This window comes from Cavia porcellus, unplaced genomic scaffold (assembly GCF_034190915.1).
Source record: "Cavia porcellus strain 051 isolate PalLab524CR breed Dunkin Hartley unplaced genomic scaffold, mCavPor4.1 scaffold_12, whole genome shotgun sequence".
Lineage (NCBI taxonomy): Eukaryota > Metazoa > Chordata > Mammalia > Rodentia > Caviidae > Cavia > Cavia porcellus.
In genome coordinates this window covers 53,856,291-54,084,361 of record NW_026947495.1, presented here as the reverse complement: position 1 = coordinate 54,084,361, position 228,071 = coordinate 53,856,291, and the positions used below count along the sequence as shown (strand labels likewise).

The following is a 228,071-nucleotide window of genomic DNA, read 5'->3' as shown; positions in this document are numbered from 1 at the left end:
AGGACGTTTTATTCCAGCATCTGAGCTGTTTCTCTCAGAGAGGCTTTTTATTTCTCTCAGAGAGGCTGCTTATTGATCCGCCATCTTCCCAGAACTTAATAATTTTTGATTCAGAGGAACACATTGTTTAACTGAAAGCCTAAAGCCAGTAGTCTGAGCAATGATTTAGAGGACAACAATACACAGTGTAGTAACTATTGCAGATTTCCCACTGTCTCATCATTTTATTGTTGTTTTATTCCTTAAATAAAAATAGATTAAATAAAAAAAGAACTTACCAATTTTTAAATTTAAGAGGTCCTGCCAGTTTGTAGAAAACCAACATCATGTTGGAGAGTGTTAGTTTTGTCACAGCCTTGCCAGTGCAATACATTGTCAAGTATTTGAATTTTTGTCATTGATACAGGTGAAACATAAAAATGAAAGAATCTTCAATGGGGAACTTGCAATAGAAATGAGATCTAGTAAATTGTGGCTATTTTCCTGAAGGAGGTGAAAGCTATTCTAGAAAATTTAGAATGGAATACGTTTGATTTTTATGATGGTGTTCCAGAGATACATTCAGAAGCAGAAATTGGAAACAATTTGTACAAACTAATAAGTGCTTAGCAAAATAAAAAAACCAAAATCAATGTTGTTTCCTTTAATAAGATGTAGGGATTTTTTTTTTCCCCTGAAAAGAGTATTCTCCTTGAGGACAACTAGATGCAGAAATGATTGATTTGGAAGTGCAAGAAAGTATTTCCCAAAACATGAAGACAAAGGAGCCAGTAAATGGAAGCCAGAACAGTTTCTAGCAGCTGAAGATGCATTTGGAGCTTCTCTGGACTCATGCACACAGTCGGTGTTGCAACTGGGCCTTAAGAAAAGAGAACTATATGTGAACAAAAAGCTACAAATGAGTTGTACTCTTGGCTTGTAAAATCCAGGATTCTACATACGAGACTGGTGGGGCATGTGACCAGGGAACACTTAAACCATTTACATGCCACATAATTGCCAAACAATAAGGGTTTATAGCTAGCATCTTTAGGCTTCAATTAAGTGTCTTTATGTTTGTTTTTATTTGCTTTCTTATATTCTTCTTGATCATTGAAGCATTTTATTATTCTACTTCTCCTATTAGTTTGCCATTTAAAGATTTTGACCACTGAAACAGTGGTTACTGCACAGATTAGAGATTATCAGACCTTAGAGTCTCACACAGGGTAGTTTTTTATCCCATTCTCACAGAGTGCTAGAACTACTTAACTGCTCCCCAGGCTTTTGCGTTATAATTGTTATGTGTTTTAACTATACATTTGTTAACTCTCACAGAACATTACTATTTTTATCAGTATATAACTAGTTAGAACAACACCCACAAATTTATGTTCATATTGCTTTTTATTCTTTTATTTTTCTTTTTAATTTTGTATTTATATTAATATACGTTGGCAGTGCATACCAATTAAATGCATCACAGGGACTTGGTACACATGCATAACACATCTTAATTCTTTTTACTTCCCCTTTCCTCCTCGAGACCATACTGTTAGAAGTTTATAAAAAGGAGAGAAAGAGAAGACAAATGATGAGGAACATCTATTCTTTATTTTTCTTTCAAAAGTTTTTTATGTTAGTATAAAGGATCATGTCTTTGCCATTGTTGACTGAAGAAATTCCTGTGGTGTGTTTAGAGGTGCAGGTCAGTCAGTGATGAATTCTGTTTTTTTAGTGTCTATCCAGCCTTTCTTTTGTGCAAATGCTAGTCCTATCACTACTGCTGTGTTCCCATTATACCTTTCCTGGCTATAGTAAAGATTTCCTTTATTTTTTACATTAGGCAGCTTTACTGTTTCAAGTGAGGGTTGTTTTTTTTCTATTTATGTTCTTTGTGATGTTACTGTAACTCAAGTCTGCGGTTTCTTGGAACTGTCTTTGAGTTCTCCTCTTTATTCTGTCTCTTTTCTGAGACTTCACTTGTGTGTTAGGCATTTTCAAAAATGTCCTGTAACTTCCACTCTATACCGGCCTGTACGTTCCATCATTTTTCTCTCTACTTTAGTGGATATTTTCTTTAACCCTCCACCTCTCTGTTTAACTATGTGGGGTCTCATGTATCGAATATACAGTAGTTTGAGCTACATCCAAACTCACATACTGAGTTTCCAAACTTAAGAGTGTTTTTCAATTCCGGAATTTATATTTTCCTTCTTTTTCTGTAGATTTCAGCTTTCTTATGAAATTCTTTGCCTTTTAACCTATTTCAGTGATTCATAATTGTTTTATAATCTCTGCCTGTGCTGGAGAAATCCTGTAGGGAGAAACAGTGTGGGCGCGTTGTGCTCACCTCACCATAGCTCAGTCCAGTTTCTACTTCTTTTAAAGGCCCAGCTCCTCATTTTTTTTTTTTTTTTGATTCCCCATACTTTACAATTTTTCAGGCTTTAAAAAATAAGAATTATTTTCTTCTAGTTATTCTAAGAGAAATGAATACTTATTCTAAGAGAAATGAACACTTCCTTATATTTGTAATGAGAAGTTTGTATCTGAAACTTATTTAAAATATGATGATAATAATAAGGAACACTGATAAGTATGTTCTGTTTAAACACAGTTCTCTTTTCCCTTCAAGAAGCTGATAGCATACCTTTTTTATGCTGAATGTAAAAAGGATATTATATTCAATTTTCAGTGTCTAAATCCTTAATACTACATGCTAAATCCTCCACTAGCAATAATCTTCTTGTATTGATCACTATATTCCCTACTAATAAGTTAGTGTAATCATTAATTGCTGTATGTCAGTTTGACTTGAGTAAGAACCACCTCACAGATTAGGAAAGCTCTGGCTGCGAATGGTTGAATGTAGGCCACAAACTGAGGGACGACTCACCCTGGATGTGGATGGCATTGACAATAGGCTTGTGGCCTGGACAAAATAAACAGCAAGAAAAGAAGGAAGTTTAGGTTCTCTGCTTCCCTCAGGCTTCCAGGGCAAACTTCTCAGCTTTCTGACAACTTGAACCAGTGACTGCAATGAGTTTTCAGGCCTTGGACTTTCAACTTCTACTGGATGCTCCACTGTGCCCGTGGCCATTGTGAATTTTTCAGTCTCTGATCTGGCAGATAGCACTGGGATTCTTCCAATTCTGATTCTATAAATCTACTGCTTAGACTCCTAGAAGATCCTAAAATACAAGTAGATACCTCATTACTGATAGCATTTTATTTAAACTGAAAACTGTACTTACAGGGAATTTACTATTATTTCCATTGCAAGGAGACATAAATATATTCTTTTTTATTTTAAAAAACAAAGCAGAAAAAAAGGATAGAAATGATACAGAATTTTTAAAAAATAGTAGGAAATTAACACTATATTGAATATTGTTATCTTAGAAGTAGCTGTTCAGATTACAAGATCTAGGCACAAAAATAATCAGTCAAATAATGACAGCACAAACTGTTCTTTTTTGATGACCTAACAGAAGTTGATAGTATATTTATCTCTCTTGCATACAAACATATACTAGAAATATATTCTTAAAAAGGAATACACTGATAAAATTGGGATGTATATCCGGCTAGCTTTTCCTCCAAGTGTTACAAGTTCTGAAGCCTTTATTTAAAAATTCTTAGTCATGATTCACACTTGGTTTCTGAAACTGCTGGTGAAAGAAATATGCTACTTTCAAAGGCTTTTTATGACGTTTGTCTTCAAACTTTCTATCACAATGTGCAACACATAGTCAGAGATATAGCTCAGCAAAACAAGAGCTTGTATAGCACACGTAATCTCCTGAGCTCGATTCCCAGTAACCGAAAGGAAAAGAAATATACAATGTGTACATATTAAATCTTGGCAGACTTATTTATCATACTGAAAATAACCACATCATTTTTATATTTTATTTGAAATATGACACTTAAAATTTTTCTGTCTCCCTATTGTTTTTATTGAAATATTGTCATCAAAGAAGGTGATGTTCAGGAGGTCTTCCTATGTCCCACTGCCACACCTTCAGATATATGTGTTCATTTATATAAACCCAAGCACCCCAGTTGCACAGATGGGCATTTGAACTTGGCAAATATAAGTTTTGAAAGACAAACTTTTTCACTCATGTTTTATGAAGATTTTCTCTGTGATTTAGTTTTAGTGTGCTTCTTTTGCTAGTAGCTCTACCAAAAGCAGAACATTCTTTACTTATCTTGCAAAAGCCTTAGGTTCTTTTTTTGGTTTCAAGTGTCAAATTTGTCTCTATTCCAAATTCCAAAGAAATGAATCAGATAATATTTCCCACAAAAATCTAACTCTAAAACCAGGTCACTTGAGCATACCTAGAAATAGCAATGTCTCAATAATGTGAGAGAACAGAAATCATAGGAAGTTAAAGAATTTTATTTCTCATCTACTAGCTGGAAGTATAAATGAACTAATCCTAGTGGATTATCAGTGGCTTGGACCTTCACTTGCATATGGATTGTAGACTAATCTCTTGGTCTTTTTGCTTTTGGCACACTCATGTGCCACCCCACTGCCTGCCACAAAAAAAAAAAAAAACTTACAAAAGAGACCTTGACTTGTCTCTAATGTCTAGGTCTTTCCTTATGGTCATCCAATTAATTGCAGTCATGCTGAGTATAGTGATTGTAGCAGTCCTTATTCTAGGTCACTTCCTTTCACCTCTCTCTGTATTTCTATGAAAAGGGACTTGATAAAAACATATTCACCTGAATTTGTAATGCAGACAATACCCCTCATTTATCTTTACAATATTTCTACTCTCCTCCAACCTAAACAGATTCCTGGATTGGAAATGCTGAAATTTTTTCTAGAAAACTTCACTTCAAAATCTTTCTTCACTTAAAAATCTTTCTTCTTCATTTTTTCAAGGTGTTTATTTCATAAGCTTTCTAGGATAATTGGGTTTGAGAAAGAACTTTCTGCCACCAAGTAAATCAACTGATTTTAGGCCAACACTGGGTTTCTAGGGAAGATAATTTAAAAAGGAAACTCTAGACTATGATATCAGTGGGAGTGGTCAATTTTTCATAAGTCACATTTCCTTCTCGAATGTGAGTCTTAGCATAGAAAACAGTATTTGAAATTCACAGATGAAAACACTGTTACATCATGGCTTACTCCCGTTTTAATGTTTGAAGCTCTAGTATGGAGGGAGGAAGAAAAGCCCACATAATTTTCATGAGTTGTTCCCCAGCATATTCTGCCATCTACTTTAAATTCTGATGTGAGAAACAAACATTTCTAACCAGAGAGCTCCCTGGTTACCATGCAGGGGCAGCTGCTGCATATAACATAGTTGCTATGAGTTTTGACACCAGCCATTTGTGCATAAAGAAATGTCTTTTTTTAAAGCTTCCTTCATATGATTTCACATTCTTATTGCAAGTGGGAATTTTTTTATTATAACATTCATTTTGGGTTAGACTATACCCATTTTTGGGATCCCACCAACACAAATGTTAATAATATGCAGATTTGGCCTTTCTTAAGATGGCTTTGCATCATCCAAGCTTCATTTCCTGGGGAGGTTGCTAAGACAAATCAAAACTCTTGCCAAATCTTACTAATGTGCTGAGTAGACCTGATGTTATCATATGGGTGTTTATCAGGAGCCAAATCTCTGTACATACATATTAATCAGCTCATTTTCTTCTTGACTACTAATTTTCACAAAAATAGAAATTTTAAGCCATCTCAACAATGTGCATTCCTTTTTAACAATGCAATCACAATATTTTTATTTAATTTTGCACACAAAAGCAAGTTACCAGTCTCAAGAAGTATTTTCATGAATTAATTTGTTTTCTCTGTTAGTTGGTATCAGACATCATCATGACCTAATCTCTGCAAGAATTATATTTCTTTTCAAAATTCTGTGAAAGAGGCCTTTTCACATGAAAGCCTCAAAAACTGCATGCCTGTCCTCCCTTATTATTCCCTCAACTGGGCTTATTTCCTGAAATTTTAAGCTGATAACTTCATAATTATGTGATATTTCCCATTTTTGTGTATTTATATATTTTCTTTCTTCTCATTCCTATGATCGAGAATCTTAGAAAATTCTACTTAGATACAGTGCTTCTGTCTGACAACTGAAGCCTTTCCTGTGACTTTCAGAAACACTTAACTTGATTTCTCCTTTCCTTGTGTCCTGCTGAAATGTGTACCGCCTTCCGTTACAGAAGTGGGATTGGTGGTGGAGTACCTTTCATGTCAGACACGTACAATGGGGGTTTATAAAGCTGTCACATATTTTTTGACCTTGACCCAATGAAGTGACTTTGGTAAATGCATTTTCTCTTTTTTCTCATATTTCAAGGAGGAAAATAACTACATGTGATAACAATAAAGTTCTTCCACATAAGAAAATTTAAGTGGATTTATGTATATAATTTGTTTGGAAATACAGGGGGCATTATCATATGTAATATATGACATGTGTTATACTTATGTAGCATTTTAAAGCATGTAGACCAGAAATACTATTAATGCAAACATGGCACAATTTATATGGAAGAGATTGGACAAACATTCTGTAATCAAAAAGCATGTTACTAGTATGCACTAAGAGTAATTAGAATTACAAAGTAATAAGTAACTAAGAAAAGTCTCAGACAACTAACGGCTTACTTAAAGCAAAATACTTTTTACAAAAACAGATGAAATTTTAAATATACCTGTGTGATTTTCTATAGTAAGTTTATAAATTTGCCAAGGATTTCCATGCAGAAACAACTTTTACAAACTTAAAAGTACTGAGTGATCCCCAAAGCTCTTAGGTAAAGGACAGACATTTCTAACACTGCCTATACATTCCGGGATCATCTGACCTCTAATACTTTATTTTTCATGCTGATGTTCACTTTGTGAGAGATGCTTCAGCCACTCTTCAATTCTACCATGATCTTTTTTGTTTAAAAAGCTATTCTTCTATCTATAAAAGCTTTACTTGATCTCCAACTCCTCTATTACATTAAAAAATTTTAATATTTGCTTACATGAAGAATACAAAGCTCAAATATAAATTTATCAGGGAAGATTTTTCCTTACCCTCTGTTCTATTGTGAATGTGTACCTCTTCTAAATTTGTGCGGTGAAATACTAACCCCAAACTGATTGTTATTATCAGATGGGGACTTTGGAAATGAGAGGTCATGAGAGATGAAATTTTACTGATGTTTTTCATGGCTGTTTAACAGATCATACCAAGAAGTCCTTTCTTCTACTGTACAAGGACCAAACGATGCACCATATATAAGGAAGAGAGCCCTCCTCAGACACTGGCTCTGCTAGAGCCTTGACCTGGGGCTTAGCCTTAAGAGCTGTGAGAAATAAGTTTTTCTCTTTTAAAGCTAAACAATTTATAATATGCTGCAGCCCAGGTGAACTAAAATATTTTGCTATATTATGTCACTTTCTTCTTTTTAGCTTTGCTCTAATACCCTGCATTTTCTCTTTTATATATTTATGATAAGGTCCAGGGAAGTTTTGACCCAGCTCATCATTCATCTCCCAACATTTAGTAGGATGCAGTAATGAAAGCGTGGGCTCCAGAGCCACAGACCTGCCCCAGACTTGACTCTACCAAGTAGCCTCTCGGGGTCAAGGTTTCTCCTTTGTTATAACTGAATTAACAATAATATCTTCTCATAGGGTTGTTTCAGAAAAATAATATTTGTATTATATATGTATACTCATACATATGTGTAGCACAATGTCAGCATGTAATAACTTTATATTAATATGAAGTATTTTAAAAATAGGTATCATCTGAAAGAATAATAAAATATTGATGTGGATTTTTAGTAAAAATTTTTTAGTGTTGATTTTAGTTTATTATTACCCAGGTTTAGGAAACAATAATAGTTAGCTTTTAGTTTATTATTTGATTCTTATATGAAAAAGAAAGCCTATGGGATTTTGTATTATTCTATCAAAACAAAAAGAACTACTTAGTATGTTACTTAATCTTAGAAACTTCTTGAGGGGCAGTACTAGCTTTCTTATTATGGGGACAAAATAATCAACATTCAGACTTGAAGGAGAAATGAAATTTAGCTCATAGTTTCAGAGATTTCAATCCAGAGCCAGCGGGTTCTAAGAAAGGAACATTGTGATAAAAAGAACAAACAACAACAAAACCCAACTGCTCACTGCAGGGCCTCTGGAAAGCAAAGCATGGGATCACTCCATGGAGGAAAGACAGAATCTCAAGGACACTGAGACTGACATCACTTCCCTCATTTTGGACAAGCTCCTAGGACCCATGCAATCCCTAGGACCAATGCAGAAAAATTTAGAATTGTGCTTTACTACTAGCACCTGGGTAACTCTTGAACCCATCAAGTTGACAACCTAGCTTGAAACTGGCGTAAAGCTGGTTACTATACTGAAATCTGAGCAGTAAACATTTTCGTGTCAAGTACTTTGCTTGGCATCAGATTTTATTTTAAACTTGCACAATTACTTCAGTGGCGAAGTGTTAACATAGTTTAAGATTTTATGATGTCATTCATGCACAGTAATATAAAAAAAGTAAGAAAAATATATTACAGCTCACATGTTTTCTCATATTAGGATATCAGGTATGTGGTACCTGTGTTTGACTACATGGGACAAGTTAATAGATAATAAAACTCCATGTCATATAATTGGTATTATATATGTCACAAAAATTTTTTAACTTGGAAAGTTATTGTGTGATGTATGAGCTAACTTTTTAATATGTATCTTATTTATAAAAAATTCTAGAATATATTACAATGTATATGATTTTATTTCTGGAGTTAAGGCAATTTAGTTTCTCTTTTCTCACTTATTTGCATTTCCAGTTTTTATGTAATTATGAATTATGTAAAATTACATAGTAGTTTAGCATGGCACCTCCCTGCTAAAATGTCAAAACTTCATTAACCTTAGATTCATTTGATTAAATTTAAACGTTAGTTTTATGAATTATAATCATTTACACACATGGATACTTCATCAATTTAGGTTTTAGGTGTTGATAAGATCTCTGTCGTTGGAAACCAAAGGCACCTTTCCAGCTAGTATGCCCTGTCAGTCACATATTAATCCTGATTTGAGTGTAGGGTGACATCTAGTGAACCGTGTTTGCAGATGATTGTCACTTATCTTTCTTATAGTTCCTCCTTCTTTCTTTATAGTTCAGTGCACAGTCCTCAATATGTCTGCTCTTTTACAAAACACGCATGTTTTCCTAACACAGAAGAGGCAGTATTTAAGACATATGTATGCGTATAAGTGAGTATTTTTGCATCTTGGCAAGAAAGAGCTTTTTTCATTTGTTATGTAAATAATGCACATTCTTTTTTCTAGGAAACAATGGCAGAACTTACAATTTTAGATTATAATGGCAGAGTTTTCATCTATTAGCAATTCATAAAGTGATTCCATAGTTCCTAAGGCTAAAGATAGGTAGGAAGTCAATGTGTACAGTCAATGAAAGGTCAAAGAAACAACTCATCTTGCACCAACTAATTTTAAGTTTGGAAACAGACAGCTATTCCTGTGGGGTATCAAGAAGGTAGAATCAAGACAATATCTTAATAATTGGGTCTTACACAGATAAACTAATTATCACTACTGAAGTCAAGATCAAGTACTAGACTAGAAGGACCAGTTAGTTATTGCTAAACCAGACTACTCAGATGGAATACATTGTCTGAAATTAGTTATCTTCCTAAAAAAACAAAGTAGATAATGGCCTATTTTTGACCTTGACAACACAGAAAAGATCTTGTAGGCACAGCTAGTCCTCTGAATGCTTACATGCACATTGGTCTGTCTCCTGTATATACTAAGTCAAAAATTATTTGGATCATATTTTAAGGCTATCTATAAATTACAAATGTTAGTTTAGGATCATGTTTCTTCTGGTTTTTTAGAAAAACTGATGTGAAAAATACTCCTGACCAACCAAATAGATTTAAGCACTAAATAATTTTCTGTATCACTCTTGTACTAGAATTTTAAGATCCACTAATGTCCATCAACTTCAGGGAGAATGATGATGGAAGGTAAGTGGAGGAAAACACTGGAAATCACATGACTTCCTAGTAATAATTCTAAAAAAGTAATAATTATACTTGTCCTCGAAATACAGTTAGATGGAAATTATGATTCTAGTGAATAAATACCAAACAGGTAGAACACATAGCAAATGAGCATACTCAAATTCACAAGATTCTGGAAATTAAATAAATTAAATTAAATGATTTTAAAGGAACATTAAAGTGCCAGTATGCATCCATTAAACAAAAAAAGCAATAAAATTCCATTGATGACATGTCAGGGTAAAAAAGTAGGTTTATATATCTAAATGACATTGTAAATTGGTTCAAATTTTCTATATCACTCTTTGTGACAAAAACGATATAATGTTGCTTTCTTTGTGACTAGTAATTTCATGTTGAGGAATAGACTCCTTGAAAACAATCTAAAAGCAAACAAATAATTTTTACAAGCTGTTCATACAAGGCTATTTATGAAAGGGGAAATTTGAAGGTAATTCAAAAGTCCACTAATAAGCAATTGTCCAATGCAGCTGGTGTATATTATGGAATACTAGTGGTTGACTAAATCATATAGGCAATGTCAATACAGACTCATTTTTATAGTAACTAATTAAGTGAAGCAAGAGCATTAGTGTGTATGTGAAACCCAGTTAAAACCATGCAAATACAAGTGCATGTGCATGTGCAGGGGGGGCCATCAGGAAAGTCATTGAAGTCAGGGGAGGAAGAGAATTCACGCTGATTGTTACACTGAAGATCTCTGTGTTTGAAGGTCGTTATGTAATTCATCCAATTTTTTTTATCTCTGAGCGATCTTGTGAAATAGTTATTGTTTATCCATTTTCTGCTCAATAAATCAAGTAGTTTGCACATGGCCACACAGCTGGCTAAATGAGAAAGCCAGGATTGAAACCTGTTTGGGTCTTGGAAGTTTGTGGCCTCGCAGTTCATCATGAACATATTTTCTAAAATTATTTTTTTCTTAAAATCATCAGTGCTATGTCTTGATCCTCCAAAATGGATTGATTGGTTTGATAAATTGTGAAAATCTGTTAAACTAGATTCTTCTAGTGTTACTTGCCACACACATTTGCAGTTTTTGGATAAATCAGCCAGTGTATATTTATTTAGGAAGCATTTCCAAACCAATACATCCTGTGTGTGTGTGTCTGTGTGTGCACATGCATACATGTAGCAATCACTAGCAAACCTTACAAATCCAGTTCTGAGCAATAAGTTTTTGGAAATACACACTTTAAAGTTTTATGCTTACTACAGCAACTTTTTTGAAGTTAAGTATTAAAATACCTACATTTTAACATCTACTTATTTCTGTCATAAAAACCTCTGTATGAAAAAGCTGAGAGAATTGAATGTAAATTATGAAGTTTCTCATAGTTCAAATGTAAGTCAATCCCTATATCTACATTTTCTCTCTTCCTTAGAGTGGTACATGACAAACCCTTAAATATTAGTGAAGAAAATGACCACGAAATCACTGAGGTTAATCTACCCTGAAGGAGAAAATTCATGGCAAGTTATTCTATAGATAACAGTAATAAGATCTTTGCTGTTTTGAAGATTAGAAAAATACTTACCAGAGTGAATGAAAACAATAAGTAGAAGGTGAAAATTTTTAGTCCATGAGACAGCATTTCTAGAAACAATATTGTCCCAACAGCATGGGGTGGATGGTAACTGTATTGGTGAACATAAAAAACAAACAAAAACGTAACATTTGAAGGTCAAGTCTAGTGAGGGAGCAATCACTGTACATGACATGGAGGACTGATTAGTTTTTCCTCAAATTACTTTAAGGCCTGTGGCAGCAGCCACATGAGAGTATTACAGGATTCACCTCACCTCTCTATGACTGACCTTGAACTTTGGGCATTATTTTGACAGCCAGCCAGATCTTAAATAATCAGAGGACATCACACACAGACATGTAGGGTATGCATAACCTTGCAAACTTCATTTTCTTCTTATGGCGCTATAATTTTTTTGTACTGTAAATAAACAGTTTGTTTATATAAATCAGCACATTGTTATGCAACTAAATTTTAGGGCAGATTTCAAAGAATTATTCAAAAAGCTATATCAAATGCTCCATATGGAAATTGTGGTATTGCCACTGGAATGCTTGAACTTTTTCTGTGCGGTGGATCTACTGAGTGCCTCTGATGCTGCAGAGAATTAAAGATTAATGATCCTTCAGTAGCGAAGACTTGGACACTAATCAAATTAAGTACTAGACTTTCTCTGAGAGCTGGTCAGAGTAGATCCACCGCACAGAAAAAGTTAAAGCACTCTAGAGACAAAACCATAATTTTCTATATGGATTATTGGATATAGACTTTTGAATAATTCTTTGAAATGTGCACTAAAATTTAATCGCACACACCAATTTATTTGGGAGCTGTATCACTAGGCAGGGAACATTTACGTACACATAATGATTATGAATTCAACCATCTTTGATACTTAGGATGTGAACTAAAGGGCTTATCATTGCTAGGGCAAAATACTGGATATATATAACTTAAAGGAGGAAAGGGTTATTGTGGCTCACTCACTCCAAAGCAAAAGGGCTTGGAAGAGGAAAGTTGTTTACCTCAAGAGAACCAGAGAGCAGAGAGAAAGGAAAGAGCCAGAGAAAAGGTATCTCTTCAAAGGCACACCCGCAGTGATGTCCTCCCCTCCACAAGCTTCCATCTCCCAATCACCCAGCTAGCTGTGAACTCGTCAACGAAGTGACCCACTGATAAGTTTAGCAACTCTTGAGTTAGATTCTGAATTCCCCACAGCTGAACACAGAGATTTTGGGGTGAAATTATTTACAAGATCTGATCACAAACTACAGTCAATATTTAATTTTTTAAACATATTGTAATAAAAGACATATAGGTGTTAATCTGATTATATAAAAATATTATAAGAAAGACATATAGATATTAATCTCCCTCAAAATAGTCACCCTTATTGGGAATACATATATCCCATCGTTCTTGCCACTTTCTGAAGCAGTCCTGGAAACCTTTTTAAATGAGTATCTTTAGTTTCAATGTTGTGGCTACTTGATGTCCTGTACTTATTCAAAATATTTATCTTTATGTTTACTTTAACTTTGAGAAAGAGTCAGAAGTTGCAGTGTCAAGTCTATCAATAAGGTGGACCAGCTCACGATTCACTGTATTTTCATTACTCTTCATAAAGACACTCAGGAAAGAAAACTTCCAGAACTATACAAGATTAAATACCTCATGATTTTTCTTCTATGAGAAATCCAAAGTATAAATAATTTAAAAGTCAAAACAAAAGGTAAAATAAGGAATAGAGAGGTAGAACTTTTACAGTTGGGAAGAGGTTGGGAGAAGGAGGGAGAAGGAATAGAGGGGAAGGGAAGGGGATGTGAAAAAACGCATTATGTTCATGTACAAACTCTCAAAGGTAACTATGATCATTATGAGCAAAAACATAGACTAAGAAAGTTTTTGTTTGAAGAATAGTAAGAACAAAAATATAAGTGTGTTTGAAATAAGGAGGAGTATTTTGAGGAGAACTAATGGCAATGTGCCTGTTATTGTAATACTTTTTACAAATAAATTTTAAACATTCACTGTCTATTTTGACATAGCACATAGATGCGACTAGCAGGTTATCTAAATTTCCTCTTCAGTGTTCAGCATGTCAAAATAAGATACACAAAGACTTGTCTTCTTCTGTACATACTAATGCTTGATGCTCTGGGGTGCATTACAAGACTGGTACAGGCACTCAGAGAGGAATTTATTCCATTACTGTACCTTATGCTATTATCAACAAATGGAGATGGACTGCAATATTATCGTGTTCACAGATCAGAGATCAATTAAATCAGAATTTCTGGCCATAGAGGTTGGGCACTGGTACTTTTCTTTTAAGTTTCCCATATGAAGTTGGATGAGATTCACTGATGTCTAACATCAGCATTATTAAACATTTAAAGTAGACTTTGTGATACTTTTGTGACATAGGTCTTTCCTCATTTTTGCAGCCAAAAATCTCATTTACTGATTTGACCTATCTCTGGTCTGGTTGGTTCTGTTCTCAATCTCATTCACTTGGTAAATTAAAGAATAATGCATGCTCAGCCATGTAAAATCTCATCAAGTCCCAAACCTGAAGGAAGTAGAAATGTTACTTTCTACACAAATGATCTATTTTACACTCCCAAAAAGATTCTGTAAGTGCTTGTACCTTTGGAGCAAAGACACTTTAGATTCAAAAAACAAAATGCATTGTAATAATGTAAAGAAAAGCAAAGCTTGTCTTCCAATTCTATGAGATAATTTTCTATTTCTCTGAATTATATGTAATTTCTATGACAGTATTGGTATGCAGTTTTTATTCCTATACTTATAAATAATCTAGTATAAATAACAGAATATACCAATTCCCCTGCATTAGCAAAAGCATAGTGAAAACAAAGCTTGTTATATTTTTCTGCAGAAAAGAACACTGAATTGTAAAAGTACCTTAACAACCACAAGTTAGACACTATTCTACCTCTTTCTCTAGGTCAGACTACATTACTAGCTCAAGACCCTCTTGCTACTTTCTGATCATAAACACAAAAAACTTCTCCACTCCACAAAGATATGAAACAGTTCACTTACACTACATCCTCACAGAAAATGAGCTTTCAAACTTCTCAGCTGGTTAAGAAAATTGTACTGTGTATGGTAGAAGAGTCTTTGGCACACTTATCCTTCAGTTTGGATTTTAATGTTCTTGTCTATGAAATAAGAGTTTACTCTAATCAGTTTTGGAAAACTTAGCAGTTTATGGACTAATTTTGGCCTGAAGATATGTTTGATTTGAATGATAATACACTTTTTGTGTGCATCAGCTAGCACTTAAAATTGGACTTTTTATTTAAAAGTACATTTCTTGATTCTTTTGAAAAAAATCGCCATCTTCTGCTGTGGCATTAATTAGCTGGTGCTGAGTTCTCACTGTCCCCTTTTCCCTGGGGTGGTGCTAAGACATTTCTGTCCTCAACAAGCCCACTTCATTCAGCCCTATGTGGTTCTAGGAACATTTGAGATTAGAATAGCAGGTCTAATAACTTCTAAGCTATATTTCGGTATTGAAATGCTAAACTTTTCTCAGAAGGTCAACTTACAGGCTAGAACAGGGTAGGAAATGGATAGAAAGAAATGTGACAGAATGAAGAGAGAGGGGGATTATAGGCTTCCCTCTGTCTTGGTCAGTTTTTTCACTGCTGGAACAAAGTTAACCGAAATTCTCACATTTTAAGAAGAAAAATGTATTGTGACTCACTGTTTCTGAGGTTTCAGTTCACGATCTGCTGTCTCCAAGGATGGAGCATTGTGGCCAAAGGCCATGGTATAGGAAATCTGCTCATTTCATGATGTCCAGAGAAGAAGGGGTCAGTAACCAGACCTGGTCCTCAATCACCTCCCTAGGACGTCCCCAAAAGTGGGCTTTCCTAACCCTCAAGGTCACGTTAAAGCCAATCAAGTTGACTAAGTGGAGGTGTAAACATTTGTCTTGGATAAGATTTAATTTTTCCAAAATTTGATCTATGGTTTTATAGGAGATAGAGACTGAGAGAAACACACAAACACCTGACTCTTATATTTGCAAGGAAATGGAGAATGAAGAAGAAAAGTCAGAAAAACAACTATCAAACTTGATTTTCACTGATATTTTTATAATTCAGTTTCTTTTAAATTTCATATTGTAATAGTATCTATGTTACTTTTAGAATACTTGAAAAATTCTGGGATACATGAAAGAGAATAGATTCAATATGCATTCCATTCAGGTTTTAAGGAGATATACACATAAATTTTCAAAGTGGAAGCGAGGATGAGGCACTGCAGCATTAGAGTTTGAATTTACAAAGAGATAAAATTCAGTGTGGAAAAGCATTCATTGAGCATTCAAGTAATTTCTCAAGTACCACAAAGGGTACAAGCAAAGAAATAGTTGAATAATTATTTCAATTGAATAACCGAAATTTAGGTAGCAATAATGTATCTTGCAAAAATAATAGAAGTATACATACTAATAATAAAAAGTAAAGATATAAAACTGGTGAAAAATAAAAGATATAAAACTGGTAGAAAATAAAAAGTATACTAATTTCAAAGTCTGTAATTCCATGAAGATTACCAATCAAATAGTACAGAGACTGTTATATCTTCCAACACAAAAAATAAGTGAGAAAAATTTTAAACTCTTTACTGAAATAAAATGTTAATGATGGAATGAAAAAATAATGGGCTAAAAATGGAAAGTTGTGTATGAATGAGTTACAATGATTAATTATATTAATAAAAATAACTCCAATTTAAGAACATGAAATTATTATATGAACAATGTGTCTTCTTCCTAATCATTACTGTAGTAAGAGAAATCGAATTGAATTTCAAATACTACATATATACTAACTTTGACTTGGACTACAAAGGACATACTGCTGAAAGTAATTGCCATCATTTAAAATACCTCTGCTTGAAAGATTTTCATTCTCACACAGATCATAAAACAACCAGAATGTGATTTCGGTATGCTATGGATAATCCTTGACAGAAAAATTACCATTAAGTATATATTGATAGAGGAATAAAACATTCTCTTGATTCAATTTTAAAATTATAATTGGTCCATTTTTCAAAAGACTTTAATCCTAAAAATGTTCTGCCATAGCATTTTTGTGTTTGTAAAATTTAATGAAACCCTAGAATACAAGTTTCCAAATAAAATTACATTTAGATGCTATTTATATAGTTTTCAAGTCAATGTTGTTATTACATTATCACTGCCACCCAAATTAATTCTCACTTTCATACTTATCATGAGTAACCAAGAGCAAAATAAGGATCCAAATGAATGCAAAGCAACAATATGAATCACCAAAATTTGTGACTATTTTTCTTTAGAATCTTTTCCTTCTACAAGAAAAATATGCTTTATAATAACAGGAAAACACTTCCTCAAGTTTTTTATAGTTTTAAAATTTGAAAGGCTCAATAAAGGATTTTTGTTTGTGTGGAAAATTTAGTAGAAACTAGGCACTGTTCAATGGATAAAACATGTATGATAAACATGATCTTTCAAATTTACCACTGATTTATCAGATGGACAGTTGTCCACCTAATCAATTCCTTTGGTGAATGAACACCTGTATTACTACGCAAAGAGGTACAAATCTAAGTCTTACACTATTCTCTGCAGAGCAAAGTTGTGGTTGTCATGACAACTGAAAACTGTGGAGAATTTTGTCATGACCCAGGAGCAATATAATGAAAAACATCTGCCTTGAAATCACAAACTGGTACAAGATCTTCAAGAGGAAGTATTTGAGAGAATTTAACCTTAAAAGATTTCCATAACTCTGATCACAAACTCCCCCACTGCCAATGTTTAAAATGTTGCTGTTCTTGCCAACAGCTGCAGTGTGGAACACAAAGGGAAACAGAAAACGTGTGGTTTTATTTTTGCCAATAAAACATCTTTTAATGCATTAACTCTCCCTTATCAAAGGCAATAAATAATATGAAGTAATTTTTATTTTTAAACGTCATTTTAAACGTAAGCTTGTATCAGGAGTATGTAACAGGGCTTGTTAACACACAGACTTCTGAACCTCTGTTGAACAATTTCTGATTTTATTTGTCAGATTGGGCCTAGGAATCTGTGTCTTTGAAGGTCCCCAATCACGCTGCTGCAGGCTCAGAATTCGTATATCAAGGACCACAGTTCTAAACCACAAGTCTCAAAGGATTCTGAAAGCTTGTGAGGAATAGAAATTGTAGAGGAATAAAAAAAAAATCTATTACTATGGTAAAGCTCATATTGCTGGGAGAAATTATCTATTGGTTTTTCCAATGATTTCAATGGCTTTAGTCCATGGTTGGCTGATACTAAGATAGTGGCATCATTGTGGGAGGCCTCGAAGGAGCAAAAATTCTTGGTTCAGGGTGGCAGAGCTTAGTTCATGGGAAGGATATCAGGGGAAGAGTGACAGAGAGGAAGGATTTGGGGTCAGATGCAGTACCAAATGTCATGACCTACACCCACCCACCCACAAGTGCACTTTATTAATCAACAAATCATTTATTAATTCAGTCAAGATGACTCAACATGATTATTGGTTCATTTCAAGAATACAAATTATAGTTGCTTCTATACCTGATCCTGTTTGAGAAATAACTTTAACATTATAAAAGCCTGGGTCCTAATCCTAGAGGTTTGGTTTTAGTTGATCTTGAACAAAATCCTGTGTGAATATATTCAAAAACAACCAAGTTTGATTCCAGTGCAAGTATGTTCCTCTACTTTTAAAACTTGCTTCAAAACCCTGATCATTAGCTCAGCTACTCAGATTCAGTCCATCTGGATGGGATTCAAAAATCTGAGATTTTATCAAGAATTATCAAGACTTGGTGAAAAGTGCACAAAAATCAATCCTTGAAGTGAGGTAGGAAGGAAGTACTAGGATTTGGACTTTAGTCTGAAAACCTAGGCATCAATTTACTCACAGTCTGGCTCTCACAGTTAAGGGCAGTCCTATGCCACCTGCTAAATGAAGAATGAGTATTCAACCTGGAAAAGGAATTGATGTTAGTTTTGTGACAACATTGTGTTGGGACTCAGTGGGACAAACTGTGGATCCTTTTTCCTAGTTCACATTGACTTAAGTGTTCAGAAAATGAACTAGTGACTCACAAGACCAGCCTTGATTAAAGATACTGCAAGTGAGCCACCTAAAGAGTCATGGCTGACACATTTCCTATTTCTAGCTCAAGCTGTTTGGCAACCAAAGAAGAATAATCTGCTAAGTGCAACTATAAAATGTAATTGCAACAGCAAGCAGAAACACCAAAACATCACCCAGGATTAGGAGGCAGATTTATTTACATTGACAGACAGAATCATTCCCAAAATATCAATCACCGGTTCTCTGGTGATCTAAGGATTATATGGGATAAGAAAGTAGGAAGCACAGAGGCAGAATGGCTTTTCAATTGGAGATTTGTTTATACAGTGTGATCACAATGATCGGCTCTGCCACACAGTGGATGCAACTGGAATCCAAACAAGGACTATTACCTGGGAAACTAAGAAATTGAAGTGTACTGGCTGAGGGGGGGGGGTGCATTTTCTGTCACATTTCCCCCTCTCTTTTAGTTTTCCCAACAAATCTTTGCTGGGCATGTTACGTATGATCTTCTGAGACAAGAAGCAGTAACATTAGTGTGTCAGTGATCCTAGGACGGGTCCTAGCAAAGCTCCCCAAGATTGACTTATTACAGAGTTTTTTCTTAAATTGCTTTTAGGAAGAGACATAATTTAGGACTCTCTGTTCTGTAACAGTACTCTGGCAAGGTAGGAGGGAGTTAATCTGATCCAGGAGCGTGTCCAAAGTATCTTGGACACTCATCAAATCTTGGTCAAGTGTTTGATTGATTGTTCTATTCTCTTGGGGCAACTGTCCATAGAGTTTAAAGCAAAAACACAGCTAGAAGTAGGGGGAGAAGCATGGACTGGGGCAAGCTGCCTGAGAAGACCCAAAAAATCAAGGGAAATAGCTGTGGAGCAATCTTGTGAATGATGTCCTCAGGCTTCAGCCATGCATGCACTGGTCAGTCTCCAGAGTGACCAGAGTAGAGCTTTGAGTGCATTGTTTCTTCACAGTGAACCTTGGAGCAGCTGTTCAGTTGAATTTTCCAGTGGATCTAATGCTGGGTTTCTGAAACTTGTAGCAGTAGTTAATATGTACCTAGGTTATATGTGTCTGAAGGAATGTCTGTAGATAAAACTGGCCTTTTAACTGGTTACAAGCTGTTTCTTTTTTTGTGGCCTATGTGCTGTATGTAGTTTTTATTTAATCTAGTTTTTTAATTGCCTTTGTTACAAACACAGGCCCACAGTCACTGACAATGATCGAGGGAACTTTTGAAGACAGAGAGAGTTCTGTTCCATTGTTCACCAAGAAAGTTACACAATTAACCCAACTTTTGCAATGACCATGGAATCTCAGGGGCCAAATAATATAGAGCTCAGTCTGCCATAGCTATTCAGGCCCAACAGAATGCAATTCACTTGTCAGGGTTCACAGACCAATGTTTCCTCAGTCAAAATGTGGAACTCAGAAGTGATTGTTGACAGTCATCCTGGGTGGGCATTAGATGTTGCTACCTGACAAGGATAGGCACATCTTGGTGGGGAGTGTTGTGTACCAAATGTAAGCAATGGCTAGCTGGAATTAGTTCAGTTGGTTGGAAATAGACAAATCAGGAGCAGGGAGTGAAGCTATAGGAGTTTGTAGCAACTGCAGCAATAGAAAGGGTGACAAGATGGAATTCTCAGGAAAAATGGCCCTCTTTTTCCTTTTATTTCCCTTTGAGATGCAGAGAGAAGTTTGGTTTCATTTTTAACTCCATAAAAGCCATTTTTCTGCTATCAGGAACTGTGGGCTTTAACTAATTAGTTCCCATGTGTCTGACTCCCTACATGTGTTTTGTGTATCCTTGAATGATGGCTCAACAGACAAAGGATAAGTGCCCCACAGAGAGTGAGCATTCAGATGCCCGCCTTGTCACCCCTTGTAGGGTCTTAGGTGCGACTTAGCTAAGAAAGGTGTGAGACCTCCATTATGCCTTATATTCATTATCACAGAAATGCAGGTGAGGGCCCAATAAGCCACTGAGACCAGTGCTTCCAAGTCTAAAGAACAGCCTATTGCTTATCATTCCACTCACATATTCATTCAGCAGGCACTTAGAGGTTAAACATTCCAACCCCTTCCCTTGAGGATGGTTGTGATTAACAAGAGTTTATTAGACACCTCTTTTGTTTGAGCTGAGTAGGACTGATAGACAAACTGGGGAACCACCAAGAGTTTTAACATAATTAAGCAGGCAGGCAGGCAGGCAGACAGACAGACAGACAGACAGACAGACAGATTGCACCCTCCTCCTTTTTGGGGCTGATATGAACCACTCAAGCAGGGGACCAGGAATTTTCCTGCAGACCTCTGAGGGAACTCAAGAAATCTCAAGGGCATGTCTTCCCATCAGGACTTGGAGAGGTCCTTGCTCCATCCATAAGGGCAATGAGGTCATTGTGGTCAGTCTTCCTAGCCAAGCACCAGATGCAGTGGCAACCAGAAACACCCAAAAGATTTGGAGGCAGATTTATTACATCAATGGACCCTGACTGGAATCATTTCTAAAACATCAAGCCCTGTTTTCTGGTTGTCTAGGGTTCATATGGGATAAACAAGCAGAAGGTACAGAGGCATAATGGTTTTTCAGTTGGGGATTGGTTTATATAATGTGCGTCATAGTGACCTGCTATGCAACACTGACCATCCATTCCTAGGAGACAAAAACAACTGGAATTGGAAGGGAACTGCTATCTGAGAATCTAAGAAACTGAGGAATACTGGCTAGGGGGCCATTGACTTGTACATAATAACTTTTATTAGAGAAACGGGTGTTGGAAGAGAATTCTGAAAAGGATATTTTTATGTTCTTCTTGCTGAATGTACCCACATTTTAAAACATGAGAACCAAATTTTCTACTGTGGCTAGAAACGTTCAATACATTTCAGTGTGTTCTGAGACTTTGTCAAAGGCAGTTAACATCTTACTAGTACATTAAAAAAAGCTTGTTTGAATTTCAACAAAAACTAGACACTAGATTTGCTTCTCCCTTAATCTTGGACACTCCATTCCACAGAACTATAATAAATAAATGTCTCTCAGCTAAGCCACCACATCTGCTTTACTTTGGTACAGAAGCCTGAACTTAATTAAGGCATCGTCCACGACACCTGTACCTGCTTCAAATTGTTTTATTTATTAAGAAGAATGATTTCATCTCACATTGCCAAAATTCTATTGAGTATATAAGTGATTAATGACTAAAGCATGCTAATTACTTTCTGGATATGTCATCTCTCTGGACTGCCTCAAATCTGATAAGATTATATACAAAGAAACCAACTAGCACCGTACATAAAGAAACCCTTCTTCAACTGTGGAAAACCCACACTGAATCATTTGTATTTGACTCATTGAAGTTCGTATTACTGCTAGGTGTAGTTATTTAGAGCCCTAAATGATTTAAATTTAGAAAACTCTTGAAAAAAAAAGCCTCTTGAGTTTCTAAATCACATCATATACAGGTGAGGTGATATAAAACCATTGTAGCCTACTCTTTAAAGATCAGAGATTTCTAAAGTGATCTTTTGGGAACTAGCCTGATTTTATCACAGTGGCTTAATTAGTACTATTTCCCTTTTTTGGTGGTGTTATGGATTAAAAACTGGTGGTCAATTTAACAGCAGCTGAATTAAATCAGTACAGTGCCTTCTTTAAGTTGTAAGAGTTGTGTATTTTGTTCCCCTGACATGAAAACTGACTAATGCTATCAGTTATTTAGCAAATCACAAATGAACAAACTACTCACACACTGTAAAAGCATCTTCTCTCTTGCTTTTATTCTTCTACAACCTTATCAGAACCTTTTCTCCCTTCATCTTCCTTGTCCTTCTTTCCTTCTTAAGAAGAGAAGAATGAGTGAAGATTATTTTTCCTTCCCAGAAATATCTTTATGACACATTGGTAGAAATTTAGAATCACAAAGCACTAAAATTTCTGAATATAGAAATGTGAATGCAGTGCTTAGATTTTAAAAGAGAGAATTGAATTAAATTTTAAAAGAAATTTCAATAGTGATTTTCAATAATTAATAATATGACTTTCTCTTAGGGATTTTGTGAAAATGTGGATTTTTGAGGGGGACCTAAGGATTTGCATTTTTAATAAACTCCAAAGGAGTCTGATGGATCTGGTGCTAGAGCTATATTTGAGTTTACAAAGAGCTGGACTGGTCACTTTATGAATGGAACACTTCCTTTAATGAAAAATTTTGAAGATTTGAACACATTACCTTTTTTTTGCTGTATTATTATTTCTTTGCATTTGTGGTAGGAAAAATTCATACCATACTTGTGAAATCTGTACTTGTTTTATATGTAAATGTTGTAGAACAGCATATATTATGATGTATTATCTTACACTGCTATACTCAGGTACTTTTACCTCCAAAATATTGGTAACCCTAAACCTAAGGCTAAGCCTAAGCCTAAATCTAAGCCTAACCCTAACCCTAACACTTCAATACTTGGGTACTTGCAGGCAAGCACTATTACTGATCCTTACACTCAGTCTAAACCTAAGCCTATACCCCAGTACTCAGGTACTTGCACCCAACACTACTCACAACCCTAACCATTATCTTAAACCTAAATATCTCACTACACTGCCATATTAGGGCTCTCATGACCCCAAAATAACCATGTTTCAAACCTCAACACCACAATACTTGAGTAATAGCACCACAAAACTACTCCTAACCCTAAAATTAACCCTAAACATAACCCTATTACCTAGACCCCAATATTAGTATATGTGCAAACTGACACTGTCTCTAACCCTAATCTTTTCCCTGACCCTAATTCTAATTATAATGACCACACTTGAGTGAATACCACTTGAGTACCTAAACATAACCCTATTACCTAGACCCCAATATTAGTATATGTGCAAACTGACACTGTCTCTAACCCTAATCTTTTCCCTGACCCTAATTCTAATTATAATGACCACACTTGAGTGGATACCACTTGAGTGGATACTCTTGTACTTTCATCCAAACACTATCCTTAACTCTAACTCTAATCCTAATACCTGCACCAAAACATTCATGTACTTGCACCCAAACACTATCACTAATGCTTAAGTTAATAGTAACTCTCTTAATCATATCTTAATAGCAGAGTACTTGTACCCCAACACTGTCATTGACCCATATCCTAAAACTACCCCTAATACTTATACCCTACCACTTGAGTATTTGAACACAATTCTATCCCTAAGCATAACCCTTTTTCTAATCCTAACCCTGATACTTGTAACCAAGTACTGAAGCACTTGGATCCCAACACTATTTCTAAACCTAACCTTAACATTAATGTCTACATTCCAGTAGTTTTGTGTCTTGGTTATTTTTCTCTCATTGCTGAGACAAAACACCTGATACCCAAAATGAAGGAAGGAAAGGTTTATTTAGCTTATAGTTTTTGCAGGTTTCAGTCCATATCAGTTATCCTAGGCAGCATGGCATGGCTGAGGCTTAACAATTCATAGTGGCTGTGGCAGATACAAGAAATGACCAGAGTGAAAGGGCAAAAGGGAGGAGCAAGCTGCTTTTTCTCTTATACTGTATGCAAGCTATCCTTCCCAGGTTGGGTGTAGCACTCATTCCGCCAATTCCAGACAATGAACCAATCACAAACTCTGAATTCAGCCACTTCCATGACTACATGAGGCTTTGGGAGGACATTCAGATACAAACTATAACATCTTGTAATTATAACCCACCAGTATTTATAATCTAATGGTAATGCTTGTTACTACTCAGGTACTTGGACCACAACACTACTCTTAATCCTAATCCTAAGCTTGATTATCAGATTCTTGCACCCCGACTCTGTACCTAAGATTCACTCTAACACTAACTCTAATACCCACACCCCAATTCTCTGGAACCCAGTACCAAACCACTTACAAGCCAGCACTATCCAAAATTCTATCCCTAATTTATTTTTTGTACCAGGGATCGAACTCACAACTGGGTGCCTACAAGGTAGGCACTTATGCTGCTTAGCTAAACCTCCAGCTTTTATCCCTAATTATAACCCTAAGTTGGATACTTTCACACTAATATATAGGGAAATACACTCCAACCATACCACTTATCCTAACTTTAAACATAACCCTAATATAAGTACAACAATAGCTGGAGATCTGCACCCCAAAAGTATCTATAAACCTAACCCCAAAACTACATCTACACGCCAACATTTGGGTACTTGAGCCTCAACAACCTCCCTAAAACTAACCCTAAATCTGACCCTAATATTCATACCTGAACACTCAGATACTTGCACCACAACATTATCCACAACCTTAACCCTAATCCTAATATTCCCCCATTCTCAGGTGTTAATGCCCCAAAACAATACCTAATCCTAACCTCAACCAAAATCCTAAACCTAACTCTAATATCCATCCCCTAATACCTGAATTCTAGCACACCAACACAATTGGTAGCGCTAATCCTATCCCTGACTCTGCCCTAAACCTAATCTTAACCTTAACCTTGACCCTAATACTTGCCCCACAAAACTCAGGTACTTGTATGCAAACTCAACTCCTTAATCAAACGCTAAAGCTAATAAGCATACTCCAGTGTTTCCACCCTAACTTTATACCTACCCATAACATGAGCCCTAAACCTAATACCCACACCAAATATTTTGATATATGCAACTAGAAAATGTCCCCAATCCTAACCCTAAGGCCAAAGCTTAACCCTAGTATCCACACCACATTACTTTGTCATTTACATGCCAACCTTGTCCTTAAACTTAATTCTAACCATAATAACCATAACTCAATATTTGAGTACTTGAACCCCATCACTCTCTTTAATTCTATCCCTATACTCATACCTCAGTACTCAGCTACTAGGACTCCCAAAACTACCCTAATTCACAAACATAATTGCAATATCTGCATACCAAAACTAGGTATTTGAACACACACCTAATTATATATCCCTAAACTTAACCCTAATACCTGCACCCAAAACTGGAGTACTAGTAAACTAGCACTATACCTGACTCCAACTCTAACCCTAACTCTAAACTGGTCCCTAATACCTAAACCACAATATCTCAACACATAGCTATTTGCATTTGAACACTTTCCATAAACCTAACCACAACCTTAATACCTGAAAATCAATAGTTGGGTACTTGTACTCCAACACTATCCATAATCCCAACCCTAAAACTAAAAATGATCTTAACTCTAGTGCCCAAAATCCTATAGTTGGACACTTGAACTCCAACACTATCCGTAACTTTAACCCTAACCCTAATACTCTCATCCAATAATTAAGTTCTGGCATTCAACATTAACCCAAATAGATGTACCCCAATACTCAGGAAACTGTACCTTGACACAATTTCTAAACATTAACACTAACACTAGCTCTCCTCCATCCCAATACCAGTACCCCAATACTTGGATACTTGTGTCTCAGCACTATCCATATCGATAACACTAACCTTCACCACATTCCTAATACCTGCACTCCAATACTCAAGTACTTATACCTCAGTACTATCCTTAATAATCTAACCATGACACTAAATCTAAATTTTGAACCTGATACTCAGGTACTTTCACTACAACACTATCCCTAACCATAATCTAATACCTGCATACCTTACTTAGGTACTTACACCCAGCACTGTCCTTAACTCTAACATTACACCTAGCTCTGATACCTGCACCCCAATACTCATGTACTTGCACCCAAAAACTATACCTAACCCTAAACCTAGCACTAACTTCCACACCCCAATACGCAGGTACTTGCACCCAACACTGTTCCTAACACTAACACTAAAGCTACCCCTGTCCTTAATCTCCAAGCACCATAGCATTGTACCTCAACACTATGTTTATCTCTAACATGAACCATGACTCTACTCATAATACTCACATCACAGTATTTGAATATGTGCACCATAGCATTATTTATAACCTAACCTTAAGCCTAATCTTAAAGCTGTACCCAAATACTCAAGTACTAGCATTCTAACTTTTTCCCACAACCCAATGCATAAGTACTGGCACATCAAAATAATCCCTAACTCTAACAATACCCCTAAATCTACCCTTCCTCTTAAAACTAGCACACCAATATTATATACTTGCAATCCACTATCATCTATAATACTAACCCTAATCCTAGCCCAAATACCTGCACCCTACCTGTCAGGTTCTTGCACCCCAACATTATCCTAAAATTTAACACTAACACTAATTCCCTGTGGTGTATTGAAAACTGATGGTCAACTTATACACCAGCTAAACTGAATCAGTGTGGTGCTGAGTGTAGATGAACCATCTGAGCATTGTTGGAATCATAAAAAGGAGACCTGGTGCTGTTTGTTCTCCTGTTGTCATGGGTCCTCTTGGAGGAACTTGCTGAGATTCTTTCCCTATATGAACTTTCTATTCTCACTGTCAGAGGAGCTTGGGACCTTGTTGCAGCTGAGAATGGCTGTGGTTCACTTTAGGGGGCCTCTAGTCCTTTCATAGAGCATCACTTCCTGGCTCCAGAGGAAAAGATGGTATGCTGTTCAGTTTCCAGGAGAAGCTTGTCATGCTGGCTTCCTGATATGAACTTGATTGTTCTCAATATCAGAGGAGCTCAAGACCTCATGTCACTGAGGATGGCTGTGGTAATTGGCTTGGTTACTTTTCTTTTATTTCTGAGACAAAATATCCAACACCTAAAGTTAATTAAGGAAAGTTTTATTTAATTCAGAGTTTGTGGAGGTTTCAGTCCATAATCAGCTGGCTCCAAGGCAGAGTGGCACGTGGCAGAGCACATCAGTACATGCAGTAGAAAACAATACACACAACAATAACAAAAGGAGAGGAACACAGAAGACCTTTTGTCCCTTATATTGTGAGTAGGCCACACCCTCTTGAGTGTCCAATCCCAGCATTGGACCATGAATCATTCACAAACTCTAGAAGCCTGCCTCCATGACTACATGAGGATTTGGTGGAGTGACCAGACTCAAACCATAAGAGTACTGTTCAGGAGAGCCCTTATTTTGAGTGTTGCCTCCTGGCCCCAGGACAGAATCCTCAACCTACAGGCACAGATCCTTCACCCCTCTGGCTTCCACTGGTGATTTTTGGGGCTTCCCAGTACGTATCCATGAAATAGACTTTGATGAGTCATTGGCATGGGCTCTGTTGAACTCCTGTAAAGCATTGTCATGGGCTCCAGGCTTTCAGTCGAACTCATGCAGGTTATTGGCATGGGATCCAGGCCATTGCCTGGCTTTCCTAGGCCTTTAGTGTGTGGAAAGATGTCATGCACTTTCTTTGTATTGGACTCCATGAGTGAACATTGTAAATAATACTATAAATTATGTGTCCAGCATTGTCCTGTTCTTCTTACAATTCCTGACAACAACCTCTAACCCTAATACTTGCATACCAGCAGTATCAATAAGCGTAACCCTAGCCCTAACCCTAATGCTTCCTTTCTAATACTTGGGTATTTGCACACTAAAACTACACCTAACTGTAACTCTAACAAAACCCTAATACCTCTAATGTACCTAAATTATTGAGTACTTAGAATCCAAACTATGCCTAACCTTAACCTTAACCCTAACCCTACCACCCACTATCCTATACTTGGCAACCTGTGCTCCCAAATTATACCTAACTCAAACACTAACACTATACCTAAACCTAATTCCCACACACAAATAATTTCATACCTGAAACTCAACACTATCTATAATCATAACAGTAACTTTGATTCTAATATCCCCAACTTAGTACTCAAATATTTGCATCCTAACAGTATCCCTAAACTTAACCCTAACATTAATACCCACATGTAAATATTTGGGTACTTGCACTCCAACACTATTCGTAACCATAAACCTACACCTAACCCTAATATACCCCAACACTTGGGCAACTGCACCCCTGTGCTATGCCTAACCCTAAGCCTAACCTTGCCCCTAACATAATACCCATACCTCAATACTTGGATATTTACACTCCAATTCAGGTACTTACATTCCAATATTCTATCTAAACCTAAAATTAACCTTTACCTTAATACCTTCACCTCAGTATTGGGTATTTGCACCCCAACACTATCTCTAACACTATAACCCTAAAAATATGTGCATTCCAAGTCATAGATCCTTGTTACCCTCCAGTTTTCATAAACCTAACTCTAGATTTAATCATGATCGTAGCCATAATCTTTTTTTGTGTGTGTCTTTTTCGTTTTTATTGGTACCAGGGATTGAACTCACGACCGCACACTTGCAAGGAAGGTGCTTATGCCACTGAGCTAAATCCCCAGCTCTGATAACCATAATCTTAACACCCACAGCCCAATACTTAGGTACCTGACTCCAATACTGTCCAGAGCCCTGACCTAACCCTGATTCTGCGTACAATATATGCTCCCCAAAAGTGAGTTTCTTGCATTCCAATATTATATCTATATAACTAACCCTAACCCTAAAATTAACCCTAACCCTAATGCACTCACCCCAATACTGAGGTACTTGCACCCAACACTATCTCTAAGACTAACCATAGCTTTACAAATAAACCTATGTAAAGGTTTATGTTGGTGTCCCCAGACCTCCTGGGTTTGCATTATGCATTTGTGATTGGTTCATTGTCTAGAGCTTGGATTGATGGTGTCAGTGCTACACCCATGTAGGGATGAAGCCAGCATACAGTGTAATGGCAGGAAGAAGGGGTCTCTCTCTCTCTCTCTCTCTCTCTCTCTCTCTCTCTCTCTTGCCAGTTTCCACCTTGCTGTTTGCAGCTGCAATGAACTGTGGCCCTGCCATGCCACCCTGCCTTGGAGCCAACTGAGTATGGGCTGAAACTTCCAAACACTGTAAGAAATAAACCTTTCCTTTCCCAACTTTGGGCATTAGGTATTTTGTCTCAGCAACAAGTAAAAAGTAACTAAGACAACCTAATACCTACATCCCAATTTATGGATCCTTGCAACTAATATTATCCATGAACCTAACCCTAACTATGACTGTAAAACTATAACTATAACTATATATATCTACCCCTCCAACACTTGGGCACTTGCACACCAAAACTATCCCTAACCCTAACATTAACCTTAATATCCACACACAAATGCTAGGGTGCTTGCATTCTGGCACTATCTTTTTTTTTTTTTTATTTAAGAGGAAAAAGAAAAACACAAAACAAAACAAAGCAGTGTAAGGGTACACGTAATACAGAACTACAAAAAAAAAAAAACCATAACAGTAAGAAATCATCTGTTAGTAGATTACATATTATCATCTTGAAAATAGTTGCTCAAATCACAGTATCAAAGAATACAAGGTGGACATTCAAACAGGGAGACTGCAAACAGCTGTGTTCAATGGTCCAAAAACATTGATATAGTTAGCTATTTAACACCCCTAAACACACTTGCTGTTATATCCGTTAGAGCTCTTTTTTTTTCTTTTTTTTTTCCCTCTCTTTTTTACAACAAAATTTACACATTTTGGATTTTATTACTCCTTAGTGCTTATTACTTTTTTTGGGGGGGGGAGAGAATAAAGTCAAATATGGCAAAACAAAGCTGTCAGTCAAAACCAAGGATAGACATAGCACATGGTGTGGAACAGAGTACAAGGTTATCAACAATGGTTATCAACGTTGTCTCTTGTTTCCTTAAAAAGAATTGTCTATCTCATTAGATATTATAAAGTTGGACAAAACAGTAGAGAACAAGACCAATAAAACTTAGGCATTGTAAACATTACAGGACTTCCAAAGAAGACGATAGTCAAACCAGAATGGGTATCTTATGAATCTTATTGCCTTCAAAGTAGTTGCCTATGTCTTCAAACTTGATACTATCATATAGAATGGAACAGAGTCTAATCAGTCAAAACAAGATTGTGGGAGTATTACAGGACTTCAAAACAAGTTAATAGGAAATCAAAAAGAGTTACTATTTATATATCCTAATTTTTTAAATTTTTTCTTTAATTAAGACAAACATAAGAAATGACTAAATAATTTTTTTTCAAAGAATAAGGGGGAGATTGAGATAAAACAGGACATAACAATATAACAATAGAGGTCAAAGCATGACTGTTTTAGCAACCTAGTACTTCACCACCATATAACCCGACTTAATAGTAGTTACCATAGTGTCTGTCTTTTTCCTTGAAATATTTGGATAAAACTTCATATGCTCTAGCTTCAAATATTTCCATATCAAGAAGCCCAGAATAAAGCCTTTCTAATTAATGAGTGAAACCTTTATAAGGCTTCAAGGCCACCTAATGGGGAATCATGATTACCACATATTTTTATATATTTGAATCATTACTTACATTAGGGAAACTATTCGGTATTCACACATGCAAGATTGATTTATTTCACTTATGAGTATGGTCTCAAGCTGTGCCCATTTACTGATAAATATCTCAATGTGATCCTTCTTTATAGCTGAATAATACTCCATTGTATAGAAATACCACAACTTTTTTATCCATTCCTCAGTTGATGGACACTTGGGTTGTTTCCAAGATCTGGCGATTATAAATTGTGCTGCTATAAACATAGGTGCACATATATCACTGTGGTATGATGCTTTCAGTTCTTCTGGGAATATGCCTAGAAGTGGAATAGCTGGAATAAGTGGGATTTCCAGTCCCAACTTTTTGAGAAATCTCCAGACAGATCTCCACAAAGGCTGTACCAGTCTACACTCCCACCAGCAGTGCAGGAGAGTTCCTTTTTCCCCACAGCCTCTCCAGCATTTGTTGTTGTTGGTTTTCTTGATCCTGGCCATTCTTTCAGGAGTGAGATGGTATCTCAGTGTGGTTTTAATTTGCATTTCTCTAATGACCAATGATGATGAGTATTTTTTCATGTATTTATTTGCCATTTGCATTTCTTCATCTGAGAATTGCGTATTCATCTCAGATGCCCATTTTTGGATTGGATCTTTGAATTTTGGAGGTCTGAGTTTCTTTAATTCTTTATATGTTTTAGACAAGAGGCCCTTGTCTGAGAGAGAGTTCACTAAAATCTTTTCCCTTTGTGGGTTTTCTTTTCACTATGCTGGAGATTTCTTTTGTCTGGCACTATCTTTAACCCTAATCCTAAACCATACCTTAACACCTACACCCCAGTTTTTGTGTACTTACATTCCAATATGCTTCCTAACCATAAACATAACACTAAGCCTAATACCTGAACCTCATTATGTGAGAATTTGCACTCCAAAAATATTTCTAACCTAATCCTGGCCCTAAGCCTAACATTCACCATATTCAAATACTCAATGACTTGCTTACTAACACTATCTGTAACTCTAACACTCACCTTAACACTAACTTCTTCTCTCTGGTATTGCATATTAAGGCTATTCCTAATCTTAACTCTGTCCCTGACAATTAACCCTAAAACCTATATCTATACATTAATCCTCAGGTACTTGTGTTCTAACACTATCTTTAACTATATCAAGAATCCTTATATGTACATCCCAATACTGCGGTACTTGTACTCCAATATTATCCCTAATCCTATTTCTAACCCTAAACCTAAACCTAATAACTGCAGCTGAATTCTTGAATACATGCATTTAAATATTCTCCCTAACTCTAATTTTAATAGTAAACATAATACCTGAATCCCATTACTAGGGTAAGTGCAGCCCAACAATATCTCCTGATCCTGAATCCCTATAATAGGATAATTGCATGATAACACTATGCCTAACCTTAATCCTAATCATAACCAGAACAGCCACATCTACTCCCCAAAACTCAGCAACTTGCATTCCAACACTATTTCTAATCTTAACCCTTACCTTCACCCTAACCCTAACTCTAAACCCAATCCCAGTTCTTCAGTGCTTCTATCATAACACCAGCTTTAACTGTAACACTAACACTAACCCTAACCCCTTCCCTAACCCTAATATCCACACATCAGTATACTGTTACTTGCCCTCCAACCTATAATAAACCATAATCCTAACACCCACAACAAAATAATTGAGTACTTGCATTCCAACACTGTCCACAACCCTGATCCTAACCCTAGCTTAATATCAGTTCATGAGTACTTACCAAAACTAACTCTAATATCAACACTAACCTTATCACTAACTCTAATAACCGCACCCCAATCTCAGGTTTTTGACCCCCTGTCACTACCATACCAGTAACCTTAACAGGGGCACCCTGAAAGTTTTGTATCTGTACCCAAATGGTCCATAATACTAAGCCTAACTCAAACTGTAACCTGAACACATATACCCCAGTACTAAGGGAATAGCACCCCAATGCTTTTTCTTATCCTAGACCTAACCCTAAAGCTCACACCTCAGTCTTCAGGTCCCCACATCATAACACTACCCATAACTCTAAAACTAACCCTAACTCTATACCTGATCCTAATACTTGCACCCCAAAACTTCTTGACTGCATACTAACTTGAACCCTGAATTTAACTCTACCCATAATTGTAATATCCTCACCCAAATTCTTGGGTACTCGCACCCCAACACTATCCATAACTTTATACCTAACCTTAAACCTAAGCTAATATTTAGGAAATTGTACCACCACATTATCTTTAACCCTAAATACTTCTGTATTTGCAATCTTACACTATTCCTAACTATAATACTAACCTTAACCCTATACCTAATACTAATATCCACATCCCAAAGTGCAAGGACTTGCTCCTCAACATTGTTCCTAACTCTAAACCCAATTCTAACACTAACACTTATGCCCCATGTTAATAATCTGGTACTTGCATTCCAACACTGTATCCTTAATCCTAAATCTAAACCTAATAACTGCACCCAAGAACTTGAGAACATGAACCTAAACACTATTTCTAACCCTAACCCTATCCCTAAAAATAACCTCTCCCTCATCCTTGCATCCCTGTACTTGTGTTCCAACACTATCCCTAGTCCTAACCTTAAAACTTACCCTAATTCCCACACACTTGTCTTGGACCCCAACACTATCTGTAACACTGACCATAAGCACTTGGATCACAACACTTGAGAACTTACCCTCTAACACTATCCCTAACTCTAACCTTGTTACCTGCGTTTGAATTCTGGGGTACTTGCATACCAAAAATGTCCATAATTCTAACACTAACCTTGACTTTAATAGTAATGTTACCCCTACTCTTAAGCCTAACATCTGCACCCTAATAATTGGGTACTTGCATTCCAACACTATCATCTATCCTAACATTCTGACATAGGATTTGAATATAAAACCTTATAACCTACAACACTGTCTTCCTAAGGTCTATGCCATTGGGCCTACTAGCCGCTGCACAATTTATCTTTTTAAAATTTTTGATACTGGGATTGAACTCATGACCTCATGCCTACCAGGCAGGCACTTAAACCACTGAACTAAACCCCTAACCCTGCTGCCCAATGTATGCATTCCAGTGGGGCCAATGCATCACAGTCCAGGCAGTGCAGTTCAGTGGAGCTGATAAACTTCAGGGGAGCACATGCATTTCAATAGAGGTCCAGGACCTGTTCTTATTATTGTCCTTTTTAAAATTTTAAAGTGAATAAGACCAAACAAGACAAAAGAGAATAAAGCTAATTAGAACAGAACAATGAGAGTGATACAGAACCTCAAAACAAGATCATAGGAAATCACTAATGGCTACCATAACATCTCGTTTTCTTCAAAATAACTGTCCATACCATCAGACATATAAAATCAAACAAAACAATACAGAACAAAACCTATTAAAATAAAAGAATGAAAGTGTGTTTTGAGGAGAATAAAATCAAACTAAATAAACCAGAATAAAGCAAATCAAAACAGTGAAAATGATACAGGATTTCAAAACAGCATAATAGGAAATCAACGGTGGCTGCACAATGCCTCTTATTATCCCCAAAATTGCTTCCCACATCATCAGACCTAATAAAATCAAACAAAACAGAACAGAATAAAACCAATTAAATAGAATATAACATTAAATAAAACAAAACAATAAAGTAGAACAAAGCAAATGAGTCATAACAATATGAAAAATTATTTTAAAATTATCAAAGAATTCTTAGAAAACAAAAATAAATGTAAATTTTTGGGTATTACACTTACAGGGTGCCTGCATATCACACTAAGATTAAACATTTTTCCATACTCTGACACCATTCTGGCTGCTGAGAAGGAGAGCCAAGATAGCTGGACCTCCAAATTGAGCTACTCGCACCCCACTTTTGAGATGCCTGCACACCCAATCTTGTCTAATCTTTTCCCAGGAAAAAAAGACCACTTCATTCTCATGAGGTGTTCCCAGCATGTTCTACTCTCTGTGTTAAATTCTGATGTGAGAAGTAAACATGCCTAACCAGAGAGCTCCCTGGTTTCCATGCAGGGGCAGCTGCTGCAAATAACATGGCTCCTGTGAGTTTTAACACCAGACATTTGTGCATTAAAAATTGTCAAAAAATTGCTTTTTTTTGCTTCCCTCATATGTTTTCACACTCATATCAACTGGGGATTTTTTTATTGTAACATTCATTTTGGGTTACACTTTGCCCAACACAAATGTTAATAAAATGTAGATTTGGCTTTTCCTAAGATGACTAGGATGTACTATCCAAGCTTCATTTCCTGGGGAGGTTGCTAAGACAGATCATAAATCTTGCCAAATCTTACTAATGTGCTGAGTAGACCTGATGTTATCATATGGGTGTTTATCAGGAGCCAGATCTCTGTACATACATATTAATCAGATCCTTTTTTTTCTTGACTACTAATTCCCACAAAAATAGAAATTTTAAGACATCTCAACAATGTGCATTCTTTTTTAATAATGTAATCACAATATTTTAATTTAATTTTGCATACGAAAGCCAAGCTACCAGTCTCAAGAAATATTTTCATGCATTAACTCATATTTATTTTCTCTGCTAGTTGGTATTCGACGTCTGATCAACCTCTGTGAGAATTATATTTCTTTTCAAAAGTTTATGAAGGAGGCCTTTTCTCATGAAAGCCTCAAAAGCTGTATGCCTGTCCTCCCTTATCATTCCCCATAACTGGGATTATTTTTTGAAATTTTAAACTGATCATAACTTTTTAATTATGTGACATTTCCCACTTTCATGTATTTATACATTTTATTTCTTCTCATTCTAGATAGCTAACTTACGTAAAAATCTTATAGACAGACAGATGGGTAGATCCTTGAGGAAGTCAGTGCATAAAATGAGAACATATAAAAACTGGCTAGAGGCACATTTGAAGAGGATTAAGGTCACATTGGCCAGATTTACATACTTTCCTAGGGATAAATGAAATTTTAGATTATTGGTACCACCCTTTTGAGATTTTCCTTATAAATAAATGATTATCTGATTAGGAGAGGGATGGGCCAACATCTTCCCACAAAAACTAAAACTAAAAGACTAAGACTAAGACTGGACTAATATTGTTAAGACTGAAACTAAAGATTAGGCTAAAACTACAGATTGTCTGTCAAGGTAATTATGTCATTCCTGTACACTTGCGATGTGATCTACTTCCTTTTGAATCAATATTACCAAAGCAACTATACTTGCAGTCTTATTGGTTGATCGTAAAATTGCCCCGCATTGTACTCACTTTGTGATTTTGCTTTATGAAATTTCTTTTGAGAAATGCTTCCTTGGAAACTCATTCAGGACATTTCCTGGCTCTTAAGAACTATTCCTAAGCCCTACTTGTGTTCCTCATTCCTTCTCATAATAAATTTTCCTACTGTTATCATCTATTGTTTCTTAGAATTCATTCTTAAACTTTTGAAAACAAGAACTCAGTATATTGAACATCTAGAAGGTTGTGAGTTACATTTATTGTGCATATGTCATTTGAAGGTCTTATATCATAACAATCAAAAATCTTAGAAAATTCTTCTTAAACACAGTGCTTCAGTCCGACACAACACAACCTGTTCTGAAGCTTTTGTCATACTTTTCAGAAACACTTAACTTGATATCTTCTTTCTTTCTGGACAGCAATAATGGAGTAATTATTCCATGACAGACACATGCAATGTGAGTGCATTACATTATCTTGTATCGTTTGATCTTGACTCACTGAAGAAAACTTTGATAAAACATATTGTGTATTTATTACCACATTCCAAGGAGAAAAATACATGTAATAATAAAAAATTCTTCATGACAAAATTGATTGGATTTATGCATACAATTTCCATAGAAATACGAGCAAGCATAATCATATTTATGCTATATATATTTATGTAGTATTTCAAAGCATGTAGTATTTGAAAAATACTATTTATCTAGGATCACATCTTATTAAAAAGTTTCTGCATGTCAAAAGAAATCTCCAGCATAGTGAAAAGAAAACCCACAAACTGGGAAAAAAATCCTAGTGAACTGTCTCTCAGACAAAGGACTTATGTCTAAAATATGTAAAGAATTTTTTTAAAAATCAGACTGCCAAAATTCAAAGATTCAGTCCAAAAATGGGCATCTGAGATGAATACACAGTTCTCAGGGAAGAAATACAAATGGCAAATAAATACATGAAAAAATGCTCAGCATCACTAATCATTAGAGAAATGCAAATTAAAACCACACTGAGATTCCATCTCACTCCAGAAACAATGGCCAGGATCAAGAAAACTACCAACAACAAATGCTGGAGAGGCTGCAGGGAAAAAAGAACTCTCCTGCACTGTTGTTGGGAGTGTAGACTGGTGTTACCACTGTGGAGGTCAGTCTGGAGATTTCTCAAAAAGCCAGGATTGGAAGTCTCATTTGTTCCAGCTATTCTACTTCTAGGCATATTCCCAGAAAAACTGAAAACCTCATACCACAGTAATATATGTGCACCCATGTTTATAACAGCACAATTTGTAACAGCCAGATCCTGGAAACAGCCTAAGTGTCCATCAACTAAGGAATGGATAAAAAAGTTGAGGTATTTTTATACAATGGAGTACTACTCAGCTATAAAGAATGATCACATTGAGATATTTATAAATAAATGGACGCATCTTGAGACCATACTCATAAGCAAAATAAATCAAACTCACAAGTATAAACACCGTATAAACTCCCTAGTGTTAGAAATGGTAAAAATTTTATAAGATTTTATGGTAATCATGATTCTGCATTACAATGCTTTAAAGCCTTATATTTTCATTCTTTAGTTGGAATGATTTTATTCTGTTTTGTTTGATTTTATTATGTGTGATGGTATGCACAGCCATTTTGAAGAAAATAAGACATTATGGCAACCATTGCTGATTTAATATCATCTTGCTTTGAAGTCCTACCATGCTTTTGTTCTTCTGTTTCCATTGGTTCTATCATGTTGTATCTTATTGGATTTTAATATGTATGATAGTATAACAAACTTTTTATGGAAAAGGAGATAATACAATAGCCATTGCTCATTTTCTGTTATTTGGTTCTGAATGCCCTGTAACATTGTCATTCTCTTGAATACTATTGATACTATTGTATGTGAAGGTACACTCAACTATTTCTCAGAAAGAGACATTATTATGGTAGTTACTGTTAATAGTGGGATGTCTTGGGGTGAAGTACTGTGTTGCTTACATTGTCCTGTTCTGATCTGCTTTGTTCTGTCCTCTTTTGTCTTAATGTCTTAAGAAAATTATTATTTATGTGAACATTGCACATTTTATATGGATGAGATTGTATAAAATTCTATAACTAAGCAAGTTATTAAGATAAACTAAGAATATTTAGAATTTTAAAACTATAATTTCAAAGTAAAGTTTTAGTTAATTCAACTTATTTAAAATGTTGAAAAAATTGATAAATTTTTCTTTTGTCTTTTTTTTTGAGACAGGATTTTGCTATCATGTTTATTCTGCTTTTTAGGAAAAACAGAAGTTATAAATACTCTTGACTAACCAAAGAGATTTAAGTGCTGTATAATTTGTGGTATCATTCTTATACTAGAAATTTTAAGGTCCACTAAGTCTATCAACTTCTGAGGAGACTATGATGGAGATTTAGGTGGAAGAAGAGAAAACATTTGGAGAATTAATAGCATTGTGTCTCTTAGTGTAATACTTTTTACTTTTACTATATATTTTGACCACATCTCATATATCTAAACCATAAAAAAATCCAACTAATTAATTATCTAAATTTTCTTTTAAGTGTTCAGCTTATCAATATGAGGTAGAGACAGACTGTCCTTCTGTAAGTCTGATGCTTGATATCTGGGGTAAATTACAGATCTGGGCCACAAATCCAGAGAAGAATTAATTCTATCCATTGCATTGGCATATGCTATAACCATGATGTGGAGATGAGTCGGAATAAGGTGTTTACATTCTTGGATCACTGATCAATTAAATCAGAGTTTCTGGTCATGGAGGATGGGCAGTGATAGATTTAAAAATTCTCATATGATGTGAGATGGGATTCACTGATGTCTATAGTCAACTTATTTAAACATTTGAAGTAGATGCTGCAGCCAAACTCTCATTTACAGGTTTGACCATCTCTGGTCTGGTTGGCTCTGTTCTGAATCTCACACACTCAGTGAAAAAAGGAGCAGTGTAATCTCAGCCAACTAGATGTAGAATCTCCATAGTGCCCAAAACATGAAGGAAATAGAAATGCTACCTTTTTGAAAACTTGGCTTATGGGCTACTTTTGGCATAAAGATATGTTTGCTTTGAACTGTAACACAGTTTGTGTGTGTATCAACTGACACTTAAAGTTGGACTTTTTATTTAAAAATACATTTCTGAATTCCGTTGAAAAAAATCACCTATCTTCTGCTGTGGCACTAATTAGCTGGTGCTGAGTTCTCACTGTCCCCTTTTCCCTGGGGTGGTGCTAAGACATTTCTGTCCTCAACAAGCCTATTTCATTCAGCCCTATGTGGTTCTAGGAACATTTGAGATTAGACTAGCTGGTCTAATAACTTTTAAGCTGTCTTCTAGTATTGAAATGCTATACTTCTTGATTTCTTAGAAGGCCAACTATAAGCTAGAACAGGGTGAGAGATGGATAGAATCTTAGCAATGAGAGAGGGAGATTACAGGCTTGCCTTCTGTATTGGCCAGTTTTCTCACTGCTGGGACAAAGGTAACTGACACAATTTTAAGGAGAAAAGGTATATTGTGACTCATAGTTTCTGAGGTTGCGGTTCACGGCCCGCTGTCTCTAAAGGGGGACATCATGACAGAAAGACGTCCTATAGGAAATCTGCTCACTTCATGGTGACAGAGTAGGGGAGTGATGCCAGAGAAGTAGAGGTCAGTAACCAAATCTAGTCCTCAGTCAACCCTCTAGGACCCACCCAAAGTGTGCTTTCCTGATCCATTAGGTGGTATGCAAGCCAATCAAGTTGACAATCTAAGTGTAGGTGTAGGTGTAAACATTGCTCCTGGATAAGACTTAATTTTTTCAAAATTTGATCTGTGATTTCAGAGGTGATAGAGACTGAGAGAAACACACAAACACTTTACTCTTATATTTACAAGGTAATGGAGAAGGAAATCAAGGCAGAAAAACACCTACTGAACTTAATTTTCACTGACATTTTTATAATGCAGTTCCTTTCAAATTTCATAACATAATGTCATTCATGTTAGTTTTAAAATATTTGATAAATTCAGGAATGCACAATATAGAAATAGATTTACTATTTATTTAGTTCATATTCTAAGGAGATAAATGTATAACTTCAAAAACAAAGTAAGTTTGAAGCACTGGGCTTATATAGTGCAGCTCTGGAATTTGGGACATTGGAATTTGAATTTACAGGGAGATAAAAGTGATTATGAAAAAGCATTTACTGAGTATCCAAGCAGTTTATCAGATACTACAAAGGATCAGTGATATATCTTGGGTGCACTCTTTATAAATGTTTTTTTTTTGTACTGGGGATTGAACTCGCAGCCTCGCATTTGCGGATAGGTACGTATGCCACTGAGCTAAACCCTTGGCCCTGTAACGTTTTGTATAGATTTTTTAAAAAAATTTTTTTGCTAATAAGATTATTAGTATTTCCTTTACTTCAGGTAACTATTGTCATAATTTATTTTTTTTTATTTATTTAAAGAAAAGGAAACGAAAAAAAATACATGGAGATTAAAAAAAAAGGGTAGAAATAATTCTAAATTACAGACAAACAAAAGGTAAGAAATTGCCAGTTGATAAGTTACAAATTGTCATCTTCGAAATGGCTGTTCAGGTTATAGAATTAAAGTATATAGAATGACATTCAAAAAAAAATGACCCTGCAAACCATTCTGCTCTATGGCCGAACAAAAGCTCCGTAATATGATTATCAGTCCCACCTATTTGTTTTACATCTCTAAGAGGATAAGGTTAACCATATCAAAACAGAACAGAACATTTTAAAAAAAAAATAAAAAACAATTTAAAGAAATACAGATTTCAAAGCAAGTCCACTGGAGATCTACCTTATCTAACTGTCTCTAGCTTCTTACAAATAGTTGTCCCTAACTTCACCCACTTTATATACTTATTGCATATTATAGAACTAATCAAATCATTACAGAATGATGGAGTCTTTTTAGGTCCTCAAGTTCCAAATTAGGGAAGACAATACCAGCTACCATTGCATCTCTCATTCTCTTTGTGATAGCCGTCCCCATCTCTGCATATGCTGAAGTTGAGCTGAAGAAACCAGTCCAGAGTCATTTTAATCAGCAAGCAATAAATTGCTAGAATTTATATTATAATGCTACAAAATAAGCCTCGGGTTTTTCAGGTCTCTTTCTCAGAGTATTTGTTCCTATCCTCTCTGTATTATAGGGAAAACCAAGTCATAACAAGACAACGAAACAATTTCCTAGATAAACATGCAATGGATAGGACTTATAAAACTATAATATAAATGATCTTCCGTAGCTACTATGTTTTCTCTTGTTATTTTCAATAGATTTGTCGACAACACTGGCTTATTATAGTTAAACATACTATCACCTATTTTTATAAAAACTTATCTTTGACTGCATTGTAGTATTTGAGAGCTGTTACTGATTCATACCAGTATGGATATCCTTTACATCTTGTCATGCTCAGAGTAGTTTCCTCTACTTTTAGGGTTGATTCTAACACACATACCGATTTCAAATAGGATCAGTCAAGGCCAACCAATAGTCTTATGATTCAGATACAATTAAGATCAGTCATAGTAAGACAATGTAAGTAATACAGAATTTCAGCCTAAGTCAATAGGAAAGTAAGGATAGTTGCCGTGGTATAACCTGCTATTTTTGGTTCTAGAGGTCTGTGTCCTCAAATCTGATATGAGTGGACAGACCAGAACAAATTTAATTCAATCTAAATATGTCACTAGGACTACTGTGTCTTTTAAATCGTTATACACCATTAGCAATGACCTCTGCTTTTTTTTTTTTAAATATAGTTTCAGAGCTGTCTCTACTAAAGACTAGCTTACCGTCTCTGCCTCATGTCTGCTACTCCACTTTTCTGCTATAATTTGTCCACCTTATTCCCTCATTCCATGGTCTGCCCCGTTCACTGAGGCTTCTCTGCCACTGTAGCTGTAATCCTGATATCTCTTCCTCTCTTTCTCTGTAATGTCCTTCAGCGCTCTCTGTAGGGTTGGATTGGTGGCCACAAACTCCCACAGTTCCTCCTTGTCTTGAAAGTATCTTATTTCTTCATTAATTTTTAGAGAGAGTTTTGACAGATATATGAACTTAGGTTGCATATTTTTTTCCTTCAGGACTTGGAATATTTCTCCCCACTCCCTTCTTGACTTAAGAGTTTGTGTTGATAAGTCTGCTGTTATTTTGATAGATTTCCCGTTATAGGTAACCTGCATCCTTTCTCTGGCTGCTTTTAATATTCTGTTTTTTTGGTGGATTTCTGGGATCTCGATTATTATATGCCTAGGCGTAGATCTGTTTTGGTTGTAGGTAGCTGGCGTTCTGTATGCTTCTTTTATCTGGATATCATTTCTTTTTGCTATATGTGGGAAATTTTGCTTTAATATCTCTGTGAATATTTTTTGTATTTCATTTTTGGATGTTCCTGCTTCCTCACTCACATTCTTTATTCTTAGGTTATGTATCTTTTTATCATCTTCCAGTTTTAGAATTGCTTCTTTCTGGTTCCTTGTTATTTTTAAGAGGCTTTTTCTTTCACGTTCATAAGCCCTAAATCTCTCTTCAAGTTTCAGAAGGTTGTCTTTAGTTTCTGTCAAGGCATTTTGCCAATATTCAATGGAGTTCTGAGTTTCCTGATATTCTCTTTGGATCTGTTTCATGTATTCTAAGTTATGCTTAAATTCTTCTTCAGATGCTTCTCTTTCTTTTCTGATTTCCTCAGTTCTTCCATCTGTGTTCTCTTGGGCGGGGCTTGTCATTTCTTTAATTAATCTCTTTATATCTTGCCTCACTTGGATCAGGAGTACATCTTTAAATTCCTCTATGAGATCATGTAAGTACTTTTTAATTTCGGCTGATGCTGTGTCGAGTAGAGGATGGTTACTGTGCTTGTTCTCTTCAGTGTTTAGTTCTCTTGGGTTTAATTTCTCCTGTTGAACAGCTGGAGGTTTTTTTTAATTTTTATCTCTTGTCATGTTTCTCGTTTCTTTCAGACTGTCCTGGAGTTCTCTGGCCCTCTCCGAATTGCTTAGGGCCTTTCAGAAGCGTGCTGGCTTGAGTTTTTGCTGTCCTCCCCAATTTGCTGTTATCTGGGGTAGGCTGGGATGTAGGGGCGGTACAGTCTAGTCTCTAGCCTCTGTGTCAGTTAGTTCATAAATTAGGCTGTACTTTCTGGTTGTCACTGAGTTGTGACTATTTTGTATCTGCTTATTGGGCCCCAAGCAGAGGCTTGGTTTAGCCCCAGTAGCTCCTGCCAGTTCTCTTTGAATCAGAAGCAGCTGAGTAATGGCACAGGATTCTGCCCAGGTCCCAGCCGTTCTCTTCCAAACCTCTCTGTGATAGGTGCACCAGAAAAGCAGATCTGCCCAAAACAAAGATGGCTCCCACTAAGTTCTCTGTGTGGAGCTGAAGCCAACAAGTAATCAGGCTCTGCCAGGACTCAAGATGTCTTCCACCAGCCCTCCCTACAGGGGGACCTGGTGATGTCACCAAGCTGCGATTTCTGCCGCCAGGCTAATATGTCTGCACCAGACTCTGTGTTATTGATTTCCCCGTGGTGGCGGGCCAGCTGTTCTCTGGGTAAACCCAGCAGCGGCGGGGTTTTCTGTACTCACCAGAGTCCGGTGCAAGGCCTCGTTCCGGGACCGCCGCACACCAAGCTGTCCACTTTTCCCCCACTCGCGGCTCAGCGCTGACCGGTCAGATTTCTGTGCACCGTTTAGATTTGAATCGCCAGAGCTTTGTACATCCGCTCTGGTGCAGCGGTGCAGAACTGGCTGCTACTTGGAGTCTCGATCTGGGTCTCAGTTTCCCGCGGTCTCCAAAAGCAACTCAGCTTTTTGTGCTGGGTCCACGAGTCTGTTTGTTGATTTAAGGGCGCGGGATTTGTAGCCTCCGGTCTCAGCACGACTTTAAATCCTCCAGTTGTACTGTCTTGGTTAATAAGAATCACTATCGATTTGTCTGGTCCTCTCCATGCTGTCTTTTTTTATCTTTGAGTTTGAATTCTCTGGAGAGATTCTTCGCTCGATCCCCTAGCTCGCTGCCATTTTCCAATCCTCGTACCTATTGTCATAATTTATTATAGCCTATAATAAATTTGATGGCTTATGGTTTTTTTGAATTATAGTTGATGTTAAGCTAAGGTTTCCCATGAGCATCTGAATGCAGCAGCATCTCTAGCTACATAACTTCTGACATATGAATTGTATTGGATAGTTTGTATTAGCGTGATGCTTGCGTTGAAGGACTCTAGTTATGCTACTGCAGAGGATATAAGGAAAGAAACAATCTTGAAATTTAGGTCAGGATAATCTATCCTGGGAAAATAATATAAAAACATATAATGATAATATCAGGCAAATGTATAAACTTGGTGGAAGGAAAATAAAAACATTAATTTCAAACTCTGTAATTCCAAAAAGTTCGCCAGTGAAAGACAATGAAGAAATTTGTATCTTGAAAAACAAAAAAATAAAGCGAGAAAACATCTTAAATTTTTATGAATTATAATCATTAATGATAGAATGAAAAAATAAAGAGAGGTTTTACATCACTGAGTTTCAGGCACATGATCAGTTACCTTACAAATGGTCCCAAGACAAAAATATGAAGTATTATGAAAACTAATAGACAATGTATCTTCTCCCTAATCATTGTTGTAGTAAGAGAAAATGGAATTGGATTTCAAATACTAGATACATACTAACTTTGAAGCACATTACAAAGGACATACTGCTGAAAGTAATTGCCATAAATTAAAATTTCTCTGCTTGAAAGATTTTTACTCTCATACAGGTCATAAAACAACCAGAATATGATTTCAGTATGCTATGGATAATTTGAAAGAAAAATTACCAGTGAGCATATATTGGTAAAGGAAAAAGACTTTAAATCCTTCTCTTAATTTAATTTTAAAATAATTGGTTCATTTTGAAAGGACCTTAATACTGAAAATATTTTTTCATAGCCTTTTTGTGTCTATAAAATTTAATTAAACCCTAGATAACAAGTTTCTGAATAAAATTACAATTAATTGCCACTTATAGAGTTTATAAGTTGTTATTATATTATTATTGCCTTCTAAATTAATTCTTGTTTTCATTTTTGTCACAAGGGATCAAGGGGAAAATAAGGATCCAAGTGAATATAAAGAAATAAATGTGAATCACTACAATTTGTGACTATTTTTGTTAGGATCTTTTCCTTGTATATGAAAAATATGCTTTATAATAACAATAAAATATTTCCTAAAGCTTTTTATAATTTTTAAAGCTGAAATGCTCAGTATAGGATTTTTATTTGTCTAGAAAATTTAGGGGAAACTGTGCAATACCCAGTGGATAAAAATATGTAATAAATGTGGTCTTTCAAATACGCTACTGATTTATCTGAGGTGCGATTGTCCACCTAATCAATTCCTTTGGTGGATCAACATTTCTATTACTAAGCAAAGAGATACACCTCTGAGCCTTACACTATTCTTTGCAGAGCAAAAAATGTGGTTGTTATGGCAACTGCAAACTGTGGAGATTCTGTCATGACCCAGTAGCTGTATAATGGAAAACACCTGCCGTGAAATCATAAACTCGTCCAAAGTCTTTAAGGGGAGGTATTTGACAGAATTTAACCTTAAAAGATTTCCATGTCTCTAATCTCAGCCTCCCCCACTACCAATGTTTAAAATATTCGTGTCCTTGCCAACATCTGTAGCACGTAACACAAAAGGAAACAGAGAAAATGTGAGATTTTATTTTTCGCCAATAAAACATCATTTAATGCATTAACTGTCCCTTATCAAAAGCAATAAACAATGCGATGTAATTTTTATTTTTAAACATGTGGTTTTAAACTTCAGCTTGCATCAGGAGTACATTCAGGGCTTGTTAACACACAGACTTCTAGGCCCCTGCGGCACAATTTCTGATTTTGTTTGTCAGAGTGGGCCTGGGAATCTGTTTCTGAAGTTCCCCAATCGTGCTGCTGCAGGCTCAGGATTCATATTCAAGGGCCATAGTTCTAAACCATAAATCTCAAAGAATTTTACAAGTTTCTTTGGAATAGAAACTTTAGTGTAATAGGAAAAAGTCTGTTCTTGAAGTTCATTCTGTGTTTCCTCCATTGTTTACAAGAGAAGTATAAGTACACATGCCTTTGGGTGAGTGGACTGATTGGAGCCACAAGACCCAGGACAACGGCCTGGTGCTGGTGACACAAGTGCACCTTTTTCTTCTTTGTTTTCTTCTATTGATGCCCCTTCTTTCCTCAACCACTTTTTGAATTTAAACTTTCAAGTGTAATCAATGTCTCATGTGTTCTATTTCATTCTTTCCCTCCTGTGACCCCCAGTTTCCCAAAGCTCAGGTGATGATCCTTTGACTTCCAGCCTTGACTCTGCTATATATGATCTCATTCATCACTTTATCCTGTTCCCTACCCAATTTAACCCCCCAGAGCCCCACACAAAGGTAAAATCACTCCATTAAGCAGGAAATCACTGCATACAAGTACATGGTGTATGTTGGATGTTGTTATATAACCGTAGAGTTTATTCCTGTGGATGGATGTAGCAGGTCAATGGTTGCCATAGTTTATCAGTAGTCAAACTGTGCTTGAAACTGTGGTTATTACTTACTGTTTTTGCTGGATGTCATACATGTTATAAACACTTTTTCTCCTTTGTAGAATAACACTGATTGTATGAGATCATAATCACTACCACAGCCAAATACCAAAGAACTTGGAACTGGACCAAATAGTAATTTTGCCTCCTTTACAAATTGGGAAGGAAGATTCTTGTGATAGCTATAAAGAATCATGTACATCTAGAAGACATCCCTGAAAAACAGACATCTCCTCGGGAAGCCTCAGAACTAGCAAGAGAGCTATATATCACAAGAAATTGCAAGCATTAACAGAGAAAACAACTTAAAATAAGAAAGAGAAAATAGAAAATGACAAGATGCAGAAGCAGAATGCATCCCCAGACTTCTAGATTAGCCAGGGAAATCCTGGGACTCAATGAGATAGATGAAATTGGAAGTAAAACACTGGAACTTTCTGAAATGATAAAAACAGAGGTGAACAACCAAATGGAAAAGGCTGTAGAGTAGATAAACCCTCAGATAAAAAAGAAATGATTCTCAAAGTCAAAGATAGTAGAGAAGATAAAGATAAAAAATAGATGCACTTAAAAAATGATGAAAACAAACAAACAAACAAAACGCACACCATAGGAAAGAAATAAAATTCATGAAACGGATCCATACAGAAATACGAGAGCTTAGCAACTCCATTGAAAGTGTATACAACAGATTAAATGAAGGACAAGATAGAATTTCCAGTCTTGCAGACAGAATTGCAGCTAGTGATCATGAAAAGAAAGATATCTTAAAAATAGCAAGAGAACATGAAAAATCAATCTAATGGTTGTAAGATGAAGCAAATAAAAGTAACATTTTGATTGAGGTCATTGAGAAAGCTGGAGACAGAGCAAATGCTATTAGAACAAAAAAATCTTCACAAATATAACGGCAGAAAACTTTTTAAGCATGGAGAATTCTATATACAAATACACGAAGCATATAGGACTCCAGAAAGTCATGTACAAAATAAAAGTATACCAATAATCAAGTTTTCAGAAATTCAGCACAAGTACAGTAAAATCTGTTTAGTAACAATCATAAATATATATGTACCAAATATGGGAGCACTCAACCAAATAAGATAATTATTAATGAGAATAAACCAGTGAATAAATAATAACAAAATTGTAATGGAAGACCTCAATTCCTCATTATCAAAAAGAGATGTATCGTCTAGACAAAAAAAATCAATAAATATCATAACTGAGTCAAACCTGTGAAAAAATGACTTATTAGATGTTTTCAGAATGTTTTACTCATCATCAGCAGACTACACATTCTTCTAAGCAAGATATGAGTTATTTTCTAAATAGACGATATAATAGCCCACAAATCAAGCTCAAGTTAATGCAAATGATTTGAAGTTGTCCTGTATATATTGTCAATCATAATACAATGAAACTGGAAATTAATGGCAAAAAACTGCAAAACATACATAAGCACATGGAAATTAAATAATACTCTCCTGAACAACCAAGGTGTCACAGACAAAATGAAGAAATTAAGTATCTACAACAAAGCAAGAATGTAGATACAATATACTAGAATTTACTGGAAACATTTCAAAGAATCAACTGGAAACTCATCTTATTAAAAAGTTTTTGCACATCAAAAGACATCACCAGCTGAGTAAAAACTCAACCCACAGAATGGAAAAAAAAATTCAACCAACTGACTCTCAGATAAAGGATTTCTGTCTATAACATATAGAGAACTGAAAAAAGATGAGACCCCTAAATCCAAAGATACAATCCAAAAATGGGAAGCTTAGATAAATACACACTTCTCAGATGAAGAGATGAAAATATCAGATAAATACATGAAAAAATTCAATATCATTGCTCATTCAAGAGATACATATTAAACCAGCACTGGGATTCCATCTCATCCCAGTAAGAATGGCTGTCATAAAGAAACTGACCAATAACAAATGCCGCAGGGGCTGTGGTTGTAAAGGAACCCTTCTCCCCTGTTGGTGGGAATGTGTACTGGTGCAACGTCTATGGAAATCAGTGTAAAGATTCCTCAAATAAACAAGGATTAGAGGTCTTATTCAATCCAGCTATTCCCTTTTTGAGTATTTTCCCAGAAGAATTAAAAACATCATGCCACAGGGATATATATGTATCCATGTTTATAATAGCACAATTGGTAATAGCTGGATCTTGGTAACAATCCAAATGCCCATCATCAGAAGAATGCATAAAAAGATATGGCATTTTTATACAATGGAGTACTACTCAGTCATGAAGGATATAAACTTGAGACATTTATAGGTAAATGGATGCAACTTGAGTTCATACTCATAAGTGAAATGAATCAGACTCGCATGTGTAAACATCGTATTGTCTCTCTAGTATAAGAAGCTGAAAGAGTAAATAGGATTTGAAATGTACAATAAATATTGTGAAATGGGAAGAAACTATTCAAAATAAAAGAGAAACTGGGATTGGTGAATGAAAAAAGGAAGAGGAAAAACATATACACACATATGTAACCATACACAAAATAGTTACATTACTAATTGCTATTTGTTCTGTGAAAAGAAAGACTTGTGCCTATATTGTTTGATTAATTTTTATGCTTATGTCTTGTAATATGAGCAACTATTTTGAAGACCATAACGCACAATGTACCAAACATTGTTACTCTCCCGAAATCTTGTTTTGAAGTTTTATACCATTGTTTTTATTGCCTTTTTTTCCTTAAAATATAAAATCTGTTCTTATAGCAAAGCTCACCTGTTATCTTTCCTATTGCTGGAAGAGATTATCTGATGTTTTAGTCAATGGTTTCAGGGGATTTAGCCCATAATCAGCTGGCAGCAAGGCAGGAGCATCACTGTGGAGTGGCCTTGGAGAAGCAAAAATTCTTAGTTCATGGTGCAGAGTTTAGTTCATGAGAATCAGGGGAACTGTATCAGAGAGAAATTGTTCAAGGGCCTGCCTGCTACAGTACCAAATGTCACGCTTCCATGACTTACACCAAAACACACAAAACAGTGCTTTACTAATCTGTTAAATCAAGCTGAATTACCACAATTATTGGTTAAAGCTCATTTCAATACAAACTGCCTTTGTTTGCATATCTGACCTTGCTTGAGAAATTACTTCAAAATGACAAAATCCCTTAGAGGTGTGGCTTTTGTTGGTTGTGGATAAAACCCTGTATCCGGATATATTTGAAAGCAACCAAGGTTAATTACAGTACAAATTTGTTGTTCTGCTTTTAAAGCTTGCTTCACAACTCTGATCATTTGTGTGGTTGCTCAGTAGATCTGAATGGTATCTAAATAACCTGAAATGTTGTCAAGAACTATCAAGACTTGGTGACAACACAAAAATCAATCTTCAAAGTGAGGTGTTCAAGATTCATATTAAAGAATGAAGAGGGAAACCCTACGATTTAGTTTTTTTCTGAAAACTTACAAAGGCATGTTTTATTAATATTCTAACTCTCAAAATGTGACCACAGTGCCAGTTCAATGCCACCTGCTAACTGAAGGATGAATGAGTGTTCAACTTGGAGGAGGGGTTGACACAAACACTTTCATGTTAGTTTTATGACGACATTGTGTTGGGACTCAGGGGAGCAAACTTGTGGATCTTTTATCCTAGTTTACTTTAAGTGTTCAGAAAATGAACTAGTGCTTCACAAAGACCAGGCTTGATTGAAGATACTGCAACTGAGCCACCTAACGGGTTGTGGCTGACAAGTTTCTACTCCTAGTGCAAGTTGCATGGTAATCAAAGAATGACCTGCTAAGAATTGGGACTATAAAATGTAATAATTCTTTCATAAAAGAAACAGGCTGTTGGAACAGAATTCTGAAAAGGGTATTTCTACATTCTTGGTGCTGAATGTATCCACATTTTAAAACATGGGAACCAAATTTTCAGCTGTGACTAAAAACCTCCAAAAAGTTTCAGTGCGTTTTGAGACTTTTTCAAAGATATTTAACAACTCACTAGTGCAAAATGAAGCTTATAGGACATCAGATAAGTCTGAAACATGCTTGAATTTCAACATAAAACAGATACATATGCTTCTCTCTTAATCTTGGACATTCCAGCCATACAACTATGAGAAATAAGTATCTGTTATTTAAGCCACTTCATCTGCTTTATTTTAGTGCAGCAGTCTGAAGTTAATTAAGACAGCATCCATGACACCTGTACCTGCTTCAAATAGTTTTACTGATTAAGCAGATTGAATTCATCTCACATTGCCAAAATTTTATTGAGTTCATAAGTGTATAATAACTAAAGCATGCTAATTCTTTTCTGGGAATGTCATCCACTTTAATACCAATTTGGATTGCCTCAAATTTGATGAGATTAAGTACAAAGCACTGTGTGCAAAAAAAACATTCTTCAACTGTGGAAAACCCACATCTGAAGGTTCTTAGATCATCTGTACTTGACTTTTATTGAAGTTTATATTATTGCTAAGTGTAGTCATTTAGAACTATCAGTAGTTTATTAAGTTTAGAGAGAAACATCTTTTAAAAAGGGAAATCTTCAGTTGCTAAATCATATCATACATAGGTGAGGCGTTATAAAACAATTACAGGGAATCAATAGCCCATCAGCCTACTCTTTAAAGATCAGAGACTTTAAAGTGTTTCTGAACTTGTATGATTTTATCCCCTAGATGTAGTAGTTTAATTAATATTATTTCTAAAACCCTGAATCTGAGTAAAGCCATCCATATTACAACATATTAAGTACGTTTTGAAGAGCATGTAACCCTAGAACAATGTTTATTGTTGCTGTTTGATTTTCAGTGGTGTTATGGTTTAGGTATATAAAGTCCTGTCAAGCCCCATGTGTTCATAAGTGAGACTTTTGGTTTATGATTGGATCACAGTAGTGCAGTATTCATTACACTGATGAGTTCATAGCAAAATGCACTGCTAGGAGGTGGGCCCTAGCTGAAAGAGGTTAGTCTTGGGGCCATGACCCAAAAAGGTGTATTTTTGTCCCTAGATCTTCCCTTCTGTCTCTAGTTTTTAAAAGAAATTACAGCAATGCTTTTCTGTTTTTTTTTTTTTTTCTTTCTTTCTTTTTTTGAGTCAGAGTCTTGCTATGTAGTTCAAGCTGGCTTTGAAAAACTCACTATTGTAGCCCAGGCAGACCTCTGCTTGTGGCAATTCTCTTGCCTCAGGCTCCCAGGCATTATAGGTGTGGCAACAGTGTTTTTCAGTAATTACTAATATATGTTTCTCCTAGAACTTTGATAAAATATGGATTTTGAGTATGTGATCTGAGATTATGCATTTAAAAAAATTCCTAGTGAATCTGTTGTCTCAGGCAATACTCTGAGTTTACAAGGAGCCAGACTGGTTACTTTATGAATGTATTCCTTCCTTTCCTGAACAACTTTAAAGATTTAAATATATTTTCACTATTTTTTCTCACTGCTTTTTTTTGCATTTATGGTAGGAAAGGTTAGTACAGTATCTGTTAAATCTGTTTTCTACATTTTATTTTTAATGTTGCACTGTAGCATGTATCATGTCATATTATTGATAATCAGATTATAAAACATTCTCTCATAGGATAATCAAGTTGCTTTTGTAAAAACCTATAATCTATAGACTGGCATCTACTCTGTTTTAGACACTGTATCAGGCTTTGGGGATTGAAAGTTGGAAATGACACAATCTTTTCTGATAAAGATTTCACTAAGATTATTGTGATGTGTTACCATAGAGTGTGCATACATGACGGGGTAATGAGTGGCCAGTGGGGGGCATCATTTACGTTGCAAATGGGAAAGAAATACTATAGAAAGGAAACAAAATTTGAGCCAGGGCTTCTCATACCTTCTCATACCATAAGACTCTTTAAGAGCCTTCTAGGGCCCAAGTGTTACAGGTTTGGTGGCAGACTAGAGCTATTGCAGTGGGAGGTGACGGATCCTTAAAGAAGTGAGGCTTCATGGGAGGTCACCATGTCACTGTGAGTGAGTACCTTGAGAGACTGAGGGACCCAGGTCTTTTCTTTCTCTCTTCATCTCTAATGTACTGCCTAATCACAGATTCAAAGCAATAGGCTGGCTGACTGGAGACTGAATTTTCAAAACTGTGAGTCTAAATAGGTCTTTTTTCCTTTATAAGTTGATCTTCTCAGGTCTTCGTTATAGGAACAGGAACGTGAGGAACACAGGGTTTGAATGATTAATAAGTTTTGTCTTGCAGGAAGGAGGAGAGAACATCCTGTGCAGAGGAAACAGCACACACAAAGGACTGCAGGCATGTACCCTAGCATGGTGGCTTTTGATGGTGAGTGGCACACTCTTCTCCATTGGACAAGTTTGTCATTGTAGAAAAAGTAGAATAACTGTGAGAAGTACTAGTCAGTGAATATTAATTGAAATAAGAAGTACATACTTTTTGGAAAAATAGGTACTTGAAAATGTAAGCAGGCATCAAATGTCTTATAATTACTCTCTATACTGCATTTTGAAAAAGAAAGGAAAAGAGAAAAATGTATTTGTAAGATTTATTGAATAGGTTGCCATGGAAAAGCTGAATCTCAGAGCAGCTCAGTGATGGGAGTTTACCAGAGTGTGCCTAAGGGGCATCTTCTACTGCTTTTTGGTAAAATTCCTCTGAGTTAGAGACAAACTTTTATAGTTATACCTATAAGAGTATTTCCACATGCAAGGGAAAGCATTCTAAGACTGGTTGCTTGGCTAATTGATTTTCCTATAAAACAGAGAGGCCGATAGACATCTTTTGGGGAGCCTTCAAAGCATTGCAATGCTGTGCAGACTTCACATATCACTGGTTACATACATATTAACTTGTCAGTATTTGTGCTGAGTCCTTTTGTTGATGCTGAAAATGAAATGATAAACAAGATGAGAAGGCTCTTTGACCCTAAGAGGCTTATAAGTAATAGTAAGAAAAAGAAAACTCTGTTGGATTGGTGGTTCTAAAAGTGTGCTCTACATGTCCTTGGGAGACCTCACATAATTACAGAAAGTCATTATTTGTCTTTCTGTTTGTGTGGACATTTACCTACACATTGTAGAAGCTGGGATGTGTAAAGCTGCTGGTGTTTCAGCCTGAGTCTTCTCAGACACACCATATTTTTCTGTGCAGTCTGTTCTATTCTTATATCTGTACACTTAAAGAAAGAAAAAGAAAGAAGTAAGGAAGGAAGAAAGAAGGACGAAAGAAAGAAGAAAATGGGAAGAGGAAGGGTAGTTTCATTTTTGCCTCTGAGGGAATGATAAAAATTAATTTTATTAAATCTTCATCTTTGAGAAGTGTTTAAATATTCTGTGTGATTAAATGATGTGAATAAACTAATGAATCTACTACCTCTATTTCAAGACAATGTATTATAATTTTCTCAAGAAAAATAAGCTATTTTCTTTTCTTCGTGGAAAGCCATTTTTACTTGAAAGAATGGCTGGCAGATAAACTACAGTTTTTCAGATTTGGGTGTTTGGCAGCAGTTCCTTGAATATGAAGGAAATGAGTCTGTCATTTCAAAGAAAACTGACAGTGCTTGTTGCCAATGGTAAAATGTAAGCTCTGAAGCAAAATTAGAATTTTTTTCTACCTCCATTAACTTGAGAGTTTTCCAACATCTAAAGATTTTTCTGAGATAGATGGTGACATTAGCAAATGCAATTTTTTTATTATTTAATGCAATGTATCAACATTTGGGATATATACGTAACTCATCAGAACAAATAGTCTCTTAGTGGCCAGTGGGTAATGTTACAAAACTAATGCACTAAAAAAAAACCATACAGAGACCAATAGATATATCACAGAGACAATAATGTTATCAGAGTACAAAGACAATATTGATATTAATCCAAATTTCACATTACAACTTGCCTCTTAAAATCTGCTTTGTTTAGGCCAGGGATACAGTAGAGCACTTAACTAGCATGCACGAGACTCTGGGTTTGCTTCCCAGAACAACAAAATAGCTAAATAAATAAACACATAAATAAATAAATAAAAAGACCTCAGAACTACTCTTGTTAATTTTCAGTAAAGTAAAACCATAACAATCTAAAATGATTGTTAACATGCTTCCTATATCTGCATGAGGTCAAATTTTTCATACATTTTGACCCAACCAACATATTTGACTACTTTAAATATAGAAACATAGATGTGACTTCAGCTGTCTTCTGTTAAGCCAAATACCCCAGAGATTTGTAGAAAGTACAAGCCATGAGGCAGGACAGTGGCTGGAGCACAGCCCAGACAATTTAGCAGCTTGGTGAGATTCAGTCTCAAATGAAAGAAAGAGTGAAAGAAAGAAAGAAGAAAGAAAGAAAGAAAGAAAGAAAGAAAGAAAGAAAGAAAGAAAGAAAGAAAGAAAGAAAACAGAAAGGAAGGAAGAAGGAAGGGCAGGCTAGGAAAATAACTCAGCATGAACATGTTTTCATTTTATTATTTTTATGTTAAATAGATTTTTATTTAATATAATATTTAAATCAATATCTTAAAACTATTGCAATTTAAATTTCTAATGCAATAAATATGACTATAGGGTATTGAAAGTTGGTCTGACTCCAGAGATACTTTGAAACAAAATAAATTATTTTAGAAAAAGTTTTGGACAATATATTCAGATTCTTTGACAATAGCTCAAGAATTTTATCCTTTGTTTCTTTGTCTCATTTTTTGATACATGATTTTGCTATGTAATTCATGCTGGCCTTGAACTCATGGCTATCTACCTGCTTCAGCCTCCTGAGTGCTGGGATTGCATGTCTGAGCCACTGTGCCCATCAGGATTTTATCCTTTTGATAATAGCAAATAACTTTCTATATATAGTTGTATCTCTCTCTCTCTCTCTTTTTTTTAACCTGAATTACTTCTATTATAGTATGACTATAGCATATCAGGAAATTTTAACAGGGAGAATATTTCTAAAAAACCTACGTGATACTTATAAATGCTTTCCTATTCAGCTAATAAAAATTTGCATAAACATAAGGTGTTTATCAAAAACTTGATGTAGTTGCTGTTAATCTGTGTAAGTCAGTATTTGACTTCCCAGGTCTTAATGGCTATGTGGCTTCAACCCGGGACTTTACCTGTCTTCTTCATCAGTTATCCTATTCACTGACACTGTCTTGTTTTCTAGGATTCCAGGTTTTTTTACTTACCTCTGAAATAGCCTTCTGAATTTCAGGCCATCATGGTTACACTAACCCTTCAGTGTGCTTAGTCTGCTTATGACGCTACAATCCCACATAGCCAGATGACTAATTAAAGTCAATCCTGGTATTAACTCAGTTATACTGGGACAAGAAATTATCAGTTCCTTAGCTCTGATTACTCTTCTAGAATGCTAGTGGGTATTTTTTGTTGTTATTGTTATGAGTGCTTTCTCATTCCATTACAGATCTCGGCTCAGCTGTATGCTGTGTGTTCTGCACTTGTACACCAGTTGGTCATGATTTGATTTTTTTGTACAGGATTACACTAATTCTATCTCATATCACTATAGGCACTACTCTTGTTGATGTATTTGATTATTCTAGCAATTTACTCCATTCCAAAGTACATGGACCTTTGCATTATGGAATACAATAAAGGAAATAATACCTGATCTGACTCACAAGAGGTTCTGAATGTGGTTCCAGTGCTAGATGGGAAGCAATGAATGAACCAAAGAAATGACCCTTCATCTCGTAAACCTTACAGGAAAGCAGCAATTTTCAGGAGCAGAACATGTAGGAACAGAAGCTGAGAAGGCATCCAGAAGGCCCCGTTTTGGCAAGCTCTCAGGGAGACGGAGACAGAAAGGAGCTACAAGTGAAAAGAGTGAGTTAATGGGGATGGGTAGGGGCAAGAACGGGGGCGCTTAGTCTCATGAGAAATCAATCGACAGAACCCTCCAGTGGTGTAGATCATTCTGCTACCTGGCTACATGAATTGAACCTCAGCCACTTGGTGGTTCCTGGGCTCCTTTGAGTCTTTCACTCTTTTATCTGCCACATGTATCCTATGAGTAAAAAAGTAGGCTGAGCTCTGTCCCTGATCAATGAATGGCATTCTCCTAACCCCTTCCAAGACCATCTCTTAATGATTTAGCTCCTGAAAAATAAAAATCCAGAGAAAAGATACAGATACTGGGGATGAGGAATCCCCCCCCACCACCACCAATTTTAAGAGGTTTGTTCTACTACTGAATTGGAGGGATATACTTTTGATTTACGATGGTATAAAAACATCCACAGAGCAGGGACAAATCGAATAAATATCATAGTCAGCAACAAGCCAGTGTCCTTCCTTCTCTCCTTGAAGTTCAACCTTGGTCAATCTGAACATCATTCAGGAAACAGCACCCATTCTTGTTGGGAAAATTATTGCAAAAATAGGCAAACAGGTTAAGAACAGATTTGTAATTTTAAAAAATCTATTATTACTATACTTCAAAAATCCATGCCTGTGTTCAAAAATACAAATCTTACAGAACAGTATAAAATGAAAAGTTAAAATTTCCATCTCAAACTTCTATCACTTCTTTGTACTTAAGAGAAATAAAGATTCTTGATTGCTTTGTCTATATTCTAGAATATTTCTTTTTTTGTGTATACATTTTTGTGCTAACAAATTTATATGAAATGTTCTTCTCTTTTTAAAAATACAAATCTGCTTCCTTCTATTAACATCTGTACTATATTATGTTGAGTAATTATCACATCATTTATTTAGCCGTAATTCTCCTGATGAGCATAAGGATTATTTTGAGTTGTTAGCTCTTATAAATAATTCAATAGTGAACATTATTTCATGTATCTTTGTATATTTGTGGAAATAAATTTATACATATATAACAATGGATTTGTTGATTGATATGTTGATGTATAATCTCATAAATATTATGAAGTTGCCATCCCCAAATAGTATTTACAATACATGAATACCTTGTTAAAAGTCCCATCTTTCCATATCCATAATAGACTAAAAATTATAAGATCTTTTCATCTTTGCCAATATTATGGGTTAAAAATACTGTGTTATTTCAATTGTTCTTTTTTCAGTATTAATAATGTCAAAGTACCAATTGTTCATTTGCACTTTTTTGTTAACTACTTATTTAGAAGTTACTATTGTGTTTATAACTTTTTTCTTTAATATTTTCTAATAAACCTACTTATGATACAATTTTTGTATATTCAGCTAAACATACACACCACTCCACACATATTTTTAAATACAAATTATGGTGAATGTTTTATAGTTTCAAAAGTTTTAGTCCGTAGTCAAGTAGCTGTAAGGTAGGAAGGCATGGTGGAAAGTTTATTGTGGAGAAAAGCTTGCTAACATCATGGTGGCAAGGAAGCAGGAAGAGCCGAGAAGGACCTTATCCCCTCCTGGGTAACATCTCAACTGACTTGCCGCCAACCAAGTCCTGCCTGTAGCAGGGATCTGGGCACTAGGGGCCCTCCATGATGCTCATCTACGGGGTTCATGTCCTCTCTCTGACAAAGAATGAAGGCTTGGACTAAGAACTGGCTCAAAGCCAAAAGCCTTGGGTGGAGAATGGAGAAATCAGGTCCAGCAGAGGATGAGGTAGTCGGAAATGAAAGTGGTGCTAAGCAGAGGTTTATTTATATTGCACATGCAGAGAAAAGCTACCTTGCAACAAAGTAGGGGGAACTCCACTTAGTTTCCCCAAAGGTCAGGGGATGAACTGATTTATAAAATCAACTGTTTCACTGACTGATGTAATCTAGGCCAATCAGAGCTTTAGTCTTTGTTTCTGGGCTAGGTAAGGGTCAGGAGCCTAAAGGCACATATTGAATGCATGTAATAATTTCACCAGGGTTAGCTTACTTGAACACATGATATATAATAAGCATGTGGTCATTTTTGATAACTGTTGCCACACAGGTCAGACTCTACATCATCTCTGCCTACACCCCACTAATCTGTCCCTACACTAACATCACATTTAGCTACTGAATTCTTTAGTGATCAGTTCACTGGTAAGAATAGCAGCTCCTTATCCACTAACCTACTGAACTCAAGAGGTCTTGGAGAACACCCCAGATCATAACATTCCACTCCTGACCCTGAAAACTCGTGTCTGTTCCCATGAGCAAATCCCTTTAATCTATTGCTCAGAATTGCCAAAGTCTTAGCAACTTCAACCACTGATGAAAGGTCTAAGTCCAAAGCCTCCTCTGAGACCCAAGGCAAATTCAGCTGATAAAAATCACAAAGAAAGGTAAACACTACTAGAGTCCCTATTGAAAGATGCTTTCCTTTGACTTGTGCCTCTATTTAGCTCTACTTGTTGACATCATAATGTCCAGATGGCTTAATTCTAGCCCGGGGTCATTCACTTTAAATAAGTAATAGTTCAACAATTTGCAGAACTGAGAATACGTTGAGACTGTTTTCAAAAGAATCATGCATAGATGTGTAAGTTGCAGAAAGAACAATAGAGCTTATTAGGCAAAGAAGACCCTGACCTTACTGTTTGCTTTTGGATACAGTGATGTTTTAATGAGGGACAAGGAAGGCTTTGCAGGGGACATACTTACTATAAGGCCAAGATTCTTTAGAGAACTATGTCTTTGTCATTTTTGTACTACCAAATTGGAAAAGATACCATACTTCAGCTGCTGAGTGTGCAATATCTGTGTACCCAGATGATCACCTAACAGTGACAAGATCTCAGACTCGGAAGATTCGTCCTGTTGCCAACTTACATCTGTGAATGTATATGCTTTCCCTATTGAATTTTGGCATGAGACATGAGGAGCAACAGGAAATTTGAGTCATTGCCATGTGTTGAGCTAAAGTTTGGCCAGAAAAATTACAGGAATGATATCCACAGAGAATGAGGGTAAGGAGCGACAAACAGTAAGGAGCCTGGAGGTCTCTGCTGCCCACAGCAGATCAGAAATCTAGTGAAAGATGTGCTGTGTTATATTAGCAGTCACTGTTCCAGTGGCTTAAAGATAGCTCAAAACACCAATCCATGCAAGTGATTGTTTTTAATTACCCTTTACAGACTATTTGAGTTACAAATAGCAAACAAGAGCAAAAATCAGCCACATATTATCAGTTCAGTTGCATATTTTCTGGAGTAGGAGATTCTTGTAGGTTATAGTTTTAAAATCTGCCTTTAAAAAATATTTTAAACATATTGAAAAGTATGATAAAAAATTCAAGGAAAAAATTAAGACAGTCTCAAGTGTTTTTCTAAGTATGTTATGAAAATGTAGATAATATTCAGTAAAAATTTTTAAAAATGGCATGTCCTCTTTCCTCATACTAGTAGGGATTTGTGATGGTGAAAAATCAACAAAAGATACAGTGTTAAAGGTAAAACTTAATTGCATTTTACTAAATATATGTATACATTCCTTGAACATTATTTTTATCTCTGAACAAATACAGAAGCTTATAACTTATGATTTATGATTGAAAAGTTACTCTGAATGCTCAATAAAATCATTTTGGTGCTGCTGAATCTCTTTATGATCCTCACAACACACCCATCACTTTCAGGTTAAACTTTTTTCTGCTGAGAATATTTGTGCTTTTGTCTTTATTTGTTTTAAGACGGGGAGCTATGGTTGGTACTTTCAATGCATTCACATAAAAATGTTTCTCAGAAAAGAAACATATTTGGGTTTAAACATGTTGCATCCTTGAAATACTGTAATGTGAGGGAAGTGATAATATAGTTTTAGAAGCATTAATTTTGATAGATTTCATGCTTGAAAGTGAAAAAAATGAGAAAACATGGTGCGTCGTGCTCAAACATTTCACATTTCTTTCCTTGGTCTTCAACACATTCCAAAAGCAATTGATGTTTTTTTCTTAAATACTCTGGTGAAAGTAATATAATCTTCAAAGCACCCCAAGTAAACAAGCAAGCAAACAAACAAAAGAATGAAAAAGAGATTTCTTGAAAAGATGTTTCACAGAATTCAAAGAAATGTTTAATTCTCAGACCTCAGTAAGATTAGAGATGTTTTCAGCTCTGCTGTTCAATAGCTCAGCTTGCAATAGTCTCTCTGTCTGTGACTCAAATATTTAAGGCTGAGAATCTGATTGATCCAGTTTGAGACAGATGTACATCCAATCCGCTGTGAACAGTAGGGTTCGATCGCAAGGTGGAGAAATGTGTGCTTACTCGGGGGATTTGCGGATGGGGAGAGACTATGAAGCAGATGTTAGGGCTGCACACACTGCTACAAAGTCCAAATTGCCCTCAAACCCTTCAGAAATCCTGTAAACATATTGTAATTCATTTTAGCTTTTCAGCAATGTCTAACACATATCTTCCATAAGCCTGACACTATTCTGTGTATATAGGCAGTGGCATAATGCCCAAACACCTTACCTAATTTTGACACAAATGGTCTGTTATTCTTGAGCCACAGATACTAGAACCTTCTAGAAGGGAGCAAGATGCAGTGATGACTCTACAGTTGGTAACCCTACCAAAGATGATCAGTTAGGATTCCTAGACATTCCCCCATTTGCCCAAAGGTAGAAAATTCAAGCCTTCCGCAGAAAATCCCAGAACCCATGGGAAATGTAATACATGTCGTAAGCCAACACTCATTGAATGATTGACTTGATAGTTTCATAGTTTTAGTAACTATACATGGCTCACAAGGGATCTTCAAATAAGAGTTTCTATACCAGATAATAATTAATTTTGATAGATTTCATGCTTGAAAGTGAAAAAAATGAGAAAACAGTGTCACTCTTAGGACTAACAAATTATGCAAAATTTTGCTGGTAGGATTTAAAATCTACCCGAAGCATGCTCATTCTGCAAGCTCCCTAATATCCCTCTTTCCAAGATCTTCACTGCCTCATGGAAGAGTCTTTGGATTTAATATTGTTTTAAAATAACTCTATTATTTTTATTATTATTTTGTGGCTTAAATGAAAGGAATCTCTTTTTATGTTATTTGTCCCAATTTTCTGATTTTTTTCTGCCTTGTATTTATTTCTATGGAGTAATTTCTTCTTTACACTAACACAGTAATGAGTATTTAGCTATTGGCTTATTTCGGTACTACCTTGAGGGAGCTGTTACATGCAAAGGTGATACTAGAACAAGTTCTCTATGCTTGGTTTCTTTTAATAGGAAAAACTGTAAAAGAAAAAAAGCTACAGAGATTTCTCATGTCCTGAATAAAAAAGCAAAGTCAAAACTGTAAGTATGTGTGTTTTTTTGATTTTCTATTAGTGTACTCACATAAATTGCAATTACTAAAATTTAGATTTTAATGCAACCTAAAATTTTCTCCTATACAGTCAAAATCATGAATTGTTTAAAGTCTTATTTTTTGAGTAAAGAAAAAACTTATTTGGGATACAAATAGGTAAGTTTATTCTGTGAATGAGGTATCAGGACTGGTGAGAAGTGCTGTTTGTGTGATATATGTAGCCTTCCAGACAGAAATGTCTTATTACTCTATAATGATGAGAGCAGTGCAGAAAAAGTTGGTTTCTTCTTGGCTTGTCCTCTGTGGGCAATATAATTTTGATTCAGATAGTCAGGACAGGATTCACCAATATCAGCCTTCATTATACGTGGTGGATAACCCTTAGAATGAGCCTTCTCTCCTGAAAGTCGTGACACCCTAATGTGATCTGGTCCACTTGACTCTGGACAGAACCTATGACTTACTTCTCACCCAGAGAATATGACACAGGTGAATGGATTTTGCAAATGTAATTAAAGTCCTTAATCAGTTTGATGTTGAGCTAACTGAAAGAAAATATCTGGACCCAATCAAATGAGAAAAGGGTTAGACATCTGAAGGAGCAAAAACTCCATCTCCCATTGGTCTGAGGAAACAAGCAGTATAGATTCTGCAATTAAGATGAATTCTACCAACTAGCACAGAGTCTGGGGGAAAAATTCCAAGCTTCAGGGGGTCCCCAACTCCAGCCAACATCTTGACTGCCAGGATCCAGAGAAACTGGGCATGGACCACTAACTCACAGAAACTGCCACATATGTGTGATGACCACCTGTATTCGTGGTTATTGATTACTTAGAAATTGACAACCAACATGCTATAATAACAAAGTATGAAGATTAATTTGTGGAGATGATAGGCATATAGTCATTTGTGTTTTAAATGAAGGCACACTACTAAAAATGTGTGTGTGTGTGTGTGTGTGTGTGTGTGTGTGTGTTGTGTACTTTCTTTTCTGGTATTGTCTCCAAAACTTTCTAAAAAAGTTACCAGGATTAATCATATGTTTCTTAACTCTTCTTGTACTTATATCTCATTGAGTTTTGTTTCAGGTTATTTATATTAAAATGCTGTTTCTTGTTTCAAGGAAGATTTCAAGTGATATTTTTTGGATTTTCTTGTCTTTATAGTATGTCAGCTTGTTTGTGAAAATAAATCCTTTTCTTCTTATTAATTTGCCTTGTAAACTGGTGACTGCTGACCTTAAATATAATTCAAGAATTACTTCATAATTAAGGCTCTAATCTAAATAATTTGATTCACGTTTACTTTGGGAACTACGTTTTCTTTGGTTAAGTTTTCACTGCTATTTTAGAATTTTCTTGTGGATGATAGCAGTAGAATAGTTCCATTGTGGGAAGAATAATATATTTTGTGGACACAGGTATTCATGGTACTTCTTGTATTATACTGTTAAAACTCTTGGCCACAGTAACTGAATGATAAGATGATTTATTTAATGGCAAATTAAGTCACAAATTGGAGAAAGAATTTAACAATGCCTAATTGTATATCAAATTTGTGTGTGTGGTCATAGAAATATTTATACACACTTTCAAGAACCCCTCATTTACAATAAAAATGAAAAGTTAGTTGGGACTCCCTATAGGTATGAATATAGTACTTTGATCATTCAGTTTTAAAGAAGTCTTTGAAATGTTTTCCATTAGCCATTTCATTTTGCAACAGATTTTGTTATATAGTCAAGGCCTTCAACCCTGTGTAACCCAGGGTAGCCTCAAACTCATGATGATCATCCTACATCAGCCTCCTAAGTGCTGGGATTATAGTCTTGTAGTATGACACCCAGCTTTCTAGTCTCATAATTTATTCTCATTGGATTATTTTTGAACTATAAAATGTATACTCAAGGAAAGAGAGCTTTTCTAAAAATAAATACTTCACATACTGTTTCTCATGAGAGTCATTCAAATGCAAACATTGCTTTTCCAATAGTTTCTAAAATGTAGTTTTGGATCTACTTTTTTATACCTAAAATTGATGCAAAGTAAGCAGGAAAAAAATGAATTTGTAAGAAAAACCTCTCCCTTCTACCCAAATGAAAATACCAGGCCGGTTTCCCAATGAAAGCAACGCCCTCTGGTGGATAAAATGACTATAGTGCTTAGTATCAAATTTTATTTGAGCAAAAATTCACATAATTAAAGTGTATAGTTTAGTGACATTTAGTATTTTTGCAGTGTGGTGCGGCCACTATCTGTTTTCAAGAGTTACATCACCTCATCATAACCCCCCATAAACAGGAAAAAGATCACTTCCTACGCTACTGCCCCTTTGTTCCTTGAAAACATTCAATTTGCATTCTATCAGTTTATTTATTCTGGATTTAAATATACAATAAATTACAGAATATGTGACTTTTTTGGATTTTTCTACGTATCATTTGTTTTTGAGTTCACTGAAGTTGTAGTATGTGTTAGTATTTCATCAGTACTTTTTCATGTTTGGGTAACATCCTATGATATGTACATATGGCCAAATTTGTCTATTTATAGATGGACATTTGGATTGTTTCTACTTATTACTGCTATATGTAAAGCTATTATAAATATTTGTGTACAAATTAGCTTCTGTTGGGAACCCACTTAGCAGTAGTTTGAGTGTTATAGCAATGCTACATTCAACTCATTGCAGAGCCGCCCAAAGAGGTCAACCAAGACGTTATCAGGGCAGTTTCCTAAAACATTGACAGATTTTCCAGAACTCTTGTTAATAAGAAAAAAATGACTGAGTTGTTAAAATTCATCATAGTTGCCTCTAATAAAGACTATCCTTTATGGGGATTCTAAAATTTGACTCCAATAATATATTGTAAAATTTATCAAGCTAGAAATTCTGTGGGTTTATTTACACATATAAAGATAAATTTTGAGTTGTCCCCTATTGCATTTTACTTTCTCTGTACTTACTTTTCTCTCCTTTTCTTAAATCCCTACCATCAAGAAGTCTATGGGCCTTTGTGTGTCAAATAATAGAAATTCAGAGGCCCACTAATTTCAGCAGTGGGAAAAAGTATTCACCTTCAAATACATGTAACTTCACAAGAAATGTCAGGCTTTTGTGTATCAAGACTTTGAGATTTAAAAAACAAACAAAGTATAGACCTGATCTCTTAATCACTTCCTCATCACTGAGGCAAAAATACCTGCTATCTGCAATTTAGAGCATGGATTTGTTTTGGCTGTTTACAGTCCGTGTTCAGCTGGCTTCAAGGCAGAATGGCATGGCAGAGGCTCACATTGCAGGAAAAGCTGCTCACACCGTGGAGGCCAGGAAGTAGAGACAGAGAAGGAGGTGGGCTATTTCCTTTTTAGGTCCTACCCTCAGTGACCCAGCTTTTCCCACCAAGTCCCACACCTCACATCAAATTTAGCTATAGCACTCCCGTGAGTCTTTCAATCTCTTTTTAAAAGGCCCACTTCTAGGTGGATGAGAATTTGGGGGCATAATCCTGATATAAACTGTAACACTGCAGTAGAAGAAGAATAGTATATTGTATGAAGAAATTTTCTTGCTGGAAATGAAGGCATTTCCTGATCAGTGGAAACTGAGAGAAAAGCTTAAGAAAAAAAGGATCAGGGAGCCTGGGGATTTAGCTCAGCGGCATAAGCACCTGCCTTGCAAACAGGCAGTCGTGAGTTCAATCCCCGGTACCGATAAAAAGGAAAAAGACAAAAAAAAAAAAAAAAAAAAAAAGGGACAGGTGATCTCCCTCCCTCACAGTGGAAAATAGGATAGAGGGAAGTGGTGGCAAGCACACAGTGGAAGATAGAATCAAATCCCAGAGGGTATATTTTTACATTCTGCAATTTTTAGGGCATAGACCAGAAAGCTTGCCAGATAAGGAATTGTGTCTGTTTAGTGCTGCCTGGAGCAGTGTGGTGCTGTCAGGGGTAGACAGGGAGAATCACTGGGAGGAGCTGCAGTGTCACTGGGCTGTTCTGGCTTGAAGGAGGATAAAGAATTTCCTTGAAACTCTGGTGGTGATGTAGAAAGATAACAAAAAATACCAACTGACTAGAGACTTCTAGAAGCAACACTTGGAGAAGGAACTCACAGGAGGTGGTAACAGAGTCTCTTTTTCTATGAAACCAACCAGTGGCCAGCAGGACGTTCCTGCTTATTATGGCAGCATGAGAAGGCGCTGTCAGGTTAAGACCATGTACTCCTATGACCCTCTTGTTTAGGTTCTTATGCATTTACTAATTAATAAGTCTGGTAAAAACTGGCATATTTAGTTTTTCATATATGAGAAAATGTGAGGTTTTTAAATGTGTTTTGGTTTGTTTGAAATGGACTTTTTATAGAAGAAAATGAATGTCACCACCTAAATGCTAAGCTGGAAAACTGTTATTTAGAACTGTGTGTTTAGTGAACATATGCTTCAGAACTGAAAATAAAAGAGAGATACTGTTGGGCACCTAAGCTGAGAAAGCCTCAAGAAGACATTAAAGGAAATACAGAAGAGGTCTTGCAGGTAAGGAAGGGATTGCAAGAAGGAACATAAAACTAAACATTTTAGGAAAATTAAGTGAGAATATTTTTGTTTTGTTTTACTTTTTGAGAAAGTCTCACTAAGTAGTCCAGGCTATGCTGGAACTCATAATGATTCTCTTGCCTCAGCTTCCCAAATGCTGGGGTTACAGATGCACAGCACCATGGCTGGCGAGCTGAGAATGTTGACTGCATAAAGATAGTAGCAACAGTAATACCTTCTAGAGAGTAAGCTGTATATAAAATGAAAACATATGATAATGTTAATAGCACAAAAGGCAAAAGAGGAGAAATGTAGTAAAAACATTCTCATGTCTTAGTAATGTCCAGAGAGTTGAAAAATAGTTTCTTTTTCTTTTCTTTTCTTTTTAAAATATTTCATCGGTTATGGAAGCATGTGGAGATTGCTGGTATAACTACAGATAATAGACCTACAAATGTGTAAAATATAATATACAAACAATCCAAAAGAATTTAGAAATTAAAATCCAAATGTGATGTGAGGTGAGGTGATCTGTGCGTGTGTTTGTGTATGTGTGTGTGTGTGTTAAAATTGTCAGATTAGACACAAAATAAAGTTCCCAGTATTCAGTGTTTACTATGAGATTACAGAAACTTTAAAAATAAAGCAATGAAGTTATTCTGTGAGATCACCACTAAAGACTATTTTAGGTATAGTATATCACAGCAAGCAAGCATAAAGCAATTAACTAGGGAAGGAATTTTAAATAATTTTTCATAATAATTCTGGGCGAGTCTACAAGGAAAATGCAGTAATTATGAGGTTTAGCCAGCTAAAAAGTGTCAAATAACTGGCTAAAACTGAAAATATATAGCAAGCCTAACAAAATTTAAAAAGAAAATGAGATTGATGGGAGTTGGATTGGAAAGAACAAAAATCAATAGAATAGAACATTAAAAACTTGTAGAAAAATAATCTAAGTTGTTTATTGAGTAAATTGATAAAATTAAAGAATTCCTAGACAAGCTAATGAGGAGCAGTAGATAGGTTTTAAAAATTTAACAACAGAAATGAAAGAAGGAAATTGAGTAGATATGACACAGGAATTAAAATAAAAGATAGAATAATATGAGCAGTCTATGTAGTGAACTCAGTAAATGAGATGGAGAAATTATTAGAAATACACTTCATGAAAGTTAAAAGAGAAAAAGTCTTAGGTCTATAGTTGTGAAACAAATTGATACAAGTAAAAATTCTTCCACAAAGAAGATTCAAATTCCAGATGGCCTTAGTGGTGAATTCTGTGAATGTTTCAGGAAGAAATAATCCCATCCTTACAGAAATTCTTTCAGGAAGAATATTCTCTGAATGAAGATTTATAACATCAACACTGTCCTGGTATCAACACCTACAAATGATCATGAAGTAGCACTAAATATAAGAAAAAGATATTGAGTTATGGGAGACTTAGATGATTCAACACGTAACACTCAGATGCCCCAGATGGAAAAAATAGAAATGCAGAGTACAAAAAATTTATAAGAGTTAAAAACTTATAATTTCTCAGAAATATTTTAAATTAAGTGTAGCGGTATATCTTGAATCTTCAAATTATGTTAGCATAAACTAGCACAAATAATTTCATAACTAGCCTGGCATGATAACACACACCTTTAATTCCAGCACTTGGGAGGCTGAGGCAGGACACTTGCCATGAATTTGAAGCCATCCTGGACTACAGAGCAATAGCCTGTCTCAAAAAAATAGAAACAAAAACAAAAAACAAAGAAACAACTAAGGTCATAAAATGGAAACACACAAAAATACTTACAATTTAAGATAATCTATTAAAATGTTGCTGAAATAAAATCAATTTCAATAAAAGAAAAACTGAGTTAACTTGCTCTCCTTTGACCTTATGAATAAGGTTTCTAAAGGATATATCCAAAGAGGAGAAAGAATACAAAATGAAGAAGTAAACAGAAGCAGTAGATTTGAGGGAAGAGAGGAACCATCACATAAGTTTAAGCATTTCCATATACATCTGCAATAAAATACTGTTTAACTTGGTCAGTGTCGATCAAGGTAAAGTTACAATACTAGACAACAATAACACATAAGAAACGGGGAAACAGAAGTTTCTAGGAAACTTCACTATTTAGATAAGGACACAAATATTGATCATATTGTATTTCAAGTATATGGCTAAAATGTTACAGTAATCATTTATAATATATAAAAAAGAAAGAATAAAGGAAAGCAGAGAAGGGGAAGAGAACGACTTCCTAACCAGCATACGAAGGGGGAAATTAAGAAAAAAATTCATATAAAAGAGGACAAGAAGGCAGGAGAAAGTCAGAGATGGTGCAGCACACCTGTAATTCAAAGAATCTGGAACAGTAGCAAGTTGAAGCCCAGACTGAACGATTTAACAAGATCTTGTCTTAAAAACAAAAAATGTGGAGGATATGTAAGAGAAAAAGCTTTAAAATTAGAAAGCCCCAAATAGGTGGTAGAAGTAAAATCAAATATGTCCATAAATACAATAAAAAATACATGTCAATTAAAATAGGTCATTATCAGAAAATGTCAGATTGACTATCTTTTAAAAAACTGTAGATGAGTTCTCTAAAACAAACAGATGGAAACTGGGATATTTGTAAAATACATACAAAGATTGGTTAGTGTAACCAAGATGTACTCAGATTACATCTGCTCTTAATTAATCAGTCACCCTTCTGTGTCCACACTTTAGCATGGTACTGAAGTTTCACCTGCGACTCTGACTTTGATCTCACAGCTCCTACCACAGAGTTGACAGACACTAGATGCCCAAAACTTATTTAGTTCAGATGAAAGAGGAAAAACACCATCACCCACGAATGCATGGCATCACTGGGTCATTTCATTGCGTCATGCCATCTTCATCGTTTTCACAGATACTGTTTTTTTCTTAAATAAAAAGAGAGAAGAAACATACTTACATTACATATTTAACATACTGCCAACCAACAATATATTTTCTTCTTATGCTCTTTCCTTCCCCTCACCCGACAGGGCTGCAGCTACTGAGAGCAAACTTTTTTCAGGAGATAATTTATGAAGCATCCTCTCTCCTTTCCTATACTTCCTTCCCTTGTTTTCTCATCTTTTTCTTTCTCCTCTCTACTCTCCTCCCCTTCTTGTTGTAAACTGGTGTGTATTATACAGAGTTTAGGAAAACAATTGATTACGATATGTACCCCAAGAATGGAGCACTTCAAAATAGGAGTTTTATCTTTCTCTACGAATAATAATGAAAAATTGAATATATATATTTTTACTGGCTACTCTGAGCCCAAATTAATAGTTCTCATAAATAGGGCATATAGAATCACCCATACCTGTTTATAAATTCATAGGATTTTTACTCCCATATTCAGATCACTCAGTATACATTATAGTTGGGGTACACGTGTGTGTATATGTGTGTGTGCATGTGTAATTTGAAAAAGGTTCCCCAACCATCCTAACACATTTTTCTTTTCTAAAAAATACAATATTCCAAAAAAAACCTTTCAAGGTAAGTAGATTAAAGTCACTTCCTCACACCAAAAGATAAGTATTACAAAACATGCTGACATTCTCATTCTGAACATAATGAATTCACATAGTAAAGTTCTGCAGGGAACAGATACAGTTCCTGTCTAATTTCTTTTTCTATCTATCTTGGAGACCTTAGCTCATCAACATGGTGCTAAAGGTTGAGCTTCTCAAGAATCCCAGCATCAGTGGCCAATGAGCCTTACCGATATTATTAGATCCTTGAGTCTTACCTGCAGGTGAATCAATTCAGCTGAACTTGTCCTCATTCACACATGACATTAAGAAAAATACTTCTTAGGTAATTCCAATATGCAATCAAAATTGAGAATATTCATAGCTAAATGGACAAACTAAGTCTAATTCATGAGTTCTTTTTCCATGTCATGAATAACTCAGATCTAAACTTCCTTAGAATTTTCATCAAGGAAATTGTACAAAATAAATATAAAGACAATATGCTGTCTAGACTTTATTAGAGTAACTAAAAATTCTTAGGATCCTAAATCCATGGAGTCATTCTTTATTGACTGGAAGAGATAAGTGAATAGAAGAAATGAGACATCAATATTGAAAAATGCTAACATCCCAAGAAAATGATGGAAGAGTGCATATAAAAGCAATTCAGGAATATATAAGCAAAAAGTTAATAGAAAAACAAAACAAAATAAAAACAGACAGAAAGGAGAAAGGATACACAACTTAAAATGTTAGTCAATTCTTTATTAATTTTTGTAACTTTCCACTACTCTACCTGATTCCATATCTTGGTTTTCAGCCAATATTAAAACTAGATATCCAATACACTCTTCTGAATTAGTTTCCATTCCATGAAAAAATTTAAAGATGAATTATTATATCTAATGTGTATTCTTTACATTTATCTTTTTATAGATCATTTTTACAGGATAGGAATTTACCTTTAAGTGGCATTTCAGATAGAAACAAAGACAGAACAATTAAGTACGAAAACAAAAGCGAAACCTTTATTCTTTTGGCTTGATTGTATGTGGTTTACCGTTCTTTATGGTAATAGCATTTTCCTGCATGCATTTCACCAACACACTACAAGTCAATAGCTTTAGTATAAAGAATCTACATTTAATGTTGCTTGTGAAACACAAAATGTTTTGCTGTAACTGGTAATATAATTTCACTACCGGGTTTTGTGAACAAAAAATAAAAAAGCTTGGATCCATATCACATGTGATAAAGCCCTAGTGCCATGAGGATCAGTAAAATTAGATCTATCTGTGTAAACAGACATTCGAAAGATTGATGATTACTGGATTAAAAAGACTAGGTGAAAACATCTGATTCAAGCAATGCTGAAAAATCAGTGAGTCTTTCCTTAAGCCTCTTTCAATGATAAGGCATTACTATTTGAAAGCAAATAAACATTACACTTAGTCTGAGAATTGTTTCACATTGAGATGTGTGCAAGTTTACAGTACCAATAAAAAAGCAAAACCCTACGCTGCATCATAGTCCTCTTACTTTGTGAAGTGCTTTAATTCAAAAGTGCTAGGAACAGAAAGGAACAATAGTGACTGTGACATCAACCTGAAGATACTTTTAATTGCTTATTTTATATACAAAAGACTGAAAAATAAAATAAAATGAACTTTTTTTTTTACAGTATTTATATTTTCTTAGAAAACTCTAACCATATATTTTCAACAGATCTAAGCGGCTTGCAACATGTTTGTACAGTCAGGCTTTTTTACCACAGAGTGTTCAATTTGGATTGGAAGAAGAAAAAGCAAGAAGCTTTTACTGAGTGCTGCAACCTATTGCTCAAGGACATGGAGAATGAGGTCTTGATAGAACAATTTGCTTCACTTCACCACTGACATATGGCTTCCCATATTAGACTTCTGAACAGTGGAAGGAATAGGGTACGGCAGCAGTGGCAAGATAAACATGCAGCAGTGACAGCTTCAAACTATAATGGAACCAATCACATCGTATTACCTGTTGAAAGCTTGCAAACTATACTTACTGTGGTACATATTTGATGCAATAAATACTGTGCTTAACTCATCAATTTTGTTTGCTCAAACATGCACCACTGGGTAAAATTACTATTTACAAAGCAGACTTTTATATTTTTATATTGACATATATTATGTCAACCTTACCAAGAGCAGAAGATGGCTAAACAATACTGCAGGAAAAAGCAGAATCAACTATAAAGCAGTAGTGGGGATGCTTTTTGGTCAATTCAGTTTTCTTAGAAAGGACTGACAGGATTTTTTTTTATGCCAAAGGACACTTATCAAAAATGTTTTAGTCATGCTGCCAGGACTGTGAATGACTACATAATGGCATGTGTGAAACTCTGTGTGCACATGTGTGTATACATATATATGTATAAACATGTACATAAACATATATACATATATACATATACATATAATGGATTATGTAAAAATAAAAAAACTCTGTAATGCTTGTGAGTCTATGGAACATGTACAGGCACATTAAAATTTTTCTGATGAAACACTTTAAAAATATGAATAGCTATTTAAGCACCTCAAAAATCTAAAAACATCCTGAAACAAGAAGTAAACTCTTTCCATTAGTGATGTGATTTTTTACGCGTGAATGAGAATTGCAGCATGCCTTCATTTAAAATATATCCAGGTATACAATAGAGTAATGCAGAATTCCCTCCCTTTGATCCCTCTCCCCAAACATAAACCCATTTACAAAAATAGTCACATATAATAGTAAACAACCTGTGAATAAAAAAAAAAAGGTGATAAATTCACAGCACACATTTAGTAAAAATATGGCAGGTGTGGCAGTTGAAACATAAACAGCAGTGACAGTGACTATTATCAAGTGTCACATAATTTACATAAAAATTTTACCTCCCTCCCTCTTTCAATTGGTTCCCATAGTCTGAGTAGCCATTACGCTCTGCTCTTCAGCAGTGTCAGCTGGTTGTGAAAACAGAAACCTCCTGGTGCTATTTCTCTGATTTATTGAATCCCAGTTTGCTGAACAGAGGCCCCTGTCTTGTTATAGGCACTGACCTTAAGTATACATTTGTAAAAACAGTCAGTTTGGCATAGACCTCCTGTGAGAATCCCATTGACACGAACACATCACCATCACAGGCTGTAAACAATTGATCACAAAATGGATTATTCTTTGTTTATTGTTACTTTTTACTTTCCCTGATATCTTTTCCTTTGTCTTCCTTTTCTGATTTGTCTTTCTCAAATTTCTCTTTTTCTGGTTTGGTCACACTGTCATACGAAGGTGGAGAGGTGGTGGAAGGGGTCACATCGGTTTTCTCTGGAGTTGAATTATCGTTTAGTTTATCAATGAGGATGTCTTCTTTGACAGGAGTTCCGTCTCCTTCTTTGCCTTTGTCTTTCTTATATATAGATGAAACCTTTTTAACTTTCTGTTTCAGGAGGTAGCGTCGATACGCTCTCTGAATAACAATAGCAGACACCTCTTCCTGTTTGCGTTTCAAAGTGGTTGTAATGGGCTCATAGGAGACTTTGGAAGGATTTGATGCCATGAATCGCTCTTCCATCTGTATTCGCAGGGCATCCATCTCTCCACTCTCACCCAAAACCCGCTTTGTAAAAGCAAATAAGATGTCCAGGCAGTGGATCCGATCTCCGCTGACCATGGGTAGGTCCATGGCAATGAGCTGGACTTTGTTTGGTTTTGCTATGAGAAGAGGAGGATCTAGGGCATCTGCAAAATCCGAGAGCTTGGCAAACTCTATGAACTGAGTTGCATCAGGGTCAAACTTCTCCCACACCTCATAGAACATCTCGAAGTCATCCTCACTCAGAGGCTCTGCACTTTCTTCAGTGGCAACACTGAAGTTCTCAAGGATGACAGCGATGTACATGTTCACCACCACCAGGAAGGAAATGATGATGTAGCTGACAAAAAAGAAAATCCCAACAGATGGGTTCCCACAGTCACCTTTCACTGAGCTTCCAGGGTGATCTTTCTCAGGATCACAGTCTGGAGGTCCACTGTTAAGAATGGGAGCAAGCAGTCCGTCCCAGCCGGCAGAGGTGGTAATTTGGAACAGGCAGATCATGCTGTTGCCAAAGGTCTCAAAGTTGAACATGTCATCAATGCCAACTTCTCTCTTAACATAGGCAAAGTTGGACATTCCAAAGATGGCGTAGATGAACATGACCAGGAAGAGCAGGAGGCCGATGTTAAACAAGGCAGGAAGGGACATCATCAAAGCAAAGAGCAGCGTGCGGATCCCCTTGGCTCCTTTGATCAGGCGAAGGATTCTGCCTATCCTGGCCAGACGGATCACTCGGAACAGGGTAGGGGACACGAAATACTTCTCTATCAGCTCAGCGAGAAACATTCCTGTAGAAAGTCGTCAGTTACAAAAACAGTGTTAATGAGAACAGTTGACAAAAATGCATGCTGGTTTTACAAATGGGTACATGAGAATTAGGGTACACACTTATCAATTCAAATAATCGGTACTAGTTGTTCAATAAAATGAAACTGGTATATTTGGTGTTACAATACTTAAATATTTATGTTAAAGTAGAAAATAGTGGTTATTTTCTCTATTTAAAAAGCATATATCAAGAGAAAGCTAAACTATTAGAGGTCTAAAAATGTCACAAAATGTACGGTAGCCCAGCACAGAAATAAGGTTATATTCCCAAAATACTGGTATTGTTTGCATAAGACCTAAATGACAAAACAAGTGATTTTTCATTAATATGAGGGTTATCATCTTTTTTGAGATTGTAGTTATTTGTTTTTTGGTAGTAAGCAGAATGATGTATGGGGAAAAATTAAAGGTTGGGACAAACACAGTTCAAACTGAATTCTGGCTCTTGGTTTCACGCACCACTAACCGATAATGCCAACTTCTTGTTAAACAACAACTACTGAGAGTTTTCTTCAAGCTAGCCACAGTGTTAATTACTTTTATTTACACAATTGCTTTAATTCTCATGTCAATACTTTACAGAAAGATTCCTTAGAGAAACAGGAATTGGGAAGCTGGTATAAAGTGCCCAGGGGTCACAGAACTACCAAGAAGTCCTGCTGTGCTACTCTACGCCCTTCAGGCACATTCATCGTATTTGATTTTCCACTGGGCATACTATGTTGTGTTTATACTACATGGTGGTTTATTAAGTGTACAGTGGCATTTTGCCTAAATGATACATGTTCCTAATTAAAATATTGTGAGCTGTTGGGAAAACAGTTCCAATGGACTTGCTCGATATAGGGTAGCCACAAACTTTCAATTTGTAAAGGATGCTTTCTTACCTACAATGGAGAGAATGACCACAACAAAATCAAAAATATTCCATCCAATGGTAAAATAGTAATAACGAAGGGAGATGAGCTTCAGCACACACTCTCCAGTGAACAGCACAATGAACACCAGGTTAATCCAGTACAGGATGTTTGTCATCTCTTGACTTTGATCATCTGTTTCCACCATCATGGTGACCATGTTGAGGCAGATGAGGATCATGATGCTGATGTCAAAGACTTGTTTGGTTACAAAATCGAAGACCATTCCTTGGAATTTGTTCTGAAACAAGTAGTACACAAAAGTTTGCTTAAAATCTTAAGAATTATAATTTACTTTGTATGATATTATATAGCCATAAGAAAATGTGCCTTTATAAGAACATACCATATTTGTTCAATACACGGTAGATAATGTGTATTAAAATGCCTAACTCTTGTCAAATGTATTTGTATACTATTCATGATACAGATTTTATAATCTGATTATGTCAAGAACCACATATTGTGTTCTCATTCCCTTAAGCATCATCATATAAGTGATGGACAGTGAATAAATATTTCATAATAAATATTTTTACTCCATGCAACAGACAGTGAGTATTAAGATTACTTTTAAAGATCCAATAAATACTTCTGTAATAACTCTTCTAGTTTTTTGTAGTTTCTGCCACAACATGTAAAATTTCACTATAATTTTTATTGCATTTTAAATTTATAACTAAGAAAAAACATTAGTGGAAAACCAATGACTCTGCATCAAATTCTGTATTTCTGCCATGGTACTGTGCCAAGGTTTATTTATTAGTTTTGATAATTTATCTATTGCTAGTGTGAGGTCTTCCTTTCAGATAGGGAAATCTGTGAAAATTATATAGAGTGACTTGTAAGAAATTTTCTTTGAAAAAGTTATAGTTCACATTTCAGAAAATCAACTTGCTTTAGTCAGTCTGGACTTCATTTTCAATTACTTTTTATGTCTTGTTTATGAAATTAAGTAAACTAACATGATCTCTGGATTCTATTTTGACTCATTTGCCTGTATCTGTTAGTATTTCAGACACTCTTGGGCTTGAGTTAACCTTTTGGTTTGTCTTTCTTTATTTTCCCAACTAGAACTAAGGATGCTCTGATTTGAGTAGCTGACTTTTCCAGATCCGGACACTTTCTTTGGTCTGAATTCTCCATACTAGTGCTCTGTCTTGAGTTGAAGAAATTCTATTATTTCCAATAGAAATTCTTGGGTATCAAAGAGCACTTTGTTTACATTTTGCTCTCTTTGCTTAATACAATTTGGCCAACTGGACTGGATTTCTATTGCTCTAGCTGAATCTTTCCTTTCCATCCTTCCATCAAGTGTGTCTAATTCTATTTCCAATGGTCGCTTCTTAATTCTTATTTACTGTCATGAGTTTGCAAGTCTTGCATCTTTTTTTTATGTCTACCACTCTTAGCAAAATGTGAGATTCTGCCGTATCATTTTACTTTGTTTATCTGTCCCCTGTCTAAAATAAATCCTATCCTTTTTCTGCCTAGAGAATTAAAAATTCAGTTTATGTTTTAAGTGCTCAGTGTTCTAAGAAAACTTTGTTCTTTCATCTGTCACAAAACTTAGGGAAGTTGTATTGCAAATGGCTTGTCCTTAAATATTTAATTTTAGTTTTCCTTCTCTTTCACATGTCTAGACGCTCCTCAAGGACAAAGCAGTGTCATTTTTTTTTTTTCTCACAGGTAAATCCCACAGACCAGTGATGGCAAACCTTTTAGAGATTTCCATGATACAAACAGCCTGCTGTGGCACACCTGCCACTGGTGTGCCACTACTACCCTAGGGTCCAGGAACTTTATGCTGCCTTAAAAGTAGAAATTGGTCATAAATTTTATATCAATGTGATCAATCAAAAGTTCCTTAGATTCCCTTCCCATGTCATTTTAGAGCAGTGCACTTCAAAGTACAATTCCAATAGTCACTATTTGTCATCCCACTTCAAATGCTAGAATGTGCAATATGCTGGAAGAATCTGCATAAGCCTGAAGGCCTTAGTTAGGATAGTTAGCCATCTTTTGCCTCCATTTTACTGCCACAATAATTCCGAACTTCTCAGACATTTCCCACTCTTCTGTTCCCTGTACTAGTTTCTTTTCTTGAGAAACTCAAAGTTAACCAGCAACCATTGTACTTCCTTATCCATTTCACATCATCATATTTCATATTCCTACCATACACGTTCACAAGTCATTATTGGACCCAGTCCCCTTTTCTGATCTAGATGATTCTCTTCTGGAGCTGTGTCTGTGGACTCTCTTTTTTAAAACACCTTCTTACTGAGATTTCCCTTTACTCTGCATCCAACCTAATCTCTCAATCTTAAGAGACCCTTGTCTCCATCATTTCTTTCCCAATTCCTCTTGCTTTTGATTGCAAAATTTTGCAAATCAACACTTCCAAATTTCTTAATACTCATGTGCCTTCTCTACGTCCTTCGCCACACTGAAGTAGGATAGAAAAAATTAACATAGATAGAAAAGAGACAAGGAAAAATCAGAAATTTAAAATTGTACTTTTAAGAAAAACTACAGCTACAGAATACAAAAATTACTTAGGTTTAAAATATCTTTTCCTTTCCAGTCAAATTCCTCAAAAAAGAATTCCCTAAAGATCTTAAAGACAATAAGCCTGAAATCTCACTTAGAATTTTCATCTGTAAAACTACAGTTCCCCCTACTGATCTTTATCCTGGAGAAAGCAGCACTACTGAGTGGATAGCATGTCTCCACTCCAAACACGTTCAAAAGGTTTACGTGATTGCACAGCCCACCAAGCGGATAATCTGACACTAAGAATACACACCCCCGATAATGCATCCTGAGGTCACCCTCACAATCACATAAAAAGCCCCGGGCCATACTGCACCTCGCTCTCAGGCATCCCACACTATTCTGAGTATGTACTTCTTCTTTCTGCTTAATAAATCTCTTTAAGGCTTTCACCAATGCATCCTGAAAATTCTTTTTTCTATGACTGAAGTTTACAATCTGACAATTCGTATATTAGTAAAGTGAGCTCAGGTTGACATACCCTCTTTGAGGACCATCCTCTGACCCTGTGTAGTAGCATGTTTTTCAAATCAACCACTTAACAAACTAAAGAACCAATTTTGGTGGGTTCAGCTGAATGCTTTTTTCTCAACTCTGCCCTCTGGCTTGTTTCTCCTGCCCTTCTCTTTCTTTTTCTCCCTCTCTCTTTCCTTTGCCTCCCCCCCCCCCAGTCTTTCTCTCTCATCTCTGCAAACCTCAGCAGCTTTGCTGTCCTTTTCAGTGGTTGGAGGCTCCTAAGTCCTGAGAACATGAGGGCTTATGCACAAAAGCACCAAAGACGCAAGGCACTTGCCAGAAATGGAAAGAAGCACTTGGGAATTCACCGCAGGAAATGCAATAGCCTAGTCAGAAACTGCCTCAGGCGAACATAGCACATTTCTGGATCAATGGAACTAACACTTGCTCACAGAGAGGCCAGAGGACTGTTCACGTACTGTCTGGAGAAAACACGCCACACACCCATTGCAGGAAACTAGTCTTGAGACACAGTTGATGAAACTAAGCTCCAGGTGACATCTGAGGAGGCTGTGTCTTTAATCATTTTAGGTCCTGAACACATTGGGTTAAAGGAGATCCTGTAAAATCTCTTTTATTTCTCCTTAATCTCTCCTTGTCTCACCTCTTTTACTCTCAAAATGGAACAGTGTAAACTCAGTTCTCCTACTGCTGAAGTTCCTGTTTTCAGAATGTCTAATGGAATCTCTTGCAACATGTAGATTCCAGTGGTAATTGTGTGACAGCTGATGCTACCCTGGCTCAAGGGCTAAACACAAACTGAGAAGGAATCCATTGGATTTTTATTTTTCTTCTTTTCTCTAAAACACTTTCTCCCTCTTCTTTGTCTTCCTTCCTACTCTGTAAAATTCTATTTTCTTAAATGGAAATCCCAAATCCTGTAACTTTGTGATATTAACTAGCAGGGAGATAAGCGGGGACATTTAAGGGCCAAGGGTAGGTCCTGCCAAGTTTTCTCACAGCCTCAGGAGAAAATTACTGTTCATCTACCCAGGTGAAGGGAAGGGGACACACTTCCTGTGTGTTTCACTGGCATGTTGATGTTGATAGGGAAGATAGATATTGCTATCCATCATGGTTAGGATTGTTAATTTGATTGGGTTGAAATCTAACTTAGGGATTAGTAAAGTATTCTTGTAAAGCATACTTCTGATTGTGTCTGAGTGGGTACCAGAAGAACCCTGAGCCAATTAAACCATTTCTTCCTTTAAACAATGGAAACATTAACTAATGCATCATTTATAATGGTACTTTCCTCCCTCCTACTGACCAGTGTGGGAATAAACATTCCCCTGTCATGCCCTTCTGGGGAGGGTCTGTGCCAAGATGAAAGGCATGATTAATTCCATGCCACAGGGAACTGTGCCCCAGGTTAGGCTGTACCCCAGGGGTGAACCCTACAGGTTTTGCTGTCCACCATGCCCCAGTGCTTGCAAAAACAGAATATCTGCTATGGTTTTTCTTGAGTTCTAAAACTTATGTCACTGTAGCTTCTCACAACAGTCTTCTGTGGTCTTGTTGGGCTGGGTTTTGTGTGTGTGTGTGTGTTTGTTTGTTTTGGGTGTCTGCCTGTTTGTTTGTTTTTGAGTGAATTTGCATGTTTCTTTCTTGTAATAATCTGAACTTCCTGTTTAACACACTATCTAAACCAGCATGTGGTTTCTAGATACTAGAGTGGTATCTCTAGATATTTTTTTAACCCTCCATGAGTCAAGATATAAATTGCAGATCCTAGATATTAAAATCTTGAGAATGACCTCTTGAGTAATGTATGAGACATTTTCCCCCATTTTTCTGATATATTGTGGAAGATACAAACAAGCTTATATAGCATGATTGCTGGAGATATCTAGACTGTAGCAATGACAGAAAATTGGGATGGGTCTGCTGCCTAACCTTAAGAAAATTAGAAGTGATTAACAAACATTATTAGACCTCAAGGGAAAAAACAAGCCAGTGATGTCCACCAGGAGAGCAAATACCTTCGCTGATCTTAAATGGAGGCTCTAAAGGGATCTTATCTTTTATTTTTTCTCTTTATTTTTACAAATCAGGAAGATATGCAAATTATAAAAATGTGTTAACTCAATGCCTATGTCCAAAACATAACTTCTAGTTTGTATTTTACAAAACTGGAACTGTTATAAACTGAAGAATTTGAAGGAAAAGTTAATTTTCCTTTGCAACCTATCTTGAACTCAATATAAATTAGAGACATGGCTTCAAATGAGAATTTCAAACTTTAACACATCCTTCAATTTGATTTTTGAAGGAAGGAAAAAAAAGACAGAAGTCCATATGTCTATCCTTTTTTTTTTTTACAGTCTTTTATAGAGATCCAAAAGTATATGGGTCTTATACAATCTGTTATGTTCCTTAAAACCAGTGAAGATAGCATCAGACCCTGTAGAAGTCAAGCTCTTAAGTGTTGTGAGTAGACGTTCCCAGATGCTTGTACCCCAATACCAAAAACAACAGTGAATCTAGAGAAGCCAGGAGAAAGCTCTGGACCCAGTTCAGTTAGCTCCTTTATCCGTCTTCTACTTGCCTCCATAACTACCTTATGAAACTCTAGCCCTCATTAGCACAAGAACATTGTCTTGATGGGGTAACAATCAGTGGCACTTTTTATCCCATCTCAAAAATATTTTAATATGTGTCCTTTTTGAGACATTTTAGAGAGGAACATGATATTATGAGCATATGTATTCCCTTCTCCAGGAATAATTTGGCCCGATGTAAACAGACATTGGCATGGTTTTTCAGAGAACTCAAAAAACTCACTGATGAATTTCAGACTTTGATTATAGCATTTAATTTAACGTGGGATAATTTTCAAGTACTGTTTTCTACCTGTTGCATCCCTGAGGAAAAAAAGTCCACTTGTAGGTAGCATCATGCAGTTATGCTGATTATCATTTCTGGGATGATACTGAGGATGTGGATGTGACTGGTTCCCCCCATCCAGCTCCTGATTGGCAAGATCAGACTGCAGATAAGGGTCATGACAAACACAATCACATGATACTTGTTTGATGGAGGGAATAAAAATATACATAAATAATCCAGTCATATAACTGGATTACAAAACAGGAAAGAAAATCTTGCCTTGTTTCTGCAATGTTTAACTGAAATTCCTCATAAATATAATTATATTGATCTAACAGGCAGGACAAATTTTACTGGGGACATATTTTATTAGAGTGCCCCAGACATTTGTTAAAAACTTCACAAGCAAGTCCTGAGTCCTCAGAGTACTATTAATCAATTTTTGTGGGGTGGGTTTGAGACAAGGTCTCATTATGTAGTTTAGTCTGCTTTTGGACTCACTATGTAGTTTGGGCTGGCCTCAAGATCTCATGTCAATTCTGCCTCAGCCTTCCAAAGTGATGGGATTATATGTTTATTCTACTATGGCTAGTTTCCTGTTAATCAACTTTTAAATTTGGTCTTAGGAGACTTTAACAATAGGAGCAAAGTGAAGACAATTGCTGAGGTCCAGAAAACATGTCTATAGGCACAAAACAGGGACAATTAGATTTCTTTGGAATTAGAAAATAAAACCTTGTCCCACAGAGAAACCCCAAGAACTCCTATGCAAACAAAAAGAAAATAGAACAGATCACTGCCTCCACTATGGAAAGCCTGGAAACTGGAGTGAGGGCTGTGTAAGTGGGGCCCTCTTTACCTGGGATATGCCCCCTCTCACTGGAAGCAAGACCGTCCTCATCTCCAAAGGACAGAAAAGCCATCCACTCCCATTGTGGCTGCTCTGGAATATTAAGGTGTCTAAGGCCTCTGAAGCCGTCTCAATAAAGTAAAAACACTCTAGAATAGACTCATAAATTCCTGATGTGGCAAGTGAAAAACATTAATTTTCTTTTAAATACTGGGGTTTCAGTTTGTACCTTGCTCAAATTTCCTGTAGTCTTTTCTTATAAAACGTATGCTGCTATTGGTGTGGAAAGTATCCTAAGGTCAAACATTTCTTCATGCCTTTAACCTATATATTTGGTGAGTTAACTTTCAAACAAGCTTTCTTAACTTCCTCAAAACATCCTACTCCATTGTTGGGGAGAGTCTTTTCATATCTCCAGGCCTCAAGATCTCATGTCAATTCTGCCTCAGCCTTCCAATAATTATGAGAGACTCTTTGTCTCACACTGGGAGTGTCATCTCTCTTAGGAGCAATAATCTCAGAGTCAGTAGACAACACACTTAGAGATATTCCTAGGAAAATTTTATCAAAGATAGACACACACATCTGGGATACTAAAACTTCTGAAAAGGCAGTGAATGCTCAGTCAGTTGTCATTTCTTTAAAAACTCAGATATTTAGCCTCTTAAATGACATTAGCCCATTAAACCAGAGGCCCACCAAAGACTTTAGTCCTTTATTTACAAACTCTTCAAACATAGTCTTCCAGCCCATTGCCAGTCTCCGTCTAACACTGCCATCTTTGCAGTGCTAAAATCAAGTGAGCAATATCCATGAATGCAAGATTTGTATGCTATTAATGAAGCTCTAATTTGACTTCATCTTACTATTCTAACCCCATTTACTATTAATCCATATAATACTGAGTCACATTATGTTTTATTGCTCTGCAGCTTAAAGATTTTTTCTGCATTTCCTTATACTTATTCATAATATATATTTGCATTTAAATGTATTGATTGTGATACTATGGAAATTGCCCAATATACATGGATAGTACTGCCTCAGGGGTACAAGAGCAGTCCCAGTTAAAAAAGGAAGGCCTTTAATCTTAAAAATTGTACATCTACTCTAATATGTAGATGATCTGATCTTCAGGCCTTCAATATTGGACTCTGATGAGAATACAATTTAAAGTTACACATTTCTTATGGGCTATAGGACACTGTGTCTCCACAAAAGAGTTAGCTCTCTCATCAAAACATTAAATAATTAGGGTAATCTTAACACTAAGGGAAAAAGCTCTCACTCCTAAAAAAGGAAGTCCTCCTATAATTAGGGTCACCTCATGCTATAAAACAACTCTAGACCTACCTAGATATGGCTGGATTTTGCAGAGTTTGGATCACCACTTTTGGACTCATAGCTATGACTCTAAGAGGCCATGTGAAGGCTTGATTATTAACCTCTAGATGGGATTGTAAGTTAAGAGGCTTTTCAAAAGTTGAAAGATTTGTTACTATCTGCTCCTGTTTTTGGAATTCCTAACTTTTACCTCATATGTAAGTCATTTACGTTGCATGTAACTGAAAGATAGCATATAGCATTGGAAGTCTTTACACAAATGTTTGCAGACATGCCTTGATGTTTCACTTATTTTTCTAAACAATTAGACTCTGCGTCATGTGGGTAGCCCATGAGTGGTGCCTGCTATAGTTCTTGGTAGACAAAGCAACTAAATTAAATTAGGATACCCCTAGAGATTGAAACCTACCATCAGATGCAAAGCATTTTTAAAATTAAAGGATATCAGCAGCTAAATGGAGGATGGTTGTCTAAATACCAAGCCCATCTGTTAGAAACTCAAAGAATTACTCTCGAGGTCTACCAAATTCTAAATGCCACAACCTTGCTTTTCACTCCAGCCTTTAGCTAACCCTGAAGCAAAATGGTTCCCTGATGGAAATGGTTATACTCTTCACTTGCTAAGACTCCATGAAATAATAAAAGCAAAGTCACTTCTTTCAACACCTCAACATAAAATGCTGAAATAATTACCCTTACCTGAACCTTGCAATTGGGAGAAAATGCAGGCGTCAATACCTATACTGACTGCAGGATGCTTTCTTAGTCCATCAGGTTATAGCTTTCATGTGGAGGGAAAGTGACTCTTCATAGAAAAAAACTCCTCAGACATGGGATTGAAAGTCTTTCCTTCCTAGAAGCAGGAGGATTACCTTCCCATGTAAGCAGTCATGCATCAGCACAGAATATCACAAGGGCAGTGCTCTCATAGCCCAGGAAAATTACTTGAGAGATCTCAGTGCCAAACAACCAGCACTGCGTGTCTCAGAGATGACTGTGATACTCCTGACCCCAAACCTAAATGGAAACTTTTTCTACTTAGGGATTGAAAAGAAATGACAGCAGGGATGTAAACCAATAAAAGAAGATAGTGAGTTAAAAAAGTAATTAAGTATCATTATTCCATCATAAAGTATTAATATTTTCCTTTGAATGGAAAGCTATTATTATTAATATTATTATTTTAGTACTAGGGGGTCGAACTCACTACCTTGTGCTTGCCAGGCATGTGTTTATGCCACTGAGCTAAATCCCCAGCCCACAAATGGAAAATTATTGAAGTAATCCATACTTGATGCTGGTTAGGAACGGAGACAATGACTATTTGGTGAATCATGTTTTTGCTTTTTTTATTTTTTTTCCCTGAATGGGAGGAAGCCTCCAATCAGAGTATTTACAAGGACTTACCCTTATGCAACAATCCAGGAGAAAGCTTTCACTTTTGCTTAGCCTTGTACAAAGGCCTGGTACTTTCCCTGGAAAAGATTGGGCAACTGGACTATCACCACATACTTTCATACCAGAGTTACAAATACCGCTGAGTTTTTGTTGACACCTTTTTTGGGTGGATAAAAATACATTCCACTCAGACTGGAAATGACCAAGAAGTCATGAAGGCTCCATTGAAAGAAGTTATTACTAGGTTTGGACTTTTTTGACCACTTTAAAGTGATGACAGGCCATCTATTGTCTCTCAGGTGTCACAGTAGGTGTCACAAGATAATAATACCTTAATATTTTCACATTTCTTGGCACCCTTAAGCATCAGGAAAAGCTTAAAGGGCTAAATTACATATTAAAACCACCTTGACAAAACTATGCCAGAAAAGCCTCAAGCCTTGGCTAGACAACTATAGATATGTACTGTTCTAGTGAGGATCAAAATTGCCCCAGAAGCTTCTCTTCAACTAAGCACACATGAAATGTTCTGTGGAAGACCATTTCTGATCTCATACCCAATCACTGATCTTGAAATACAAGAAATGATTAAGCACATCTCATATCAAGTTAGTCCAATGTCAGGCATGAAAGGATTTATTAAAATATGATAATGAAGTCCTTTCAATGCCAGGTTCTTTAATTCACACCCCTAAAATTCAGCTTAGTGATTGTGTCATACATAAAGTTTGTCAAAAGGAGTCATCCTTAGGTCAATACCTCCCTTCCTTAGTGAAAAGGCCTCTACCAAGTTCTAAGCACCTCTACACCTGTCAGATTACAAGGACACGCACTGTGGATTCACTTATTGAGCATTAAATCTGTTCCTCTTCAGACTTCACAGGATTAAGAAATTAAGAGATAGATACTTAGGAGCAATATACCTGAGAGCCTTTGGAAGATTTGGAAATACTATTTTTTGTTTACTTAAATTTTTTTTTGGAAATAGAGTCTGGCTATGTATTTTAGGCTGGCCTTGAACACACTCAGTAACCCAGGTTGGCCTCAAACTCACAAATATCCTCCTGCCTCAGCCTCCTGAGTGCTAGGATTAGAGGTGTGCATCACCACTCCCAGCCACGCTAATGTTATTTTTAAAAACAAGTTTCATCCAGGATAAAGTGGCAATTTATTCTGCTTCCTGTTTACTGTTAATTTATTGTCTCCAAACCTTAAATGTGTCTCTTTTCTTAACTTTCTTATGTCTGCTCAAATCAAAATCTGTCAATTAATTTGTCTCTTAACTTATACAATTCTCCAGTGGAAAAACATTTTTTTATGACTAGGCCCCAAAACATACGAAAGACATTAGTAAAGATACATGCTGGATTTGCAGAACATTGTCTTCTCTGGCTCATTTAGGTAACCACCTAGAGGACCTCCCCCCTACACAGAAGTGATTACATGAAGCTTCAAAATTTTACATAAGAACTGCTATATTTTAAATCTTCCTACCAGATCTATTGTCTCCCAATGGCCTATAAATAAAACTTTTCATTAAAAGGGTCATAAGAAAACAACTTTCTCTTGCTAAAATAAATACTCCGATGAGGCAATACGCAAGGCTTGATCTATCTCAGACTCTTACATTTCCTATATAAAACCCAGTTTTGTGGATAGGTATTTTCAAATTTGTGACAAATATATCTGTTTGATATCTATAATAGTATAACTCAGCCAGCTAGCACCACTTTGCTGCAAACAAACAAACAAAAAATAACCATACTCATGGTAAATAGAACAATGACACCAAAATAGAATGAGTTCTTACTGCAAGCTCTAACCACCAGTATGTTAAGATATGCTGATTTGTTGGCTCCTGATTTAAAAATGAGAGCTGGGATAAAATGGCCCACCTCAAATAGTAACAAATAACTTATAGCAACAGTTGGATTCAGGATAGATAGGGAAATATATAACAGGATATCGATGGGAACAAGGATGCTAGATTAAAACTGTGTACCAACCAGTTAATTCCCCAGTCTTATACAATGGATGGGCCAGGTCAGACTTTTCACTTTTATGATCAGTAGGCTTCATCTTCATTCCTCAAATAGAACTTGAAGACATCATGTGGCACATTGAGTCTTTTCTTACATTTATACAAAAGGCTCCACATGATACTTTCTAGCATATTTCACTATTAAATTCGAAAGTAAAAATGATAAGAAAAGCTTTTCTACAAAGCTAAATGCCCCTAGACAGTTTAACCAGTGCAAAGATAGAACCTTTGTCATTATAAAACCAAAATGTTGTGTGCATATTCCTGGAAACTCTGCAAATGTGTTCTCTACATTAAAAGCCTACATTCACAAGTCAGTACAATGTCAGACTCTGCTTTAAATTTCAGTGACTTGCTGAACAAATTTTGTTTCTTTGGAACAAACTGGTGAGAGAAAATTCTTATTTTTAAAGTTGTGATACTATGCGTAGGAATTCTCTGCTGCTTGATCTATTGTTTAAACTAAAACACACATGTCCTTACTCTCTTTTCCTCACTATCAAAAGATGATGGCTCTTTACACAAGATCCAGTTTTCCTACATCAGTTAGAATAAGGTTTTTCATTCCTGGATGGACAAGGTCATGCCCCTCTCAGCCCAAAGCATCCCTAAAAAGATGGGCCTGAGTTTCAGCATCCCTTAAGAATAAGCGATCAAAGTGTTATTGGGCAAATGAGGTAGGATCAAAAATTAATACAGGTAGGAAAGAGACAAGGAAAATCGTGATAGCAAAGTTGTACTTTTAAGAAAAACTAGTTTCAGGATACAAAATTACTAAAGTTTACAATGCCCTTTTTCTTTCTAGGAAACTTAGTCCAAAAGATGTCCTAAAAGACACAATAAGCCTCAAAATTGAGTCTGGGCTTTTCACCTATAAACTGCTTTTTCTCTTACAAACCTTGGTCCTTTGGGAAGCACTACGTTAAGCAGGTAGTCGATCTCAACTCTGAACCCATTCAAATAGTTTACATACTAACATCACCTAATGGGGAGCCTAACAAGCTCTGGGAATGTCAAGTGACCATGACCACGACCTATCTTGAAGACACCACACTAATACACCCAGCTCCAGATCAGAATGCACTTCTCCTGAGGGTCTCTCCCTTTATTTTCTCACTGATGGGTTCTAAAGTCTTTTTCTATGATGAAAGTGAATGTACAAGCCACCCCATGAAGTAGGGTGAGTTCAGATTCCCAAATTCTCTTTAGGAAACTCCTTGAAAGTCATCTGGTGACAACTGAACTGTTCATCCAACTGTACAGGGCAAAAAGTCATCAATCTTGTTATTTAATCTTTCCTTTCCATATTTAATTATTTAAGAAATATTATAATCTCACTTTAGTGGCAGCTTACAAGTCTATGCACTTTCATTTATATCCATTTTTCATTCTTTCACTACGAGATTCGTCTGTACAGTTACTTGAAAACATGTCGATAATGCATATCCATCAATCTGTCAAACTGGTTCAGTGCCCATCACAAAACCCAAGCTAAGTGTTACTCTTTGATGGCATCTCACTGCTCTTAGGATAAAATCCTCAGAAAGGTTGGCAGATCCTAACTTCTTTGTTTTCAGCCTTTCCCAAGTGAAAGCCTACTACCTGCACTCCAGTCTCATTGGGCTTCCTACTCAGGGCCTTCACAAATACATTTCTCTCCCACAGGCTCCTTTTTTCCAAGTTACTGTTAGTATTATCCTATTTCTCTTGCTAATCAGTCTACTCTATTTATCAGCATTCACAGCTGGATATAGCTTCTTTTTTTTTTTTTTTTTTATCTTTTTCTTTTTTATCGGTACCAAGGATCAAACTCATGACTGCCTGCTTGCAAGGCAGGCGCTTATGCCGCTGAGCTAAATCCCCAGCCCCTGGATATAGGTTCTTACTAGATATATTTATATTTGTTGATGGAATTCATTGCAATCTCTTCTGTTAACTAGACTTTACACTGTTCCATAGTTAATCCCAAACACCTAGCACAGCACTTGATGTATGCTTAACAGTAAATGGGGCGACAGATGGATTTGATCATATTACTTTGTGACTTCCCAAATAATCATCAATAATATTTTAAACAAGTCCGCCAATCATTTTCTATGCATTTATGCATCCCTACACTACCCAGGTACATCTCTGTGTCACTCACTATGAATAGTGTTTTTAAAATTTCATATATATACATACATATGAAAATGTCAGTATATATATATATATATATATATATATATATATATATATAAAATGAATCAAGCAGCATATGGATAGATAACTATAAAGACACAGATATGCCTAGGGAATCTCATTCTGTTATTGATTTACTTCTCCATATAACTTGGTGAAGTGCTCAGGAAATATTTAGGTCATTTGATTTTTCTCTATTGTAACTTTTTTTAAAACGGCTCTGTGCTTCAGAGAGCAACCGAGTTCTTTTCTGAAACTCTAAAATCCTTATCGCTGCCTGGACACCTCATAGAACTTAAATCTGTATTTCCATATGTTTTTACAAGGTTAATTTATAGCATAATTAGCAGAACATGCAACTTTATAAGACACCAGCTGTTTCAAGTTCTCTGTTATCTACACATCTTCCTTATTTTCCTATATTCCATAGCTGCATCACCTTCCTATACGCCAATTTAGCTCTTGTATTTCAGGTCTGTTGACTGAGATTAAAGATTTATCTTTTGCACATACATGTTAATCTTCATGTATGGCCAGTTGTTACCTCTTCTCTAGCTTCATCTCTAAAGTTAAAATATCTACCGTGTTTTTCTTTACATTATGCTGTGCTCTTAACTATCTTTAATTCATTTTATTAAGACCAATTTCTTCAGATTCATGTGATAATCCAGACTTATTCAACTGAAAAAATTTCGTATCTACTACTTGCTACTTCAAAGGCATCACTGTTCTCCCCTGAAATGTTTATTTGTTTTGTCCTCTTTTCATTCATTCAAATTATACTATTTCTTTCAAGGTTAAGTTCAAATTGTTCATTGTATATATCTTGTTTAATGTAGCTGTACACTTTCTTGAGCAACCGGCAGATTTACAAGCTGAACACTTGATTATGGCTAGTTTTATATTGTCACCAATGATTCTTGGGGAATACTAGATTGCCTTAACCCACGTGTGCCTCAGGGAAGATATCCTGAGACTTAATGTCTGAGCTATTCTTTCAGAAATGCTGAAAAAAGTTCAAGGACTCTCCTAGCAATTCCGTGTTTCAGTCAAAAAGAAACAATAGTCAATGGCAAATAAACAATAAAAAGAGCCTTAAAATGTCATAAAGAGCATACTATTATCCCATTTATGGGAAGGAGAGTAGCATATAATATGAAGATTAGTTATTTTTTAGCAGTAAAAACCTCCTGTGAGTCTGTTTCATTAACAATTCCATTCGATTTGCAGAGTCGGACTGAAGATGGGATTTATCGGAGACATACTAATTATGCCGATCAGTTCTTACTCCAGTCAGAGAATAGTCACTATTTTCTATATGTATAGGAAATGTAAGAAAGTATATGTTTGCATCTGCATTCTATGAATCTCTATAATGACATTAATTCTATGTGCTAAAACTGCAATTAAGGCAAAATTTTTATCTGCATAGGTTTTACATGCTTAAATATGAAATATATTAAATATTTATACATAATATGTATATTTAAAAAGTAAAATTCATTCTGTTTAGACTAACTGGATACATTAGTAAGCTCAAACTATTGTGTTGCAAATTCACAAGAATACTTTCTAGCAGTTTTGAAAGTGATAGATAACATTGATTTGGCTGACAATGACAGTACACTATTCTTACAGCAGGTCGAGGTATGGGCTTTTGTGGTTTCTTTGAACCCAGTTTTTTCATTGCATTGTAGTATTTCTTCTGTTCTTCTGTCATAAAAATGTCTTGACCTCCAAAGTAAAGAAAAAAAAGCAAAACTTGTTAAAATCATATTCTCTGCTAGTTATACAATTAGTCTTAACAATCATGTGAAAATTGGCCCCCATATTCTATTCTGATGTTGCTAACATCTGTATTAATGGCGATGCATATATTCAATAGATGAACTATGCCACAATAGACAGTCATATAAATTATCCCATATTATGTATATTCTAGAAATACAAAAAAACTATTTGCATTATCAATTACCTGAAAACTGATAACTTATTTGTTTTGTTTTTGATTTGTTTTTGATTTGTTTTTTTTTTTGTTTGAGACAGAGTCTCACTATGTAGTGCAGACTGGCCACGAACTCATGGCAATCCTTCTGCCTCTGCTTCCTGAGCACTGGGAATCCAGGCATGTGCCACCGTGCCTGGCAATTTACAGTTTACTAAATCTTAAAATAATTCTTAAATTTTATTTTTTATGGTTGCATTTTGGAGTCTAAATGAAATAGTGTTACATACTCAGCTCACGTATTAGAGCAAAGATATTTTAATATACTTATCTTCTTTTTCTGTTGGTTGAAGTTATCTATGATGACACCAATGAAAAGATTCAAAGTAAAAAAAGAACCAAAAATAATAAAGATAACAAAATAAAGATACATGTACAGATTGTCTTCATACTTGGGTTGTAATTCTACCTACAAAATATGAAAGATAATAACCATCAGTTTTAATATGGGTTTCATAAAAAAGCCATCAGTGAATTTTCAGTTCTTTAAGCATATGTCAGTCACTGGAATGAAAAGAAATCAAGTATTAAATATATTTTATGAACTTTCAAATACAACATGCTTGTTGGAGAATTTTGAGAGCTAGCCCACAGACTTGAGATAGTAAAATATTTCATACAAAGTTTTGAGTAGTTACCTAGAATTTCATCAAATTAATGACTGCAGAATGAATGTACTCTCCCCTTAGTAAATCAAGATACTAAAACAGTATGCAAATTGAGGATTTATTTTTCTTACAGAAGATACATAAAAGATGCTGTTTAAAAATCAGTAATATTTACTTTTTCTTCCTATTTTATCTGTGAAATGGAAATAAAGTAGCCTATACTTGGTAGAATAGTTGTCAAAGTTAACTGGGTTAAAACATGAAAAGTGCTTAAGCAGAGCATAGCTGAGAGTAATTGCTAAGTGGAAAAGTTTACAACACATTTCATTAGTAAACTAGAATCATTGTATGTCTGCACATAAATATTTTGGAAGAATCTTTTTCTTCTGGAAAAATGAGGCAATTAATTCATTCTATTCACAAGGCACTATTTCCTTAATAAGGTACCCTCTTGACCAACACTTAATTGGGAAAAGAGGCAATGCTTAACTTGAACTTTGTAATTTATGTGCAGGTCTCATAGAATTCTATTTTAATCAATTGTTAACCAAGTCATTGATGATAATGAATGAAGGTTATGAAATAGTGTATCATGAAATAAATTCAGAAGATCATGAATGACTCATTTTTTTCTAACTAAATAGAGTAAAACAAAATGTAGAGGCTCTTTGACAACTTTGATTTTATTTATGTGTATTTGTGCTTAGTAACATACAATTCTATTTTTAAACTTTAAAAATCTACACGTATAGAAAAATGTGTAATACATAAATATCAGTGTAACATAAAATACATTCCTAATTTTAATGGGTAATTTGACTTCATCTTTGGTGATGTGCTTGCATATTGAGGAATTGTAACGTACTAAATTATTAAGAAAAGGAACTGAAGTTAAGTTGTACATCACACAGGACAGTGATAAGGAAGGTGGGCAGATCTGAATTATTAGTCAAGGAGAGGTAAGCTAGAATTATAAGGTGGTTTTGACCCATCATTTGTAGTCAGAGTCCAAAAGCCTTACCAGCTAATGTGCAGGCTCTTTGTTTTAAGTTATTATCACTTATATAAAGTTATCATTTAGGATTAAATGAGATAATGTAAGGAAAACCTGTGCATAGTGGGTATTAATAAATAACAAATTGTTATTATTTGTTATTATTTAGTAAAGCTCATAACAGAGATTCCTGATAAAATACAAGTGTCTAGTTCCTGTCTCTCTCTCTCTCTCTCTCTGTCTCTGTCTCTTTCTCTCTCTCTCTCTCTCTCTCTCTCTCTCTCTCTCTCTCTCTCTCCGTTTCTCTCTCCACTCTCTCTCTTTCTGAGTAAAAGAAATGACTAAGGAATTTTTGATTCACACATCTATCGATATTAGGGAAACAGCATTTTGAGCCGGTAATATTTCTCTCGTGAAAAAATGAGAAAGCAATAGAAATTATACAGAACACAATGTACAACAGGTACTGTGAAATGGGAAGAAACTGTTCAAAAGGAAAGAGAAACTGGGATGGGGAAAGAAGGAAGGAAGGAAGGAAGGAAGGAAGGAAGGAAGGAAGGAAGGAAGGAAGGAAGGAAGGAAAAAGATAGTTCAGATAGCTACACTGCTAGTTTCTCTTAGTTCCTTGAAAAATTTATGTCAATATTTTTGGACAATCTTTTATGCCTGTATGTTGTACTCTGAGAACTACTTTGAAGATAACAATACACAATGTATTATTTATTATCTTATTTTGAAATTTTGGTTTATTTTTTCTCTAAAAAATGTTCTACTGTGTATAAGGCACTTTATGAAATTCCTCCCTCCTATCACAGTCACACTTCTGAGAATGACTCACAATTAACTTTATTTTGGTTTGTTTGGTTTGCTTTTCTTATGTACCATTAGTCATATCCTTTCTATTATAAGAGAGATTAAAAAAACTAGAGGAAAATCTACAGCAGATGAAGAAAATGGCCTATGACGAATTTCTAATACACAAAGATCCGGGACTATCATGGTGAAAATATATCTTATTTTGCAAATATAGATAATAAACTTTTAAACAACAATTGCCATGCCAAATGCTAAAAAAGATACATTAAAAGTTTCATGAGGATAGCTAGGGATGTGGCTCAGTGATAGAACGTTTGCCTAGCATGTGTGTGGTCCTGGGCTTGATACCTAGCACCACACTGAACACAGAGAAAATATTCTAATCAAATTTTGAAAAAAAACAATATAATATTGAACATTTTGTCATAATGCAGATCTGATCTTTTACAGACAACACCACTAATCTACAATACTTTGAAAATATTCACTTGATCAAATTTTTAAAATTCTTCTCTAAATAGACTTACATTTCGTGAGTCAACAGCTGCGTACATGATATCCATCCACCCCTTAAAAGTGGCCTGTAAAAAAGGTCATATAATTTAATTTTCTCCTTGCTTGGCTACCTATCACATGTTAAGAAACAATGAATTCGTGCCAATGTCTTATTTCTAGCATGGTGCAGACAAGGCAGCTTAACAGTTACCGAGAAAGGAACGAGGCAGATGTGTGTGAGGAAGTTAGCAGGCACTAGGAAGAAGCATCTCATTTTATTTAGTTGTCTTTTCTTTTTACACATTTAATTGCATCTATATATATAGCACTCCTAAAACTACATGTGTTTTTGTTTTAATTGCTTTTTAAACTTTTTATTTATTTTAAAATTGACATATAAAACTATGTGTTGTATAGTACAATGTTATGGACTATGAATACATTATGGAATGGCTAGCTCATGTTAATTGATGCATACATAACCTGACATATGGTTTTTTTGTGAGTGTTGAGAATCCTTAATATCTACTGTCTTAGTGACTTTCAAGTATAGAATATAGTTTTACTATCTCTAGTCAATATACTCTATAATACATCTTAGAATGTATTCTTCTTGTCTAGCTGGCATATGTATTTTAATCAGTATTACTCCTCCTCCTTCCCCCTCCAACGTGGTAGCCGTTACTTTGCTTCTGAGTTCAATTTTTAAAAATTACACAAAATAAGTGAAATCTTGTGATATTTCTCTTACTGTACCTGGCTTATTTCACTTCACATGATGTCCTGAAAATCCACCTATGTGGTTTCAAATGATAAGATTTTGTCCTTTTTTAGATTGAATATTAAATATTGTGTGTGTGTGTGTGTGTAGTGCCCACTGATGGACACTTACACTGATTTTATAGTTGCTTATTGTGAATAATGTTGTAACAGCAACTAATGTATTTTTTGTCTGCAATATGAATTCACTGTGTGAAAAGATAGGAGAGCAAATATCTTTTCCATGTACAGGCTGTGACATTTCTTTTAGCTATATTGCCAGTAATGGAATTACTGGATTATGCAGTAGTTATTTTATAATTTTTTGAAGAATTTCCAGTGTTTTCCATAACGGCCGTACTAATTTACAATCACACCAACAGTCTACAGGATTCTTTACTCTGCATTCTTGGCAACACGTCATACTTCTTTTTGATAGCAGTCATTTGAAGAGCAGTAACTGCTATCTAATTGGCAAGAATGTTAGATTTAATTACATATCACAAGAGAATAATGAAATGGTTACTTACTACTTGAAGCAGAGAAAGGTATCCCAGGCCCACATTATCGAAGTTTACTTTCACATTTTTCCACCTGGCAGTTTGATTGCTTTCTATGAGGGCTTTACATTCACTGTAGTTGTTGACGACGCTTACATCAAACATCTCTCCAGTGGTATAGTTAATACAATGATAAAACTTGCCAGCAAAGAGATTCACTCCCATAATACTGAAGATTAGCCAAAAGATCAGACAGACCAGCAGTACATTCATTATGGAAGGAATGGCTCCTAAAAGAGCATTTACCACAACCTGCCAGAGAATAAGAAGGAAAACATAAATGAAATGCCAGCAATAAACAATTCTCTATTCTTAAACATTATAAAAAGAATAACAGTTAAATTATAGAAAATATCTGTTCTCAAATTTGAGTGTTAGAAATATCTGATAGCTCCAACTAACTAAAATTTTGAAATTGTGATTTAGAAGGGTACAAACTGAATTTTATATTACAGACTTTCTTAAGAGGTAAGTTTACACACAAAGCAAATTTTTATCAAACAATGAAACTAACTAAAATGCAAAATTAAAGTACAGGAGAAGAAAGGAAGAAGGGAAAAGGGATTTAAAGAAAAAAAGAATTTAAAAAATGGAAATAGAGCTTTTGTTAGTGGGGAGGAGAAGCAGGGAGCAACAAAATGAATCAGGATGCCATATACGTGTACAAGTCCCCCATGATGAACATGATTATCATGTACTGCAAACATGTACTAACAAAACATTTTTAAAAGTACATGAGTATATAAATAAAGCCATTATGTGACTATCACAATTTTTAAGAATGCAGACTACAAAATATACCATTCAAAACTTGAGAGTAAAATAGAACACCTAGGAAACAAATTCTATGCAGAAACTAAAAGTTGTAACTAAGAGTGTCACGCTCTTTGTTTATTAGAACTATTAGTGCAAACAATTGATTTCAAAATGACAGTGTGAAAAGAAATTAACTGGCAACAATTCCTTTCTGTGTAACTGTGTACATGGGCACACACACACACACACACACACATCTCCATTCAGCGTTGATCTCTGTTTTTGTCACATTCACATGAAGTCTAAGTATTTTCATGACAAATATCAGTACAATTTCTTCCCTGTTCCTTGGTATCAAGTTCTCAAGTATCAGTTTTCCACATCTGACCTTTTAGATGTCTCATCCTATGTTTGAAAGCTAAAAGGCCAGATTTAGATTTTTAAAAGGCTTAAAATACATCATACACAGCAAGGAGGAAATGATGAATAATGATTTGCAATCTCAAATTACAGCAAGTAGATTTTCCTGCACATTTATAAATGAAATGAAGATAACTAATCTTGATTGAGCCCAGCAGCCTTCACAACATAAGATTTCCCACAAAGCAAAAACCAAGGCTGTTAGAAATGATTATGCACTGTATTCTGTGTCTGATCAGTACTCATAATTTGATTGGTTGTGTCAGTGCGAGGTGGAAGATACAAATTCCTCATGGATTTGCCATTTTTAAGACAAAGTGTCAGATTCTTCCAATTTTAATTTCCACACTCTCTAAAGCATCAGTTCTTACCCTCATTCCTTCGAAGCGGGATAAAGCTCTCAGTGGTCTCAGAGCTCTTAGTGTCCTGAGGGATTTGATGGCACCAAGTTCTGAGTAGCCCAGGGCATTTGCAGTCAAACTAACCAGTGAGACCTACACAGAAAAAGTCACATGATTTTCTAACTTACACATAAAAGTGCCTATAATTCAGCCTTCTTCTATGCAATAAACCAGTACCCATCAAACTTCAAGGAGTTCCAAAGTCACCCCAGGGGAGCTGCTAGGTCTTCAGAATTTACATTTCTTCAGGTTCCCATGTAAGATTATTACTGCTGATCGATGAACCACATTTTGAGAAATATCAAATAAAATGAGTAAATAACTATAAAAATGACAAAAGTACTGTTTGCTTTTGTCATTCATGTGATGACGAATGGAACTGATAAAAATTCTAAAATCTTAGCTAAACAAGGAAAAGAAAAATTGTGGTAAGTGTCACAGAAATGCATGCTTTCCCATGAAAACATATTAAAATTATAAAAGCTAAGAAAAGATATTTTATCCTAAAGAATCTCAGAATTTCAAAAGCAAATAAACAGAAATAAGTATGTAATAGTTTTCAAACATATGTTTTAATAGATATTTGAAAACTGTATTTTTGAGAACTGTGAAGCATATAGAAAATTATTGCAAAAACCTCTTATTTCTTTAAACTATTTTTGTATATGCACTCAAAAAGGAAAATCTCTGAATTTAGAAAAAATACTTTGAAATTTTATCTTAAGTACTTTTGCATGGCTTTCTTAACACTCTAAGGCTTCAAGCTTTATAAGTCTCCTCTCCGCAGACAACTGAAAAATCAAGTAACTAAATCATTATGAATTGAGGTTCTGAAGATCTGTAGTACATTACATTCTCTGAAGACAGAACCAAAAAGAGATAAGCACACATTAAAGATAAAAGATAGGTGTTACACATATGAAAAATACTCTAAACAGGGACAGTATTTGTTAGCTAATTAAAAGGACTGATAAACTATGTAGCTTGTTTAGGTATACATGAAAAGGAGACACATTTCAATCTTTTTAGGGCACTGAAGCAATCTTCTAATTGGTCTTTTGATTCCTAAGTAATTCCCTTTCTATTACATCATTCACATCCCCGTCAACTTCTCTCCCTAAAATAGCAAGCCGGTCATGCCACTTCCTCATTAATAATTTTCAGCTTCTTCCTCTTTAAAACCAATTTCTTTTGGATGACAATTTGACTTCTTCAAACTCCTCTCTGCCTTACGTATCTTGCTTCATTACCCAGTTACAGACCTATTACCTCATTCCCTTTATGTTTCCCTTCTTGTTTCTAGAACTGGCCCTGCAATCATGTATCAGTGTTCTAACATGTCAGTATCCCTCTCTCACTGGAACTGATGATAGCCTCATACTCCAGCTCACAGTGTGCTTTCCATAGCAGGCCTTTCCCCCTTTTCCAGTGAAGCTAGAATCACTTCCAGTACAGGTGTCAAGACCTTATTACAGACATATCTGTTTTAATGTTAGGCTAATGCTCCTTTAGAACAAGAAAAAATGATTTATATTTATGACTTCCATTGAACAAATGAACAACTAATACATTTGATTTAAAGCAAAGTATTAATCTATTTAGTATATAATCATAAGTTTTCTTAAATCTAAAATACAAGATTCCAGCATATATTAGGTAGTATGAGTACAACATATAACCAGAATATATAGGTAATATGAGTGCATGAAAACTAATTTTTTTCTTAAGAATTTCTTTATACTCAAGTAATATTAACTTAATGATTGTATTCTTACATATTAAATATAATGCATTATTTTCCACCTATTATAACCATGTATAAAATAATAACAAAGTATCATGTACAATCCAAATATACAAATAAAAGAATAATTATAATTTTGTAATATTCAGATATATATGTTTTAAATATAACTTTCAGGATTTTTTCTGTCGAAAGATTTTCAATGTAATTCCACATGTATTCTATACATGCTAGTAAATTAGCTTGATAATTATTAAAAACCCATCTGCCTTCTAGTACTCAGAGTTACTTTTTACAAAACCAGTACTTGATAAAATGTTTAACTAATTGGTTAGTAGCTAATCTATTTCAACCATGATGGTCAAGTGATGATCTCTTACTTTTTGGACTTTGAATTTGTCTACTAATAAATAGTCTATCCGTGTGACAATTACTTCTCAACAGGCTACAGTGACAGCAAAGGTACTAATGCCAAAGATGATTGTGGATTACTTAAGTGCTATTTTGTGAATGAGAGAACAAAATAACAGAATTTATAAATTAATGTATTATCTCACATGACTGGATTTCAAATGTTGACTTTAAGTCTATAAATTATAATAAAGTGGCATTTGACTGTTGGATCTTGGAAAGTGTAAGTACTAAAATTGGCAAGAATTTTTGGGCATCCTATCACTGGGAAAGTAGAACATATCTATATTTGTACTGAGGCAGTGTTTACTGAACACCTAGTATGTGCCAGCCACAATTGCTAGAACTATTACCTACCACCACCTGCTGAGGAAGGAAAAAAGAAACTATAGAATACTCACATCAACAATCAGGAAGTCTAGCCAGCACCAGGCATTGGTAAAATACACTTGAAAACCATATGCCACCCACTTCAGAAGCATCTCCAGAATGAATATGTAAGTGAAAACCTTGTCAGCATATTCCAACATGGTCTTAATGGTTTTTCGCTGCTCAATATATATATCTTCAAAGGCCTGTGTGAAAAAACATTCTGTTAATTTAATTGTGTCTAATATATAGCTTTAGAAAATGATGTGAGCCTCTAATCGAGTAAATAAGGCTAGAAGGGCATGTTTTTTATGGCTCCATCTTGCTTGTTAAGTTATCTATATACAAAAGACTAGATATTTCAGTCCATCCAAGAACTCAAATAATTTTTAAACTTGAGAATTAGGAGAGCCAAGAAGAGCTTAAAATTTTGAAAGCCTGCCAGTTACTTCTTTCTAAAGCAAAAGGCAAAGAGTCATCTGGAAAAAGATTTGCTTTGTTTATTTATAGAGTCACTGGGATACTTTCTTCCAGTAAAGCAATGTAAGGTAAGAAGTTCACTCTGCCCAGGAGAAAGCAAAATAGATCCTCTCTCCTCCCTAAATCCCCTCCCCTCCTCCCTAAATCCCCTCCCCTCCTCCCTAAATCCCCTCCCCTCCTCCCTTTCCTTTCCTTCCTTATCCTCTCCCTCTCATGACCACTCTTTTTCTTTCTCTGTCTTTGTCACCATCTCTGCCTCTCTTGGTCCCTCTCTCTCTCCTCCTGTGGGTGCAGTATATGTTTGGAAGATCCTCTGTCATCATTTTGCATAGTTCTGGGGAAAGCTGAAGCACTCATTTGCAGAAGCCCCTGGGCCCTCTAAAAGTAAAACATCATTTATCTAATTCAGTACTTCCACAGGGAAAATTATCAAGGCAATCTGGTGGTCTGGATCAAGGATAAAGGGAAAAAAAATGTGTTGTTTGTTTCTTAAGACAAGGTCTGAAGGCTTTGAACCTCAATTGCAGCTGAAGCTGGAGGTCGCTCAGAAGTCAGCGGGTCAGTGCCCTTCGGTGACTGAGAGCCTCGCAGGGTGATAGATTGTTAGTCAACTCAGCCATAGGCTTAGACGCCTTCAGATGCAATTTAGTTACCCTCTTGATGAAACCTGCTCACTGAACATTTCAGCAATGGAAAAAATAAGAGAAATATCATCACATTTGTATTAGCAAATGAGCAAATGGGGTGCTCTATTTCATTACATTCAGTATTTTGACCAACTTGACCATTCCATTCAATGAAACCAGACCTACACTAGGTTTGTAATGCATTCACTGTACTGTGTCTAAGTCTTCTGATTCCACCTAATTTATTCCGCTCAAGGACAACTCAAGACAAAGCATTAAAATTTTCTATATATCAGGCTTCTCACTCTATGCCAAACGTATCAGACATGTTTTCTTTTTGTCACAAGCAATTTCTTTTAAAAATGAATAATAATGAGATTCAACGGAGGGAGAGGAAAAGGATTTGAGGTAAAAGATGAAGGAGAGATGGTGTCCACCTACCAGAGCCCCGCTGCTGACAAGGATCATGAAGACAATGAAAGTTTCAAACCAGTTGTGCTCCACTATCTTATAGCACGTTTTTCTCACATTCCACCAGAGTTTACCTTTGCCTTCTTCTATGCTTATCTGACAGCACTTGAACTTGCGCACACAGTCTAAAATACAGGAGAGTAAGTGAATAAGAAATATTGTTTAATTTCAAATATTTATGTTGCTGGATCATTCATCTATATTACTGCATTATGATATAAGCAATAACTTTATTTTTAAAGGTAACTTCTATTTCTACACATTAAAATCATGTATATTTTATCATTCATCTAATATAAATATATTTTTATGTCCATTGGACTATCGTAACAGATTACGTTACATTATAAAACATACAAAATATAAAAACAGAAAAATAAAACAATCGAAAGTTGATATTTCTACCTCACGTTTATAATTCCACTACATATAGAAATTATGTGTATTTTCATTCCTATTAGTTCATTTAATCTTATAATATAAATATTTCTCATCTTATCATAACCAAATTGATTTATGAACTATTTCATGGTATTTCTTTAAATAAAGTTATTAGAATTATATCACTATTCTACTATTATTGAATACATATGTTGCATTATCAGTAACAATAATCCTCTTTGTGAAATTCATGGGCTATCAGATCAAAGGCTCTTCAAAAGCTATATTCAAAGAATCATACTGGGAAAATTTAATACTATAAATCTAAAACAGCACTGCCTTCAAAGAATATGAAGTTTGCATAGCGATGATTTGTCTACAAATTCTGCAATTATAGAAGCAGTATATCATAAAATAAAGTTTTGTAAGAGTTCATCAATAAATACAATTTCTGAACTTTATGGACAAAGTGTACATGGGGCTAGATATTGAAAGATATGTAAGAATCACATTGAGGATATAAAAAGGTAAGAATAAAGACACTGATATAAGCAAAACTCAGGAAAGTCTCACAGCTATATAGGAAGAATTAGGAATCAAGACCAGAAAAGTAGGCGAGAAAAAAAGGTTTCATGTGGTTTGGTAAGTAGTAGTATTATTATTATAATAGATAACTGATTTATCCCTCAATCATAAAATTTTAACTCTTCTCAGAAAATTCCTTTGAGATTTTCCAATGGCATGTTGCCAGTATCATATAACTTGTAATACATTTCAGCATTTTATTATTTGCTATCTTTGTTCAGAAATAATAAAACATATTTGACCTTGATTGATACTGCAAACTGTTTCTCCAGGAAAGATTTAAACGTACATTAATCTGTTAGTACTCACTCTACCATAAAAAAATAACGCATACCAACTTTCACTTTCTTTTATTTTTTTGAACCTAATGATTTGACTTCCTTTCCTGTTTTTTAGAAGGCCATAGCAAAACCAGCTAGCAGCATTTCTTGGTGTTGAATGGCATCCTCACAAATAAAACCAGTTACTTATTAAAGTAAACCTCATATTTTAAAATATGGTAGGAAAAGCCAAAATTAGCCAATAAATGGACACTGGTTAGATAGATAAGACATAGATGAATGAGAGAGAGAGGCAGATGGACAGACAGAGATTGGATGGAGGAGAGAGGATGAATGGCCACATGTCCTGCTGTTTGACTTACCTTCTGTAAAACAGGCCTCAGGTTCTAGGGATTCTTCGGGCTCAACCTCAGGCTGCTCTCCCTCAGCGGGAGCTCCTATGTCAACAGTGCTGCCCTCCGATGAACTAGTGGCGTTTATCTTCTGAAAATCAACCGCACAGAAAATATTTTAAATACTCTCTTTAATACATTAAAATTCCTAAGTTGTGCCCCCCAGTCTTCCGTATGCATTGTCTTCGTCTGTAATTTAAGAATAACTTAAATATAATGCCAATCTGCTTTAGTAGAGGTGGGGGGTCACAAGATTAGATATAACACTCTTATATAGCTTTTTTAAAAAAAAAAAAACTATGGCACTAACAACTGAGACAATTTTTGTTAAAGCCTGTGTATACAGATTCTGAAATAAAATGGTGCAGAATGCTTATGTAAGCTGCCACAGTTACACGGTCAACTTGCTTTTGTTTTTAGTTTGCAAATGGTATAGTTTGTTTTATTCTAAAATTGTGACCCAACCAACAAAAGCTGCACGAGTGTATTTTCATGTCAAATGTAGAAAAGATTTGATCAAGTGCAAATAAACAGCAACAATCTAAATTTATCCACTTTTCATTGACATGAAAACATAGGCTACTGGTTGCTATTAAACATTTTCTATAATTTCTAATTCCAAAAGAGCAGCACATTGTTAGCTATATAGCAAGAGCTGATACTTTGCATTCCCTTTGGCCAATGCACTCCTGTGATTCACTGTGCATTTGGAAACTACTTGTTACTCTGGCACTCTTACCTGCCCTATTAGAACACATAGAAATGAAGCTTTAGTTGTCATTTGTTTTCCTTTAGATAAACCAAATATGTCCAAAAGAAAAATTCGGTACAAAGAAGTTAGTTTAAATATGTCTTGAGATACAATGAACGTTAGCCGTGTCAGGCCATTCTTGGGACCAGCATAAATAAAGAGATCCCAGGCTTAAACTTCAGGATAAAAATTCCTTAGTAGTGATGTAGGGCCAGGTGTGAGTGCCACATGAAATCAGAGTAGTTTGGGCCACAGCATTCTCGAACCTGTTACAATGTTATTACCATTAGTGCATAACATTAGGAAATGGTTGAGCTGAAAGAGCTACTTTATAAAGAAGATGAGGTAAGCACATGATAAAATGCACACTGAACTTCGTTAAAATACAACAAAATGGGTGCTGTAGTTAGTACTAAAAAGATACTACTCATTTGGGCTAAGAATTTTATGGATTTTCCCCTAAGAACCAGCTTCTTTATATTATAAAAATAGCTTTGTATGAAATATTTACTTAGCATATTGGTTCTGATGAAGTGAAACTATTTTTATCTGGTGTATATAACATTGAAAATGGCATTGTTTTAGGTAATTTAACAATATCAGTGATAGAACCATAAACGTTAGATATTTATGCCTTAGAGTTAATTTTACTCTTAGTTTAAAATTTTTCTAAAATATTTAACTGAAACATTATATATTATAAGGTGCCTGCAGATTGTGAATTTTATGTATAGGTCAATAATAAATGATCACAGTATTCTGTTATTAAAATTAAATTTTGAATGTGTGGTGTTCTAAAATGAAGCTCCAAGTATGGAGATTTATTACAAATATTTTGATTTTCAAGACTCTGATTTCATATCTTTTCTCCTTAAGTCAGATTCTTTTGTAAAGTTGTTTTTTGATCATGTAATTGAACATAAATTATTAAAATATCCTCTCATTTCAATCCACCCAACTCACAGGAAGCTGTTACTTATTAGGAACCTGATAATATAAATCTTGCGCTTTACAGGATGTTCAAATTTAACAGGTAATCAGACAAATTGAAGCTTAGTCACATCTGACCTAGCAGACAGCACACAAAAGAAATAGGAAATATTCTTCTTAAAGAAATGGATCACGCTGAAAACACAGAATAAGCAAATTCTTGAGATAAACCCATAGGAAAAGAAAGGAGCCATATTCAGGGTTCTCCACATTCTTAGCCAAGCATTGGCAAATGATGGGATCAGAGCCTGTATCAGTACTCAGTATGTTGCAAGTGCTCAGTAAAAACTGAAAAGATGAGCAAAGAAATAAAGTTTTCAAATAATGACTGAAAAGAGTGTCTAAAATACTACAGGAAATTTTGGATGAAAGTCCCACATTTTCACAAGATCTCCATATCATCAACTCATTACTCCTGTTGCCAATTAGCTGGCTTGTTACAGCTTCAAATGACTTTGGGAAGACTTGTGTCACACAACCATTCCCCTTCTTCACTATTTTGGAAACAATCATGCTTCCTCTCTTTATAATTTCTTTCCAATAAATGTAGGCTCCTAATTTCTTCTGTCCTCTCTTCATCCTGCAATATGCACCTCAGATTCTTAAAAATTATTTTTATGTTTTAAAATGCATTGTGATACTTGATGAAGCATGGGTCAAATTGTTTCAGACAGATTTTTATCTCTCTGCCTGTTGGACATTTGCGGGAGGAACCATGTATTTGAGGCCTTACCAAGAAGCAGATTCTCCACTGCAAACATGTTTTTCATTAAATATAAATCAAATGAAAAAATTGTCAGGTAATGTATCTGTTTTCCATATGCAGTTTAACACTTTACCCAATATTTTTGACCCAAAGTTAAATTTTAGAGAATATTAATTGGTTTTTCATATTTAGCCTACAAAATCAATCATCTAGAAGTTTTTTAAAAATTACTTTTTTAGGCATTATCTCTGGAAATTCTAAGGACAAGAGCACTCACTTCTGTGTCTTCCTTAATTTAAATCATATTAAATATAAAAGAACCAGCATATCTCCCTTTCACTTTAGTGGGCTGCCTTAATACTGATATAGCACTAATAGGCACATTTTTTTCCTGAAGATAAATATTTCTATCTCTTTAATAATTAGGTTGTTACTTTTACAATGTATCCTTATGTTTCCAGAAGACATACCTCTACAGGAAATTTTTTGGACAAAATTTATTTTTTCAAAAAAGATCAGTTTTTTGCCATCATTGTATACCTAGCACCTATCATCAAAGTTTATTTTCAATACTTTTGTTGAGTAAATGGAACATTATGTAGACTCTCATGCAACCACTAAGTACTTTTAACATCTCCAGTTTGATACTTTCACATGCAAGGGAAAACAGATAATATTCTTAATTACAAAGTAATAAATATCCTTTCAGATTCTAAATTATAAAACCAGATGACCAATAAGTCAGCATAAGATAAACATATGAAATTAACTGTATTTTAATTCTGGTATCAAGAAAATTACTATTTAATTATTTGACATTGTTTTCTCTCTTTTTACTCTGTCTGCATGGAGTTCTACAGGTGAATGGAACTGCTCCAAGGAGAGTTAATCTCAGTTTTTCTCAACTTCTCTGAAGTGGAATAGCACTGTACCTGTTCCATGTATTACTTGAGTATCTTTACATTGCTTATACTTAATTAACAAATGACAAAAACTAAGTAGCATATTTATTGATTTTTAGTATCCACCCATCAATATCTCTTTAGATAAAGAACTGTGGGTTAACCACCTTGTCATAGTCACAGATGACCTCGAACTCCAGGTTATCTGTGATGCAATCTGCCAGGATCTCCAGCGAATTGCTTTGATGATTAACAGGTAAATTCAACCTTCATCACTTTAAAACTTTAGTAGACTGAATTTTTAATTAAGTACTATAGGTTCAAGATAGTACGTATGATATTGTTGATTTTCATATTGCATATTCATGAACCTTAGTATTACTTCAAATTATATCATATCTCTGGTATGTAGCATTTTATAAAGGTAACTATACAGCAGAGTATTTTATGGACAAAAATTTAAACTATAATCCTGAGATATAGGAATGAAATTTTTGGTTCATAAAATCTTTTATGGTATCAGTACGTCTTTCTTTAAATCACATAAAAGGTAAATAACCTATTATCAAGATATATTGGATAAAGCATGTAAAATATATAAGTAGCCCATAAAAATGAAATCAATCAAATTAAGAAAATAAGGTTCTTCAGCTCCAGAGGAGGTGATTAATTATGCTCAATTTAACTACAATGCAAATTCACTAACAGAAGTATCAATGCACTATCACAACTTACCCACTTAAAGGATTTTCAAATATAGGTTGCCTGGAAAGGCATCATTTACTGCAAAATGCTACACAAGTAAAAAACCAAAATATGAGCTGGCTATCAGTAGACCCAGTTTGACAAGTTCTATATTTAGCGTTTGGTAAAATTTAGATATTTAGGTTCTTTTTTTCATCACCATTCTTATTTATCAGGAAACTGGAAAAGTTGACTGAATGATATTGTTAGAATAGTCCTTGCCTAGTTACACTTTAATAAAATATGGGCATACTCAAATGTCAACACGGTAAATGATTAGACAAGTAAGCCAATTTTATTTGTTATGAACAGAACTGGAAGCTATTTAGTTTCACATAGAAATATTAGTTAATTAATACTAAGATGGAAACATGTAACTGCATAGGACAGGTTGCGTGGACTCTTCTATGTGCTAAATTAATTATAGTCATATGATTTAAGCAGGGCAGAGTCACATTTTTTTTTAAATCTAACAAGTGCATACCAAAATACAATACTGCACTTGTATTTTAAAATTCTGCACTTTGTACTTCTGCATTAATGATACATTATTGCTAAGCATGAAGATGCCAAACTGAAATACCTCTTTCTGAATGCAAAAGTAAGTAAATGAAAGTAATTTAATTGTTAAGTAGTTAATCATAAATAAGAAACAGGAGAGAAAACACTCCCTGTTAAGTTTTTCACAAGAACACTTGCTTCTCATTGCAAAGGAACATTTTTAAGAAAATGTAATTAGTAAATATACAAAATTTGGGAGAGGAGATATGCTTTAATGCCATTTAATAAAAATGTATGTTCTTAAAAAGAAATAAATTCAAATATAAATTATATCAAGTACTCCACACTTGACTATTTTGGTCTACAAAAATAGCCTTTTGTTCTTGGACAATGTTGCTAATCACTGTTGATGGTGCTCGGGGTCATTTTTTATGAAGAATCTTAACATAAGAAAAAGAGGAAGGATGGAGTTGCTTGATTTTGGTTGGGCTTCAGACCAAAGTGACACATCAACATGTGAAAGGAATGATTGATGTGATCTTTTAAATAAGACAGTAAAAGCTGAACCTTCATTCTCACACATATTATCCAGAAAATCATTCCAATGTTTATAATGGACACATTATAAAAAATTTAACCACAAATAGAGTACCTTAAATATTTTCTTGGGTGAAAGAAAGAATGGCTACATCATGATGTTTTATCCATCGGCACACATCAGTGCAAAAAGAGTTTCTGGTCTATTTTTTCCTAACATTAAAGATATTTAAAGTCTTTTTCCTACTTCATCACTATTCCACTGAAATCCTTTTCCACAAGGACTGCTTATTCTCTAGGATAAAATAAAAAACAAGCTCCCATCGAGCTCATCCCACTAATGCTTACATAAATCTTCTAGCTACATTTCCCCTTTCTGTCCCCTGCATTGTGGACTTAGCATATTCTTTTAGGAAATGGACAATGTTTCTTAAGGAGGGATCAGAGATTTTTAAAAGAAAATTGGAAAGCATAATAATTGAAGCTTGAGAGTGAATGGTCCAGCTTCCCCTGGGTGTTCTACCACACTTAATGCCAGCTAAATTTCCTAGATACAATGGCAGATAATAGCTTGAATGCCATTTCCCGCAAATACATTTCTATACAGGAATATGGAAAATGGGATATTTAGAGGCTAAGCTAACTAACATTGCCTCTTTCTAAGAAACTGTAAAAGCAAGCCATTATCTAACGTACCTAAAATCTTTTCTGAAGAAATAATGCATAATAGTACCAAATAGTCTCTTTGAGTCCCTGTGTATATACATGTGAATTTATATTTAAGCGCCAAACAGTTATACAATTTGGACCTCCTTTTATAGGACACCATTCTGCTGCTACATAATGTCTTGTCTTTCAGGAATCTAGAGTACTACTGACTGAATATTTTGATCCAAAATACAAAAGAATATCCAAGAATGACATCATTATTGCTTCTCTCAAAAAGTCAAACACTACTTTATGTTGTTTTAAACCTCATAATGTCAGAAGGAGAGGGGGAAAAAGTAATTAATATTTCTCAAAACAATGATTAAATTGGATGGAACAATTTGGTTTACGTATCTGTTCACAAAACAATGATTTTAGTAGCATATAATGAATGGTTCACTAAATAAGGCTTGCAGAATGGTGTTTTAGCTATCGTGATAATCACATTATAAGGGAGATCCCTTTATTTTGAAAACATCAAAGGAGCAAGACCTCATGATGCTCTTTCTGTGTAGGAATAGAAGGAGGTATATTTAAATAATATCCTTCTGAACAGTATTCCAGCGTTGTCCACTCAAAATAGAGTAGCCAGCAGAAGAGGAAGAAGAAAGTGGCCTCCAGATCTATTTTCAGGATGAGCAAATCACCTAAATGTATACACTCATGTATATCTTTTCTTATTTATTTTCTTTTGTACAAAATAAATTTATTTTATGTTCTGTCACACTATGTTGGAAGTAAATATGGATACAATCAATTTTAATGCAAAATAATTTTGATCAATTGCTATCTGAAATGGTGCTCTTTTCCCTAAAAAGAAGCAGATTAAAAACTGCTGCTAGCAGCCAAAACACAAACATTCCAATTAATTTACAGAATATCAGTTAGAAAGTTTGTAAATGGATAACAGATTGCTTTAATTTGCAGATTACCCTTCAGAAAACCGTAACATGACACTGAACAACAAATTTTCCCCAAAGTACACTGGGATTATGCTTAAAAAGAAAAAAAAAAAAAAAAAAAAAAAAGAGAGAGAGAGAGACAGGGGAGAGAAAGGCTTTTGCAACAGGTTTTCAAAGAAAAATTACTTTTCTCTAGATTCTTAGTATAATTAAAACTGAGTTAACACTAACTAGAAATCAAATCATCCATAAAGGCATGCATTTTTACTGTCCATTGAATATAATTTCTTTCAGGATCTATGTAACAAAAATAGCAGCTAAATACAAATATGTGTACTTTAAAGGTTAGAGTTGTCAGACTTGCCTGACCATGCTTCTTATGACTCAGCATAATAGCAGCTGTGCATGTTTTTATTTTACTGCCAATGGATGGGCAAGGAACATAGCTGAGTAACATGCAGGCCAGTCAAAGGTCACTTAGAAACTGGTTATATTTAGAGAGAGACATATATACACAACTTGCTTGGGTAACCTGGGTAAAAGTGGTGGCACGAGCCTCTGGCTGGTTAAAAAACACCAGAGCTGCTTTCTTGATGGCTCCAGCTTGACTTTTACCCCTGTGAGAAGTAAGAATGGTAAGCAGTGAAGGTCACCATATTACACTACTCAATTTCACTTTGAAAAATTATCATTCAAGTATGGCTTCAACATTATTTACAACTCTAAAAGGAAAACAAGTCAATCAAAATCATAAAAGGAATTACATTTACTACAGCCAACTTAATAGGTAAGAGTTAAAGCATACATGATTATGGTAGGAATTTAAACAATATACCTCCAGAAAGCTAACAGAGAATCATAAAAATTTGACAGAGACATGGAAGAGAAATTAGCTCAAACACCTCAACAACTTCTGAATCCTTTCAATTACTTTGTTCAATAAAAAGAAATTAATTCATACATTCTAAAGATAGTGTCCTATACTGCCTTAGAAATTACTTAGAATGGAATAATAATAAGCCTCACATCATTTCTAACTATTCTATGTGTAATAGTAAACAGCACAATCCCAACCCATCAGTTAACAAATGATCAAACATAAGCAACTAGAAAACAGACACCAGAAGGTATTTTAAGGGAAAAATTCAAATTTTTGAATGGTTGTTTTAATTCTCTATTATTTTCTAGTGTAGAAATATAGGGCAAAATTCTGAAAAAAATCAAAACAGATATAGACACATATAGAGATAAATATAGATATGGATAGAAATCTTTCCTAGACTATGAATCTATTCTTTACTAATTTTTAAATTTGTGTCTAAAGTTTGATATAAAGTCATAAGTAACAGTTCTTCCAAATAATAAACCTCAACACAAGGATGGAACAACTTGATAAAAAGGACAACTTGATAGAATAATTCTGCCCACTTACAGTAAGTAGATCAATTTTCTGCTTCTATTTCAAAATAAATATTGAGTCCACAGTATTATTATGGAACACTTAACTCAAACAAGGTTAATTCAAATAGAAAAAATGAAAACAAGAAACCAAAAATAGTAAACTGGACTTGCTGTAATATCTCCTTTAACATGTCTTAGGTCAAATGTAATAGTTTGAGATGAGACTAAATATATGTTCTACTGAAGAATCAGAGCTTAAAATTTCTGAAAATTAGGAAGACTGAATATAAAGGTAACCACACCTAAAAATCATTAAAACTTAGCCAGAAGTCTGAAGTAGCTTATGATCTTAACATGTGATTTTTACAATTAGTCTATGATACCCAAATCTTAGATCTACTTCAAAAAACAATTGACTTTTTCTACCTCAAGCAAAATAGCCAGTATCAGATATAATGTCAAAGTAATGAGAAGAGAATATACCTTGAAATTCTAATGATTCAACTCTACTTTTTAAAGTACTGACCTCTACTTCTGTGATATACAAAATTAAAAACTAGGAACATAACTAAATACACTGATTAATTTATAATCTTAGATCTTAAAGATTTTAAGATATTATTCAGACTTTAAGTGAGAGTCCAAGTGGTGGGCAGGGATGTAACTTGGTGGTGGTGCACTGGCCTAGTATGTGCAAGACCTAGGTTAAATCCCAGAATCATAAAAAAAAGGAAAAAAAAACCCAAGTCCAACTAGTACACACTTTGAGTTCATCTAATTGCAGCTATTCTTTACTCAAGGCTCTAAGGTTTTACTACTTCTCCATTAAATTTAATGAGCTATTTTATGACACTGGTTAACTACAGTCCTATTACTTATTAGTTTTTAGTATCTATAAACATTGCCTGGATTTCATGTTTAGCATCTATTTCTACTTAACCATTAAATTATCATTACTATGTACCTATCAATAAGGAAGAATGGAACATATCATATACTTTAGCAGTTTTATCAAATAAATATAGGACTAGTGACTGAAATGTTCTAATGTTCTCTTCTTTAAAGAATACCTTTCCTAGGGGCTAGAGTTATAGCTCAGTGGTACAAACACCTGCTTGGCAATCATGAGGTCATGAGTTTGATTTCCGGTATGAAAAAAAATATATATATACCCTTCTTTATTCTATAATTATTATGGCAATGTTATACTTCTTAAATTATGTATTTCAGTGCTTCAAATTCCCAGCTACCTCTTTTAGATTAAGAACAGTAATATAAGGCTAAAGCTTCCATTCAAATATTTCAAGAATGTAAGGGGAAAGCCTTTTGGGGGGCATTATTTTTGTTACTTTTTGTAATCTCTGATTATTGTAAATCTAATTCTTATTTTTATATAGTTAAAAATTACATATCAAGATTTTGAATTCTTTCTTGTTTTTTCTTTGAGTTCAGAACTTGTTAACCTTCAGGTCCATAACAAACAAAACAAACCAAAGTCATACCTTAGTACACATATGTTTCTTATAAATTTAAAGAATACTTTACACTACCAACATTCAATTCTTACTGAGTTACTAAACTCAGAATTTTACATTCTGCAGTACATTAAGACTTTTTGTTTATTTAAACTGCATGCATTATGCTACACTAAATAGAGTTAAAAATGTTTACTCTCATTCCTTATTATATATACCTTTTTCCTTAAAAAATTTTGCATTTCAGGAAGCATGAACTTATAAGCAAACATCAAGCTAAGAGCCCAGTCAGAGTTTCCATGAGTTAATATGTCTGGGAAAACTAAATAAAATCACATTTTATGTAGTATTTCGTAAGAGGCAAGAATGTAACAAGATGAGAAATGAAACTACCTCCCATTAAGATATTTTTGGTACCTTAAAAAAAAAAGTACATACAAAAACTGCCATTGTGGGAGACTTATAAGAAAACAGTTCACACAAACAGAGGCATTTTGAGAAATCTAAAGTTATTTAAAATATAAATATATATATATATAAATAAATAATTTGTGATATGAATTTATATATCGAGATTTAAAAAGTTATCTGAACATGTAAATAAACATAACATTTTTCTAGCTAAATTTTAATCTATTACTTTATTAAACTTATCTTTGCCACAGAAAATGTATCAATATACATTTTATTTTCTTATAGTAAGGAGACATGCAATGGGAAAATAATAGTTTTAAGGCAACAAAATACATGATACCAAAATATCTCCTTATTCAAAAATCCCTACCTCTTTGCTTTCTTCCATATCTGACTCACTGCTGAACTCTTCAGTATTTAAATTTTCAAAATCCGATTCTCCAACAGCAATTGGTACTGTCACAGTGAGGCTGGGGTTGTTTATAAATGACATGTAATCACTTTCATCGACGACATATTTTTCTACACTGCTGCCTATGCCACTGGTCGTTCCATTTCCGTCTTTGAGATAATTGAGGTCTTTGCCTATTTCGATAGTAGTATGGTTGGAAATGCAGCTGTCCTTTTTGTTATTTAGGTCTTCAAGGGGTTTTATTTCATCTAAAGCTTTCTGCTTTCTAACAAAAGCTTTCTGAATAAATTCACGTATCTTTCTCTTAACAAAATCGATTCCTTTCTGCATCCTTCCCACAGCAATCTGTAGGTTATTCATTTCATTATCATCATCAGTGGCAGCAAGATTGTCGGAACTGAAGGAGCTCAGGAGCAAGGCCAGGAAGAGGTTCAGAACCTAGAACAGAGCAGGAAAGCAGGTGATCAAGGCCTTCTGTTTCTTAATTGCTTTTAACTTTAAGTTTTTCAAAACTGCTCTTATGCTTATTTCATGCTTGATATTTCTTTTAGTCTACAATAAAGTATCCTGAGTAAATAGTGAATGAAGTAAAAAAATACCTGGTCAACATCAAATAGCACAATATCATACTATTTCCTTTTTTGTTATTATAAACTCACTGATATAGATGTTGCATGGAACATCTATATTAATTTCAATTTCCAAAGAGAAATCTAGACAACAATACACTGACAAAGGAATAAAACCTTTATTTGGGTTGCTAGACATTTTAGCCATGTCATCTGCATTTTCTAGGAAGTTAATAATTTTTATTTCTTAAAACAAATATACCTCCAGATATATTTTTGTACTACTTCATTTTTATGCTTTTATATCATTTTTCATATAAATAACTTGCTAAATTAGAGAAAAAATATACTTGTTGCTAGATCATACATTTTACATTTTGAGCCAGGAAATCATGGCCACTATTTTTAAACAACAGAAATGCCACAGACAAATGTCTGCTTTAAAATAATAATGTTAATATTAAGTTAAAAATTAGAGAATTAAGGTACTGCCATGGATCTTCAAAAATGAGCCACACTGCTATGAGTAAGGGAAAAGATTACTGACAATAACCGGCGTGCTCAGTGTAAAGAGGCATTTGCTAAAGAATAAGACATTTCCAAGGGTACAAGACTCTCATAAAATTTTGTCCATGGGCCCCTATTTATTCAGGCACAGATGTGAAGGGGACTAAATGTAAAAAGTAAATGGTATAAAGGAGAAGTCCTGGGAAAGAAGGTAAAGAAAATGTCAAAGAAAACGAAGGTGAAACATATAAGAAGGCCCACTGAACACTAAATGAAATTTTAAGAGTCTGTACTGCCTAATTCCAAGAATTGCTATTCCATGGCTTCTGATAATCACAATAAAATTTATTTATGTGTTTTGTGATTTTTCTTTGAATTTTTATGTGAATTAAAAATACATAAAAGAAATATTAAATGCTAAATATTTCATGTAATAAAAATGAATTGTGTGATAATTATTTTCTATATTTCATTTTCTAATATTTATTAATGTTTTGGTTTTATCTACTAGAAAATTTTTATTGGTCTACATCAATTAATCCTCCCTCTATGATGTCCAATATTTTATACATTTTAAAATGTATTTTTATTTGGTACAAAAAATTACACATATATGTATAGGGTTAATTGTGATGTTTTGATAAATGTATACATTATGCAATGATCAACTCAGGGTAATTAACATACCCATTGTCTTAAATGTTTTTGTTTCTTTTGAAATTTACAATGCATTATTGTTGACTACAGTCACCCTATTGTGAAATAGAGCACCAAAGTTGATTTTTAAAACAAAGACAACTTTATCAGTAGATTGGTTCAGAAACAGGCTAAGTTAAACATGTTTGAAGACAGGTTCTAGAGCAGGTAATTGTAACAATAAAAGTAGCTTTTTACCAATCTCTCCATATGTATCAGACCTTATGCCAACCATGTTACAAAGTTTATACAATAATATTCTCACAACCAATCCATAAAAAAGGAATTATGATTTTCAGTTTTACAGATGAGAGAGGTTTTTGCATACCTTAAATGCTCTTTCCAGTATTATAGGTAATGCACAGAAATGGTATCATTTTGTTTTCAAAGAGTAACTCTGAGATGTTAACTGCTAACTGTTATTTTTGGAGAAAAAAATGAAATAGTACCTCATGTTTGCTCATTGATATCTACATTTATTTATTTACTTACTTACTATTTATCTATTTATTTATTGGCAGTGTCAAGGATTGAGCTCAGTGCCTTGCACATGTTATGCAAGCACTCTACCTGAACTACCTCCTCAGTTATCAATATATCCTTTTTCTGCTCTTGTCATATATAATCAACAACATAAAATTTACTATTAATTTTAATGTTTCTATAATTTATTATACATTGACAACTTTAATGTTAGTTTCATTTTCCAGAAAAAAAATTTCTCAGAACATATAAATTTCTCATAATTTTAACAAGCCAAATTAGTAGCCTAGAAGGAAGATATTATTATTATCTCAACTTAGGGTCTCAGATTGAAGCTTATAGCATGTATTTATGCTTTCTCTATTCTTGAGAAGAGTTCCCTAATCCTTCATTCTTTCCGTGTCTATTGCTTCTCCTACACTAAGAGACATAGAAAATGGTGTTCACTGCTTCCAGAACTGTCTTGGGAAAAACCACATTCACTTTCTGGAACCCTTGCCTTAAACCCGTAAAAGGATCATAAAAATCCTCACAAGAATTCTGGCCTTGGGCAGTGCTGAATGTGGCCTCTCCTCTTTCTTACCAGGTCCAGCAGTCATAACTCACAGGCAGAACAGTGGAGACCTGTAAGCCAGCTGGAAAAGAGCTCATGAGGCTCACGTAACATGTGTGAAGGTTTCATTTTAATCCATAGCAAATAAACAAACAAACAGACTTCAGAATTATAGTATCTAATATAATGCTAAGGAATTTGAAACCTGACACTGATTAAAAATAGAAAAGATAATCTTTTGGCCTTTTATCTCCATTTATTTTCCTTTAGGGAATTGGAGATTATTTTTTGTGAAAGGAAATAAAGTGTAAAGTTATATATAGACTTAAAATATTTATTATGCCTGTGTTTTTTCTGTCCCATTGGTTCAAGTGCTAGTTTAAAAATGTAGTATAGTTCCTTTATTTAAAGCATAAGAGCTACTTCCTTTCACAAAATTCTATCGTTCTGTGTTCCCTAAGTACTGAGTGTCTTGTACCCTGGTTTACAATAATCATCTTTCTTTGTGGCAAGCTAAATTTTACACTGCAACTAGATATATTTCCATTTCACTCTTTGACAGAAACTTCCATGATCAATTTTGCTATAGTAAAAGTATAGCTATATTTCCATTTAGTGAACCTGGCACATAGCACTTTGTTTTAACGTTTTAGGCATGTGTTAGAAGCTCTCTATTGTTTATTTATGTGAGTAAATGTCATGACACTGTCTTATATTGATCTTGCCGTTATCTTTCCCACGTTTTCAGGACTAATTATGATAGTGCTGGGCAAGACTGATTTTAAAGAGAAATGATAATGTTTCTTGAATCAATTTTACTGGTTTATACTGCAGTTTCCGGGCACCAAATAATTGATGTATTTTAATGAACTGAGATGATCAGTAATTTTTTAAACTTCAATTTGTAAGAAACCCATATTTAAAAGATTTTCAAAGAGTACAGTTGTAGTTACATGCTAATTGAATAACTATGCTTGGTGATGCTACCTACTTTAGTACAAGAACTGAAAGATTAAAAATAACTAGAGATTTTTCTCTCATGAAATAGAGGAGTGATAACACTGAACAAAACCGCAGCACGAGAGGCACTTTAAATTTTGCACAGATTACAGTAGTCTAAATCATGTCTGGCACTTGCAATCATAAATAATAGAGAGTTGGAAATGACCTAGATTTAAAATAGCTTCCAAAAAACATACAAAATGCTCTTCATTTTCATGATTGCATTATCTCTTGCTGAAAGTGAAATAAACTTCTTGCTACGTACCACTAGGTTTCCAATGACCATGACCATCATGAAGACAGTAAGGCACATGGTTTGGCCGGCGACCTCCATGCAGTCCCACATGGTCTCGATCCACTCTCCGCACAGCACGCGGAACACGATCAGGAAGGAGTGGAAGAAGTCGTGCATGTGCCAGCGAGGGAGCTCACAGTCGTTGGAAATCTTGCAGACGCATTCTTTGTAGCTCTTCCCAAAGAGCTGCATGCCGACCACGGCGAAGATGAAGACGATGATGGCCAACACCAAGGTGAGGTTACCCAGGGCCCCCACGGAATTGCCGATGATCTTTATCAGCATGTTCAGCGTGGGCCAGGATTTTGCCAATTTGAAAACTCTGAGCTGGAAAAAAAAAAAAGCAAGAAGGCTTGTCAATAATTGATCTTTCTAAAACACCTATAATTTATTCACAGTTGAACTCTACAATGTAACTATCTCCATTGCACAGTGATAGGTTATTTATGTGTCAAACTCTTATCTAGCAAATGTAGCAGATAGTTGATGCTATCAGGGTATTTTTCATTCTCAAATTGTCCATATTATAAATAAAATAATAATATTACCCAGTTCTTGATTTAGCATATTGCTTATAAGATACTCTAAATTTTAAATAATATACTTGTATATTAAATAAAGCTCTTTGTTAAGGAACAAAAATACTTAAATTTAATGGTGCTTAATTAACAGAGAAACATTTTCAGAGAACTAGAGATTCTCATTATTTAAAAGCCTCAAACAAATACATTTTGCAGTATACTTGAAATGCAATGCTGAAGCACAGAGTTGTAAATGATATTAATAAACTGTGTAATATATTAAAAAGTGAACTAATTTGTTTAGTATTTAGATTCCTTTAATCTAGCTATATCATTAGCTTACTGGAACATTAGGACATTTCCTCATGTATTATATTTGGAGGAGCAATACTCGTACTTAGGTAAAAAGTAAAAAGTGCTTAACATTTGGTGGCACTGCTTGTATGGGTCTCTAAAGAGACCCATTTACAGTTAAACAATAGCAGTGTGTTATTTCTGATGATTCAGTAAATGGAAGGCTGAAAAAAGTGCATTATTTAGTGGTTTCAAGGAGACACGAAGGTATGAATGTAAGCACTAAAGTATCTAATTTATTTTCAGAGAATAATTTATCCAAGAGCCTGACACACTAAGAATTTAATATTATGCTCCCTATTTTCTAAACTCACCATATTATCCTGAAAGTTTACCAAACATTTTTAAAAGACCTTGTTCATGGTACTGCTACATAATCATTTCTAATATTTGTGCTACTTTTTGCATATATCTAGCTCAAAATTAGATCCATGACTATTCTTGAGCACTATAGAAAGAAATTATGCAGAAATCAAATAAAAGACAACTTTTTAAATAGCAAGATTGGCAATTCTTCTCAGAGAGTGGACTTGGCAGGTTTCTAATCTGGTTGAAGAGATGAATGTGTGGGGACCTTCATCTGCCTTTCCTCCTTCTTCGTACAGTCTCTTGCTCCTTATCTTGGATAGGATGGGGACAAAGCAGGCAAAGAGCAGTTCCATAGCTGCTGGGCCCTTGATAGGACAGAAAGCTCATCTTGGTTCCTGTGAAACACAAGCTTGAGGTAACTGATTGACTACAGCATTTAATTGTGATTTGAATTTATCTGTGTTTCTCCTTTGCTCCTTCCTCATTAGATCTGCCATTTGGTTACTAAGGAAAGAATGGTTATACTAATTTGAATAAGTTTGTTAATCAAAACTATTATGATGAAGGACCCACAATCCACTGGTGAATCAACCCAGATTGTTTATAAACATATTCAGATAATATTACAATTATGAAAAATTCTGATACTATATTATGAATGATGACCATATAAATTATAAAGATAAATATTATGGACTTACCAGTCGAAATGATCGGAGAACTGATAATCCTTCCACGTTTGCCAAACCAAGTTCCATTAAACTAAGGCTCACAATAAAGCCATCAAAAATATTCCAGCCTTCTTGAAAGTAATAATAAGGATCCATAGCAATTATCTTGAGAAACATTTCTGCAGTGAAGATCCCAGTGAAGACCTAAATGAAAAATGTAGTTGATTAAATAAGTGAATACTCTTGAAACATGCATAATTGTTGAGAAACTTAATTTACTCACAGCAACTCAAAATTAAAATCTGATTTTCAAAATTCGATTTGGCTTCCACAAATTAGTACTCTCAAATGGTTTGCATCCAAGTCAATATTTATTCATTTATTTAGTTTTAACTAAGTTTATTGGTACATGTTAGGGATACATAGTGATCACATTCATTAATAGGAAATTTGTACTTGTGCATGGTGTGTCTTGATGCTTTTCTTTCCCCCCATTCTATCCCTTCAACTCCTCTTCTCCTTATTTACAAAAGTGTTGTTTCCATTTTTTTCTTATTTAATCATTTTTCCCTTCCTTCTTTTCCCCTTCCCTGTCCCTAATTCCTCCTCCCATTTGAAAATTTTCTACCTATTTCACAATATCTATTATACATTTTCGTCCTTATTTACACTTTCAATTTCTCACACTAGAGAAGTAGTATTTACACGTGTCTGATTTATTTCACTTAAGAGTATGGTCTCAAGATGCATTTATTTACCTTGTAATGTCTCAAGATTATCTTTCTTTATGGCTGAGAACTATTCATTGTATAAAAGAAATATTCTGTTGTATTTTCTTTATTCATTCACTGGCTATGAACATTTGGACTTTTTCCAAGATTTTAGCTATTACAAATCATGCTGCTATAAACAAGAGTGTGGATATATTGCTGTGGCATGGTCCTTTTAAATCTTTCAAGATGAAACCAAGAAGAATATCGGGGGCAAATGGGACCTCTAATCCTAGTTTTCTGAGGAATTTCCTCACTGATTTCTACAGTATTTGCACCAGTCTACACTTCTACCAACAGAAGAAAAGGGTTTCTTTTCCCTTACACCCCTATAAGCATCTGTTATTGGTGGATGTTTTGATAATAGTCATTCTTTCTGGGGTGAGATGGAATCTTGCATTGTTTTAATTTGCATCTCTTGAATTACTAGTGACATCGAATACTTTTTCATATATTTATTTTCCATTTCTACGACTTCATTTGAGAAGTGTCTACTCATTTCAGATGCCCATTTTTTAATTGAGTCTTTAAAATTTGGGGGCTCTGATTTCTTTTATATATTCTCAATAGTGTGAGAAATAGCTGCCAAAATTTTTCCCCACCTTTTGGGCTGTCTCTTCACTCTGTTGGTGATTTTTCTTGCTATCAAAATCTTTTAAATAAAAATCCAAGTTGTTATGGGATTTAAAAGGGATCCTAGTTGTTGATTCTTTCAGATAGTTCCCTATGCAACTGGGATTTTGTTCATAAAGTCTTTGCCTACATCCATGTCTTCAAGAGCCAAGTCAATGTTTAATTTTTTGTTCTATTTATAACTCTACATGGATTCAGACAATAAAATTAATATACTTATTTTCACATTAAAGATACAGCTTCTGAACTCTGACACTCTTTTCTCTAGCCCTCCAAAAATTCACCAAATGTTTATCAGAAGTAGAGACTTCAGTCACCATGTACAGTGGACCAAGGGCTCTTTCATGGTTCTTTACGTGAATCTGGGGCTAAGGAGATTCCATGTAATCTGTAATAAACCCAGTCATTGAAAATCCTGCAGAAAGTAAGGATGCTAAATTTCTTTTTGTTGGAAAATGAAAACACCATTTTCTATTCTTAACTTCAATTTGACAAAGTGTACTGAAACAAGAAATGGTCTTAGAACTGGAAACATGTAATGAACTGAGGAAATGTAATTAAAAGATCTTTATTTAAACAAATGGCCATAAATGTAGAAAATCCTAATAAATCTGCAGAACCAAACAATGAATTTCAATATTTTATTTGCAAATTTAAAAAAACACAAATTGCTTAATAATAATTCAGCAAATCATCACAATTATCTTCATGGCACACTACAAAGTATAACTGAGAGTAACTTAATTTAAAGAAAAGGAATATATGTACATTTGTAGAATAAAAATACAATATTATTGAATTTAATGTCATTGATTAGACATTATTAAGAAATCAGCTTTACTCAAATTTATCTATCAGTTTAATCTGTTCCCGGTCAAAATCTTGGTAGACTTTCTTTGTAGAAAGTGATGAGCTGACTTAAAATTTGTGTAGCTATTTTCATTACATTTCAATTTTTGTTTTCCCCATTACAGTCTGTCAGACTTGATAAGACTTCCAGCCTGATGGTGTCTATAAGCAACAAAAATAGATAATAATCATTCAAGCTTACTTAGGAGTAACACTATGTTATAGCCAAAATATTAACTATAATTTTCTCTGATATCCTTTTCCAATTTACTTTCTATTCCTAGTTTACTAAGGAAAATTACCTTCAATTCCCATTTTATTAAATTTTTATAATGTCTGTAGAGTGTTTCCAAATGCTTTTTCTACATTTATTGAGATGCTCCCATGGTTTTCTTTTATTCTATTAATAGCTTAATATTCATTGAGCTATAGGTCAATCTTATGCAAGTACCATACTCTCCTGCTTACTTTAAGTTTGTAGTAAGTTTGAAATTGTAAAGTCTAAGTTTATAATGTGATTTTTCTTGTTAAGACTCTTTTGGCATATGGTGGCTTATATTTTCATGTAAAATTTATAATCAGTTTAGTAATCTTTGTAACATAAGTAGATGAAATATTGACGGGATGAATTAAATGTGTAGATTAATTTAGTGAGAATGATCATCTTAATGATATACCCTTCTAATCAATGAACATAAAATGTCTTTCCACTTATTGCATGGCTTCTTTCAACAGTAACTTGTACTTTTCAGTTTACAAAGACTTGAACTTTATTATTTCTATTTTCTTCATGTTGGTGCTATTATAAATAAAAGATTCTCAATTTCATTTTAAGATTGTTACCAGTATTTAGATCTGCATTTGGTTTTTATCTAATGACCTTATATTGTGCAACCTTGTTGAACACATTAGTTTTAATTGAGTGTGTGTGTGTGTGTGTGTGTGTGTGTGTGTGTGTTTGTGTGTGTAGTTTGTAGGCTATTCTAATATAAGATAATGCTAACTGTGAAGAACTTTATATCTTCCTTTCCAGTTGGATCCCATTTATTGTTTTTTCTTACCTCATTGCCCTCATTAAACCTTCAGTACAGTGTTGAACAGGAATGGCAAGAGCAGATATCTTTGTGTTATTTCTGATCTCCGAGTGAAAGTGTTCTTCATTTTTATTATAAACTATGATGACATAGATATGAGATCTTCAAATGATCTTTATAAGGTTGGGGAAATTATTTTCTATCTTAAAGTTGTTTTTTAATCATGGAATATGTAGAGTCTTTTAAAATGTGATTTTTCTGCATCTATTGAAAATTATGTGTTTTAAATTTAATATGATATATTGTATTAACTAACTTATTAGTTTTTCCCAACCATGAATTATCAGAATAAATTTAATTTGTCAGATATATAGTTCAAAATCCTAATTTTCTGTGTGATTTATTTTGTTGAAAACATTTACATCTATGTTCAAGTGAAATATGGTTGGTCTATAGTTTTCTTTCTTTTAATTTTTCCCCTAGTTTTGATACAAGGATAATTTCGGTCAACTAATTCTAAAATCATAAAATTAATTGCTAAGTATTGCCTTATCTTCTAGTTTTTTCAAGGATTGATGTTAACTACCAAAGAAATATTTGACAGGACGCACAATGAAATTATATTGTCAGGTTTTTCCTTTGATTACTAGTTAAAATTTTACTTGTCACTGGTTTACTTAGCTTTTTTGTTTAAACTTCATCTGTAAGTGTTTTATTTCATTTTGTAAATATCCTTTTAAAAACTACAAAAATGTCACATCTTATGGATTGCCATGTGACATTTAAATACATGTATATACTGTGTAGTACTCATTCAGGGTAAGCTTATCTATCTTCTAAAATACACTGTTGCTTCTACTGAAAATATTAAAATTATTTCTTGTAATTTGATTGTTTATTTGTTTTGCAGGGCTGGAGTCAAATCCAGGGCCCTTCACATGGCAAGAATGTGCTTTATCTAAGAATTACTTTTAGCTTTTCTGAAATGCATACTATAATTGCCTGGAGTCACCCTACTGTGTGATATACCAAAACTTATTTCTCTTTTCTAACTATAATTCAGTATCCACTGACCAAACATTTCTTCTCCCTCTTGCCCCTTCTTTCTCCTCATCCTCTTGGAAGTAGCATTCTACTCTCAACTTCCTTGGATCAATTTTGTTAGATTCTACATATGACTGACATCGTGCAGTGTTCATACTTTTGTCGTTGTCTTATTTCAACTAACATAGTAATCACCAGTTCTATGCATGTTGCTACAAATGACAATATTTCATCCTCTTAGTAGTTGAGTAGTATTCCACTGTGTATATACCATTATACGATATGGTATATATGCCACATTTTATTTATCCATTCATTGGTTGAGGGATATATAAGTTGTTTCATCTATTGTCCGCTGTGAACAGTACTGCAATACACAGGGTAATAAAGTTCTCTCTCTGACATACAGTGTTCACTTCCTTAGACTAAATGCCCAGAAGGCTGAGCTTACTGGATCATATGGTAGTTCTTTAAACTGATTTTACAAACTACCGTACTGTTTTCACAACACCTGACCAATTTACATTTCCAATAGTGTATCAGCGTTCTTTTTCTCTACATCCCTGACAGTACTGGTCATCTTCTCTCTTTCAGTAATAGCCGTTCTAACTGGGGTGAAGTAACATCAAATCGTAGCTTTGGTTTGTGTTTCTCTGATGATTAGTGATGATGTACCTTTTTTTTTTTTTTTCATTTACTTGTTGGCCATTCATGTGTCTTCTTTTGAGAAATGCTGATTAAAAAACAGTCTTTTCAAAATACACTGCTGGGAATATTGGATATCTACATGCAGAAGAATGAAACTTCATCTGTATCAGTCATTATATACAAAACCAACACCAAATTAAAGATTTAATTGCAAACTATATAGGAACTATAAGCTACTAGAAGAAACCATAAAGGAAATGCTTTGGAAAATTGGGATGGGCAAAGGTTTGTTAGATAGGACTTCAAAAGCATAGGAAACAAAAGCAGAAGTAGAAAAATAGAATTAAATCAGACTGAAAAACTATGCAGCAACAACAAAAGCAAAAACTGAGGAGATAATCTATTAAGTGAGAGAAAGTGTTTATAAATTATACATGACTGAGATCTATGTCTAGAATATATAAGGAACTCAAATTCCTATTTTTTTCTAGAGTTACTATCAACAGTACTTTACTTTCTAGGAATTTTTCTATCCCATCTTAATTATCTAATTTGTTGCTATATAGTAGTTAATTGTATTTATTTTCATAATGGTCTTTTCATTCTTGATTTTAGTAATTTAAATGTCTTTTATTTTGCTTACTCTAGCTGAAAATTTATAGAGTCTGTTGATTATTTCAAGAGACCAATTTTTGAGGTTAGTGTTTTTCTGGTTTTCAGTGTTTTCATCTTTCTGCTAACTTTGAATTTAGCTTGCTCTCCATTTATAATATAAATGCCCATGATAAAAATAAAAGACAATGTTTTATAATCAATAATTTAAGCTTATCGTTACTATCTAAAAATGATTCAGCTTCCCCCACTAGTTTCAGTTTAGAGAATTTTCCTTCAACTGAAGAAGCTTTTGTCTTATTTTTCTCACGATTTCTTTAACCCATTGTTCATTTATGGCTAACGTGTTTAATTTCCACATCTTTATAAACTTTCTGCAATTATTTCTGTTTCTGGCTTCTTATTTAATTTCATTTTTGTTTGCCAAAAATATTTCACAAAGTTTTATTTTTTTTCAGTTTTTCAGGGTTTTTGAATAATTGGACATGCACTTTACCCTGGGAAGTACTTCATACAAATTTGAGAAGCAAGTGTCCTGTCTATGTATGTTTCACTATTCCAGGATCCACCTTCACTACAAATCCGACCTTTTCTAACACATCAGCCAAGTCCCTTCTTGAATTATCTACTGTTCGTGTCTTCCTAGTAGTCACTTTTTTTCTTCACATAATCATATCCTAATTTTTGGCTGCATAATTCCATTAATTTACTCTGACGCTATTCTAATTTACACAAATATGTTACTCTAGTCCTGGAAATAAAGTTGACTAAGTAGAAATGGTCATATAACTCTAATCAAGTTAATTCTACTCAATTCTTGGTCCTGAGTTAAATCTAATAGTTTGGCAACATCATCTTTCTGGCTCGGGAGCTACATTGGTAGAAAAAGTTAGTAAAACATTGGCAACAATGGAATGCACAGTCAGAGATCAGAAAACATACTGAGGAAAACTGGGAAGGAGCTACTTCCCAGTGACACTGACAAAGAACTAGAATTCAGTCACATTGGAACCCAGACCTAGACTCACATAAAGCTTAGTCACTTGACGCAACGAAGTCCCTTTACATGTGTTTAAAATCATTTGCTCTATGTTCTACTCTACACCTCCATAAATCTCTCTTGCATCCCTTGCCCATTTTTGGGTGTAATTTTGAAGAGATTTCTATGAAAGTGAAAATTTGGACTAACACTATTGTAAGTATCTGTGATTGGCTACCAGGATTACCTGAAGTAGCTTATAGGGTTTCTGGTAAAACTGGAAAAGCTTCCTGGCCTTTCTTTGCTCTGTCAGTTTTTCATGGATATGGTCTCTCCAATTTTAAAATAAAGAAAAATCATAGTATCTGATTCCTTAGAACTAACTTTGTTGAAACCTAGAGAGAGATTTCATGTAAACCATTTGGGCAGTCCATGATACAAAATAACTGCTCAATGTAAATTAACTTTATCACTTGATTCAGTTAAGGATCTATGTGAAATATAATAAAAATCAAATTAATAAAACTCATAGGGGCTAATTCAAGGCTGAAAATATGTACTATAGTGTATATATATATATATATATATATATAACCTGTCTATATGTTCATTAATAATGTTGTAAAATAGTTTTCATTAGTAATAATATTTTTATTGCATGATTTTATCTGATTTCTCTGCATAAGACCATTGTAGTTTCATTTCTATCACTCTACTATGTAATATTAACATCAATTTTTAAAGTGAAAACATAAAATTTTATCACTTGCATTCCTAAAATTATAAGAGAAATTTAAACAGAGTAATCCCCATATTAGAATGACCCATCTTCAGGCATTTGAAAATGATAATACAAAATTATTTGGTTGTTATATTTTATAATCAGTTTTACAAATTTAGGCATGTCCTAAGTAATTTATTCTAAATATCTAAGAAATGTGTCAGGATTTTCTTACCACGGACTAATTTTCTCTATGTTTTAGTCACCTTTTAATGAATGAGCAATTTAAATTCAGTTCTACTTCAAAGTGTTCATGTGATCTGATTCTTCTTGTATGATGTCTAAACTTCTAAAAGTGACAAAAGGATGCTAAACTTTTGTTGTCTGATGGCCAAGGCCAATAGTCCCTATTTTAAGAGTGATATGTGAAGCTCACCAAGGCACTCCTGAACTCTTTCAGTGGGAAGAGGTGCTCTCAAGAAGTCTTACCAGGTTCCCGACAGACAGCACACTGCTGAACTGCTCTGTCATGGGATAGTGCTCCATGGCCATGAAAAGCGTATTTAAGACAATGCAGATGGTGATGGCCAGGTCAACAAAGGGGTCCATCACAACCAGGTTGACGAGATGTTTCACCTTTAACCATGGTTTACAGCAGTCCCAAATTAAACACATATTAGCAAATTTATACCAGCAGGGTGGGCATTTTTGTCTGGATTCTTCAAGTTCTAGAAGAAAAAAAAATAGAAGCCTCATGAAAACTGCATACTTTTAAAAGTAGTCCTTGGTTTAAATTAAAAGTAACTTTCAAAAGCTCCATGGTTGTAAAAAGATACAGGTTAATTTCATGGTGGAGCAAGAAAAAGACTTTCAATGGGTTTTCTGCCATAAAATCGCTGGCAAAGAAAGACTAGTAAACTTCTGAAATTTTTCATGGCTAATCATGGTTTCCAAGATTCTGTCTGCAATATTAAACTGTTGTCTTCAAATCTACTAGAAACTAAACATTAGGGTTTATATTGTAAGTACACTCGAAGCTCAGCTATATTCGAGATAGAAGCTCAAGAAGTATATATGTTAACAGAAATTTTAAAGAGGTCTCTCAAAACCTTACCAATCATACTGAATTTCAGGTTCCTGGATACATGCATTGGTGGATTTTAGTGAGATAATTTTGTCAAGGTTTCAGGTAAAATGTATTTCACTAAAATTAAACTTCATTCTATGCAGGTTAGCATATCAATATAAATTTTTATTTTTCTATATATTTCTCTATTTAACTATAGGGCACAAAAGGAGTTACCAAATAATAATTTGGCATCGTTATTGTTGGCATAAATTAACATTTCTCAAAGTGTAATTATGCATTGCCAAAAATCAAAGGAAATTTTAGGAGAATATACTTAGAATTAATAATTTTCACAGCATGCCACTATTTTAATACACTGGAATTTAATTCTCTGTAAACCTATGATATGAAATTTCATATTAAGGGGGCTGGAGATTTAGCTCAGCAGCATAAGCACCTGCCTTGCAAGCAGGCAGTCGTGAGTTCAATCCCTGATACTGATAAACAGGAAAAAAAAAATTCATATTAAAATTTTTAAGAAAAGGATACAAACTTTCAAGATTTCCAACCACATTAAGATGAGAGAAAAGGCAGAAATGAGCAGATCTCTAGGGCCTTATCCCACACACTGAAGTCTGGTAAACATTGCAAAGAATTTGGAAGAACTGAAAAGTGGAAAACTGTCTACCATCTTCTTTTGATAAAATGATCTCTTAATGAACTCATCAGTGGGACAGGAGGCAGAGTTCGTTGTTTTATGCCAATATCATTGCTGCATGTCTTATTATCTACTGTGACCAGACATGAGACCACCGTCTCTTAGAATTAAAGGAAACATTTCTTCCTTTACCATCCATGATTAGTCACTTTAGTATCAGTATTCTGGCAACTGGAATATCCCTCCACATCTAGTATAATTTACTATGAACTAAATTTTGTAAGGGAGGAATTAGCATATGAAGTGAATTATGGTCATAAGTAATAATTTTTCTTCAACTGCTTAACATTTGTCACAAATTAATGCTATAGAGTGTATTATGCCCCTAAAGAAAACTTATTAATTGCTTATTTTTAAAGCAGAATTCCATTAAAAGTAAAATTTCAATTATCTCTTTGGATATTAAAATTCTTCAACCGAACAATTTATTTGCATTTCTTTTAATATGTAATTTGGTAAACAATGTAATAGAATTGTAAATAAAGGAAAGACATAAATATATATAAATAAAGTATATTATTAAACACTGCTTAATTTTAGTTTTAAAACCCTCAAACTCATGTTCAAACCAAGAAGAAAAAAAGAGATAACATCATTTACAACAAATAAAACAGAGAAACTAGAAAATCTCACTTTGCTTGTGCACTGTCAGAATAAGTTTTTTCTTGCTTTCTTGTCTTTAATGCTAGCTGTCAGAAAGAGAAACAAATGGAAGTAGAACAGAAAAACAAACAAGAGAAAAGTCGAAACAGGGAAATTCAGCAGGTGCCGTTCGTCTTGACACTAGGGAAAATTGAAGCCAAGTTATTTAAACTCTAAAATAAAAGCATTCAATTATTCATTCCAAAAAAAGAAAAAAGGATCTCACACTGCGAAACAAAGTAAAGCAATCAGCAGAGAACTACAGCCACCCCTTCAATGCTCCTGTGTGGGCTTCCCACACTGAGAACCATAGACAACTGCATTTGTGTCTTGCTGGCTCACCTTGATTCCCTCGGGCTCTTAGCTCACATCCCACCATCCTTTAATTAAGGTGACCAGGAAGCATTTCCATACGGTTTTGCATTTAAAAACAACTAAACAGGTAAGCAATTCATTTTTGCTCATCCACTACTGCTTCACTAAATATGAGCCTATTCATTACTCTGGACAATGAAGACTTGGCTGTAGTTTAAGGAAGGAAAACAAAAATTGCCAGCTGGATCAAAAAGCCTGGATCATCAAAAGGAAAAGTAAATTAAATATTAGAAGAAATGATATCCAAATAAACAGATTATATCAACCAAGAAAACTTTTCACAATTGTCAGGACCAAAAAAGAACAGTCTTCAAGTCAGCTTTAGTATGCACGTATGTGCTAATTGATGCCACCAACCAATCTTGACCAGTGTCACCATGTTTAGCTATAATTGAAAAGTCAGCCTTTCATTCTGTTAACTCACAAAAATCAGAGTAGAACTTAGTCACTGTCACAAAAATATAAAGTCAAAAGCTTTGCAGATATTAAAAAACACCCTTAGTGTGTGATTTCCTAAAATACATTTGTTCTTAAAACATCCTGTGAGACATTTTTCTGAGGAGAAAGATATGGGTGCATTCACTTTGAATCAGTCTCCTAATTAGTGTTCAAGTCCAATGTTGTTATGGCTTTGTTTTATAAGTAATTTCTTACGTTAGTTCAAACGTAATGCTATTGGAAGTGCAAAGTATGACTGTTGATTTAGACTTACCCTGTCTCCTTCTCTACTTCCTGCTTTAGGGAGCAGGAATGCTGCTGACATCGGTAGCAGAACCACTGGCAGCTTCCTCTCAGTGGTTTTGCTATGGCAAGGAGCAGAAGACCAGACACTCTTCAAAAGATTTACCTGGAGGGATAGGGAGGAGCAAGCTACTGGCAGCTGGGAGGGAAGAGGGAGTGCAAGCTAATGCAGGCGAGGTTGGAGAAGAACGGACTAGAGTTTAATATTCCATTGAAATCAGGGAAGAGATTTCTGATACTGTATTAGGACATTACAAAAACTGGGTCATGTGACACTGTCCTGTCTGTGATGTGTATAGTCATCTACACTGTAAGTTTTTTGTGGCTGTGACTTTTAGGCTTTTGGTGCTAATACTGACTTTGTAGAATCTTTTCATTAAGACTAGAAAATAATTATCCCAAGAATCTACTTAATCTCAAGAAAAACTATACTAAATGTCAAGAAAGGCTCTCCCTTGGTTGCATTTTTCTTCTTTTGTATTTCTTCTGTGACACATCCATACAGACGCAGACAGAGACATGCAGGCACACACACACACACACACACACACACACACACACACTTTTACTCATGTAAGAAAGGGTTTGGTTCAAGGGAAGGTCAAAAGAAGGAGAGATAGAATACATTTCATGGGAAAATAGGGAAAGAAGGGAAGGGATGGACAAGGAAGATATAATACAGTTTACATGAAAGTATTTTCCAACTAGTTGAAGTTGACAGTTGTTTGAACTGAATTAGAGCACAGAAAGGCAAAAACATGTGAATTAACAACATAATGCAATAGAGAAATTAAAAATTATAATATTTATTGATCAATTTGCATGCGATACATAGGTGCTTTATATCTGGTGCTTTATTTGGTCTTTTAAAAACATCATTTCTGACCATCCTCATTCATATTACACATTACAATGATAGATAAACCAAATTGAAAGTGTTATTTAACACATTAGCATGTGGTTGATTAAAGAATTGATCACAAATTTGCTGACCTAAAAATCTTGACCTTGTTATTATGATATCCAAACTTCAAGGCACTATGTTAACACTTAGATATAATCTGAAACTAAAGAGAAAGTTGACATATTATAATATTCTGGTCAGAGAGACGAAAATGTAGGAGTACAGAATTTTAAAAAGTTATTTAAATGAAAATATAAAAATGCAATTTTCATTTTTTGATTACATTTTCTTTTAAATGAATGGCTTTTTAAAACTTGTACCTTAAGCAGTTAATATAATTCAAATGGGTCAGCATCATCATAATGACAATTATTTATCATTACACTCTTCAATATCATGCATGCAGCAATCTTCAGGATTTAGAATCTAACCTATGAAAATAGCTTTCCAAATATACCTTGAATTTGCAGCAGCTTCCAGGAGACTAAATGCAAAAAAATAATGAGATCGTAGAATCCATGTGCTGTGCATGGATTTTACTTGTACTTAGTAAAAAGAATTAATAATAATACAGTAACAAATTATACAGTGATTCTATGGAATTTGAGGAAGTGGTTTTAGGTCATTACCAAAGGACCACCAAGTAGCTATGCATAAAACTCTTGTCATACCTTCCATGGTGTTAGTCAAAATACTGGCCATGCTCATTGCTCTCTGTCTTGACGCGGGATCTTCCAACAAATCCATGGAAACATGGTAAGAAATAGATCTCCTCTTTCTTATTTCTGTTTCAGTAGTTGTGCCCTAGAAATAAAATTTCAGACAAAATAACTTTTATTATTGAGGGCAGCAAAACCCTAATTACTCCTGCAATAAGCATCACTTAATTAATTGATGGTCATCATGTTTTCTAAGATGTAAACAACTCATGGCAATACTCCTGGAATTACCTCTTCTGGTGAGCGTTTGAAAGTCCATCAGATTCTCAGTTTCCTGGGATACCTGTACTTGCCAAAGTAGACTTTCCTATTTTCTCCTGCTTCAGCTATGGGCTAAAAGGACCATGTGTACTATTGCACAGGTGATGTTTTAGCATTTCAACCAATCTGGCAAACGATTTTATACTGAACTATATTGTTTCTTGATGTACAACCAGGTCCAGTTATTATATTATTATACACATTTATTCATTTATCTTAACATTTGAAAAATGGTTGGACTCTACAATGTGCTTTACTTGAGTATGTGAATTCCAGATATAAAATATTCTATTTATTAAAAACTGATAGGGCTGGGGTTATAGCTCAGCAGCACAGCACCTGTCTGGCAAGCACAAGGTCATGAGTTCAATTCTTGGTACAAAAAAAAAAAAAAAAGAAAAGAAAAGAAAAACACCAAACAAACAAACAAACAAGGAATTGGTAACATTTTCTAACATCCAAAGAGTAAAACTGAATTTTAACTAATATATAACTCTGTCATACAATGAAGTTGATTATCATAGGACCAAGAGCATTGGTCTTGCTATGGTTTGAAGCATTGAAGCATTGAAAATGTGTTTCAGTATGTTACTAATAATAAGAAGTCACTCTCAGCTCTCTGAATACTTTCAGTATTTCTAAAAGAACAATATGAGTGCTACTATTTATCTATTTTGAACTTCTTGTGATTTGAGCCATTAGTATTATATATGTATTATCATTATTAACTGTACATTTCTAATGCACACATATTCCAAACAAAAGTTTACATGCTACTGAAATGGTTATAATGATGAACAAGTCACTGTAAAACTAACTGTAAGGTAAAAGAGAAGTAAAATAAATGGGTAAAGAAATAACCTTCTCTAAAATAAAACTCTAAATCAAAAGGGGACCTCTTGATCAATTTAAAATATTTGCCCTTGCTAAAAAGAAGTAAAGCTTTAAGTTAAAAAAAAAAAGTTAAGTCATTTGAAGGCTATATAGTCTCTTCTGCTCTATAGAGGACCACAGACAGAACTCTTGATTTGTTTAATTTTCAGAGTCCAAGACCTGCAAGATTACTGAGAGAACTATTGAATTTAAGTGTAAAGTCTAGGAAATTGTGTGCTTTGCAAAGTGTCATTTCCCACAGCTGTTTATTTCCTATTCTCCTTTCTTCTTGTCCCTAGCACCTGCTTTGCGTCTGTCTGCACATTTGCCCACTTGTGTGAAACAGGCAGTGAAGGACCTGGCTGGGTAAAAAAGGTGGAAACTACAGGGTTTCTATCAGGCTTTGCTTCAAACTTGGCCTTCAGAGATTTACTCCGTCCTCTCTGATAGAACAGGAGGTTGATGGTGATCACTGGTAAGTACAGATAGTTTCTGACAGACATTCTCTTTTGTATTTATGCAAAGAAATTATGAATTTGGTGTTTTGTTTATTTGTTTGTTTTTCTCCATTGACATTAACAAAATTAGCAATGATTATAATTATGTGCAAGAACCTTGTGGACTTGTTATGGATACAGATTCCCAGGCTATATTACCTTGTGTTTCAGGCTAAGTAGGTCTGGATTGCCCCCAAAATTTCCACTTTTAAGAAGCAGCCATAGTTCCGGGAGAACATGGCAGACAGATAGCAGCAGCTACGGAGGCTCTCTGAAAGACTCGGCTCAGAATTCAGGAATGGTGCAGAGTAAGGAGTCATAAGCAGGTGGAGATATGCTCTGCTGACTCAGGAACGAACTGGGCTGAGAGAAACCAACTTGGAATGCAGTCCTGGTGCTAGAACAGGAACAAAGGGGCCTCAGGGTGGAGGATGGAGCCCGCGTGGCTCGGCAAGGAGAGAGATGCACAGAAGCTCTGCAGGACGGGCTGGGAGCCATGCACTGACTTGTGGTGAGGTGAGTGAGAGAAACTGACACTCTACCACAGTTTGACTCCAGCGGAGGACATTCTGGGATTGGGCAGACTTGCGGGAACGGGGCGCTGCAGCGACTTCAGCCAAGTATCCCCCTCTCAAGCGGGATTGGTGAGAAGTGCCTAGCCTACGTGACGCTGCTGGTGCAGACCCAGTAGGCTGGCACAACCCAGATCCCAGAGCCTGAAGGTGGCCTGGAGGGGCAGGCCCCACATAGGCTGCCTGGTCTGGAATTTCCTGGTGTGCTGCGGTGGGCGGGAACACCTAGCCAGCGCAATTCGATCAGGCTGTGGCTGACAGGGAGGGAAGCTGGGCCTCCTATATAAGCTTGAATACATAAGGAACAAAGAATATGGGAAGAGGCAGCAACAAGAAAGGCTCTTCGGCCCCCAATCCTGAGAAACAGGTAATAGCAGACACCACACCAATAGACATAAAGCGCCATCTAGAGAGCCTCATAGATCAGTTCAGGAATGAAGTTATCAATGACCTGAAGCTAGAAGTAAGCAGAATAGTTAGAGAAATGCTAAGCACCACCCCCCCAAAAAAAAAACAAACAAACAAACAAAAAAAAAAAAAACAAATGGTGGAATGGAAGAACAGAAAAAGAAGGGAGAATTGTTTGTTGGAGAAAATAGAGAAAGCATAGAATTAGTGAAGCAGGTTCAAAGGGACTACCAGGAAACTAAAAACTCTATCGAAAACTGGCATAACAGCTTGAAAGAAACAAAGGACAGACTATCTGAACTGGAGGGCAGATTTGTACTATGGGAGAATGAAATGAAAAACTTCTTAAAAGTAACAAAGAAACAAACAGCAATAATACAAAGACAAGAAGATGATAAGAGGATCCATAACTTAAGAATTAAGACCATAAAAGAAGAAGTAGGGACACAAACAAATGAACTACAAAAGCTACTCACAGAAATAATCCAGGAGAATTTTCCTAATTTAGCAAAAGGTAAAGATACTCAGATGTATGAGGCATACAAGACCCCAGCCACCTACAACCCAAACAGAGCAACACCCAGGCATATAATAATAAAAATTCCAGAAATTCAATACAAGAACAGAATATTAAAAGCTGTCAGAGACAAGAAACAGACCACTTACAAGGGAACACCCATCAGAATTACAGCAGATTTCTCTGCACAAACTGTCAAATCACGAAGAGCGTGGGGGGAAATAATTCAAGCTTTGAAAGATAATAATCTCCAGCCAAGATTGAGATATCCTGCACAACTGTCCCTGGAAATTGATGGAAAAACAAGGTGCTTCCAGGATAAAGAGGAACTGGGGGAATTTGCACCACCAATTCAACTCTACAGAGAGTATTGCAGGATATTCTAAAAAAGAAAAATACAAAGAATCCAGAAATAGTGGCGGGGAGGCCACAATGAATGGAGCAGAGAACAAAATGAAGAAGACAAACTGACAACTAATGACAGAAAAAGAGCTCAACAGAAATGAGGCAGAGAAGATTGGATGACAGGAACAGCTATTTTGGAGAAAATGACGTCTTAATAGGTAATACTGATTTAGTATCATCTTGTTTTGAAGTCTCATCAAGCTTTTGTTCTTCTGTCTCCATTGGTCTAAACAGGTTGTATCTTATTGGATTTTATTATGTACGATAGTATAAGCAAAAACTTTTAAAGACAAGGAGATTATACAGAAACCATTGTTCATTTTCTGTTAGTCGATTCTAAATACCCTGTAATGCTGTCATTCTCTTAAATGGTTTTACATTGTTTTGATATATTTAATGCTATAATATACGAAGTTGTACTCAAGGATTTCAAGGAAAGAGACAATATGGTAACTACTTTTATGTCAGGATTATCTTGTGGTGAAACTCTATTCTGCTTAAATGGTTATGTTTTGATCTGCACTGTTTTGCTGTTATGCCTTCTTTTATCTCAATCTCCACTCCATTATTTACTTTTTTATTTTTATCCTTTTAATTAAGGGAAAAATAAATAAAAATAGCAGCATATATTATAGTAACCCACTTTGACTTTCCATTATCTTGATTTAAAGCCCTGTATTACTCTCACCATCTTGTGTTTTTGACTGATGTCCCCCTATTCTGCTTTGCTTGATAGTACCAGGTTCGAAAGTTTAGGCAACAGCTGTGAAGATAGTGAGATTCATTATGACACCCATTCTCAATGACTTTTATCTACTTTTGAAGACCTACAATGTCTCCAATGTTTTAGTTTTGTCGGTTTTGTTCTTTACTGTTTTGTTCATTTTTATTATAACTGATGATATAGGCAATTCTATTAGAGATAGCAGGAGGCATTATGGTAACCATTATTGATCACCTTGTATTATGCTTTTACATTATCTATTATGTCCACCCTTTTGATTTGATTGACTCTGTTCTGTTAGGTCACATTTGGTTCTACTCCCTTCCAAAAAAGTAATAAGAACTGTGGGAGTAACAAAACCCAAAATGTGTAATTGTCATTGTACAAAAGACAGGAAAAGAAAGTGCTCTAAATGATATAACTGCATGTATGTTTAAGTGTATAAGACAGAAAATGATATCACTGAGTTTTATTGGATCATTGAACAGAACTGTTTGCAGTCTCACTGTTGGAATGTCCACTTTACAAGCTTTAATTTTGTGACTTGAACAATTATTTCTAAGATGACAATATGTAATCCATTAACTAGTGATTTCCTACTGTTCATTTTTTTCTGTAAATCTGTATAACTTGTACCCTTCCTCTGCTTTTTTTCCTCCTTAAATACAATTAAAAAAAAAGAAGCAGCCATAATATTCTGATGTAAGAATTATGAGAGGGAAATATATTATGAGGAATATTGTTTTAAAAGAAAGTATTTCTTTAGCTATCTTTTTTAGTGTCTATTTAAGAAAAGTCAATAGATGGCAATATTTTAATATTAATAGAATGAAGTTCTCATAGCCAGCATACCTGGGGTCAAATGTCCACCATGCCACAGGTCTCACTTTCCTTCTCTTTAAAATGGGGATAATATTAGTAGCTATCAAAAAGACTTGCTGTGAGGCTTAATTGAGTTAATAAGGTAAAGAGTTCTGGACTGTCACTTGTACACAATTGGCTACAATTTTTAAGTTGACATTTTCTATTCTTCCTGGCTCATTCACTGCAAAACTCTACTTTTTTGTGGTTTGCTTTACTCCAGGATACCTGGACACTTCTCTGAAAACAGAAGTGAGGAGAAGCCATGCAAAAAAGACAAGAAGCTCAGTGACTAATTTTATAATCCAAGGCACAATGCTCCTTTGTGAAGCAACTGAAAACTAACTCCCTATCTTTTTAATGTGGCCTTAAAGAGCTTGTCTAACTGTAAGAAGTGGAGTTGTGAAAAATTTAATACGGTTCAGAAATCTATAAAACATCCTGAAATGGCATTGCTGGAATATTTGTATATTAACAAGTGAAATTTCATTTGGTCCCAATGTAAAAAGCATCTTATGAAGAAAAGTAACTGCCATGATATGATGTGTTGTTTATTTGAAGTCATTTTCATGTACTGATTTGGAGCCAGTTTGCTTATAAAAGGAATTCCTGACAGTAATATAAAAGTCAAACAACACATGACCCTAGTAGGTAATTTGGGGGGATTTCTTTACTATAGAAATTTCCAGTAGCCAGGATCATTCAAGTATGACATTAGACTTGCAAAGAGAGAGAATGTTACACTGTGGTGCAAAATACGTTCCTATTAGCATCTACTTGAAGCAGAAATTTCTAATTCTCATTTACAATAGCCATGCCACCCTGCTTCCCTGGACAACTAGTAATGCAGCCCAACAAGATCTTAAACTGTTAACATTATTATGTGATTTTCAGGGGTATTTTTCATGGCTCAGTTGCATGGTGGTCAAGCATGGAGTACATTGACAGCAACAGAAGGCTGTGTAGGGAAGGACCCAGAGCGGGCTGCCTCTGCTCCCTGCACATGTCACACAGGGGCCAGTGCAAACCTATGTGTATCTGACAGTCTACGCCCCCGTGAGCCCTGTCCAGTGAAATCCAGAGGTTACCGATGTTCGAGCATTTCAACTTAGCTACATGCATGTGCACCTGTGAAAACAGGTGCTTATTTTTATTAAATAGAAGAACAATTTTTCTTAGTAATTAAATTTGGGCTTGTGTTGTTTCCTAAGTTAATTTGGAAGTTAACATATGTTAAAAAGGGAAATTTGTTGCATATATGCATAAACTATGTTATATAGTCCATATTTTATATGTGGGCCAGACAGTCTTCATTAAGTAGGGCCCAGGTAAAACAAAAAGTTAGACACAGGTGTTCTACAGGACTAATAACAGGAAGTCCTTAAGATGAACATTTACGTATTTTGCACATATTAGTTTCCTTACATCTAAGTAAGTTGTATTGATGAAAATTATGCTTCATATATTGTTATCTGGCTGTTTTCACACTTCAGACGGTGGTAACAGTGATGAAGGCACAGTTCTCACCAGTTCTATGAGACCCATACAATACTGGTAATTAACTGATAGACTAAACTCAGAGATTAATAAAACCTGCTCCTTTGAAGAACAGGCTCAGGATGAGTCTTCCATGTGGACCTCGGGTCTGCAGCACCCCACGGCCTCCCCGTGTGGACCTCCGGCCTGCAGCAGCCCACGGCCTCCCCATGTGGACCTCCGGCCTGCAGCAGCCCACGGCCTCCCCATGTGGACCCCCGGCCTGCAGCAGCCCACGGCCTCCCCATGTGGACCCCCGGCCTGCAGCAGCCCACGGCCTCCCCATGTGGACCCCGGGCCTGCAGCACCCCACGGGCTCCCCATGTGGACCTCCGGCCTGCAGCAGCCCACGGCCTCCCCATGTGGACCTCGGGCCTGCAGCAGCCCACGGCCTCCCCATGTGGACCTCCGGCCTGCAGCACCCCACGGCTTCCCCATGTGGACCTCGGGCCTGCAGCAGCCCACGGCCTCCCCATGTGGACCCCGGGCCTGCAGCACCCCACGGCCTCCCCATGTGGACCTCCGGCCTGCAGCAGCCCACGGCCTCCCCATGTGGACCTCGGGCCTGCAGCAGCCCACGGCCTCCCCATGTGGACCTCCGGCCTGCAGCACCCCACGGCCTCCCCATGTGGACCTCGGGCCTGCAGCAGCCCACGGCCTCCCCATGTGGACCCCGGGCCTGCAGCACCCCACGGCCTCCCCATGTGGACCTCGGGCCTGCAGCAGCCCAGGGCCTCCCCATGTGGACCCCCGGCCTGCAGCAGCCCACGGCCTCCCCATGTGGACCTCCGGCCTGCAGCACCCCACGGCTTCCCCATGTGGACCTCGGGCCTGCAGCAGCCCACGGCCTCCCCATGTGGACCCCGGGCCTGCAGCACCCCACGGCCTCCCCATGTGGACCTCGGGCCTGCAGCAGCCCACGGCCTCCCCGTGTGGACCTCCGGCCTGCAGCGGCCCACGGCCTCCCCATGTGGGCTGCAGTTACAGCCACCTCACCTCTGGCAGCAGCTGCCCGGCAGGCGAGGTGAGGGCGGACGGGCCGCCGACCAGCGAGACCACGCCGTTGCAGTCCACCGCGCTGTGCATCTTTCCGTTCACCGGCAGGATGGGGAGCACCCTGGAGGCGCGGCTGGCCTGGCTCACGTTGCTGTGGCGCCGCTCTCCGTGTCTGTGCGGCACGAACAGAGAGTCCCTTCTGCTGTCGTTGTCCTCGAAGGTGCTGTGCTCGTCATCGGCAAAGTCGTTCTCCGAGCCGATGTCCTTCGCTCGACCTCGGAAGCTGAAAAGGCTCGCCCTGCTGTTGCGTCTGGGTGAGAACAGGGAGCCGCGGATGCTCAGCAGAGACTGTGAGTGACAGGAGAGGGGTGAAGCAGATGGGGACATGAAGGGCTGGCATCCTGAAAGAGCACCACTGCTGACCTAAGGATGAGTTTTGGGCAGGTGGCTCCCAAGACGCTGATGGTGACCTTTGGTTGTATCCTGACACTTACAAGGTTCACCTGTTTTGCTTTTGGTCTTCGTTTCTCCTTTTTCTCCGGAACATGGTCAGAAGTATTCCCATAACACAGTTTTGCCTTACTGCTGATTCCCAGAAGCCTGTTTTTTACTGTGCCCTTTTCTAGAAGCTATTTTCACTTAACAATCCAAGCTACTAAATACACACCTACATTTACATCCATTGAAGCCAAAAATATTGTCACTAAGAATTCACAGGTGACCACACCCTGATGCAAACCTACCGTAAAGGCAAATAAAAAGTGATCTTGCTGGCAGATCTGTTTAATTACAGGAAAATGATCAACCTCTCCCCTTTTTGCATATTTTATCATGGTCTTCCCAAACAAATTAAATCAAGCTGAAACAACCATATGTTCATTCCTTGATTTTTAAATCTAATAAATTCGGAAAAGCACATATTTGTAAAAGCCTGGTCTTCTCTAATAGTGGGATTGTCTTCTGGTCAGCGAACTTGCCATAGCATTGCACAGTTTGCTTGCTTGTCAGCCACAGTAGCACGGAGAGGAGTTGCTTCCTGTGTGTCACTGATGTGCTTTGGTGATCTCACTCGTGAACTCTACTGCTGACAGAACTCTACTTGTTGCTGAATTCTGTCAGATAATTTAATTTAGGAGGCACTAAATTCAGTGGGACAATGTCAATCACTGTTTCAAAATTCTAGCCCACCTGATGGTTTAAAGGTAGGCATTGTACCTCCATGATTCACTGAGAACTACCCCTTTCTTTTATAACTGATAGGAAGGAGATGCCTCTTCAGTTAGGATTGCCCAAAATACTGGGTATGAATTTGGAGCATCAGTGGACTTCTTATGACTATACTGGAAGAAACTGAACTGAGATATGGAGAAAACGTTGGTCATGATAATATTAGTTTTTCAACCCCTGGATAGAGACACACACCTTGTGCTATTCACAGACATTATTTATCTGATTTAATACTTCTGTATTTTGCTTAAGACATCTTGAGTTGAATTTCTATGATTATCAATAGTAAGATATTAATTTCATCATAGGATATGATTAGTTTGGTTTTTTATCTCCAAAAAATTTAAATCAATTAATTATGAATATTTGATTAATTATATTCAATTAATAATGAATATTCCATTAAAATTATTACTTATTCATGATTGCAATTTTCATATTTCCTGCTCCATAAGTATGTTTCCAGTTTTCTTCTTAGATAATAAATCTTTTTCTCAATGACATCTGTAAGTGTTAGACACTCTTTCACATGATCCTATTCATTACTTACCGAAAGAAGCACATCTAAGAAGTCTGCTCCATCAATTGAGCCCAAATGTGTATGTGCATGTATACATATACATATATTTTCTCATTTTATTTTTTATATATTTTTGTGATACTGGGGATTGCAGCCCTTCACATTGAGCTATATCCCAACACTTTTGTTATATTTAATTTTGAGACAGAGAGGTTTTCATTAATGCCCAGGTGGGAGTGGAAATTTTGATCTTCCTGCCTCAGCCTTACAGAGTGCTGGTGTTACAGGCATGCATAATCACACCTAGCCTCTCTTGGTAATTGTAATTACAATTAAGGACCTAAATTGTAAATTTTAACATTTTGTAGTGGTACATAAACCAGAGGCATTCAGCAGCCATACACTGTAGTATGTAAATCAGCATATTCTTTGTTGTCTGGTGTTTAACAAGCAGCACAGAGAATCATACACAATTAAGCATCACTGGTTATTGGATGTCACAATCCTCCTCAGTGCATGTCTAACCAACAATCTTGGCTGCACGTTTCAACAAGTGTTGTTCCAGATCCCTTTGAAACAAGGGCATGAAGAATGCATTCGGCATGTGAAGTTTGCTCATGGGTAGGAACAACTGCACAGATGGCCTGAAAGCCTTCATGGTCCATGCCTGAGCACCTGCCACTAAGAAACCCAGTTACTGGGTCCAGGCATAGCAGCTAAGAAAGGATGGGGACCATCTGCTGATCATTCCTCTTGTGGAAAGCTGCCCGGGGACGCTTAAGTCTTTAACAAAACCTCAAACCCACAAACCTCCCCCCTCGGATTTCAAAATAGTCATAAAATCCACAGAATCTCTGAGGTCGTGGTCCAAACACTGTTGTCAGTGTGGTCAGTACCACGCTGACAACATTGTGCCATCCAGATGGCACAGCTTTATCACCACCAAATCCTAGCAAACTCTCGCGAAAATGAAATTTACAAAATCTAAGTTTAACTTTTTTTTTATTTTACCTGGTGTGGAGAAGAAAATCTCTTTTCATAGGTAAGCCTACTTCCTTCTAAGGAAAAACGGAAACCTTTTCTTCTGATGCTGTCTTCAGATTCAGATTTCCGGACTACGTCTTCCTTTTCTTCTTCACCAGACTGTTCTTTCTGTTTCTTTTTCTTTCTTCTGTTTTTCAGCTCTTTTTCACTCTTGGAGCTCAGTTTGGATGCTACTGAAGAACTCTCAGAGAAAACTCCGATCCCACCAGCACCACTGAAGTCTCTGGATTCAGCAGATGCTGCTGCAGCTGCTGCCTAGAAAAGCACAAAACAAATGGTAACTATGTGGAAACTTCAACATTTTATCTGGTTTTCCAGTTCATTTATTTTTAATGTAATCAATAAAGTCTTGAAAAACTATTCTTTATTTTCTTCCATATTTTGGAAAAATGCTACATTTTCACTACAGTAAACCCAGAAAAAAATCAACATACAGATAGAAGATGACACATGTGAATGACAAAGACTTTCAAGCTAGCTTCACAACTGTGTTTTAATTACCTACTAACATGGTCAAAATCATCAAATATCATAACATTTTTTATGACTTCAGCAATATTTCTAGAAAAAAATTCAGAGTTAAAATTATCCCCTTTAAACCTGCCTGACACTGGCTGTGTATCAGACTTCCACTTGATAATAATTTTTAGTGCTAGGTTGAATTGCTGAACTTGAGTCAGTCAACTATTTTAATTTATTTATTTTAATTTTCTTTTTTTAGTTTTTGAGCACATCACTGGAAAAGCACACACACAAAAAAGACCTATTACAGATTATGTATTAGGGAATTCTGGATCATGACATCTATAGGGGTTTATAAATTATAAAAGTACAATTTTTAAAAAATAAAGTACTCAGTGTTGCTACTACCCCAGGGTACTTTATTTGTCTAGTCTTTATTATATATTTAAGGATAATGAGTGATAGAACAGAACCACATTCAGCACTCAAGAAAAGACAAAAATAAGACATTGGATTGGTTTAATGCCAAGAGAAATATTTGTCTTATTTTGTAGACTCATCAAGTCAAAATTAAAAGAATTACAGAATAAGAGGCAGAAAATATGAGTGCTTTGAGGATTTCTGCATATAATGCACAGAACTGCATTTGCATACGTCATATACAAGATAAAGAGTATTGAATAGCTCTTCCAGCCATTATGAAATAATCTCATTTTGACTATATTTTTTTGCCCTTTCCCACCACTAGTAACACTGTGATAGAAGTGCAACTATAACCAGATCCCTGTTCTCCAGAATATAAAGAAAATGCTTTAGGATCAGGTATAAAAATCTACCCACTTTGTGAACTTGAATAAATGAGGGAGCTAATAGCTAATTTCTTCAGAAGAGAAGGGGACAAATAAAGGAGTTACAATTCTCCATGTTTCAATACCAACATGACTGACAATAGTCATCACAATCAAATTATAAATTTCTAATAAATGCACTCCTAACACCACATATATAGAACACTTTTTTAATGTCAACTACTATGCCACTGAGCTCCACAGTTAAGTCAGCAAATGAAGATGAAACAAAAGGTCTTGGACTTGTTAACTATACCTGAGCTTCTTCCTGCTGCTTTTTAAGTTGTTCGAGCATCTGCTGGAATTCAGCTTCTTTCTGTTCTGCCTCCTCCAGTGTGGCCTGATTCTGCTCCTCATAGGCCATGGCCACCACAGCCAGGATCAAATTTATCAAATAGAATGAGCCCAGGAAAATGACCAGCACAAAAAATATCATGTATGTCTTCCCAGCAGCACGTAATGTCTGTAAAAATGGGAGACATTTCGATATACTTTATATAGACTGTTATGAGCTCAAACTCTTGAGTTACAAAGTATGCAGAATTTTTTAAAAATAATCTGTATTTCATGCTTCCCAGAAGAATCATTATGTCTGTTCTCACCAGTTGATAAAGATTTTCCCAGAAGTCTTGAGTCATTAGGCGAAATAAGGACAAGAAGGCCCAGCTGAAGGTGTCAAAGCTGGTATAGCCATAGTTAGGGTTCCTTCCAGCCTTCACACAAATGTATCCTTCTGGACATTGACTGCAGTGAGGCGGGAAGAGAGGAGGTCAGTAGCTTCAACTCTGCTAGCTGGCTGTTCCAGTTTCATAGATGCCAACATACTTTATGCAGGCACTGGAGAAAACCTATTTCTTTCACATTACCTAGTGTGTAACCCTGCACCATGAGGATTCATTTATGTCCTAATGCAATCTATTACATCAATCTTGTGGATATGATCCATAATTGTCCAGTTATGTTTACTACATCTCCATATAAAAGCAATCATATCCTGGGTAACATCTTCTGGGACTTGAGAACATGACCAGGCAAACAAGTCTACTGGACAAAAGTGGAACTGGAAGTCTGTGAGGGGTTGTGGGGATTTAATGAGTGTGGTAACCTCAGAGGAGAGAATGACCTTGTATAGTTGACCTTAAAGATCAAGGTGGCCTAACCTCAGTGTTGTGCCTGGCATGTCTGGGCTGAATGATCTTAGGAAAGTTTGCTAATTTTGCTAATCTCCAGATACCTCATATAACAGAACTCAAAAGCAGACAGGCATTCAATGAGATACTGTATGTATAACGTTTAGTAGAGCACAGACAAGAGTTAAAATGTCTATTTTCTTGTCTTGAAATCTGGAGATACAAGCAGCATAATTTTTACCATTGGAGCCAAATGCATAGACTATTACCACTGAAAATTTTGCTATAGGTACTATTTACTGATGTCTATGATCTTTTCTTTTACCAAAAGAACATCTGATGATTCTAAAATATTTCTGAATAGGAGAATGTGACTAATTCCTGGAATTTCCTAGGCTTTTGGCCCATGTCATTCATAATAATTAAAAGTCCCATATAGCTATATATTCACTAATTCACTTGATCAACCATTTGATTATTATAGTACCATTATATGCATAAACTAAGGCAAGAAGGGGTGGCATTATATGATGGAGTCAACTATCCAAAAGATGCTTTCATTTTCAGGCACTTTGTTTAAATATTCTAGGTATGCAATCACCATGCCTCAGATATTGACATTATTTTCAGAGAGATTTTACATTTCAAGCCATAGAGACCACATTAGCATAAATAAAATATCACACTTCTACAAGTACATGCTTATGAATTCTATTAACTTAAGCTTCTTATGTGTATGGACTGCTTTTTGTATTTTTCACTGAGCTAATTTGGAAGATTAGATGTGCCCTAGTATAGAAAAATAGTTTCTGCGTATGAGTGTGTGAAGGAGGTGAGAATCCACACTTATCCTGGCTATTCTGAGAGGCAGCGTGCAGTGGAATTTGTGAAGGGTTTTGAATGAGGAGTGAGCTGGGAAGGTGGGTGAGAGGTGGCAGGTTACTGAGACTGATGGGGCAGTGCAGTCTTAGACTCAGTGGGAGCATAACTTACCCCGCATCCGAGCTGTTACCACACAGCAGAGCATCATTCTGCCCTTCCAGAAAATAAAAGTGACCTATTTTAAACAGCGAGGAATAGAATCATTAAACATCTTTGAAACACTTCAGGCACTGATTTAAGTAATAAAGCTTACACGTGTTTTCACTAACAGTAAAATGGATAAGCCTAATAAATATTATGGCTAAATGAGAAGATTTTCAAAGTAATTGAATACTTGTTGAGTATTCATATGCATTTAATGCAAAAAATAACACTTCAAAACTAACTTGTATTTAGAAAATCTGTTGTAACAAGCAACAATTCTAGAAGGAATAACTATTATATCATTCTCATACCAAGATAAATTGCAAATATGAACTTAAACTGCTTCAATATTTCAAAACAGAGCTGTGAAATTAAAGCTACTTTCTTGGCACAAAGTGAGTGAGAGGGAAGCCTTGTTGCTTCTAATTGCTTCCATGTAAACAGAATTTTACTTTAAAAATACTTTTTCAATTGAACTTAAAATAGATTTAGACTTTTTTCTGCCAATTGTCGCTTAATTTTTTGTGAGAACTGAGATTAGATATTTATTTCATATGTCTTGTTTTGAGGTTTTGCTGAATTTTTTTCTTTCAAACAAACAAAATAAACATCTTCTCCAGGACTATATTTATCCTAAGTAGTTCTCATCTTAATTCTAATTATATAACATATATAAATGCAAAGATGATCTGATATGTATTTTTGAATACATATATTCAAAAATACACTTTTATACATTCACATAAGCACATACAAACATATATACCTGAATAAATTTAAACATACCTTCCTTCAAAATATACTCATATTTAAGAATATTGAAGTTCTATTCCAAGATATTCTAATACTTTATTTAGGGAAATGTGGGTCATAATTTTATAAATAGTTTAAATCCTTACATTAAAATATACATTGAAAGACAATTCTAGATGTTTGTAGATTTAAAGGCCAGTCTATTAATACAACATTAAAAATATATGAGTTTTTTTGCATGTAAAATATTTGTGTTATTATTTTTATGTCATAGTTAACAAGTATTTTTTTAAAATACAAAAATGGGAAAAGTGACATTTTAATGATTTGCTTACCTAAAATGTAAAATTGTTTTGGCTTTGAAGACAAATAATAACATGAAAAATAAACTAAGAACATACAAGCCAAAATAAAGGATAAATTGTTAATATTCTTAATAAACTAAAGAGGCCGTATGACTCTGGGAGGCAGGAGGATTGCAAGTCTGAATCCAGTTTGTGCAGCTCAGCGACCTACCAAGATCCTGTCTCAAAATTAAAAGATAAAAAGGGGCAAGGGATATAGCTCAGTTAGCAGGCCCCGGGTTCAATTCTTAGTACTGAAGAAAAAAAGGAGAATCTATGTGAATTTTCTCAAAACATTATTATCTAATAAAATAGTAAGCAAAAATACCAACAGAAAATTCGTAAGACATAACTTATCATTGATACTAGTAAAAGCATTTTAAAAAATTATTTACATTAATTATTAAGGAACAAATAAAACAGGAGAGAAAATGTTTCCTTCTGCCGTATCTTAAAATACATTTCTAGTTAAGGCTAGTAAGAGTTTAGTAAAGCGATCACTGCTGCAGGGAGTATAGAGTGGTATCATTTGTCATAAACAGCTTGACACTATATCTATATAGCCTAAATCTAGCCATTCCTTTGACTCCTTCCACAAAATACTAAGAGAAATCCATTTGAAAGAAACAAAAACAAGGAAAAGATTTGTGTGTAAAGTGTGTTACTATGCCATTACAATTGTAGATGGGAAACTTCATAATTAGTGAAATAATTTGTTTCATTTATCTATTGATCCAATGAACTTTACTCTTACAAGTATTAAAATTCGTAAGAATGCTAACATTTTAAATGATACTATAATGGGAGAAGTGATATAATTTCCAATTTTAAAGAACATGTAGACCATGAAAGATATCCTAGAATACATATTGCAGTGGGGTATACATTCTGAAGACACCACTAGAAATCACAAAATAGTACCTAATTGTACATGGAAAGAAAGGTGTTTAGGTTACTAAATGGCAGAGCTTCTGGCCTCAGGGATGAGAGATAATGTGGAATTATATGGCATCATAAGACCATTCTGATGTCCTTGCCTAAAATAAAATAAAGTACCCTGACAAATAGTTATAATACAAGGACTGATACCAAAAATAAATTAGAAGACAAGTAAGTGAATGAGTGAACCAAGAATTCCAAGGTTCTGGTTTCACCCTGGTGAATGGTTTCTCTGTTTCCACAAACATTATATACACTCCAGAGTCAACCAAATAGGTCAAAATTATTTTCTCCAGTCTTCTTACTAATGTATTTCAGCACAACAAATTCAAACTAGTAAATGATTCAAATTACTGATTTAGGAAGATAACTTAAAACTTCTGGTCAATGTTTACCAATAAATACTTTTTTATGAAGCATAGTACAGAAGCATAGTTGTGGATACTGTGTAAGAAAAGATAACATATTCTCCAGTGGTAATTTTTATCATATAAACTGAGGCATAAGGATACAGAGGTGAGGTAACATTTGATTTTCTTACTAGAAATACTGTTATCTTAGATTAATCTAAGTCGTCTAGTTCACATAATAATTGAGATCATTTTCACCTCATAGAGTCATTGATTTTTAGAGAATTAATTTAAAGGTAAAAAAGTATATCTTACTTTGATCCTCAATGTAGTCATCCCAGTTAAACAAGCTCACTGTTCTATTGAAAATAGTACCATTCCCATAGGATGAGTTAGTAAAGAAGGAAGTGATATTTATTTCAAAGGAAGAATTGTCTGGGGGCCATTGCAAACATTTATTCCGCAGATTGCCCATGAACAATTGTAGGCCTATTAGTGCAAATACGCTCAGACAGAACACAGTCAGGATCATGACATCAGAGAGCTTCTTCACTGACTGGATCAGTGCCCCCACAATGGTCTTCAGGCCTGCAAACAAAATCAGAGGGAAGACTTTTAACCGACTGCCCAATAGCTACTTACTGACAAAAATATCATGAACTTGTCCTGGAGAATAAAAACGTCATGCAGAATGCCAAAAATATTAGTTTAATGTTTGTGACTGAATAACAATTTCATGAGAAGCCTGCTAGCCAGTGAAAATGAATGAAAGCAGAATTTGTATGTTCATTAGAAAACTGTGAATGGAAACGACTCAATTGTGTTTCCAAACACTCTGTAGAGCAAAAGAAATGATTTTGTTATTCATGCTTAAACATCGACCTTCTGTAAATACTTAGCTTTTATTTGCAGATGTCTTGCTCTCTAACCCCTTATTCATTTTAGAAAAATCTATCTGAATAGCATAAGGAGAAATATTGATGTCATTGAATTATGAGTTTATTAGTTGATGAATTCTGATGCTAGACTATGGGTTTAAAAAAAGGAAGACATCTGAAAACTGAGCCCCATGCAGCACTCATGCTATCCCTTGCTCTTTCATATATCTGCAGTTAGAAACACTGCCAGCTTTGGGCCTATTTGCTCAATTTTGTTTCAGTTTGAAAGTGTCACAGTTTAGCTTCTGCGCAGAAAGCTTGATGTTACAGGATGCAAACCAGGTAGCCTGCTGCTGCAAATGTCTCATGCAAAACTTGTTAAACTCAAAGGCTGATTTAGGACAGCTGTAAAGAAAGCAACTAGTAAAAAGCAAAGAATCAAATCCATCCAAAACCTGATGTACCGATCCTTGCTTTATACAGTTATTTGCAATATGCGACAAGCAATAAGCCCTTTGCAAGAAAGCTGGGACTGTAGCGTTGATGCAACTAAAGTCAGCCTCGGTGTTTAACCTAGCTCTCACCTGGAATGACTGAAATAGTTTTCAGTGCTCGGAGAACTCTGAATGTTCTCAACGCTGAGACATTGCCCAGGTCCACAAACTCTGTCACATATCTGTAATAGGGAGTTCACACACAGACACAATAACACACAAGAAACAGTTGGAGATATAAGGAGCCTACCACCTTATACCACTTTCTTCTTACCTGGAATTACAGAAATAGTTTTCAAAGCTCTCAATACTCTGAAAGTTCGAAGAGCTGAAACATTGCCTAGGTTTACAAATTCTGTTACATACCTGTAGAATTAAATCAGAGTTATTCAGAATTTAGAGAAATCTAAGTTCATGTTGGTCTTTAACCAAGACCTTTTCAACTTCAATGAGTGTTGCCATCATATTTCCCAATTAAGAGAAAAATGGCATCGTTATTGATTTTAATCTCTGTTATTTGGGAAACTATTACCGTAGCGTGCTAATTGAAATCAAAGCCATATAATTTATTATGATAGTTCCTAATTTCTCCAAACTGAATGATATAATTAGAAGAAAAACAGTTTGAATTTAAATGATTTCTAAGAAAAATGATTGATCTATAAAAGGGAAGCCACAAGGAGAAATATAGAATAGGCTTCCTGCAGTAATTTACTCTCCAGGAGAAAATGTATGAAGGTACTTACGCAAAAGTAATGACTGTGAAATCCAACCAATTCCAAGGATCCCGTAGAAATGTGAAATCTTCTAAACAAAAACCCCTTGCAAGTATTTTAATAAGTGATTCAAAAGTATAAATTCCTGTAAAGGTGTACCTAAGAGAAAATAGCCAAGCTCACATTAAAGATACATTTATCTGTTATCCCTATAGTATACAGGCCAGGCAGGGTTTACTGCATAAAAGTACCATTTAATTCTAAAAGAAATTCTCATCAAATTAAATAATCAAACATTGTACTATTTAGAATACTCTGGACTTCAGTCTGATTTAAACAAATAGACATAATCCCAAAATGAATGAAGTATTTGTGTTTCATAGAATATGAACAATTGAAGGCCTTGAAATATATACTACTAAAGCATAGAACTGTGTTATCTAAGGGGAAAAGAATGTACATATTAAGTATGATTTTTATTCATAGACAGTAGGAATCATTGGTAACCTCAAAAGAACACAAGCCATGCAAGGAACAGAAAGGGCTAGAGATAGTGGCCATCAAACTACTGGATATCAAGTTACTTTAGGTAACCAACTGAGTAACCCACTGCACGTTTTGTCCTAAAAGAAATTAATTGTTGAAATGAATTTGAATTAGCATCTGACTTAGAATGGCATGATTTATCCAGGAAACTGAAAAGATCCCAAGATGTCAGAGGCACAATTTGAAACACAATGGCTTATCAAAGTTGAAAGATACTTTTGAATTCTCTACTTACTCTACATTCTTCGTCCAGTCCGGAGGATTACTCATGGTCATAAATACACAGTTGGTGAGAATTGTGCACATAATGAGCACATTGAATAAAGTGAAAAAATATTGTCAAGGAAGACAAAACTACAAAAAAATTCTCACTTTCATGCATTACAATGCCTTTACCACCATCAAGTTTAAAACTTGCAAGCTAATTATTTGTCATTGACCCTTTCCTAGTTCTGTAATTCAACTACATCGTATCTAGAACCCTTCTTCAGAACAACTCATCATCTACTTTCAATTTATGTAGATAGTTGTAATTAAAAAGATTAAAAGCAGATAATGAATTCATTGGTGAATAATTTATCAATGTGGGTTTTCTTAATGACTTCTTACTTTTCACTTTTGATTATGTCATCATATAACTTACGTACCATAAAATAGTAACTCAACTTCAAATGCTATTCAATAGGCCAGTGAGTAGACAGTGTTGTATTAATCTTCTAAGGAAATACCTATGCAAAGTAGTCAGAGCAATACTTGATTTTTTTTGTTTTGTTTTGTTTTGCTGCGAGTAGCAGTGTTGTAAGGTCCCTGCTAAATGCTCAGCTTTTTAAAATATAGCAACAGGAAAGAATGATGTGTATCAACCACGTGAGGGCACTACAGTCTAGAGAACACAGAACAACACTAGTTTAAAGAGAAACAGTTTTTCTTTACTGCTAAAAAAAGCAACAGCAAAAAAATTCAGATGCCTTGCAGCCAGATATGAGATTACACATTCCACCTCTAATCCAGCCTTTAAACCCTGCTTTCTGGGAGGCTGAGGGAGGAAGATCACAAATTCAAGGTCAGTTGGGGCCATTTAGTCACTTAATGAGACGTTGTACTAGGATTGTAGTTCAAGGTAAGGTCCTGGATTCAATCCCAGTAATAAACACACACACACACACACACACACACACACACACACGCACACACACTGCCTTGCCACTATATATTAATGTTAGCTTACAGAACATTATCTCCCTCTGTGCTTTCTGACCTTCAAGGCCTACTAAGGAATCATAACACCTTTGGTAGAGGGGTATTAACTAGGTGAATGGTCACTAACTTTTATGGTCCAATCACAGCCCTAAATTTTTCTATTTGGTTTTTCTGCCTACCTAAGAAGACAATTTCAACCTTTCTTCTCCAATCTCAAACTCACATCTATTCCAAACAGATGACCTTATTCTCACTTCCCAGAGAAAGAAGACAGCGCAAGGGTTTATGTCCTGCTGCTGGACTGAAAATTCTATCTGCATTGGGAACTTTCCTGTCTCTGCCTCTGCCTCTGCCTCTGCTCTTTCTCTGTCTCTGTCTCTGTCTCTGTCTCTGTCTCTGTCTCTGTCTCTGTCTCTGTCCTCTCTCTCTCTCTCTCTCTCTCTCTCTCTCTCTCTCTCTCTCTCTGTCTGTCTTTCTCTTTCTCACTGTAACTGGGGTCAAACTCAACAACCTAGCACTTGCTAGAGAGGTGCTTGTGCCGCTGAGCTAAATCACTGGCCTGTGACCTTTCCTTTCAAGCCTCCATCCACACTTTCTATGTTTTCCACTCATCCAAGATCCTTTAGCAACCCTCAAGCCTCCCTTCTCTTATCCTGCAGGGTCTCTCACCCTAGTGCCCTCTTTTTGTCAACATGAACATTGTCGTGTCTCTCCTGTCTTGAGGGAGGAGGAGATTCTCTCCTATAACCCTGTAAACTTTTATTGGCACTTACAGCCCTACCTCTCTTCTTCATCTCATAACCAAATTTTATTTTCCTTCCACTGCTGTGTGTTTGCAATACATAACAACTGCATTCATCTTGGGGCATTAATATATATATATATATTACATTTTAAACATTTTACTCTTCCTCCCTGGGCTTCTTCTCCCTATCCAATCTCAGACGCCCTTCCTGTCTCTGCAAAATCTACCTTTCTGTTTCCTTTACTTTCTCTTGCATTTTATCCTTCAAATTATTTCTATTTTGGAATTTACTTATAAGAGAAACCATGTGATATTTAACATTTATTTCACTTAGCGTTATGCTCTCAAGATGCATCTATTTTTCTACAAAAGGCTTGAAATGTATTCTTCCCATGCATAAATGAACTTCTTGAAAGCACTGTTGGTCTTTTACTGATGTTCTACTGCATCCTCAGCATGCCTTCATTTCTTTCTGTAGAAGGAAAGCATATCAATGTTTTGTTCCAAGACAAAATCTGAGTTATTTGATTTGCCTTCAGCAGCATTTGACAAGGACAGTGTCACTCTCCTTTACATTAAGTTCTCTACCGTTTGTTTCCATGAGGTTCTGACTCTCTGGAGTCTTAAAGACTTGGGACAACAATTTTTCCAAATCTTTTGACATACTGCATTTCCATTTTGAAAAGAATTCATATTGTTGCCACCTTTTCTCTTCTGCTATCCTGCCTCATTCATCAGTAAACACAACACTGGGTGCTGTCTGTGCGCCACCTATGAAACACATCTCTCCAAGCAATGATATGTGAAATTAAGCAGGAACTTAGACTTAGTTCAATACTCTGTTCATAAAGACACTGGGGGAATGTGTATTAGGTAAGTGACCACCGAATCAGAGTTTGGAAAACCAGATACAGCTTTCTTTTTTGAAGTCTATGTACATATGTAAGTGTCCACGTGACATCTATGTTTGAAGATCTCATCAAAATTCAAAATTATTTAACATTTACTGAGTTCTAAAATTGAGCTAAAAATCTTTTCAATCTTTCCCTCTGCTCTTTCTACATCTCCATATCCTATAAAATGTTCCATGATCTAGGAATTTAGAATTTTAGGTTTTTCTCTCTCTTCCTAAACCTCCACATTCATCTTGGCACCAAATCCTGTCAATTCTGTCTACTATCTACAGAATCACTAAACTATTTTCCATCTCTACATTGCTGGTTGGCCCAAGAATAACATCAAATTTATTATTATAGTTTTCTTTAAACTAGTCTTTCTGAGCCCACATTTGTCTCCTTTCAATCTATTCTGCACTCTCTGATCCATAATAATCTTTGTAAACCTAATTAGAGTCATTTTGGTAGTTCTCCACTATTTTAGTGAGTTTGGTGTTTTTTTTTTTTTTTTTTTTTTTTTTTTTTTTTTTTTTTTTTTTTGTTTGTTTGTTTGTTTGTTTTGAGACAGGACTTCACTGTGCAGTTCAGGCAGCAATCCTCATGCCTTAACCTTCTGAATACTGGGATTACAGGTGTGCACCATCATGCCTGGCTCCTCCACTTTTAGGATAATGATAAAATGAAATAAAGATTCTAAGAAATATGACATAGCTTACTTCTTTACCTTTAGCTTCTTTTCTTCTTATTACACTGTGTACATTGTAATAACCTTGTAATTATTTTAGAATATAGACTATGAAAGTTTTCTATACATTTTCTCAAAACAGGGCCTTTCAAATGTCAAATCTCATGGAAATGTTGTCTGCTTTAATCTGGCATATATATATATATCAGATATATACATATATATTTACATATATTTATATATGTAATCTGGCATATATATATATCAGATAAAATTACCCCAATAGAATAGTATCTACCATTTTAGTATGCAAATTACATGTTCATTTAGCACCATGAAATATTCTTTCAGTGATAAATTTCACATACATTATGCATATAACTTTCTACATTTTTCAAAAAAGATATGATATAAAATACATATAAGGTGAAAATTAGCAACCAAAGTTTTATGATTCTTTGTAAAATCTTTTCTTTATAACAGTAGAATTTAACAATATAAAACAAAACAGAATATACTTAAATATTAATAACATGAATGCTTCTTTTCTAGTAAGGGCCAAGTGATAAAATATTATACTCAAATAGATTGTTCTTCACATTAAGTTCATTTTAGTAAGCAAATATTCCTTTCAGTTAGAAGTCCTGACAGACACTTAAAAAATTAAGTATATTGATTTTAAACTAAAATAGTAACAAGAGTTAGCTTTATACACCTTTAGCATAGTGTGTCTCTAAAGTTTTGAAATCCATTAATTTTATTATTAATTATTAATTTATATAAGTCACATGTTTTTCAAATTCCTGAATTTTGACAAGTGACTTGAATAGTAGAGATCCAGATAATCATAACAAATATTTAAATATGAATAAGTACAATGTAGGTATAAACTTTATATTGTTAATATTGTGCATTGAAAAAAATAGAAAAACTGCAGATAAAATTAGATTTCAATGAAATATGTGATCCTTCTGGAAAGTATTTAAAATAAAAGTTGGCCTTTTTTCTTTTACAATGAGTTTTCAAAATTCGCATCACTCAAACAACAAAGTAGATTTTCTGACTCATTCAAATCCCTTTTTTACTTATTTGTATCTGATTTTCCTCTGATATAACAGTCATTTAGTTAATACACATTCTCCCAGTGTCTAGAATATTGAGCTAAGTTTAGATTTTCCACATAATTTCCCATATCACTTATGTTTATGTAGGGAAAATGCAATTTTAGGAAAATTATAATGGATAATTTATGGAGAGATCATACAGTGCACAAGTTGTGGGACACTCAACTGTAAATCTCAACTTCATTATTCATTTTTAATGCTAATTCAATGACTATTTTCTATGTGCAATTGAGCTATCTTATTTGAAAATTAGCAATGTAAAATATGGTGTAAAGAAATGCACAGTCCAGTTTTAAACCTACAACGTAAGTTTCTAGTGAAAATATATTGATGTCTACATGAAACTTGATCAAAGAATGAATGAGAAGCAAAACCACAGAAGACGGCATGCTTCTAAAGAAATTATTTGCCACATTGCCAGGCAAGCCTGCAAACATGCTTTGTCTTCCCTCCACACAGAATTGCGACAAATACAGCATACCAGCCTCATCCCCTTGCTTGAGTGCCTTCCTTATTGAATACCTACCTTATCTAATTTACAATATTGTCTGTGCCTGCTCAAGGTGGTGAGTTTTTATGCTGTAAGCCTTAAAGATAGGCTCTGGACTTGGATCCCAAGGCATGAGTCTTTCTAAAGAGGAAAAGACACTAAAAGTAGCCTTACCTGAAGCTGTGCTAAACTTCATTTTACCGTGCTATATACCTCTGGCTCCCAGAGGCATAACACTTCTTGTCCCAAGGCTTCTGTATTCTTTCTGTAAAAGTTTCTGCATGGCACACCCTTGATTTTCCAAAGTTTTGCTTTCTTGGTTTTTCAAGGCTAACTATCAGTCACACTGCTGTCCCCAGCCTTGAATAAGACCTCACATCCCCAACTCCTTTATTTAACTTTAAGGAGGAAATCTAATCACTATTTCACCAAGATGTCATCAATCCTGTTTTTAGGAATGAATACCCCCATAAAGAGAATAAAGAACAGGAAGAAAATAAACATTTGAAATGAAACATAAAAATAAGTAACAAAAGAAAAAGAATAAAAAAGAACTTCAATGGAATGCTATTTGGAAAACAACGTGGAGAAATACTGGAAAGATTGATGTATATACAAATACAGCCATAAACATTTATTAACTCAAAAATTTCAAAGTTGAAATAAAAAGTAAAAGGTACAGTTCAGACCTAGACAAGAAAAAATTGTATAGTTCTCAAGCAGTAAAGAAAATTAGTACATGAAAATTATTCCATTATATGACACTATAAAACTTGAAGACATACAAAAAGAAGCTAGTGATACAGATAAAATTAATCGAATCTTGAGATAGCAAAACCTCAGAAGGGAATAGAAAAAATAAAGCAGAAGTAGTGAATCAGAGATAGGATAAATACCTAAAATATGGAGAAAAGTGCTTTACTTACTTAAGATTCCATTTTCCAAAAAGCTAACTGTTGAGTACAAAGAAACAGCATATAACATTGCCAACCACATTTATTTAAAAATGCTCAGATCAATAGTTTGGTCAAAGATAAAAAAATATCACACTAAGTACCTATTAGAAAAAGGATATGAATGTACCAAAATCTTAATAGCTAATTTTCTAATAGGGTTGAAAGGAGTTAAAATGTACAGGGCAGAGGTGGCACTGAACCGAGAGATTGCCTTCCCTTTATTCAATACTATAAAGGTCTGAAAAAGAAAACAAACAAAAACCTCATAAGACAGAATTTAGAATATACAATAAGGATATTTTGAGAAAAATGATATCATGTATCTAGAAATATACATTGTTCTCTAAAATAACATAGTAATATACTAATTCATATGACAGAATAACAGTGCTCTTTTTTTCTTTCTGAGCATTATAAACTCTCTTAACAAGTTTGATAAGTGATATGAGGATTTGAATATAAAGAAAATTTGTAGTCAGTACCATAGGAATTTGTAATATCTTTAGAAATTTTAACATCACTATTTTTAAAGTGCTTTTAACCAGGCATGTTGGCATAAACTCTAGTAGAGGTCCCAAAACTCTAGTAGAGGAAGCAGGGCTGAGGCAGGAGGATCACTGGGAATTTGAGACCAGCCTGCACTATATCAAATAAATAAACAAATGAATAAGCAAACAAATTGCTTTTTATAACTCACATGAAGTACAAAAACGAAGATTTGGTTAGATAATATTCTCAAAAGGACTTCGAGATTTTCCAGATACATACTTTACTGAAACTTTTTAGCATTTACAAGTTACTTGCTATTATTTTTTCTTCAGAGAGTCATAGAAAGGAGAAAGTCTGTGGCTTGGAATCATAATTTAACCTGCTGAAGATTAAAGTGATTTATATAGTGCTAAAGATAGTAAAGAGCAACTTAGAGATACTGCTCTTGGAGATATAAAAAGTAAACTTGCAATTTCTTCTTTTTACTTCACACATTGCCAAAGAATCAAGGTTTAAGGTGTAATTAGTGTGCAGGAAGGTGAATGGAATTTTACCCTCCCTCAATCACCCCACTGCATGATGCCTCTTCAGTTCCCTGCTTGTCTCAAGAGTGCAGGGCTAAATGAATGCTTCCAAAAACTTCTAGAATAATTTGTCCATTACTTGCTCAGGCCCACCCTGCATCCTAGTGATACATTAGACAGATGAGAGGAAAACAACATTCTTCACCATCATCTCGGGGACCAGCCCAGAAAAAACTAGGAAACAGGAAGTAAAAACAACTTGACTATAAACTCACTTTCTTATTGATATAGTAGGGGTCCAGGTCCTCCAGGGGCTCTGACACCATCTCTGGAGGAATGTCTCCATAAATAAATGGAAGGGATTTTCCTGCTTCCAAGTCACTGTTTGGCTTTGGGCCATTTTCATCATCCTCATCCTTGCGCTCCTGTTTGGGTCTCTTTGCTTTCTCTTCTGCAATGCGTTGTTCAATAGCAGCAAGGGATTCCCTGGTAAAGAAGCGGAAGCTGTCAGGTCCTGGCGGTACCAGCACTGATTGTGCCATCTTTTCATCCTGCTCCTTTATCACTGTTTAGCTCCTTGCATAAGAAAGTGCTACAGAAACAGGGGAGGAAAAGAAAGCAATGACCATTAGGATAAAAAGTGGCTGTGGACATTACACAACACTGAGCTGTGACATAAAGTATATAAGTGAAGATAGCATATAATTTACAAAGAAAGCTGTATTTAGCATTCAGGGAATCTCATGCATACATTCATTTGCTTGCACAGCTCTATCTTGCACTTTCAGTAGGTGTCTATGAGGTAATCTGATTTCCCACTCCTAGATGTTTTCAGGGATTGTGCTACTTGGGGGAAGATACCCAATTCAGAGCTTGGAAATGGAGAATACTGTTTCGTGCTTTCTGTTTCACTTGTCTGACTATTTTGGCAGCCATCTTTTCAGCATTTTTTCTGAAAAAATAGCAGATCCAAAACAGATTTTATAAAATCACAAAATTAGAACAAGGGCAGCTTGAGTAGCTTGTATGTCTCTATTTGTTTTCTATGTTCTTTTTGCCCTATATTATCACCTTTAAGTTTATCCAACATCATCACACCTGGTAAAGAGATCTGAAAATCCTGAAATGCCAGACTATGGAAACATAGGTAGATACTGCTTGAAAGCGAGGGAGTGGGGAGGAGCCGGAGATGCCTGATTGTGTTTGGAATTGCTCAGAAGCTGCACAGGAAGGAACTTAGCTCTTGCCAAACCAGTCAGGAAGTCACTGGCATCCGCGGTCTGCAGCTTGGACCCCCTGGCTCAGCAACCTGCTGCTACCTAGTGCATTGCTTCTTAAATTAACAAATTTGCAATACCTTAGGAAATACTGTAAGGATAACCTATTTTTTTCAAATAGATCCACTTTGCGAAATCTAGCTCAGTATTCCACAGATCCATTTCAGAAATTGAACTTGAAAAATAAGTTTAAGATAGTTTTAAGCAATCCTCCCTTACACGAATCATTATGATAACATAAATGAATTCTTATTAGTATTCAAATCATATTTTACTCATGTACATAACTCAGCAAAACTCACAAATCATTCCACATATAATCTCTGAACCAGGAGTTTCTGTACTGTTTGAACAATGCAATCGAAATCTTGACTCATGCATTTTGCCTGCACAAAATCATTTAATCTATTTTCCCTTCTTTTTCATATCGGTCCACTTAATCCCCACATATATTTCCTGCTGAAATATATGCGATGCATTTTATAAGAGTAACATGTTAATATCTACTTCATTTCTGCAGCATAGACCAGATAAAGCAAAGGAAATTGGAACCTACATAAGCTACCATATAGGTTCCATAAATTATTTTTGAAGTTGACCAGAACATTTCAGCCACCAGATTGCCCACCCACTATCACACAGTATCTCCAAAACATCTCTTGCTCATCCTCAGAGACCCTCAGCTCAGCGACACACAGACACGAAGATGGTCCTTGCACACTGAAGGGAGGAAACTGTCATGCCTGGATGGTCTAACACAAGAAACATGCTCAAGCATACAGTCAGTAGCTTCAAAATGAAAGTGGTCCCCCTGCACATTCCCCCAAGGATTCTACTGTAAGGTGGAGAAGCATCACAGAGAATGAGCATAATAAGAATATTAAAACATTACCCCTGCTGAATCTTTTACACTCAGAGTTTGAGATTGATAAGCTGGAACCAAGAAGACTGCCGCTAAAATTCCATCATGCTTTAAAAAAAATTTTTTTTTCTTTTCTTTCTTTCTTTTCTTTTTATTTTTTTTTAATTCTCCTTCAAAGACCACACCTAACTTCCTGTGAAAGGATTCTGGTAACTGAAGTAAGATCTGTCGTTTCCTGTGCAGGGACTACAAAGTGGCATTATTATAACTGCCACTAGAGGGCTAGGGACCACGGAAACCGTGCATCCAGACAAATGTGAAGCAGCCCAAAGCTTTCAGGAACAGAGCACTCTCATCCTTCAAGCTTGTCTTAGAAATAACCGTTGGTGACTTAAATGATTAACTTCGTTAACCCATAATGCTGCTACCTATGCTTTTTATTTTCTCTGCCAGAAAGGCATTCAACCAATATTAAAAAAAATTAAATGAAAAGTAAAAAGAAAGCAAACAGGGAAGGATTGAAAATAAAATTCTATATAAAACAACAATTAGATTAGTGAAAATATTACATACAGAGTACATTAGTCTCAGTCCCAGAGTATCTGAAAGCCAATAAAATTATTTGCTAATTTAACAAACAAACAGCCTTTCTGTCACACAAATTGCCTTTCCCTAGGGAAATAAATTAATTGATGATACATCATGAACATATTTTACCTCTGATCTGAGTCACTGAAAACAACAAGAATACAGAACCAATAGGCGAGTGAGAACCTAAATATTTGTCTTCTGATTTACAACTCTAAGATTTGAGGACTAATTAAATGCCAGTCAGTAGGCTAAACCATCTTTCACCCTAACCCTATCAAATAAATCTTTTCATCACCTTTATTTGAAAACTAAAGAGACACACTGAGGTTAGGAAACGTCCAATAAAATAAAATATCTAGGACTCAAACAATGTCTAATGCCAAATATCTGTGATCTTTCCCAGTCATAAAATCACGTAAACTCTAAAGATTAAATAAAAGTTAAGCAATACTACCAATTATAAGACACAGGGCTATTATACCTATATATTTGTACATTTTCTATCTTCATCTTAATATCATGTTCATTAGAAAACTAACATTGTGCATAACAAGGAAAATATTTAACCAGAAAAACTGTTTTATTCACTGTAGCAGTGACTCAAACTAGTTGAGGCAAAAAGAAAAATAAAATAAAGGAAGAGAAAAAGTAATCTATTGTTTATAGGTTCAGGGCTAGTCTAGGGCTAGTTTTAAACAGAGGATGACTCCGGAGCTCCACTGGTGTTTCCAGCACACTGTCATGCTGTATATTTTGGTTCTTCCTTCCATAGTGACAGGTTTTGGTTTTTTTTGCTTTTGAGATTCTTATTGCGGTATGATGCTATAACTGATGCCAATGCCCAACAACCCAAATTAAATCTAATAGGAAAAAAGGCCTAGAAAATTTCCCATTGTCTCTCCCTGGCTCCTGTCAGCTCACATGCCCAACTATGTAATCACTGTGTCCAGGTTAAGGTCGAGCACCTGTAATCATTTCTCAGCCACCGCCTCACTGTTGGGACAAGGAGAAAGGCTCCCTTAAAATGCATGAAAGTCAGATCTTAGCACTGATACCAAAGTTTCTTGAAAACAGATTCGGGGAACATTACTGGAATAAAGGCAAGATATATCCTGCAAAAATCCCAAATCATTATGTGCTCTTGTTTCTCATTAGTGACATTTTCAGTGTTTCAATATTTAGACAATAACACATCACATTCCATATATACCAACTTGTAAACTAGGCAAGATATTTTAAAAATCCTTTTACCAAAGTAAGTTACCCTACAATAATGAAGCACACAAATGTATATGATAAAGGTCAGCCTCATTTATCAAGTGAATATTCACATCTATCTTTACAGATTTGCTCGGCAATAGATTAATTTGTTATTCAGAAGATTCTAATTTTAAAAAATAGATGGAATAATAAAAATTTTACAAAATGATCTGCTAAACATATCTTGAGGGAGAGATTGTTTATAACTGTATTATATTCTATCTACTTTTTGTCAAATAATATTTTAAAAGCTTTGAACATTTAATCCTTTAAAAAACCTGAAAAAGAAGCTACTGTAACCATTTGTATTTAAAAGATGAGGAAACTGATAAGATTATTGATTTGCAACATGTATAAGTTCTTATAAATGTAAATACAGTAATAGAGCAGAATTTAAACCTGAGCCCTCTGGTTATAAAAACCATGTTCTAAAGATTATGTAATGCTTAAATATTTTTTCATAATCACTATTATCATAAACACACCAAGACATGTGTGTAGTTTCTTTGCTATTATATTAGTTTCAAGGATTTTCTTTTCTATCCCATTGAAGCTAAGCAGTGATTATGTCTTAGGATTTAAAAAGCTGAATACAAAATGTTTTACCAAAACATTCAAGACATAAAATGAACAACCTCTGAATTTCCCATCTCAAAGAAACTCCTGTGTAATATATATTTGAAATAAGAATTATAGTCTTTTCGAAACAATTTATCAGGATGAAATATGAGAAATCATGAACTTAATTTTCTCCTTTGCTTAGGTCCTTTTAGCAATTTACTGATACTTTATGAGAATTTTGTATGACATATACAACCTGAAGATTTTGAACTGTATTTACTGTATTACTTTTCAGACAGATTGTGTTGCAACTTTTAAGACCAAACACCAATCTTTGGAATACATGTGAATAATGGCAAAGACAACCAAAATTGTTTGAAGTAGTCTAAACAAAACATTCAGAATTGTGTTTCTAATGTTTATAATATTTCTCTTTCAATAACTGCTTTTCTTTAGTTTTCTCACTTCTAAAAATGAATATTAATACTCTAAATTAAAATGCAAAAAATAATTGAGCTATGTTAGCACACATGATGGCATCTAAATACAAAATATGTAATTATAAGAAGGAGCAATAAAAAAGTAAGACAATAATTATTATATAATTCTAATTTCATTCCATGAAGATTGATATTATATAAATACTTTAAAGATAAATTTATACGCACTGAGAAATTAAATCTTAGAGATAAATATATAGTATGTAAAATGTATATTATGAATAATGGTTGTACATACATTTTTACAAAAAGAGATTTTCATATTCATGAGTGAAGAAAGATGAGAAAGTCTGAGACATGTGTCTTCTGGGTGTAATTTCTTAATTTTGCCTTCTTTCTTTTTAGTTTTTTCCCTACATTAGAATAATGTAAATATCAGCTAAGAAAAGATATGCTATTATTTAAATACTTATTTTCTAGATTTTCAGGCTTTTTCTTCCATAAATTTGAGGCTGTCTTCATACAGGTTTTGATTATTACCAGCTGTTTGGTGTGTAGCTCTTCTTTTAGCCTGAATCCACCAGTATTTTTCCATAAGCATTTCCAAAAGGATCAGAAAATTCTTAATAACCAAAATGTGAAAGACTCAAACTCAGTATGTACTGATAAAAGAAATGGTTGTTTTTTTTTAAATATGAGTTTTGTTTCAAAATTTCCTGTACTTCATTTCTGCATTATGAGCCTAGATCATCTATCATGAAGTAATTCACCTCTTCCTAAGTGGCTTATCAGCAGAAAGCCCATTTCATATGATGATAAATTAGTTTGTTTGATGATTGGAATATTATTGCATCATAAAATTCCATTTCTGGATCTTCAAAATCAGATAAAGAATAAAAATTTGCTAGAGTATGATTCTCTCCACAAAGGTGACACATTTCTCTTTGTATATTCTCCTGAATATATCTTGTTTATTTTCATTATTCCCTCCCTTTTAGGGGTGACTTCTACCTAAATTTTTCCTCTAGCCTTTATCCTTCTCCATGAGGGAGTAAACACACCTCTTCTGTAGGTCAGAAATATAGATATTTCCTCCATGTCAGAATTAGTATGGAAGAAGGTCTTTGAAATGAAAACAGAATGACCAAATAATAGTTTCATTTCATAATGTCCTACATACAAAATTTGCACCTTTATGTGTTCACGTGTGCATATGTGTATGTGAGAGAGAGAGAGAGAGAGAGAGAGAGAGAGAGAGAGAGAGAGAGCAGAGGAGAGGAGCAAATCATAAAAAATATGAGTCTGTTTCTTAATGTTGTATTAAATTCCGGCACCCTTAATGCTTGATTCCATTACCTTATTTAATCCTTACAATGACTGTGAAGGAAGTAGTATTGTTACATTCCAAATGCAGCAGTGACCAAGGTCTGTGAATGTTGGTAACTAGTCATTAACATGTTGAACAAAAGTTTAAAAATATATTTTATAATCTCATATCCTAAATGTATTTCATTGTTCCATTTTTCTCTTATAAGTGAGAAATGTACCATGAAGATACAAACTTTAAAGTGCAATGTGAAATACAACTGAATTGTTATAAGTCACTGGATCCCCAATTCCCACTTATGCCCAAGTTATTTGTGTAGACCAGCAGACATACTGCTAGTAGACAAATCAGAATAACTTACTTTCCATTATAAACTTGCTGTGGTAAGGCTGGCTTGACTTGTACGGAAAGCAGAAATTATGTCCTAATACTTTTGCATACTGAGTACTCTAGTCCCTAATACTTTTGTATACATGCAGGAAGAGCTCACATATTCACTAGGAACTCATACATCAACGTGACTCATTTTTCAATGAGTCATCCATTTTTTTGACTCCAGCTTACAGCAGTCTGGTGATGGCCTTAGTTTAGATTCTTAGGCCTGAACACATTCCAAGATCCTATTCCATGTATAGGGTCTCTCCTTGGATGTATATTCTCAAGTCAACATTTCAAATATTGGAACCTAGACCTTAGTGCCATTTCTTAAATATTTCATTGCCACAATTCCTTTCTAATTTCTTTGATTAGAAATGATTTTGTTTCCTTCTCTATTTATTATTTGTCACTGAATATTTATATTCCAACGTCCAGTAAATACTTTTAAGATTTACTTTCACCACTGTACCATCATTATCACTAATCTTTCCATGCACAGATACAAAATAGGCCCCATGTATCTCCCATCTATCTACCTATTTGTACATTAATATGGTCAATTCCTTAGGTGAGAAGCCTTAGAGTCATCTTTTATTTCTTTCTCTTGCTCTCATTCATGACCCCTATATCCCATATCCATTAGCACATTCTTTTTGGAGATATATATATATATATATATATATATATATATATATCCCATATATATATATAATTCCAACCATTTCTCATTTCTTCTACTGTCAAAACCCTGGTTTAAGTCACCATGATGGAAGGTGGTATAGATCATTGAAAAGACGTAATAAGGGAAAGAGAGATCAGCCCAGATGCAAGGGGTTTGGTGTGAGGTAGTATTGAAACTGTCCACAGTAGGCAGATTTTTTGATTGATTTTTAACTAGAATATTACAATTTACAGGGCTACTAACATAATTTATGTATTACAACACAAAGAAAAATATGAAGTCCCTTGTTTAAGTCACAAGAAAAAGGGAACTTCGTGAGACTATAAAAAATTTTTTTTCATTATTTAAAATAAAGATATTTCTCTTTCTTGAGCTATCGTTTCTTAAATTTTCTTTTAATGTTCCACCACCTAACACAGGAAAGAGGACACACATAATACCACATACCCACTCCTGATTTACACTGTAAGGTGTAGCTACCCATGTTTTCCATCCCTGGTTGTCTGCTGTCCCTTGCTAGCAATTGTTGGAATAAGGTGACCTGATCCAGCTGGTATCACAGATATTAACCCACTCAACTGTATGATTCTGTTGCACCAAGTTTGGAGGTGTGATCCCTAATGGACTGAAATTTCTGCACCTGAATTTATCTGGATTAGAAATGGATGGAGGTTGAGTGGCTTGCATGACTTGGTGCTGTCAGACCAGTATGTGGGATCCTAGTTCAAACCTGACCTGCACTCATGTCTCCAAACCCCAGTCAGCTAGTGGGAATACGACACAGACTATCCCCAGAAACATCCTGTCTTCTCCATAATGGAAAGTGGCAGATATCATTGAAAAGATGTAGGAAGCAGAATGGTGATCATCCTAGGATATAAGCGTATAAGTACAGGTAGTAGCAACCCTGTTCCCATCAGGGAGGTAGTAGGTGGAGCTAGACATCAGGACCTAGATCATGTTGCAGTTCTGTGGACTTTGGCTGAAAATGTAAAAATAGGCCACTAAAAATAACAAAACTGATGCAGAGCATCAGACTTCATATGTAGGAACTTCTAAGCATGAAGCCCTATGTGATTCCTATGGAGCCACATCCTGTAATGATTCTCTCTCTTGTATTCTTGGCCTACTATATGTAAAAACCTGATTATTTTTAAATACGAGACAGTCAAATCATTAAAATCTTAAAAAGTATGTAACGATTCTCCATTTTACTCAGATGATGAGTCAAAGCAGACAATGGTTTGCATTAGCTACCTCCTTCATCATTCCTACATATTCCCCATCCTGTACTGTCATGTGTGTAAGCATCTCTAAGCACTCCAGACATAACCCAGGCATTTGATTCCTTGCTTCTCTTCCCTCTGCCTGTAATGCTTTTGCCAGAGACATGTGCATGGCTCATTCCCTTAGCAACTCTTATCTTTTCTCAGTATGACTTCAGTGATAATGTCTTCTCCAATTCACCATGGTGCCTACCAACAGCAATGAAAAGCCACAGACAGTGAGTGATGTCACCTCAAGAGAGGCTATAAGAACTGCAAGCAGCAGTAACATAGGGGTGGGGCTGCTTGAGTCCTGTGGAGCTCCCATCTTGTCACAACTTGCCTGAGGTACTGGATATAAAGCTACAGGACTGAATGCTTGCCTTGCTGGGTTTGGTCTTCCTATTCTTCTCTCTAAGAATGGGAAAGCTTACACCGTGTAGGTTAGCAGTGTTTAACTTTGTTTTTGATTTTTATAGGGATTCACAGTTTAGAGTCTGCCTTGAGTCTCCTAAAATGGTTGGGGATATAGATAGGTCAGCATCACACCCGGCAAGTAAAAGGTCCTGAGTTCCATTCTTAGAATAAAAATAAAAGTTGAAGTGAACACATTTTACATAAATGGACACGAGTTTTTGGGAATCAGAGTCCAAATATTATGGCTTAGATTTTGAATTTCCCCCAAACCCTCATGTGCTCAGAAATTGACTGAATCATGGGAGCATTGTACCTGACTTACCATAAGGAGGGAGGGCCTGGTTGGAAGTGGGCCACTAGGAGCTTGACCTGGAGGGGTGTCTCCCTCCACAGCGCTCCCTTCTTTCTCTACTTCCTGGCTGCCATAATGTAAGCAACTATCCTTCACCAGACCTCTACGCCATGCTTTTCCTGCTTTGGAGGCAGCCAATCATCAACTGAAAACATGAGCCAAAACAAGCTTCCTTCCCTGTGGGTATCAAGTATTTCATTCCAGCCATAAGAAAGCCACTAAGACAAGCATCTTTAAATCTCATATATTACATTTCCCATGAATATTTTCACATTCTTCCAGCTGATTACATCCAAATCAAGAACTTGTTTTTCGCACATTATTTGTGAAAATAAAAGTAATTATCTCTATCACCTAAATATTGGGCCACGCTGTATCCCTCCTTGTAACTTACAAAGCACATCATAAAGCAACACCTTGCACAAAGTGCACCTTCCAAATAATTGAGCAAAAGTAGATTTCTAAGAAATGTGGCATTGAACAAGTTGTTATGTTGAAGGGGTGGGTATGCAACAAATTTTTGTGATTCTAGAAGTTAAATCTGAAAGTAGCAGATTTAGTAAAAGTAATTTTTATTCAATATTTTAAACATAATTAAGACCAAGACCAGAAATAAAGAATTTTTTTTTTTCTTTTTGAGACAGGGTCTCACTATGCAGTTCAGACTGGCCTTGGGTTCACTTTGTAGCCCAGATTGGTTTCAAACTTGCAACAATCTGCCTGCCTCAGCATCCCTGGTGCTGGGATTATAGGAATGTGCCACCATGCTTGGATAGTCATGATGAATCTTTGAGTGTACAAAGCCTTTGGACCTCACAACTCACCTTACCTTGATTTGCAAAAATAAGCAAAATTTAATGTTAGCCCTTGTTTATAATTGATTCTATTAAAGAAAAGTGAAATTTAAGATCAACAATAAGATCCTGTCAATTAAAATAGCTGTATAACATATCTTTAATGAAGTTTCCAGAAATATAGACCAAATGTGGCAATGTGTTGTCATAGACAGTCAAATATTTTCTTTGCTTTATTTTCATGTTCACCTTATGAAAACCTTTTGCTGAATTACGCTGGTGAGCCCCAAAATCATTTTTGGTCTAGAGTTGTCTCCTTCAAAAAAGTGCAATTTGTTCAAATAAATTGTTTGACATTTTATTGTCTCTCAGTGTACTTTCTAGTGAATATAAATCATAATGATCAAATTCTGAAACCAATGCAAGGCAAAATAAATATTTTTAAAATATAAATATTTTTAAGTAATATTTTAAAAATAACCTTCAATTACAGATATTCAAGTACATTCATAGTAAGGATGTTTTTCAAGGCAAATAATTGGAATGTATAGTTTTAAAATTGTTTCTGATTCTTGGATTCTGTGATTGCCTTAACAAAAAAGAGCAGTAATTTTTCTTTTGCTAAATAAGAAAAAATGAAGACCTAATTACGTTAGTTGTTAAGATCACTTGCTTAAACTTTGGTGTTGGTAATAATTCAACATCAATGAGTTGATCATAGGATGCTCCATTTTCCTAATCATTAGCTAGTGCTGACCCCAGAGGGCAGGAAGTTTGCAGAACTCACTAAGGATTTTCGAGTCTTTAGTGCTTTGTGCATCATGTTTGGGCTTAATAATATGTAGGGCTGAATTAATAATGAATTTGCATTTGTATAACCAGGTCAAATGTTGTGGAAGGCAAAAGAAGAATATTACCAATAAAATATAGCTAATTTAAAAAGTGAAACCAATTATAGTTTCCTAAGCTTTAATAAAGAAAACGTTCAGGATTATTATTGAGTTATTGAGTTCTTGCCTCTTTTTTGGCATTAGCAATGAATTGTTTTGTGTCTCTTGGATTCACATTACAAATAATGTATTTTCAGCAAATATGTTAAAATATGTGCTCACTCACATGTTTTCCTATGTAAATGAGTTGCCTTGAGGTTGAAACTCTTAAGCCCAAAATGTTTGGAATTTCTTTCTTTCCAGTTGTTCCCTATTGATATTAATTTGCAGACTTTCTTTGAACCAAGCATTTTTGGTACTCAGTTTCTGGCTATGGCTTATTCCTGTAATAATATTAATTTGGAAGAACTTCTTATTTACTTAGGGTGATCAGGGGAGTTTTACTGAGAAAATCAGATTTAGGCTGAAACCCTGAACAAAGATGAGGAAGCAGCTTAGTCATCATTATCTTCCTGCATGAAAGGGTTCCCAGTCGGGTTAATGCATCGTGGGACTTACAGAAGAATGCTTTTGGAAAGGCCTGAGGAAGGTAAATAACACTGAGTGAATAAAATGACAATACCAGGCAATAACACATTCTCAGGAACAAGAAAGTAGAGCAGGCAGCAGTGACAGTGAGGCCAATAACAAATACTGCCAGCCTCAGTTAGATCTGCCATCTGGTTTCACAGCAGTTTCACCAGTGACACCTGTGATGTTAATGTCAAGATCAGAGCCCAAGCCAGACCCTGAGATACAGCAATCACATTAGAAATAAAGGAAACCTCATTGCCGTTTGTGATTTTCTGCCTGAGCATGGAAAGAAGAGATTGAAAGCAGGAAAGCCTGCTTCTGCTTCCCAGAAAACCCTCAATCTGGATAGCTGCTTGGTGGACCCAAGAAAGGAGAGGACCACAGTCAAAATCAGCAACTAGAAACAGCTCAATATCAGAGACGTATACAAAACTTCTCAATGTCTAGAAATATTTTCAGAAACCATAAAAGACTAGAGAATGAGGGGTTTTTTTTGACCAAAATGCATTATTAAAAAATAAATTGCAAAACTGAAAAGATATAAGTACAACTCAGGTGTTACTACATAATTCTTATTATTTTCATTTGTGAAGATATAGAGTTGTTGGCAATGCTTTTGTCAATTGAGTATGTTGACGTGTACCTTCATCAACACAATCCTTTAATGTAACAATTCCTACTATATTGCGGTTAACACAAAGAAAGACTTAGCCACTCTACACCTTCATTCACCTGATCTTTTAAACATTGGACTAAAAATATTATATTATTTTCTCTCCTCTTCAGAATAAGGGTAATTTTAGTCCTAATTAACCTATAACATTGTTTTTGAAATGAATTCAAATCATTGGATGTGAAATAGTCTTTTAAAATGTAAAGGGCTATCACTTTAATTATTTTCTTATATTTCTTTATATTATTAAATTTCAAGATATGCCTTCAAGAATGAATGGAGAAAGGATATTTAAAACAAAGAAAAGTTATCTCCAGCATTCTATATTTAAATTTTCCCTATGTAATTCCATGTATGTAAATTTTAAACATACTGCTGGATTTTGTAAGATGGTTAGATTTTGGACAGCATCTCTATCCATGTACACAGATTCAAAAGCCCACATATGTTAGATTTAAGTGAATTCTACCCCACCACATTGCTATACTAGTTTTCTCTGCAAAAGACATAGGGAAAAGATCAGGCTGAAGAAGAGAAATGGACAAAGGTTCAGGAAATCCTGTCACTATCATCATTCTGTAAAGTGACCATTTGCCTTCTGCATATTCATAATTGGGTTCATACTCATAAATGACATTTCTCATTTATTTTTCTCGGTATCAACCAAACAAAATATGCCAAAAATTAAAGCTATCTCTGATCCATAAAAGCAAAATCTTGTCATTTTGGAATTATCAAAGAGCAAGATATGACTCACACATTTTTGAAAAGTTCAAATCATGATCACAAATTGCAAGCTGAGTTTCCTTTTGATTTTTCATAAAAGACAGATCATGTGGTAGAGTAATGGTTTGAGTTCTATGAAGAAACTATTCTTCTGAATAAAAATTTATAAATTAGAATCCAGGAGAGAAATAGATTTAAATCCAACATAAATTCTTGAGATTTTTTTTTCTTACACTGGCACTATAATCAATACTAATTAAAATAATGAGCTTTGTATTTGGAAGGGAGCCCCCAAGAGATCATTTAGTCATGCTTCTTATATGGATTACAGATTAAACTAAAATCAGAAGCAGATGGTTTTGTCTGATATCTCACAACACACATTTCACAACTTTCCTTGATTGCCTATTCAACCCTTTAATCTATTTTACTTATTCTTCAGTTATAATCTCTGTAATACTAGCACTATCCAAAATATTTCTACTAGAATCTCACTGCGTGAAAATGGAAGCATAATATATACCATTCAATGAGACTTACCAAAAAATGTCAAGATGTTTATTTACCATTCTATTTATTGACACAGTGAAAAGATGCTTCCCTATTGGTTTAACCAATGGCCTCATTACAATTGTATAGAATAAAATTATTGACCAATAGGGTGCATGAGTCACATCATTTGCAGCATTCAGTCTGTTTTTCTGCCCATTCATTGCTCCTTATTTTTCTTCTGAAGAGAATGAAATGTTAATTGATTAACCAAAAGTGACAAAATTGTTACAGGCAGGAAAGTACAGATTTTTTTTTTTATTTAAAGAAAAGGAAACAAAAGAGTACATGGAGATTTTTAAAAAAGGGTAGAAATGATACAAACTTACAGAAAAACAAATGGTAAGAAATTGCTGGTTGATAAGTTACACATTGTCATCTTAGAAATAGCTGTTCATGTTATAGAATTAAAGCATTTAGAATGACATTCATAAAGTGACACTACAAACCCTTCTGCTCTATGATCAAACAAGAGCTCAGTAATATGGTTATCAGTCCTACACATTTGTTTTACTTCTCAAAGAGGGTAAGATTAAACATATCAAAACAGAACATAGCAGTTAAAAAAACAATTTAAAGAAATACAGATTTCGTAGCAAGCCCACTGGAGATCTTGATTGTCTATCTAACTGTCTCTAGTTTCTTACAAATAGTTGTCCCCATCTTCACCCACCTTATATACTTATTGTATATTATAGAACTAATCAAATCATTGGAGACTTTTTAGGTCCTCAAGTACCAAATTAGGGAAGACAATAGTAACTACCAACGCATCTCTCATTCTCTTTGAGATAGCTGTCCCCATCTCTACATATGTTGAAATTGAACTCAAGAAACCAGTCCAATGTCATTCTAATCAGCAAACATTAGTATTGCTAGAATTTCTATCATAATGCTACTAAATTAGCCTCGGGTTTCTTAGCGTCTCTTCCTCAGAATATCTGTCATTACATCTTACATTATATAATCTGTTCCCATAAATAATTAAAAAGAAAAAAAGAACCCATGTGTGAATTTCTACATATATATCTATCCTCTCTGTGTTATAGGGAATACCAAGTCATAGCAAGACAGCAAAACAATTTCCTAGAAAAACATGCAATGGATAAAACATATAAGACCACAATATAGATGATCTTCCGTAGTTACTATGTTTCCTCTTGTTATTTTCAATAGATTTGACCACCACACTGGCTTATTATAGTTAAATATAGTATCACCTATTTTTATAAAAACTTAACTTTGACAGCATTGTAGGATTTGGAAGCTGTTACTAATTAATACCAGTATGGATATTCTTTACATCTTGTCATCCTCAGAGTAGTTGCCTCTACTTTTAGGGTTGATACTGACAAGCATACCAATTTCAAATAAAATCAGCCATGGCCAACCCATAGTCTTATGATTCAGATTCAATTAAATTCAGTCATAGTAAGACAATGTAAGTTTTATAGGATTTCAGTTTAAGTTAATAGGAAAGTAAGGATAGTTACCATGGTATAACCTGCTATTTTTGGGTCAAGATGTCTGTGCCCTCAAATCTGACATGAATGGATAGACCAGTATATATTAAATTCAAACTAAATATGTCCATAAGACTACTATGTCTTTTAGATCCTTATACACCATTAACAATGACCTCTGCCTTTTTCCTTTCTTTTTTTTTATAGAGTTTCAGCGCTGTCTATACTAAAGACTGTAGCTTACCGTCTCTGCCTCATAGTACAGATTTTTTAAATGTTTCTTATTAAGTATCACTGAGATTAGAATATTTTCTATTTCCTCATGATTCTTTCTTTGATAAATAGGTAAATTACTACAAAATTAATCGCTTAGGTTTTTTAAAAACAATTTCTCTACATATGTCATTATTTTTTAATTTAATTTCATTGTAGACAAGTAGTCTTTGAAATAGACTGAAACTTATTTTATAGCTTAGATATGGTCATGTGTGCTAGAAAATCATACATTTTCTGCAGTTGCTAGGTGTAATATTCTGTAAATATCAATTAGATCTTCATGCAGGGTAATTGAAAATATTATTTGAGTATTCTGTAACTTTACTAATGTGTTATGGTGTGTGTTTAGATGTCCCCCCAAAGCTTCATGCATTTTTAGATGAGACTTTTTTGAAGATCACTTAATCTACAATTTGTGATTGATTCATAATTTGATACTGGGATTACAGATTCTGGGATTGAGCATAGGTGATTCCTGGAATGGTCCACTGATAGTACTTGTACTGTCCAGCAGACTGTATACAATATAAGAGACAGAAGGAGGCTGTCTCTGCTCTTGCTGATTTTGCTGTCTTCCACCATCATGAATGGTTGCTCCTCTGCTAAGTCTTGCCCTATCTTGGAGCCAGCTGAGTATGGATTGAAATCTCCACAAGCTATGAGCTCAATAAACCTTTCCCCTTTTAACTTTGGATGTCAGGCATTTTGTGTCAGCAACAAGAGAAAAGTAGCTAACTCAGAATTTAGTATCAGTGAAGTAGGGTCCTCACTGTGACTATACCTGATCACATAGTTTAAAAGCCTTTGGGAATAGCTTGTAGGAAAAGACTGGAAATGTTTGGAGATCCTAGCTGAAAAAAATAGAACTACAACACCTTAGGAGGTTTTTTATGAGGGATTCTGGTCAAGACTCAAAAGATTAGAAGGTTGATATAAATTCTGCCAGTAAAGAACAGGCTGAAAAGATTTTATTGGGAAGAAGAACTGCATTGACTGTTGAACCTCCAGACAAAGGATATTATTATTGCTTGAAAGAAAGTTTGTCTGCATTTTACTCGTGTCCAGAGACTTCTCCTGAGACTGAGATTAAGGTTAGAAGACTAATGAATCTGGCAGATTAAGTTGCAAGGCAATCTAATGTTGAGGCAGTGGCATGGTTACTGTTGCAGGATTTTAGCCAGGTTTATATTGAGAGTCAATAGCAAAGAGCCCAGTAGAATAATTTAATACATTATGAATTTGGTCAAAGAGGAAGCTCCAGTAAAGCTGTGGACTTCTAAGATAAAGCAGTAAATACCTTAATTGCTGAGAAGAAACAGGAGAATAGAAATAATCAGAAGATATCATAAAAAAAAACCAGGACTGTACTTTTTACAGACTCAAAAATGCAAAGTGAAGGACCTTGCTTTGGGAGCAGAGTCCCAGTGCTCCATATTCTGGAATTATGGCAGTATAGAAAACTTGTTCCTGAGAAATGAATTTGGAGTGCTTAGTGAAACAGGCACTTGACCCCTACAGCCAGGAAAGGGGGAGGCCTGGTTACTGCTCCAGCTGACAGCAAACATTAGCATCATCTACACCATGCTGGTTTTAGGTGCATGCAGAATGGAAGAGTTTGTGGTGTCAGGAAGGCTTCCACCCAGATTTCAGAAGGCCTAGGAGGCCAGGCAGTGTGCTTCTGAGAGGGCAGAGTGTGGGGAGTGGCTAAAGCTGGAGATCAGTTATATGTGGAGTCTGAGCAAAGTTAGCTTCAAGAACACAGTGCCTGGGGAAAGTCACATGAATGAGTTGCCCTAGTCTCAAACACAGAGAATGACTGAAGACAACTCACACAGATAAACTGCTCTAATATAAATAAGACAGGGTACCTGAGACAAGCCGCTTGGATAAGATATTAGGCAGAGAGGTTTCACATGATACTCAAATCTCCCAAGTGACTAAATAAATGTACTGCAGCCACTGGAACTCTCACTCCTTCTCTTCTTCCTCCTCCTTTTTTTAATCCTTACTTCTCATCAGGAGAGAGGCCTCCACTTGGCCTCAGTTTTCTGTATTCCAACTCTTGTCCTTTTGTTCTCCATCCTCTTACTGTCCACATCCTGGGAACATTTAGAGCTGTGTGGGACACAGCAGCAGTGTAAAGCTGTGAGGATGAAGTCAAAGGTGCATTGGTGATCCCAGAAGTCTAAAGACATTAGGAACATGGATCATCTAAGAAAAACATCAAGGAGGGATGGAAGAGAGAAACTATGGGAGTGACTACCACAAGAAGTACTATGGAGGCAGAGCCACTCAAACCCTTTGGAAGTCACATCTTCCCACAGATTGCCTTAATGTCTACAGGACTTAATGTCTGCCTTGCTGGATTGTGTACTTAGTTGGTCCTCTTCTTGTGTATTCTCCTTATTTTTACTATATTGTGTCACTGAATGTTGGAAATCTTTAACTTTCTTTTCATTTGTAAATGGGTTCACAGCTAAAAGTTTTCCTTACATTTCAGAGAAAATTTGAAACTTAAAACTTTTAGCAATGCTGAAACTGTAAGAACTTTAGCAGCTGTTAGAGATTAACTAAATACCTTCTATATAACAGTGAATACATGAGTCTTCAGAGTCCAGGGGCAGAATGCTCCCAAAGCCTCATGTACTTTTAAGTAGGCTTTTTTAGAGGTAGATGAATATACAGTTTGTGATTGATTCATGGTTCAATGCTGGGATTAAAGGTTCTGGGATCAAGCATAGATGATTACAGATCAGATTGGCAGTGCTCTAATTGTAACAGTCTAAATAGGATTAAAGGGGCAGAAAGAGGTTTGTTTTCTTGTCCTCATTTGCTGCTTTTATTATCTTCTGTAGCCATGAATGGTTACCCCTCTGTCATGCATCACCCTGCCTTGGAGCCAACCAATTAAGGACTGAAACCTCTACAAACTGTGAGCTAAATAAACCTTTCTTCCGTTAACTTTGAGTGTCTGGTATTTTGTTTGAGCAATGAGATAAAAATAATTAAAATATGTTCATCTTTTTGTTTTATCAACTACTAAGAAAAGGCTTAAAATCTCTAATAATGGTAGATTGGTTGACTCAATTTTGCCATTTTTTTCTTCTTAGATTTTGAAACTATGATTTTATTATACAATTTTATGATTGTTATATCTGGCACAAATCAACCCTTTCACCTGGAGGAAATGACCTTGTTTATCTGTTAGTATCTTTATCTTGAAGTATATGTTATCCAAAATTAATATAGCCAAATCATCTTTCTTTTTTCAGTGTTTGAATGCTGTATCTTTGGCTATTATTTTACTTTTAACCTGTCTCTATTATTATTTTTAAAGTATGTCCCTTAAAAACAGAGCATCATTGGCCTTGCTTTTTATTAAGTCTGGCAATCTCAAAAACTGAAAATGTATACCACATTAGACATTCTAGAATATTCATAGCAATCTTTTTTTTATAATAGCTAAAACCAAGAACCAATCCAAATGCTCATCAATAGTAGATACATAGTAGAATGTTACTCTACAACAACAAAAATGAAGTACTGACATATGCAAAAAAAATGGTTAAATCTAAAAAAAAACTAACTGTAATTGAGAGGAACCAAGAAGAAAGAGTGCATCTTTATTGTCCTATGTACATAAAGAAATCACAACAGTAGCTTTATCTCAGTATAGGAATAATTGACTAGGAAAAACACCGGAGTAATAGAACTATCCTATATATTAATGTAGTAATGGTTAAGCAGAAGAATACATTTGAATTTCAAATTAGTGCTTATTAGAAAAACGTGGTTGTTTTATTTTTTGAAGAGCATATTTCAGTGAAATGCATGTTACAAACCAAAGCTTCTTCACCATTTATCTACTTCCTGTTTTCCTTAAATCTATGTGAGTACACCAAGATAGTCCTGGAAATCTGAAACAGATCAACTATCTATTTTTGTTTTTCATGTTGATCTTTTTGGTTAACAATGTTCCTATCAATTATGTTTAGTTTACCATCCCCATGAGACGAGAAGGACAATGAAAACTTCTCAGAAATGGATTTCATACATCGATGGGAAGCAAAAACTCATTATGTCATTAAATATTCAGTTTTAAAATTAACAGAAGTCACTATTTCCTAATCTCAAAAAATCAAAATGTTACTAAGTAGCAAAATAGAGGCACTGAAATTTAGATGACAACACTGGGCTTAGAAACAATATAAAAGAATAATGTACAAAAGCAATACAAGACGGCAAGGTAGAGTACAGTTTGTGATAATGGCGTGCTTGATTCACTTTGTAAACACTTAGAGAATGACTTTGTATGCATTATTTTCATTTGTAGCAGTCCAGAGAGGTAAATCAAGGAAGAATGAATATTATCATCTCTTAGATGTAAAAACTAAAATGTTAAGCTATTTCACTGACTATAGCAAATAAATGAAATATGAAAAACTGCAACTCAAGTATTTTTACTCAAAAAAAGAAAAGGAAAAGAAAGACCTATTGTTGTTTCTAAAAGATAAAGGGTATTGAGAGTGCAAGTGATTATAAAAGTTTTTTTAGGGTGAAGTAGTATTTATACTGAGCTTTTGAGAGTACTCTGGGGTGAAAACACATCTAGTTGAAAGGGAAACCATGAGCACAGTTCAAGCTCCAAGTGGGACTTTTCTCTGACTGACAAGAGAAAGTAAGACAAATCAGGACAGTAGCAGATGCAAGGACTAGTGGAAGCAAAAGAGGGGTTTTTGCTTAGATCAAGTTGCAAATTGTATCTGGGAAGGGTGACAGCACAGTAAAGAAGATGACAAACTGAACGCTAAAGGTCTGTGGCAATTAGCTGAAGATTTTAAGAAGGAAATGAAGTATTAAGCAAATTGTATTACATAGTATATTAAATATTATAAGGTATTAATATTACAAAATACTGTTGTTGGGGTTTAAAAATGCAATTTTAATACCTATAAGAGTGGATAAATAATTAATAGGTTACAATGAAATAAAGAAATTAGATGAGATAAGTCTATTTAAGAAATTTAGTTAAGGGCAGAGAAACAGGGATAAAATGGAACCAAACAGCACATTTCCTAATGTTGAAAGAGCCATGCTTTCCTGAAAGCAGAAAAAAACAGTAATGAAAAATAAGAAATTAAAGATATGAAAGGAAAAGTTGTTTAACCGCACTTTCTCTTGAAATAAGAAGGATTGGATGAGATCAAAAGCAAAGAAGAAAATATTAAGTTTGGAAATCAAGGGGACTACATTTAGCCTTAGAAAAAACTTGAAGTATATGAATACATAGATAATTTTTTAAAAATAGAGAACATTAAATTTATCTGACCACTTCAATGAAATATTGTGCAAGCTCCTGCTTTAAAAGAAGTTGGAAGAAAAGAGCTGAGATTGAAAAATTCCAGCAAGAATAATGCTGTGATCACTGGTAAAAAATGGAGGTTTGTTGGCTAATAGATATGAAGTAAAATGTTAAAATAAAAAACACATTGACTTTTATTTTTCATTTGAGTATAAGAGAACATGATGTGTTGTGTGCTGTGATTTGGCTAGTGTTTCTCAGATGTGCATGTGTGGGTGTGTCTCCGAACCATGGCACTCATAGGGTGGTAGAATCTTTAAGAGATGAGGTCCATCTGAAACTCTCCTGGACAAGTGCCCTTTGGAGGGATTTGGACCTGGACTTGTCCTTTGTTTCTCTCTTTGCTTCCCTGCCACCATAAGGTGAGCAGGTTGCTTTATTGTATACTTCCTTTCAGGTTGTACTTCTTTGTAACAAGCTAACAGACCTGGGGTCAAATGAATACCGACTGCCATCTCTGAAACTATGACAAGGCACACATAATGGGGATAGCAAAGTGATCGGAGCATTCTGAGGCTCCTTCAACAAAGCGTGAAGTTTCACCACATACTGGAGAGGAAGCTGGAGAAGCTGAAGCCCACTCTCCGGGTTGGCGATTTCATACAGGAAAAACAGAAACTTCTCTGGCTTTACTGGCTCTTATTAATTACTTTGCTGAAAGTGTATTTCCTCGAGATGCCATCGCAATTTTATGGGGGAAAACAAAATGAAAGAAGCTATCTCCAGAGCCTCATAGATGAGTTTAAAAATGAAGTATTTAACGAAATAAAGCAAGATATAAGTAGAATAGTTAGAGAAATGATAAGCCCCACTCAAGAAAAAACAGATGGTGGAATGGAAGAACAGAAAAAAAAGGGGAGAATTATTTGATGGAGAAAATAGAGAAAACATAGAATACATGAAACAGGCTCAAAGAGACTACCAGAAAACTAAAAACTCTATTGAAAGCTGGCCTAACAGCTTGAAAGAAACTAAGGATAGATTATCTGAATTGAAGGGCAGATTTGTAATATGGGAGCATGAAATGAAAAACATCTTAAAAATAACAAGAAAACAAACAGCAATAATACAAAGGCTAGAAGATGATAAGAGGATCTATAACTTAAGAATTAAGAATGCAAAAGAAGAAGTAGGGACACAAACAAATGGACTACAAAAGCTATTCACAGAAATAATCCAAGAGAATTTCCCTAATTTATCAAAAGGTAAAGATACTCAGATGTATGAGGCATACAGGACCCCAGCCACCTACAACCCAAACAGAACAATACCCAGGCATATAATAATCAAAATTCCAGAAATCCAATATAAGAACAGAATATTAAAAGCCATCAGAGACAAGAAACAGATCACTTAGAAGGGAACTCCCATCAGAATTACAGCAGACTTCTCAGCACAAACCATCAAATTGCAAAGAGTGTGGGGGGAAATAATTCAAGTTTTAATAGATTGAATATATCCTGTACAACTGTTCCTAGAAATTGATGGAAAAACAAGGTGCTTCCAGGATAAAGAGGAACTAGTGGGATTTGGACTCACCAATTTGACTCTACAGAGAATACTGCAGGACGTTCTAAAAAAAAAAAAAAAAAAAGAAAAATACCAATATTCCAGAAACAGTGGCAGAGAGGCCACAATGAATGAAGCAGAAAGCGATATGAAGAAGACAAACTGACAACTAATGACAGAAAAAGAGCTCAACAGAAATGAGGCAGAGAAGGTTGGATGGTAGGAACAGCTATTTTGGAGAAAACAAGACATCATAATAGCTAGTGCTGATTTAATATCATCTTGTTTTGAAGTCCCATCAAGCTTTTGTTCTTCTGTCTCCTTCGGTCTTAACATGTTGTATCTTACTGGATTTTATTATATGTGACAGTATAAACAAAAACTTTTATAGGCAAGGAGATTATACAGAAACCATTGTTCATTTTCTGTTAGTTGGTTCTAAATACTCTGTAATACTATCATTCTCTTGAATGGTTTTACATTGTCTTGATATGTTTGATGCAACAGTATATGAAGTTATACTCAAAGATTTCAAGGAAACAGACACTATGGTAACTACTTTTATGTCGGGATATCTGGTGGTGAAACACTATTTTGCTTAAATGGTTATGTTTTGACCTGTGCTGTTTTGTTGCTGTGTCCTCTTTTATCTCAATCTCCTTTTTTATTATTTACTTTTTAAATTTTATTGTTTTAATTAAGGGAAAAATAAAAAATAGCAGGATATAGTAACCCATTTTGATTTCCTATTAACTTGATTTGAAACCCTGTATTGCTCTCACCATCTTGTTTTGACTGATTTTCCTCTATTCTGTTTTGCTTGATACTACCAAGTTCGAGAGTATAGGCAACAACTGTGAAGACAATAAGATTCATTATGATGTCCATTTTTGGTTTGATTATTATCTTCTTTTGAAGTCCGGCAATGTCTCCAATGTTTTGGTTTTACTGATTTTGTTCTTTACTGTTTTGTTCAATTTTATTATAACTGATGATATAGGCAATTCTTTTTAAGATAGCAAGAGGCATTATGGTAACCAATGTTGATCACCTTGTATTTTGTTTTTACAGTATGTATTATGTCCATCCTTTTGGTTTGACTGACTCTGTTCTGTCATGTCACATTTGGTTTTACTTTCTTTCAAAAAAAAGTAATAAGAACTGTGGGAGTAATAAAACCCAAAATGTGTAATTGTCATTGTAAAAAAGAGAGGAAAAGAAAGTGCTCTAAAGGATATAACTGCATGTATATTTAAGTGTATAAGATAGATAACCATATTACTGAGTTTTGTTGGATCATTGAACAGAACTGTTTGCCGTTTCACTGTTTGAATGTCCACTTTATATGCTTCAATTTTGTAACTTGAACAAATATTTCTAAGATGACAATATGTAATCTATTAACTAGTGATTTCCTACTTTTTTTCTGAAATTCTTTATAACTTATATCCTTTTTCTGTTTTTTTTTTTCTTTTTCTCCTTAAATAAAATTAAAAGAAACATAAAGACACAAAAGGGACAAATGTAAATGATGCGCTAACTGATGACAATAATTTGAATACCAGTGTAACCAAACATAGTAGTGGCAATAGTTCTTGTTATCAAGAATGGAATCTTAAATCATAAGGTTTCATCAAATAACTCCCACATTAATGAAACCCTTCCAAATGTACACATAGCCTGTTGATCTAGAAGAGTTTAAAAATAAAGGAAAAAAGTCTACTTAGTTTATGGTAGAGAGAAAAGGCTTTTATGAAAAGAGAGAGAGAATAAAACCAAAATTCTGACTGTATAGTGTCTTACCCTATACTAAATGTCTGAGATTAAAAGAATGAGATATTTTAAAAGAAAATATTTGTGTACCCACTGAAATTGCCCTTATATGAGGGTGTTAGAGAAACTTCCTTACACAGCAATAGGTGAGAAATTTATGTCATTGATATGTTCTTCAGGTAAATGTGATTCTTAGGTTCTAAGAAGAATTTGGAGCTCTAAGATGATAGAAATAATTGGAGAAATTACAATTAGTTACATTTAAATCATTATTGCTACCATGATTATGAAGCATTACAGTTATAAATAGCATTTTTCAAAATTTAGTAAGAAATACTAAATGATACATGGTTCATTTTTTGATCATGTATGTATTTATTTTGCTGTGCTAGAGGAAATCAAATCCAGGGTCTTAAAAATGCTAGGTAACCTCCTTAGCACTGAGCTATATCCTAGTTCATCATCGATAGTATACGTATACATATATGCATGTACGTATGGTATACATGCAAAATACGTATGTACACACATATATGCATTATATATGAATCTATATAACAGAATAGTTGGGAAGGGAAGGAAATAACTAAAGTTTTATCTTTTATAAAGGTAGTGAATAGATTTTGTTTCATTGTTATGATGCTGAGTTTTATTCTTTTAAGATAATTGAATGAAAACAAGGTACTATTTTCATCACAGTTAGTTAGAAGACAATAGAGGGAAAAGGAAGAAAGACAAAGCTGTAGTCAATATATTCCAATAGCAAATTGGAAAAAATAATGAGGATTAGAAGTAACAAAATTGGAACAAGTCATGAGAGAAGAAATCAAATATACCTACCACTTATAATAAAGTTGTGAGTTTGTTGATTCACATTAACTGACAAAAAGTACTAAATTAGATCACAATACAAAAGTTGGACAGATGCTGTTTATTTAAAAGAGACATGGAACAAATTGCCAAAATTAAATATAAATTGTAGGCAAAAATATATCAGGCAAACAGAGATAAAAATGTAGGTTTTGCAAAGTTATTAGAAATGTAATATATATAAAATAAGCTACATGTATAAATAAGGTAATTTTATATTTATCAAGGTAAATTTTTGAGGTAAAAGGCTCAAATCCATATAGCATTGAGAGTAGTGAATTATTATACAAAGGTATAGAAGTTAAAATTCATAAAAGCAGAGAGTTTGTTATACCTTGGGATAGGCTTTAAGTAGCATTTTAGTGATGTTACTATACATTAATTTCTTAGTACTATGCAGATCAAACTAGTGTTGTTAATGAAGCATGCCACAAAGAATTTTAGAAACTTTGCTACCAGATATACAGTCAGAAAGAAAATGTTAGCTTAAAGGTTAGGAGGGGCATGTAGAACACACGGGTTTAACAAAAATTAAATTATCTTTTCGTCTGCTTTTTGAGGAAAGAATAATAAAAAATTCTGACTTCAGTTTTGTCATACTCTTGTATGTAAGTTAACATGATGTCTTAGTTACTTTTCTCTAATTGTTGAGACAAAATACCTGATGCCCAAAATTAAGAAAGGAAAGGTTTATTTCTTGCAATTTTGGAACTTTCAGTGCATACTCAGCTAGCACCAAGGTAGAATGGTGTGGTGGGGCCACTATTCAGGGCCTCTGCAAACAACAAGAGCAAACAGAGCAAAAGAGGAGCCAAGAATGCCCCTTTCCTGCCCTTACACTGTATGCTGGCTCCATCCCTGGGTGGGTGCAGCACTCACACCACCAGTGACAGTGCTAGACAATGAACCAATCATGAATGCTAGATTCAGCCACATCCATGATTGCATGAAGCTTGGGGGAGCCACCAAGACACAAACCATGACACAGGAGTATGCATGTGTCACTGTAATATAATATCTTTAATTCTTTTGGGAAGATACGTAAAAGATATTTAGATCTTTGATCCGTTTTGATTTGACTTTACTATTTGGCAAGAGATATAAGTCTAGATCTTATTTTCTATGTGTGTATATCCTGTTGTCCCAGGATCATTTATTAAAGAGATTATCTTTTCTGCAGCACACTTTTTGACCCCTTTATCAAAGTTTAAATAAGTGGATAAGTCAGAGCAGTCATACAAGAGAAAGTAAGAGGGGTCCACATACAAGAGGAAAGAAGTCAAGTTATTACTTATTGGCAGATAATATGGTTCTTCACGTAGAATTTCCAAAAGAATTGCATTAAAGGACTTCTAGAACTAATAAACAAATGGTAGCATTATATAAAATCACACAAAAATTAGTAGCAAAAGAAAATGAATCAAAAAATATTTATTCGATAATGAACCCACTGGAAAAGAATTTAAGAAAACAATACTATTCAAAATAGCTTTTAGAAAAATTAGATACTTAGGAATTACCCTAACAAAGGAAGCCAAAGACCTTTATAAGTAAAACTATTTAGCCTGTAAAAGGAGACCTAAGAGGACATGAGAAAATGGAAAGCTATCCCTGCTTCTAGGTAGGCAGAACAAACATTATCATAATGCCCACAGTACCAAAACAGGAACATAGAGTTAACGCAATCCCAATCAAAATACCAAAAGCATTCCTCACAGATTTGGAAATAAACAGTGCTCAAATTCATAAGAAACAAGAAAAGAACTAGAATAACAAAAGAGCTATGGCAAGAAGAACAAAGCAGGAGGCATCACAATCCAAGATTTCAAGTTGTATTACAAAGCTAGTGTTGTGACTTGTGTCTAGATGTCCCCCAAAGCCTCATGAGGTTGTAGTTAGACTTTTAAGTGACTGAATCTACAGTGTGTGATCCTGGGACTAAGGGTGTGAGATCACTAAATCAGTCCACTAATTGGTTTCACACTGCCCCAATCTCAGTAGCCTAGATAGAGTGTCAAGGTGGCAGAAAGAAATTGCTAAGGTCCCTTGACTGATTTGATACCTCCTACCCACCATGAAATGTTTCTCCATGTCAGTCTGCAGGGCCACCCACTTTGGAACCAAATGATTACAGACTGAAACTTCTACAAACTGTGAGCCACACAAACATTTTTTCCTTTAACTTTGGGTGTTAGTTGTTTGTCTCTATCAATGAGAAAGTATATAAGACATACAATAATAAAATGGCATGATGCTGGCACAGAACATGCAAGTGAGTCACAGACATCAAAGGAACAGAATAGAAAATGCAGAAAAAAATCCGGGTTCATTTGGTCATCTGATCTGTACGCTATGTGTATTCTCAAGGTCTCTTTAAATGTCTAAATGTAAAATATACCTGACAGACTTTTCTCTTTTATTATTGTAGTAGTTGTTATGACTATTACTATTGTTTCTTTTTACCATGCATCCAATCGCTAATGTTCAATTGGTCCTTACCACCTATTTATTTGACTATGTCAAGTACTTGCCCTAACCCTTATACACGTACTACCCTTTGACCAGACAATACATTCCTTTTGCTTATTCAGTTTGGTTTTGTTTACATTTCCCTAAATGTGGTTCATTTACTTGCTCTACAGAAGATTAGGTCCTGAATCATTATTTTCTTCTACTTGCACAAAGCTTTCTCATTAAAACTAAGATAAAAAATATTAAAATATAGTTTTAAAATCCATTCATATTTCATAGAATACACTTAGTTGTAAAATGCAGCAAATTTTTCAAATCATAATTTGCTGCTTTTATAACTTTTTATGGTCTTTAACAATGAGAAGAATTTTTGGTACAGTAAAATCTGAGAAAGCATAATCTTGGGAAAATAAAGAAGTTAAAATCAAATTTTTGACTGAGTGTCATGTTATCTCAAATAATTCTGCAACTAAGGATTTAAAATTCCTGCCAAAATGCACATTCCTTGCAATAATGAGTTCAGAATGACATTGTTATATACACTTTATTCTGTCTTATAAAATCTAGGTTATATATTTTATAGGTTATATTTTTGAAATTAAATTATATCAATGAGAAAGGAGGAAGCTTTATTTAAGTATGCGTGTGTTTGTGGGACTATTATTGCTGAATCACATTATAAAAGTACTCACGGAGTAAGAGAATGTCTTATGAACAAAATATAGAGATGCTCTAAGTTAAGATTATTAAAGTTTCCTCTGAAATTGCATATATATTGCATTTGTATCACTTTAAAAACTGCTAAGTAGTCTACTCAAACTAACATCAAATTTAAAAGTTATTGAAGGCATTATTATTAAAATAAACAAACTGGGATTTATTCTAATGAGTCACTTGAAATAAGACATACTTAGATTGCAAAAGCAATAGCTATTAAATAGTATCTCAAATGTAATATTCAGTGATTAAGCTTAGCCAACGCAACAATCACTCCCTTTGGAAAGCAGTATATGCAGGTGATTGCAGCCTGGTGAAACTATAATATACTATAACTGTCCTTAGATGGGCCATGTTTTCATGTGAAACATGAGGTCCCAGGTGCACATATATCTGGACAATATGCACTATAAGTATAGAATAGATGCAGGATATTGTGGAAGTACACATTACATATGTGAACAGAAAAGAAGATCAGAAAGAAAAGTACATTTGAGTTATATCTAATTAGGGAAAATGTTCAAATGTATCTTCTGAAGTACTAGAGACTGTAAAAAAAAAAAAAAAACAAAAAACTTCCTACTGCCACTTCAAAATTCCAGAAGGGCATAATTACATTAAGAAGGGCAGAAACATATTCAATGGAAAAATTTTTCAGTGTATGATCAAAAGTAAGTTGATATACACTTTGGTGGATATTTGGCATATTTATATTAGATAAACTTCTTACAGGTAAAGAAATGTAGGCATTAATTATTTAACAAAGACAGACATTTAAGCAGAGATTTAGAACACAGCATGCATGCAGACTCATAAGGAGAGTCAAGTGGGTGATTTTGATTAGATTCTGATGATTTCTATAAAATAAGGTAGTAAATAATTTTATTAATAGGACTGAAAGCACAAAACTATAAACTAACTCCCTCCCCCTCCCCTGTCAAACTGAGCAGTAAAATAACATTTACCACATTTTAACTCACAAACCTGATAGTTGGCTTTCAACTAAAAACATAGCCAGAATATGCTCCAACAATCTTGAATTGCAAATATTAATCTTACTGTCTTCTGAACAGGAAAGAACACATAGATTTCTATGATGTGATAGGCAGAGATGTGTTAGTGAGGGCATTTACAATGACTGAAAGAAAATGGAATCCAGGATGAAAGTCCAGCTTTATCACATTGTAAAAGTGAGACTATACTTCCTTCTGCTAAATTGTGACATGAATTAAAAGACTTTCATAGAGAAACCTAGGGACACTTAGAACATACCAGAACAATAATAATTTTTTTTTTTTTGGTGTTTTTGAGACAATTCTTTTCTGTAGCTCAGGCTGGCCTTGAACTCACAGCACTCCTCCTGCCTCAGCCTCTCTAGTTTTGGTATTTCAGGCATGCAGCCATCATGCCTGGATAAATTTTAAATGTATGCTCATCCTGTGCCTAAAATAGTATGTTTCGAAAACTTCTTACATGCCATATCTGGGCTGAGTATTTGGGAGACAAATATGAAAACCAAGTTCTTAACTTTGAAGATCATACTATCTAGAACACAGACAAGCAAGCAAAGAATAATGAAGTTATATAAGAAACATGACAAATGAAATCATCAGGAAGTGAACATCAGGAAATGAACATCAGTCAGTATTAATGATACGTTTATCCTTGGTGTAAATCTTGGTACTAGAACATCAACATGTGTTTCATTCTTTTGTTTTTTTTTTTTTGTTGTTGTTGTTTTTTTTTTTGTTTTTTTTTTTTTTGTTTTTTTTTTGTTTTTTTTTTTTGAGATAGGTTCCTGCTATGCAGTTCAGGCTGGTCTTGAGCTCACTTTGTAGTCCAGGCTAGTCTTGACCTCACAGCAATCCTCCTGCCTCAGCTTCCTGAGTGCTGGGATTACGGGTGTGCATCACCATGCATGGCTGCATTTCATTCTTATTAGCATAAATACTGAATGAAAAGTCAAAGAAATTGTAGTGGTTACTTGCAAGTCTGAATCAGCCCAGCAAAAGTGAAAATAAGGTTTCTTTTAGTATGATTAAAAAATATTTTAAGATTCTAAGACTCCTTTATTTATTCAACACTTTTATTTTCTTCCATATAACAGAAACTACTATAAGCACTTATAAAATATCAGAGCTCCAGAAAGATAGCAGCCTCTGTTCATTGGGAGCGTGCCTTACTGATCAGAGTACAGGGTATGCTAAAATACAATAAGGGTTTAAACAAGGAGGGAAAGAAAGAAGAACTTAGCAAAGGATAACAACAACAACAAAACCATACTGCAGAATATGGGGGATCGATACAATGGGGTTAGAAAAAGAGGATCTGTAATTTAAATAAGATAGACTTATTATCATTAAAAATTATATCTGGGCACAGAATTGAAGCAGGTAAAGTGGTCAGCCATAAAGATGGGTAAAGCCCTAAGGCAGAGAAAACTGCCTAAAAGATGGGAGTAAAATATTCTTGCAATATTCAAGAAATACAGTGAAAAAGAGAAAAAGGAATTGGAGATTAATTTGGTGAGAAAATGCTCTGGAGTTTAGGTTAATTAGGGTCTTATTGGTAATTATAAAGTAGCATTTATTGTGTAAAAATTGGGCATTTCAGAATTTTGAGCAGATGGATAATCATATGCCTATCAGCTATCTGGGAAATAGGTTATGTGAAGAGAAATATTAGAATGATAAAGTCCACTGAAGTTCTAAGGTCGAGACACAGAATAAATAGTCATGACAGGGCAGCTGCAGTAGAGACGATAGGATAGTCAGATATGCATCTGGATTCTTCTAAAGATTAAATCAACAGCAATATCTGGTGCATTGGATGTAAGGTATCAAAGAAAGGGAATAATCAAAGATTCACAGAGTTTTCAGCCTGAGCATAAAGAAAATTGAAGATACTTGCCTATCAAATAAAATGAGGAAGAGTGGAGTTGGAGCAGGTTGGTAGGAAAAACAAAGATCAGAAACTTAGTTTTGAGTATTTTAACTTTGAAGTATTTTCTAGATATCAATTTATGATGTCTAATAAGCTCTTAGACACATAAGTATTGATCAATAGGAAACTAGATATAAGCATGTTATTGTAATCATTAAAGACATGAGACTCATTAAGGAAGTAGATGTAGATATAGAAGAAAAGCAAATCAGGTATTGAACCAGGAACTCTTTTAAATAATGAAGTTAGGAATGGAGAGGGATGATTACAATGAATGTGAAGGAGCAAATAGAGTAAGGGAAGATCGGTGTCATTTGCTTCTTGAGATAAAAAAAAAAAAAGATTATTGAGAAAGGGAAAGTAAGGATGCACTGACCGGCCTTGCTTGGCGATCAGATAAGAGGAAGACTGAAGATGAACCACTGGGCCTGGCAGTATGGAGTTCATTGGAATTAGGTATAAAAATATAGAATACATGAATGATAGTAAAATGTTGATATGATGAAATAGGAGTAAGTTAGATCAGAGAGAGAGAGAATATACAGACATAATGACATGATACCCTGGTATAAGTAAGAAGGACTACATGGAGATTACTGTAGGTAGACATGGGATTAGTTGGCTTAGGTAACATGAAAGAGGCTGCGTTTTGTGGGTGCAGAGCTTGGTAGGGAAATCTACATAGTGATTAAAGTCTGAAACTTCAGTTTTCTCAGTGATGTAGGAAACAAAGATGCCAAATAAGAAAGAAGATAAAATAGAAGTTTTAGTGATTTGAGAAGAAAATAAGATGTGAATTCTAAGTCCTTGGAACTGGGAAAATAAAGTCTGGGGACTGCTGAGCATCGGGAAGTGTGCCTGCTTGTGCTGATGCGTCAGCTTCATGTTCACAGGCGTGCAGAAAGGGGGATTTGGACATGACCAGCATGGGGATGTTGCTAGGAAATTGCAAAAGGAAAGCCATGCAATGGGAATGTTTGTTAAGCTTATATGTAAATCTAAGACATGATTATAACAGACCATGCAATTTAATGTATTTGATAAAATGAAAGTGTGGTAAGATTAGTACACTGGAGTTGTGGCTGGATTCAGAGATGCTTGGTGATCTGACCTGTGTTATAGTTGATAGGTTGTCTCAACTTGAGAATTTCAGAAGTTTAACTGAGAGACTCAGCAGGGAGCCAAGGTCTTTACTTTGTAAACATTCTCATCCTGTTTGCTCTGGCTGCTGCCTTGAAATGTTGCCCCAGTGTCATGCCACCCAGTCTTGGAACCAGCTCATTATGGACTGAAATCTCCAAAAACTGTAAGCTAAATAAACCTTTACTTTCTTCATTTTGGTGTTGGGTATTTTGTCCTAGCAATGAGAGAAAAATAAAAATAACCAAGACAAACTGTAAAGACAAACACACAGAATATATGAAATAGAGATTATGGGAAGACCACAATTATCTGCATGTGATGGAATCTAATTTAAAATCATGAAAGCAAATGTCAAAGGAAGGGTAAAGAGCACATTAAAGGACAGAAATTAGAAAATTGGAGATACTAGTCTGCAACTATGTCATTTATTTGCAAAATGAAATTAACAAGATTTGTGGCAGGGTTCATGCTGGAGAAAATGCAAATATTCTTGGAGCCAATTTCCTATCCCCAAAAGATTGTACATTTGCAAAGTTTATTAGAAGGTTCATTTCCATATATGGAAAATATTTGAATCCATATTTTCTCCAGGTTTGCCATTATATTTGTATAGATATATACAATTTTAAAATAGAGAATCTAAGAATAAAGCACATGTATATAAAACCCTGAAGAACAATCTCACTTGGAATAAAAAATTATAAAATATGTCCAAGCCATATGGATTACAATATGAACTAAACTGATAAAAATTATAACATTTATACATCAAGGGAGAACTATCTTCTCTTTAGAGGCTGAATTGTGAAGAACATCTTATCTGCATTTGTAATGTAAAAAAACAATGCGATTTCTACTAAAATGTACATGGACAAGAAGAAAAAATTCTACCATCAAGTCTTACTATAGAAGTTGAGAATCCAAAAGTAACCATAGTTACACATTCCTTTCATAATCATCCAAAAACTCTAATTAATCATCTATTCTTAAAGATATGCATGTGTAGTATATTACCAGTATTATTCATCTATTATAGTATTATTCATTTATTCTTAAAGATATGCATGTACAGCATATATATATATATATACATATGTACAGTGTGTATGTGAAATTCTATGCAAAATAATAATACTTTTCTGTTTTCTTCTTTTTTCCAAAGTTGACATAACAGGACAGGGGATTTAGTTCAGTGGCATAAGTGCCTGCCTTGCAAGCGCACAATCATGAGTTGCATCTCCAGTAGCAAAACAGAAAAGAAAAAATGACATAACAGCATGCATTGTGTTATGCAACTTGATTTTTTTAACTGAACAGTATTTCTTGATCATCTTCTAACATCAGCGTACAAAAGTATAAAATTATTTTTAGCACCTGTAAAGTATTTGTTGCATAGTTGCATTATAACCAAATAAATCTATCCCTGTGAGTGAATATTTAGCCTATTCTATTGTTTTTGCTCTTGAAAGTCAATGCTGCACTGACTGTTGTTATTAAATACGTGTGTTATATGTTAAAATCAATTCCTAGAAATGAAAATCTCAGATTGAGATAAATATTCTTTAAATATTGAGAGATACTATCAGATTGTCTTCCAAAGTGTTTATTTTTCTACACTTTTATTTAAATTTGAGTATCAGTGAACTTGATAATTTTCACAAGTGTAAAATGTTAAATATGACTTCAATACAATACAAACGTAAAGAGTAGTAATGGAAGTAGTTCATAATAGATATTAAGATATATTATAAAGCTTTAGATTTGAACAGAACTAAGTAAAATAGATTTTGATATCAAATCAAATACCCATCAAAAAGCTTGGGACTAGATATTAAAGACTAGCCTATAATAATGTCTTCTTTAAAACAGACGGATATTCTATTACCCGCTCAACTTTTCTGGAAACCCATGACTGTCAATTTAAAAATTTGGTTGCCTAGCATACACAGATTAATACTGTAGAAACTAGATAAATTACAACTCTTTTAAAATACTTCTGATTGGGGCTGGGGATTTAGCTCAGCGGCATAAGCACCTGCCTTGCAAGCAGGCAGTCGTGAGTTCAATCCCCGGTAAACGAAAAAAAGAAAAAAAAATACTTCTGATTATACTGAATATTTAGGTACTTTTGAGAAAGTAATATTTCTAAGTATTCAACTGTAGTACAAATTTCTTCAAGTTATATAGAAATATATATAAATTGCATAATATGTAATTTTAGTTTGTAATATATACATATATAAAGCATTTCTATATAAGTAAATATCAAAAGACACTAAAAATAGAAATACTATTGCAAAAAAATTTTAAAGAACTTTAAATTAAATCTTGAGGTTTTTTTATGTTTAAAGTATAAAAACCCTTATATGTATCAATAAACATCATTATAATAAAAAACTTGGAAAAAGTTATGACCAGAATATTTATAGAGATACAAAGTTTCATGAAAACATAGGCAAAATTTTTAATTCTCAATTGAACAAAAGGATTAAATTTCACTATCATATTTGAAAAACAATTCTTAAATCTCGAATTGGTATACTGAAGAAGTTGGCTTTCACACGCAATGCTTACATGTGCATACATTTAATTTGACACATTTGAAAATGTATATATCTTTTTAAATCTTTTGTTCCAGCAACTCAAGATCTAGAAAGTGCCTAAAAGAACAATAAAATGTTTACAAAATTTACCAGACTATTTATGATGTATTTGTCGTAAGAGAAATACAGATTCTGAAAATGATTCATACATTTAACAGGACTTTGGCTAAGTAAATTTTGTAGGGCCCATGTAATAGAATAATATACAACCACAAAAAGATTATATAGAAGAACATTTAATGACCAGAAAGGCAAGAAAGTCGATTTTAAAAAGCAAATAATGCAACATGTACACATACTTAAAACTAATCAACTAGCTAACAAATATATTATGATTGAAAAATCTCTTAATAAAACCACTGTCCTTTAGTCTTTTTATGTTCTGTAAAGGACAAAAATTTATATATATAAATATTGGTATATATATATATATATATATATATATATACCAATAAGATTATATATATATATATTATCTTAATGGTAAGGGGAAAGTAAATTAATTTAAATTTAATGGCAGAAATACACATTGAAGTCAAAATACAAATTTCCATGAAACTCCACCTCTTCTGTTATATAGAGGGTTCTCGGGTTTACAGTTCCTTATATTTCACAAGCCGTGACTATCTGGACCTTTCTCTAAGTATGACACACCTCCTTCTGTTGCTCACAACCCTGTATCAGATTTCCTGTTTATCACTTAAGTTTTTAGTTGTCTCCTTATTGGTGACCATGGAAGCTTCTCTTTATTTATTTGGAGCTTAAATATATACTTCAGGTATTTTATTTAAGTAATCTAACCATTGGTAACAATGGTTTTTTTGTTTATTTGTTTGTTTTGTTATGTTTTTGGTGGTGGGGATCAAACTCATGACCTCACACTAGCCAGACAGATGCTTATGCCATTGAGCTATATCCCCAGCTCTAATAATATATTCTTATGTAGTATACCAAGTTATTACACTTGAACATTTCTGGTAGGTTTGTATAAGGCATTATTTTTGTTTTAATAGTCTCATTTATCTTAAAAGTGCTGGGAATGTAGGAGGTTCTTGGCCTGAAATTGTAAGACTAAAGCCAGAAATCAGCACAGATTTCTCCATTAATACTTGTGGAGAAGCTAAATGAAGTGCAGAAAGGTTTCTCATAATCTGTTTGTTCTTTGTCTAAGTCAAAACAGCATAGAACTGACTGATAGTTGTTTCTGCACAGAATTGACTTCCCTGGGAAGTCAGTATCAAGATTCGCCGTTACACCACTCCAGATAATGTAATCAAGGATTCAGCCAGTCATTTGCCATGTCAGTTGGTGGCTCAATCAAAGCGAGTAGTTGAAGCAGCTTGTCTGAAAGTTTTTAACTTACAGGACGTTTTACATTTTAACTTTCTGATATCCAGGCAAGAAACTCATGAAGCATTTATTTAGTAGACCAGTTAAATGTAAGACAGAATCATCTCTGAATACCCTTTCCCTGAGAAACAGGTCAACTAGAAATCCTAGTTTTCCAGGAACAGTCTTAATATAGACATATTACTCTGGAAAAATTACTTACAAACCACATATATAAAATAAGATTTGTTGGCTTCTAGGATTGTTGATTCAGGAAATAGTGGGTGTAGGACTGACACTTGTCTGGCACATTTTAACTGCTTGGAAATTGCTGGAAATTCTAATTGCTTGGAAATTGCTAGAATTCTAACTGCTTGGAAATTGCTACAAATGCAGAGAAGAAATGGTAAAAGAAAAAAACATCCTAACTAGTAAGATAATGACTAGTGATAAAAATATATCATTACAAGCTGAGCATGTTGACCCATGCCTGTAATTCCAGCATTCTGGAGGCTGAGGCAGGAAGATTGCTATGAATTTGAGGTCAGTGAGTGCTGCATACATAGTTCAAAGCCACGGCCTAGTGAGACCCTGCCTCAAAATAAAGAAGAAAGAGAGAGAAGAGAAAAAGGGGAAAAAGAAGGAAAGAAAGAAAGAAGCAAAGAAAAGAAAAAAAAAGATCATGATCGCCATCCTCTGACTGGCTTTTTCATGTCTTAGATATTCTACTTTTTGAGCTCAGTTAGAGAAAGGAAATAATGTCAGTAATCTTTTACCAAATCTCCTCATAAACTCCTTTTTTCCCCTTAATCTTCCAACTAATCCATTATCTTTCATATATGCTTAATAATAAACATTATGTTACTCTGTCATCACTCTCCCATACACATCATCCAACACAGTATGTAACGGGGCATATTTGCATAACCACATCACTTAGTATTTATTAATAATTCCAAGACATGCTCACATTGAAAGCGTAGCATGTTATAATAACAGCTGATTCTAGATACCAACAAAAGACCTAATAATTCAAAACTATAATAAATAAAATGATTCAAAACACCTCTCGAGAGTGATTGTTTCTTAAGGTTATTTTATTCCAGTGAGTATTTAACAAGTATGCACACAAAATTAACTAAAATTATTATTTTCTTATAGAATTTTAATATATTCTGATGGGTAAAATATATTTAAGTACTCTTGATCCTATCTCTTTAAAAATCTTCAGCAAGTACCAAAAATACCTTATATGAGATCAAGTTTTCTGCACTATTAATGTAGTTAGTAATTATATCAAAATAAACACCCGATTTAAAAGTTTAAAAGAATATTAGTGGGAAAATTTACACTTTGACTTGCAAATTCCACCCCACCATTGTGTTCCACCCATCTCCAAATACTGTGAATCTAAATTTAATAAAGGGAGATGACATTAATGTGTGAATATTATAGAGAGAAAGGATCTTTTCCTTTCCATTTCAATAAGATTATAATTTATATTCTTGATGCAAATCATCTTTTTTTACAAAGAAACAATAGATAATATACTATTGCTAATCATATTATTTCCATCTATATATAAAAGTTTGAAAGATTTCATTGATCTTCATTGCCAACATGAGTTTTAGAATTCTAAGCAAAACATATTAACTAAACAAAGATTTTTAAATAAACATTATATTTTATAGTCAGAGAAAATTAAAGAAGGTAATGTAATGTAAATGCATGTCTTATATATAAGAAAAACATGATAACATAAGAAAGGAGGATTTTTTTTCCTGTTGGCAGCATCTGAAAGTTGGTTTGGAATTGATATTAGAAGTATTTATGATTTTATAAAAGGTTTTAGAAGAAGAGCATCATGTTACTTTCTAGCATGTTCTCTTAGAGCAAAAAGTAGAAACCAGTATTCTAATACTTGCTTTGTATGTTTTCTATGACCTCTGTTTAAATATCATTATAAAAGATCTCTAAGCTGAAAAGCGTCGGCTTAGGTTTGCTACGTGGTTGACATTCACCTCAGCACCTCTAGTGCTAAGCGTTGTTCATGCAGCTCCAGTGGGTGTGCAACAGATGTTAATGGAATTAAATTTGAGTTAGTATTTCTATTTCAAATTATCTGATGTTCCATTAAAACACTCTAACATGCCCATTTTACTGTTCAAAAAAGATGAAGGCATCAAAATTCTGAAATTTATTGAATCTTGAATTCTACACCCTTAAATAATAACCCTAATGTCTTAATAAGACAATAAAAACTGACACCCATGCAATTTGAATTTTGTCCTATTTAAATAATTGGGAATTGGAGTCAATAGATGAACTCTTGTTTTTAAGACTTGGAAGCTACTGAGATAGTTGTAAGGATGTCAGAACTGAGAAAGCAGTTATTCAAAAGGCTGCAGTGTGAAGGATGGAGTTCTAAACCAGTGCCTGAATCCTTTTCAAGGTCTCACACTACGATTTCATGAAATGTGAATGCAAAATAGATACTCAGAGGGAAGGACCAAGGGAGGGTTATAGGAGAAGGGAAGGAGGGACAGAGACTGAAAGACTTCTAATAGGGAGCTTCACAATGGAAATTAGTTACCGTAATGAAAGGAAGTTTGAGATTATATTGAAATTCTTTTTTTTTTTTTTTTTTTTTTTGGTTCTGGGAATTCAGCTCAGGACCTTGTACTCTCCAGGCAGGCACTTACACCACTGAGCTATATCCCAGCCCCTGGAGTTCTTTTATCTATATACAAATCCTGGTAAAAGTACTAATGAAAAGTATTAAAGAAGAAAGGATCTTGAATAATTAATTCAGATGCTAGCAATAATCAACCTAGTTATATACAATAGATATGTAACGCTATATGTAATAGAAGTTTTCTATAGAGCTTGTTTTCAAAACAGGTCATTCTGAATAAAAATAGATAACTTAAGTATGTAAAATAATATTAATATGAAACAGTATTATTAGCCTCCAATTCAAGGATTAATCTGACCATACTGTGCTCTGCAGGAAAGTGTTTTACTACTGAGGATTAATTACTTTGTCCAGAAAATGCCATAAATAGCCTTTACTGAGAAACCAATTGACTTAAGGAGATATTTTATCTAAGACAAGATTGCATTTCCAGGAACAAGCCTCTCAAAGTGAGCTGTACTGGTTGTTTCTAAGCCGTCACCCATCCCTTCTTCTGTAACACTCCAAAAAAAAAAAAAACCCCAGTTGAACCATTCTGCTCCTGTCTCCTCCAGGGCCTTGAGTTTTGTTTCTTCTTTTCTCAGTTTTCTCCTACTGAGTACACATTCTTTCTCTACAAAGGGGTTTAAATTTCTCTAAGTCGAAATAAAACCAAATTTTCCTCAATAGTGCCTTCCTCCAAAAGCTATACAGCATAATCTCTTGTGTATTTCACTGGTAAACATCCTAGTATTTCTCAGCGCTGAAGCCTCCTCATTCTACTCTAATGCTCAGTCAGGTAAATTATCTCTGTGAAATCGCTAACCATTTTCTCTGAAAGTTCAACCACGATTAAGTCAGAACTTAGGCCATTAGCGCTGCCCTGTCTTCTCCTTAATCACTTCCTTTATGGGTTTTCTACCCACACTAAACTTTATTTTGACTTTCACTTCACCTGTTTTGCCTCCTCTGACATTGTTATCCCCCAACTTTTCCCATTGCTTTTCTACAATTATCTAATATTTTTTCTAGACTCCTTTTTACTTCTCATATCTTAAGATTATCCCACCACTTATTTTGACTCCATTTTTTTCTCCATGCATCTACATCTATGTGTGACCTAATTCTGGCTTATAACTTCATGAAGACTCATGGAGTTATCCTCTAATCTGATACCTGGACATAAAATTCAGTCTCTTACAAGAAACCTCTACATAAGAATATGTGTCAGTTTGTTAAATGTGTAAAATTAATACCATCGTATTTTTCCTGGCCCAGAGGAATAATAATAATAAAGAAAAACAAAACAAATGAATGACAACTTTCAACAAGGTTGGATTATTTATTGTTGTCTTTCACTTCCCAGAGCCAAATCACTGTTCATGTGTATTTGCTTGCCTTACCTCTGTGCCTAACATGAGCAATTTTATTTTTTGTCCACTTATATCAAGCTTAACCCTAGAGATCTAACTCTCATGTCTTCCTAAATTCTCTTTCATTTATGGACGAATATTGTGGCAACTTTTACTGTGAATCCTAGAATGTAACACCGTGCCTGGTATTCCGATCCTATTTCTTTGCTCACGTTTGTTCCTTCCTCATTTTGGCATTTATAATATTTTGAGCTATGACACTGCTATGAGTTGTGTCAAAATGTTCCTTAAGGGTGTCTATGTTCAAAGGTGGGACTGTGGGAAAGTGGCTGAATGATGAGGACATTGACCTCATCATTGACTTCGCCCATTGATGAGTTCATTAGCTGCACGGACTGTTAAGATATGAGACATGGTTGGAGGAAGCAGATCATTAGGCATACGCCTTAGGAGGGCTGGTCTCTTCTCTCACTCTTCCTTTCTCTCTTTGTTTCCTGGTTGCTATGAAGTGACCAGCTTAATTCCACCATGACCATCTGCCATGATGTTTCTGCCTTGCAGTCAGGTAAACATGGACTGAAATCTCCAAAATTGTGGGCCAAAATAAATCTTTTTAAATTTAAAGTGTATACACCAGGGACTTTGTCCCAACGAGAGAAAAGCTGACCAATGCAGATAGTATAGGTACATGAATATTTTCATGTTAATCTTTTCAAGGTAAGATCCATGACTATCAATCTTTAGTATGTACAATTCTTGATATCTACGTAGTATTCCATAAATATTAGCATTTCTTAATCTGCTTCTTTTCTCAAAATATTGAAGAAATAGGATACCTGTACCTCATAAGCAAAAAAAGAGAGGAAACCCAAGATAGGAGATGATACTCATGTCAATAGATTGACCTATATGAATAGTATATTCTGTTAGGTTGGAGAAACAGAATTGTGGGCGAGTCTATGATCATACATAAACAGAAAGTAGAACAGTATACCTAATGTCGTAGTGAAATGAAAACATGAGAAGCACAGAGCCTACATCACTGTTAATTTAGTTTTCCTGGATGCTTTGGCAGAAATCCTGAGGAAATTTAGCAATTTATGTAATAGGCCACTGAACAATTTGTACATTGAAAAAACTCTGTTTTATAGAATTTACGCAGAAAAACATATACACACTCACACTAAATATCAGAACACCTGGTCTATACCACCTGGAATCGTTCACAGTAAAAATATTTTTTTTTTACTTCTATGCAAATGCTAAAAGCTGCAGATCAGTGTTCTAGCCTTACATGATTTTAATTCAGTATGTGATTCTAAATGTGAAAATCCATATAATGTGAAATCTAGCTCAGCCACAGTAGCTTTTCTTAAATAAGATGCTAAAAAAAATCCATGATTTCAAAAATTCCCATTTATATAGAACCATGTGGAAGTGAAAACTCTTTATAGATTCTACACACATGAAGGTAATAGATTTTTTTCATGGTGGACCACCCATTCCATAAAATCAGACCCTGTGGCTTTCACAACCTCAGACACAGCACAGCAATCTATAGGAAAATGATGACTGAGACAGAAACATCCTGATGCACCTCAGCACCTGACACCTGCACCATCACACAAACACACACACACACACACACACACACACACACACACACACACCTTTCTGGGCAAGGAGAGAGAAAAGCATTTTTTAAAAAATCTTACAAAAATTATTTAAAAACTCATTTAAAACTGATTTAAATGACAATCTGTGGCTTTTTATGTATGGAATTTTTATACATTATGTCTTTCTTATAATGATCCTGACGATGTTAAAAAGAGGATTTAAGGGAAACCAGGCAGAGCAACAGAGAGAAGCAAGGCTGTTGCGGGCGATTTCCACCTCCTGAGTCATCCCACCCTGACACGGCTGATGTCACATGACCTAAAATAATGTAAAACGTGAACACCTTTGACAATATCAACTCTCCTAAATGGTCCCAGCCTTATCATCACAAATCTACTAAAATTGAAAGAATCTCTTTTTCACAGTAATTAATTTGTGTTCGGTCTCCTCATCTTAATTCTGGGGGTGGGGAGTGTCTAAGCTATCATTCCAAGTCTATAAAACATTACGTAAATCTTCACTCATGTGGCTGAAGTGACTTTCATCTTATTTCTAAAAGGTAAAGGCAAAGGCATAAACAATCCACGCCATCCTAGCCATAGGATTTGTTCAAAAGGCCTTGGGCTCGAGCTGCTGGCCTGCCTCTCAGGCTGCTCTCACAGGCTCAGCCCTAAGCGCCGGCAGAGCCACTGCCATGTTAATGTGCTTCATTACATCTCTACAATTTGCTCAGCACATTAAGGAGCAATATTTCCCCTGTGAGAGTTAAGACCCATCGCTCATTTTGAAAGCTTTATCTTGAAGAGGTAAACAAACATCGCCAGAGATGTTCAGAAAGCCTGGAAAGTCAAAGAAATATGAAAACACAGTATGTCATAGTCAGAGCTCCTTTAAGCCTAGGAAGATTTTAAAATGCAGAACAGCTAAGATTAGACCTTTCAAATCCTTTAGTCTCAATGTAAGACTGCAAAGCAAATCTTATTTTAAATGCCACTATCAACACAGACAATAATTTATTGTTAGATCAAAAAGAGAATCATGTTGGCTTACCTGAAATAAAGGGAACTGTCAATCGTAGAACAGAATCCATGTATTTGTATGTGCTGAATCTAATAATCTCTATGCAGCGTTTTAGAAATCTTTCTAGAACAGAATATAAAATCTCACATGTGCTCTATCCTCACTAAGGAATAAAAAATAAGAAAGGGCAATGGCAGCATCCTCTTTGCCTCTGCCTTAGCTTTCTGTTCTGACACTCACTCGATGGTACCCACTGTCTGTTAGAAAACAGCATGCTAAATGAAAAAAATAAAATAAATAAATAAATACAATGCAGCATCTTGCACCACAGCGCCATCACCTGGCCACAAGTGAAACCGTTTTAATTCAAGTTCCTTTGGCAATGCAGCATTTAGCACGTATTTTTAGACTGTGTGTAGCCCATAATTCGAATGCAGTTGAAATTAACTACCCTATTTAAATTAAACATTTAATAATGCTTACGTTTATGAACTTGTAAAATTTAATTCTACCTTTAGCAGGTAAATTTGTGTTATATTTCAACTAAATGGATGCATTCATAGCCTTATTAAAAATTCAAATCTTAAGACTTATTTAAGTTTATGGGTCACCTGAAAAAGTAATGCTTATCTCCTGGAAAAGTGATTTAAGATGTAACATACTGTTACTGAGCATTTCTTTGTGGGGAATCATGATTCTTTACTAGAGTAGTTCGGTGCTGTGTTAGTACTCTTTAGGCAAAATTCTGAAGACTTAAAGTTAATGCAGCACAATGAAATGATTCAAAGGCAGACTTGAAAATCTTTAATCAACACAAGCTTTATAGACCATTTCAAAATGTATACATATTAGGTTATATGCTATATAAAATTTGATAATTTTGATATATCATAGTGTGAAATTAGGCCTTATGAGGAAGTAGGAAAAAATTATTTTTATTTTATGAATTATGTCAACTGTAAAAATAAATTATTTCTAGACATATTTTGTGTTTAATATAGAATCATTTAATTTTCTATGCCCATTTGTGAATCCCTGGCTTGTTTTGTTTTGTTCAAAACAGGCTCTGTGCTTCTATGCAAAATTATGTGTGAGTTTAATGAAATTAAATACAATAGTCAGAGTGTTTTAAAATTGATAATGGGTGGCCTAGAATATAGTTTAGTGGCAAAGCGCCTGCATGGCAAGCACAAGGTAGTGAGTTTAATCTCAAGTACCAAAAATTAATGAATTAAAGAATTAATTAATTATTTATTTAAAATAGATACTGGAGCTACTTTTCTTTCTGAGCAAGTTTTTTTTCATATTGAAGTAATTTTAGATTCATCTGCAATTTCAAGAAATAGCACTGAACCATTGTAAACTTTACCCTGTTTCTAATGTAAAGAACATTTTAAAAATGATAATACGGTATGGTAATCATAAAATCGTGAAATACAAGTATATTTTCCTTCCTCTCTTCACACAATATCGTTTAGATTTGGAGGCAAGCATGCAGCTAAAATGTTGCCTGCGAAACGTTCTTGATAGGACAATATGACACTGTCCGTGGTGCTGAAAACAAATTTACAGAGGTTTTCAGATCTTAAACTGGTCTGAAATTGTCTTTCTAAAAAATGGTGTTTAAAAAATGATGGCAATTTTATCTATAAAAGTTCTATGCCATCAAAAATCCGTGATAATGTATAATTTAAAACTAGTTATATCATATTTTATTCACAAAATATGCATATATGTCAAGCAGAATCATAATGCTAATGAATCTAATAAAAATGTGATTGCAAGTACTACTTCTTGGACCCTTTGTATTTTATTTTCTTCTTGCTAATGTTCTGTCAGATAAATTATGCTCCCATTAACTGATAAAGAAAAGAAAACCTACTCTTGAGAAAGTTATCCAGCGCTAATTAATTAATGTTAACCTACTTCCTTAAATTAAAGTTTAATTCTGCTTTTCAGTACTGAACTTCAGATATGACTGTGAACACATCCCCACCTTTACCTTACTTTTATCTCCATGATATTATTAAGGTATATTTATTTTCAGTATATACTATTAACCTTGTTCAAATAATTAAATCTACTAAGTCAAAATGTTTTAATCCTCACAGTCAAACATTTCATCTAATAAATTTTCTGTGGCAAAATAACATACTGTCTTAAACTCTCAAGACACACCAATTATGATACCATAATGTTCAAACTTTGTTTCAAATCACTGCCAATAACCAAGAATCTTGAACTGATAAGATTTACCAGGAATCAAATTCATGACCACGTGTTTACCAGGCAGGTGTGCATGCTGCTAAGCTAAATTCCCAGCTTATTGAACTGCTAAGGTTAAAGATTGGTGCTACAAACATAGAATGTAATGAAATCAACATTTTATCTTTAAAATCATGGAGAATTTTATAATAACAAGCATTATTTCAGCATTTTTCTTAATAGAGTAATTATTTTTGCCATAACTTGAGAATAAATTTTATCCAGTAGAAGTATGTATATAATACACTCTGCAATTTTGTGTATCTTTAGCCATGCCTTAGTATGCCTTTGGGACATGATATTCCAATTTGAAGACCATGGGGTTATGTGACACATAACCAGAGTAGTTCTACTAAACTGAAAGTCTTTCCACATAACCCATTTCCTCAAAACTTTTCAGTGACCAATTGTGGCTTCAGAACAAAATCGAAGTGTATCCTAATGTCCACAATAGTCTGCATGTCTGAGACTGTTTACCTCTCTGATTTTAAACTTCATTTATCCACCTTATTCTAACTATTCTGATTTCTTTGTAGTTACTCCAATATAACAGACATACCCCTTCTGCAAACATTATCCACCTTCTGATCTTTGCTGGGCTGCTTTTACCTGGACTCCTTACAATTCACAGCCCTTGTTCTAGTCATGGTTCAGCACTTCTGATATGGTGGTTTATGCCTGTAGTCCCAGAACTCTGGAAGGCTGAGGAAGGGGAACACCAGGTTGAAGTCCAGCCTTAGCAATTTTTTGGATTAAGACTCTGTCTCAAAATTTTAAAAAATATATAGAGGAGTGGGGATATAGTTTAGTGCCAAGGCCCCAGGTTCAATCTCCAGTACTTAAAAAAACAAATATGCTATCAAAAGATAGATGAAGAAACCAAAGGAAGCTAAAAATTAGACTGGCGAAAGAGTATACTGTAATTTCTACAAACAAAATCTGGAAGAATATTTCCCATACTCCCTTAGGAAAGGAAATGTTACAGTAATGCTGACAATAAACAATATTCATTGTATTCTTAATAAATGTGCAAACAGTATGCTAACAACTATGCATATATTATCTCACAAAATTTCAAGCCGATCTGTAAAATAGTTTCCTTTTTTTCTCCCTTAGACACACACTTTAAAAAAAAAAACCCAGTCCCTCACTTGGTAAAATATCTTCCATCAGATCTCTGTTCTCAATGCATGGCTCTATCTGAATCTTCTTGAAACTGAAGGAGATAAAAATCCTGAGGGGATTAATCCATGGGCCTTCCGTATTTATGTGCTTTTTGTTCCCAGCTCCAGTTGTTATCCAATCATGTGAGATAGAAAGGTGAGATGGGAATGGAAGAAAAGGATGGGTTTCAGAAATCGCTCTCTTTCCTCTGGCCTTTCACAGCTAGGAACGGGTGGAAGGATTAACTCAGGAGGAGAAATAGAAGGAACTAGGGTGATTAACTGCCATGAGATTAATTAGCACAGTGATGATAGAAAAGACCAGGAGCCCTGAATCCCTGAAGGGGGCCTTCTCTTCCCAAAAGATGGCTCTGCACCAGAGAGTAGCAATTTGTGATCCACTGACAATGAAAAGCTCTCATACTTGTTCCAAGCTTCACAAGACCTTGTACTGGTGTCAGAAATATACTGACGATGGCTGTGATTCCCTGCTGAGGGTAAATGAAGTACACTTAGGTTATCCTGACATCGCTCATTAGGAGCTGTGTTTCTCCTAGAACAAATAACTAAATTTGGCATGATAAGGAGCACTTAGACAAACTCACACTCTAAATCCTGTGCCAAAATATGGATATCAGGCATTCCTATAAATCCACTCACCATAAGTAAAGAACTGATTAAAATATCATGTCTCTTGTGATGGTTCTCATGGTACCCACTGTACAGTGTTTAATTTTTCTAAGATCATTACTATTATTCCTAATAATGATCAGCAGCAGCAAATAATGAAACCCTTGATTTAAATTGTTTTGGGTGCACTTCTGCTTTTATATTCTGACATTTTTGTGTGTTGATAGGAAAAAGATAGCGAGCCACAATCCTGTTCTTAATTTATCCCAACGAAAACTTTAGGGTGGTGAGCTTTAGGATGATGTCCCTGGAATGAGTTAAAACATGGAATGGAGAAAACACAGATGATTAGTAGTTCATTAGAACATGAAGAAGTTTCCCAAGCCAGGAAGCAGGAATGGAGGGAAACATCTTAGAGAGAAATGCCACAGAAGTAAAAGCTTTGTCCCTGAGTGCTTTAAAATGTCCTCTGGCATTCAGGACTACTGAATGGTGCAGATGTACCCATTACTGAGTGATTAGTATATACCTAGAAAAGATCTTGTATAGCCAGCTCCACTTCCAAAGTTGTAGATGGAATTTAGTTAACGAAGTAGAATTCAATGTAACAGTTTCTGTCCACATATTTGAAAGGGAAAAAGACAACAGAATAATTGCAGAGATTATGTAACTGCCCCTAAAATTGTACATGTGTATAAACAAACACAAATGTATTAAACACAAATATGTCCTACTTAAGCACATGTACTGCCACAGTTTGAATTTTGAATGTCACTTCTAATGGTCCACATGTTTAAGCTTCCTCCCAACCAGTATTATAGGGAGGTTTTTAAGCTTTGAAAAGGTGTGACCAAGTTGGGGTCTTTAGGTCTTCAGAGGAAGCCTTTGAAGAGGATTGTGAGATTCTGCACCCTTCCTTGCTGGCAATGAGATGAGTGTTTTTACTCTAATATAGCACCTGTTGTGATGTATTGCCTTGCCATAAGCCCAAAACAATGGATCTGGCCAATCATGGATAGGGTAAACCTTTTATCTTTTGTAAGTGAATTCTCTTAGACATTTCATTATAGTGACAAAAACTGATTAACATAGCATATGTATTCAGCTCAATTTTTCTTCCTTTGATTTGACAACATCGACTATTGCCTTGTTCTGAAAATTGATTGGCACTATAGAATGCTCTGATTGTATTAACATTGTTTGAGATGTGTAGTCAATCATTGACGTGCTAGAGAGGAGGATTGAAATCAAAGTTAAAGTTTAAATATGTCCTTTAAATGGATCAAATGCCATCAGCAGGATGGTATTACTAAAGACAAACTCTAGGGTAAAGTCAGTGGTGCAGGAAGGAGTAGACAAGACCATTAAACAAACCAGCTATGTCCTTAAAAATGTGTAGGTGTTCTGCCATGAATGTTCCTAGAATCAGATCAGTAAGCGACATGGGATGTAATCAAGAAAACCTCCTCAAAGTAAATAACAGCCCATGAAGGGATCTCTGTGAGTTATTTGATTCCATTAGCTAAGCAGAGACAGTTATCTGTAAAAACAAAAATAAGACAGAGTTTTCCTGAAAGTAATATCCTTTTGCTATGTTGGAATCAACAATACATTCGTGCCAGTTGCAGAGCAGAAGTCAAAAAAAAAACCTTTGTGTGACCAGAGCTTCGGACCTACTCAAAGACTACTCTTTAAATCAGTAAGATATTAACATAAATAATACATAAGGGTTTTAAATCGATTCATAATGATTTTAGGGGAACAGGAGGATTCAAATCTATATATTGCAATTGATTTTAGCAGTGTATATTTTACTAATACAATTGCAATTGATTTTAGGTGTGTATATTTTACTAATACAAGCTGTAACTTAATGATAACTATGTATCAGTGGATACAGCTGTCCCAGTAGACAGACATCTCACTGAATCCATGAGAGTTTGAATCCCGCTGGAGAGGTCAGTTTCTTGTACAGAGTATGATGTAGCATTAGCTGATTTTTATATCTACTTCAGCATTTGTATTATAAGGTGCAGTGACCAGTGTGAATGTTTAATTACCTCTTCTGCTTTATGATCTTTAGACAAGGTAGATCATTGTGATTATTAGGTTTAGAAGCTGATGTGGTGTTATTAAGAATATCCCATAGCTGGTGAAGTTATTTTTGAGTGTGTCTGTGAGGTTGTTTCTGGATGAGATTGGCATTTGAATCAGTGGGCCAAATAAGAAAGATCTACCTCTACTCAAAGTAGATAAACACCATCTGGTTGTCTGGGGTTAGGATACAATGAAAAGGTAGAGACGAAGTAAATTTACTCACCCTCTTCTGAAAATAATACAATCTTTTTCTCTTGCCTTTTGATATGAGAATTTCATTGGAATTTGTGTCAGTGGTCTCTCTAGTCTTTGACTTCAGACTGAGAACTTAAGTCATTAGCTTTCCTGGTCCTTAAACCTTTGGCTTTGACTGGGCTGTACTACCCGATTCCATGATTCTCTAGTCTATAGACAGATTCTCTAGTCTATAGTCCAGAATTACATGAATCAATGCCTTTCAAAATTTTCCCTTAGACTATCTCACTGTCTCTCTGCTAACACTTGTGTCTCTCTGGAGAACTCTGATTAAAATGACTTGACAAAGCTATCACTTCAGATCTAGCAACTGATCACCTTATCCTCCAACCAGCATTTATTCTCTAAATCAAATAATCCCTGATTCACTGAAAAGATGTGCAATTCTTCATGTGGGCTGCAGTGAGTTGTGTCAGAACTTTGTTGTCTCCCATGTAAGCACTTCATGTATTTTCAAGAGTATAACTAGAATTAGTTAAATCAAGGACATGAGTCCTTGACATTTTTCAAACACTAGAGTAGCACAGGCAATTTTCTCTGTTCACAAAACTTTCCAATTTTTCTCATTATACAACTAAAATACATTTCCCATGTTATCTTCAATATTTTCTTTTATCCTGACCATGTCCAAAGACCAAAAGAAAAAAGGCTCCTGAAAGACTAATAAATAGATGGATATCTGGGTCTGTGTTTAAGGGAGAAGGAAACCCAGAGATCAAGAATAGTGAGGAAAATCTGGAGCAAGTCACATCTGAGGGCGTGAATTGATGGCCAAAAAATCAGAATTGAAGAATCTTTTGATGTGGCCCATGTTATCTAAGATATCTTTCTTAGAAATTTAGTTTTTAAAGATAGTAATAGATTCTCCATTAAATCAGTTAAGATAATTTTTTGTGGTCAAAATGGCCCAAGAAACAAGACTGCAGTTGGACAGGAGGAATACATTCTAATGTTCTATAACATTGTAAAATGATAATGATTGACAATACTTAATTATACATTTCAAAATAGCTAACACAGAGGATTTTTACATGTTTTCAACACAACATAATGATAAATACTTGCGGTTATGAATATACCAATACTAGATTTGGTCACTGCACATTGCATGCGTGTATTGAGATATATTATACCTCCCACATATGTATAACTTTGCACCAATTAAAAATGAAAAAAAGGATCATGTTAGCCACATGTTAAACCATAGTTTAAGAATTTTAATATAACAATATATAAGTTGAGACATTAAAAAATATTTTTTTAAAATCCTGGCTCAAAGAAGACAAAAACTTTTTTATTCTATAAAAAATAGAGTTTCAGGCTAAGCCACCAGGAACCCATTCTATTCTATTCCATCCTAGGATGTCATCTTCAACTTTTTACGTGGTGTTGGCTTGCATTCATGTTCACATTTTGGTCCATGAGAAGAAGAAAAGTAAAGAGCAAGCAATAAAATCTTAAATAGGATTATTTATGACTAAAGCACTTTTCAAGTTGTTTAAAGCTGTAATGTGCATTGTGATTCAGAACTTTTCATAAGAATTTACCACAGATAATGAAGAACAGAAAACGTTTTCCTTGAGCATCTCTGTTTTTCTACAGAATATACTATCAGAAGCATCAGTCTTTGAAATTGCCTTAACGAACGAAAGACCCATCCATCTCACCTCTCCAGGAAGCATATGAAGATCTCTGGAGGCGACCACAGCACAGACCACAGTCCTGGTTCTCCAAAGTTCCACATACAATGCAACCAGTGATGTGGAACCTAAGATAATGGTGCCTGTCCATAGATTCCAAGGAGAACATAAATGCAAATAACTTCATAGAACTTATCTCAGTGCTCCTAAATTGTATATGTGCTTGAAAATAAGCACACATGCTTTGTTCAGTTGATTTTCTGAAAAAGGAAAATTCTTTACCCACATATTAAAAAAAATCACCAAACTACAGTCAGTATTTTTAACACTTGTTAGTTAGAAGTCATCCAGCACACAAGATTTAAAATATATGAGTGGGAGTTTTATATTGGGACAAATATAATGGCAGTTGTGTTACAGTAACAAAATACAGATTTTCTGCCATATATCCAGAAGCCTGGATGTCTCTCCTAATACTCTGTTTACTCCTCAGATTGCTGTCTTTCTGTCTTCCTCCTTCTATCATCATTTCTTTCTGGTAAGACACAATGCAGTAAGACTAAAGAGTCTCAGATTTAATTGGAATTAATATTTAATTTGGCAACATATTTAATGGGATTTACAGGCATAAATGATCATTTTTATTAACTTAGAATACATATGAGATTAACTCTAATACCACATTGACTTTCATCCAGAGAGGCTTTTTGAGAGAGGAAAAGAGTTACATTTATAAGTATTGGATTAATAATTGCATTTCACCTTGAGTAGGAGCATGGAATTGAATCTTAATTGTGAACTGCATAAACTTGGAAGAAGAAAAAAATGCATGCCTCTTTTCTAATTCTGAGAAACTATACTTTATGAATTTTTTTTACTAAGCAAAGAACTATTCATAGCCATCCCCTACTAAAATGACATTCAGTGATTCACTGCTTTCCAAGGATGAAGTTTGGGAAGATGGCAGGTGACATCCGTTGAGATGTGATTTCTGACTGCCCCACCTTTGCTGTTATACCTGTACCACCTCTGCAGCATGCACCATGAATTTCTGTAACACCGAATATTCCTAAATACAGCACACACTTTCATCTCTCTCCTCGCTTCTACACATTGTGATTTCTATTGGGAACTCTTCCCCCAATTTCATCTGCCTAGCAATCTATTAATCTTGTAAGCTAAGGCGTTATGAAGTTTTTGCCAATCATATCAAGGTGGATGCATTATTCCCTTCTCCCTTAACTCAGACACACTATAATAACGTACTCTCTGATCCAACTCACAGTTTGCAATAAGGGTCAAATGAAAATGAAAGTATTTCTGAAAAAGTCAACTACTACAAGACTGTTTTAAAATTATCAGTAGGCAGTGCTTAATAACAAACTTGAGAGATCTTTTGAGATTGCTTATCTTTCCTCCCCTTGATACTGACATAAGATGCTGGCATGATGCAGTAAAATTATTTATTTGATTGTGCCATTGTGTAGCCCTTCCTCCAATACTCTATCTTCTGGGAAGGCAAAGAACAGACAGCTAAACCAAAGAGTACCAGCTGGAATGAAATTGAGCATGTGGGTGCTGAACAAATTATTATTAAAACTATGAGCAGAAGCAAAAAGCCAGAGGAACACTTCCTAGAAATAACACTTGGGCTCTCCTTCATCTGGTTTGCACTTGTGGTGTCAGTCACATGAATGTAAAATGATAGATGCAAAACTTTTTATATCTTTATTTTTCTCTTTAAATAAAGGAAATCCCAAATGTCTGAGCAAATCCACGCTATGGTGCAGAACCACTCAACGTCAGGGCTATTTGTTATCTGTGTTAGATGCTAAGTACACAAAGGTAAACAAGTCAAAATCTCTATTTTTAGTAGCTCACTTTCTAATAGATAATGAAGAAAAAGAAGCCAAGTCAGCACTAATTAGCATACGTTTGGTCATACAATACAAATGAGTCTGACAAACAAAACTTTCAAAGTTAGAGACAACACAGAACTCCTTTTCAAGTAAAAAAAAAAAATGAAAGTATACTCACATCACTAGGTCCAAATATAATTATATAACTTTCCCTCACAAATATGTTTTTTTATTCACTGCTTTGGAGCACATGTCCTATGAATTTATCACTTGACCAAATAGCTTCTAAATTTAGAAAAACATTGTAATTTTCATTTTTAATTACAAATGAAGCTTCTCTTTTTTTCTTGCTTTCTATCATGTCTGAATTTTAAATAAACTAGATGTTTATTTAAATAATATTTGGTGTTATGTTTAGATAATATGACTGCACATATTGCTTTTTTTACTAATAAATTTCTTACAGCCAAATATGTTCAATTTTATGGTAGTTGAGGTCAGAATCAATTATTTATAAGTTTAATTGAAGTTTATTTCAATTGTAACTCACCTCCTACATTCTTTTAATTTATTTCTTCATTTAAAAAGCTACCATTTCTCTTCTAGTCCTTTGGAGAAATGGACTCACTTAAAAAGTCTAAAGATATTAAGTCCCCCTACGATATTTATGGTTAGTACAGACAGATATTGCAAAGCCAAGGTCAGAATTCATGAGGTCCTGGGAAGAAGTCCATTTAGCAAGTAATTTTGATTCTTAAGGTTTTTGTGTTTTTCCAACCATCTTGAAGCATTGTTCTTCAAAATCTACTCACTATAACAATCTATATCTGCTGATAAGTTATGAAACCCTATAGTAAATGCAACAGAAAGGACATCAGAAGTAAACTTGGTGCCTGTAAAAAAATTAGAAGAAATTTAATTAGATAACATTCAAGGCACAAGATGGCCTTCGATTTGTTGCTTCCAATTAGGTAGTTGTATTGGAGACATCCATATGAGCTTGTCATATGACGAATTTTCTGATGAATTTCAATAGACAAAAATCCTGCTTTTGTTTGAATCTGGTCACAGGAAAAGAAGCAAAAGCTTCTCCCTGGCCATGTACTGGCCCAGCTTCAACAAGCAGGAACACGAGAAGGAAACGAAGCTAAACCCAGAATGATAGCCAACAATCACAGTGCATCTCCCAGGGTGAAGAGCTAATTTGGCTACTCTTACAACAGGCACAAGTAAATAGCTTTCATTCATGATTTAATTAATCAGATTAATGTAAGCACTGGTTGGAGGGAATAAATGTCTTTTCCATTCTTGTGTGTTGTGATTTGCTTATTGGTAACTCAGCTCCGTTTCAGATAGCTTAGAGGAATAATTCTGCTTATTCAAGCATGCTAGCAGAGCTGGTTCCAGCAGAAAATGTCTTTGCATCTCAGAGTATGGCTCAAAGGTATCTGCAGAGAAAGCACCATTTCTATTAAATGAGGCAGGAACATTTGTCCCAAAGAGATGAAGCAAAAAACAATCTCTTACGAGGCCCTGAGTCAGTGTTCTATGAGAATGTTTCCTTGTGCCATTTTTATAGTGAGACACCGGATCTTCTGTCTTTGTCTCTTTTCAGGACTGGCCCAAGAACCATCCCCTTCTGACTTTGTCATTCCTACCACAGTCTATATCATTTTTATTCTCTAAACAATACAGTTTTGTTTTTGGCTTGAGTTCTGACATTTTACAGAATAATATTTTGATATGTGCTTAGCTTAGCTTTGCAGCACAATTCTTAGATGAAATCTCAGTCCAAATATTTACTGGGGTCTGTGATCTTGGGCAATTTACATAACCTTCTGAGTACCAGGTAATGCTCCTGTGATACTTGTCAGCACTACTTTGAAAAGTACTGAGGATCAAGTTTTTAAAAATGTCTGGTGTCTAGAACAGAATTGACATTCCATAGTGTTTTTTGTAATATCTCTACAAATGATATACAGACTATGATAAAATTCATTCATGCTAATTATCTTTTAATTTAAGAAAGAGAAATACGCTTTTAGGATATAGTTGAGATACAAAATCAATTTGTTTTCATAAATTTTGCAGAAAGATTTATTAACCCATAGAAGCTCCTAAAATATATAGATTTAGAAGATCCTAAAATATATAGAATAGATCCATATACTTGTATCTTACTTAAAAGACTATTAAATATTTGAAACTTCCCCCAAAATAAAAGGAAATCAAAGTTTTCCATTTGTTCCCAATAATTTTATTTCCATATTTCAGTCTTTTTCTCTCCTTTTAATAAGATCACTTTCTTCATTTCAATTACTTGGTCCTTTCCCTGTCGTTTAATTGATTCATAATGCATAAATCCAAAAAGGTGATTCCTAAGTTCTTTGAGGAAGCAAGGAATTACTATTCAAATTATTGTCCTTTAAGCTTATCGAAGGAAAAAATGGTCTTTATTTTTTAAAACTAAAATTTAGGCACCACACAGAATGTATATACATGTGTACTACACGAATACCCACACACTCAAAATATGTATGCATATTGCACAAGCAGCCACACTAACATAATACATACATATGTATATATATATATATATATATATATATATATATAGAGAGAGAGAGAGAGAGAGAGAGAGAACTCCTCTCTCTTACCATATCTATATTGCTAAAACTAAATCAGAGGTAACAAAATGGAAAGTAGATATGCTATGCATACAATGGCTTGTGCTCTGCCCTGAAAATTCATACATAGAAATCTTAACCTCATCCAAGGTGGTATTAGAAGTTGAAACCTTTGATAAAGTGATTAGATCATAAATATGGTGACCTCATGAATGGGATTAGTGCCTTTAGGAGACAGACAATGGAGAACACACGTGTCCCCCTGCCATGTGAGGTTGTAACAAGAAGGTGATTGCCTGTAAACCAGGAAGCGCTGTTTCTACTGGACACTAAATGCACCAATATCTCCATTGTGAATTCCAGACTCCACTGTGAGAAATAAATTTGTATAGTTTGTAAGTGACTCAAACTACGGAGTTTTGTTACAGTAGCAATCTATTTGAAAACAAGGCATGAGAAGGATGCCAATTTATGAGAAGGATGTTTTTAAATAAATGATGGTTTGTCTTTAGATACCAACATACAAAAGAATAAAACTGGAACCTTTCCTTACATAGAAAAAAAAATAACTTGAACTAGGTCATAAATCTAAATGTGAGAGTTAAAATCGTAATACCTTTAGAAGAAAAAATATAAATCTCTAGGAAGTAAATATTTCTTTGACATGATGTTAAAATAAGTAACAAAAAGGCAGATAAACTAGATCTTGTCAAAAGTAAATTTTTTGTTGTTTAAAAGATACTACAAAGAAAATGAAATGTTGAGATACAAAATGGAAGAAATATTTGCAAATCATGTATGTGAAGAGGGGTTTGTTTATAGAGTATATGAAGTTATTTGCAACTCAACAATAAAGAAATAAATTACACAATACCAAAAGAAGGAAAAAGGTTTGAAAAGATATTTCTCCAAATAATATACAAGTGGCCATTCAGTTACAAGAACAAATGCACATCATTAATCACTAGGGAACTGTACATCAACACTGTGAGATATTATTACTTCATGCCCACTGAAACGACATAATTACAAAAATTTTAACAACCTGTTAGAAAGACAAATAGTGATAAAGATATGGAGAAATGTTAATATTGTGAGAGTGTAAAATGAATTAATCATTTTGGAAAACAATTTGACAGTTTCTCAAAAAATTTAAACATATAGTTACCATATGAAAAAGAAATTCTACTCCTAAGTACACAACCAGGAAACATAAAAAGCTACACTCACAGAAAAACTTGAAGGTGAATTCTGATACCATTTATAAAAGTAGAAAGTAGAAACAACTCACATTCCCATCAACTGACAAATAAAATTTGACATATTTGTATAATGGAATATTATTTTATTATAGCCCACACTCTATTATGAATGAGCCAAAAAATTTTGTGCTAGGTGAAAGAAGCCAGTCACAGAAAACTATATCATGTCTGATTAATTATATTATATTGACATGAGTTAATCCAGAAGAGATCTATTGGTACTTTTTTAGCAATAGATTAGTGATTGCCTAGGGTTAGGAACACAGGGGTGGAAAGCTGGGGAGATATGAAAGGTGGCTGTTAATGAATATAAAGCTTCTTCTTGAGATGACACAAATGTTCTGGTTTATTTAGTGACTGCTATACAATTCTCTGAATATACAAAAAATGTTTCATTGTACACTTTAAGTCAGTGAATTATATGGAATACAAAATATATCTGTAAATTTATTAAAAATAAAATTACATGCGTTGGATAAAGATTACAGCTAAGAAATAAATTTAGGATGGCTCTTAGATTCTCACTTGGATGCTGAGACACTGAAAACAAAGGAACACAGAAACAGGAGAAAAGTTAGGATGATCAGTGGTACCACCAAAGCCATTATGGAGTTGAATTACATGGAGAGAGGAATCAAGAGTACACAGTTATACATATATCAGGTGACATAGGGAGAGAATATGTTTTTCATTGGTAATTTCAGAACACTGGTGACCCCAGTGAAACTCTTTTCAGGAGAGTAATAGAGAAGGAATTCAACTGTAATAGCCAAGGATTAAATAAGGGCCTTTTTTTGCTCTCTCTGGCAATTTAACCCAGAGTGTAACGAGGCAAGCACAACTTCTAGATTATCTTTAATGTCCTTTTCTTCTCACCCAAACTTATTATGATACCTTCTTTTCCCTCTCTCTACATATTAAACACAAATGTTAACAATTTAGAGAGTTTCCGGCATAATGTATGACTTAGACTTGGTAAGAATCCTATATTTCTGCCTTTACCAAGTCTGCTCCAAGATTGGACATGAGTCCCAAAAGAGTCAATGGGTTGGTACATTAGATCTTTGGTATTGTTCAGACCTCAATCTTTCTTCTAGTTAGACTCGAGTTGTGAAGATACCTAGTAAATGTGGGCCCCTTAAAACAAGAGGCGACAGCCTACCTAAAAGATAAAACCAGAACTGAGGGATGGAGAGGAGGCAGGTGGAAGGGTTTAGGCCCAGAAGTCACATTGCGCTCTGCACTCTCCAAGTTGCTGAGCCCAAACTGGTTTGTTTGTTTGTTTGTTTGTTTGTTTGTTTGTTTTTATTCTAAATCCAGTATAGCTGGATACTCTGTCATGTGACACCAAATAATTCTGACTGATTTTTAAATCACTATTTGTAAACAAAAGTGGCAAACAAAAGTACACTGAGAAGACTTATTTTTATAGGCAGCTAAGGATCGACATAAGAATAGATAAATCTTAAATTGAAGCTTGTCTAACAAATATTGTTTCTCTCCAAATGAGGTTGTTTATTCGTGCAATCAATGTAACCCTTAGTAAAATGTATAAATGGGACTGTACTATATTTAAAAACATTCTATTTGTCAAGCGCTCAGGGAAAACATTATTGGCTATGTGATGCTCTCAGAAAGCACTTTAATTTTAGTACTTGAAATTGTTGTATTCAATTACAAATTTGGCTTATTAAATGGCAATCTTATTTTATTTGCTTTTACCCATAGTGGGCTTTGCCTTTGCTAATACTTAGTAAAAGCCCTGTGAATTAAGCTTTTAGAAAAGTGCCTCCAATCTTGCCTTACAGTTAAAGCACATATTAAAAAGGAAGTCTGTCCTTATACTGTGTTAGCTACATTCAGCTCGTGAAAGAGATGTGGTAGAAAGCATGGCCTTGTCCTCTCACTTATTTCCCCAGATTATAATTTACTGCATGTAATCTTTTAATGATGCTTTCTTCAGTAACTAACTTGTTAATAGCTAATATCAATATAGATGAGAAAGGAGAGAGAGACAGAGACAGAGAGAGAAGGAGAGTGCTGGGGAGCAAGAGAGGGAGATACAGAGCTATATTGTCTATAATCATTAATCTTTGTTTATGTCTCCAAGTCTCCATAATCAAAATGGACTGCTTTTCCGTATATTTTTCCCATTTTATATAAATGTGGATGACCAGGAATTTGATTGGTTGCAGTTTTAATTATAGTAGTCTTTAGCAAATGAAAAATGTAGTTGAGGCGATGAGCCCCCTGGTTTATGGTTATGGCTTTTCTTATTCACTAAGTGATTCACTTAGTACTTACATTCTTTATTATTCAGATACGAACTATTGTAATTGTAAACTAAATTAAGAAATAAACATTGCTTCTTTAAAATTTGTTGTTAAAATTACTAACAAGAAAGTTTTAGGTTTGGGAATTTACAGAACAAATTTCCTTAGTGGGTAAAAATCATTCATGCCATGAATCCTTAAAAAAAATGGTAAGCTGCATTATTGACATTCACTACTGTTTATATCATGCTGCTTGCTACTGATGAGAGAAAAAGCCCTAACCCAATTATTCTACAAGGACTCTGTTCTAACAGAGGTAAATTGCAAAGACAAAATCGTTGGAGTGTCTGATCAATTTTGCTGATAGAAAACTCAGGATATAACGACTATGTAGGAAAGGAAATGAATCACTTTAGCAGTTGCAACACATACAACAGAAGAGCGAGAGAGCGAGAGAGAGAAGTGTAGATTAAATAAGGTAGATGAGCCAGGAAGTTTAAACTGAAAATTTCTGCCAAGCTAACAAGAATTAACACATGTAAGGCTGTATTCCAAAATAGTCTTCAGACATCAAAGTGTCATGAAAGTCACAGCCCTGCATCCTCCTTTAAGTGCCAAACTTTGGTGTCTGCCCATTAGCAAGAATTTGCAGAGAACTTTTTGAGACTTGTACAGCTAGTTCCCAAAGTATCTCTATTAGTCAGTTTTCTGTTTGCTGGAGCGTAAGAGCAGGGAGGAGGAGATCTGCTTACCTCATGATGCCCAGGAAGGAGAAAGACCAGGGAGGAGCACACATGGAAACACACCTTCCAAAATTATGCCCACAGCCACACACCTCTTCTAGCACACTTACCCAGGAATTTATCAATGAATCAACCCATTAATGGGTACAGCAGCCGAAGGAATCAATCCCCCAGAAGCCCTATCTCTGAACATACAGTACTTCGGGGGGACATTATAGAGTTGAACCATAATAATATCCTCCACCATGACAGAAGGCTACAAGATTCCTCAGTTTCTCTTCACATGTGGTGATAAACACTTCATTGGGATTGATTATTGAGCTTGAAGAATTTAAGAGGATATAAAGCACAGAGAAATCTAAAACATTGATTTACACATGCTGCTTTTGTAAAGAACAGAGATGTTTCCTCCACTTGGATAGGAGTCCACTGTTATAAATTATTAGGTGAAGGAAGGAAGGAAGGAAGGAAGTAAAGAAGGAAGGAAGGAAGGAAGGAAGGAAGGAAGGAAGGAAGGAAGAAAGGAAGAGAGAGTAGAGAAAGTCCACACTTAGAACCAATATTAAATTGCCTTATTGTCCATCAGCAACAGCAATGAAATATAGAAAAATGCTCTGCATGGAGTGAGTCACTAGAAAATCAACAGCTGAAGAATAAGCAGATTTTTAGGAGAAAAAGAAACACCATGAATTTCTCTTCTCAAGGGAGGGATAATAAAATATTCATTTTTTTAAGAAATGAAGAGGTTTTCTTTTAAACAAAAAGAATAAAAACAATGATACAGGATTTCAAAATAAAATTATAGAAGATGAATAATAGTTATTAGATTGCATATTGTTATCTTTAAAGTAGTTGCTCAAATTACAATATACAGATTACAGGGTACAAAGAAATGATCAAACATTGAAAGCAAAAGCCATTATTTTTGATGAGCTAACACAGATTAGCAGTATAATTAATCTATCTATATATTCATATATATATATATATATATATATATGTGTGTGTGTGTGTGTGTGTGTGTTGTATTTTCCCTTCTTGCTTTTCTCCTTTCCCCCATCCATTCGTTCTTTCTTTGTGAACAGTGTCTTCCCCTTTCACTTTCACAATATCTACTGTACATTTTGAATTTTGATGACCTCAGGTAACCAAATACCCTCTCAAACGTTTCCTCTGTAGAATCACTCATGAGAGAAGACATACACATACCACCTAAGTATTTTTCATTTACTGAAAGATAAGGCCATCTTCCAATTTTATCTTCCAGGTAAGAACGTTCCCTTTTGTACTCTCCATCTCTCCCATACTTACTACTCCAGTGTAAAGCCAAAGCGGAGATTAAAAGTGAGAAGAGGTGAAATTTCAAGAAAAAAAAGTGAGAGAACTACATTCCTGTTTCCACCAGAAGTAAGGAAAAATTTAAGCCAAGTTCACATTTTTATTTTCTAAATGGGTCAATGCATATATACTACTGAATTGAAAATGTTCTGATAAATGAGTTTATAAAAATTTATATTACTTCAAACTGCCTCAAAAATTAGTAGTTGTATCTGAATTTTGAACTATGAGCAGGGAAGAAGTCTATCATTGTATACTCTTAAAATAGTAGAGATAAAAATATAATTGCTGTGAGATCATACCATATGAGTGCTGCTTGCTGAAAACATTATTTGGCTGTGTATGTTATAAATAAATTAATAGTCTATAATATACATTGTCACTATAAATACAGAGGCACTTATTCCATAAGCTTCCGATGGGCAATCATGGAATATAATTTGTTCTAGCATTTTAGTAGCCACCTAGCTAACAACAAAATGTTTGTCTTCTTTTAAGGGCTTCCAAATGATGGAACAGTGGCAAACTTATCAATAACTAATAACAAATAAGCATTAAAAAGCCATTGGAAATCTAGGAGAAAACAATCCACATCTTAATTTTCTTTAAGGCATAGGAGGCCAAATGATCACATTAAATGCTAAACCTAATATAAATTAGAGGTAGAAATACTACAATGGAAATAAATCATTGAAAGAAAAGTTAAATAAAAATATGTTGAAGAATAGTTTTGAAGAAAGGTCCTAAAACATTTCTCAGTAGTAGCTTCTAATTTAAAAGCCATCCTATTATTTTGTTATTCTTTTGTACAGCCCTGTGAGGTAGATAGGCTCAGAAAACAAAATTACATTTAAATGTGCAAACACAAACACAACCAATTTGCTGAATAACACGTCACAGAGTATTTTTGTTTATTTATTTACTTTGCACGGGGAGCTAGGATTCCACCCAGAGGCTTTACTGAGCTATATCCCCAACCCTTTTTTAAACTATCTAGGCTATGTTTGAACTTGTGATTTTTTTTTTTTTTTGACCCAACCAAGGAGAGTGCTGGGATTATAGGAGTACTCCACCGCATCCATCTCACATTGATTTTTAATAGCAAAGACAGTGCTGGAAGTCAGGACTCTGTGGGGTCAAGTGTAGGTTTATTTTATTGGGCTAGTAGTGCCAGGATGTTGATTGAACACTGTTTGGGGGCATGGCTGTGAAGATGCTTCTGGATGAGATTAGCATTTGAATTAATAATGAGTAAAGCAGATTTCTCTTGCTTGCGTAGGTGGCCCTCATTGAATCAACTGAAGGTATAAATAGAATAAAGGACTGAGTAAGAAATAAGTTCTTTCTGTCTGTCCCATTGTCTTTCTGCTGGGATACTGATCGTCTGTCCTTGGATCAGATTTGGACTGGAATTTATATCATTGGTGCTACTGAGTCTCCAGGTTGCTCACTGCAGACCCTCTTCTCTGTCCATAGTTGTATGAACCAGTTTACTATCTTTCTATCATCTATCTATCTATCCATCTATCCATCCACCTATTGTCTATCTTTCCTATAGATGCTCTTTCTCTGCTGACCCTGGAATAATACAAATTCCTTCTATGCTTTAAAAAAGAGATACTCTCATTTAGTGGTTTTGATGTCCTGTGGCCTGATTAGCAAAGAACCTGAAAAAACCTGGAGCCATGGATGGAGGTAGTGACCTTTGAGGATGTGGCTGTGAACTTCAGCAGTGAGCAGTGGACTTTGCTGAGTCCATCCCAAAAGAATCTCTACAGAGATGTGATGGGGGAAACCTTTAGGAACATGGCTGCGATAGGAGGACTTGGGGATAACCAGGAAGCTGAAAAAGAATGCAAAATTTACTGGAGATACTTAAATGACAAGCTAGGGAAATCCTATGGACATACATCTTGGAATCAGTGTAAAGAAGTATTCCTTTGTACTACAGAAGGTACTGTGGGTATGAAAGAAACAGAAACACACCACAATGTTCAGATCCATGAAAAATATTGCAGTGGAGGGAAACCCTATTTATGAAAGCAATGCAGGAAAGGTTTTACCACACAAGGAATTTGTAAGAAACATGAAAGAATTCACAGAGGAGAAAGACCCTACATATATAAGCAATGTGGGAAAGCTTTTACAACATGTACATATTGTCAAGTACATGAAAGTCTTCACTCACTTATAAATGTAAGCACTGTGAGAAAGCTTTCAGCACATGTACTTATTATGTAATCCATGAAAAACTTCACACTGGGTGGAAATCGTATATATGTAAGAAATGTGGGAAAGCTTTCAGCAGAAACATTCATTGTCAAATACATGAAAATGTTCACACTGGAGAGAAACCCTATGTATGTAAGCAATGCGGGAAAGCTTTTACCACACATGGATAGTGTAAGAAACATGAAAAAATTCACTCTGGAGAAAGACCCTATGTATGTAATCAATGCAGGAAAGCTTTTACCACACATGGACAGTGTAAGACACATGAAAAAATTCACTCTGGAGAGAGACCCTATGTATGTAAGCAATGTGGGAAAGCTTTTACCCAACATGGACATTGTAAGCAACATGAAAGTTCACACTCGAGATAAACCCAGTGTATATAAGTATCATGAGAATGTTTTCGGCACATAATGCATGAAAAACTTCACACTGGGCAGAAAACTTAGACATGTAAGGAATGTGAGAAAGGTTTCAGCAGAAACGCTCATTGTCAAATACAAGAAAAAAATCACACTGGTGAGAAACCCTATGTATGTAAAGAATGTGACAAAGCTTTTACCACATACAGTCATTGCAAAACACATGAAAGAACTCACACTGGGAAGACCACTGGCGATGTAAGCAAGTGGAGACACTTTCAGCAGCCAGAGTGAAATTGACATACATGAAGAAACTCACACTGGAGATAAATCCTATGTGTTATGGGAATACTCTCCGCACACATGATGATAGTTACATATCTGAAAGAGCTCACTGGGCAGAGATCCTATGTGGATTAGCAATGTGAGAAATATGGCAGCTCATATTTGTTGTTAAATACATAGAAAAAGCCTCACTGGTCAGATTGTTTAGATCCAAGTTTACTTTAAAAATCCCAAGGATACATGAAGAAATAATCAATACAGAAATTTGATATCAATATTTCTTCACAAATTATCCAGAAACAGCAAATCTGAGGTGAAGCTCTTCTCAAGTACACATGTTGTATGGTTTTCAGTTAATCACTTGTACCCCTCTAGATTTTTTAAAGTGTCTTTGTGCTTCAAAATGGCATCTTGTAATTAAACATGGTAAACTGAAATGTGCTTTTCACTTTCAAGTATGGATAGTGTCTATGTACTTAATGTTTTGTCTTTAAAACTTAAATTTATATTTTTTGGTGAATCGTAATGTTTTTTCTTTAAAGAGAAAAAAACAGGAAAAAAGGAAAGAAATAATACAGAATTTCAGAAGGATAAACGGTAAGAAATCACTGGTTGATGGGTTGCATACTGTCATCTTGGAAATGGTTGTTCAGGTTACAAAATTAAAGCATACCAAGTGACATTCAAATGGTGACACTGTGAACAGTTCTGCTCAATGACCCAACAAAAACTTAGTAATATGCTTATCTGTCCTACACACTTGTTTTTATCTTAAAGAAGGTAAGATTAAACATGACAAAACAACAGAACAGTTCATAAGAAAACAAGTTAGGGAAACACAGATTTCAAAGCAAGTCCACTGGAGATGTTAATTGTCTATCTTACTGTCTCTATTTTTCTTCCAAAGTTGTTCCCATCTTCACATGCATTGGATATATACTGAACATTATAGAACTAATCAAATAATTACAGAATGATGAAGGCTTTTTCAGTCTTCAAGACCTGATTTTGGGGAAGTCGATAGTGACTACCATGCTGTCTATCATTCTCTTTGTGGTAGCTGTCTTTGTTTGCGTATGCTGAGGTTGAACATAGGAGACTAGACTAGTATCGCTCTGAACAGTGAATAATAGTATCCTGAGAAGGGGAAAGGTGAGGAATTGCCTAAAAAAGGAAGGCAGAGGACATTGTTAAAAGTGTATCAGGATTTAAAAGCTACAGTAGTCTTACTGCTCTGTTTAGTTTGATAATATTTTGTTCAGGTCTGTCTACTCAGATTTGAGGGCACAGACAGATAATCCAAAAACAGCAGGTTATACCACGGTAACTATCCTTAATTTCCTGTTAACTTAAACTGAAACCCTGTATTACTTAACATTGTCTTACTATGACTGATCTTATTTGAAGCTGGTTTGTTTGAATGCCATTTTGCCTTGACTGATTTTATTTGAATTTGGTATGCTTGCTAGTATCAAGTCTAAGAGTAGAGGCAACTACTCTGAAGATGACAAGGTGTAAAAGATATCCATTCCAGTTTTGATTATTAACTGCTTTCAAGTCCTACAATGTCTTCAAAGTTGTGTTTTTATAAAAAAAATAGCTATGTAATGCTATGCTTAACTACATAATGCCTGATGATGTGGAAAATTCTATTGAAAATAACAAGAGAAAGCATAGTAACTACTGTAGATCACCTAATATTGTAGTCTAATAGGTCTTTTCATATCATGTTTTTCTAGGAATTTGTTTTGTTGTCTTGTTTTGATCAGTTTTTCCCCATAATACAGAAAGCATAGACATACATGTAGAGATTTACACATGGGAAGAATTTCTAAACTATTTACAGGAACAGATTATATAGTACATAATGTAAAGAACAGATACTCTGAAGAAGAGACACTAAGAAACCCAATGCTAATTCTGCAGCATTATGATATAAAATCTAGCTATACTATTATTCACTGTTCAGAGTGATATTAGTCTACTATCTTATTTTTTGGTGAATTGTAATTTTAACACTGTATTTGCTTTAATCTTGTGATGCACATGCTTCATTTTCTCTTTCATAAATGATATTTCTGAAGTTGATGTAATATTTGACATTGAGGTATACATTTATACAGGCTTGGAGCATGTGTTTTTGACAAAGTTGTTTTCTTTTCACATAACTTGTACATTAAGGAATGTTATGTTTTTCATGTTGTGACGAGATATCTGCTTATTTCCTAACATCACTGGATATCATACCATGTATATTATGTTGCCAGTTTTTCTTTCTCACTGGAGCCAATATTGGTCATTTAAGTAAATCTTTGTTTTCTAACGAAAAAAAAGAGATACTAACTTTGAATACATTTTGGGAATTTCTTCTAGCAACTTAATGAAATTATATTTCTGAAACTAGCTCTTGAAGTTCGACTGAATTGACACTGATTTTTCAAAATCTGAGAAAACTAGCTCACACGCACATGTACATATAATTATATCAACATAAAAAGTGTAATTTAAAAATAAAACCATGGGGTTTTGGTAGTTGGACTTTCCAGAAACCATTCTCATTTTCAGCAAGAGCTCCCCAATTTGCTACAGGCAACTACCTCTGGCCTACACTCAGTTTGCCTCCTTTGGGTGAGCTGATTCTATTTTCTGTTCTAAAAGTAGAGTTGTGATTCAGATTTGGTCCTTTGCAGCCTCCCATTCTCGTGGCCCAAGTAATTAATCAGGATTGAGCACTTAACCCAGTCAAGGGCCACCACCGCTTTTTCTGGGACTCTTGCTGGAGGACTTGGTAGTAAGGTATATTCATTCACACTGTTCTTGAATCTTGTTGTGCCTAAGGCAGCACTTATAGAGTATGCCAAATGCAGACAGTCTGTCTAACAAGGAGGGAGAAAGCATGAAAGAAAAGTGAACTATTGGAGGAAAACAATTTCCAGGCACTATCATTTAATATTTAAACCTAGATGTCTTCACAGTACCTCTAACTTTTACAATTTTTATTTCTGTGAAACTTTTTTTACCTCTTTCTTTTGAGTCCTTTTGAATTAGTTTTCTATGGATTGCCCTGCTACAAGCCTTAAAATTTGCTTTGTGTTCATATAGCATTATACTTTCATTTGAAGGTGTTTTCTACAAGCAACATTAATACACTTCACGGAAACTATGCCATTCCATGCTCTGATAAAGCATGCTATTCCATTCTTGAAGCTGTTTATATGCATGTGAAAAGAGGGCATGATTTTCCCTGTGAACAGTGCCAGTCAGATGTCCCAATGCACCTGTGCACACCTCCATCTTCCTATGTTTATTGTGTAAAATGACTATGTGTTGTCTATGTTGTCAGGTTCCTCCTGTTAACCAGAGATTCTCAAGATTGGCAGCTACATTTTATTATTATTTTGATCCCACCACCAAATGGAATGCATGGAACATTTCAGCTTTCAATAAATCTTCATTGAGTTAATGAATAACTCAAGTATTCCCAGATTTAAAATATTCAATACAGTGTCACAAAGTGACACAGAATGTAATGTCACTTTATTCCATGAAGTTTCAGGTGAGGTTTTCTGTCTTAGAAGTTCTCTTTTATAGTGAATTTATGGTTTTTTGACATAAAGCACACTGAGAATATCTTCTATTTATTTATACTAATGAAATGTCACAGGTGAATGGCACAATTCTTACACTGAGGTTGCCCCTTTTCAAAAATAAAGTTCATCAGGACATTCACTTTCATTTACGTTTACAAACCTACACAGACAAAGTGGCCCACCATCTGCCTTTTACTCTGGCTGTTACTTCCTCTGCTGTGATCTCAAAAGGGTTACATAAATAAATAAGAGGCTCAGTGGAGTAAATTAGTAGAATCTAAAAAGGCTGGAAAAGTGACACTCTTAAAACAGTGAGAATAAACATCTAATATTTATCCCACTGCTTCCAATTGTCCAGTCAATACGGTGCACCTGCCTCAGTGTTAACCAGCATTTAACTACTGTGTCGGCGGACGGCCACACAAGACTTAATGCCAGAAATTATTTCTGAATCTAAAGTCTGTGTTTGTATTATCTGCCCTTTATTTGGCTCCCTCCTGAGCCTCTCTTAGTTCAGACCCGCCTCCCCACACAGCAAGCTGCCTGGGGCAGGAGCAAACCACTGCAATGTGCCCATTTATTTCCTGTAGGTAGCCCACCCTCATCCCACCTGCTCCACTGAACAATTGAGCCCAGGTGTGCGGTGACACAGAGCAACGGGGACCAAAGCCAGGTCTGCCACCTGTCTTGCTGGGTGGCATAGGGAGAGATTTTTCTAGAAGAACTCACATTGGAAATTTGGCAAGAATCAGGTCTGTAGCCAGGGGAACACTTCTCAAAGGAAGCACGATATTATTTTTTCTAAGTGGAGATTAACAAAAAAACCTTATGTTTCTAAAGATAAATTATTAAATATTTAAAAGAATATTTAATGCTAGTTATCTAGGGAGATTAAAAGAATTGTTTGGTTCTATTCACACAATTATGTTCATCTGTGGTGAAATATAGTTTTACTTCAGAGAACCAAAGTTTGTACATTTAAAGTTACCTCCAAGTCTTTTTGTTCTCAAGGCTTAAACCCCTATAACACAATTAACATTTCCTTATGAGATTTCTACTCCCTTAGCAGTCCTGTCATCCCTACTTCTTCACTTGAGTGGATTGTAAAAAGCATTATCCATAGTCAGTACCCTCCATTTAAAAAATTATCTCCACACATAGAAATTAAATATTTGTGGTATGCATAGTCTTGATGATAGTGGCTTTTCATTTTACAGCTTTTTTTAGTTGCTTAATCAGATCTCAGGTTAGAAATCTATAGCAATACAAAATGCATTTCTTCCTTATTAAAAAAAATAATGCTTTTGCTCAGGGATATTTGACTATCATTTGCTCTAGGACTTTTCCATATTCATTTTGATAATCATTTACTACATAAACCTTTAGGTAGAAAATAGCACATTAGAAAATGTAATGATTATATATATGGATGTTAGATATTTAAGCTGTTGTGATGTCCAATTCACAAGACGATCTTATATTTGTAAGAGTTAGAAATCTACACTTCACAAATGTTTAAAGAGAGTGATAACATATGTTGAGTTGAGAGTAAAGGAAAATAGCTTGTCAGAATATAGGAAATAGTATTTGCAGTGGAATATTTATTTTCTTTTACCACTTACTGAATTATGAAAAATTAAACTTTTAGTATAATAAATTTACCATGATATGTATTCAGTATAGAGATTTTATTATTAGGACATGCCTATAATCCTAGCCCTCTAGGAGGCTGAGACAGGAGGATTCATACATTCAAGCTCAACCCAGGCAATCTAGTGGTTTAGCAAGACCTGTCACGGGGATAATAAAAGCAGCAGGGATTTAGCTCAGTGGCACAACTGTCTGCCTGGCAAGCACGAGATCCTCAGTTTGATACCTGGTGCAATAATAATAATAATAACAACAACAACAATAATAATATAGGGGTTGGGGATGTAGCATAGCGTGAAGGTTATTGGTTCAATTTAAAGTACCACAAATGACATTTGAACTTGATTGATCAGTTTTGTTTGTAAATTATTATAAAAAAATTCTAGATCTTATGAAATTTGTACATCTGTGTTATTCAGGATGAATTTCTAAAATATGCACTCTTTTTTCCATATAAATCAGTGTCCTTATTGGTCATGGAAAAATAAAAATAATTGCTTGTTTTCATTTGACAACTAGTTCATATTGAAAGTTCCCCCTCTAGCCTTGAAAATATTTTGTTGTCCTTGGTTTATTAGAACTATTTTATGGAAAGTCCTACATACTATGCTTAGAATTTCAGATTGATTTTATTAATTAAAGCAAGAAACCTCTTAAAAGCTTTCACTAGAATAATGTTGAAAATAGTGCTCCAAGTGTCGACCTTGGCAATATTGGTTTCATTTGGATGATTGATCTGAAAATAACTGGAATATATAGTGAACAATCATGAGGAACTAGTTTTGCAGGTCACAGTGCCTGATAAGAGAATCACGGTGATCAGCAGTTGATCAAACGCAAAACATGAGGAATGAGGAGACGACAATGTCTGCCCCATGTCTACTCTTTAACAATTATAGTGCTCCAGTTAAAATAAAACTATAGAACCTTAAGAATTTAATGACTCAGAGTTGAGGATGTAGCTCAGTGGAATATGTGAGGCTTTGAATTTGATCTCCAGCACCACAAAAAAATAATGAGTATTAGGCATGGTGAGTGTCACTGTATGAAGTGCTTGATCTGTGTTTATTCTTTTTAGTCTTCACAGTTCCATGAGCAAAGCGCTGTTGTCTTCATCTAAAGGTGCAAAATCTAAAGCTTCAACATACCAAGTAACTAGCCCAAGATC

The 228,071-nt window shown here is 34.9% G+C and overlaps 1 protein-coding gene across 4 annotated transcripts; it reads right to left on the bottom strand.

Moving 5' to 3' along the window:
- Positions 1 to 71,085: 71,085 nt before the first annotated feature.
- LOC100716680 (sodium channel protein type 2 subunit alpha) lies at positions 71,086 to 200,913 on the bottom strand. 4 transcript variants are annotated; one of them, XM_063259191.1, is made up of 27 exons: positions 200,663 to 200,913; positions 158,147 to 158,463; positions 156,979 to 157,096; positions 150,998 to 151,088; positions 150,247 to 150,375; positions 149,775 to 149,866; positions 148,444 to 148,716; positions 145,710 to 145,773; positions 144,189 to 144,330; positions 143,843 to 144,049; positions 142,244 to 142,531; positions 139,486 to 139,833; positions 131,788 to 131,920; positions 127,157 to 127,395; positions 119,408 to 119,581; positions 117,493 to 117,849; positions 113,376 to 113,855; positions 102,945 to 103,065; positions 101,306 to 101,460; positions 99,791 to 99,964; positions 97,205 to 97,327; positions 95,628 to 95,909; positions 94,371 to 94,424; positions 91,697 to 91,834; positions 91,057 to 91,161; positions 75,676 to 75,946; positions 71,086 to 74,748 (listed from the first exon to the last, which is right to left on the bottom strand). In XM_063259191.1, exons 2-27 carry the CDS (start codon positions 158,411 to 158,413, stop codon positions 73,553 to 73,555), a joined length of 6,021 nt encoding a protein of 2,006 aa, XP_063115261.1. In that variant the 5' UTR covers positions 158,414 to 158,463; positions 200,663 to 200,913; the 3' UTR covers positions 71,086 to 73,552. The 4 variants fall into 4 exon arrangements, with proteins under 4 accessions (XP_063115261.1, XP_063115260.1, XP_063115263.1 ...); XM_063259190.1 differs by lacking the exon at positions 149,775 to 149,866 and adding an exon at positions 149,591 to 149,682 and having other exon boundaries at positions 200,663 to 200,912; XM_063259193.1 differs by lacking the exon at positions 149,775 to 149,866 and adding an exon at positions 149,591 to 149,682 and having other exon boundaries at positions 158,147 to 158,357; positions 200,663 to 200,912.
- Positions 200,914 to 228,071: the final 27,158 nt, after the last annotated feature.

Coding starts and splice junctions, on each gene's coding strand:
- LOC100716680 (XM_063259191.1), bottom strand. CDS start 158,413: ATGGCACAATCAGTGCTGGTACCGCCAGGACCTGACAGCTTCCGCTTC. Junction 148,717..149,774: donor AACTATTTCTGTAATTCCAG/GTAAGAAGAAAG, acceptor TTTTGTTTGCAG/GCCTGAAGACCATTGTGGGG. Junction 91,835..94,370: donor CAGCTGTTGACTCACGAAAT/GTAAGTCTATTT, acceptor CATATTTTGTAG/GTAGAATTACAACCCAAGTA.